At 38.8% G+C, this 288,358-nt stretch overlaps 2 protein-coding genes across 9 annotated transcripts; both read left to right on the top strand.

Annotated features, from left to right (window-relative positions):
- The first annotated feature begins 23,176 nt into the window (after nucleotides 1-23,176).
- On the top strand, nucleotides 23,177-73,733 carry CPB2 (carboxypeptidase B2). Of its 2 annotated transcripts, XM_036755320.1 has the most exons (11): nucleotides 23,179-23,298; nucleotides 32,327-32,402; nucleotides 35,315-35,439; nucleotides 37,808-37,946; nucleotides 43,807-43,908; nucleotides 53,472-53,576; nucleotides 54,335-54,445; nucleotides 56,354-56,447; nucleotides 65,809-66,011; nucleotides 67,674-67,761; nucleotides 73,165-73,733. In XM_036755320.1, exons 1-11 carry the CDS (start codon nucleotides 23,228-23,230, stop codon nucleotides 73,347-73,349), a joined length of 1,299 nt encoding a protein of 432 aa, XP_036611215.1. In that variant the 5' UTR covers nucleotides 23,179-23,227; the 3' UTR covers nucleotides 73,350-73,733. The 2 variants fall into 2 exon arrangements, with proteins under 2 accessions (XP_036611216.1, XP_036611215.1); XM_036755321.1 differs by lacking the exon at nucleotides 54,335-54,445 and having other exon boundaries at nucleotides 23,177-23,298.
- Nucleotides 73,734-75,045: 1,312 nt separating this feature from the next.
- On the top strand, nucleotides 75,046-162,898 carry ZC3H13 (zinc finger CCCH-type containing 13). Of its 7 annotated transcripts, none has more exons than XM_036755832.1 (19): nucleotides 75,046-75,083; nucleotides 79,274-79,396; nucleotides 79,704-79,813; nucleotides 87,449-87,560; nucleotides 95,466-95,574; nucleotides 100,055-100,194; nucleotides 100,971-101,131; nucleotides 108,000-108,197; nucleotides 119,502-119,812; nucleotides 121,449-121,916; nucleotides 125,921-126,103; nucleotides 134,813-135,344; nucleotides 141,903-142,006; nucleotides 142,344-143,357; nucleotides 152,581-153,081; nucleotides 156,749-156,901; nucleotides 158,744-158,944; nucleotides 160,399-160,562; nucleotides 162,048-162,898. In XM_036755832.1, the coding sequence occupies exons 2-19, from the start codon at nucleotides 79,280-79,282 to the stop codon at nucleotides 162,219-162,221; spliced, it is 4,752 nt and encodes a 1,583-aa protein (XP_036611727.1). In that variant the 5' UTR covers nucleotides 75,046-75,083; nucleotides 79,274-79,279; the 3' UTR covers nucleotides 162,222-162,898. The 7 variants fall into 7 exon arrangements, with proteins under 7 accessions (XP_036611727.1, XP_036611731.1, XP_036611732.1 ...); XM_036755836.1 differs by having other exon boundaries at nucleotides 156,752-156,901; nucleotides 162,048-162,858; XM_036755834.1 differs by having other exon boundaries at nucleotides 75,063-75,083; nucleotides 79,271-79,396.
- Nucleotides 162,899-288,358: the final 125,460 nt, after the last annotated feature.

The following is a 288,358-nucleotide window of genomic DNA, read 5'->3' on the forward strand; positions in this document are numbered from 1 at the left end:
AGGGTAACCTAGAGCTTTGATGGGGAGATATAGCAATCTGGCTCTGGGAGAGTACTTGATTCACTTAAAATATATTGAAACCATCCTCGAGATTTGATAATCTCAAAGGACCAACAGCTTAAGCTATTCACATCACTTCTTGGTTGCCTGAGTACAAAACAGACATTAATGAGCTCTAGGAGCTCTCTCTAATGTTTGACTGGTGGAAAACACTGGTCAGGCCAGGCAGGGAGTTTTATGCAGCTGAGTTCACTTGAGGTGCCCTTCATGCACATCCTTGTTGAATATCTTTCTCTTGTTATAGCTAAGGAAATCTCCTTTTGTTAACCATTGAATGACCTACAAGCATCTAATTTTGTCCTAATAATGAATATAAACTACTGAAGGACTGGCCTGGGTCATGTCCAACCCAGAGCAAGTTCAAATGTGGCATCACTGCTAGATGAGTTATCACTAGACCGGGTCCTGACAGTTGTTTCTTGCTCCACCCACAGATGCTGGGCTGGTCACAAAACCTGCACCGACAACTCCCAAACCTCAGCTGCCTAGCTCTTTTGGCTTTTCAAACTCACAGAGTCATAGGCTCCAATCTCCTTCACCTAAAAGAAAAGAAGAAATGCAGAGGCTACAAGTTGACCTCAGATTGGGGAGGGTCTAATGACTTCCCCCAACTGTACTGTCTTCCTTCTCTCATCAGAATGCTGACAAATAGAAGACAAAGGCTGAAACTCTGATCAGTGAGCACCTTTTGAATGAACCCCAGCCAATAAAACAGGCTCTTCTACACCATATGGTTAGCAGACCATAACTAGTTAAAGTATACCCATGCTCTAAGTCTCTCCAAGGAACTTCCATTACACATGGAAGTCCATCACAAATATTCATGAAACTTATTGCATAGCCTCTCTGTATCTGCAGCATTTTGGAAATTCTTATAAAGACAGAGCTCAGCAGCCAATCCCCTATTAGATATATAACTATAAAACAAAAGCTTTATGGATTTGAACAGCTATAATAATGGCAAGACAATCACATGAAACAGACTTAAAGGCCTACTAGTGGCACATCTGTCCCAACTAGCAGTAAGATGCTACCTAATCCTATTGGAAAAAACTTGCTGACAAATGTGTCTCATTTAAAGAAAGTAATTGTTTAAAGTAATTGAAATGTCTCAACCTGTTTTGGTTTCTTTGCAGTAGGCTGAAGTTGATGTATTTCTTCTCTTGCCCCACCAAGAGCTATTTCTATTATATCTGAATATCAGATATTGAATTTTGACTCAGTACGTACATTTTTTTTATAGCTTCAGACAACTCTGTATCTTTCTCCAACTTTCTTCCCCAGGGAAGAATATAATTGTTTTAATGAAAAATTAAGATAATATAATGTTAGCAATCTCACCAAAGAAAATATTCCTTAAAATGTGTGTGCGTCTTCTGATGCTTCCTTTTGAAAATTTGGAAATGTAGCCTGGGCATAGATAGCAACAACTCCCAGCTTTCTGCAGACTTCTCATTTTCTTCATTTTTTTTCTCAGCAGCAAATCCTAAGAGAGTAGATTATATTCTCTCTTCTTTTCTGGAACGTTGCAATAGACGATCACAGTATTCTCTACGTTGCTTTTTTTTTTCACTAGCAGGTGGCAATAGAGAGCACTACAACGTTTGTCCCCTTGCAGTAGAGAAGGAGCTAAGCGCTGGGAGGGACAAGTTAAGGAGTTTGGTGAATCCGTTCTAGGAACTCTAGTCAATTTCATAACAATTCTAGGGAGACTCACATATGCTGAATAAAAGATGTTCCTTGCCTAAGACCATTTCTTGGTTATTTCAGACATTCTGACCCTTGTGTCAGAGGCCTCCTCCTGCCTTGAAGGATCTGGCATGCATTGGAGGACTTCTAACTTCTCTGGTTCATTATCCCCACATAGATAACCTGAGGACTTTAGTATATGACCCTGCACCTACACCTAAGGGATAGTTCACATTTTCCTTTACAAGCACATAGGTTCACATGGCTGAAAGCATGAACAGATTTACCTATGGGTTAGGGGAAACAGAATTCATATCAGAAACCATAGAAAACAAGAGTACAAACCAGTGAACAGCCATCCTCCACAGACCTATTATATAGTCTCAATTACCTTGGGTAGATAGGGGTCCTGAAGGGGATGCCCAGGGATTGCTCTTGCATGTCTGTATATTCCTGTCCATAGTTTGTGATGCCAAGTGCAACACTCTTTCAACTACACCTCATTGCCTCTAGACAACATTTTTTCCTCCCCTCTAGTTTCAAGATTCAAGGGTGTTAAGAAAAGATTTGGGTAAAAATTCTTGCATACACACCTAGCCTAAAATTATTTTAGATGATTGAAATAGCTGCCTTTTTTTTATTAAGTAGAAGGTAGACCTGTCTACTGTGATACAATATCTACATAGTGAAAATCCCTTCTTACACTAAATTATGATCCTAGATGGACCAAAATTGGAAAAAAATTCTCCATTAACTCGACAAAGTTCCCAGCCCTACCTGCCTCAACTCTCTTCCCCCTTGAGGAGCAGGGACCTTCTCGAAAGTGTTTTCATCTTTGGAGTAGCAACACAAACAAAAAATAGATTTATGATAGCCACATGAGGCAGTCATGGGAAAGCAGATAGAGAGCCAGCTTTGGAGTTAGAAAGACCTGGATTGAAGTTCTTTCTTTGATATATACTAGCTGTCTGACCCAGAGCAACTAATTCATTTAACCTCCCTGGGTCCCAAGAGACTCATTAAGACAAAAAATTGCAGAGCATCTGCTGGTCTGCATTGGTAGAGGGAGTTTTCTATAGTAATGAAATGGCAGGTTCAGTTCCCCAAAACACTGATAAAAAAACCACACAGTGTATATATATGTATATATATGTATATGTACACACATATATACATATATGTATGTATGTATATATACACACGTATATAGATATATACACATATATATGTTATGTATATATGTGTATATACACACGTATATAGATACATACACATATATATGTTATGTATATATAAGAAACGACTCTTTATTTTATTAATGCTCTTGGGTTTTTTTTGGTACCACAGTAATTTCTTCATATATGACCTTCCACAGAGCCACTCCTCGTGAAAAAAAAAACAATTAAGCAAAACCAACCATCTTGGGGATGGTGTCTGTCAATGTATATCACATTTCAGACCCGTAGCTGCCCAACCCTCTCCCAAGGGCAGAGAAATATGCTTCATCATGTTTTCTCCAGGACCAAGATGGGTCATTGCATTTAGTTGGGGTCCAGATGCCCTTCAATTTAATTTTTGCTTGTCTTTTTGTGGCCATTACATTTTTGTAGCCTGTTCTAGATCTGTTCTCTTCATTCTGCATCAGATCCTAAAAGAAATCACTTTCTCTCAGTGCAGTTTCACAAAGTGTTTCCTTCCCTCCATGTGTGTGACTTGAACTCCTGAGATCCTAGAATGAAAACCCATAAAGATAATTAATAGGAACACACTGAGAAGGAGAAACTGAAAAATTAGAATAAACTCCAATAGGACAGAAATAAAGATAGATATCAGTGAGAATCTAGCAAACTGTCTGTGAAAAATGTGGCTTCCATCCTGCCCGATCCCAGTAAACTCATTTCCCAAAGCTAGTAAACATTTGTATCTCAGGGGTATTACACATTACCATCTTTTATACTTTAGACACATTCCAAGACAGATGGAATCTTTTTAAAGGTTTGTATGTTTCTTCAAATCTTGGAAAGAATATTAGACAGTTCTCATTTTCACATTGTTTACATGCAATCTGGGAAAGATTGGGGACTCAGTAAGCTGAAAAAATATGGGCCAATGAATCAGTGAAGAAGATACCACCACAATCTGTTACTTGGAAGGGAATGAAGAACATATGCTGTTCCAATTCATTCTTCAAGGCCTATCTCAATTCTCACATGTTCCATGTAACTTTCTCTGACTTTGGCAGCTTGTATTGATCTCTCCTTTGAACAATTTAGGGCATTTATGGGTACTATTCAGTTGGTACTTATCACACATGATAATTAGAGCCTCTGATCTCTCTTTAATCTTAAGTCTCTCCCCAACTACTAGCCTCTTTCCCTGCTGCATGTGAATATGCTGAAGTCTCCCCCAACCCTTAAATAATCCTCACTAGAAGATTATTATCCCCTCAAGAAATCATCCCATATCTCCTTTTCTCTGCCAAACTCCTAGAAAAAGCTATCTTATACTTGTTGTCTCTATGTCCTTTTCTCTCCCTGACTCCTCATCCCTTTGTAATCTGCTTTCTCAAAAATTATTATTATTTTTTGGCCATAAGGTGGTGGTGGAGGTATCTGGGTAGAGAGGGGATAAGCAATTAGATTTAGCCACTCATTATAGCTCATCTTCCTTCTTGATGGTGTAGGAATAAGAAGAGCCCTTGGTAGTATTCATGAACTTGTCCACCACATACTCAGTTATGGTCTTGATATTCTGGAAAGTGATTTATCAGGTGCCTGTGAAGAGCAGCCACATTACCTGGTGGAAGGAGAACATGTCTACAGATTGTTGTAGTGCTATAGGAATCATATCCTAAACTTTGCTCCCATACAAGTTAAGCTGTTGTTATTCAGTCATTTTCAATCATGTTCCATTCTTTGTGACCTCGTTTAGGGTTTTCTTGGCAAAGACACTGGAGTGGTTTGCCATTTCCTTCTCCAGTTCATTTTACAGATGAGGAAATTGAGGCCAACAGGGTGAAGTGACTTGCCCAGGGTCACACAGATAGTAAGTGTCTGAGTCCAGATTTGAACTTAGGAAGACAAGTCTTCCTGACTCCAGGCCCAGACCTCTCCACTATGGTGCACCTAGCTTCCCATAAGTTAGGCTAGTTTTCCTTTAAAGATATTGAGGCTCTCTTTGAGACTTGATCAATTCAGAGGACAAAAGGCTCATGAGGTTTGCATCACTCTCTGGCTAAGTATCTCCTTTTTGTTAACTGTTGACTGATGTACAAGTGTTTCATTTTGTTCCAAACTAAACCAAGTGACCATGAGACTGATCTGAGCACTGCTCCAATATAATTTTGGCCACTTGATCTCTCCTCAAAATAATCAAACCAATTAACATCAAATAGTTTTTACAAAGACATAGCAAGAACTGAAGTATAACAATCTCCAAGATCTAGGAACTCACTCTCTTTGCCATCTACTTTGTCCTTGGGCAGAGTGAGCTCAAAATAATGACTACCTAATAACCTGCCCTTTTACCAAGTTCATGTCTGAGACTTGTATGGCTGATGGATGAGTTACTCCTTCACTTTCAGGTCTTAGCATCTGCTTGTTAGATTCACTACTGGTCTGGGTTGACCCTCAGGGCTGAATCCTCATGGATTCTACTGTGGCAGACTCTGCCATAGACTCCAGTTGCTATATTTCTTGGGGTTCTTCTGACGTCTGGAAACTCATCAGATCATATTTGTTCCATTCATCTCTGATACTCATTCACCTAAGATCAGTAAAGAATTAAACACAACAGAAACAGGATAAACAAGGGGTGGCATGGGTTCATGGCCACAAGGTAGTCTAGGTAGGAAGATAAAGAAGGAGGGAAATTTATGTCTTTTCAAGCATTTATTAAGTGCCTTCTATGAGTCAGGCACCATGATAAGAACTTTGAAAATATTATCTCATGTTTTCTTTTCTACAGTCCTGGGAGGTAGGTACATTTTGTCATCTCCATTTTGTATTTGAGAAAAGTGAGGCAGAGGAAGGTTAAGTCACTTGCCCAGGGTCAAATGGTCTAAAGTCATATTTGAACTTAGGTCTTTTGACTCCAGGCCCAGAGCTCTATCTAGCACACCACTTCACTGCCTCTGGGCACCTAGAGGCAGGCAACAAGTCACTGATCTTTTTTGCCAGTTTTACCTTTTTCCCTACCCAGGGACTTAAAGAAATTCTTCCTTCTCATGCAAAAGCTGTCAAAGGATAGAATTCATTTGTGACTTTTGCATGCTCACAACTTTCTGGCCCAACGGCTGATTAAAAGGCTTTTTTGTCACCATACAGCAAGCATCATAAAACAGAAAGAATATATGCTTTATGTTCTCAGTCAGAGAGGGAAAATGCCTTATCCATCATAGATTTTTGGAAGCAGCCTAGCTAAACCTCCTTGAGGTTATACAGCAATGCAGACATATCTGGCATGCTCTAAGGACTGGGCCCTCATTGGACAGTTCCCCCATTACACACTTAGAAAAATATATTGAACAAACTAGATTATAAATTTAACTACCATGGATATTGTTGACTTATTCTGTACAATCATAAGCTGTTATATACCCTATCCAACACCAGAGGGAGCTCTTGACTAATGCTAACCTGAATCTTGGAGAATTGTAACTTTCTCTGAAACCATGCTCCGTCACCATTCATCTCCATAGTCTAAATGTTTTAGGGTGGATTCACCTAATCAGATTTTTGGCTCTTGTTGGCCACACCCATTTTCATTCTTCCCATCCTTTGTTTCGATTGAGATCATAGGCAACACATATTACTTACTGTTCTTTAATTATAACATTATCAGGAGATAAAAATCAAAGCACACTAAAGCAAATAGCAGAGGATGGAAGCCAGACAATCCTTCCCAGACCGGGCAGCCTACAATCCCCTTTGTCTATAGACAAGCCAAAAACTTAAGCGCTCAGTCCCTCTTCTTAGCTTCTCCCTTGGGAAGCTAGCAGGTGTCCACCCTGGGTTTTTCCCACTGATGGCAAAACCTCCTGAAGGGTCTGGCCAAAAAAGGGGACTCTGGAACTAGGACCACACCATCTGCTCTTTTCTTTAAAGGGAGCACATTTAAATCCATACGGTGCCACGAAGCAAACTGAGTGGGCAGGAATAATAATAATAATAATAATAATAATATCTAGCATTTTTCTAACACTTTAAGGTTTTCAAAGTACTTTTCATGTTATTTCATTTGATCCTTACAACTACCCTGTGAAGAAGGTTCTATTGCCATCTCCATTTTACAGATGAGGGCATTGAAGCTGAGAGATGTTAAGTAATCTGTCCAGAGTCACAGTTAGTAAATATTTGAGATGGTATTTGAATTCAGGTCTTCATGACTTCAAGTCTAACACTCAGCTACCCTTGATCTCATATCAACCTCATATCTACCTCGTCTCTGCAATGAACTCAATTCCACACTTCATCTAATTGCATTTCTCCTTCACACCAGCAAATATGAAAGGTACTGTTATACACAGAGCATGAATAGCCCACTTCTCAGAGTCCTGTTTTATCACCTGGAGGGAAAGAATATACTTACTGGTGACCCTAGTCATATTTTCTTAATTTTTAAAACTATTTTCACCATCTTAACTATTTCTTAATTTCTCCATAGTCAATGCATCTGACAAATTTTTCCTTCCCCCTCTTCTCATTGTAATGCACCCTTTGCTTCATTGCCTCAGCTGCAAAGCTTTTGTGGGAAGGGGTCTGTACTGTTCCCTTTTTGTTTCTGCCCCAGTCCCCTGGTCCTGTTTAAACAGTCAAAGACTTATACACAACCTGTGCAGTGAAATGGGAAAGATCAATAATCAATGTCTTGAGTGCTTTACTTTGATAATCATTTATCAGCTGCAGTCATTTTGATAGAATAAGAAATATAGTCCCAGGTAAAAACCTGTGTAACTGAAGCTAAGATGTAGCCCCAGGTGAACACCTGTGTGAGTTAACCTCAGAAATGTAACTAAATCATTATAAAGTGTGTATCTTAAGTATGTGACTATAATAACCATACCTATATATTAATCTTTATATTAAAATGATGAAGTAAGAAAGTCCTGTAAAGGGCTGATTGAGACATCAAAGAGCTAATTGAGACATCACGGAAAGGACAAAGTTAGGATGTTGAAAAATTAAGGACAGAGACCTGCAAAATGCAATCTTGCGCGATACATGAATCAGCTTCTAGAGGACCTTGTTGCACCATACATGAATCAAGAGACTGATAAATAACTGAATTTTGTATCTCAGACCATACTGGGTGGATTGTAGACTCCACTTTTGTTTCTTTTTATAAAGTTTGGAAGTGCAGAGCCAAGATGGCAGAGTGAAAGCAGGGACTCACCTGAGCTCTCCCCCAAACCTCTTCAAATACCTTTAAAAAGACAATCTGAACAAATTCCAGAGTGTCAGAACCCACAAAGAAACAGAGTGAGGCATATTTCCAGCCCAGGACAACCTAGAAGGGGGACAGGAAAGGCTGAGAGAGGAGGGCAGTCTAGCAAAGGCCGCGCTAGCGCAGACCTGACCCCAGCAAAGCTGGAGGAGACCTTGGGGGACTGAATCATTGGCACAAGTGACAGTTTCCAGACTTTTCAGCTCACAGATGCCAGAGACAACTTAGAAGGTCAATGGGAGGGATCTGTCAGAACTGGGTGAGATACAGCAATCTTTTTGCTTGGGAGGCTAGGATTATCAAGGGAGAGGTCCCTCTTGCTGTGGCTGAAAGAGATTAGTACAGCATGGGAGGCATCCCAGCAAGTCAGCAACAAACCCCACTTCGGCAAACCAGTGGGATATCCTGAGCCCCAGGGTGGTGGAGCAGGCAAGCATCAACACTAGGTGCACACACTAGCCACCACCACCAGTTTCAGCTCAGCACCAGGTAAGCTACCAGCCTCCAGTTGATAGCCCCAGCACACAAAACCAGTAACCAGGCCCCTAGTCCCTAGCAGAAGAAGCCTGGGACAGTGCCCCCTGTGTCCCAGAAGCAGAGATCAATTTTAAAAGCCAGAAAAAGGGAAACAACATGAGCAAAAAGCAACAAAGAAAAACAATGACCAGAGAGGAGTATCTTGGTGACAGGGAAGATAAAAACGCAAATTCAGAAGAGGACAACATTGTTAAAATACCCACATCTGAAACCTCAAAGGGAAATATGAACTGGTCTGAAGCCCAAAAAGCCTTCTTAGAAGAGCTCAGGAAGGATTTTGAAAGTCATACAAGAGAGGGATAAAAAAAATTGAACAAGTCCTTTAAAAATACAATTGACAAAAAGGAAAAAAATTACACTGAAGAAAAAAAACTCCTTAAAAAGTAGAATTGGCCAAATGGAAAAAGAAGCAAAAAGCTAACTGAAGGAAACAATTCATTCAAAATTAGAATTGGGCAAGTGGAAGCTAATGACTCTATGAGACATCAAGAATCAGTCAAACAAAATCAAGAGAATGAAAAAATAGAAGAAAACATAAAATACCTCATTGGAAAAACAACTGACCTGGAAAATAGATCCCAGGAGAGATAATTTAAGAATTATTGGTCTGCCTGAAAGCCATGATCAAAAAATAAGCCTGGACAGCATCTTTCAAGAAATCACCTAGGAAAGCTTCCCTGAGGTCCTAGAAAGAGAGGGTAAAATAGTCATTAAAAGAACCCACTGATCATCTCCTGGAAGAGATCTCTTTATAAAGTTTGGTTTCTTTGCTCAGAGAAGCTCCTTGGTTTCTTTCTTACAGAAGGTGTGACAATGTGGAAAGGGTGGGACACGGCAAAGAGAAGTGTTACATCAGTTCTTGAAGCTCATGAAGCAAGTCATATGTTTATGTACACCTCCTAGCAGCCAGAATAATGGTGGGCACATGACAGATGTTCAATTAATATTTGTTGAAAGAGTGGATCATCAGGTGGATGGATGCATGGATACTTGGATACATGCATAGACGGACGGACAGATGGATGGATGGGTGGGTGGACGGATGGAAAAAGTTGTAAAACATTGCCATGCTAAAGAGCTCATTGGTGAGTGAGTAAGTTGGTGCTGATGGGGACCATCTTAAGAATGAGAGATCCTTGTAGGAAAGAACTTTGTCTTTTCCTGTGGCCCAAATCACAGAGTAGAACAACAACAACAAAATGGTTATTGGAATGACTCCCCAAGAGACATTTAATTTTCTAGATCTGTCAGTAAGTAACATGTGTGTGGGGATCCTTTACTGTTATTCTACTTGCATCAATAGGGGATCCAAAGACATCCGTCTCTTGCCTTATGTAAGCAGAGGAAAGAAAGGATGGAGAAAATTTGGGTAGGAGTAAAGACTTTACTTCTTGTTCTTAAGGTACGAGTCATAGGTTTAGAGCTGGAAAGGACCTTAGTTGTCATATAGTCCAATCCTCTTAGGTCACAGATGGGGAAAGTGAGTCGTAGAGTGGTTATGACTTGCCTAATATCACATAGGTAATATGTGACAGATGGGAATTGAACCCAAGTCTTCTGACTTCAAATCCACTGTTCTCTTCCACTTTGTCATATTTCTTCAACCAATAAATACTCAGAAGAGTAGGGGCAGGAGCCCATTTTCCCTGAAGCAGTTCAGGGGCAATGAATTGGCATAAAAGCCTTGTGAAGTATTCCATGGTGGGGGAGGTTAGAAACAAGATCATTCTTTAGCCTCCTCCAGGGGCTTGGGTAGCATAGCAACTGGAAACTCCCTAGCTTACTTTACATTTTTGGTTCCTGGCTACAGTGCACATATCCCCTTTTCTCTGGTGACGAGAGTGGTCAGCATCACCTTCCACATATAGGTGAAAGAAAAGAGGTATTTAGAAGTTGTTCTCTGTATAATTTGCTCCAAATTTCGAGGCACTTTATGATTTACTAATCAGTATCTGGCCACTGGACCCAGGTGGCTCTGGAGGAGAAAGTGAGGCTGGTGACTTTGCATAGCCTTCCCTCACTTAAATCCAATTCACTTGCATGTCATGGAATCATCTCCTTGATGTCATGGTCCTCTTCGAGAATGAAGGAGATATAGCACAGAGTGCTTTTAATGAAACAAAGACTCATATTTAAATTTATCTTATTTTATTTATTTTTTTGAACAAACCATTTTCCTTTTTTTGGTCATCTTTGTCATTAGGTGCTTATGAAGTCAAGTTTAGACAGAGCACCTTCTTGGGAAGCTTTGGGCCATATAAGAGTATCGAGAACATGAAGCTGGAGGCTAATGATAAGGGAAACCGAAAAATCTGGGGAAGAGGCTTAGAAAGGGACTCTAAGAAGGCACTGAAGACCAACGACTTCACAATTCAGCCTAGGCTAGAGTAGGTCAATCAGAAAGATGGATAACCCATCTGTATTTTCACTAGTCCTTGGCTCCTCTCCTACATGAAAAACTTGTTTTAATTTTTTTAAAATTTTATCCAGAAACACCAGGCCTTTGCTGTGAACTATTCAAATTATCCCAGAGAGGTGCCTTTGCCATGAATAAACATAAGAGAGGAGGTGTGAGACGAAAAAACAATGATCAATTACAGGCCTTCAAACCCCACCAAGATTATGCAGCTTTAATGGCTGAATGAGTTTGAAAGGGAAGCACATAAATTGAGTTCTAATGCTTTTCTGGCTGCACTCATAATAAAATACTGTTAAATTAATTGCCTCTTCAAGTGCTTTCACAGCAACAACATTGAGCCACCTTAGAAACTGAGCTGGACAGGGATGAGAATCTCATTAACCTTTTACGCACTGTCTTCTTCAGTGTGAAATGAAAGCAAGACCATTATTATTTAGGGTCATAGCCTGTTATCGTCAATGCTTCAATGTAGATGAGGGCAAAGGGTTGGGGTTTTTTTTTAAGAGTTCATGTTCGTATGACAGCCCAATGCTAAAGGCAACCTAGAGAATAAACATTCAGATTTACTGGTCCCCAGGGGTGTTTTTGAATAAAATGGACCTATTAGTTGGCTATTAACTCCCGGTGTGGTGACTCCCTCCCCTCCTCTTTTGGAAAGAAAATAAAAGATTTCAATAAGCAAACAAATGAAGAAGAACACCAGCCCCCAAGTCCCTGGAGTCATTATGCCCATGACAAGATTTAGTATTGAAGACATAGGTTGGCTTCCTTCCCACCCATCTTCCTGGCTTTTAAATTTTGTTCATAGAATCATAGATCCAGGGCTGGAAGAGACTTTAGAGATCATCTACTTTAACTTCCTCTTTTTACAAATGAGTAAACTGAGACCCAGAAAGATGAAAACATGACTTTTTCAAGACTTAGTACATAGGTAATATGGAGCAGAACAAGGATTAAAAAACAAACAAAACATACAAAAGGCTCTCACGCTCCAAATGCTGCCCTGTAAAAACAAACCAAGAAACAAATCCAGCATTCTTTCCCTGGCATGATGTTGCTGAATGAGTTAGAATCCAAAGGTCTAGAGAGAAATGACTTACTCAAGGTCACACAGTAATAAGTCTTTGTTCCCCTGAACCAGTTATTGATTTTCTCTTTCATTCTTTCAGGCCAGCTCTGTCCATGCTCAGTCATAGAGTCAGTCAACAAGCACTTATTAAGTACTTATTATGTTCCAGGCACTGAGAGAAAAAAAAAAAACAGTCTCTACTCACAAGGACTTCACATTCCAATGGAGGAAAATGCATCTAAATAATTAGGTACGTACTAGATCTACTGAGAAGAGTAGATGGAAGGTAAGCTCCATCCTTTTGGGAAAGGAATGGGTAGAAATATTGAAGACCTGAAGTTCTGTGAAGTGATGTGAAATCAAGAGGAGAGTAATTGCCTTGATTTCTAATTACCCTCTTCTCTTCTTTCTCTCTCTCGGTGGCCTCAACAACTTCCATGGGAGTTATAATGAGGATACTAGGGGGCTGGGGGGGACTGGCCAGTGAAGGCCAAGACATTTTCTGTTTGCTGCCAATCCAACATGTGGAACTTTGGAAACTGGTTAACGCTATGATGACTCAGGGGTTCCTATTAGATGATACCAAAAAGTCTCCTAATTTGTTTCTTAGCTAGTAGGACCAGTAACTCAAGATGGGGTGCTGGAAGTGAGTTCAAGTACAAAAGACAGAAACGCCTGTCACTCAGCCCTTTTCTGCTTTATCTTCCTGGCCATGAGTGTGAGCAGGGCAAGAACTGCTGTCATCTGCTAAGTGGGAGAGATTTCCCATCCAGCAGCTATGTGTCCATAAATAAATACATGCTGCTTTGGTTTCTTTAGTATTTGTTCTTTTCTGATCTCAGGTAAATAGTATTCTAAGAGGAAAATGCTACAGCAACCAAGTGACCAGTGAGACCTCAGGATCAATCAAAGCCATCAGAGATTTCTAATCAACAACCAGAGATAATATCAGCAGAAGCTGAGGAGCCAGGCTAGCAGCCAAGTGACCAGCTTGGGCTAGTCTAGCAGTAGATTGATCCATTAGCTGAGAAAACGGTAAATCTTACCCAAGAAAAAGATTCTGTGAAAATTATAATAGAATAGAGATCAATGACTCCATGAGACAGCAAGAAATATTAGAACAAAATCAAAAGATGGAAAGAATAGAAGGTGTGTGGTTAGTCACTTTTTGACCCCTAGTCTTGCAGTCCTCATGTTGGGTAAGATTTTTCCTTGGACATTCATGGAACCCAGGCTGGGAAACTCCCAAACAATTGTTTCCTTTCATCCAACAGATGTTTTCCTTTACATTTCAATATCTGTTTATATACCTTGACCCTCAGGCATGCCCTGTTATTTTCTTGGGGTCAGACTATTACATGGAAAACAACTTTAATTTCATTTAACCATTTTTCTAGCTCGTCTATCAGATTACTTCATCAAGTTTAGAGGTATGCTTCTAGATTGGGGTGGGGAACCTGTGGTCTTAAGGTCACATGTAGCCCTCTAGGTCCTCAAGTGTGGCCCTTTGACTGCATCCAAACTTCACAAAACTCAAAGGGCCACACTTGAGAACCTAGAGGGCCACATGTGGCCTCAAGGCCACAGGTTTCCCACTCCCATTCTAGATCATAGGATTATAGCTCTAAAGCTGGAAGGGGACATAAGACATAATTTTGTCCAACCCTCTTAACTTAGAAATGAGGAAACTGGGGCCCAGAGAGCCTAAGTAATTTACCTATAGTCATGCAATTAGTAAGCAGTAGAATTAGGATTTGAACTCAGGTCCTTTGACCCTGAATCCAGCACACTTTCCATTGTGTCATGATGCTTTTCATAGGTAATAGAGGTAAGGACATGGCTTTTAGCCCTACCAGGATAAAATGGATGAAAATTCTACCTAAGACTAACCTTTTCATGTAGATTTTGTATCTCTGAACATAAAGGGGCACAGTCCCTTTAGGACTGAAGCACACTAGTATATGGGTGTGTATGCACATACACTTATACATATATAGTGTATATATGTTTATGTATGTATATGTATATCATTGTAATCTTTGCTTCTTTTTGAAATATAAGAAGTAGGTAAGATGGAAGAGTCAATTGTAAATATTCATTTAATAAGGACTTATTAAATCATCAAGATTTTGAAGGTGAGTGCCTTCATGTTTCCTGTGACAGATGTATATCATATATACACACATATATACATATATATACACATACACGTATACGTATGTTTGTGTGTATATATGCATGCATATATAATATATACGTATATGTGTATATATAATATAAGGGGCAGCTGGGTGGTGCAGTGGATAGAACACTGGCCCTGGAGTCAGCAATACCTAAGTTCAAATCCGGTCTCAGATACTTACTAGTTCTGTGACACTGGGTAAGTTACTTTACCCCCATTTGCCTCAGTTTCCTCATTTGTAAAATGAGTTGTAGAAGCAAATGGTAAAGCACTGAGTACCTTTGCCAAGAAAACCCCAGATTGGGTCACAAAGAGTCAGACATGACTGAAATGACTAAACAACAGCAAAAGACTATATACAGTGTGTATTATATATATGTTTATATAGCTAAAGTCGCATTTTTTTTGCCATTATGTTTATCAAACTAGAGTTGCCTTTGGGCAATCTTGACAGTTCTGTTTAAATACCATCTTTCCATTCATCAGGGAGATGATAAAGCAGTGTAGTTCTCCCCAACAGAAATGCAAAGTAATATTTTTTCCTACCATCTCATAAAGTACGAAGTCAAATGAAAAAGCTTATACAACGGCAATGAGTGGCTTTGAAATGCTCCTTTACAGACAGTGATGACCACGAATAGCTCTCCTATTCAGGAGATGTGAGAGCTTTGGACTAAAAGCCAGAACTCTAGAGTGCATTCCTACCCCTGGCCTTTGATAGTCCTGTGACCTTGTTAGTAGTAGTGAGACCTCTGCATCTCAGTTTCCCCACATGTTAACCACGGGTAATAATTTTAGCATTAACTTGTTTCCTAGGGATGTTATGAGGATCAAGTACAGTAATGTACTTGGGGAAGCTAGGAAGCACCCTAGTCTACAGGACACTGGGCCTGCAGTCCAGAAGACCTGATTAAAATCTGGCCTCAGATACTTACTGCTGTGTGACCCTGGGCAAGTCACTTAACTCAGTTTCCAATGATAGCACCTCTCAGGGTTGTCGTGAGGGTAAAATAAGATAATATTTGTAAAGCACTTTGCACATCTAAAGTACAATGTAAATATTAGCTATTACTATTAGTCCCCAGGAAAAGCACCTCTCCCTAAGCTCTTGTTATAATTTAATCTCAAGGTACTCTAAAAAGACAGAAAACTCCTCAAATTTATCTTCTAGCAGATGAATATGCCACAATGATCTGGGATCTCAGGAGTGCCATAAAATCTAAAAGTATTTTTCTTTTATCAACCTAAGAATTCTCACAAATACTTTGCAAGACAATTATGTTATTAATAGCATTTTCTTCATTTATAGATATGGAAAGATACATATACTAACACGGAGCATTAACATGTTCAGTTTTCACAAACACATAGAATAGGAGTTAGCAGTGGTGTTAGTCTAGCCCAGGGGTGGGGAACCTGCGGCCTCGAGGCCACATGTGGCCCTCTAGGTGGTTGGGCCATACTTAAGGACCTAGATAGCCACATGTGGCCTCGAGGCCGCAGGTTCCCCACCCCTGGCTAGCCTCATCTAGCCTCCTCCTCAATCCAAGAATGCTTTCTATGATATCCCTAACAAATGACCATTTGAATCCTGCTTAAATACTTCTAGTGATGGTAAGCTCATATGTAATAAGGAAGTCAGTTGCATTTTTGATAGCTCTAATTATCAAAAAGTTTTTTTAGGTTGAATTTATATCTATTTCCTTATAGCTTCCATGCATGTGGTCCAATTCTGTTCGTGGGAGCAACTGTGAGCAAGTCTCCTCCTTCCGTATCATAGTCCTTCACATAATTGAAGATAGGGATTATATCTTTCTTTTCTCTTGTTTTTCTCCTCCTCCTCCTCCTCTTCCTCGTCCTCCTCCTCCCCCTCCTTTTTCTCTTCCTCCTCTTCCTTTTTAAAGCAAGTGTACTTCGGGGCAGCTAGGTGGTGCAGTGAATAGAACACAGGCCCTGCAGTCAGGAGGACCTGAGTTCAACACTTGACACACTTACTAGCTGTGTGACCTTGGGCAAGTCACTTAACCCCAATTGCCCTGCCTTCCCCCCTCAAAAAAAAACAATAACAAAGTAAGTATACTTCAATATTTTAATGAATTAATGATTTAATCCACGTAGACATTTCCTTCTCTGGGGCAGATTGCAACCCATCCGTACATTCTTGTCTTGTGAGATTCTTGTCTGTCTTTCTATAAATCCCCATAGAGGACTATCTCATGGCCGAAGTACTTTCCTCTAGGCCTTCTAATACCAATGCTTTATTCCTTCCTTCTGACCACATTCTTTTCAATTCATGTATGTCAATGACATCTTTGACATCGCTTTTCATGTACAAATCAATCTTGGCAACGTGCATCGCTCACTTATTCCCACCACGAATTTTTTCGGTGCTCTCAGAGTTCTTTGTAATTTCAATTCTTCTGAGATAACAGTGTCCCATGATTCATATACACACAGCATCAAAAGAAAGAAATCCAGTTAAAAAGGGAGGTGCTCACAACAGGGGGCTGTTTGGAATCATTGGAAGCATTGCCAGTTTCCCAAATGCAGTTCAGTTCCCATTAAGTTCTCAGCTGAGCTCATCTTCTGTCTTCAGTATCTGTCCAAGGTATATGCAGCGATAGTCTAACTCAATGGGCTGCCTACCCACGTAATAACCTAGACAATAGCAATTCTTCAACTATTTTTTAAAAATCTGTGGATTGTTGGTCCAACTTTTTTTGAATGAATTTCATTGACAAATGTTCAGCATGCTGCTAGAGTAGGGCTACGGAAAGATTGGTACACCAATATACTGTTACATTCTAATACATTATTGGTGGACCTGAGGATTAGTCCAACCGTATTTGAAAACAATCTGAAATTATGACTTTTAAAAAGTGACTAACATGTGCAGACCTTTTTTTTTTGAGGGGGGAAGGCAGGGCAATTGGGTTTAAGTGACTTGCCCAAGGCTAATAAGGTTGTCAAGTATCTGAGGCTGGATTTGAACTCAGGTCCTCCTGACTCCATAGCCGATGCACTATTTACTATGCCACCTAGCTGCCGCTGTGCAGACCTTTTGACCCAAAGATCCCATTAGGCATATACCTCAACGTGGTGAAAGACAGAAAGAAAGGTCCCATGGACAAAATATTCATAGCAGCACTTTCTTGTGATAGCAAAGAACTGGAAGGGAAGGAGATGCCTATTGCTTGAAGAAAGGCTAGAAAAATGACCTTAGAGATTCTGCACTTCCTTTAATTATGCTGGCATCACTCAGACATTTTTGGAGCAAGTTGTCTGCCTTTAGAATCTGTGACACATTCTTTTGAATATTCTCAGCCTTGGCAAATCTTCTTCCTTTATCGTAGATTTGATTTTTGGGAAAAAAAAAGTTAAGAGCCATTTAGAGCCAAGTGTGGTGAATAAATGTTTCTCACATGAGCTGCTGCCAAGCTAGAACTCCCCCATCTTGTACTAATGCAATTAACTTTTAAAATCTAAATGTACTACTAACTGTAGTTTTATTTAAATGTAGTAACTTATCTTTATCCTGTTAAATTTAATCTTTTCAGAATCTCAGAGTTGGAAGGGTCTTCAGTGGCCAACCCACACCTGGACAAAAATCCCCATCAACATCATAACATTTAGATAGTGCTTACTATGTTCCAGGCATTGTACTAAACACTTTCTAATATGCATAAGGAGTAGTCATCTAGTCTTAGCTTGAAGAGATTCACAGAGGGAGAGCTTACTATCTCCAGAGACACCCCAGCCCAGTTTTGGATAACTCTAATCAGAGCTACAACTAGGAATTTCTCTACCTCGGTCAAGCACCACAAACCATCTGGGCCATGAAAGACATCGTTTGTTGGGGAGAAGGATTGTGCTGACCTGTGGGAGACAGCAGAGAATCCAGGATACCATGAGTCACTGCTGGGGTGCCTGCCTAATCCCAGTTTACCTCTTCTTACCCACAGAGGAAGCAAGACATTTGGGTATCGTCTTAATTTAATTAATTATTTTTCACAGTTAGGAGCTAAGATATGTTTGGCATTTTAAAAGCCTGATTACTAGAAGGTGGAGGTGGAGTGGTATATTTAGAGTAAACTAGGTATATCCTTTTGGGAGGAGTATTAAAACCATCTCCCCTACTCACTGCCATTTGTACCAAAAAAAAAAAATCCCTCAAAGTATCATGTTAGAGATGGAAATAACCTTAAAGATCACTGAGTCCAGGGTTGTCAAATACACAGGCTACCAGTCCCATGCAGCAAAACTCCTCAATGTGGCCAGAACCAGATTAAAATGTAATTGGGAAATATTTAACAAAATAAATAAAACTACCATAAAACATAGATAATGTAATTATGTGGTCTTCTAAGTCAATATGTGGCTTGCAGGGATCCTTATCTATGGTTTAATTGTTTCCATTTCTATTTGAATTTGACACCAGTGACCCAGTCCTGCATTTTCTTTTTATAGAGAAGGAAGCTGTGGCCTCAGAGGGAAATGACTTGACCAAGGTTACAGAGGGAGGCTCAGTCAACTCTTACTGATATTGACCTTCAACTAGAGCAGAGTCAGAAGGAGCTCAGATCTCATAGAGCAGGGGTGGGGAATCTGGGGCCTCTAGGCCACATGTGGCCTTCTAGGTCCTTGGATATGGCTTTTTGACTGAGTCAAAACAAATCCTTTTAAAAAAAGAAAAAGAAAAAAAAACCAAAAAAACCCCAAATCCTTTTGATCAAATAAATCCTTTTATTAAGGGGATTTGTTCTGTCAAACTTGGACTCAGTCAAAAGGCCATATCCAAGGACCTAGATGGCCACATGTGGCCTCAAGGCTACAGGTTCCCCACCCCTGTCATAGACTCAGGAATTGTTAAGAGTTGGAAGCAATCTTAGAGACCACCTTGCCAAACTCATTCATTTTATTTTTATTTTATGAGCACAATATGAATGTTAGTTATAATTTCACTGAAGATGGCATCACAAGTGATGCTTTAAAAGTACATAAAAACAACTTAGCAAACTGAGATACATGCAGAAGTCTTCAAAAGCGTCTGACTTTCAGGCATTTGCTTAGACAATCTCCACCTCTAGCTCTAGCCTAAGGAAGAACCTCAGGTTTATTTCTCTGGTCTAATTTAATTTAATTTTAACATTTAAAAATGTTTTTCCAACCTTCTCATTTTACAGATGAGGAAACATAGACCTAGACACCCAGGTCTTTTAACTGCTGGTCAAGTGCACTTTTAGCCTTTCTAAGGCGCACTGGGGCAGTGACCTTTTCAGAACAGTGACTCCTGGTTTTATGATTCAGAGCAGGCAGCTAAGGAGGGGCAGCCCTGGCCCTTAAACTTTCATGTACATTCTGGTCCCCAAGGTCACCCACTCTTCTGGTTCACTAGAAAGGTTTGAGCAGCCTAGGGGTGTTGGGGCAAAGTTTTCATTGCAAGAACAGTTCCCCAGGTTGGAATGTGGAGGCGTTCCCAGGAAGCCCCGGCTTTTTAGCCGTGCCTGAGGTGTCTCTTCCTAGGGCATGGGCCTAGGCACCGTAACACCCCACACTTAGGGTAGTCAACTACACTTCAATTACAACATTTTCCCCAAATCTGACCTCCTCTCAGTGTCAAAAGCCTCAAAGGGCAAAACTTTGGCAGAAAAGAAAGGTCCCCGGTTTCAGAAAAGCACAGTCGATTCCAGGAAGATATGGCTCTCCAGTAGGAGCCTGGATGCTCTCCTCCTTTCTTCACTTTGCTTACCTCCTGAAGGACCTCCCAGTAAGCCAAGTGTTTTACATCTATGAATATACATATATATATATACACACATACACATACATATATGTGTATGTATATATAAATGTGACTTGTTATATATGTATATATACATGTGTATACATAAATATATGTATATATGTGGGTGTATAGCTATAGATATATCTACAAATACATTTTATTTTTTCAGTGAACATAAACCTATTTTCTGTCCCTCCAACTACCCTCCCCCAATGAAAAGAAAAAGAAAATCTTTGTAACAAATATGCAAAGTCAAGCAAAACTAATTTCCTCACAGGCAATGTTCAATAAATGTTTCATTCTACACCCTGAGTCTATTACCTCTCTGTCAGGAGCTAGCTAGGTAAAATACTCCATCCTTGGTTCTCTGGACTCACGGTTGGCCATTGCAACCATTCGAGTTCTTGAGTTTTTCAAAGCTGTTTGCCTTCCCAATGTTGTTGTTATCACATTAATTGTTCTCCTTCGATCTGTGTCATTTCATCCAAATCTTCTCAAGTTTCTCTGAAACCATCCCTTGCATCGTTTCTTATAGCAAAATAGTATTCCATTACATTCATGTACCATAGCTTATTTTGTGGTTTTTCAGTCGTTCCAGTAATGTCTGACTCTTTGTGACTCCATTTGGGGTTTTCTTGGCAAGGGTACTGGAGAGGTTTGCCACTTTCTCCTTCAGCTCATTTGACAGAAGAGGAAGCTGAGGCAAAGAGGATTAAGTAACTTGCCCAGGGTCACACAGCTAGTAAGTGTCTGAGGTTGGACTTGAACTCAGTTCTTCCTGACTCCAGGCCTGGTGCTCTATCTACCCCCACACTTTCCAAGCCTTTTCTAACACAGAAAGAGCTGCTGTAAATACTTTTGTACATAAGTCCTTTTCCTCTTTCTCTGACCTCTTTAGGGGTACAGTTTCTTAAACCAATTGTGGGTAAGACCATTCCCAGCCCTCATTGGGCTCTCAGCTCCCTTTTAGCTCTACATTTGTGATCTTATGAATAAAGAACAGTTATTGATGACCAGGGAGGTGATTTCTACCATCCTCTTGGAGTGGAGAGTCTTATTGAGTCCTTCCCTTCCATTCAGTTAGATTCGCATTTATTAAGTACCTACTTTGTTCTAGACCAGAACTTTTTAGCTTTTGTTTGTGTCATGGATCCCTTTGGCAGTATGGCAATGCCTTTGGACCCCTTCTGAGGAAAAGAAGTTTTTAAAAATGGAAGGACATGCTAAATTTCCGTTAGAGGTTGGTAAAAATGAAGATGTAATTTTTTCCCCGTCTAAATTCACAGATTTATTACAATGGATCTCTAGATCCTTGGTGGGGAGTCTAGGGGGTCCAAGTTAAGTTCTAGTCGATAGAGGTATAAAGATAGATAGGACTCTGGCTCTGCTCTCAAGGAGCTAGTGATTTAATGGAGGGAAGGACAAGTTTATTAATAATTGTGATTCAAGGGAGAGTATGATAAGTGCAAAAGAAAAGTCCAAGCAATGTAATATGAGAAATTTTAGTTAGGGAGAGATCATTTTTACCTGGAGGATGGGTGTGGAGGTGATCAGTGAAAACTTCATGGAGCTGTAGCATCTGAGTTGGGCATTGAAGGAAGAAAGGGAGGGAGGGACCATAACAGGCAGCAGAGATATTGCTGTTGTTGCTTGTTCTTTGTTTTCAGGAAGTTCCAATGACATCATGGGGTGATATCTTGACTTGTGCATGAACTGGATTTTAGTGAGGCAAAGTTGTAAAAGTCTAATGACATCAAAGTCCAATGGCAAGACACAAGTCAAGATGACTGGCGGTGGCCTGGGATGCATTGGATGACCTTGGTGTCTTCGATGTCTGACCAAGCTCTAAGCACTCCACAGTGCCTGCTTCAGCCACTTCATTGCCATTGGAACAAATTGTTCTCATCTGCCCATTCTGCCAGGGGAAGTCTTCACACGCATAGACATTCCCCTGACCCATCGATGGGTTTGAGGCCTGTCAGTTATCCTTAACCTGGTACAGCCCATGTGCCAAGACAGTTTTACTGGGGTGTGGCTGCTGTGTGTGCTATGGCTTCTTGAAGCCACAGGTGAGAGTGCAATGCCAGGGAGATACAAAAGGTGGATGAACAGCCCTGAAAAGGGCTCAGCAAGCCCTCACACCAGAGGTGCTAGTCCTCCTGACCACCCTATTCACGTCTAGTCGAGCTAGTGCCCAAATAAAGACTTGACTCCAAGTCTAGTGCCCCTTCACCTTCACCAGATTGCCACTCTTGATTTCAGTCATTCCTTGTGCCATGTCAATGACTTTTTGAATCTAAATTCTGTGTCTCAACATATTAGCTCTCCCTGTTAACTTCTGGTTATCTGTAGAATTGATAAGGATGTCCATTATTAGTGTTTTTATCTGTCATCGATAAATGCAACCTAGTGTAGAGATACTACTAACCTAGTGTAGGCACACCACCAGAAAGATCTCTTTGGGTTGATACAGATTGATTAGACAACATTATGTGGGTACAATTGTTCTACCTGCATCTTACTGATAGCATGATTGCCCCTTTTCTCTACCTTCATTCTCCTCTGGGATCCAAAGACTTAAAAGCAATAGAGTGAGCAGTGGACTTGGAGCCAAAGGACTGAGGTTAAAATCTGTCAGTTGAGTTGGACAAGTCACTTTATGTCTCTGGGTCTCAGTTTCCTCATCTGCAAAGAGGAAAGTTTGGAATAGACAATCACTAGGCTCCTTTCTAGCTCCAAATTCTATGGCTAAGGACAAGAATTCTCATTCAACTGCTACTTTCTAACTTTGAGCTTCTCAACCAGAATATTGATTTAACTATGAGAAAATGGAGCTGTTGAGACGATACCAACGGAATACATGCCATCCTTGTCCTCTCTTTAAAGAAGTTTGTGTTGATTGACTGAGTCACTACCGTGAAATCACAAGCGGCATTACATTTTAACCACTGTGTAAAGAAGACTCTTTCATAATCAATGATCAGGGCACTGGACCCTCAGCTTTGCTTAGTTTATTTTGATTTTGTTCAAAATCCTGCTGAGATGAAGCTTTATATCCTGGGATTCCTTTTAGCTATTGTCTGGCAGGAGCAGCATGTCATCGCATTTCAGAGGTAACTGAGTAGAACCTGGACTGTGGTGAGAAGTTTGCCCCTCTCCCTTCCAGTTTGCCCTAGTGCATAGGACTAAGGAATCTGATACTAAAAGCCCCTGCAGCTTCCTAACTATGCATATTAATTGCCCCCAGAACTGTGACAAGAAATTTTTGAGCCTCAGACAGGTACCACAAACCACCTCCTAGGGCAGACTAACCTCAGTTGAGGTAGGGACCAAGATTTGGGATGAAATTCAAGGCTAGTACTGTTCAGGAGCCCACTCGGGGGGTGGAGCAACAGGCCAGGAGCTATTATTTAGTAGCTTCATATTTTATTATTCTTGCTAATTAGGCGCTAAGTTTTACTGTTTCCGTGATGCACAAAGACTACAAATTCTGTCAGCACTCTCTAAATTTATCTCCCTGGAGCAAAACCTCAGTCACCCACCTTAGTTATGGCTCTGGTTACCATGAGTGAAGTAGTAGGCTTTAATCTAATCTGATGCTCTTAAATTCAGTGTCCTCGTGGTTTTAGCTCCAATTTAGAAGAGAAGAGAGAAAGTCTCTGAGAAAATATGGAGATTAAAGAGATATAGTATTTAAAGGAACAAGAAAATAATTGAAACCCCCAAACTTCTTATGCTGTGGCGTGAATGTTTCCTAGTATCATGTTTACTTTTTTCCTTAAAGTTTTTAAATTTATTTTCTCTTTTTTAAAAAATTTATTTATTTAATTTATTTAATATATTTAGTTTTCAGCATTGATTTTCACAAGAGTTTGAATTATGAATTTTCTCCCCATTTCTACCCTCCCGCCCACTCCAAGATGGCGTATATTCTGGTTGCCCCCTTCCCCTCGTATCATATTTATATGAAGAGAGTTTGAAAATGGGGTGATGAAGTGGGGGAGAAGGGATATTGGAGGAGGTAGGTAATTATAATAACGGCTCATATTTGCATAGTCCTTTAAGGTTTCTAAAGCACTTTCTTTACAACAGCATGGTGATGTGGGCAGTAGGCGTTTTATAAACCCTCTTATACAGCTAAAGAAATAGCCTCCAAGAGTCTGTGATTTTCCCAGATTCACACAGCAAGAAAGTATCAGAACCCAGACTTGAACCTTGGTCCTCTGATTAGAAACCCTGTGCTTTTCCCTCTGTGTAATATAGATTTGGATTATGTAGTGGGAAAGCATTGTATTGGGACTTAGGAGACCAAAGTTTCCGTCTTGGCTCTGCTGCTAATTAGTTAGCTGTATGATTCCAGGTAAATCACTTAATCTGTTTGAGCCTCTGTAAAATGTAAATGAGGGAGTTTATCTATGAAACGAGGTTCCCATTAGATAATCTCCAATGTCCTTTCCCAGTCCTAAAAGTCTATGATTTGTAACACATGACAGCAGGTATTTACCTACATCTAATTCACTGCTACCTTAAGAACTGGAGAGCCATTAGGGTTTTCACAAATGCCATGATGAGACGTATAGATAATTCTGAGACCCATGTTTTTGCCACTTCTAATTATTTGTGGCATTGGTACACTCATTTTTGTATATAAGAATATACCACATTTTCAAAAAAATTTGAAATTTGAAATTTCATTACTAGCATTAGTAGTGCAAGTAATTGTAAGTTCTTGTCCTAATTTGTGAGGTCTTTGGGTTTATTGGACACTATACCAATGCGTTGGGTTTGTTGGATACTATGCCAATGTATACCAACTTTATATTGTATATTTAATCTGTTCTATTGATCAGCCTTCCTATTTCTTAATCAGTGCTAAATCATTTTGATAATTACAGTTTTTATTAAATTTTCATATCTGGTACTACTAGGCTTCCTTCCTTTCTGCTTTCCCCCCCATTATTTCCCTTGAGATTCTTGACCTTTGCTCCTCCAAATGAATTTCATTATTATTTTTTCTAGTTCTATAAATTAATCCTATGATAGTTTAATTGGTATGGCACTGAATAAATAGTAGTATTGTCAATTTTATCATATTTAGTCAATCTGCCCATTAACAATTGATATTTCTCCAATTTTTAAAGTTTATTTTTATTTCCGTAAGGAATATGTGGTATTTTTGTTCATGTAGATCCTGAGTGTGTCTTCGCAATAGTTCATTATTGTTAGCATTTTTTTCTCATTCTCCAATCTTAATTCCTAAATTGGGACTTTGTATTACATCAGGCTCTGCACACTTCTAGAAGGAATATTAGAACCTTGTATGGTCCTGGTCTGCATTATCTAGGTGGTGTCACTGCATTTTTTGGGTTTTGAGTATTGTGTTCTGTGACGGGTAAAATCTGAAATAACTGAGGAAACAAAGGTTTGAACTTCTGAGCACATTGATTTATTAAGCAATACATACCAATTGCACAAGAAATCGGGACCAGGCCTTCTCAGCTTGGCACTGGACCCTGAATACAGGGGGAGACAGCTTTTTTATGCATTAAAAGAAAACAATTAACAGGATATAAACTAGGATACAAGATTAGGTAATCTGATTTCTAATTGGAGAAAAGATTAGGGGCTTTTCAAGTTGGGAGGAGGAGAGCAAATAGATTCAATTTCTTGATTTTAGAACAAAAAGTGTTCCACTCCCTCCGCCCCATGTCTGTATTCAATTAAAGGAACATGGAAGCAATAACTGATTGACCAGTATGGGGCCAGTTTTCAGATAAGACATATTGATTGCTTGAGGTCTATAATTGTGAGGAAACTCCTTCTATCAATCTTCAGACCTGAGTTTCTGGTCAGCATAACCTAGGTCCCTATTTAAGGTAACAGGTGGAGGTAATCCAGTTTCCCAGACAATCAGGGATGGATTCGAACAATGCAATAAACTTCTCGCAATTTGAATAACATTTTCTCACAAGATAGAAATTGGAGTAGACCCCTAATAGAAATGCAACTGAGCTAGATCTAGAATTGAGTCACAAGACAGAGTCAGTATGCTTCACTCAGTTCCCACAATTTCCATAATTCTTCAAGGAACTCAAGGTTGGCTCAGGTTAGTAAGCTGTACATTTTCAGTTGACCCTAAACCAGGGATGGGGAACATGCACCTTAAAGGATTTGATCTGTAAAATTTGAATTCAGTCAAAAGGCCACACTTAAGGACCTAGAAGGACACATGTGCCTTTAAGGCTGCAGGTTCCCCACCCTTGTCCTAGGAAGTCTGATTTAGGACATGGTCTGAATGCTAGCCACCTTATCTGAGCCTCGAAAGTCTTGATTCTGTGTTGGGTCTGTGCAACCCAACTACAGGTTTACCTGGAGGAGATATGGTAGACAGATGATGGCCACAAATAGCCATTGGCTCGCTAAAAGGCTCTGCTAAAAGGTTCAAAGTGAAAGGGTTGTAACCCCCACACTACTGTCTGCAACCTTTGCCTTGGTCACTCACCTTTCATCTGAATCTTTGATCCCTCCCTGGGGTCAGAGCTCCTTTTCTGAGTGTTCTATTGGATGGAAGCAGCTTCTCCACTATGCTTAGACCACTGAAGCAGAGTTGGCTCTTTTAGCTAACAGTAGCTCTAAGCCTGGGGTTTACAGAGCTTCCCAGATCTATTGGTTAGGTGCTGAGGCAGCAAAGTACTTTCAGTAAAATGTAGACCCTTTTAATCCTGATATCTTCAAAGCTATTCAGGTCTTGTTCTCCTTAGACATTGAGAGTTTTTTCCCCGTCTCTATTCACAGAGGGTGATAAAAGACAACAGAGGGAAGCCTTTAAGGGGTTTCTCCTACCTCAAGTTATAGCGTCAGATTCAAATAGAAATGGATTAGGCTACATATTCACTTAGAAAACTACAAATTAACCCCTTTTGGCACCTCCATTTTGAGGACAGACTGAGTCTGGCCTTGTTTTATTCCAGTCCTGTCTGTGCTTCTGAAAAGCATAAACATAATGTTGTATTGTATTGTATTGTGTTTATTTTGTAAAATATTTAACAATTACATTTTAATCTGGTTACCTCCTCACTTAGCCTCTCGTAGCCAGCAGGACATGAATTTGACATTTCTGAGCAAGGCAGTCTTTTTTCCAGCCAGCTTTCACCCACCACAGATCTTTCCTCCAATCAGACCGACCAGCTCCCTGAATCAGCAGCAGAGCTTCTAGTTAGCTTCTACCAGTTTTGTGTGGTGTCTCTAAGTAGCTTTTTTCAGCTCTTCTGTGTCTTTTCAACATGGCTTCTGATCTTTTTGTTTGTTTGTTTAAATTATACCAAATAGACTTTTTGGATTTTGTTTCTTTTTTTTGTTTGTTTTTAGTTATCAACTACATTTCCCTTACATCTGTCTCCCCCTTCCAGAGAGTTGTCCCTTAAAGGATTTTTTAAGAGGGAGAAGAGAAAAAAAATAAGTAAAACCAATTAAGCAAAACACAAAGGATCAGGGTTAAGTCTCTTCTTTTATCTCCTCTTTCAAGGCCAAGCTGGGTTTGTATAATTTTCAAATATTCAATTTTGATTATTTTGTGGTAGTTATTCTATCCACTTAAATTGTTGTAATCAGTGTGTATATTGCTTTCCTGGCTCTTCTTACTTCACGTGATGAATACAAATAAGCATGAAAAGACTTATATGAACAAATGCATGCCAAAGAAGTCTCCTGATCGCCTTTCTCATTCTGGCTCCTAATGCCTCAAATCAGGGATTCTTCATATGTAGTGACCTATTTCTAACGTAGGTTGAGAAACTCCAAATTCATATTCCTATCATATGAGAAACACAGTCCAAATACTGTAATCCAGTAGTTCCAAACTTTTGATTCAAAATTTCCCAGCAATAAACTTTAGTCCTGAAAACAATCATATTAAAATTAGCTGTTGTGAAACAATGTAATACCCATCTCTAATATCAGTCAATATTTCTGCTTCTGTACTGCTTTCATTCAGGTTCTCTCAGTACTTTTGTCTGAGAGGCTGTTTTCTCTCCTGTGTCCTCAGAACTGTTTTTCTCCTCAAGCTGCTTTTCTCTGTGTTTCGCACAAAATATCCTTTTGCTGCTGCTTTAAATAGATAAAATGGCCACTTATGAAAGGGCCAGTAGGAAAACGTCTCATCAAAATATGCATTGGAACTTGTCTTTGGCAATGAACACTGGTGAATTGTTGTGTTGCACTGCACTGCTGATTCTCAGTTACCTTTCCTCCAAGAAGAAACCCTGCCTGTAAATGAAAATACAAACTCTTCCTCCTTAAAGTGAAAATCAACTCTTTACTGAATTCTTCTGAATGAGAACAAAAAGCAAAAATAAAAAACATTCTAACATCTTTTATTTTATTAAGAACAACAGGATTCAATTATTTACTTCTCAGGGTAAGACTATAAAACCTACTGGAAAGAGCTAACAGCCTGGCTTCTTCCTAAAGCTTTTTTTTTTTTTTTTGGTTATTGTCTTTCCTGCTGTGATCACTTTCCTAATAACCTTTAGGGACTGGTGTAGTCTCTTAGTGGCTGATTTGTTGTTGCATTTTGATAAACCTTTTCAGCAAGATGCCCTGGAACAAGAACAAAAAAAAAACTTTTAAAGACATCTATACCATATGCCAAGAAGAAGACAGCCAAAGAGCTCATATGTTCAAATAGTCATTTGCTTTTAAAACTCCAAATGCTGCGACGAGTAGTGATAAAATGCTAACGAGAACCTTGTAAACAAAGTCATTAATTGTACTGGGAAATGGTTGCCCAAGTGCTGGCTGGCAGCTGGGGCAGCTCACACAGTTAAACAGAAAGAAGGAAGGGGGAGGGGAGGAGAGACTGAGAGGGAGAGAGTGGGAGAGGGAAGGAGGAAAAGGGATGAGAGAAAAATAAGAGGAAAGAGAGGGAAGAAATGCACAATGTTCATAAGATTCAGAGCTGGAAGCGATTTTCAAGAGCATCTCTTCACTTTAGAGAAACTGAGGCCCAGGGAGGTTAAATGTCCTGTCCAAGGTCACATAGGTAGTGTCAGAGATGAGTTTGGAAACAAGGTGTTCTTTCCCGTAGACTAGACCAGATTGTCTTCTTTGGCAGGGCAGATCCTAGGCATGTTAAATTTTTATCTGACTACTGAAAATGGGACCATGCAAAGACCAGCTTATCCTCTTCACTTAATTCCTATAGTACCCAAGCTCTTCTTTTTAAAAATTTTTTTAAAATTCTGAATTTAAATAGCATTTCCACATACCCAGTAGAACACAAAAAGAGATTCTATATTAACCCATAGATCTTTATTTCATACCACTTACTTTTTAAAAAAAGTATATTATAAAATCCTATGCATTACTTTCAAAACCGTCTTGCTCTATGCTTTCTTCTTAACTTTCTTCTCTTCTGTGCATTTTTAAAAAGTGTTATATAAGCTATCTTTTTATTGGCATCACTATTACTAATTCCCCTCTCTACCATTTCCCATCCCAGTTAAAAACCAAGAGAAAGAAAGAAGAAAAAATCTTGTCACAAATATGTATAGTCAAGCAAAACAAATCCACACAGTGACCATGTATCTCTTTCTGCACGTTGTGTCCACTACCTCTTTCTGTCAGGGGGTCAGTAATTTGCTTCATCATAGATGCTCTAGAGACCTGACTGGTCATTAAACCCGTCAGAGTTCTTAGTTCTTTCAAAGTTCTTTTTCTTTACAATGTCACTATCCTTATATTAATTGTTCTCATTGTGCTCACCACTTTATGTCAGTTCCTACTACCCAGGACTCTTTGAAATCATCTATTAACTTGTTACAGACTAAAATATTCCATTATATTCATATATCACAATTTGTTTAATGATTTCCCAATTATCTAAGAGGAAATCTAAGGCACCCTCTTAGATTCTAATTGTTTTCTTCCTTCTCTTTTAATTTCTCTTTCAGGATCAGGAAGTTTGTTTTGCTTACCTCTAATCACTCCTCAGTATTATCTTCCTCTTAACCCTCATTCCATACCCTCATTTGTCTCCTTGTTGAGTATGGTTTATTAATAAATCCCACTGCTTATATATGTGTATTCAACCCTCTTTTCATTTCAGGTAATAGTGAGGTTCATCCATTGTCATTTCCTCCCACTCCTTCCTCTTTGTTTGTATGTTTTTTTCATGTACCCTAATTATGAGACACAGCAAATTTCACGCGACCCTCCAGGGGCTGGGGAGGGGGCCAAGGGGCGGCGGGGCTCGGGGCACTGCACCCCCCCGGTGCAGGGGCTGCTGCCCTTCCCAGGCTCGGATACCTCAGCGCACGCCGGACACCCCAGCTGGAGTGGAGAGAGGATCTGGAAAAGCCGGGAAAGGAAGGCCAGAAGGGGCGTGGGGACTCAGACGTCCTTGGAGAGGATGTGGCCGCTGCTGGAAGGAGGGTCGGAGGCAGGAAGTGGGTTTCCTTTTACCCTCCTTTCTCTTTCCCATCTTAAAAACAATCATGCCAGAACTGATCCACCCCAGGGCTCCTTTTCCTTTCCTTTCTTTTTTCTTATTGAACTCTCTCAGTAAGCTTGAATGCATATCCCTCCACCATGCCAACCCCCTTCCCTCATTGGTGAGGTCCTTCCCAAGCCACCATTTTCATGATGGTCCCAGACAGGCCATATTCTATTTCTCTCTAAGCTATGCTTCTGACCCTAAGGACTTTGCCATCATGACTCAACTACCCTCTCACTCTGGAACTTCCTTCATGTCTGGGGACGTAATAGGTCATGTCGACCCTGTTATGCCATTGGTGTGTTCCTTTTAGGACCTCCATTTTGAGGGCAGACTCAGTCTGGCCTTGTTTTATTCCAGTCCTGTCTGTGCTTCTGAAAAGCATAAGCATAAATACTGCCAAGTCATTTATTACCTGTGTGGCCGTGGGAAAATCAATTTCACCTCTATGAATGTCACTTTCCAAATTTCTAAAACAACATAATTAGATTCAATTAACTCTAATACTCCTTCCAGTTTTGACTCCTGAAGTCCTAATTCAGAGGGGTTCAGAAGGTCCCTCTCCATTGGAGATCTGTTGATTTTACAATGAAAGCATTAAGGAAGTTCTTTTGATTATTTTTGCTTAGAAGACTAGAAAGAGAGAACAGTATGAAGTTTCCTTTTTTGTCTAGCCAGTCAGTCAATAAACACTTATGAAGTGCCAACTATGTGCTAGGTACCATGCTAAGCACTGGTTTGCAGAGAGATGCTTATTTAGACAGATTCTTTCTCTCCTTTCTTTTTTTCCTCTTGCCCTTTCGTCCCCTTTTCCCTCTCTCTGAACATTAATGAACTATTCATAAATGTTAGACACTTTGTGCATAGCACTGTGTTAGGTGCTTACTGTTGTTGTTTAGTCATGTCTGACTCCTTGTGTCTCTGTGGACCGTACCATCCATGGGGTTTTCTTAGCAAAGTACTAGAGTGGCTTGCTGTTTCCTAGATTAAGGCAAACAGAGGTTAAGTGACTTGCCCAAGGTGACATATTTAGTAAATGTCTGAGGCTGAATTTGAACTTACATCTTCCTGCTTCCAGGCCAAATGCTCTCTCCATTGAACATTCTAGCAGTCTGTTAAGTGCTTAGGAAGATACAAAGGTAGGTAGGTGCCAGATTGTGAAGGCCCTTAAAGAAAATTCAGGATATTACCAGATAGAAAGTGTTGATAGACATTGGGTAACGATTGAATGATGCGGTTTCAGTGGTACACAGTAAGATTATCTGGAAGTGGGGTATAGGATGAATTGGAGAGGGGCTAAAGAGGAGGTGGAAAGATCTATTTGGAGGCTACAATGATAATCCAGGTGAAATGTAAGGAGGGTCTGAACTAGGGTGATGAGAAGGAGAGCATAAGTATCCAGTGGTTTATGGATACATCTGTAGGATTTGGTAATTGTTTGGGTTTGGGGGAGGAAAGAGAAGAAGAAATCAAAGATAACATAAGTTTTGAGTTTAGTTGGCTGGGAGACCTGAAGAAGAATAGGAAAAAGAGTAGTTATCTTGGGAAAAATGATGAGTTCAGCTTTGGATGGTTTGGATTTAAGGTGCTGCTGGGAAAATGAAATTCCTTTTCAATATTTTTTTCTTAATCCTGTTATTTCTTTCCAGTGGCCAGGTTTTAACTGCTCTCCCTCGAACAACCAAGCAAGTCAGAACTCTCCAGAACATGACAATGGCATTTGAGGTAATTTAACTCACAATGACCATTATATCAATTAGCTTTTCCCACTCCTGTCTGAGACAGATTCTGTCTACAGGACCCTGGGTAAGTCAATGAACCTCTCAGTGCTCTAGGAAATTCTCCGAGACTACAAGTTGCAGAGAAGGTGCCAATCTGCTTTGATAGCTCTTCCCTGGGATATTGTTATTGCCATGCAGTCATAGGTCCAGTCTCTATCCCCCTTTTCACTTTCCCTTGATTTATTTGCTGAGAAAGATAAAAGAACATTTTATTGTGTATCGGCATACACATTAATTTCACTATTTTGCACTGAGTTGGAATTCAGGCCTTCAGAGAGATGCCATCAGACCCTCACTGTGCAAATCACTCACATCAGTCCCAGTCCCCTGAAGATTTAGTCCTTTGCTGCTTCAAGGGACAGGTGAGTGAATTGCTTCTTTTTTTTCAAGAGGCATAATGCTCAGGCCCCCTCTTTCCCCCAGTCTCAAAAAGGCTTCATTCTGGGATCAAACAGATTCAAGCGTAGCAGAAAATTTCTGTCATCCTCTAACAAGAAGTTGGGATGTGGGAAGGTAGGGTACATGTTCTCCAAAACCTGTCCTCTCAGGTATGAGAGGACATTAAATTTTCATATGTTTCTGTTCCAAATCAGCCTTTAATGACTACATGTGGGCAAAATTGTACCTATGCATAGATTAGTATCCCACTCCAGAAGCAAGGTCCTCTCTGCTAAACCTCAGTCTCTTCTTCAAAAAGCAAAATGGTTAAAAAAAAGTACATATAGGTCAATGATGAAAAGAAAGTTCCCATATATATCAAAATATTTATAGCAGCATTTTTTGTAGTAGTAAATATAGGGAAGAGATTTGGCTTATCCTTTCTCTGGCATAGGAGCTCACTAGTAAGGAAACTCCCGCTACTAATGCAGGTTAGTTAGTACTTCCTCTGCCATTTAGAGAACTCCCTTAGAGAGTCATCTAAACACAGGGCTTCTTAAACTGACCCACAGTTTAAGAAGCGCTGAAAGGATCGTGAATGGAAAAAGTTTAAGAAGCCCTGAATTCTAAAGCATTGAAAAGTTGAGTGACTTGCCCAAGGTCACAAAGACTATATTCACAGCGGGATTGTGTCTTTCTGGCTCCAAAGTCAGCTCTTTCTTCACTACTCCAGACTGCTTCTTACAGCATCAAAGAACTGGAAACAAAGTAAATATTCAGTGATCTGGGAATGGCTGAAGAAATTGTGGCGCATCAATGTATGGCTCTGTAAGAGAAAATGATATGATAAATACAAAGTTGCATGAGAAGATTTATATGCACTGATGTTAAAGTGAAGTAAACAGAACCAGGAAATTGATATACACAATAACCCAACAGTATTAATGGAAAGAACAGCAAATGAAACGAAGCTAAATCCTGTGAAATTATAATGACCAAACTTGGACCTTCAGAAGAGATATGAGAATGTACTTCCTTCTTTGCAGAGGGGTGGAGATGGAGAGACGTGGAGGTAGAACAATGCATATGATATTGGAATTGGTCAATGTGGTGGTCAGTTTTGATGAACTGGTTTTCTTTTTTATTATGTGTTACAAGGGATTTCCCTGGGAGGGAAAAGAGAAAGGATATATTGGGAAAGATAGGTAATAGAAATTAAAAAGGAACCAAGAGCAGTTTGTCCACTCTTTTATTTTTTTTTGTCTTTTTTTTTGGAGGGGGGAGAAGGCAAGGCAATTGGGGTTAAGTGACTTGCCCAAGGTCACACAACTAGTGTGTCAAATGTCTGAGGCCAGATTTGAACTCAGGTCCTCCTAACTCCAGGGCTCTACTCACTGTGCCACCTAGGTGCCCCTGTCCACTCTTTTATAAGCCAGCACAGAGGAGTGGTTCCTGCTCTGACTGACTTTGGAGTCAGAGAACCCTAGACTGAGTCTTGCCTCTCTCACTTACTACCTGTGTGACATGGGACAAAAAGCTTTAAATCAACTGTCAATTCTGAAAAATAAAATGAAATAAATTTTTTTGAATAAAATGAATAAATAAATATAAATAAAATAAATAAAAATAATGAAATAAAATGCCAACACAGAGGTTTTAGGCAAAAAACCTTCTTTATTCTGTTGGAGGAGAGAAACTAGGCACACATTCTAGGGCCTGATCTAGGACCAAGTAGACCCAAGGCAGCAAGGCTAAGCCTTGATACATATCAAGGTGGTAAGACAAAGAATCAAGCAGTGAAGTGTAACCCCAGCAGAAAGATATAATGGCAACTATGGCAAGTTTGCCTAGTGACAGAAAGTCTGCTCATAGCAGGGCTTCGTGACAGGAATGTGGTTCCTGAAAGTGGTTTCCCAAGCTCAGGGGCCATCTGGGCTGGTTTGAGCCAATTCTGTGATTTAGCTGCAACAGAGTTCATCCGGAGGATGAACGCAAAGGATTGTTGCTATCCCAGGCTCAGAGCACAGTTTGCTTGCTGGGTCTTAACTCTGGAAAACAAGGTGTCTCCAAATGGTAAGAAAAGAGAGGAGTGAAAATAGAGGAGTGGTCTTGGTGTAAGGGTCCCGACAAGAGCAATGATGGCACTTTGATTTTTTTTTAACAGCTTAGAAATAACAGAATAATTAGTTAAAATGGGAAAGTATCAGTATGCTTTCTCCCTTTTCCCTGCCATGGCCACAACCAAGTGAGTTTTTCCCCACTGAGACTGTGCCACTCCCCATCTCCATCACCCAGTTTCACTTCCTGAGGTTTCCTCATGCTGCCTGCCCTAGATTTGGTTTGTACTGCTTGCCTTGGGTGCAAAAATGGATAGTTACTGCTTTAGTATCTTGTGGCTCTTGTCAACTTGCTCTCATGTTTCTAGCTATTTAAGGGTGACAATGTATGTGTTTGTCTTTTGTTATTGAAAAATGGCAGGTTGTTCTCTGGAAGCCAGAAGATATGGAGTTCATTAAAAAGTCAGAAGAAGTTCATTTCTATGTCAACGATTCTTATGTGGAGAGAGTGAAAACCTTTCTAAGCCAGAACAACATCGTATTCAGGTGGGGTCACCATTGCTTGTTGGAAAAGCAGAAGCACCATAGCAAACTCCTGTTATTCTTGCTGAATCTACTGTGAAACCTTGGGTGGGAAAGTCACTTAGCTTTTCTAGTCCCCAGATCCTATCTGAAAAAGGAGGATTTTCAAATCAGCTGATCTCCAAGGCCTCTTCTGGTTAGACATTTTAAGATTGTAAGTTCAAGCTGAGGCAACAGTTTTTTTTTTCACCTTAGCACACACTTTTCCAAAAAGAAATCAAATGACCATATCCATGAAGTCGTGGAACCCATCAAGTCCTGGAGTTGAAGTTGTTTTCTAGTTCAGCAGTATCAGATATGTGCACAAAATTACTGCGTACAAACACTACTGACACTTTCTTGTCTCAGCACTGCAGTTGCACAAAATGGAGAAGTCATTCTTTGTCTTTCTCACTCCCCATCACATGCTTCCTTGTAGAATGTAAAGCTTCAGTCTCATATTAAAATAGGTAAAGAGCTTCTTCTTGCCAGTCAAAAAAACAGGAGGTCCTCCATCTAACATTCATTAATGAGCTTCATGAAAATATATTTAACTAAATAATATGATAGGGGACAATTACATCAAAATAAATGAGTTGATATTTGAGACTAGAAGTATAGGGTACCTAGGTGTCTTCTATGGTGCCAGATGAGATAAAATAAAACAGATATTTAGATACAAAATCCATGATGGGCTGGGGGAAAGCAGTGTGCTCATGCAAACTCAATGCAATCAACCATAATTATATATAATTAGTCCTTGGGATCCAAGAGAGTAGACTATCCCAGGAATCCAAGGCCAAAATAAGGGTTAGCAAAACTGGATAAATGAAGAGGCCAAGGGATTTGGGTTTTATTCTGTCACTGTATCTTAAGATCAACCAATTCCCCTGAAAGTACTGCCCTAGACAGAATCACATGGCTGATAAAATTTATCATGCAGCCTCTTGAGACCTTCCTTTGTGTCCCCTTAACTCCATTTGGCATCAGTCTTGCCCCTCCTCCAACCTTTGCCTTGGATGCCCAATGTCCTCATCCTGTCCTTAGGCTGGCCAGTCCAGTGCTCCAAGTATCATTCCATCTCCTGCATTAAACTTCACCTGATCATGGCCTATTTCCTTGGGATCCTGCTATGTGCTGTTTGAAAATGGTGGTAATGGCTTACCATGTCAACCCAGTTGTAACATATGCCTCATAAAAAAGTCTCTTGCTTACAGAGTGCCTTTACTGGAAGGAATAATTTTGGTGGGAGAGTGACTGTCAGATTTTAAGTGGCTGCTAAATCTCACCACAGAGAAGAGGGATTTTTAAATTTTTCTGTATGTAATAGGTCCCTTTGGCAGTCTACTGAAACCTATGGATCCCTTCTTAAAATAATATTTTAAAATGCATAAAATACAAAGGATTACAAAGGAAAGCAATTATATTGAAATATTGCATCAAAATTTTAAAACATGTCACCAGTCAAGTTCATGGACCCCAGGTTAAGAAACCCTGATCTAGGAGAATGCTTTCTGTTTATGTCCAGGTGAATGGCTGAAAGGCTATGTGAATTCCTGCTTGTAATATTATTCATTTAATAGCCATTTATTAGATGTCTGCTCTCTACAAAAGCACTGTTAGATACTGAGGGGGAAATATAAAGGTTCCTACCCAAATGAAACTTAATTCCTCTTCTTGTTGGCTTTATTTTGAGAAACTTTCTGTTACCATTGGACTTTCTTGAACTCAAATTTTCCTACCTGGAAAATGTGGATAATAATTGCTATTCTGCCTGCCTCACAGGGTTGCTGTGAGCCAAGGATTTCACATTTGTTAATGTACTCTTAGGCTGTAAAGCATATGACAAATATGTGGAACTACTGGTCATAGCAACAGTAGTGATAGTAGACATCACAATAGTTGTAATCATACTAGTGGTAGTAGTAACAGTTAGTGTAATAATAGTCATGCTAGTGGTAGTAGTCATGGTCTTTGTAGTAGTAATAGCTAACACTGGTTTGCAAAGTACTTAACAAATATTATCTCATTTTATTTTCTTGACAACTCTGGAAGGGAAGGCTATTATTAACCACATTTTACAGATAAGGAAACAGAGGCAGCAGAGGTTAAGTAGCTTGTCCAGGGTCACATAACTAGGAAATGTCTGTGATTACATTTGAACTCATCATTCAAATGATTGCAATCAAAGTAAAAACGTCATACCAGTAATAGTTGGGTGGTAGTGATAATAGTGCTAGTAGTCTTTGTCATCATGATGGTCTTTTCTAGGAAAAGCACACCTGTTTTGCCTTCCCTAGGCATAGCAAATTGTCTTTGGAAACCAACTAACAATCTGTTTTTTATGACTTAGGGTATTGGTAGAAGATGTTGAAGACCTTGTTAGAAGGCAAACCATCAATGATACATTCGACTCTGAGAAAACTACCAATGGTACATTCAGTCCCAGGGCCTCTTCATCATACTACCAACAATATCATTCACTACATGAAGTAAGTCCCACTTTTTCCTATAAAATGTTACTATGGTCATCATATCAAGCAAAGCAATTTCCCCAGAAGGATAATTTATTGTTGTAATCACACAACCACCGGGGAAAATCATACCTACATTGATTAAATTGAAGCAACTCAGATTTCTGGCAACTTTCATCCAAAAAGACTACAGTTATTTATACTCTGCAGACTGCCTTGTCAGAATGTCTTCTCCCATCACTGAGATTAAGCTGCCTCTAGAAAAGCTGCAGCGGCAGCAGCAGCAGCAACAGCAGCAGCAGGCCTATTTATAGCAGCGCTCAAGGGGTGACTCCGTTGTTGTTGTTTGTCGTTTGTTCTCCAAGAGGACCGTGGCATCAGGGTGATGATGCCATGACTTACAAGTGAATTGGATTTAGGTGAGAGAGGGCTGAGCAAAGTCATCAGCCTCACTTTCTCCTCCAGAGTCATCTTGGTCCTGTGGCAAGATGTAGATCAGGTCTAAGACAGTTCCAAAAGACTCATGATGGAAAATGCTATTCACATCCAGAGGAAGAACTATGGAGTCTGAATGAAGATCAAAGCATACTAATTTCTTTTTTTAATTGTTCCTTCTTTCCTCCCTTTGGTTCTAATTCTTCTTTATAATACAACTAATGTGGAAATATGTTTAATATTACTGTATGTGTATGGCCTATATCAGATTGCACGCCATCTTGAGGAGGGGGGAGTGGAGGGAGGGGGGAGAAAATTTAGAACTCAAAATCTTTTTGAAGTCAATGTTGAAAAGTAAAAACAAATAAATAAAATATCTTTCAAGAAGATATAGATCAGGATGACTGGAGATATCCCTGGATGCAGTGGGAGACCTACATGGAGGGGGAAGACTAGCCCTGGCCTTTTTGATTAAAATGCACGCAGGGAATGCCAATGGAAGAAATACCATCCCTTATTCACACTGGCTTAGAGCTAATGTCCTGGAATCAACATTGATTTTTGTATGTCTTTTCTATGTAAATATATATGTATCTGTGTATATGTAATGGGGCCTCCCAAGGATCATATACAGAGCTGCTCTTCCTGCTTCTGGCCAACTTAACACTTGGGTACATTGGGAATGACTAGCGCTGGGCTGCATCTGGTTATATATGACTCAGCATGGAGGTATTTGTGCTTTGAAAAGATGAAGAAACTGCCCTAATTGGCCACAGAGCAGGAAGAATAAACAGCCCTTGGCTCTCATCGTCTTCTCTGTGAACTGAACTAATTCCTGTGAGAGGTAATGGGAAGAGCAGCTCACTCTGTCCCCTACCTGGCAGCTACGGCTTTGAGCACTGGAAGCTAGAGCAGAAGACCTCAACTAGTGTCCTGGGGCAGAGCCCTAAGGGACAGCCACTATTAGGGGCTGGGATGTGGATGATGATCTAGTCAAGGAGTCTAAGAAAGAGTGGTCAGCCAGGTAGAACCAGGAATGAGCAGTGTCTTGAAAGCCAAGTGTATAGATATTCAAGAATGGAAAGTTAACAGTGTCAAAAGCTACAGAGTGAGAAAGATGCACGAAAACTGAGAAGAGGCTATCACATTTTCTTAGTGGGAGAGATAGAAGACATAGATTTAAAAAATTAATTAAAAAAGAAAAACAGAGACTTGTATTTTTATTAGATTAAATAATGTTTTGTTATAAATGAAATTAGATTTTTATTAGATAAAACGAAAAAAAAGATTTAATACACTGAGAACAAAAGTAACAATGTTGGCCTTAAACTCCCAAACATCTGGTCACTACTCTTGTTTATGGTATGACTTTTCAAATCCTATCTTCAGAATCTGATTTCCTTAAAAAAAATTCTGAACTTAGCCAACAGCAAAAAAGATGAGCATTTCCATATGCAAAGGAGAACAGAAAAAGAGACTTTTACATGAAGCTGTGAATCTGTATTCACAGACCAGCTTACTTTTCTTTTTTAAGTCTGTATTAATGAAATATGTTATTTTCAGAGCTGTCTTGCTGGTCTGTTTTTCTTTGACTTTTGAAAATTCTGTTCCTTTAAACATTTAAAAAAATGCCCCCATGACCCTATTTTCATACTTTTTTTTTTTATTGCTGGCTCTCATCTTTCTACCCTGCCCGGCCCCCCATGGCTACTCCCAGATTTAAAGATAGGAAAATAAAACTCTTGTATCAAATATGCAGAGTTAAGGAAAAACAAAGCCCTACATTAGTCATTTCTGCAAACGTATGTCTCATTTTGCACTTTGGGGATCATCATGTCTCCAGTTCTTTGGAATTATAGTTTGTTATTATATTGATAAGAGTTCTTAAATCTTTCAAAGTCATTTTTTTCTTTATAAAATTTTTGTTAAGACTATTAGATTTGACAAGAACAGCTGAGAGATACATAACCTTAGAACAGTTTCACTTGAGGGCTGAGGGCAGAAGCCAGATTGCTAGGGGCTGAGAAATGTTTGGGAGGAGAAGAAATGAAGGCAAGGATTTTAGATAGTGTTTTTTTTCCAAGAGTTTGGCAATGAAAGGAAAGAGAAATATAGGACAATTGCTTTTTATATTAATCAACCTCATTAACTAGGTGTTAGTTATGCTGTTCCTGGCCAGTCTGGAGGCCCCAAGATAGTAGATATGGGAGCAAAGTGGGATCCAACACCTTTTTCCAAATACTTGATGCTTCCTTCCATCCCCGTACTCATCACCATCCCTGTCTACAAACAGTCACAATCCTGTGAATCTGCTGATGATAGATGAGGTTTGTTTTAGGCAAGGAATTCAAAGGAGCCCCTTGCTCACTGGACCTAGGTTGAGCACACTTGTTGCTTGAGTGATCTTACCCTTGCCATGTATATTGGGGGAAGGTGAAGAAGAAGAAAGAAGAATGGCACACATTCCTGAGCCTGCCCTATCCACCCCCTCTTCCTATAGGTAAAACCCCAATCTCCTCCTGCTGCTCTGACAAGAGGGAAAGTCTGACTTTCGATAGGCAGGTCAGAATGGGAGTTTACTGCCCTCAATGCAAATAGGATGTTCCCTCCTTCCATCAACTGCTGAGCAGCCATGGCAGGGGTGTAGTTGGTTCTGGCCTCTGACCCACCCAGACTTTTCTTGGAAAGATGAAGTAGAAAGGAAGGCCTCCAGATGGTCAGGGCCAGGGTGGACAGTGTGACATAGCTGGGGCCCACATCTTGGAAGGAAGCAACCTAATGCTCTGCTCCCCCCACATAGTCATGTTTCCAGGTACCCAGCTCTACTCAGATATTTAAAGACTGGGCTCCACACTTCTCCCAATTACACGTTCTACTCCAGGTGTGGATTGGGTGGGAGGCTGAAGTGAAGGCAGATGGGATAGATATAGTCTTGAATGTGGTGTGCCCATACTGTGTTTGCTAGGGGATCCAGGAGGACTTTATCTCTGTTGTCTACCTTCTCAAGCTGTGGACTCCTAGCCATTCCCTCCATGCCTGGGGCAAAGCCTTGTTTGCCCCACACCAGCTGGGGGGATGGGGTGCATTGAGTAAATGTTGCCTTTATATGCTTCCTCCTCCCCCCCAGATATATAACCTTATGAAAGATGATATTATCCTAACCCCTAGGAGGAAGGGTAGAAAGAGAAGGAAGGAGAAAGGCTTAAAACTGACTCTATGAAAGATAGTGAAATAATTTCCCCTCATTTCTAAGAGGCTTACAGAAAGAAGAATATCTACTTGCCGGCTCTGGGAAAACAATCAGACATTGTTTTCCCACTTTGGTATTATTTCTACAGAGCATTACCCACTAAACTGTACCTTGACCTAAACAGTACTAGTAGCTAGCTAGGCCTGGATTAAAGAAAGAAATGGAAGAAAGGAAGACTTGTTTGTCCCTAAAATATTTATTGAGGCCCTGGAACAAATGGAAATAAGGACCATCTGTTTAAAGAGTTCTGGTGGGTTCTGATGGTTTTTCTAGGACAGCTAGGTGGGTTCTGATAGTTACCATCTAGTTACCCACAGTACCATCCAGAAGTAAGCAAAATTTGTCTTAGGTACCTCAATGGGCTGTTTTCCTACCCTTCCAGAAACAATTGGATGGCCAATGCTTTCATGCCCCCCTCAAAATCTTGCGGTTGGAAGGAACCTTAGTAAATGAGCTGCTAAATGACTGACACTTTAATATCAATTGATTAAACTTAGCCTCTGCCTAGATTAATTGCAATTAGGAAGAATATCATAGGAAGAATCCTAAGGAACGGATTTCTGGTATTTGCATTGTAGTCAATATTTCACCTAGGTAGGGTGGATATTTTCAATTACAGTGAACTTAATAAACATTTCTTACATGCCTATTATATACTAGATGCTATACAAAGGGCACACAACACTCTGGAAGGGCCTAAAAATAACATCATGCAGCTTATACACTTATTCTGTTCTGGATGTGAGGGCAAATGATACTTCAGTCCCCAAGTGCTAAGGGCTTTGCTTCATACCAGCTCTGGAACTGTCTTCAGAAGTATGACCTAGAGCTTGATCATCACGAATAGGGATGCAATAGTGTTCTAGTTGCCAGATGAGCTATAGAGTTGCCCTGGAGAATTTATTTCCATTTTGGGGAAGTTCTCCAAAGAACCCCAAGGTTCTAGCCCAATCCAGACCTCTAGGTTTGCCTCAAAGTAGACTTAACCCCCCAGGACCTGACTCAGCTCCTTAGCCTACCTCCAGAGGAGGGCTGAATTTGTGTCAGGGCAGAGCCTTGAGGACTATTCAAGAGTGGTCCTTAACCTCTGAGAGAGGCCTAGGATCAAGAGTAGGAGACTAAGGTTTCTTAGAATGGACAGCATCTCTCTATGCTATTGGAGTACTGACCTAGTACCAGTGGCCCTCTAGTGGGGAAATATGGCTTGTCATGCTAGGAGCATTGGGTTTTCCACAGGACATACCGTACTTCCTTAGGCTAAACCTCTCCCTTCCCAGTCACCCTAAAATGCTTTCTTCATGACACTCTTTTATAGAATTATTAATGGATTATTGATTATTAATTGAATTAATTATTATTTAATAACTAACAATTAATTGAATAATTAAACAATAATTAATTATTGATGGAGAGATAACCACCTCATTCATAACAGATAAATCAGAAAGCTACTGACATTTTCCCTGAAGGTCATATATGTGGAAGAACTTAGGAATTGTAGAGATGGATTTCTTATGCAAAGGTATTCTTTGTGAAGAGACTTTTCATAACTTTTCCTTCTTAATAAAATCTTTATAAAATGTTAACAAGTTTCAGGAGCCACAATACTTATAAACATCAATTCATTTTTCTTAATTGGTATAGTGGATAGAGCAACGGATTTAGAAGCAGAAGAGCTGGGTTTAAATCCTGCCCTTGAAATTTAGTTGCTGTTTCACTTTGAGCAAGTAAATGTCACCTCTTAGGAATTCAGTTTCTAATCTATAGCTATAATCTGTAGAAAAATGTAATCTAGAATCTAATCTCTAGAATATAATATATGATATAATCGATAGAATAATCTAATCTGTAATCTATAAAATGAGGAGATTCAAGTAGATGATGTAAGGTCATTTCCAACTATCAGTTTCTGATCCTATGATCTTGACTTTCTTAGTAGTTCTCCATTTCCTCTGGTATCACCTATGTATGCTTCAACTCTTTTTCAGTCCTTTATTTTCCCCTGGGGAAAAAAAAAACAAATCAAAGTTTCCCCCCTCCATAACTTCCCCGTGGTGCAAAATGGCTTGAGAATTCATCTACTTCTGCTGAAGAAGCTGTGTTCTTCCTGTGGTCCACTAAATTACATTGTATTGTTTATTGCATTTGCAATCTGAAATTTTATTAGTTAATTGTTCATTTCTATTTTGGCAGATTTATTATTGGATAGATGTTATGACTGAGACATATGCTGATATGCTTGAAAAAATACACATTGGATCCTCATTTGAGAAAAGACCACTTTATGTTTTGAAGGTAACCTTTTGCAACAGTAACTGCTCTGTCAGAGGGGGGAAGGTGATGGCTCTCAGTGACAGATGGCTTTCAGCTCAAAAATTCATTTCCTTCAATCCAACAGCCAATCAACAAGGATTTAAGTGTTTATTATATTCCAGGCATTGTGCTAAAAATTGGAGATAAAAGGACAAAAGGGAATAGCCCCTTCCCTCAAAGAACTTGTATTTTATTGTATTGGGAGAGATAACATGTGCACATATAAATATATTTGGAATATATACAAAATGAGTATAAGGCAGTTTTGAGAGGTTCTGTCTTTCCCTTCACAGTTTTTCTTGCATTTTCTTCAAAAGCCACCATGGAAGAGAATTAGAGTTATCCCCTTACAAGTGTAGAGCTTTCATTTGCAAAGGAAGAGAAGGAGGCAAGCCAGACTTTGTAGCGCAATAGTCTGTTTATGATGTCTTTGGATGCTCAGGACAGATCTGAGGATCCTAGAAATCCCATTGTTCCTAGGAGTGTCTTAGAAGCCTTTGATTCTTTCTACCCAAACTGTCTAAGAACCAATCTACATAATCCAAGTTTAGATTCCAGACTTCTTCAAGGCTTATACCTTAATACTGCTCCTAAACTCTGAGTGAGCAGGAATAGCCTTTTTCTCGATGAAATTCCAATTCTAAATAATGAAAATAACTGTCTGAGTCTTTCCTTTAAAACTTACATTTAAATGATATAACAAGATATTAGATGAATTGAATTGAATGCATGACTTTAGCCATGCACCAGACTGGGTACTGGGATATAAAGACAAAAATAAAATGATTCTTGACCTCAAGGAGCTTATACTCTATTGGAGGGAATAACATGTACATAAAAAATTTAAAATATTTTATTTTTTCCAACTACACATAAAAACAATTTTTAACAATTCATTTTTTAAAAATTTGAGTTCCAAATTATCTCCCCCAGCCTTCCCCCTCATCAAGAAGGCAGACAACTTGATATAGTTTATACATGTGCAGTTATGCAAAATGTATTTCCATATTAGTAATGTTGTGAAAGAAAATACAGACAAAAAATCCTAAGAAAAATAAAGAAAGCAAAAAAAGTATGCTTCGATGGGCATTCAGACCACATCAGTTTTTTTCTCTGGACGTGGATAGTGTTTTTCATTATAAGTCCTTTGGAACTACAACTTTGCTAAACTTGTTAATTATTTCAATTAAGTTTTTAGTTGATTCCCTAGGATTTTCCAATTATACCATCATATCATCTGCAAAGTGATAATTTTGTTTCCTTAGTGCGTATTCTAATTCCTTTAATTTCTTTTCTCCTCTTATTGCTATAGTTAGCATTTGTAACACAATATTGAATAGTAGTGGTGATAATGGGCATCCTTGCTTCACCCCTGATCTTACTGGGAAGTCCTTTATATGGATTACAGATAATGCCTACTGATCATTTTAGATAGAACTACTTGCCATTTTAAGGAAAGCTCCATCAATTCCTATGTTTTGTAGAGTTTTTAATAGGAATGAGTGTTATATTTTGTTGAAAGCTTTTTCTGCATCTATTGAGATAATCATATAATTTCTGTTGGTTTTGTTATTGATAAGGTCAATTATGCTGATTGTTTTATAATATTGAACCAGCCTTGCATTTCTGGTATAAATCCCACCTGGTCATAGCATATTATCTTTGTGATATAGTACTGTATTCACCTTGTTAGTATTTTATTTAAAATTTTTTGCATCAAAATTCATTAGGGAAATTTCTGTCTTTGCTCTTCCAGTTTTATGTATTAGTACATATTTGTGTCACAAAAGGAATTTGATAGGACTCTTTCTTTGCCTGTTTCCCCAAACAGTTTGTATAGTATTAGAATTAGTTGTTCTTTAAATGTTTCGTATAATTCATTTATGAATCCATCTGGTCCTTAGGACTTTTTTCTTAGGGAGCTCATTGATGATTTGTTCAATTTCTTTTTCTAAGATAGGGTTATTGAAATATTCTATTTCCTCCTCTTTTAATCTGAGAAATTTATATTTTTGTAAATATTCATCCATTTCACTTAGACTATTAAATTTATTTGGTATATAATTGGGCAAATTAGCTCTTAATAATTGCTTTAATTTCATCTTCCTTGGTGGTGAATTCACCCTTTTCATTTTTGATACTATTAATTTGGTCTTTTTTTAAAAATAAAAACAACCAATGGTATATCTATTTTGTTGTTTTTTTTAAGAAATAAAACTAAATCCTACTTTTATTTATTTGTTCAATGGTTTTCTTTGAATTTTATTAATTTCTACTTTGATTTTCAGGATTTCTAATTTGCTGCTTAATTAGGGATCTTTAATTTGTCTTTTTTTTTCTAATTTTTTTATTTAGTTGCATAGCCAATTCACTGATCTGCTCTTTCTCTTTTATTGATGTACATATTTAGAGATATAAATTTTCCCCTAAGTGCTCCTTTGGCAGCATTATATAAATATTGGCATGTTATCTTGTCATTCTCTTTAATAGCATTACTTATTGTTTTCATGATTTGTTCTTTGACCCATTCATTCTTTAGGATTAGATTATTTAGTTTCCAATTAATTTTTAATCTATGTTTCCATAGCCCTTTATTGAATGTAATTTTATTGCATATGATTGGAAAAGGCTATATTTAATATTTTTGCTTTGGTGCATTTGGTTGTGAGGTTTTTATGCCCTAATATATAGTTGATTTTTGTGTAGTTGCCATGTACAGCTGAGAGAAAGGTATATTTCTTTCTGTTCCATTCAATTTTCTCCAAAATCTATCATATCTAACCTCTAAAATTCTATTCATCTCCTTAACTTCTTTATTTTTGGTTTAATTTTTGGTTAGATTTATGTAGTTCTGAGAGGGGGAATTTTAGGTCCTCCACTAGTATATTTTACTGTCTATTTCCTCCTGTGACTCATTTAACTTTCTTTAAAAAAGAATTTGGATGCTATGCCGTTTGGTACATATATGTTTAGTGTTGATATAACTTCATTGTTTATGGTGCCTTTCAGCAAAATGTAGTTTCCTTACTTATCTTTTTTAAATTAGATCTATTTTTGCTTTTAGTGTGTCTGAGATCATAATTGCTATCCCAGCTTTTTTTTTTACTTCAGCTGAAGTATAATAGATTCTGCTCCAGCCCCTTATTTTTACTCTGTTTGTGTCTCTCTGCTTCAAGTGTGTTTCTTGTAAACAACATATTGTAGAATTCTAGTTTTTAATCTACTCTGCTATCCACTTCCATTTTCTGGGCAAGATCATCCCATTAACATGTACAATTATGATTACCAACTGTATATTTCCTTCCAACCTGCTTCCCTCCCTTCCTCCCCTGCCCCATTTATCCTTCTTGTTCTCTTTTCGCCCTATCCCTTCTCAGAAGTGTTTTGCTTCTGACCACTGCTTCCCTCAATTTGCCCTCAGCCTCATCCCTTCTGTCATCATCTTCTCTTCCTACTTCTCTGTACCATAACGTAGATTTCTATATCCAACTGAGTGTGTATGTTATTCTTTCTTTGAGCCAGTTCTGATGAGAGTAAGATTCAAGCATTGCCCATCACTCTGCTCCCACCATTTTCCTCTCCACTGTAAAAGCTCTTTTGTGCCTCATTTATGTGAGACAATTTACTCCATTCTACCTCTTCTTTCTTCCTTTTCCCAGCACATCTCTCTTCCTCACCCCTTAATTTTATTTTTTTTATATCATCCCATCATAGTCAACTCATACTCATGCCTTCTCTCTATGTATACTTTTTCTACCTGCCCTAGTAATGATAAAGTTCTTAAGAGTTACGAGTATCATCTTCCTATGTAGGAATGTTAACAGTTTAACCTTATTGAATCTCTTATATTTTCATTTTCCTGTTTACCTTTTTTATGCTTCTCTTGGTTCTTATATTTGAAAATCAAATTTTTCTGTTTAGCACTGGTCTTTTCAACAAGAATTCTTGAAACTTCTCTATTTCATTGAATATTCATTTTTCCCCTGAAGAATTATACTAAGTTTTTGTGGGTAGGTGATTCCTGGCTGTATTCATAGCTTGTCTGCCCTCCAAAATATTGTATCCCAAACCCTCTGATCCTTTAATGCAGAAACTGCTAAATCCTATATAATCCTATGTTTCCATGGATATATGTCTCCATGATATCTGGCTGCTTGTAGTATTTTCTCCTTGACATGGGAACTCTGAAATTTGGCTATAATATTCCTGGGAGTTTTCATTTTCAAATCTCTTTCAGGAGGTGATCAGTGGATTCTTTCAATTTCTATTTTACCTTCTGGTTCTAGGATATCAGGGCAATTTTCCTTGATAATTTCTTAAAATATGATGTCCAAGCTTTTAAAGAAATAATCACAGCTCTCAGGTAGTCCAGTAATTCTTAAATTATCTTTCCTGGATCTATTTTCCAGGACAATTGTTTTTCTGATGAGATATTTCACATTTTCTTCTTTTTTTATTCCTTTGATTTTGTTTTATTGTTCCTTGATGTCTCATGGAGTCATTAGCTTTCATTTGTCCAATTCTAATTTCTAAGAAAATTTATTCAGTAAACTTTTGTATCTCCTTTTCCATTTGGCCAGTTATCCTTTGTAAGGTATTCTTTTCAGTGGATTTTTGTGCCTTTAAAAAAACATTTAGCCTGTTCTGTTTTTTAAGGTGTTATTTTCTTTGATATTGTTATGTCTCCTTTACCAAAGCTGTAAACTCTTTTTTCATGATTTTCTTGCATCACTCTCATTTCTTTCTCCAATTTTTCCTCTACTTCTCTAATTTCATTTTTAAACTCCTTTTTGAGCTTTTCCAGGAATTCATTTTGGGCCTGAGACAAATTCACATTTTTCTTTGAGGCTTTGCATGTAGCTGCTTTGATTTTATCATCTTCTGAATTTATTGTTTTGATCTTCCCTGTCATCATAATAATTTCTATGGTCAGATTTTTTTTGTCATTTGCTCCTTTTTCTGCTTATTTCTTGACTTTTAATTTTATGGTAAAGTTGTCCTTTGCTCCTGGGGTGAAGGGGGCATTGCCCCAAGCTTCAGATTTTTTGTGCTGCTGTTTTCAGAGCTAGTTCTGGGGGGTGGTTCATAAGTTTTAAGTTCTTCTGATATGATATGATTTAAAAAGAAATATGGTCACTGCTCTCCTGGCCTTGCTCTGGTTTGTGAGTGACCACAAGTAATCTTTTATACCCTGGAAATGGAACCAGGGTCCTGCTCCTGCTAGTACTTCTCTTTGCCCTGGGACTATGACACAGGATGGTGGATGGGCAAGGCAACAGAATCCTGCTCTCAGTGCCTGCAAAGGGTTCCTTTTAATCTCCTCCTGACCAGTTGTCAGCCCCTCTTACCATCTGTGGCCTGAGAACTCTGGAAGCTGCTCCTTCCTCTGCCAAATCAGTTGCCGCCAAAACCTGCTGCTGCCTTACTGGACACAGCCTACACTGGCCAGGCTGGCACAAGACTGGGCTCCACTCACCCTAGTGAGAGAAACCTTTCCTGCTGACCTTCTAAGTTGTCTTGGGCTAAAAAATTGTTCCATCTCAACCTTTTGTTGGTTACACACTTCAGAATTCATTTTGAGGCATTATTTTAACATTGGAGGGGAATTTGGGAGAGCTCCGTTGTGTCTCTGCCTTTACTCTTTCATCCTGGCTCCATCCCATTCTCCTACATAAGAATTAAATACAAAACACAGACAAAATAATGTTCAGAGGAATGGTAAAAGTCTAATATAAAGGACAACTTATTAACAAGGGAAATAGGGTTTCAGAGGTGTCCCTAGGACAGGGCTAGAACATATGGGTATGAGAAACATTATGTAGAGCCTCCATGTCCTTGTAAAACTTAAAAGTAAATAAATTAGTTCCTTGTTGCTTTTAGTTTATTCCCTTCCTCATGAACTGAGGAACACAGAAAAATGGGCATCTTCCTTTATACTGTGACTTGGTTTTATTATCTCATACAAGGAAGACCTGAGTTCAAATCCAGCCTCAGACACTTACTACCTGAGTGACCCTGGGCAAGTCACTTAACCACTCTCAGCATTTATTTACTCTTCTGTAAAATGGGGATAATAATGGCATCTACCTCCCTTATTATTATTAATAATAAATAGTTAAATTGGTTTATTATTGTCAGGAAGGCCACCTCAGCAGCAACTATAACAGAAACTAATTTTTTTCCCATTTGTTAGCTATGGTATGGCAACAGCACTGGATTTAGGTGCTCCCAAAATGTAGCATAGTACCTGGCATATGGTTGCACACTGTGCTAAATGATAGTTGCTGGGTTCGAATGTGTGACCTTGGTCAAGTCACTTTAGTTCTTTAGGTCTTGTTCCTGATTCATAAATTAAAGAGATTGGACAAGGTGATTTCTAATTCCTTTTAAATCTCAATACTACCATTTTTTAGACTTAATAATAGCCAACATTTTAATAGCACTTTAAATTTTACAAAACATTTTACATACATTCTTATGATCACAGCCATCAGGACTTCAGGAAATATTTTAAAGATTGTATTTTTTTTTTAATGAACTGCCATTTATTTTCTTTCCCACTCCATTCCCTGTTGTGCAATAAAAAAGAAATCCCTTATAAAATATGCATAGTCAAACAAATAAAATTTCTTTATTGGCCATATTTAAAAATGTGTTTGTCATTATGCATTTTAAATCCATTACCTTTCTGGTTTCATGCTTCATCTTTGGTCTTCTGGAATTGTGGTTTGTCATTGCATTGGTCAGCATCCTAAAGTTTTTCAAAGTTGCATTTTTTTATAATGCCGTTGTTCTCCTAAATCTTCTCACTTCACTGAATCGGTTCATAGAAGTCTTCCCAGTTTCTCATGAAACTGTCCATTTCATCATTTCTTATGGCACACCGATAGCCTCTTACATCACAGGACTTTGAATGTTGTTGTTCAGTTATGTCTGACTCTTTGTGGCCCCATTTAGGGTTTTCTTGGCAAAGTTACTGGAACGGTTTGCCATTTCCTTCTCCAGATAATTTTACAGATGAGGAAACTGAGGAAAACAGGGTTAAGAGACTTGCCCAGAGTCACACAGCTAGTAAGTGTCTGAAGCCAGATTTAAATTCAATTCTTCCTGACTCCAGGATTGGCATTCTATCCACCACGTCACCTAGCAACATCCAGTGGGCAATATTAAATGTTAACTTTATTAAATAACATTTAAGAAGTCAAGCTATTCAAGTAATTTGTAGAGTATTTTTCAGCTTACTTATTCTAGAAGGCCCATTAAGATACAGTGCTACTTAAAATAAAGGACCAAACTAAGGTTCTTTATGACCAATTACTTAACACTTGCCTTTAAAAGATTTTTAGGTCAAAATAATCTTTTTCATGCTTTTTTGGCATGAAAATTCTGAATTCTCAGCTTAATTATTTAAGTATTTGATCAGATTCAAAGATCTTTTAAAAAATAAATATGTTAGTCCTAGCAATGTGATAAATGGAGTAAATGAGAATAAATAGTCAAAGAATAACAGTGAGGTTGTGAACCTGGGTGACCAGAAGGATGGTGACCAAAACAGGGAAGTTAGGAAGAGGGATGGGGCAGCTAGGTGGTGCCATAGTGCATGGAACAGCAGGCCTGGAGTCTGGAAGACTCATCTTCGTGAGCTCAAATCTGGCACTTACTAGCTGTGTGACCCTGAGCAAGTCACTTAATCCTGTTTGCCTCAGTTTCCTCATCTGTAAAATGAGCTGGAGAAGGAAATGGCAAAGCACTCCAATATCTCTGCCAAGAAAACCCCAAATGGGGTCATGAAGTGTCCGACATTACTGAAATGACTGAACAGCAGCAACGATAACAAAGGAAGAGGGATAAGATTCGGGCGAAGAGAGAATTCTATTTTGAAGACGTCCAGTTTGAGATGCCTTATGAGCAAGAATACAGGTTAGGCTTGGAGATGTTCAGAATACAATGGTCACCTGTGCCTCACTCACTTCACTCTCTAACAATTCTTGTATCTCTCTCTTAAGTCAAGAACATAGACTATTGACCTTTAGGCATTATTAGAGAATTCAACCACAAATTTGCTGTGATCTACCACTTGCCAAAGACTCCTGGGAGACACTTGAAATTTGAAGGACTCACTTGGGTGACAGTGGATAGATAGACTGCTCTACTTAGAATCAGGAAGTCCTTAGTTCAAATCTTGATTCAGATACTAGCTGTTTGATCCTGGACAAGATACTTCATCTTGCTCAGTCTCAGTTCCTTATCTTTCTCAACCAATTGGAGGAAGGAGCACTAAACTTCTAAAACTTTTCTTTAGAGAGAGCTCACAACCTTCCTGGTAATTCCTTTTCCCACTAGCAGTTCTGCTTGGCTTTGACTCCACTGAACACATGCCTCCTTCCTGGGTACCCTGTGGTATACCAGGGACCTCACTTTAAAACCGCCCCCAACATTTTTCAACTTCGTCTTCCTCTATTACATTGTAAGCTCCTTGAGGACAAGGATTGTCTCATTCTTAATGCTTAGCACAGTGTGTCTGGCACACAGTAGACATGGAATAAATGTTTATTGAATTGAATAGTAAAAACCAGGATAATAACAGTATCTTCTTTATAGGGCTGTAGAGAGATAATATCTGTAAAGTACTTTGCAAACCTTAAAGGACTATATAAATATTAGCTGTTATTATTATAATTATGTGAGTAATCTCTTCTTCTAGTTCAAGGTTTCTTAAGTCTGGGGGCCAGAACTTTTAAAAAGATATTTGAAGACTATTTTTCAATATAACTGATTTCCTTTGTAACTCTCTGTATTTTCTTGTATGCATTTAAAAATATGATTCTGAGGAGTCTGTAGGCTTTACCTTAGGATTATCTGAACTCTTTTCCTGGGTTCTGTTAGATCATCAGAAGGCAATGTGCCTGGACCTCATTTCATTAGCTCCCTGAAGAAATGCCTTCACTCAGTAAAGATTTATAGTTACATCCGAAGCTTTTATAAAATTATGATATAAGAAACATCCATTTGAAAACTGGCTCCTAGGCTTTTGCAAGATTATAAATGAAGTGATGGAAAATGCTATCCATGCCCAGAGAAAGAACTGATGGAGTCTGAATGCAGATCAAACAATTTTCACTTCCTATATATTTTTTTGGTGTCTTCTTCCTTTTGGTCTGTTTCTTTTTTCACAACATGACTACTATGGAATTATGTTTTACATGATTATACATATATAACCAGATCAAATTACTTATTGTTTTAGGGATGGGGGAGGGGGAAATTTGGAACTCAAAATTGGAAAAAATAAAATACTATTTAAAAAAGATTATAAGTGAAGATATTGTTCATGAAGTTATCCAGCATGTTTTAGGAAATAATCTAAAGTCTCCTAAGAATTCAGTGCCAGGAAAATTTTAAAAATCAGATAATGAGAGCTATATAATCCTTTTTTTTTAATCTCTACTTACCTCTCATGAGGAAGTATGCAGCTATTACCTAGAGCACCAGTTCTCTGGACTCATGCTCCATTTTCAACTAGAAATTTTCTCTTTCTTGTCCAGCTTTCTATAAAGGGAAACACATCAAGAAATGCTATATGGATTGACTGTGGTATCCATGCCCGAGAATGGGTGGCTCCAGCTTTCTGCCTGTGGTTCATAGGTTATGTGAGTCCATAGTCCCCTTTCTAGTGTTTGGAAGAATGATCTCAGCCCTGTTCTTTATTTTGTTTCTAATAATTCAGTCTTGAAAGTTTCATCCTTCTTTCCTACCCCATGCTGAATTTAAGTTAAGAATTAATATTATTAGACTTTGGATGTGCTTATGCATACTAAATGAAATGAAAAAAATGAATCCATTATCTTGAGAATTTCATTAAGAAAGGTTTTTTTTGTAGTGTAAATGACTGGCGTGAATTATCTAGATTAAGCCAGTCTCCATTTTTTCCATAAAACATTGCTAGAAATTGCATCAGAAAGTGGTTATTATAATTTCCCATAAGAACATACTATAATTTTTGCTACCACAGAGTGCTGTTCCAAATATTTTGTTATATAAAGGACAGTTCTTTTGATTCCTTGATCTCTTTGGACTAATAATGATATCACTGGGTCAAAAGGTATGGCAAAGTTTAGTAATGTTGTGGGAATAGTTCTAAATTGCTTTCCAGAATGACTGGACCAGTCCACAGCTCCACCAACAGTTAATGAATCACATTTATGCTAATTGTCCAGACCATGTGTCCATGATGGAACCACCTGCTGGAATGGAGTAGCATTGTACTGAGGTTGAAGCTTTAGTTCTTTTGTGGAATGAATAAACTTTCAAGGAGTAAAGTCCACAAACTTAATATATGAGGCAAATACAGTGCCTTTGCTGAAAGGAATTAAGAAAATAATTAATTGCATCTTATTTTGATTTTTAGGCAACCCAGTTTTATGGAAAACAAGCTAAAATCACCAAGCTTCTGAATCATCTAGATTTCTATGTCATGCCTTTGTTAAATGTAGATGGTTATGATTACACATGGAAAAGAGTAAGTGAAAGGGACTTAACATCTTAACATTCTCTGCATGGGGTCATGAGTGGATACCTCTTATGAGGTTCACACAGATAGTGGTCTGTGGGCCTTAACAGCTTATTACTAAAGAATCATAGAATCTGAGTTGGAAGGGACCTTAGAGTATATCTAGTTCAGCTTGTACCTTAATAAGAATTTCATCTAAAACATCCCCCCCAAAAAAATAGACATTCTCTATAGCTAGCTATTAATGGCAAATGGGCTAACATATGAAAAGCACTTTGAAAACTTGAAAGTCCTATATAAATGCTAGCCATTACTACTACTACTACTACTACTACTACTACTACTACTACTACTGTTATCCATGGGTAAAAGTTAGAGGTAGCCAGATGGCACAGTGGATAGAGTTTTATTTATTTCCTTCCCCGCAGGATTATGAGGAAACCATGTGGCAAATTTTAAAGTGTTATATAAATGTGAGCCCTTGACTAGGAGTCAGGAAGACTCAAGTTCAAATCCTGCCTTGTTTACTATTGCCTGTGTTACCCTGGGCAACTCATTTAATCTCTCTCCTTCTTAGTTTCCCCATCTGTTAAATGGGGATAATAATAGCACCTACCTCCCAGGGTTGTTGTGAGGATCAGATGAGATGACATATGTAAAGCACTTTGCCAACCTCAAAGTGCTATATAAATGCTAGCTATTAAATTAAAAATAAAAGAGTTATAAGGAAGAATTTGTTAACCACTAGCTCTGTCCTGATATGGACCGACTTTACTGCTTTGCCACTTGTAGAATGTCATCCTGGGTCATCACCAGTCATCTTGACTTTTGTCTTGCAATTGGACTCTGATGACTTGGAGGAGAGAATGAGGCTGATGACTTTCCACAGCCCTGCTTCACTTAAATCCAATTCATGAGCAAGTCAAGACATCACCCTCCTGATGTCATTGGTCCTCTTTGAGAACAAAGGATGCACAACTTGTAGAATAGTTTGCTCTTTGTCATGAAACCTATTGAAGCAGAGGCTAGCTTTTATAAAATGGATTCCTACATTGACAGGGAAGTTGGACTAGTTGACCTTTAACGTCTAGTCCACTTCAAAGATTCTATGAATCAAAGAAGAAAAAAATTCATAAGATGAAAGTGACTTGTCCCCCCAAATTATTGAGGCCAACCACCTCTAAGCAGGAGAGTATAATTTCTATTTCTCTTCTATTCCTTTCTGTTTAGATACACACATAGATGGATGTTATCTCACCCAGGTGGGTCAGGTTATAATTGATGCATTCTTGTCCAGCATGGTTCTTATCATGCCACCTGCCCATAAAGCACTGCTGTGATGCCTCATTGAGGTGTACAGGTGATTCTGTATTCTCACAGGCTCTGCTTAAATAACATCAGCTTCTTTAGGGCTTGCCAAACTGGAAGGGCTTTGACTACTTGTCTGGTGCTGAAATCATCATTTGTCTTGGCCACCAGGTGATAATTATTTTTAGTTACAGAAATTCATGGAACAGTCTCCTAAGGTTGTTAGGATTGTGATTTGCCTTGGACTAAGGAGTCTCTACACTATTTACTTTGGGATGGAATGACACAACATGAGTCATTGTAAGCTTCTAAGAAGGGGCTCCAAATGACCTTGAGGGAGAACGTGACCTGTAGGATAAATTAGAGGGAAAGGAAAGTAACAATAAGTAATCCAACTAGGAGATTAGTAAAAATAATCCAGTAGTCAGGTGTGGTACCAGCTGTGGGCAGGATGAGAAAGTTGCAGTTCAGAGAGGAAGAAAGAGTAGCAGGATGAAGCAGTGACCTGAGAAGAGTGAAGGAAGGCTATCCAGTGTAAACCGCTTAGGACTTTGTAAGTGATTTTTTCCTTTTAACCAGGCTGGCCTCTCACTTTTCCTCTCTGCTTAGGACCGAATGTGGAGAAAGAACCGTTCCCGGCATGAGGGAAATGTATGCGTCGGGACGGATCTGAACAGGAACTTTGCTTCCAAACATTGGTGTGGTATGATATGTCCTTTATACTGTTAGATGTTGTGAGAGTGAGTAACCTGGACATTTATTAACCTAGAGTACTCCATTATGAGGAATTTCCTTCTCCAGGGCTGGTTAGCCACTTCTCTGTACCTTAGAGAATTACCTAGGACACAGAAAGATTAAGTGACTTACCCAGAGTCACCTTGCCAGTATGTGTCAGAAGTAGGACTTGAACTCAGATATTTCCAATCTGAGGCTAGCCTTCTGTCTGCTGTAGCCAGATACAGTAAAACTTCATTTATTTGGACCACTGAAAAAAGAAAAAAACACATTCTGGTTTAGTGAAGAGTTGAACTATAGAAGTATTGGACAAGCTATTTAACTTTTCTGAGGCTAAATTTAGTTGGGAAAAATTTAAGTGATATTTTGGACAGTGAGTTCTTTAAAGAGAACATTCTAGAAAAAAATGACTCTAAGGACCCAGACTACTACTTCTGGTAGGCTTGTCACTGAACAAAAAAAGACTGAAAATCTTCCTTAAGCACTTCTTATCTATTAGGCTACCACTTTTTCCTTTTCTTTTCTTTTCCTTCCTTCCTTCCTTCCTTCCTTCCTTCCTTCCTTCCTTCCTTCCTTCCTTCCTTCCTTCCTTCCTTCTTTCTTTCTTTCTAGCACCCACTGGAATGATAGAGACTTAATTTCAGAGATTCATACAAGACTGTTTACAGATCATATCTGAGGTAAACCAAGTCACCAAGTGCTTAGTACATGTTAGGGTATTTCATCTTTCTGGTGAGTCTAATTCAAAAACTGATCTCAGTCATCAGCAGTGAAATTACCTTCTCAGAGAAGAAAACTAGCCCAAGTTGGAAGAAGAAAGTAGATTAGGCAGTGGCAAGAGATGAGCAGGAGAGGGTAATGCAAGATAGATTAATACAGTAATATAAAGTTTCTCTCCTATAATCTTTGTCTTCTTCAGAAATGACACCATACATTCATAAAATGTTACATCTGGAAGGGCTCTTAGAGACTTTCAAATTCCTATTCCACTGCTGTCATTTTACAGATGAGGAAATTGGGGTTCAGATACATTAAATGAGTTGTCCAAAGTCACACAGCTAGTTTGTGATAGAGCTGAGACTAGAGTATAAGTTTCCTGTCTTTTGGGCCCAGGACACTGTGTTTTTTTTCTCCATCACGATATTACAACATTCTGAATAGCAGAAAGGAGTCTGGTAAAAATAAAAACCCTTGTGCCCAATGGTTACGTGGTTTGGAAAAAGGGAAACAAAAACCAGTGGTAGAGTCTGTGCTAAGCTGCAAATGGCCCTGAGAGCTACTGAGTCAGAGCCCCAGGTCAGCTTTGTTGGCCAGTCCACTCTCCTATCCCCTCAATTTGGCTTCATGATCCTGGAGCAGGCTAACTACATCTCCTCTTCAGGATTGTAGGTGGGTACCCCCAGGGCACCTAGGTGACTCAGTAGATAGAGCACTGAGCCTGGAGTCAAGAGGACCTAAGTTCAAATCTGAGCTCAGACATTTACTAGCTGTATGACCCTGGGCAAATTGCTTTACCCTGTTTGCCTCAGTTCCTCATCTGTAAAATGAGATGGAGAGAGAAATGGCAAACCGCTCCAGTGTCTTTGCCGAGAAAACCCCAAATGGGGTCATGAAGAGCTGTGTACCACTAATTGACTAAACAACAACCTCTGGGGTATCTTTTCTCTAATGCCTTTGGTTTGAGCTCCTATCCAGTGGTATTCCCTCCACTATTAGCTACTAATGACTAGCACCTCAGCTCCATTTAATCAATTCACTTTTACAGAGGGATATTTATTTTAAATATATAGTAAGAACAGAAGCACCATCATTCCCTGCACCACCCCCCCCCAACACCTTCGTAGTACACTCTTCCCATCCTACTTCAGTCTCTGGGGAGAAAGGGCTCAGAATGCACAAATTTTCTATGTAGCCTTCGTCCCACTGAGTTCATATCCAAATGTGGCAGTGATGTTGGATGAGTCCTAGTCTTAGCTCCCACTTGGCTGAATCCTGGAAGTCACTCCCTGCTCCTTGGGGCATCAGTTCTGGGCTGGTTATAGAACACAGTGTGGACTTGACTCTCAGATGATGGCTCATTCTTGAAACTGACAAGATCGTAGTCTTGAACTTCTTTCACTCAAAACAAAACAACAACCTCCAAGGCAGGCAAGGAAACTAAGGCCCGTATTCACAGGGCCACCTGTTAGCATTGGGTGGAGAGAAGGTCCAAGGCTTCTCCTCTTACAGCACTATCTTTCATTGGACACTGTCAACCAGGAAGAAATCAGTTGAAGATGAAAGGCCAAATCAAGAAAAGTGGCTGAGGCTGACTAATGCCTTACAAAGGCACCCCTAGTTCCAGTTATGCAATTGTAACCAATCAAAGAGGCTGCTGTCTACCACATGGTTAGCACATCAGAATCAGTAACAGAATGTTTTTGCATGCTCCAGTGGCTCTCCATGGTACTTCCATTCTCCTGGAAGAAGACTCACCATAGTCTTCCATATGAAGGATTGCATTAATGTCACTCTGAATACCCATAAGGACTGGACTTCTCTAACACATCTCTGTCAGACTTATAGTCCCCTGCATAGGGACCATTTACTATCTCTCAGGTGAGGATACTTCATTTGAGAACCTCTCCAACCCATTGCGCCAGGACCTTCTCAGTGTTAGGGCATTTGAGGGTCTCATCTACAAGGAGATCACTAAGTAATTCTGTTGCTTCAAGAGGCATAGCTTCATTATGCCAACCTTATTTAACCTTTTCCAGCCTTCATTTCATTCTATAAAATGGCAATACTTTTTTACCTACCTCTCTCAAAGAGTCTTTGTGAGGATCAAACAAGATAACATGTTTTGAAAACCCTAGTGCTATGTAAATACTAGTGATGACAAGGATGATGATGATGATGAGTTTGATTCCACCAAAGGATGAGGACCTTCTATCTGTGGAAGTTGTCGTGACTTTCCTGGCTCAGGAACCAAACATGAGATTGGGTTGGGACATGTTATCAGTTCCTAAGAGTCCCCTGACGCTCCTTCCTCTCCTCTTCCCAGCTTGACTTCTGGAGAACACTGTTCTGGGAGGGGAGGTAAGGGAAGTTCATATGAGAGACAGATGAGCTATGGGCAAATAGGGTCCAAAGAGTGAAAAGGGGTGGGGAACTGAAGGATCAGATTTTCAGGTTTGATTTACCTCTTAGAGAATGAGAAAGGAGGATGAGGGAGCATGAATGAGGACTCTTGGCTTCTTATCACCTGAAATATATTAATTTAAAAAGAGAAAGTAGTAGCTGAAAGGAGGATTAATCTTTGAGCAAAAGGGAATTTATAGAGGGCAGCTTGGGAGAGGGGTGTTATTTTCTTAATATTCTGGTTAGTCTTGGCTCCCACACTGACCCACCTTTTTCCTATGCCCTTTGGGACTGTAAAGTACTGAGCAATTTGGTTGTTTTTCTGCCCTGATTCCTCAATGTTGTAATGACTCAGTCGCCTATGACTTTGGTAGTCATAGATGTAGCCTTTGCCTTAATGTTTAGCCAGAATAAGTGATTAGTTATAATGGTGCTAACCTGAGGATGATGGGAACTTGGAAGAATCAGAAGTTGAGCTTATGGAATAAGTTTCTGCATTCTTGAGAATTTGTTTCAGTGCCTTTCTCAAGAAGAGCACATTTCTGAGGTTGGGGGAACTGAAAAACCCTCACCCCGGCCAGAGAAGGGGAGTAGGGGGAAATCTGGCAGCCCAGCCCCGATGTGAATCACAGGACTCCCTTTGGATGCTCATATCCACTCTAGTTGTGTCAAAGTTCTAAGACAAAATCCCTCAATCTCTTGTAAACTTTTCTATTTTGTGGCTGAAGTGGCATGACTTCCCTGCCCCTATACTGATGTTTCTGTGTTGAGTTTGGATCCATGTCTCTGGTCTGGCTGTTTGGGGCTGTTTGGACCATTATATTGTGAAAAGTGGTACAGAGGAACCTTCTAATTTGAAACAAAACCATTCTCATTTCTCACTGGGTTGCACCACTGTGAGACGTCTCCAACTTTTCTACAATGAGCCTTGGTACTCCTCTTTATAGCTCTCTGATTGAAGAGTGGAGCCATGAACTCCAAAACTTTCATGGGGGGGCAAGGGGGACAGGGAATAGCTCAGAACATTTCTTCATTTCTCACCTGGCTGCACTACTTCTCCACCAGCTTCCTTTTGTGTGTTTTCTTCACCTGATAGACTGTAAGCTCCTTGAGGGCAAACACTCTCTTTTTGTATTTGTATCCCTTATGCTGAGCACAGTGCCTGGCATACACTAGGCACTTAATAAATGCTTATTAACTATGGAGACTCTCTTGAGGTTTGTGGTGAACTTTTAGCTGATCTGAGGCCATAGTTTGCTTGCTGAGAACCTAGAAAAGGGAAAGTTTAAAACACATTTTGAGTAGTGTTTGATTTTAAACATGGCATTAAATGTTTAATGTCACTTTGTTTAAAGTCACTTTAAAGTGACTATTAAGGTTTTTGCCTTAAACCAGACAGAACTGAATGTTCACTTGTCTTTCTACAGAAGATTGCTAGTATTGCACACATTTTTTTTAAAAGCAAATGAGCATTTTAGATTTTCCTTGTAACTGGTTTTCTGCATTTTTAGTAGTTGCTATTTTAAGGTGAATAAAAGGATAAATATATGTATAAGTGAGATAATATATGTAAAGTGCTTTTTAAGCCTTAAAGCACCATATAAATGCTAGTGATTATTATCATTGCTGCTCTTGTTATATTCTGAAATGTGTCGTTTCTAGAATCTGACCAAAAGTGGCATTATCAACATGTTTGGGAACAATCACTTTTTAAACAATTACTGATTTATGGATGAGTTAAAACTCAAGTTTAGCTTGTTTAACTGCATCCTTACTTGTTGAAAATAGCATAAGTAAAGTTTCTTATCTAAAAAAAATGAAAACAGGAATGTGGGGATATTGGGGAGGGAGGATTTAGCATTTGCCCAAGAGATCAGGAAAAATAAATGGGAAATATTATGAGACTACTTGTTTCAATTAATATGATGCTCTGACATGTGCTGTCTGACTAGAAATGTTCCTTGGTTAGATCTGTTTTTATTGACAGCATGGAAGGAATCCTGGAATTAGAGTTAGGAACAGCTGGGACTACAATCCCTCTTCAGAAACTTACTAATTAGGTCACCCTGAGTAATTTAATTAGGGCAGCTAGATGGCACCATAGTGCAGAGTGCCAGGCTCAGGAAAACCTGAATTCAAATGAGATTTCAGATATTAGCTGTGTGACCCTGAACAAGTCACTTAACCTCTGTTTGCCTCAGTTTCCTCATCTGTAAAATGATCTGGAGAAGGAAATGGCAAACTATTCCAGAATCTTTGCCAAGAAAACCCCAAATGGGGCCCAAAAAATACTGAAGAAAATAACATGTTAAAAAATAGACTAACCCAAATGGCAAAAGAAGTCCAAAAAGCCAATGAGGAAAAGAATGCCTTAAAAAGCAGAATTGGCCAAATGGAAAAGGAAGTCCAAGAGATCACTGAAGAACATAATTCCTTAAAAATTAGAATGGAGCAAATGGAAGCTAATGACTTTACAAGAAATCAAGAAATTATAAAACAGAACCAAAAGAATGAAAAAAATAGAAGACAATGTGAAATATCTCATTGGAAAACCCCAAATGGGATCACAGAGGGTTGGACATGACTGAAGAGTAACAACAACGAGTAATTCAAGTAATATCTATTGGTTTCAATTTCCTCATCTGTAAAATGAGGATAATAATACCTACCACATACCTCACTGGATAATTGTGAGGACCAAACGAGATAATGTACATAAAGCATTTGCAAATCATAAGAGGTCATATAGATGTGAGCTATTTACCTGTGTGACCTTGTCTGATAACTTGACTTCTCTAGTTTCATTTTCCTCATATCTTTTTCTTGCAGGCTAGAAACTTATGACCGCTGAAGAATTCCTTCAATATAATCATAATATTGCCTTAGTTGGCAGCCTAAAGAAAGACCTAACAGTTGTAGAGAATGCCCAGAGAAAGGAAAATGTAATGAGGGAAGGGATAAGCACTGACGTATGAAAGCAGGTTAAGCAAAGATGAATACTCTTGTCTGGAAAAAGGAGAGCCAGGACCAACATGATCAAAGTCTATACAATCAGGCATGGCATGGACGGAGTGAGTTTATCTACTAAATCTCAGATTAATGAAACTAGAGGAAAGAGCAGAGTTTAGAACAAAATAAAGGAAGGCTTACTTTTCACAAAGTAGTAAATTTATTGCCCTGATAAATGGTGAAATTTGGAAATGTAAAAAAAAATTAGATAAGATATTGAATGACAATTCAAAAATATGTTTTTAAGGGAAGTCAGAATGTTTATAACATCACCTATCTCACAGGGTTATTTGGAGGATTGAATGAGATAGCATACATAAAGCACCTGTTGTTCAGTCATGTCTTACTCTTTGTGACCCCATGGACTTGGCGAAGATACTACAGTGGTTTTCCTCTTCCTTCTCCAATGGATTAAGGCCAACGGAGGTTAAATGACTTGCCTAGGGTCATACATCTAGAATCTGGGGCTAGATTTGAACTTGGGGCTTCCTGATTCCAGGCCCAGCACTCTATGCACTGAGCCACTTAGCTGCCTCCACAACAATCTTCTGTGGTTCCCTAATTTTTTTTTCTGCAACCTCCTTGACTTGGAGAAGGGTAGTACCTACAGTGGAAATAAATGGTAGGCTAGAGGGAGATGCGATTGTGCTAGTGACAAGCAGAATGTGGCAGATTTTTAGCTTGGGTTTGCCCTCTCTGTAGGAACAGGAAGGAGACAAAGTTTCTTTGCTGCAGCTACAAACTTTGCTTCTAGGGCTAAGAAATCAAACTGTTAATACTATACTTCTACCTTCATTACAAGTTAAAAAGACTTTTTCAGATAGCCTGGGACTTCCATCCTGATTTGTAACATAGTTTTTTCATGCCAGACCTATTATTTGGTGTAGGAAGCTGCAGATGAGGAACTTCCTTTCTTAAGGCTGATCAGCACCTTCCCTGAAATTCATAGGGCTAGAGATTGTTTGGGGACAGTGAGAGATTAAGGGACTTGTTCACGGTCACATATAGCAATGTGTTAGAGCTGGGACTTGAATCTAGGTCTTTCTGACTCCAAGGTCTTTATCCACTGCATCCCACTGACTCTCAGCATTGTTTTTTTCTTTTTTTTCTTTCAATGGGAAAGTGATTCCAAATTCCAAATGACTTGGTGAAAAGATGATAAAAGATGGACCTACTTATGTTCTCTCTATATTATAGGCCAATCCCATTGCAACAAATATTATCACAACACAAATCTCCTAGACTTCTAATAAACAGATTTCTAATCTTTAGGCAATTTCCCACTTAATTCTAATTATATTCATAGCATAATAACATTATTACAGCATAACAAAAGAATTATGAAAAGTCTCATAAATTTATTTTTATTGGTTTTAAATTAGTTCTACATACCCTCATTTAGATGTTGTTTTGTAAGCATTCTTGAGGTTTGCTTCCCCCTCCCCCCATGAATATTATATTGGGTATCCCCAACCAGACCGACAGGTTGGGCTTGTGTCTTTTAATTTTTTTCTAGTCCCCCATTATGTCTTTAGGACTTGTGGGTGCCCTTCATTTATATGTGAGCCTTCCCCCGAAAACTGTCCCAAATATAAGGTATTCTTATCATAATCACTAAAAACCATAGCTCATAAGCCCCCACTGATATGCTTATTGTTTTTAGTCATTCAGAAAATACTATTATTTCAAAACAAAGACATTCATGAAATGGCAGAGTAAGAAAAAAAAGCAATAGAATATTTTGCCCATGAATCTGTGGCATATCTGTAGGGGACATGTGTGGCTAGAGTGTATTTGTATGTTTGTGAATGGACATACATGAGGAACATGTGACTAAGGCACACACATGTAGAAGCAACTGATGATACGACAGTGATGTCATCTGATGATTTTATTGTACTTCTCTTGTTGGATCAATACTCTGCTAGAAATTGCTCTTTTCAGGGACCTTTTCTTGTGCACCACATCCCAACATATTTTGACTGTTCTTTTCTTCTAAGTTTCTTGTGCCTCTCCTACTCCCCAGCCTTCTCTCCTCAGTTGCTCTCACTGTTGACCCCTACTAGGCCTCAGCTGGAGTCCTCAGCTGAGGTGATATATCCTTCCCTTACGAGAGGGACTGGATTCTTCCCTCTTTTAGATTAGAGTGCAGTGTTAAAGGTTTATTTCTTTAAATTAGAATGGTGGACCCTTAACACAGAGTCATTGGCTAGTTAGACCCCCTAGCCTACTCTCCATCTTATCTGTCTTTGAACTAACATTCTCTTGCCATCAGGAGCCATATGCATGTACCTATGTCTATCTTAGAATAAAAGGTCTTTGTAAATCTCACTTTACCCTTCTATGGGGACCCACTTCCCCCCAAATCCATTTCAAGGAACTCAGACAAAGAACCCTTCTAGGATCTACGTGGGTTTGTGGCATCATAATTTTCCTTCAGCCTCCTCCCCCCAGTTGCTTGAGTACCCCATGAAAATTAAGGTGGGGAAGGCAAGAAGAAAAAAAGTCAGGTGGAGTCACTATAAGACATCACCTTCCATCTCACTTATTTGTTCCAAATTTCTGCTTTTATTATGTACATACATTCAACAACAAGCCTTCCTGGCTTTGAGTCACTCTACATGGCCATACAGAAATGATAATAACTGGCATTTTATGACAATTATGATTTACAAAGCATGTTAATACATTATCTTATCAGATTCCTAAAAATAATTCCATCACGTAATCAGAACAAGTATTATTATCCCATTTAATACATGTGAAAACCGAGGCTCAGAGAGGTTAAATTGCTTGTCCATGATTATATTATAGTAAAATATATAGTAAAATCCAAGTCTTTTAACTCCAAATATAGTGCTTTTTTTTTTCAATTGGAAAGACCTGACCTGGAGTCATGAAAAACTAGGTTCAAATTTCAGTAGTAAATACCAAGACAAATATATTCCAGAAAAACTATAAGCCCAACATTCAGCAAGCGTGAGAGATATGCTAGTTGGAATGGAAACCATAGATGGAATAGAATTCTTCCCAGTGATTCTTACATCATTTCTCTAAAAAGGTAAGCCACAGACTTCAGAATACAACATAGATGGGGAAAGAGGTGGGGTGGGGATATAAATGACAATGGTTTCTGAGAAGCCAGAAGAATCCATTTCTTTTGCATATTCAGGGATCATTTCTATTGATTTTTGTTCCAGAGGTAGGGGCATCGAACTCATCATGCAGGGAAATTTACTGCGGACCATATCCTGAGTCAGAACCAGAAGTAAAGGCAGTAGCTAGCTTCCTCAGGAGAAATCTGGATCATATTAAAGCATATTTAACTATGCATTCATACTCTCAGATGGTGCTGTTTCCATACTCCTACACTATGAGCACAAGTAAAGACCATGAAGAACTAGTAAGTGATAATTGAAAATTTTTTGACTTCTTATTAACATTTTAAGAAATATTTTAAAACTCTGGATCAATCACTTTATCAGTCAATGAGGCTTTATTAAACACCAACTGTGTGCCCAGGCACTGTGGATACAAAAAAAAAATTGCTAGTTTCTGCTTTCAGAAATTATACGTTTTAAAAAACTCTTAGTAAAGGTAGTTAGTATGACGGTATTGTAAGAACAGTAGCTAAAAATCCCCACCTTCCCCTCCCTACCCCCCAAGCCTGGGATGCACTTCTACAAAGAATGCACAGTTTTCCTAGGAAGAGTGGGCTCAAACTGAGGGTACAGTGCTGGTGAAATACATCTGTAGGATGCACATGTGGCAAAAGCAGTCCTGGAGCTACAAGGCTAGGAAGCCCTTTCTTTGTTCATAAAGTTCTCACACAGCTTCCCTTGGTATAGTATCTTTACTGCATAGTTGTTCAGCTGAGTTCCTGAGGTCTTTATGACTCCATAGTCCAACTCTCTTCTCTCCTTGAAACTACATCTCCCTCTGTATCTAAGTCTATCTGGAGCACATGTCTCAGCTCTCCTCTGAATACAGTGTCCAGGAGTTTACTTACATTCTCCTAGGTAAGACAACAAGGACATAGGGGATAAGGGCTAGACCAGTGATTTTACTGGTAGAGGGAGCTCTCAGGGGACGAAAGTTCCTTTACCAACGCAGACCTCTTCTCTGCTATTTATAGTCTGCAACATAAATAACATTGAGAGGTTAAGTGCCCAGGGTCATACCTCCTGCTGGCCAAGTGAGAATGTCAAGATTCTAGGTCTGATTTAAAAAAATAGAAAGACAAAGATTGAAAGCAAATTTCAAATTTGGGTAGAGGGATTGATTGTTTCCTATGTTATAACTCAGTACATTAATTCTGATGGAAAAAAGTTTTGAAGTAAGGGGAAATTTTAGAAAAAAACACAGGTGTTCTTAGAGAGAAGGAACGGAGAGTGGTAGAGAGTTAAAGAGAGGGAGAGAAAATAGTATAGTAGAGCAGAAAGAGAGCTATATTTGGAATCAGAAGACCTAGATTCTGGATTCTAGTGGTATTAGTACCACTTTATAGATTTGTGAATTTAGGCAAATCAGTGAGAATCTCTGTTTCTTTGTTTGAATGGACCTAGAAATAGTTGCATTACTACTAGCTTGCAGAATTGTTGTAAGGATTAAATAAGGTAATGGTGAACTCTAAAGAGCTAGAGAAATATTAGCTATCATTAAACTATATTACATGAGTAACATTTCTAAATTGGCTTATAGATTAAATATAGGCTTATTCAACTTTACATAGGAAGAACTATGTATGAATCAAACTTTTAAAAACTGAAGGGTATTTTCAATATGCCTAGAGGAGCTTGCTACCTAAAGTCATTACATTGCAAATATGTATTTGAAGCAAATAATCCTTTTGTAGTACAAGGCTCATTTATCTATTGCATTATATTGTATTATGTTGACTTGGATTAGGTTGTATTGTTGTAAATCTCTATTTTCAAATATTCGCTTTACTGATATTGAGGTAAGTGTACAAATGAAATGTAATGTCACCATCTGCTAACCATTTCTACCATTCTGCTTATTATAGTTGTGCTCTAACAAAAATCCCATATCTTATTACTTTTAGTCTCTAGTGGCAAGGCAAGCAGCTCAAGCTATTCAGAGAGTTAGTGAAAATATTTATTACAAATATGGCCCTGGTGCACAAACAATCTGTAAGTATTATTTCTTAAGCTCTTTGAAAACAGTCAATTGTTATATAAGCATATATAATATTATAATATATAATATAATTGTTATAATTTTTCTCTGTGTAATCTTCTATATACTTTATAGAGTATATTTTTCTCTCCCTCTCTTTAACTTACTATCACTCTCCATATATATTACATGACATATATAATATGTGTATGAATATATTGTATATTGCATTCCTCTTTTTGCAGTTATTTTAGAAACAGAAACTTCACCTGTGCTAAAGTAACTCTCTCACTTTTTCTTTTTTCTCTCTCCCTCTCCCTCCCCCAACATAGTATATTATATACATATTATATATAGTAACTATATATGTGTGTGTACATAAGTACATATATACACATGTATATATTTGTATGTTACATTCCTCTCTGCTGCAGTTATTTTAGAAACAGAAACTTCACCTGTGCTATATAGTCTTACATACTATATAACATACACTAAACTTGTGTGTGTATATACATATATATAAGTAATGATATATAGTAACCCGTGCTATTTTGTGACTATAAAAATATACATACATATATATATATATATATATATAAATGTATTAATAGCACAGGCAACGTGTTTTCTTTTCAAATGACTACAACAGAGAGGAGTGTAACATACAAATAAGTGTAACATTCATAAATAAGTTATCAAATAGAGTAACATTTTTTTTGAGTGGGGGAAGACATAGCAATTGGGGTTAAGTGATTTGCCCAAGGTCACCCAGCTAGTAAGTGTGCCAAGTGTCTGAGGCTGGATTTGAACTCAGAGGTCCTCCTGACTTCAGGGCCGGTGTTCTACTCACTTCACTACCTAGCTGCCCCTAGAAGGGAATTTCATGATGGGTTCTAGTCAACTATGTACTCACCAAGTGCTTATGGAATGCCTGCTATGTGTACACTACTAAATGCCATTAGTAATGTAAAATGCAGTTGAAAGGCCTTCTTCCCCCACTCCTCTGAAGCTGAGAACTTAGAAAGAGACCACTGGATTTAATCACTAGAAAAAGCAGTTTCACTGGAGTGATTATCAGTGGTTAAAAGGGGGGTAGATGTAGCTAGCTAGATCAAGCATTTAATAAGCCCTTACTATGTGGCAGGCACTATGCTAAGTAATAAGAATGCAAAAAAATCAAGAAAACAAGACAGTCTCTACTCATGGGGACCTTACCTTTGACTAGGGCAAGACAAATCATAAAATTGGAGCTAGAAAGGGGATGGGTAAGAGAGTAAGGTGCTTGCTGGGGCCACACTGCTGGTGTGAAAGTGGAGCAGACTGGAGATAAGCTACAAAGTGAGTTACAAAGTGAGTGGCTGAGCCTCTTCAGGATATATTGATTCTAAGACAGAAAATCCCCAATCAGTGAACAAGTTTTAGCTATTATGACAATAACAACAACAATCTCCTCTGCCTTCTCTGTTTCTTTTGCTGCTTCCTCATCTTCCTCCCAGCCTTTAATTATTAGGGTCCCCCAGAGATGTCTCCTCTTGGGTATCCCAATAGCAACCAACTAAAACTGTACATGTTGAAAACTGAGATATTGTTGAAAACAGGATATTCCAAACCAATATCCTTTCCCAATTAAATTCATCAACTTAGCTACTACAACAACAACAGCCAACATTTGTATAGTACTCTACAGTTTGTGAATCACTTTACATATGTTATTTACTTACTCAAGAATCAATTAATAGAGTTCCAGGAAGATCACTGCATGAGTGTCCATGTCTAATTCTAGCTTCCTTTAATCATATCAAGATAATATCATCTAAAAAAATATGCCCTAGAAGAAAGGCTATTTGGAATTCAGTTCTTTGGCCATGGCAACCTATGAAACAAAGAACATTTCACAATGGCTCTCAGTTTTGTATGGCTACCTCTTTCTGTAGTGATTGTGGTAGAGCAGTGGCAAAGGAGGCAGAGAGTACCAAGAATCATAATTTGTAGGCCATCCATAAATAATAACTTAGTTGTTAGTACTCTTAATGTGAGATTCTTATCTAAAGAGCAAGTAAACATATTTTTGGAGTAAATGAGTCATATCATTCTTAACCTTCTGGATATAATTGACCAGAAGACAAAAGGAAGGTGCAGCTAAGTGGGGAGATGGTTCACAGATTTTCCTTGGAGAGGGAAAGAAAGGAGTTGTTTTTTTTATCAACTATCCAAAGGTAATAAAAAACATAATTTCATGGGATATTTGGTCTTCTTTCATAGCATTGCTCTTGACAAGAATTTGCAAAACAAGCACCATCATAAAAATAATTGTAACTTGTATACCAATATCTGTAATGAAGAGATAGTAGAATTTTAGGAAAAACATGATAAGACCCTCCAAATTAAGTCAACATATTCTTTGGTACAAGACAACTTCTGAAGGTAGGTATAGGGGCTGATGGTGAAAAATATGTTGGAAAATATGGTTCAGGAGTAAGGTACAAGAAAATTCAAAGGCTTGTTTGTCATCACATAGATGACTTCAACATGCCCTTTTCACTTTTACTGGAATGGAGAGTGCACAAAAGGAAATCTGTTGCCAAGTTACCATTTCTACTGTCACATCATCTCTAGTATACATCCCCTTTTCTCCATTCACACAACTGCCACCTTGGTGTAGGCCCTTGTCATCTCATAACTTGCCTATTGCAGTGGTCTTCTGCTTGGTCTCCCTGTCTCAAAGTCTTCTCCTTCCAATCCATCCTCTCTACTCAAATGCCAAAGAGATGTTCTAAAGTTCAGGCCTAGCCAAGCCACCCAGTACTCCAGTGGTGTCAAACACAAATAGAAATTGAGGTTACTAAACCATATATAGGGTTCTCTTTGCGGCCACATTTTGACTTAGAAAACCACATATTAACATTATCTATGTTCTATTGTGTTTTTATTTATTTGGTTAAATTTTCCCAGTTAAATTTTAATCTGGTTCAGATGGTCAGGGTATTGTGGCCACAATATGAATTGTGGGCATATGCTTAACACCTCTGTTCTAGTCAGTAAACTCCAGTTGTTCCCTGTTACTTTCAGGTCCAAATATAAAATCCTTTCTTTTGCTTTTAAAACCCTCCACAACCTGACCCTCTCTTTGCTTTCCAGTCTTATTACACGTTACTCCTGTCTACCATTCTAAGACTCAGATGTTATAAATACTTAAATATACATTCATTCATTCATTTCTTCTGTCATTTTGTTCATTCATTTAAGGCCTACTTGTGGAGGCTTTTTTTTAACCAGTAAAAGAATGAAGGGAAAAGCATTTATTAAGTATAAACTAGTTGTTAAGCACTGGGCTAAGGGCTGGGGATTCTAGTATAAAAGTAAGCTGGTCCCTGCTCTCATAGAGCTTACCTTCTAATAAAGGGAGACAACAGGCACAGGAGGTTTCAGCTGCAACTCAAAAGAAATGGTCCAGTGTTTTTTGTTGTTGTTCAGTGACAAAGCAGAGGGTAACACATCTTCTTTATTGTTACTGTAACATTCATTATCTTGCCTTGCTAACTCCCCCCTCCCTTCCACTGCCTGAAGGCCAGGTATATTACATCTCACCTCTCCCCCAGGTTCTCTAGTACACTGAAGAGGGTTTTGGGGTATGCAGACTCTCTGCCATTGGCTCTAGCCCCCACTTCTAATATTCCCCTAGGTGTGGGGGGTCCACTGCACCCCAGTTACATTTAACCACTTAGCTTTGTCAAAGCTAAAAGATTAGCTTTTACAAAGGAATATATGCTTCAAAAGTATACTCACAAATATAAAAACTCATGCCCCCAACATATGGGAGGCATAATTCCACCTCCAACCCTGTCTTGGGGAGGGAGAAAGGATTGGGTGCATAGCTTAGCTCAGTTCCTAGACAGCCCACAGTCCCACATTCCAAATCTAGCCCCCCACTTTCCCTAGGACTTCAGTCCCAGGTATTCTGGCTTTTCTATCTTTCTTGCTGGGCTGTCTGGTTGCAACATCCTACTTGGAATTCTGACTCTAAGGTCAGCTTGAACTTCTGAGGTCTGGTGGGGATCATTGCTGGCACTTGAAAGTAAGAAGGGCCCCAGCCCCAATTCTCAGAACTGAAGCTGGGGTAAGAGGTAGACGGGGACGATACCTTCTCCCTCTCTTTGCCCTCTGGATGCAGCAAGAAAAGGTACACAGAAAAGAGACAGACTATTTCAGTTTGGCCAGTTTTAAAGATGCATCCTGTTTCATTTATGCAGCCAATCAAAGAAGGGTACTCCCAGCCAGTGGTAGGAAATATGGTAGGGGAAGCAGGGTGCCTCTCTGTTAAATGATCTTGTTATGTTCTAAGGCCCTCATTAGATTATTTTTCACGAGTAAAACCCTATCAGATGCTGAAACATTGGAGAGTGCCAAGGACTTTGGCATTAGAACTTTCTTTTCTGGGTCTCTGCAGAGGAGGTGGGGCTAGAGGGTCAGTTGCCAGGTCTACATCCATAAGAGTTGCTTTTCTGGATGACAGCTGGGGTGGGGAGGGCAATCAAGGAGCAAGGCTGGTGATATTTCTGGGGCTGAGGTCCTATTGTTCCCAGGTCTCTTAGCTTTGGTATACTTTTATTAATAAAGTTAATTATTAACCTGTCTTTTTTCCATGGCTACTTCAGAAGCACTTTCTGAACAAATTATTATCTCTACATTCATATGAGGAAACTGAAGCTTGCATGTTCAGAAGTTCAGACTTGCTCAGGGCCACATAGCTACTAAGTGTCTTTTGATTACAAGTCCAGTACTTTTCCCATAATACCATATTGTCTTAAGATTGATGCTACTTTCTGTCCACCCTAAGTTTATAAACTTGAAGGGAGGTAAGAAAGATGCTGCATTCAATTCAACATTTATTAAGTACTTATTATATACCAGGCACCATGGCTACAAAGACAAAACTCATTTTCTCATTTGGGCCTCGCAACTGAGTTATGTAAAGGTTAAGTTACTTCTCCATGGTCATACAACTATTAAAATGTCTTCTTGCCTCTAATTCTAATCCTTAATCTACTATCTAACCCTGCCTCTCCATGTGTACACAGTTAGAATTTAATTAAATAAGCCATTACTAAGTACCTCCTCTTTATAGATAAGTATAATATAGTATAGTTTGGGGAGAAAGCAAACTCTCACGACAGGGACTGGGAAGAATCAGGAAAGCTTCACGTAGGAGAGGTAGCCCCTGAGGTGAATTTTGAAGGATTCAGAGAGAAGGTGAGGAGGGGGGTACATTCCAGGAATGAAGAATCCCCTTGATCCTATCAGCTTTCTTTTTATTAGGAAGCATAATTTAAGGTCCTAAGTTAGTCATTATGTAAATCAGTTATCCTGGGGCACCTATATTTCATATAGTAATTAACTGATTCATATTTTTCCAGATTTATCTCCTGGAGGTTCAGATGACTGGGCCTATGACATGGGCATCAAATATTCTTTTACTCTTGAACTTCGAGATAAAGGCCAATACGGATTCTTGCTTCCAGAACGTTTTATCAGACCAACAGCGATAGAAGTTTTTGCAGCTGTCTATACCATAGCTTCTCATGTCATCCTTAACACTTAATACGCCCCCTTTTCAAATTACTGATTTCATGATAGCATGACTCAATTATTTTGCCTTATTTTAAAAAGAAGTCTTAGTTTAGATAAAGGGATTTCCTACCCTTTCAGGTTTTTACAAAAGGGATATTGTCAGCATAAATGCTACTTCTATGGAGTGGGTTTGGGGGGGGGGTGGGAAGTGGGTGGGATAACCAAGTATCTCAAGTTTTATCTTTGGAAGTAATTTAAAAAGCAATCCTATGTTCATGTTGACTGGAAACATTACTTCAAATTTAATGACTACAATGAAGGAGCAGGAAAAAGTGTCAGTCTTATCAACTTTTGTGTCAACCAAACTTTCAACAAATTTCTTCCCGTACTTCAAATAAAAGAGAGCAATATACTACTTTCTTCTTCTGTCTTAAGTTTTATTATGTGTGTAGCAGATAGTGGTCTAGATCTGCTATTTTGTCTGTGCCACGGACATCTATTGTGGAAACTTTTCCAACTCTGAGGTAAATGAAGTAACTCAGCTACGATCAGACAGCTAACAGAGGCCAGAGGCAGGTTTTGAATGCAGGTCTTCCCTTACTTCAAACCCTAATCATTATATACCTCAGATGCTTTTCTGAGCCCTACTTCTTGGGGGCAGGGTTCTGTCTTGAAAGAAATCTGCTACCGTCCACTTGCAAAGAGCAGGAGACATCAGAAAATTACATACGAAAACTTCAGAGCTGAAAAGGGCCCCGGAGCCCAAACTAGTCAGGAAAATATTGTTTGAATGAGTGGAGCGACGTGAAGAGACTTAGCTTCTAAGCTGCTTGAGGGTCTGTCGGGACCATCTTTTCCCACTTTTTGTACCCCCAGCGCTTAGCTTAGTACCTGGCACATAGTAGGGCGCTTAATAAATGTTTATGAAATAGAACTAAATTAAGATCGCACAGTTAGTATAAATGGCAGTCAGGACTAGAACTTTCACCAATACTCTTCAATAAATATTTGTCGAATGAATGAAACAAATTATAAGAATTAACGTGACATTTTATGTATTTAGTATGCATCCTGATAGAAAATTTATGATGCGAAAAAAAAGAAACCGGCTTTCCTGCTGAGTAAACGGGTGAAAATGAAAGAGAGCCCGTTCAAAGCTCCCAAAGCGTCTGCGCAACACGGACTCCGCCCCCGTCTCTGCTCAGTTTCCCGGAGGCGTGGCCTCGAGGAGAGGCGTGCTCGTGACGAATGGAGCGTGCGCACTGACGACTAATCCGGTGGCCGGAAACTGCCTCTGCCCGGTCCAGTGATCTCTCGGCTTCCGGCGACGGAACGAAGGAGAGTCTGTGCGCGGCCCTGTCGTTTCTTCCCGGCGGCTTCTTCTCCTCTGCCTTTCCTCCAGTCTTTCCTCACCTTTCCCCTCCTCCTCCTCCTCCCGCTCCTCCCGCTCTTCTTCCCGCTCCCCCGCCCGCGGCCCGTCTCTTCTCCCAGCTTTTCCAGCCCTCGCCTGACCCTGGCTAAGCGGCGGGCGGGCTCCGTTTCCCAGCAGCCCCCGGGGGCCCCCGCGAGCCGAGGGTCCGTTCCCGGGAGCCGCGCACGCTGCTCCTCCTCCTCCCGAGGCTCGGGCCGTGGGCAGGGAGTCGCCTCCCCCGCTCCTCGGGGCGGTGGCGGGGGTGGAGGCGGTGGCGGGGGTGGGGGCGGTGGTGGCGGCGGAGGCGGCGGCGGGGGCGGCGGGGAGCGCCCTCGGAGGGAGCTCGGGACAGAGGTAAGCTGTCCGTGTTTACGTCTGTGCGGGCGAGGGGGTGGGGCCGGCCCGGTGGGAGGGGCGGGGGCCAGCGCGTGCCGATAGGCCGGACTGGCTGCACCCGGCCAGGACAGCGGGGATGCCCGGGGTTCAAATGCCACCTCGGATGCTTACTGCCTCTGCCCTTGGACCAGCCTTCCCTCACCTTGGGCCTCAGTGTCCTCATCTGTAAAATGAGAGGTTTGCGTTAGATGGCATCTGAGGTCCTTTCCAGCTCCAGAGCTGGCACGGGGCCTGGAGTCAGGAAGACCCGAGTTCAAACCCGGCCTCTGACGCGACCCCGTCTGCCTCGGTTTCCTCATCTATAAAGCGGAGATGATAATAGCACCTACCTTTCAGTGTTGCTGCCCGGCTCAGATGACATAATTGAAAAGCACTTAGCACAGTGCCTGGCACACAGTAAGCAATATGTAAATGTTAGCTATTATTGTTATCATCTTAAGAACCTTGTGACCCAAAGCCCATTGCCCCCATCTCTCGTAAGAAGGAGCATTTATGAAGTGCTTCCTGTATGCCAGGCATTACGATAATCTCTGTGAATGAAAACAAGGTTCCTTTCCGTGCCTGAATTCCCCAGATGTGCAGTGCTGTCCTCCTTTATCCTTGCTGTTTGGAGTTGTGCCACTTACCTGTCTACAAAAAAGGGGCAAAAAGTAATTCGTGCTGCCAAAGAACTCAGATTTATGGAGGAGCAGCTATGTACAAATAAAATACGTACAGTTTAAATTGGAGAAAATCTCGGGAAAAGGCACTAAGATTAAGACGGACTGAGAAAGGCAGAAGATGGGACTTAACTGAGACTCGAAGGAGGGCTGGGCAGCCAACAGGCGAAGGGAAAGAATTCTAAAGCAGGAGGGCAGCTGTTAAAAATCATTTTTCTATTCTTTGGGTTTTTTTCCTGTAGACTAATAAGGAGAGAGACAGTGTGGTCTAGTGGCTGTAGACCTTAGAAAGGTCAAATCCCACTTCAGGCATGCTGACTGATTGACTCTTGGCAAGTCACTGAACCTCTCAGTGCCACAGGAAGCTCAATAAGACTGTAAATTGCCTGCAAGGTATAGACCTGCATTAGTAGACCGTTTTCTTACTTGGAGTTCTCCATACCAGGACTCAGGACCTACCAAAAACAAGTATGAAAAAGACCAATAAAATAGTATAGACATTATAAGTGTCTCCTTATTTCTCACTTGGTTGCATGACCATGGGCCTTTTCTGATTTCACCATACCCAAGGAAACTCAGTAATGGGTTAATCTCATTCATCATCCTGCAGCCTAGATATTCCGCCTCATTGCTACCCTCCGTCCCTTTTCAACTTCCTTTTGTATTTTGTGTTGCCCTGTTAGGTGGTAACCTCCTTGAGGGCAAGGTAACCTCCTTCCTTATTTCCCCACTGCTTAGCACAGTGCCTGGCACATAGTAGGTGCTTAATAAATGTTGATTGATTTGCTTTTCCTATTACTGTAATTGAGATTTGATAATTAGTGATGTTTAAGTTAGAGTTTTTTTTTTCTAGTTGTTGTTCAGTTGTGTCTGACTCTTCCTAACCTCTTCTAGGGTTTTCTTGGCATAGATCCTGGAGTGATTTGCCATTTCCTTCTCCAATTCATGTTACAGATCAGGAAACTGAGACAATCAGGGTTAAGTGACTTGCCCAGGGTCACACAGCTAGGCAGTGTCTAAGGCCAGATTTGAACTGAGAAAGATAAGTCTTCCTGACTCCACGCATGGTACTGTATCCGTTGAACTACCTAGCTGCTTCAGTTAGTGAACTTTAGAGATTTTTTTCCCTGCTACTGTACAAATTGTATTGAATGAGAGAAGGGAGCTTATGTGAGAGATGCAAAGGAAGGCAAAATCTATGGGCCCTGCCAACAGATTGTATGTAGAGGGTAAGAGAATGAAGAGATGAGGATGACACCAAGGTTTCAATCCTGGGGGACTGGGAGATTGCAGCGCTCTTGTCAGTAATAGGAAAGTTGGGAAGGGAAGTGGTTTGGGGCAACAACAGTGAGTTCAGTTTTGTAAATGTTGAGTTTAAGATGTGTATTTCATTAGCTTAACTACGTTTTCCTTTAGTATGGAGGGTAGAGGAGAATTATACTTAACTGTGTATTTTTCCATTTTCCTTTATGACTCAGAATTTTTTAAAGGTTTTGAAAGTTGCTTTGTTTAAATTGTGACAGTTGGAGATATAGTTATAAATTGATATGGAGGAAATGGTCTTGGTGCTAGTCTTAATGTCCCAGCTAGCAAAGGATGACTAACAAATCAGAAATGTAAGAAGCAAGTAATGAACATGTAGAAAAGAAGGATAAAGAGATCAGAAGTCTTTACAGAAGACTGGTGATAACAGGGACACAGTTTAAATTTATTTGAATTCAGTTATTAAACACAGGATGTCTTTTTGGGTTGATAAGTGAAATAAGTTATAAATTTCTTTTATTTCTTTTGAAGAGTTACTGTCTTGGGTATATGAACATGTTTGGTAGAAAAATAATTGTTAAACTTTTTGTCTTCAAGATACCCCCTGTCTTTTATATACAAAATAATAAATATTACATTGCAGTAATAAAACTTGAGGACATTTGATTTTTGTCGCTATAAAATAGCCACCTGGGAATTGGCTGCTCAGTGGGTAGCCCCAGAAATTCCTTTACCTTCCCTGTCCCTAGAGATTTTCCTCTCCTTCTCCATCACCCTTCAATGAGGCCTAGAATCCGCAATCTGTGTCCTGCTTACCTCCTGGTAGCAATCAATCAGTAAACATTTATCAATCACCTATTATGTGCCAGGTACTGTGCTAAGGGCTGGGGATACTAAAAGAGGCAAAAACCTGAAAATCACAACAAAACTGAAATGGTGCCTGTCCTCAAGGAACTTACAATCTAATGGGAGAGTCAACATGCAAATATATGTAAGAGAAGCCAAAAGTAGGAAACAATTAACAGAGGGCTGGCACTACAATAAGTAAGAGTTGGAAAAGCTTGAAAAAGGCAATTTCTGTATTTAATAATCTTATTTCCTTCTTTTCCTCCTGGCCATTATCCTAGCACCTTGTTTCATTTACGCTCACAATAGTTATTGAGTTTAGGTGTTTTTCATCTACTTTTCAGCAGCTTACTTTGGTCCTATGTGTATCTAAAGACCCACTGTTATTACCTTGTGTATCTTTGCATTTGAAGTATAAAGGGAAAAAAGGACAACTTAAACCATTTTGACTTTTTTCTGTATATCTTTTCTAGCAGTAAATCCATTAGGGGAAGAAAAATTGAGACACTTGTTTTCTGTTTAGCTAAGGTTCAGGGAAGGAAAGAAACTGTTTGGGAGTGGTTGTTTTTAAGTGTGGAAAGAGAAATGAGGCAGGGCATTTCCTGAGGCCTTTAGAAGATTACAGAGTGGGCATTAGGGCTGTAAATCATGGGGTACTACACTTTTGGAAGTATTGTTAGGGATCACTCAAGGGGAAATAGAAAGATTTATGAGGCGCTCATGCAGGTTTGTGTAGCACATTACACAAATAAGAATTAGGTAGAACAGATATAAAATATTGCCATCAAGGGGATGTATGATCAAAAATGACAAGAATGAAAGTATGCCTAGGATATCAAGAGAATTTGAGGATATAGGGAATTTGGGGGTGGACAGGAACAAGAATTCCCCTAGGATGGGCAGGCACGGATACCCCATAAAGATGGGATTGGAGTATAAGCTGTGATTGAAGAGATCACAGATCTGTAGTCAGGATTTAAAAAAATCTTGACAAGCCAGAATGTTGTGCAAAATCTAATAGTGAAAAATGTAATAGCTTAGTCAGTTCTTTTCTTAAAAACTATTGCTTTTATCTTAGGCAATATTAGAACATTTTGAATAGAGGAAGATGATTTTTACAAACTTAGGAGTAAATAAAATCACAGTCACCATATTAACTTGACTGGCATAAATTTTGTTTATATGATATATATTTTTAAAACGAAAACAAAATGCTCTGATGTGCACCTTTTACCTCCACCTGAGTTTGTGTGTTCATCCTTGATGTCAACTGTAACGCTTTTCAGTTTTACAGTGTAGTAGTTCTGTTTGTAAGTTTAGTCTCAGTTATTTAAAACCAAAGTATTTTACGGTTTTTCTCTCTTTTTTTGGTTAAAGTAGTACAAGATGTCAAAAATTAGAAGAAAGGTCACAGTGGAAAATACCAAGACCATATCCGATAGCACGTCCCGAAGACCGAGTGTATTCGAAAGGCTTGGACCCAGCACTGGAAATACAGCTGAGGTGAGTCATCAGCAGTATAGATTTGAGAGTCCTTTTGGAATTCCTAATACTGAATATTGGTTTGATTTGATAAAGAACTGTTAGCTTTTAATATAGGAATGTTTATAAAAGTTGTTTTTTGAGTTATGTTTTGAAAAGAGTTGAAAAAATTTTATAAACTTTTTTCTTTATTTGCCTTTTGTTTGTATTACTTTTACAATAAGTTATCAGATTAACTGGAACGATAAGACTTATTTTGCTTTTGTATCTCAGGTATCTTATTACTAAAATTTCTTGCAATTCATCCAGTAATACTTATCTCTTTTAGACACAGTGCCGTAACTGGCTGAAGACTGGCAACTGTCCCTATGGGAACACGTGTAGATTCATACATGGCCCTTCACCTCGAGGCAAGGGTTATAGCAGCAGTTATAGAAGGTAATTTAGGTTTCAAAAAATTGTCCATAAACTCTTGGAAAATGTCAGCATTTGTCTTATGTAAAAATAGAAAACCTGGTGAGTTTTTTTGGGAGCATAGGGAAGGGAAAGCAGTAAACTTTTATAAAGTTGTCAAAAAGAAACATTGGTATGTCTACATTGAATATTTTAAAAATGTTTTCAAGTTTAATTCATTTGAAATGTTTTAATATATTTTTCTTGCTCAGTATTATTTCATTAGCTTTGAAATAGGACTTAGGAGGATCCAAATCAAATAATTGACCATAAATGGCTTATTTTTGTAGTTCTTTAGTGGACTTTTTGTACCTTTCTTTTATTAATAATATATTTAATTAAGGCAGTGCTGGTAGGAGTTCACAGAATCTCAGGAATTTGATTTTTGTTGTTTAACATTTTTATTTTTGGTGAAAAGGGAGTTGTTTGTAACTTTTTAGAAGAAAAATACTTCAGTAGTTTTGTAAACATTATAAATTAGTGTCATTAATCAACAAGAAATGATGAAAATGATTTAAATGAATATTACAAAGAAAGTAAAGCTTTAAAATAACAATGATAGTACTAAAAATAATCATGAGTCCATTTCTCTTTAGTTTCCTCTTTTAAGTTGTATGTTTTGCCTTTTCAGAACTTCTAATAATAATACCTTTTATATAGTGCTTACTATGTGCCATGCACTTTACAAATAGTGTCTCATTTGGTCATAACAACCACCTGGGCAAGTCTGTGCTATCAATATCCACATTTTACAGATGAAGAAACTGAGGCAAACTGAGGTTAAGTGACTTACCCAGAGTCCTAGAGCTAACAAGTGTCCGAGGTTGGATTTGAATTCAGATCTGTCTGACTCCAGGTCCTATACTCCTACCACTGTTATATGCTCAGAGCACCAAAAAATATTGCTAAGATATGGTATTAACACTTTAAAGTTAGTTTGTAATAATTATTTAATCCCTAATTATTCAGAATGCCCCAAGTATAGTAACAAGAAAATGACTTAGCAATCTGCTACTCTATCCTTCTCTTGGCACAGCGTATAAATTTAGTTTTAACAAAATAAAGCATTTTAAAGGAAATTAGATATTTTCTTAAATGCAACTCAACTTGTTGTCCTTAATTTGTGAAACTTGTGGGAATCATGTGATTAGAGGCACTAACTTTTACAAAAAAGCTTATTATTTTTAATGTTCTCTCTTAGTTGATACTTTTTTTTTGTATCCACCAATATGCTATTTCCTCCATGTAGCCTTCCCTTGTAACAAAGTAAAACAGACAAAACCAACTGACATAGTGACAAGATTGTGTCTTTGCAACATTATACACATGTGGTTTCTACGTCTCTCTGTTAGAGGAGGGAAGTGTACCTCATGATGTCTCCTGGGACCACAATTGAGCATCGCATTTAATTCAAGTTCAGCTGTCTTTTAGCGTTGTCTTAATACTATTATAGTCATTGCATATATTCATTAGTTCATAAAAGTCTCCCTGTGATTCTCTCATTTCCTCATTTGTCATTTCTTATAGTACAATAATATTCCATTATATTCACCTAAAACAGTTTGTTCAGCTAATCTTAATTGATGAGCATATAATTTGTTTATAGTTTTTAGCTATTACAAAAAGTGCTGCTGTGAATATTTTGATTGTCTATTGGACCTTTCTATTTCAAGCCTTCTTGGAGAATATGCCCAGTAGTATGATTGCTGTGTCAATTTAGTCACTTTCCCCCTCATATAATTCCTAATTGTTTTCCAAAATGGTTGGACTAGTTTAGAGATCCATGTGGGCTTGCCTTCTCATAGCTACTCCGTGTTTTACTATTTTCACCTTTACTGTTTCCACTTAGATGACGTCTTCAGATTAATAAGTATATTATTCCTGTTTTTTAGAATCAGGTTTTTCCAAAGGCAGATAAAGCAATTTATCTGCCCAGAAAATAGTTACCTCTGTGTGATTAATGCTGAAGCTCTAAGTTCTGGAAGCTGTAACGGATGAAATGTACCTTTTTTGCTTCTCCTTCTTTTCCTTCCCCCCCCCCCCCCTTCTTTCTTTCTCCTTAGTATTTGGCAGAAGTAGTTTTAGTTCAAAACTAAAATAAAATAACAGTTCAGAAAATTTACTTTGCACAGATTTAATATTCAAGCAGATAATTTGTGGAATACCTCCTCTGCATAGAAAGCTATAAGCTCTGATTGTATACCGTGTTTAAAAAAAAACTTTTGAAACACTTAACAACTTGTTAGTGATAAAAAAATGAATGTCTAGTAGAATATAAATTCTTTGAGGGCTGGCACCATCTTTTATATCGTATATAGTGCCAAGAACAGTGCTTGGCCTGTAGTAAGCCTTTAACAAACACTTGCTGATAGATTGAAAGCATCTTTTTAATGCCACTGTCTTAGAACTACTTAAAAATTTGAGCAAAGATGCCTGTAAATATGTATTTGTGCAAATAACATGACATGAAATTTCGGGTTAGGAACTTTTTTCTACCAGTTTGGTTTGGAAGCTGTTTTGCAACTTAAAAGTACTGGAATTGCCTGAGATATTAAGAGTTTTCAGTGACTTGCTGTAATATCAATTAAGTTGGGACTTTCTTACTGTTTGTTTTTTTCTTTAGAAGACAGAACCAAAACATTTATTCAGACACCAGAAAGCCAAATCCCAGCATCAGTAAACCAAATCCATCATAGCAACAAAGAAGTTAACACTCATTATCACAGCAGGGAGCAACTCCATTCCAAAGCCTTCTTCCCCCTGCTTAGGCCTTCCCACAACCAAACACTCACAATCCTAGCTGTCTGTTGGCCTGCCTCCTCTCACTGCCACCACTCTGAACTGCTCTGACTTTCCTGCTCTACCCTTCCTGTTCTTTTTTTTTTTTAATTTAATATATTTAGTTTTCAGCATTGATTTTCACAAGAGTTTGAATTACAAATTTTCTCCCCATTTCTACCCTCCCCCCCCACTCCAAGATGGCGTATATTCTAGTTGCCCTGTTCCCCAGTCAGCCCTCCCTTCTGTCACCCCACTCCCCTCCCATCCCCCTTTCCCTTCTTCTCTTGTAGGGCAAGATAAATTTCTGTGCCCCATTGCCTGTGTATCTTATTTTCTAGGTGCATGCAAAAATTTTTTTGTTTTTGAACATCTGTTTTTAAAACTTTGAGTTCCAGATTCTCTCCCCTCTTCCCTTCCCACTCACCCTCCCTAAGAAGTCAAGCAATTCAACATAGGCCACATGTGTATCATTATGTATAACCCTTCCACAATACTCATATTGTGAAAGACTCACTATATTTTGCTCCTTCCTAACCTATCCCTCTTTATTGAATTTTCTCCCTTGACTCTGTCCCCTTTTTAAGTGTTTGTTTTTGATTACCTCCACCCCCATCTGCCCTCCCTTCTATCATCCCCCCTTTTTTTATCTTCTTCTTCCTCCTTTTTTCCTGTGGGGTAAGTTACTCAATTGAGTATGTATGGTATTCCCTCCTCAGGTCAAATCTGATGAGAGCAAGATTCACTCATTCCCCCCTCACCTGCCTTCTCTTTTCTTCTTACAGAACTGCTTTTTCTTGCCAGTTTTGTGCAAGATAATTTACCCCATTCTATCTCTCCCTATCTCCCTCTCTCAATATATTCCTCTCTCATCCCTTAATTTTATTTTATTTCTTTTAGATATCTTCCTTTCATCTTCAGCTCACCCTGTGCCTGCGTGCTCTCTCTCTCTATATATACACACATACATATATATATATATATATGCATACACACTCACATATATATACATAAACATAAACATATATATATATATATATGAATATTCCCTTCAGCTACCCTAATACTGAGGTCTCATGAATCTTACACATCATCTTTCCATGTAGGAATGTAAACAAAACAGTTCAACTTTAGTAAGTCCCTTGCAATTTCTTTTTCTTGTTCTTTTTCTTGATTACTTTTTCATGCTTCTCTTGATTCTTGTGTTTGAAAGTCAAATTTTCTATTCAGCTTTGGTCTTTTCCCTGAGAAAGCTTGAAAGTCCTCTATTTTATTGAAAATCCATATTTTGCCTTGGAGCATGATACTCAGTTTTGCTGGGTAGGTGATTCTTGGTTTTAATCCTAGCTCCATTGACCTCCGAAATATCGTATTCCAAGCCCTTTGATCTCTTAATGTAGAAGCTGCCAGATCTTGGATTATTCTGATTGTGTTTCCACAATACTCAAATTGTTTCTTTCTGGCTGCTTGCGATATTTTCTCCTTGATCTGGGAGTTCTGGAATTTGGTGACAATATTCGTGGGAGATTTCTTTTTGGGATCTATTTGAGGAGGCGATCTGTGGATTTTTTCAATTTCTATTTTGCCCTGTGGCTCTAGAATATCAGGGCAGTTCTCCTTGATAATATGTTGAAAGATGATATCTGTGCTCTTTTTTTGATCATGGCTTTCAGGTAGTCCAATAATTTTTAAATTGTCTCTCCTGGATCTATTTTCCAGGTCAGTGGTTTTTCCAATGAGATATTTCACATTGTCTTCCATTTTTCATTCCTTTGGTTCTGTTTTATAATATCTTGATTTCTCATAAAGTCACTAGCTTCCACTTGCTCCAGTCTAATTTTTAAGGTAGTATTTTCTTTAGTGGTCTTTTGGACCTCCTTTTCCATTTGGCTAATTCTGCCTTTCAAGGCATTCTTCTTCTCATTGGCTTTTTGGAGCTCTTTTGCCATTTGAGTTAGTCTATTTTTTAAGGTGTTGTTTTCTTCAGTGTATTTTTCAGCATTTTTTTTGGGTCTCCTTTAGCAAGTCATTGACTTGTTTTTCATGGTTTTCTCGCATCCTTCTCATTTCTCTTCCCAATTTTTCCTCTTCTTTAACTTGCTTTTCCAAATCCTTTTTGAGCTCTTCCATGGCCTGAGACCAGTTCATGTTTTTCTTGGAGGCTTTTGTTGTAGGCTCTTTGACTTTGTTGACTTCTTCTGGCTGTATGTTTTGGTCTTCTTTGTCACCAAAGAAAGATTCCAGAGTCTGAGACTGAATCTGGGTGCGTTTTCGCTGCCTGGCTGTATTCCCAGCCAACTAACTTGACCCTTGAGTTTTTCGGCGGGGTATGACTGCTTGTAGACTAAAGAGTTCTATGTTCCACGCTTGGGGGGATGCGCCAGCTCTGTCACACCAGCACTCCTCCTTCCCCAAGAACCCCCAACCCAGACTGGACTTAGATCTTCAGCAGGCTCTTCACTCCTGCTCTGATCTGCCACTTAATTCCTCCCACCAGGTGGGCCTGGGGCTGGAAGCAACTGCAGCTGTAGTTCTGTAGCTGCCCCTCCTCCGCTTCCCCCCAGGGTGGTGGCCGAACCACGAACTCCTTCTACTCCTGCAGCTTTTCCCACTAACCTCTGTTGTCTTTGGTGTTTGTGGGTTGAGAAGTCTGGTAACTGCTGCAGCTCACTGATTCAGGGCGCTAGGGCCCTCTCCACCCGCCTCCTGGTCTGGCTCCTGGTCTTGTTGGTCTGCACCGCCCACGCTGGGCTCTGCTTTGTTCCCGCTACCCCTCTGCTCCCAGCTCCATGCAGGATAGACCTTACCCAGAGACCATCCAGGCTGTCCTGGGCTGGATCCCTGCTTCCCTCTGCTGTTTTGTGGGTTCTGCAGTTCTAGAATTGGTTCAGAGCCATTTTATATAGGTTTTTGGAGGAACTTGGCAGGGAGCTCACAGTCCCTGCTTTTTAGCCACCATCTTGGCTCCGCCCCTGGACTCTCTTCTTACTGTTTTAAAATGATTAATTAAATGTCTTTGATTGAGTCTTACTAGGTAACTAAGCCTCAGGCCGGAACCCCTATCTATTAGGTGCTAGGCCTATGTGGGTGTGAATTGGTAATTAAGGTGGGGCTCCAGGTGGGGCCTATGAAGGGAGGTCTGATTATATCTTTGCTCCCAAGTAGGCCCAAAACCCCTAGCTATTAGGAGCTAAGTGAATGTGGGTGTGAAACCCTCACTGTCCTAGGGGGAAGTGCTAACTCCAGAGCCAATAGTAAGAGCTTAAGTTCTGGTTGCTCAGATGATGTTTGATGACAGCTAAAGAGGGCATAAAAAGGGAAGACAAAGCTGTTTGCTTAGGGCTCTCACTCTTGGTGGCTTGCTGATGTGGAGAGTTGAACAGCTGTAGAGCCCTCCAGCTTGTAAACTCCTTGGGACTTTGTTAAATAAACTCTGGTAACTATGCATTGAAATTTGAATCATACAAGGTCTGTTGATGTTTGTAATTTGTTTGTATTTGCTTTGAAGCTCAGGGTGCTGGCCTTTCCCCCTGAACTGAGTGAATGATATTTGTATATTGGATTAAAGTAAGATTGTTAACCCCTTAATGTTGCTTTCCTTAGTAAAGCAGATCAAAAGAACCTGGGCTTGCCGTGTTTCTATGAGCTGGTGGTTGTTGGTTTTACACCCCCACAGGAGCTGCTAGCCGGATTGTTGAAACACTTGCACAGGATCACAAAGCTCATATGTATCAGAGCCTGAACTTGAAACCCCTCTGTGTGTCTGACTTTTAAGGCCAACTCTCCATCTCTACTATATACCCCAGGCTACCTCTTAAAATCTTGCTAATATTTTTGTCCAACATAAAAACATTTTACAAATATGACTGTAATTTTAGTTTACTGAATATATTGTCTGTGTTTTAATCGTTACCCAGGATGGCTAACCTAAATGTCTCTTAAATTGACTTATATGTCATTTATTATTAGTTTTCTAGGGTCTTTTTCAGGCAATTTTTTGCATTAGGAAACTGGTGATAACTATTACCTAATTTTTTATTTCCCTTGTACCAGAAGAAGGCCAGACATATTTTAAAAAATGATATATTTCCCTTTTCCTTTCATAATCTGTGCGCTGATATTGTCAATAAATTGAAAATAAAATAAATTATTGTCAATAAATTAAAAGCAAAATATGTACGTTATACATTATTTACATTATTAGTGTGTGTACACAGATACATATCTTTTCTTTCAATTCACCTTTTCCTTGCCCTTCTGCCTTCCCTAGTTCCTTAGCTGGAGTTAAATCAGCATTTCTGAATTTTGCTTGACTTAAGATGCATGTTGGTTTTATTAGTTGTTACTGTCTTTGTTTGCGAATGTGCTGCATTAGCAAATTTATAGATTTATGGCTCTGTATATGAATAATTCCCTTAGATTAACTATAATGTTAAGTCTCATAGTTCCATTTCTCAATTTTATTCCTTGAATTTTTATTTTGACAAAGTGGTCTCAAACCCAGTTAATACACCAGATGATTGACTAATTTAAATAACTCAATAATATTGGCCTTTCAGCATGAAGGTGGGAAAAGGCAAACTTTAATTTCCAAATCTGATACTGTACCTGATTCTCCATCTAATTGAATAATGTCTGACCAGAATTAATATTCTGAATGGTAATGAGAGTATTGCTCATTTTTTTCCTGTGTATGCAGAGTTGAATTATATGGATTAATTTTTCCAAACTTGAGTAGTCATTAAAATTTTGAAAGGAGCCATATTTAAGAGTGAATTTTTTAGTTACTTCTCTAAGTCATATCACATAATAGTTTCTTCTTTCTTTTTCTAAATCATATAGGTCTCCAGAAAGACCCACTGGTGATCTTAGGGAAAGGATGAAGAATAAGCGACAAGATGTGGAAACAGAGCCTCAGAAACGAAATACAGAGGAGTCATCTTCACCAGTTAGGGTAGGAACAAGTTTCTCCAAATATCAGATAACTTTAAAAGACCCTTTTTTATGTTCTATTTTGTTAGAAAGTTAAAAGTATGATTTTGATATAGTAAGTTAAATTTTTAACAGCATTCTTTAAAATAACTGAGAGATGTTATTTAGCAAAAATCCATCTAACTTGCTTTAATGTCTTTATTGTAATTAAGACACTACAGCACTTGAGAGAGGTTGATTATCTGGAGCTTAATCTGGGCTTTAGATGGGGTGTCTAAATCCTGATGGGATCACTGTGGGGCTGATCCTTGCTTTTATTAGTTCATTTGAGTAGACTCTGGGGGTATTGAATCACATCAGCAAAGTGCGAATTAGGTAGTAGAATCCAACCTACAAATATATAATATAAGACATTTGAAAACATAATGAAGGTTGATTACTTTCTACAAAGACATTTTTTCATGGTAGATAAGTTTTTTCTGGAGTTTAAATTACAGATTTTGAAGGTTGCTTAGTGAGTGTACAATTATGGTAAAGAGAATTGGATTTTCTTAGGAGATTTGCATTCTGTCTTGGTAACCAGGTCATTATAATCAGACCTCCTCCTTCTCTGGACAAGATGGGGTAAACATTAATAGATTATTACTTTTTGACTCTCCTTTTTCTGGACTCTGCAGTTTACTTCTCTTCTTTTAAGACCATTTGACTCCAGACATGTTAAAATTAACCAAATAATATGTTATCTTTGATTATATTCTGTATGCTTTGATGTGATTAAGGGGACATACAGATCACATCGGGGGTAACAGTTTTTGAGTTACCTGATTTGGAAAGTATACTTCCTTTTGTGCTTTTATTTTCTTTGGCTCTGATTATAGTATTTAATTTAATACAAGAAAACATTTATTAAGTGCTTACTGTATTTCAGTCACTATGCTAGACACTTGGTATTCAGAGACAAAACCTAGATAGTCCATGCCCTCAAGGAGCTTAACTCTATTGCACAGTGTTTTAGTGGAAGATTGGGTTCTGGAGATGGTTAGAGGTAAGGTTGGTGCTACATGTAGTCCTGTCTCTGCTATTCCTTTGGCCTACAGTATCTTAACACAACAAAGAATTTAAAGCAGTTTAGGTTTTTTAGATGCTAAAAGGCATTTGGAAACCCTTATACAAGTTATTTGATAAAATACCATTTTCTTGCCCAAAGTATTTAAACATTTCAAGGATTTGAGAAAGAGGAAATCTTCAGGTCCACTGATCTTTTTTCCTTAAAGCCAAAAAATTAATTATGAAAGAGAATACTTTTATTTAGCCTGGTATGAGCTGAAATCTGATGCATCAATTCTGGATAAAAGAATAAGGGAAAAAACCTTAGAATTCTGAGTTTTTTGTAAAGATATTTTCTTGTAAAAATGTTTAATATAATTGATTTTTGTTGTCAACAGACTTAAAGCTATTACGTATTATTTTAAAGAGAAGTTTAGCATACATTAAGACTATGAATATCAATAAAAAATTAACCAAAATAAAATTCACAAGTTAATTTTTCTGTGTCTTGGTGAATGCTACCTTTCTTAGTGCAAATTGCTTGCCTCTAAGGCTGTCAGACTAGCATTATAGTAGATTTTGGTTTCAAGTAAGGAAATTCCTGAGAGTTAATGCTGTCTAATAGTGGCATGGAATAATAGTGATAGGATGACTTAGTGGGCATAGGGTTGCTCCTGGAGTCAGGAAATCTAAGTTCAGGTTTTTGTCCTTCACTTGCTAGATACTTGGGCAAGTCTCTTCACCTTGTGGTATCTTAAGCAATTCCAACATATTTTAGAAAATGTGTAATATACATATTGCTTACATACATGTTTATTTACATTTAAATGCTTATGTACCTTTACAATTTCTTCCTCTATGTTACGTCTCTTAGATCACACAGTAAATTATTTTACCATGAAAAATTCCTGAAAAGATTTTATATAATTTGTTATTGAATAATTTCATTTACAACTCTGATAAATTATAGTATTTTGATTGTCTTAGGTATTCCAAAGGCTTGATAGAATCAGTGATCCCTTAATGTTGAGCTTTGCTAGTACTATATTGGAATCTATAGGAGTTGAGTCTCTTTACCTTGGAAAAATGAAAATAGGAGCTTACATGCGCATGCATATGCATGTACATACACACAGAGCTTTTTCAAATAAGGGTTTCCATATAAACCATAATATCCAATTTCATGTGTATTATTCATATATATGCATATAAAGTTTTATTTCTTAAGTTATATCTGCAGTGTGATTTCTATGACAGGTTTCTACAACCTCATGATTGTGAGGTTGTATACTTTAATTTGATAAAAATTTTATTGGGCAGCTAGGTTTATTACCCTCCTCTATCCACTCTGTTCTAGCCATTTTGGCGTTGATTGTTCCTTCCATAGAACACTCCCATTTACCTACTTTGTGCCTTTTCACTGGCTGTCTCACATAACTTGAAATGTTCTCCCTTTTCAACTCTGTCTTTTTGGAATTGTGGATTTCCTTCAGCTTAAGTGTCACCTTTTGCATGAAGCTCTTTATGGGTCTTCTCACTGCTAGTGCCTTCCCCTGCAAGATTTCATGTTTATCTGCAACTATTTTTGTGCATATTGTTTCCTCCATTTAGACTATAAGCTCCTTGAGGCTAGGGGTTGTTTTTTGCTTGTTTTTCTATCTCAAGTGCACAGCACAGTGTCTGGCATGTACTATGTTGTATGTTAGCTTTAAGTATCAAAATTTCAGTTTCTTAAAGGATCACATTAAATTTTGAGTAGTTTGTTCAAGGGCATCTTTTGCAGAAAAGGAAATTTACAGAATAACCGAACTGATTCTTAAAGCTTGCTAGGTTTCCTGTGTATTGGGAACACATAGAAAAACACTATTTAAAAACTCTTTTCATGAACATGGGTCTCTGAAATTAGAATCTCTGAATGGCAATGTTAGCTGAGCCTTTTGGCTATATCTATGATGGCATGTCCAGAAGTATATGAAAATGATAGCATTTTTGTATCAGCATGGCAAGATTATATAATAGATTTACCTATTAGTCTTTATTATAGCCTTTTTTTTTCTTTTTATGTTACTTTTGTTTTACTTTTCCCATTAATGAGTATTTTCTCCCTCCCACCCCTCCACCTCATCACCATTGGAAAACAAAACATTTGTTTAAAAAGAAAAAAACATAGGCCAGATAAACACAGTCCTGAATTGGCCGTGTCCATAAGTGTGTATCTCATTCTGCATCTTTGAGTTTGTCACCTCTGTCTGGAGGGTGAATAGCTTGTTGCTTCGTTACTGCTTTAGAGTCATGGCTAGATATTGCATTGTTCAGAACTCTTAAGTCTTACACAGTTGTTTATAGACTTTTTTGAGATTAAAAAAAGAAGAAAGTTGAAAATCATGTCATTTTTGTATATAGCCTACTTGTTAATAAAATTCTTAAAATGAGAACTAGACCTATCCTGTGAGCTAAGTTGCCATGCAGTGTGTTGTGTGTGGTAAGCCTCATTTTTTGGTGAAGCTTTACCCTCAGGGTATAGAAACACACTTCTTACTAACCATTCATGCTCATTAATTTACCAGCATGATATTAGCAGGAAACATACTTGGTTACTTTTGCTCACTAAGTGTCTGTGTGGTACAGTGGATAGAGCTCTGGGCCTAGGGTCAGATGTGACCTCAGATACTTGTTAGCTGTGTGACCCTTGACGAGTCACCTAGCCTGCATTTGCCTCAGTTTCATCTATTGTAAAATGGTAATAATAACAGTACCTACCTCCTAGGATTGCTCTGAAGGTCGAATGAGGGGATAGTTGGCACAGAGTAGGCACTGCATGAATGCTTATCCCCTCCCCTTCCTTTTCTCCTTTTCAATTGCTGATATACTTGTCGAGGCTTGGTTTAGGATTTGTTCCTTGTGAATAGAAGAGGGGAAAAAGAATTGGATTGACAGAACTAATGGACACTATGATTTTGCTTGTGCTGCCCCGGTAACTGTCCTCGCCAAATGTGCCCGTCCCCTTGTTTGAGCTTTTCTAGAGGATTCTCAAAGCTAGACCTGGAATTGGGGTTCATTCCTCTGTGTAATTACGTGCCGCCTTTTTTATTTCCTCTTTTTTTTGTCTTGTTTTTTCCTTGAAAATCAATGCCTGCCTCTTAAGCTTTTGGGGTCCACCTCTAGATACAGAGGGTTTTTTTCAGCCCTGTTGGAAGCACCCAATAAAATGTTTTAATTTTTTTATACTATAAGTTTTTTGGAGCTTGAACAAAATGAAACAAGGGTTTTTTGTGGCACAGTACTTCTCTTTTGTTCTAAGCGGGCATTTTTGTCCTTTATGCCAAAACCATGTTTACTCTTTCATGTGCACTCTTTGTCCATCTTCATGCCATGTTGCTCTTCCCTAGTCATAACCTCTTAAATGACAATCCAGTTCTGGACTTCTGATTGTTGAGAATTCACCAGTGTGTACTGTGACTTCATTTATCATCCTTGTGATTTCCCTGACCAAAATACCCCTCGTTGGCCACCACTCCCCTCTAAGTGTTGTTTTCTCATATTTCCTGTATACATATTGTCTTTACCTCTTAAAATATAAGCTGCTTGAGGGCAGCCACAGCCTTTTTGTGTTTGTCTCTCCAGTGGTTAGCGCAGTGCATGGAATATCATAGGCATTTGATTATTATGTGCCTTTTTAGTCATTCTTTCGATGTTCAGGAGAAATAATAATCCATTGATTGTTCTTTCCCCTACTGTTATATGCTCTTACCACCTTTCAGTGATATGTTCTGTTCTGGTAGAATTTTAGGTTCTCGACTCAAGCGTTTCCTATCAAGGAATCTTCAGGAATAACATGTTCAAGTAGCATTTTAATGTACCAGTAAAAATATTTGAAATACAGGGCAGTTATTTAGTTCATCATTGTTGTTTTAAAAAAACAAAAACCTGAGAAATAAAGTTTGTTCTAAATATTAGGGACTTGCTGCCAGTTTTTAAATCTCTGGAGATAATTTCTTTATCCAGAGCTTGTTTCTTTTGCCCCAGTTTCATTTAGCTGTACATTCAGGGCTTACTCACAAGTTGCCTTTACTCAAAGATGGGATTATAGCCACCATATTTATTTGTTTGGCATTTCTCTTCCTGGCAATATTTTTGGAACGGGAGACCTAGCCTACCTCTGAAATAGCTTAAAGGGTGGGGTTTGTGGTTTTAGAGAAAAATTCGTGGACATTTGTAGGGGGCTAAAATGATAAGAGAAAATTACGAAGTCATGTTACCCTGGCCTTTACTTAAAATAAAAAGAAAATATAATTTACCTTTATTTTGAATACTAATTAACTTTAAAAAATTAAATGTTATCTGTGTGTTGTCTTCCATCACATTAATAGGGAATCATAATTGCTATTAAAACATCTGTAAAATGTTCTTCATAACTGGTTTTGACAGCTATTGTTGATGCAAATAAATGGAACCTGGCTCTGATTTGTTCTTTCCTTCTTGGGCTGCTTTTAGTTTTTGGCCCTGGAATCAGCCTGTCTAAAGCTTTTAATTACTATGGTTAATCATCTTGGATTTCATTTCCTTTCTTTTGCCCTAGCAACCAAGGGATTCCCTCTCTGCACTTCACATTTTGCCACTTCTCTTAGTTTAATCCTGTGGACCTCATGTGTGACAGTATATATTAATCTTTTAGTTACATAATACTATTGCATTCAAATCCCCAGTCTGAAGAATTCTTCCTGTATGCCACTTAACATCCCTTTTACCTCAGTTTTTTCTTGTGTATAAAATAAAGGGGTTGGATAGCTGAGGTTCCTCCCTGTTCTAGATTTATGATACTATGTCTTATATTTGTAGTAAAGAAGCAGTTACAGCTTATTATTACGTGTCCTTATTTGCCAATTTCCATATGTATTACATGTATTTCTTTTTTTTTTTACTTGTTTCAAGATTTTTTTCTTTTTAATTTTTTTAAATTAGATTTTTTATTTTTAGTTTACAACATTTAGTTTTACATGTTCTTGAGTTTCAAATTTTCTTCACTTCCCTTCCCTCCCCTTCCCCCTCCCGCCCAAGATGGCATGCAGTCCGATATAGATTCTACATAAACCTTCGCATTAAACTTATTTACACAGTAGTCAAGTTGCAAAGAAGATTTATGACCAATGGAATGAATCATGAGAGAGAAGAAACAAAACCAAAAAAAAAAGAGGAAAAAGCAAATAGTTTGCCTCAATTTGCATTCAGATTCCATAGTTCTTTCTCTGGATGTAGCTAGCTTTTTCCATCATGAGTCCTTTGGAGCTGTCTTTGAGCCTTGTATTGCTGAGGAGAAGCAAGTCTATCAAAGTTAGTCATCACAGAATCAATATATCTGTGGTTGTGTATAATGTTCTCCTGGTTCTGCTCTTCTCACTTAGTATCAGATCATGTAGGTTTTTCCAGGTTATTATGAAGTCTGTATCTTCCCCATTTCTTGTAGCATAATAGTATTCCATTACATTCATATACCACAACTTGTTCAGCCATTTCTCAATTGATGGGCATCCCCTTGATTTCCAATTCTTTGCCACCACAAAAAGAGCAGATGTAAATATTTTTATACATATAGGTCCCTTTCCCACTTGTGTGATGTCTTTGGGATATAGTCCTAGGAGTGGTATTGCTGGATCAAAGGGTATGCACATTTTTATAGCCCTTTGGGTATAGTTCCAAATTGCTCTTCAAAATGGCTGGATCTGTTCACAACTCCACCAACAATGTATTAATGTTCCAATTTTCCCACATCCTCTCCAGCATTTATCATTTTCCTGTTTTGTCATGTTAGCCAATCTGACAGGAGATATGTGTTACCTAAGAGTTGTTTTGATTTGCATTTCTCTAACCAATAGTGATTTAGAGCATTTTTTCATATGCCTATAGATATCTTTAATTTCTTCCTCTGAAAACTGCCTGTTCATATCCTTGGACCATTTCTCAATTGGGGTAATGTATTTAATATTCAGATTGTAAGCTGAATCGTTGTTTAAAAATAAAAATCTCTTCAGAGAAGAGATTGTCACTGTCATCTAAGATTTAGCATCTTAATGAAAAGGTATAGATGTGGGGATGAAGATTATAAGCTTTATTAAGACGGATTGGTTTGTAATTTCCTGTAGTGCTTGGAGGCTTTTCAGATAATATTTATCAGCCTTATATACTGGATGTTTAATTTGAGTTTTAAAATAGCTTATTTTTTATTATAGGATTTTGTTTTATAGTCTAAGATTGTACCTGGGTTAAAATGAAATTCTTCAAGTGAAGATGTCCTATTAGTCTTAACTTTAAATATTAATTTATTTACCTTTTAATGTTGTAAAAACAATTTATATATGTTGATTCTTATTAAAATAATTGTAAAATTTTGTTTTTAAATGTAACTAGGAGATAAAAAATCATTTTTCAAGAGTATTATTTCACTAGAAAAAAATGTTAGGATATTCTTAATCTGAAATAAAGTTATTAAATGTTTAAGAGTACTGTATAGTAGAGAATAGTTATGAAATTATGCTCAATCCCAGATCATTCCAGTATATTATGTAAACATTAAAATGACTTTTCCCAGTAGATGTCACACATTGGAGGTCACAGAGTTTGTGTGCTTTGCTTTTTTTCCTTGAACCAGCTCTGTAAATTGATAGAAGAAAATCCATATACATCCATATACCCCTTGTTCTTTACTAGTAGAACAGTGGAATGAAATGTCTAGAACTTACTGCTTTGTGTAAATGGGTAACTGTTTCTTAGATTGACTTACTGACATAATTATAAATAGATATAAATCCAAAAATTTCTCTTAATAAAGCCATACATATAAAAAAAAAGACTTTATAATTTGTTTATGCATGTGCAATTTTAGAAAGAGTCTTCAAGGGGAAGACATAGGGAGAAGGAAGACATCAAAATCACCAAGGAGAGAACTCCAGAAAGTGAAGAAGAAAATGTAGAATGGGAAACTAACAGAGATGGTAAGTTTAAAAAGATGTCAAAGAAAAAAAAAATTTGCTTTTTTGCTTAGTCAGCTCTTGATTATTTACATTGTGGACTTGCTGTGACCTTTAGAAGCCTTTTCATCTGTTGTCTTTTAGCTTTTGTAAGGCTTTTGTGTATCATTGTGGTTGATTTCCTATAGCAGGAAATATTGACTTGAAGTAGGTCAGAGAAGGCCAGCTGCTCAGATGTTTTCAGTCAGCCTTTTCTGATTTATTCTGGGAGCTCTAGGCAACCCCCAAACCTTTTCACGATAGCCCCTCTGCTCTGTAGTTCTGTTAGGTAGAAATTAGCCTTCTTTGCAGATTTTAGTTGGTTCTCACCTTCGTTTGGTTTATGGCCATTGTATCATTTCTCACAGCAAGTTTCAGTACCTTTAGGAGTCTTGCAACTATAGTATTTGTTATTTATTACCTATTATGCAAGCAGATGAAGTGTTGTAAAATCCACATTAACTAGAATTTTCAACTGAAATTTAATTTTATTCATTTAAAAATTGACTACCTGTTTATAATATTTGTAATTGTCACAGCACAGCTAGATTTATATTGTAAAGTGAGTGTCTCTGGTTTAGGCTAAAGTAACTGATCCAGTTAATATGTTAGAGGATGAATAACAGTGAAGTCCAGTAAACCTTAATTAGCTAGAATACTCAGGAAATTTAATGTTCTGGTTAATTATCTTCTATTTAATAATTTGAATTCATTTATTGAGTTTATTTAAGATAACTTGAGCATCTACTAGATGTATTTATTAAGTACCGTAATAATGGCTGAAGCTCTTTGTACCTTATTTTATTTGAATACTTATTGGGAGTCATTTCAAAGGCTCCTACACTATAAGGTACTGAAGAGAGTGCTAGATAGGAAGTCAGAAGATAATTCACATCCTGCCTCTGGCACTTAAAACCTGAGGGACATCACTTAACCTCTCTACCTCAGTTTTTCTATCTATAAATTAGGGTTCAGTCAGAAGGACCCTAAGGTACTTTCCATCTCTAAATTTGTGATTTTATGACCCAGGATTACTTCCATAAGTCATAATGAGACACTGGAGTAGCAGAATTTCAGTAGAGGCATTGTACTTGCCGGCAATTAGTATTTGTCGAATAAGTAAATGTTATACTGGAGTGGTAGCTTTTATCGGAGTAGCCAGCAGTACATCCCCTTTCTCACAGTGTCAGGTAAGAATAGTTTCCTTTTTTTTTTTATGTAACCTCTTAGGATTTGCAAATGATGTATATCTATCATCTCACTGAGTTCTCAAAATATCCCTGTTTTATAGGTACTATGGTATCATTAACCCCATTTTGCTAGATGAGTACACTTAAAGATGTTTTCTGACTTGTCCATGGTTAGCAGCTATGACAAGTCAGAAGTGTATGTAATCCAGGCCTTTTCAGAAGTAAAGGTGAAGCAGCAGAGCTACAGGAATGTGGACAAATGCCTCATGATCACACTATAAGGGAACCAGTGTATTTTGTGCAACAGAATTGCAAAGTGGCTTAGGATGAATAAGTGGAGAGAGGGGAAATGGGAGACAGTGGGGAATGGGTGCAGTGCACCCCTACCAAGTCCATGAATGAAGAGCAAAAAGATAATTCCTGTAGTCTCTTGGAAAGAGTGGGCGGAGGTGGGGTAGGGTTGGAGGGGAGGAGGGAGCTTCTAGCAGTGGGAGAGGCAGCAGAAGGAAGGGATTGAGGCTTGGGGACTGAAGGGGCAGAGTTTAAATTTAACAACAGGGCGGGGGTGCCACTGAAGAGCACTCTCATGAGGGAAAAGGTGTGTACCTGTGATGGAAGTTGAGGACTTCGTTATAGGTTTAATCTAGGGAGAAGTTGTTACATTGGGATATCACTTTTTTGCCTCTGTGGACAAAATCCTTGTTTAGAATTGTGTGAGCTCCTATAGGCTATAGGCAACCAGAAGAGGGAGAAGGGGGAGACCTAGTCTCATCATGGCCAATAGGAAGGAAAATAGAGGGAGTGAAAGGGGCATAAGTGGAATGTACATTTTAGGATATATTAATTTCTACCATATAGTACAGTTTTTAGCCAACATTAATTCTAGCCCCATCACTGAATCACAGAATCACAGAAATCCCACTATGAAATACAGATATAGGCCATGAATCGGAGATTAAAATCTCGGAATAAAATAAGAAAAAAAAAAGAATAAAATAGGAAGGAAATTGGGGAAGACAACAAAGCAGACAAAAACTTCTTAGAAGGTGCAGTAAAAAGAAAACTAGCAAACAAAACAGTAGGAGAAGAGGGAAGATTTTTGAGTAGGGAAACAGAAGGGAAAAAGAGAAGAATAAATATGTAACTGAATAGATTAAAAAAAGAAAAATAAGGTCAAACTCTAAAATTAGGGTAAAGGTAGACCAGTGGTAACAAGGGGAGCTAATAGAGTAGGAGGAAGAGAGATTCTGGGCATAGAGTTGCATCAAAATATTTTAAACAGAACTAATAGCAGGGACAAAGTATTCACTTATAAGAGAAATGAGAGAAAAAAACTGAAAAATGTGCTAAATAAACAAATGGAGAAAAACACAAACCTAACTCTGATAACTTTATATGTGAATGAACTATAGCAGTCCTGTAAAATCAAAGGAATGGCAGAATGGATAAAAATGTAAAAACTCACAATCTGTTCTTTGCTAGAAACACATCTAAAAAGCAAAGACATACTCAGAATGAGAGGTTGGAACAAAATTTACTATTCATCAGGCGAAATTAAAAAAAACCAGGAGTTGAAATAATGGCATCATAGAAACCAAAAAAAAATTAAAATTCAGAGTATCAATGAGAATAACCAAGAGAATTACATTATGCTTCAATTATAGACAGTAAATTTGTATCAGTATTAATAAACACACGAATCAAATCCCATAGCATCCCATAGCATCTCATATTGGAAAAGTTAGGGAATGAATTATTAACCCAACAAAGGAAATAGTTGGTGATAAAAGGTTGCAAAATGACTTCAGTTAGATGAAGTTGAAAAGCTTTTGTATAAACAAAATCAATGTAATTGAAATAAGATAAGACATACTTAAAACCAAAACCCCAGTAGAGAAGTCTTCAAAGGAGATGAACAGTTCTCAAAAGAAGATTACAAATTACTAAAAACCAGATGAAAGAATGATCCAAATCACTAATAATAAGATAAATGCAAGACAAAACAACCCTAAGGTTTCACTTCATACCCACCAAATTGGCAAAGGTAGGGGAATAAGAAATAAGGTTGGAGAGTATGTGGAAAGATGTGTGCATTCTTGATGGAGCTATAAATTGGTCTAATCATTCTAGAAAGCAGTTTGGAATTAATGCAAAGAAAATGACTAAAATATTCATACCTTTTAACCCAGAGAATCCACTGTGTATTTCCCCAGGGAGGTCAATGTCAAAGGTAAAGCGCTCATGTACCTCAAAAATATTGGTATAGCAAAGAACTAGAAGAAAAAGTAGCTAGCTGCCTATCCATTGGGGAATGCCTAAACAAATTGTGGTACATGAATATAATGAACTATACTATTAAAATAAATGAATTGAGTATCAGTCTGGAGGAGCTTTGGGAGACGTAAAAACTTATGAACAGGTGAACAGACACAGGAAAATCAGTTCCAATAACAATATCAGTGGAAAGAGAAATGAACTGTGTGAAATTATAATTTCCAAATTATAATAAATCAGATCTTACCCCAAAGAAGTATAAATATCAGTAGTCAATAAACATTTAAGCACCTGCTATATGTCAGGCCCAGTGCTAAGTGCTGGGGATACAACACAAGAAAGTTGAAAAGGAGGAAGGTGGGGAAGAGGAGAGGAGGCTGCCAGGCATGAGGCCATGATGACAAAGCCAAAGAAGTTCAAAATGAATTCATCTGCGTTTGGGTGGGAAATGAGATGTCTAAGATGTCTGTCCTCTCCCCACTTTTTAAATAGAGAAGTTTATGGCTCTCCCCTTCCAATCAGAGGGGCAGAGAGTACTTAGAACCATTGTGAGCACCATGGTTAATTGAATCTTTCTATTTGCAAGATCATGAGATTTCCCAGTGATGAGTTTGGGGTGGTAGGAGTGGTGGAGAGAAATGCTTCTTTGCAGATGTATGGGGGACTATGAGTGTGGAACATTGCATAAGATGCCTTTTTAAAGAAAATATTTTGGGTAGTTTTTCTGAACTATTTTTCCTCCTTTTTTTAAAAAAAAATTCTTTGTAAGGGTTTGGTTTCTGTAAAGGAAAGGGGGGAAGGAGTACTTTGGGAAATGTAAGCAATACAGAAACAAAAGATCATAGAATCGTAGATTGAGAGCCAGAAGGGCCCTTAGAAACCATCTTGCCAATAACAGAATAATCTTTTAATTTGACAAAATCTATTGTTTAATTATTTTTAGTGTAGCTCTGATGTTTCAGTTGTTATAAAGTTTCTCAGTGCTGGCTTTTATCTTAAAGATTCTGACAATGGAGACATTAATTATGATTATGTCCATGAATTGTCACTGGAAATGAAGCGCCAAAAGATTCAGAGGGAGCTAATGAAGCTAGAACAAGAAAACTTGGAGAAGAGAGAAGAAATAGTCATTAAAAAAGAGGTGAGTTCATTATCCCAGTTTCGCAACCACAACAAATGTATTATCTGGTAACAGGGCTTTTACAAATTTAATTTAAAGCTGAAAATGATTTTGCCATACAGAAGAAATTCCTAGATTCTTTTTTTTTTTATCATCCTAGACTTTAGTTCTTTTATTACCACAGTTCATCCTAGATTAATTGGTATGTTTGGGAAATAGAGGGGTTAGTGGACTCTTCCGTTTTGATTAAGTATTCTTATCTCCGGGTTGTATAGAAATTTTTTTTGTTTCAATTTTATTAATTGAAATTATTTTAAAATATTATTTTCCTACTTTAATAAGCATAAAACATAGTAATTGATTATGCTTTATATGTGCATTTTGAAAATGTGCACTTGTAAAGCATTTCAGTGCCATCTCTAGGTTCATTTTGTAGACTTTTATGGTCTAGATGATATTCAAGAGTGGCTTGAATATATATCAATCTTAGGAAGTATTCTTTTTAAAAATTGTAGCTCATCCATTTGCCTTCTTGTCTTTGTAAAATGTCAAGCATATATAGAAAAACCATTTATCTGATTTAATTGAAATTTTATTATACTTTGTTCCGTTGTGTTGAGTCATTTTATAGGAAAAAAAGATTTAAATGTAAAAGGCTTTTTAAGTAAGCAGATATCCTTAGGTTTAAAAGGCATTATTTTTATGTTGGAAGCTAATTTTTTTATGGTCTAAAAAAGTTTTAATGTCCTAGCATAATCCATTAGTAAAACTTACTGAATTTTTTTCTTTTTAAAAAGATTTCTCCAGAGGTGGTTAGATCAAAATTGTCTCCATCTCCTTCTCTAAGAAAGTCTAGTAAATCTCCAAAGCGAAAATCAAGTCCAAAGTCATCCTCTTCAGCTAGCAAGAAAGATAAGAAGATACCTGCAGTGTCTTCTCCTCTCTTGGACCAGCAGAGGTCAGTAGGTAAACATGCATTAGAATAAGAGGCATAGTTTTTCATGACAATTTTTAGCTAAAAAAGAAAGTTATCTAATATGTCATAAGAATTTGTTTTTAGGTCCTTGGATAACTAGCCCAGGTTTTTTCATCTGGACAATTTTGTTTTGTATTTTTATATCATACTTCTACTTGTTCATATCTTTTATGGAGCATTGTGGGCATAGTCAAAAGAGCACTGACTTTGGATTCAGAATATCTGTCTGGGCTTTTATCCTGACTCATTTTACTAGCTTTGTGCTGTTTGGAAGGGTGCTTAACTTTTCTGAACACTTCCCACTAGTAAAATGAACATCTAATCAGACAAATGATGTAAAAGTGTTTTGTAAACTAATAATTGTTATGCCACGGTAAGGATTAGAGAAGATGATGATAATGGTGGCAAATGAGATGTGAAAGGGAGAGGAACTCCAACTGGCCAGCCCCTTCCTTCAGAGGCCTGGATCACAGGCACACACGAGAGTATATACTCTAGGTGACTTGATCCCCTCAGTTCTGGAATCACCACTCTGGCAATGTCCTGTTATGAAAACAGAAACAGCCCATTTTATCTCATCAGCCCCAGATCCCAAACTCAAATGCCATCAGACCAGCTGCCCAGGCCGTCTGTCTTGCTGCCAGCTGTGTATTCTCTCATTCCAACCCTGATTTCCACCTTTGTTTTGGGAACAGTAATCTAATCAATATTGCCATTGCTTTAAGAAAGGGGTTTTCAAGTTGAATGACTCCTCTGTGATTGTATAGTCACTCTTTCCAAACTAACATACCCTTCTGGTTTTTTCCACCCTTATAGGTGTTAACTCCTTCTCCTAGAATGTAAGATGTTTGAGGGCAGGGATAGTCTTCCTTTTGTTTTCATATCCCCAGGGCTTGGCATAATGCTTTCATTCATTCAGTTCCTTCAACTAGGAAATGGAAACATACAAATCAGTGGTAAATATCATACTGGAAGAGTATAATTTAGGAAGCAAGGTATAGTGATTTAAAAGTGACCTTAGGGACACTTGTCATCGTTTTTCACCCCACATATTTTATAGCTAAATTTTTTTTGTGTTTTATTTTATTTCATTTCATTTCATTTATTTTATTTGTATGACATCTGAATACAGTCCTTTTTTTGTCATTAGCAAATGCTTAATCCAGATTTTGTTAATCATATGGCTGGATTAATTTGTCCTCTTGCAAAAATTCTCCAGTGTCTATTAACGTTTCCTGATGAGCATTTTCTCTCTGTTCTTCACTCGTGACATTCCATCTACTGTCTTCATGCCTTTGCTTTGACTGTCCTTCATTCTTGGAATATATCTTTTCCTTAGAATCCCTCTCTTCATGTAAGATGAAGCTCAAACCCCATCTTCTACATGAAGCCTTTTCTGATAACCCTGTTAGCAGTTACCCTCTCAAACTGCCTTGTGTTTAACTAATGTGTGCATGTATACATGCCCACACATGCTGTATTATATATGTGTTATGTAGTAGGTATTATATAATATTGGAAGTTAGTATGTTCTGCAATGTATTTATTAACTACATGCTATATTTTATGTGTACTGTATTTTATTCAGTATATATATATATATATACTTGTCTTCTCATTGCATGTATGTAAGCTCATTACAAGTAGTTTTATTTTTGTACTTGTATCCCCAATTCATAGCACAGTGGCTGGCACATAAGATTTTAATAACTATTTGTTGTTTGATTGATTTATGAGAATCGCTGGTTTCCTTGAAGACTCCGCTCCCGTGCTACCTTCTATTAAAAGCCTTCCAGGATTCTCCTCTTCTCCCCGCCCCCTCTCATTTTTAGGTCCTCCTCCCAAGTTAATCTGTATCATTTTTACATGTACTTGAATATGTACAGTGTTCCCTGATAGAATGTTAGCTCTTTGAGAGCAGGGATGGAATATTTCACTTTTGTTGTGCTTGTTAATTTATGCTGCTTGGAATCTCAACCTCCTTTCTTCTTTTTTGAAACTATGGCTTTATGACCTACCTTCTTTTTGAAGTTTATTTATACCCCCTGGTGATGTTTCCCTTTTCCTTCATTTTTAGTTTATATCTCACTGTTACTCTATGTTAATACAGCAGTCCCTCATTTTATCAGACTTCCTTAGGGAACCAATAATAATATTTTTTATTTCTATATCCCATTAAAGTTTACAAATCCTCTTCCTCACGCAGCCCTGTGAGGTAGGTGGTACAAATTGTATTATTCCCATTTTTCATATGAGGAGACTGAGGCATAGAAGTATTAGAACCTTGACTTGGACCCTTGTCTTCTGTTTCCAAGTCCAGTGTGATTTTCACTTTGCCCAACTGTCTCTGCATGAGTTGTGGTGAATTACCCAGAAAACTAAAACTTTGCCAAAACATTTTAAAATTACAAGTAATGTTTTGTACGATTTTTTTCTAAAATGTGAGATTTTTCTGCAATACAAAACATAATTTAACATTTTCTTCCTGATTCATCTAAACCAATTGTTGTGATAGTATAGTAGTACCCTAAAGTCCTATTGCTATATCCCCCCTATAACATATGATCCTAAACTACTGTGCCTGTCCAGCAGATGAATTTTCTCTTTCCTCACATACTGTCGTATTTTCATTTGTCAGTTGGTCTGTTTTCAGCAGTTCGCCTGTTTCTTATCTCTTGTCTAGCTAGCTAGACTTAATGACAGAACTGTGGCTATAGGAAATTAGATCTCCCTCTAAACGTATAAAATTAGAAATATCTATTTTGAGTAGCAGTATCATAAGATTACCAGTTTAACAAATTTGATTAAGTTTTGATTTGATTAATTTTATTAAGAAACAAAACAGGTTGCTGTCTGAGCAACCCTAGGTGTTGCGATAGATATTTTTCTTGGGCTCAAAACTTTTTTTCTCCTTTTCGAATCTAGGTCTGTTACTATAGCTTCCTGAAAATTGGCCTAGATAAATGAACTGTTTCTGTAGTTTGTTTAAATTTTGCTTTATGCTTTCCAAAAACTCTTTCATGTTTATTATCTTGTTTGAGTGTTACCGTTGTTTCCTAGTTTCGTGTATAAGATGTGACTGTACAGATAGACTTAGTGGAAGCAAACAGTGGAATTTAAACAGGCACCTTTTAACATCTCTAGCTGTGTATCACAAGATTGTTATCAGTGATCAAATATTTTTTAGCTTCTTTTTTTTACTTGCTGTAAGCCTGCAGCATCTTCTTCTGAATAGCCTGGCCTCATTGGTACCAGATTTTTATCCTTTTTAAAGATGGTTTTGGTTTTCAAACCAGCTCAGTGTCACTTAGAACCTAGACTTCTAATAACAAACTGGGTAATATTTTTTAAAGATGTGTAACTGTTTTATATTTAGTACATGAAATGATTATTAATAGCAAGATAAGACAGCATAATCAAAGTGCCAAATGAGTAAAATAATCAGCAAATGCCTATTATTGAGTGGTATGATTTTTGGTAATTAACTAGAAGTTAGTCAGAATCTTGTGATTAAGGTAAGTGATATAATTTTTGATCAAAATAGAGACATCATAGAAGATCATTTAGTCTTGGAAGTAATAAGACTAACTTTCTTTTGTGGTGCATATACAATTTTATAAGAAAAATTGAAAAAAAATGTTACACAATAACAAATGAAAATTTGTTATTTTCCTATGATAACTGTGACTTCCATTGAACTTTTCACTAAACCACATCAGTAGAAGGCAGCAATTCCTTTGACAATATTTCATTCAAATCCTAGCTTGTTATTCTAATGCAATTAGCATTTAACTGTTTTTATATATTTTCATGTGTATGTAAATATATATGTGTGTGTGTGTGTGTGTGTATGCAAATATAAATGTGTGTGTATTATGTTGGCTTGTTTTGACTGGACCTGTGATTTATCGGTGTAGGTGGGTCCTAGTGAGACTCCCTCAACTAGTGCAGAAGTATACTTTTTCTGTAGACTATAGTCTTATACTTCACATCCTTAATCTCTAGCCATTTCCACTCTGCTAAAACTTGGACTCCATTTTTAGTTCCCCCAACAGATGAGCTTTTACCTTATCTAGCCAGGGCCTCCACTTTCCAGTTATCCCCACATCAGAATCTTACGTGAATACTCTCTCTTCTGCCCCCCTTCCCCCTTTACCTTGTGTTCCACCATCAGAATGTAAGTTCCTTGAGGACAGGAATTGTCTTGCTTGCTTTTATTTGTACCCTCAGCAATTAGCACTGTGCCTGGAACAGAGTAAGCCCATAACAAATCCTTCATCTCTTTCTCTTAAAGAGTTGTCTGGGACACTGAGAGGAAGTCAAGTGTAATTGATTCTTGATACCATCTTTGATATTCATTGTACTTCAATGGTCTTTCATCCATTTTATATTTGCTACCTATATTCTAGCCTAAGTTTTTAGTCTTTTGAATCTGGAAGTCATTCCTGAGCACTTGCCCCTTGGATAATGACCTTCCCCTTTAGACTTCACATTGCACTTTCTGTGTAATGTGTATTATAGCCATATGCTATGATTTTGGTGTCTTATCCCTTAGGAAACTGTGTGTTCTTTCAGGTTAAAAACTGTGTCTTTTCTAAACTTTGTTTCTCCCATGTTGTCTAGCTCCGTGTGCTGTACACTGTAGAGGCCTTTTACACATGTTTGTTATTTGCTTATAATACTATATAATATTTGCTATATAATATATAATATAATGCCATTGAATACTTTGAGTTCAGGAGTAGTCTAGGAGAGAATGAATTTGAGAGGTTTAGAAAAGAGCTTTAAGAATGAAAAAAGTAAGCCAATACTAAAGCCTTTTTGACTGGACTTCTTGTCTCCACAGAGTAATTAGTTGGCATAAAGTTGGTTTAAAAGTCTTCCTGATTCTACAGATTGTGAATTAGTTCTTGGATTTCTTCAGTTAGCACAATAAAATCTCCCAAATCTGTAATATGTAGACATTTGTCAACAACATCCATCTTTGGAGGTGGAATTAGGCTAGGAAGAAGGAAATTCTGTTTTAGTAGTAATTAAACTATAGAGAATGGACCTCCAACCCTTGTGATTCTGTCTTGAAAATGGTATGCGTGATCTTTGATGTAAGCATTATTATCTTTCTAGTGGAAGTAGCATTTATTTAGTAGGGGGCAAAGATTCTAGTATTAATGGACTAGTGGCAGCATAGCAATTTATGGTTCAGACTGTATGGAAAACTTAGAATATACTTAGAAACATAGAGTGAAATGCAACATACCTCTGGGTATAACATTTTTTCTAGTGTGCTCATACAGTGAACTATTATTTCTGGTAAGAAGAGGAGGGAAGACAGGGCTAAAGATTAAACCTCTCCTATCAAACTCCCTGGATTACTCTGGACAAGACATTTAACTTCCCTGGGACTTTGTTTACTCATCTTTAAAATTAGGAGGTTGTACTAGATGGCTTCAAAGGTCTCTTCCAACTTTATGATCCTGTGAGCAAATCTTTTTATCACATAGTTGCTAACAGTACTAGCACTTTTGAATTCCTCTTGTGTGGTGGTATTATAAGTAATGGATTGATCCATAAAGATGTAGAAGTGGAGATAGGACCAAATGATCTAATCTGTAGATAGTGAACCCTAGGTAAGGGTTCATTAAGATTTTGATGATCATTAAAACCAATATAAGGTGCTTGGCACATAGTAGGTACTTAATAATGGCTTGATTGATTGACCAACTCTTAAAAACTTTTAAATGAGGAACTTGAAAGGAAAAAGGAGGTGAAGTTTTATACTATTTCAAGTATTTCATACAAGAAAAACTTAGGAGTAGCATAGGAGAGAATGAATTTGGGAGATTTAGAAGAGAAGTGCTTGATTGAAAAACAAAGGCAAATACTAAAGCCTTTATCACTGAGCTTCCTGTCTCTTCAAATTTTCTTAGGTTAATATGTCTTTTTGAACTATGGAGTTATCAAAACTCAAGCATTGAGAAACAGGGAATGATAGGGTTTGGTAATAAGTGTAAGTAAGGGATTAAAAGAAATATGTGAAGTTTCTCTGTGAGCTATTAAAGAAGATTTTAAATTGAAATTTGCTAGGAAGTTGACGACATTAACTAAACTGTGAACAATACGGTGCTATATTAGTCAGGTGACCACATAGGAATCAATTGACCTCTTCTGTTTTAGTTAAAGAATGAACAGATAAATACTGGGTTGCATCAACATAATCCTTGTTAAGGATGTGGTTAACTTGAATGGGTGATTTCACTCCTAGTTTTTCAGTGGGCTAGACAAATATCACAGGTGTCTGTCAGTTATTCTGTGATCCTGCATCCTGAATTGTTCCTTAGTTTTTATGGTAGGGAAATAGTTAACATATCTAGCATAATTCCTCTTTTCTTATTGGCCTACCATACTTTTCAAGATATAGATAAGCATATTAAAAGGCAGGTAGGTGGTGAAGTAGATAAGAATATTGGGCCTGGAGTCAGGAAGACCCGAGTTCAAATATGGCCTCAGATACTTTTCTTTGTGACCTTGGGCGAGTCACTTCAACCTCTTTGTCTCACTTTCCTCATTTGTAAAATGAGCTGGAAGAGGAAATGGCAAACCCTTCCAGTATCTTTGCCAAGAAAACTCCAAATGGGGTCATGAAGAGTCGAACAAGAAGGGCCTGTTAAAAATAGGGCAGTTAAATTTTTTTCATACATGATGCTTTCTTAGGTTTTATTAATATTGTTAAAGAAATTTAACTTATAAAAAATCTCATTTAGATTTGGAAAGGTGAGCCATTTAGGTATACTAAATTAAAATAGTCACTTACCTTTTAAAGATAAACTGATAACTTTTTTGATACCATTAGGAGTTCTAAAAGCAACCAGAGTAAAAAGAAAGGACCTCGTACTCCTAGCCCACCTCCTCCTATACAGGAAGAAACTGCCTTGGGGAAAAAACATAAAGAAAAACATAAAGCAAAAGAACGGGTTGAAGAAAAGCCAAGAGAAGGGAAAGATAGAGGAAGGGATATTGAAAGACATAAAGAAAAAAAAGAGAAGCAGAGGTAAGTAGGATTGTGTTCTGAATTACGATCTTGTTTTACCCTTGGATTTTTCTTATTTTTGTTCATGATCCTCTTATATAATGTAGAAAATTAACATTTGACAAATTTTTAGCTGTAGCATATTTTAACGTCCTGAAAAACTGAATTGTTAGGTAAAAGCATAACCACTTAAACATTAGTAACTTCATCAGGGAGCTCAAGAAAAGAAGAATCCTTTTTCATTGGAGATGTATTTATTTTGAAATAACAAAGGAGAAAGGCAATCTTCTAAAATTTCTCTTAGGCTTCCAGATTTAGAACTGTGAGTCATCATAGTAGGATCTCTGTTAGACCATGCATTTTAAAGAAGACATTCTCAGACACCTTTCCTACGTTTTTGTAGCTTCAGAGATATATTTAATGTGCAGGATTAAGAAGTTAGGAGTTCCTAATTTTTTTCTTTTCCTATCACATATACTGATGGATACTATTTAGACAAATCTCATAACTTGCTTAGGAAAAATATTTATTTTACTGTTCAAAAGACAGGTTTTTACTATTTTGGTTTCCTGGCCATCTGAAATATCCCTTGCCTAGCTAGTTAGTTTTCAAACTCATGTTTTTACACAGTTGAATTCTTCATAAATTAGAGCTCCTCTGTTCTTGAGGAGAGATCAAAAGTAGAAATAACTTCTACCATAGTGATTTCCATCTGTGGTTTTTTGACTCCCAGGTAATAATTGTCAAATTTTTTTATAATCGTTTGTGTGCCTTTATGAAGGTATATGGTTTCACATAGTAAGTTTGAATTTATATCTAGAGTTTTAGGGAGTTAAAAGAATCACCATAATTTGTTGTGTGAAATCATGTCATATTGTGTTGTGGGAGAAAGATGTTCTTAGCACTGGTATGATTAGAAAGTTCAGTACCTACAAATTTCTGAACACTTCCATTTTGAGTCTGAATAAATCCTTTGTCCAGAGTAACAAGTTAATATAAGCTTTATAATTATGGGCTTAGGACAAATATTGGAAGCAGCTGTCAGATGATAGGGTTAGTTTTTGAGAGTTATATGATTAAAAGTGATACTAAATTCATGTGGGTAAATTATTACCTTTTTTCATATCTGTAGGGCAGAAATGAGGCTGCTTATCTGTGCACTGGGACTGAGGAAGCCATTCTTAGTTTGACACATAGTAAGCACTCAATAAATGCTTGTTTTATATTCCTCTGTGACATTTGGCTTCCTGAAATTACTTGTAAATAAAAGAGAAAACAACTTGGGTCTCTCTTATTACTCCTAAATAAATCCCTGATAAACTGGTATTTTTAAAAGACTGACTAGTCTCATTTCCTGAACATGCTAAGTGATAAAAGTCTCTTTTGTATAGTCTATAACTCCTTTTATACAATAGATACTGTCCTGAAAAATGCCATCAATTAAATCATTATAAATGGAATCTGATGTTCCAATTAATTTATATTATCAGGGCTGTTTTTAATTTTAATTTTGGAATCTACAGTGGTTTTTAACATTTTGAATACTTTTAGTTTATGTTTCTCTGCCTTCACATTCTAGGAGTTGATTTAGTAAACACTTTTTTGTACTGAGAGAGAGTATTATTTAAAGGAATCACATTGTGAATCATTTTGTAATTTGAATAATCGCCACCTAGAAATTAGGGAATGATTACATATTTTCATAGTTTTTTTTTTTAAATGGTGCTTACCCATACCTCAAATTGTTCTTTAGAGAAAAGTGCGTGATTTTTGTAACTGCAGGGCACTTAATGCCCCCCAGGGTCTCTGTCCTGACTCTCTAGCTCCATTGCTCCCAATTCAGCACTGGCAACTTTTAGCTGGACAGCCATCCTCTAACTCTCTCTACTAGGAATTCTAGGGCCCACTTTCTTGTGACTCAGAAGAGGATCAGAGCTCACAGCTTGGGCTTTTCTTTGATACATTGGAGGAACAAAGCCAAGAAAGGAAGGCACTGCTCTGGCCAGGTCAAAGGCTCTGAAGCTCAGAAGTCAGGTCAAATCCTGTAGTTTCAATTAAGGAAATATTTATGAAGTGCCTGCTTTGTGCAAGATATTTTACAACTTGCTGGGGATTCAGAGACAAAAAGGAAATAGTTCCTGTACTTTAGGAGCTTCCATCTGACTAGAGGTGTTTATAATCTTGTGGGAGCTAATTACTCTTTGTTTATAACTCTTCTAAAGGGGCTGATTGGAGAAATTTTTAGGTTTATCTCTTGGTGAGTGTTTATTACTATGAATTTTAGAAAATGGACTAAATTTTTAAAAGTCAAATACTGAACCAAGATAGGAAATACTTTTGGCCCCTTCTTCGTACTGTCTGTATAATAACAACAGCAACAATTCCTGCTTAGTACCCTTAAGGTAAGTAACTTAAAAGTTACTAAAAGACTTTCAATATTTATGAAACTTTATTAGGTCATTTTCACAAACAGTATAATATCTGGGAAGAAAATACATTAGTTATTGCCAGTGTTGTTAATTAGAAAATAGGATATGCTGTAGATAAACATTTTATTGTCAGAAATCTCATTACCACAGGTAAAAGTACTACAGAAGCCATAGGGATTCATTCATCCCAACGCATACATTTTTACCCTTCTCTGCTTTATTCAGATACTTCTTCCTTTCATCCCTCCTTATTCAGTGAAGAGGCCCTCTCAGTTTGTGTAGTTATAGACTCTCTCTGAATTGTCCCACCTGTAGTGATAGGAAGGCGACACATGGCCACAGATGCCTCCCTGACTTCGGGGATTGCCAAGGTGTGCAGCCATCCTCTTTGATTAACAGAATTTCACCTAACTACATCTATGATCTGACTGACTTTGTTAATAGAGGCCTTGTTCTTAGGGATTTTGTTAGCCTTATAGAACTATGCTGTGTCAACAAATGTAAATAGGTTGATATGAGTTGGGAAATTTGGTAACCACCTTTTTTTTTTTTTTTGAGGCAGGCATCTCTTAATGTAAGTTAGCTTGTAGAATATATTTTTAAAATTTTCTTTTTTATGAAATGGCCTATCAGGAAGGAAATTTCAAGGCTGACCCTGAAATTCTGATTCTTTTGTATTGTTATAACCTTGGAAAGTATTTTTTATAATACTTAATATTTTGAATGAATCTCTTTTAAATTTAAACCTAGAATTAGTACCTGTCTTTGATTTTTCTGGTATATAAAGAGTCTGGGTATTTCAAATTTATTTTCTTTTGGGTTCAGTATTTTATTAATTTTGGATAATGCAAGTTCAGAGATAGTTTGACATTTGCTTTACTAATAGCTGCTTTTTTTTTTTTAACTAATAGTTGCTTTTCAGAATGTTTGTCATATCTAAATGACTCTCTGAACTTAAGCTAGAATCAAGACCATCAGTTGACTTATGAATAATTCTAATTGTGTGCTCTGTTTAAACATGTCCTTTTTTCCATTCATTTTAGCCAGGGTCAGGGCTTCAGTGTTTTTTTTTTTTTTTAATCATTAAAGTCTACTAGTTTAAATTAAGTCAAATTGTTTATTACAGATTCATGTAAAATGACAATTGTCATTTTAAATATTCTATTTCTTGGTCTTTTCAATTTAAAAACAAAACACTCACCCCTAGTCTAACTATTTTTTGGACTTCTCAACAACAGGCATAAGTCTATGTAATGAGAAAATTTAACCTTGAAAAATGATGCTTTTTGCCCTGTTTCACAAGCTTGTTTTCAAAAAAGCCCCACAATAATGGAAAATAGTAGGTGATCTTACAACTGACTATATCGCCATAATTGTTTACTTGTAGCAGGTGTAACTGAGTCAGCCCAGATTTGAAGCATTATTCCCCTTATTTCTGGAATTCAAAATGTGATTCTTAGACATTGTCTTTATATATAACATTGCAGCTACTTGTCTTCATTGTCTCCTGTGTGCAATGTCAGGAACAAGTTTTTTTTTTCCCCTTCTTGGTAGAATGGCTCTTTGCAAGGTTCTTTTATTGAAATATGTTCCCTAGAAGTTAAGAGTTTTTAGAACTTAATTGAGATTAAACATCATATGGATTTGGGGGTTACCTTGACATATCTGATTCTTCTTAAATTGAGAAAAAATATATATTTTATATATACATATGAGTATATCTATGCATATGTATATATATTCACACATGCATTCTCCCCCCTCCCCCCATACCATCTCTGCCAGATGCAAAAATGAAATCTAATGCAGACTACTTCTTCAAGGTGCTTTGGCTCAGATATTATTTGCTTGTTTTTATCATTTCTTCTATCAGTTTGTTTACATCATGTCTGTTTAACAAGTTACTACTTGTATGTTTTCTGAATAGAGATCCTTCGGAAGGTTCCCATAGACAAAAGCGTTCCCCCAGTCCTGCAGATCATTCTGGCAGTAATTCTTCCCCTTCCAGGGAATATTCATCCCCTGCTGCAAAGAGACGACAAGCTTCCCGGGCTCCAACAAAATCATCGACTCAAAAGCATTCTTTTTCTCCATCTCGCAGGTGGGAGAACATAAGCTTGTATAGGGAAGTAAGATCTAGGCTCAGAAATTTGTCTGATTTTAGCAAGAAGAATTCTTTATATACGATGAAGGATCTTGGGATAGCTATAATGTGTTGGTGCTTTTTGTCATCTATTTATCATAATAGATGGTATTAAGAAATTTATGTTAGTTTGTTTCATAATCCATTTATTCAAACTCTTTTTACATGATTTGTTTAAAAGGTTGAACTACAACTCAGTTGACATTGCAAAAACACTTTCAGAGAAACAGTTTTTGGAGGAAAGTTGATAATTGTTACCTGCTTTTTGGGATGAGAAATTTTATCAAATTGGTTCATGACTTAAGAGTTTGCCTTCATGGACTAGGGGAACTTTTCTTTCTCAGCTTCTCCTTCTGACTTTTGGGGATTTTTCTTTCAAAATGAAAGACTATTCTGAATTGAGGCAGCATTTCAAAACAAACTGGCAAACTAGCAACACCTTTTTTGATTGGTGTCTGATCAGGCTATACCTTAATGGCTATATGTCAAGATAGTTCTTACAGTTTACAAATTTGAGTTTTGGAATACTGGAAAGACTATGTATTTTTATTTTCCCTTTTTTGGTTCAGTAAAACCATTCTTGTTTTCCCTGAAATTTTGACTTCTAGTTCAAATTTTGTTTGATATTGAATTTGATTATTTTTACCTGAGTTAAAAAGAGAATGACCTTTTTGTTTGTTTTTTTTTTTTTGTTGTCAGAGTGACATTTTGTTAATTTTGAATTCTGTCTTGTAAATGTACCCAATACTGTTTCCTTTTAGGGGCAGGCAGGTGGTTGAATCAGACTTGCAAAATAAGAACAAAAGCTATATAAGGGGTGTGTGTGTGTGTGTGTGTGTGTGTGTGTGTGTGTGTATGTGTATGTATCTGTGTATCTGTATCTGTGTCTGTGTGTCTGCCTGTCTTATGATTCAGGTCTGATCCAAGTTGCCTAAGCACAATTTAGCTTCCCTGTGCTTGGTGTTGTGATCTGGGACATGGAATGAATCCTAATTCCGGGCTCAGACTGCTCAGGTCATTATAGACTGGATTCTCTGGCTGGAGACCATAGAAGTTTTGAAGTCCTAGTCTCTGTCCTTTAGCAGTGTGCTTTCAAATGCTTCTCCTGTCTGTAGAAACTAGTTTTGGGGGAAATTTTTCTCTTGGTTTTAGAAACCTACTTTGTTGAATTTCATTTACGCAGTTTAAAAATTTCACCTCTAACACTACTCTCAAAAATTTGACAACCCGAGAGTGATAGATCTTGGTTACTAGAACAAAGCATGGGTCTGATTATAGATGGGCACCTAATTTGAACACATTCATTGTCTGATTTGTAAAGTAATAAGAATGGTTTTTTTCTTGGCGTTGGCTTGCATTGATCATAGTAGGGATGCTTTTGTAATATTTGAATGTGTAGCAGTCACACTTTGAAAGTCACTTGTTTTTGTGCAGGCATCTGTGACAATCTTATGTTGTTGTTTTCAGTCCGTATAAAAATAAATGACCTTTATTTAGAGAAAAGGATGTAAAAATCTATGCAAAGTTAAATGAGACACTGACCAAACTAGAAGTTAAGAGAATAATGTTTGAAAAAAAATTTAAAGTAATTAAGGAAAATGTCCTGTTGATATACAGCATGAGTCATCGAATTCTTCACTGAATCAATTAAAGTGTTTAGAAGGTTTAGAGGTTTGGTTCCTATAAAACAGATTAATTAGGAAAGAATGAGCATGAAAATTTCTGTGAAGATTATGCCATATATTTTTTGTTTGTTTTTTTTCCTAGCTCTACTGTTTTTTAAAATCATTTTTATTTAATATTTTAGTTTTCAACATTGATTTCCACAAGATTTTGAGTTCCAAATTTTTTCCCATTTCTATCCTCCCCCCATTCCAAGATGGCATATATTCTGATTGCCTCGTTCACCAGTCAGCCCTCCCTTCTGTCACCCCATGCCCCTCCTCCCCTTCCTCTTACTTTTTTGTAGGACAGGATAGTTTTCTATGCCCCATTCTCTGTGTATCTTGTTTCCCAGCTGCATGCAAAAAACAACTTTTTTTTTTTTTGAGCATCTGCTTTTAAAACTTTAAGTTCCAAATTCTCTCCCCTCTTCCCTTCCCACCCACCCTCCCTAGGAAGGCAAGCAATTCAACATAGATCACACATGTATCATTATGTAAAACACTTCCACAATGTTCTTGTTGTGAAAGGCTAACTGTATTTTCTTCCATCCTATACTGTCCCCCTTTATTCAATTTTCTCCCTTGACCTTGTCCCTTTTCATAAGTGTTTGCTTTTGATTACCTCTTCCCCCCTATCTGCCCTCCCTTCTATCATCCCCCTTTTTTATCCCTTTCCCCTTATTTTCCTGTGGAGTAAGATAACCAATTGTGTGTGTATGTTATTCCCTCCTCAAGTTGAATCCAATGAGAATAAGATTCACTCATTCCCCATCACCTGTCCCCCTCTTCCCTTCCAACAGAACTGCTTTTTCTTGCTACTTTTATGTGAGATAATTTACCCCATTCTATCTCTCCATTTCTCCCTCTCTCAATATATTCCTCTCTCACCCCTTAAATTTATTTCATTTTTTTAGATATTATCGCTTCATATTCAACTCACCCTGTGCCCTCTGTCTGTATATATGTATATTTCCTTCTGTTACCCTAACACTGAGAAACTAACACTGCTCTTTCTTGTTTACCTTTTCATGCTTTTCTTGATTCTTGTATTTGAAAATCAGATTTTCTATTCAGCTCTGGTCTTTTCATTGAGAAAGCTTGAAAGTCCTCTATTTTATTGAAAATTCATATTTTGTCTTGGAGTATTATACTCAGTTTTGCAGGGTAGGTGATTCTTGGTTTTAATCTTAGCCCCTTTGACCTCTGGAATATCATATTCTAAGCCCTTTGATCCCTTAATGTGGAAACTGCTAGATCTTGTGTTATTCTGATTGTGTTTCCACAATATTCAGATTGTTTCTTTCTGGCTGCTTGCAGTATTTTCTCCTTGACCTGGAAACTGGAATTTTGTAACAATATTCCTAGGAGTTTTCTTTTTGGGATCTTTTTCAAGAGGTGATCTGTGGATTCTTTCAATTTCTATTTTACCCTCTGGCTCTAGAATATCGGGGCAATTCTCCTTGATAATTTCTTGAAAGATGATATCTAGGCTCTTTTTTTGATCATGGCTTTCAGGTAGTCCAATAATTTTTGATTATCTCTCCTGGATGTATTCTCCAGGTCAGTGGTTTTTCCAATGAGATATTTCACATTGTCTTTCATTTTTTCATTCCTTTGGTTCTGTTTTATAATATCTTGATTTCTCATCAAGTCACTAGCTTCCACTTGCTCCAACCTAATTTTTAAGGTAGTATTTTCTTCAGTGGTCTTTGGGACCTCCTTTTCCATTTGGCTAATTCTGCCTTTCAAGGCATTCTTCACCTCATTGGCTTTTTGGAGCTCTTTTGACATTTGGGTTAGTCTATTCTTTAAGGTGTTATTTTCTTCAGTATTTTTTTGGGTCTCCTTTAGCATGTCATTGACTTGTTTTTCATGGTTTTCTTGCATCTCTCTCATTTCTCTTCCCAATTTTTCCTCTACTTCTCTTATTTGCTTTTCCAAATCCTTTTTGAGCTCTTCCATGACCTGAGACCAATTCATATTTTTCTTGGAGGCTGTTGATGTAGGCTCTTTGACTTTGTTGACTTCTTCTTTGTCACCAAAAGAGGAATCTAGAGTTTGAGTCTTGAGTTTGTGCCTGAGTTCGTTTTCACTGCTTGTTTATGTTCCCAGCCAACTACTTGACACTTGAGCTTTTTGTCAGGGTATGACTGCTTGTAGAATACAGAGTACTTTGTCTCAAGCTTTAGGGTCCAAGCACTGAGCCTCCCCAGGCTCTGTCACAGCATCGCTCCACCTCCCCCAAGAACCGCCAACTAGGATGGCAATCCAGATTCAAGCAGGTCACAGCAAGAGAATCCGCCTTTGTGCCCACAAAGCACTCCTTGCACTCACTCTCTGATCCCCTGCTCGATTCCTCCCACCGTGTGAGCCAGGGACTCAGGAAGCAGCTGACGCTGGACCTCTGGAAGCAGCCTCAGGAGCTTCCTGCTGCTGCCACCACCACAGCTGCATCACCTCCGCCACCCGCAGGGCTGGTGGCCGGATTGCTCTGAACTTGATCCCTCTGTTTCCCACTAACCTGTGCTTTGGCGTTTGTGGGTTGAGAAGTCTGGTAACTGCCACAGTGCAATGTTTCATGGCCCTAAGGCCAGTTCCTGCTGATTCCCAGTCTGGTCTGGGCTGTGCCCTGCTTCCAGCATCATGCGATAGACACTTCCCAGCGACCATCCAGGCTCTCCTGGGCTGGAGACCTGTTTCCCTCTGCTATTTTGTGGGTTCCGCAGCACTAAAATTTGTTCAGAGCCATTTTTTATGGGTGTTTGGAGGGATTTGGGGGAGAGCTCAAGTCCCTGCTTTCCTGCTGCCATCTTGGCTCTGCCCCCTATGCCATATATTTTGAATGCCAAAGAATAGCAGACTGGATGCTCGTTTTGATGTTTTGAGAAATGTTTCCTGCAGCCAACAATATGGTGTTTTTAAAGAAAATAATAACTGGTAATGAAACATGATCTTTCCTCTATGACCTTGAAATACAGTATGAGACTGTAGTGAGGAAAATAGGATGGTCATCCGACCCAACAGTGTTCATATCAGAATCAAAAGTGAAGGCAAAATTAATTTATTTGAAGTCAGTGGAGTTGTCCTTATGGAACTCATACTACTAGGTCTGCATGGAACTGTGAAGACTTTGAGAGATTCTTGGTCATTGGCTTCTTTAAAATGATCTTGAGATTCTTGGCAATTGACTTCTTTACCATGACAGTATATGATTGATAGGATAGGCTTATGTAGGAACTTTGAAGTCCTTGGAAGTTTCTTGGTGATAGGCTCCTTTATCATGATAACATTCCAGCTTATTTATTCTCTATAAAGTATTTCTTGAGCAAGAGTGTTACTATCCAGCTTGATCTGTTTTCATTATTCATGAGAGAATTGCTCCTTTTTCATCGTAGGCTTTTTGTAAAAACCAAACTAAGCCTCAAAGACAGAAAAATTTGCAGCAGGCTGTGAAGATAGTTTCAAAGTTGTTTTTGGCTTTAATCAGGCTTGTTGGAATATATGTTTGGCTCCCCCAAAGTAACTGCTTTGAAGTGAACAACAAATCACTTGGATTTATAAATTCTGATGTTTGTTTAGAAAAACAACGAAAGTCTCATTGCTTTGTAGTTATTATTATGTATCTTTATGTTTTGGTTTCTGTGAGATTGTGAGTGTGTGTGTGTGTGTGTGTAAGGAAGAGTTTTTCAAGCAAGTATATTTAATTTTAATGGTCTCATTATAGAGAAGTATTTGGGATTTTTCAGTATCTTCGTGTAAATACCATAGAAGAAAGAATGAACAATTACTTATCAAGGTCATTCGTGTTACAATTTGAATCCAAATAAATGTGTAAGTAGAATTCTAGGTCAGATGTCCCCAGAAATAAAAGAGGTGTTCATCACATTCATCATCAGACCCTAATGCCACCTTACACTTGCCGTCTCTCAAGTGGTCACTGAATTCCCTCAACCCCAATACCCACCCAGCTAGAGAGAAACCTGAAACCTTCTATTTCTGTTGTTAGGCTCACTTTCTCTTTCCCAAGGGTGGTGGGCCACTCCTGGGGCAGACACCCTGATACATCCTAAGGACTCCTGGTAATTGCTATCTGCCTTATAGCTGAACCTGTAGGACCTCTGGCTCTTTCTACCTACTCTGCACCTGAACTCTTCTGTGCATTGTCTTCCCCTACTAGGAATGTAAGTTCTTTGCGAGAAGGAGCTGTTTTTTCTGTTTGTACTCCCTTTGTTTGGCATATAGTAAGCATTTATAAGTGTTCATTCATTCATTCACCATGTTCAAGATGGATAAGTACAGATAGGTCAAACTATCTAGGAGTAGATAGTCAGTCCCTGGTGTCCCTCTTTGGGCTTTTAGATATCTGTTAGCAGTGTTAGTGTATGCTAATAAGAAAATACATCTGACAACTAGAGAGGAGACTGCCATGCGCTGGTCCATGGGGTGGAGGCAGTCAGTATGAGATGCAGACAGTGTACACTCCTGTTCTTTTCCTAATCTATGCCAGGTAACCTTTATTCTAGCTATCCTTGCTGAGGTGTTGGTAATAGACAGTACATATTGTGCTCCTATAATCATACAGCAACAGTTTTCTCCTCCGCTGGTCTTCTACTCTTTTATAGCCACTTTTCCTTGAGGTTATGGCTCTTAGCAGTACACACTGCATTTATATATCAAGTAATTCTCACCATTACTTGTGTCCCTTATTCCCTGATCAGTACTTGTGTCCACTGCCATGGATAATCTTAAGCAAGCATGAGACTGTTGCTTGGGCTTTAGCTTTGCACTCCCACTGGAGAACACCTCTTGGAGCTGGGAAAGTTATTAGTAGCTAAGTCCAGAAAGAGGATACAGAATTTTTTGCCCAAAGCTACCATTTTAAGTTGCTTTATTTTTCCTGCTAACACCGGGATTGATAAGTCATTTTCATGATTTTAGAAGTCTGCTTACTCAATTTTTATATCTCATCTGCAGTTTTTATATCCAGTTTTAGTATTTAGTGAAGATTTTTTCTATTACATAGAAGGTAAATAAGTTGTTTTGGTATATATATGCATCTTTTTCTTTTTGTTTTCATTTTTTTCTATAGGTCTGCTTCCCCAGCAGGACAGCGTCATTCTCCCTTATCTTCCAGGCATCACTCATCTTCATCACAATCAGGGTCATCTATTCAAAGACATTCTCCTTCTCCTCGGCGAAAACGAACTCCTTCCCCAGCCTACCAGAGGACAGCATCTCCGCCAGTAAGACGCTCTCCTTCCCCTTACCCACCTCGGTCCTCACCTTCTCCTCAGAGAAAGAGAAGTCCATCACGACATCGATCTCCAGCACGTGAAAAAGGCAGGCATGATCATGAGCGGACCTCACAGTCACATGATCGACGCCACGAAAGGAGGGAGGGTAAGCACATTTCTAGTGGGGTTTTTTTTTGTATGTAGTTCTCAGTTTGTAGATGTAAAATTTATTTATAACAAATTACATTGTACCTCCAGATTTTGTTGTAATGTAGCCCTTACATGTTTGTAGTAAGTTTTCTGTAATACATCATTTGTGTTGAGAAAGTATGATGTTCAGACTGTGGTAGCTAGGCCCACAGAAGTGATATGTCCAAGCAAATTTTTTGATTTTTATCTCAGCAAAGCTGAGCTTTAAACTCAGTTTCTTGGACTCCAAATCCAATATTCTTTCCACAGATCTTATCAAGTAATTGTAGCTTTTCCATTCCTTATCCAGCTTTGTTTCCCATCTTCCTTTACGTTCTTTTTTCATCTCAACTCCTTAAAGTGATTCCATGCCATCAGGCAACCATGTATCCTCAGAATTCAACTGGTTCTGCTAACTCTTTCATTCTCTTCCTTATATCTGTAAAGAGGCTAGGTCTTGAGGCTATGGGGGAACTCTAGGGTTTTTCCAGCTATATTGTCAGTACATTACCTCTATATCAGACAACTTGCCCTTAAAAATCACTAATTCTTGGAAGCTATTTACTTATTATCAAATTATTTTTATCAAATGAGATATTTGTAAAAGTGCTTAACATGATGCCTGGCACATAGTAGGTGTGATATAAGTACTTATTCCCTTGCTTATCTACAGAGCAAGTCACTAACTTGATTTGTTTAAACACATATTAAGGTCTGCTACCTCTCTTCATTATAGCAGTAGGCTCGCTTTAAATAAGGCTGTAATAAATAAGGTGCGCTTCTATTTAAGTTGTTTAAAAAGAATACTGCCTTTATTTTTCTGTGTGTGCTGTCATTACAGAGCATTGCAGAAGATCTGATGCGCATTGGGTAGGATGTCTTTAGATATTTCAAAAAGAGAGAGGGACACGAGAGTGGCTTTAGGCCAGGCATAATGCCACTCAGATGAGCCATTCTTCTAATAAGGCTCAGAAAAGAGAAACTAGTATTAGAGAATGGAGTTTATTTTTAAAATAAAAATGGTTGGTAGGTGAAATTAAAATTTACTTGGGTTTGGCCTTTGGACCTCAGTGGACATAATGAAAGAGCAGGCCTTTGGAGATTAGGGAATTCTGAAAAAGGAAAAAGTTAACCCTTTCCATCCCGCTTCCAAGAAGATTTCATTCATGTCTGCTGCCCTTCCCATCCAGATGAAACTCTTCATCCTATACTGGATGTTAACCAGCTGTAAACTTAAGGCATCCCTCTGAAGACATTGCAGTTTCAGTTTTCTGTATTTCAGGTCTCTTAGCACATTCAAGCAGCCTACTCTGTTTCCCATTATTTCCTCTCAATCTTAGACCCTCATAAAGACTGATTTTATGTTTATGTAGTCTAGATTTTGGCTACTCAGGAATCTATCTTTTATTTACAGCACTAGTGTTTGGAAATAAGTCACTTGCAATTTTTTTTTAATAGAACTCTAGTAAGAGCTGCCTCTAGAATATGCAGTACATACCATTTGTGGAAGTGAATTGTATTTTGAAGTATTTTTATGTAGTTTCTACCTCACTGGAAATGCTTGTTTAAAATTTATGGAGTAATTGAATTTGATTTTCAAAATTCCTTTACAGAGACTAGAGGCAAAAGGGATAATAGAGAGAAAGAAGCTAGAGAAGAACGAGAGTATGACCAGGACCAGAACTCTTCTAGAGACCATAGAGATGACAGAGAATCTCGAGAGGGCCGAGATCGGAGAGAAACCAGGGATACTAGGGACCGAAGGGAATTAAAAGAATCCAGAGATGCCCGAGACTCCAGGGATACAAGAGATTACAACAGAGATAATAAAGATAACCGTGACCAGAGGGACTCACGTTCTACAAGAGATACCCATGATTATAGGGACCGTGAAAATCGAGATACTCACCGTAAGGAAGATACTTACCAAGAAGACTCTCGAAGTTATGGAAGAAATCATGGCAGAGAAGAGAGTTCTCGAACTGAAACAAGGAACGATTCTAGAAATGAATCTCGAAATGAAAGTAGGAGTGACCGGACGGGCAGGAGTAGAGGCAGAGGTCCAGAATTGCTGGAAAAGGGTACTGTTTAGATTTCATTTTATCTTATTCATCTTATTTGTTTATTTAGCTATCTTATTTATTTAAAGATAACTACATTTCTTCTAATGTAGTTTCTAAACATAAGTTTCTACCTTTTTGTCAATGTGATTTTCTGATCGTTGTTGTAGCATTATACCACTACAGTGTGTTGCAAAAAAAAAAAAAAAAAAAAAGAATTGACCACCCTCACCCCACAATGAACAAACCAACCAACCAAAAACAGTTATGAGCTGGAGGGAGAGGGTTCACTTGATGAGTTCCATTTTATTGGTTTCATTAGAAAGTCATCAGTCATGATTTGTTAGAAGTGGCAAAGGCAATGTCAGGAAGACATAGGTGTACAAATACACACATACAGACCCTGAAATGAAATCTCTAATGGAAAAATTTGATATAACTGGAATTTAAAGTCACTGGTTAAAGTGGTGAACTAAAAGAAATGAATGAAACAAGAATGTATCAGCCGAATTTGCCCGTGTTTATGTCTTTCTAAATCATCAAACTATCTAAAACACTGGACTTTGTCTTCCCCAGGTCTGCATCTACTTCCTTCCCTCCTTTCCTTCTGTACTCATTGTTCCCCAGAATCTCCTACTGAACTCCAACGTTTCATGCATCCTGACTTACTAAACTTTAAAAGTATGAGATCTGGATTAGTCCGTGCATGCCTTTTCCCTCCAAACCCTGCTCCCTCCCAACCTTTTTCCTTTTTTATCATCAAAAGCTGTGCTCTAGGATGCTCACACAGACACCTGGGTTTTATTCTACTGCCCTTGCTGTAATATACATTCCTAGCATTCTGTATTTTTTCCAACCCCTAAACTGTCCCCAAACATAAACTGAAACACTAATATTCAGCTGAATTTGTTCCTTCCCCAGAACTCTCTCTCCACATTGGCCCATAGTCACACTATATCTTGCCCAGAGTGTCTGCCTAATAAACCAACCTAATAAAGGGTCCTTTGTCCTGGCCCTCATATCTTTCCACTTGTTCATCTGTTTCTCCTGATTCAAGGACCATTTCCTTAAGAAATTCTCCCCACCCTTCAACCAACTAACTAAAGTTCTTTTTTTTCCTCTTTCAGTACACATTGGTTTAGGGAGAGGGTAGATCAAGATTTCAGTGGCACACATATACAGTATACATACATACATGCATAACATACACATATACATACATATACATATATACATATACACACACATATATGGATACAGATATATGTGGTTAGAGCTTAAAATTGAACTAAGACTTTGGGATTTATAATATATTAATTTTTTATTGTGTTTAATAATAGTAGTAGCAACAATATAGTGTTTTAAGGTTTGTAAAACGCTTTACAAATATCTCATTTTATCCTCATAGCAGGGAGGTGGGTACTGTTATTATCATCCCCAATCAACCAATGAGGTAAATGAAGCGTACATAACTTAAGTGACTTGCCCAGGGTCATACAGCTGGTGAATATCTGAGGCTGGATTTGAACCTAGTTTTCCTGACTTCAGGTCTAGCACCCTAACCTAGTTGCTTGTATGTCTGTATTCTATTTAAAAGCATTTATAATACACGTTATACAATTGAAGTTTATTAATTTGCAACATTAAATATTACTTGGGCTTTAAAAAAATATAATTTTTGTATGTATTATATATAGTGTATATGTTTTTAAAAGGCCAAAAATAACTTTTTAAATAAATAAATCTCTGTTGTATAATGTATAAGTTTTTAAGTATAATGTAATTGGAGTATTAATTTACATTTTTATTCAAAAATGTATTTATACTACTACTTATGCACATCTTAGTTAACCTTCCAACCACTAGGTTGCTTCTCTTTCTAGTCAGTCCCTGAATTTCTTTCCTGATGCCTGTCCATTTACTTTTTGAAAAGAGGCAGGGTGACTTCTTATGGTTCTCTTTGTCTCCTGGTCTCAGACCTTGCCTTCTTACTCCCTGCCATCCCATATGATTTTTACTTTCCTCTCCCATAACGTGGTCCTTGAGTAAAAGAGACTTGTCTTATTTCTCTGGTATTTAAGCTTTCCCAGGATGCTACCGTTGTAACTTTTAGGACAAGTTAACTAATTTTTAAAATTCTCTAATATCTTTTGTTTGCCTTATTTTCCAGTTTTCCCAATTAGATTATAAACTAAAGAGAGTGTCTTTTTTTTTGTATCCTATAATACTGAATATAATTCTTTATATAGTTAGTGCAACAATAATTATAGACTTTTCACCTAAAGACATTGTTGCTGGTTTATTTGATTACTAGTCTTACTTGATAGCAATCCCCCGCAGTGGCCAGAATTGTGACAGCATTAACTTTTTAGTACACTTTGAATTGGAAACAAGCAAAAAGGACTGCTTAGAAAAAACCTGTGCACTTCAGTTGGAAAGCTACAACTCCATCTTTTCACTAAGATTTTTGTCTTGGTGTTGCGTGATGGACAGTTGCCAGGTGGCTAAGCAACTCCCAAAGGTATGCTTTTGACTTAAAACAAAGTTGATTACCTTAAAACATTTTTCAGTTTTTCCTGAGTGGTAAGTTACAAAGAACTGAGGGAGCTTGTAGAAATTGACACGCAGATTCTTGGAAACAAATCGAGAGAAGGTCTATAAAGATGGCCTTATTTCAAAATTCTAGTGCTGAGAGATTTGATGACCTTATTATTCACTGATGTGGTAGGCAGCTAAGTGTCTGGTATAGTGCTTTGGACCCAGGTGGTACCCAGTAGGTCCTTATGATTAACTGAAGGCCAAGTCAAGCAATATAATTTCCAGTCCTCTGCAGAGGGGCCAGGAATTTCCTCTAAGTTGGTGGGAATTATGTGTTAGGCTATTTGTTCTTGAATAGCTAGCTATTCCTGTACTATTCTCACTCTTATTCCCAGGAGTTAGGGACATTAAAGTAGCAACTGTGATTTTCTTTGAAAATGGAGTTTTTGCCAGTATATGTTTTTTGAAGGTGTTTTGGAACACCCAGGCTATCACATGTCTTAAACTTTCTTGGTTTATTACCAGGAAATTGTTGATATATTGTCAATAATATTCTTTAACACCATTTGGACTTTCTGATACTGTCAGTTTGTACCATCCCTAAAAAAGAAAGTAGAAAGGCCTTTGAATGATAGGCAGAGCTATAGTTAAGTGGCCCCTCCGGTCTTTGCTACCACATTCTTTGAAGATTTATTAGCCCTGGGTCTTGTAGAATTGAGCAGAGAATACATGCTATGATGATACTTTGGCTAAGCACTTTGAACTTTTATCCAGATTTCTTAGCTGTAAACTGTATTCAGAACAAAGGTATAGAACATAATTTTTTCTTATAGTATTCTTTTAAGTTACTGTTGAGAACAGGTGGCATTTACATGGTACCAAGGGAACTCTTACATGGATTTTTTTACTTTGTAATTACGCAAACTGTATTTGTTTTTAAGAGAGGAAAAAGCATGTTGATTTGACAAAATCTGTCTGTGATCCAGGATTGGAGATCAGGTCTTCTAATTCAATATTCTATTTATTTAATGCCCTTTAGTTTATAAGTAGAGAAAACATTTTCTTAATGCTGCAGTCAGAGGAGGGCAAACAAGATGGTGAAAAAACTTAAAACTATGTCCTCAAAGTGAATTTGAAGAAATCTTTAGCCTGGTGAGAAGCCTTGTGGATTTGGTAAACAGCATGATCACAGTCCTCACATACTTGAAGAGATATCAGGTAGAGAGGAATTACACTTCCCTAGCAAGCACAGCTATCCAAAAATAGTATAGTGATTTCTACAAATTTGGAGGCTGAATGACTGCTCGTGGTGGTGGGAATTAATGCTTCAAGTAGTGCCTGGACTGGATGATTGATTCCTCAAGTCTCTTTCAGTTGAGTTTTTATGATTTACTGGGGTGCTTCATGATGCTCTTTGTGAAAATGATGTTTTCAGAATCCTACTAAACAAAATAACATTTATGTTTGTGTGAATATCTTTTGTTCAGGAAGTCGAGGAACAAGAGGATCTCAAGTTGATGGACACAGTAGTAGTGGAAACTACCATGAAAGCTGGGAATCTCGAGGTGGATATCCTGAGAGAGACCGTTATGATGCCAGGGATCAAGCGAGGGATTCATCCTTTGAAAGAAGACATGGAGAAAGGGACAGACGTGACAACAGAGAGAGAGGTATGAAAACTTGTACATATTGATGCATGCATATTAAATTAGGATAAGATGAATTAGTGGCAAGTTGTGTTATTAATGAAAACTGTTTAGAGAATCCTGCTTCTCACTAAGCACAGTGACACATGTGAATACATGTACTTAGAACATTCTCTAACATTCTTTCATGATACTTTCTCTCAGGGTAAAGGGATTATGATGGAAATAGTTGGCTACTGACATCCCCTAGGCAGACCTTTGACAACTCTGCCACCTTTCTTCCTTTTAAGGAAAACCACCATCTCTTTTTATTCCTTTTTCCAAACCTGCTCTTGCTTCCCTCAAGCTTGTCAACTCCTGACCCAGTCACCAGCTCAGGTAGCCTGCCTGCCATCTGGTCTCTTTTTGGCCGCCCTAAAAGATTGAAGCAGAGCACTTTAGGCCCAGGTACTGGTAGATGAGGAAGCCAGTATGCTCTTTTGCTTGTCTTTTCCATTTGTAGTCCTTGGTTATAGTGCCTAAATGGGTCCTTAGGACCTATGTGGCATTAGATTGGACATCCCATCAAAGTCATCTACCATCTGTAGTGAGAGGTAATGGGAGTTGCTGCAAGAGAGATGGGAATTGAGCAGGAAAATCTTTTTATTTAAAAATTTTCTTTCTAAAATGATACTGGGAAAGAAATAAGCAAGTAGGGGAAATATGAATCAGGCATTTTTACTTCTTTGAGTGTCGTGTCTTATGCTTGGGTGTGTGTGTATATATATATATTAAGCATGCAATCTTTAGTGTAACAAAGACTCATGAAAATTTTTTAAAAATTTTTGTTTTGATATTAGAACTGATGCATTTAAGGATAATTTTTTTTAGCAAGTTTTATTGTCTGTTCATGTTAATGTATTAAATATTTAGTATTTTGTGGAAAAGGTCTGTGTAACCTTGATTGGCTACTAAAGTAAGGAATGATGAGATTAATATAGTATAAAGTTTTGTGGACCTGGGAATTGAATAGTGATGCTTTATTATGGTCAGCATCGCACAGGTAATAAATCTTGATAGGGGGTAACAATGGAGGGGAGAATATGTCTATAATATGGAATTTAGAATAGAGACTTCATTCTCTTAGCAGAAAGACAGCTGAACTTTGTCCCTGGAGATCTCTGTCCTCTATCCAGTCAGTGGGGTAGTTCTGGGTAATCACTTCATGAAAATTGCAATTTTTCATTCAGAGAAATGAACACTAGATTAAATCAAAGAGAAGCAAAGTAAAAATAGAATTTTTTTTCTTGGCAAAGATTTTGATATGTATTTATAACTGGCAATTATGTTTATAGTTGCTATCTGTTAAAATTTTTTAAAATTTTTGATAGGGTGTGTTCTGTTAGTATTTTTTATTTGTTTTTGCTCCCAAATGGGTATGTGGCCTAGCTGTTAATTACTTGATGAAGGCCTTTAAAGGCTTTAGTTCAGTCAGTAGGTTTCTTTATTATATAGGTTGTATGAATGACTGAAACCTACACAATAAAAAAGACCAGACTGAAAAGGAACAAAACTAATTTCTTTCTATATCAAATTATTTTAAATTAACATTTTAATACTTAGTTTACATTTAACATTAGTCAAGAAAATCTGCTGTCAGTGGCTCATTTTAAGATCTGTAAGCATTTTTGTCTTTTTTTTTTTTTAAATACAAGAACTTTGTTGTCACTCCTTACCAGAGTACATAGAGGATTGGACTCCTTAATTAAAATCCTTTTTAATTGTAAACTTTTTTTGTAGTGGGCCATGTACAGTGTGTACTTGATGAATATAGTCTGATTCCATAGAAAACAGCTCACTTGCCCTTATGGCCTCAGTCCCACAGCTATGTGAATAACTTTCAAATTTATATCTCTGGGTCTAATTTATTAATTCGGTTTTTAATCTTGTTTCCCCTTATAATCTAGTTCCCTACCTATGGACTTGTCACTTGTATTTATTCAATGAACACATATTTCTCAAGTATCTACTTTGATTAAGGTTCTTTTGAAGGGATATATAGAGATATAAAGGATTTCTGTCCTCAACTTAGAGAGATGATATACATATACAAGTTACTTCATTACAAAATAGTATCAGGTGCCATAAGACGGGTTGTCCCAAAAATTTTAGTGCAGTTTTAAGTTTTAAGCCATCTAAATTTAACACTGCCCTAAGACATTCAGGCCACCTTGTATTTGCAAATTGTTTGGCAAACCTTAAAGTGTGGCACAAATATTAGTTATTATTATAAGAGCCATATGAAAAGTATAAGACGATTTCTGAGAAAGCTATTATTTATGACTGAGGTGATCAGGAAAAAAAAATAGATATATTTTAAACTACTTGGCCGTCTTATCAGGGAGTTTCTAGCTATCTCTATTTGTATCTTTTTTCTTTGACCATTACTTACTGAATAATCTCTCCCTGATAGTTTCTCTGGATCCGTTTTACCATTCCTTATTGGACAAGCCCTGCTTCCATTTTAAAAAAAAAAATTGTCTTTCTGAGCTTGTTAACAATGAACCTTTCCATATAGAAAGAACAGAAAAATATGAATAGCATGTACTTTTAAAAAGGTATATAATAAATTTAACATATTAGTTTTAAAGCTGTCTTATTTGTGCTCTTCCCTTTCAGCTACCTTTTGTTCTTTAATGTGGATTTAAAAAAATATTTCGTTGACACTCATTTCTTTTTTCTTTTATTTTTTGACAATCACCATCATTAGTTTCCGTTTGCTCCTTAGGTCCCCCCTTCCCAAGCCCCAACCCTCTCTCCCCAAAAGCCAACTCAACAAACTTCTCTTGTTGCAAGTAAGCACAGCTAAGTAAAACAATATATACATTGGCCATGTCTAAAAATGTATGTCTCAATTTGTACCTAGTCTACTACCTCTTTGTCAGAAGGTGAGAAGCATGATATCATTGGTGCTCTAGAACTATGGTTGGTCTTTGCTTTGAACAGAATTCTTAAATATTTATTTCAAAGTTGTTTTTCTTTATATTGTTGTAGGCAATGTATAATTTGTTCTCCTGGTTCTGTTTATTTTATTCTGCTTCTGTTCTTATGAATCTTCCCAGGTTTCTCTAAATCCAGCCCTTTCATTATTTCTTGTGGTGCAGTAAGAAAAACATTGTATTCATATAATTGTTATTTGTTCAGCCATTCCCCAATTGCATTAGAAACCTCTTGGGTTTCTAGTTCTTTGCTACAACAAAAAGTACTATTATGGATATTTTTGTACTGCTTGAGCAGTACACAGGTCCACCAATAATGTCGTGTCTTTTACATTCTTTTTAACAACTGTCATCTTTTTGTGTCATCTTTTATAGGATTCCACAAATTACTACCTGTGGGCCAAATAGGCCCTTGAGCTAAGAATGGTTTTTATGTTTAAAAATAATGTTTTTATATTTTAAAATGAAAAAACTATTCTTAGTTTGCTACCCTTACTAAAATAGGCTGCAAGCTGGATTTGCTAACCCTTGATCTTTATCAGTCTGATGGATTTGAGGTGGATCCTCAAGATTATTTTAATTTTCATTTCTCTTATTATAAGTGATCTGGAGCATTTTTAAAATATGGTTATTGATAGCTTGCTGTTTTTCTTTTGAGAACTGCCTTGTTGTAACCATTTATCTATTGGAGAATGACTTTTGGTCTTATGTATTTAAGTTCTTTATATCAGACCTTCATTGGAGAAACTAAAAAGATTTTTTTTTTCCCAGTTAACTATTTCTTTTTTAAAATTTAACTGTGTTGATTTTTCTTTGTGCAAAAGCTTTACAATTTTGTGTAATTGAAATTGTTTATTTTGTCTTCTGCAATTCTCTTTTGTTTGGTCAAGAATTCGTTCCTATTCATAGTTGTCAAAGACATCTCCTTCCTTGGTCCTCTAATTTGTTTATGATGTGACCTTTTTACCTAGGTCATGTATATCCAGTTTGAGGTTATTTCAGTGGATTAGTATTGTTCGGAATCTGATTTCTATCTGACTGATTTCCAGTTTCCCCTGCAGTTTTTGAATTTTTACTCCAGCAGCTGGGGTATTTAAGCTTATTGAAAACTATGGTACTGTGTTTGTTGTGTATCTAATCTGATCCACTGGTCAATTTTTTTTTAAACAGTACATTTTTGTAGTTTAGTTTGAAATCTAGTACTTTTAGTCTCCTTCTCACTTGAGAGGTTTGATCATTTATTGTTTGAGCTGAAAACTATTTTAGCTGTATATATGATTGGTATGGTGCCAAATAAGTAAATTAATGTGGGTAGTATTGATATTTTTTATCATTATTGAAATGGACCAACCATGAACAGGTAATACCTCATCAGTTTTTTAGGTCTAGCTATGTTTCTGTAAAGAGTGTTTTGCAGTTTAGTTATATAATTCTTTTGTCTTGGTCGATGTCTCTGAAATAGATATTCTATATATTTCATAATTATTTTGAATGAAATTTTTTTTTCTGTCCCTTTCTGCTGCTGGGTTTTGTTGATAATATGCAGAAATACAAATGACTTATGTGGGATTATTTTATATCCTGTTACTTTACTGGAGTTATTGTTTTTCTCTGCTTTTCTCTTTCTGCTTTGTCTCTTTCTGGTTTTAGGTATCAAGACCATATTTGTATCATTGAAGGAATTTGGTAGGATCCCATCTTTTCCTATTTTTGCAAACAGTTTGTGTAATATTGGAATTGTTCTTTGAATGTTTGATAGAATTCACTTGTAAATCCATCTGCTCTTGTGTAAACCCTTTACCCTCCCCTTTGGGCAGCTGATTACTTTTAAGAATGTCTAGCTTCTTCTGCTTTGGGAAGAGCCTTAATTTTAAGAATGTCTAGCTTCTTCTGCTTTGGGAAGAGCCTTATTTGCTTAACTCCCAGGTGTTGAGAGTTTTTTTTCTTCTGTTTCACCCTTTTTTCTACCCTCCAACCTCCTAATATGTCAGGATTCCACTCTTTCTCTTTGATTTCTCTTTTTTCATTTTGTTTTCACATTGGAGCCTTTCCTTCCTCCCTTCCCATTCCCCTTTTTCAGGAATGCTTCACTCTCTCTTACAACCTGGAGAGTAGATAGAAATTCCTGGAGTTTATCATCTCTAGGAAGGAGACTAGCCAAAACTATGAGCATGAATAGTCTCTTCTCTGACAAATATAAATGCCACACATTCTTTGAAAATCACTGCAAAGTTCTTCTTGCTTCCCATACTTGTTGGAAATGACCTACATTTTTTCCCCCTTTGTTTGTGCTAGTTGGTTCCCTGAATTGCTGGGGCAAACTAGATACAGGGTCTTCAGTCCAGGATTTGTGACACTTTCTATCCATCCTTCTCTAATTTATTAGTAAATTAGTTAAATCTTGCTAAGCATTTACAAATTCGTCTTTCTTATCTTGTACAAATCACTATATCTTATCAACTATTATGACCTTCTTGAGTCCTCCTTTTTCCACTTCGTCTCCTTTTCCTGATTGAGTTCTGCTTCTCCTTCTGTTCATCTTCTTTCCCCTTATGTCCCTTCACTTTTTTTTTGTTTGTTTCTGCTGTTCTTCACTCCCTCAGATCCTTAATCTTCAATCCTGAATCGCCAGCTGTCTATTGGGCATTTCAAACTGGGTGCCCCAGAGACAGCTTAAATTGAGCATATCCCAAAACTAAATTCATTATCTTCCTCTCTCCCTTTCCCAAAACCTCCTTTCTACCAAGTTTCTACCAAACTTCCCTGTTTCTTTTGCAGGCACCACCATCCATCCTGTCTCTTAGGTTTGTAATCTTGACACCCTAGACCCCTCATTCTCTCTCACCCCTTATATTCAGTCACTTGCCAAATCCTGTCATTTCTACCTTCACAACATTTCTTGTATCCATCTCTTTCCCTTCATTGCCACAGCTCTACAACCTTAGTTGAGACCTTTATTGCCTTTCTTTTAGACTGTTAAAATAGCTTCCTGTTAAATCTTCCTGCCACAAGTCTCTCACTACTCCAGTCTATCCTACATGTGGCTGCCAAAGTAATTTTCTGAACATGTGACTCCTACTCAGTTAATTCCAGTGAATTTCTTTGCTTCTAAGATAAAATATAAACTCCTCTGCTTTGATTTTAGGGCTCTACACAACTTGGCTGCAACCTATATTTTCATCCTCTTTGGACATTAATCCTTCTCATACTCTGCAATCTCGCTACATTGGTCTTTTCTCTGTTCTTCACACACAGTACTCTTGTCTCCCATCTCTGTGCCCGTTGCATTGGCCATTCTCCATTCTTGGAATGCACTCCCTTCTTAATCCTTGCCTCAAGAGAGTCTTGTTTTTCCTTTAAGATATAGTTCATACACCATCTCCTATATGAAGATGAAAATTTCCTGAGCCCCCATCTGCTAGTGGCCTTCCTCCTAAATTACCTTGTATTTAACTATTTTATATTGATGTTTTATGTTTTCCATGTGTATTTGTTGTCTCCCTCCTTGCCAGCAGGGTCTGTTGCATTCTTTTATACCTGTGTTCCAGGACCGTAGCACAGTGTCTGACATATAGTAGGCACTTCAAAAATATTTGATTCATCTTGAATTCTTTTCTTCTTTTACCTTGGATCCTTTTTGTTCCTCTTCCTTCAGAAAGTGATATTTTTTCCTATAGAATTTGAGCTCCTTGTGAATAGGGCCTGTCTTATTTTTCTCTATATATCCTCAGCACTTAACATAGAATTTTGCACATATTAAATGCTTAGCACATGTTTTATTTGAGTCCTCCCAAATTCCTTTACTCCAAATTCAATCTCTTCTTCATGATTCCATATCCATTCTGTTCATGCTAATAATTCCCTATACTGCCTCTGTTCCCACTGGAGCCAGAAGTGGATTCTAGTCTTTTTGCTTATAACTGTGATTTTATGAAAATAATTGAACTTTCCTGCAAAGTAATTATAGTTTCCTTATTATTAATATGAAAAGTTTGGATTAAATGGTCTTAATGCTGTTTTTTACCTTTTAAGTTCCATGATCTTTTATATCTTATGCCAGTATAAATGTACTTCTACATTTATGTGGGCAGAGGTGGGTAAATCTGTGTCAGGAAAAATCAGATTTCATGGGGGTCACAGCCTCATTGCTTTGAACCCCTTATTTAGAAACTTGACTGTTGTCAATATTATATATAGTAAATATTATTGATGTTAATTTTTTAGCACTCTTAAGTTTTATAAAATACTTTCCTCAGGGATAGTCTTGTGAGTCAGTTTGTTATCAGCCCCGTGTTTTTTTTTATTAGGACACTGAGTCTCAGGGAGCTTAATTGACTTGTCCAGTGTCATATGGCTTTATAGGTGTCTGAGTAGAGACTTAAAACCTTATCTTCTGACTCTAAGACCAATTGACTTGCCAAATGGGTTGATGTATATCCCCTCTTTTTTTTTTTTTTGCCAGACTACTGACTGAGCTATGTAATAATGACCTTTTGTTTTTAATGAACCATCAGTCAAGTATGAATATAGGAAAATCATAATAGTCCTAGAGTTCTTTGTTGAACATTTTCTAACGTTATGCTTTATCCAGCAGCCTACCCTTCAACTCTTTATCATAGGATGAACATAGTCACTCAATTCAGCAGTAGAGCAACTTTGACATTTCATTTTCTGTGTAGCTTTTCTTTCTCCCATAGACAGAAGTAAATAGAATATTCTTCACTACTTCTAGTTTAAAGCAAAAAATAGTTGTGTGCTCATAATACAGTAATGAGTGTTTTACTTGAAAAATTGCATAATTTAGCAATTGTTAATAAACTAACATCCTAGGTAAAAACTATTCACCTGAGTAATCAATCGTTTAATAGATTAAACATTTTAATTACTAGACAGTAATTGCTAATTCTAAATATCACATGATACTTTTCAACTTTCATTGAAAGCAAAAGCAAAACGACTTTTGCTTTTTTACTTTTGAGTATCATTTCAAGGTTACTAAGCTTTTGGCATATAAAAATCCTTAAAACTCTAGCCTTTTGAAATGAATACATACTTTGTTTTAATGTATTTATTTCCCCAAAACTCCCTTGTATTTTTTTGCCTATTGTGGCCAAAAGTTATGGGTATGAATATTATGAGTGTGATTGTTAACCTTTCCTTAGCCCACCTCCCAGCCCTTCCCTACCCTCAATTGCATTCTATATTTGTCTACCTTGCTGCTCTTTTCCATTTTTGTGAGTGATCTCCTTATGTCTTGAGAACATAGAGATGATACTTGAAGAATGGAGGGGGTGGAAAGTGGAGTTGGAGCAGTGTGTAGAGCCCATCTTTGCATATAAAGATATGAATGCAGTGGGGGTTGTGGATTGGAGAACATGGAGGAATTTTTTACTTTAAAGGAAGCTGTTATGATTACACATGTCTATCTATTAGTAAACATAATAGGTATTTTCCCCACTGATGTAGTACAGTAAAGAGAGCATTGGCCTAGAGTCAGAACCTGGTAGCACATCCTGCCTTTGATGTGAGTCAGTACCTGTGTAACTCTGGGCAAACCACATAACCTCCCTAGCCTCTTACTTCTCTTCTGTAAAATGATGGGGTTGAACTAGCTGGCCTCCAAGGTCCCTTTTAGTTCTGAGTTTGTGTTCCTGTTTATCTATTAGGATAAAATTTGAACTTTTTAATGATGTATTTTGACTTGAAAAACATGTCAATCAAATTATTCATTGGTAAAACTTTATTTTTGTTGTAGATCCAAGACCAAACTCACCAGTACGCCATCAAGGAAGGAGTGATGAACTTGAGCGTGATGAAAGAAGAGAGGAACGAAGGATAGACAGAACTGATGACAGAAGAGATGAGAGGGCTAGAGAAAGGGAAAGAGAGAGGGAGAGGGAGAGAGAGAGGGAAAGGGAACGCGACAGAGAGAGAGAAAAAGAGAGAGAATTAGAACGAGATCGTGCCAGGGAGAGGGAGAGAGAAAGGGAAAGGGAAAAAGACAGAGAGCGTGATCGAGATAGAGATCGAGAACACGATCGAGAGAGGGAACGAGAGAGAGAACGAGAGAGGGAGAAAGAAAGGGAACGGGAAAGGGAAGAACGGGAAAGAGAGAGGGAACGGGAAAGAGAAAGAGAACGAGAACGAGAGCGAGCGAGAGAAAGGGAAAAAGAACGTGATCGTCAGAGGGATTGGGAAGACAAAGGAAGAGAAGATCGAAGGGAAAAAAGAGAAGATGTTCGAGAAGACAGGAATCCAAGAGATATTCATGATGAGAGAAAATCAAAGTAAGAGTGATTAAGAATCAGCTTATTAGTGCATTAGCATCTAGAGTTAAAAAGCTGTTTAACGTTTAATCATACCCATCATCTTGTTCCTTGGTCCTCACAGAACCTTGAAAATGCTTCAGTAACATTTTTAGAGTTTTTATTCTAATGTGAGTGTTACCTACCTTCAGTTTAAGTTGCTATTATTTCTTCTTTATACTGTCTTCTAATTTTCTGTTCCACATTTGCACCTTCCTGGCTTTTTCTGATTCTTTATATTATTAAAAATTCTATGTCTAATGTACTTTGAATTTTTCAGAGGAAAGACATATATTTTTTTCTTGCGTGTCCCCTGGGTTGAGAGGAGATAATTCAGTTCTCTGATTTAAAAGGCCTTTTGGATAGTTGAACCATTGTGTTCTAAGGGGAATCTCAACCATCATCCTGTTGGGCTGTAGTGTGTTTTCTAGTAAGGGTTAACCTGAGGGTGATAATTTCAACAAAATTGTTTCTATGATCATAAATTTGGAGCTGGAAGGGGCCTTAGACACAATTTAGTCCTAATTCCTTCATTTTACTGATATGGGAATTGAGGCTGAGAGAAGTGACTTGCCTAGTGTCACACAGGTAAAGCTAGAATTTAAAGATGCTCCTCCAACTTCAAATCCAATGCTCTTTTCCTGTACTACATTTCTACTTGAGCCTACCATAGCATATCTGAGACATTAGTATAGAGTTCTTTTCAGAAATTCTGAGGTTATTTATTATAAATCTAATCTCTTAGCATACATCCCCCCTTAGGTCTCCCCCCCACTCTCCCTTTTGGGCATCTAAGTATTTAACCTGTTTGTAAATATCTTTAGCATAGGTTACATAGATGTATATTCTAGAGACATAAAATAGTGATGGAAAATAAGAGGTCTAAATGGAAATAGAAATACCAGAGTAATTTAGGTTCCCTTCCCATCAGATCTTAATCAGAACTAACTAAAATTCAACCTAGAAAAAATGCTATGTTGCTGTGTACATACACTATAATCAAGAAACCCAGTGAAAATGTGAATTTCCTAAATTTGTTACTAAATAGGCTTCTTCCCTCCCCCCCTACCCCCCTTCCTTTGAATAAGTACTCAAATAGTGAGTATAATAAAGACCTTATCTCATTGTTGTGGTAGTTTCTCCCATCTGTGGTACAGATAGCAACACATCCATGCCTACTTACCTATGTGATTCTTGTCAATGTCTTCCCATAAGGTCACCAATAAGGTCCATCTAACATGATGGAAGCTTTCCTTTCTTTCTGCTGACGTTGTTGATATTACCAGTGGAACACTGGCTACATGTACCTGTTATCCTTCATTTTTACCATGTGAGCAACTCATTTTTTCTTCATATCTGATATTTCCTTGATGACATCTTTTGTATCTTCAGTGATTATATGTTGCAACTTGGATGTCAGCCACACACCATTTGCCTCCATTGCCTTCTTTGTGACATGCATTTTAAAAAATTCTTCAGAGACACTTGTTTTCCATGTATCGCTGTAGTACACCAACACTGGTAGAATGTCAGTATAAAAAGATCAGCCTTTGCTTTCATGTGAAACTTTGCTGAAGTAAAGGAGTTTTACAGTCTTCTAGAAGCAGTCCCATCTTTTCTCATCCTTCTTTTCAACTCTGGGCCTAACTTATTATTCACCTATATCAATAGACTGTTCCAGATCCTGTTCCAGATCCCAGATATACATACTGTTGGACAAGCTCTATAGGGTGACCCTCTAAATGCATGTTGATACCTTGGCAAAAAAGATTCTTCGTCCACCTAGTCTTTTGTATATGGATGGATGGATGGGCCAAACTGCTTTGAGTGATTACAGTTATTATTTTTTTGCAGAATGTTTCTTTTTCAAAAATTTATTTGTTTAATATATTTAGTTTTCAGCATTGATTTTCACAAGAGTTTGAATTACAAATTTTCTCCCCATTTCTACCCTCCCACCCACTCCAAGATGGCATATATTCTGGTTGCCCTGTTCCCCAGTCAGCCCTCCCTTCTGTCACCCCACTCCCCTCCCATCCCCTTTTCCCTTCTTTCTTGTAGGGCAAGATAAATTTCTACGCCCCATTGCCTGTATATCTTATTTCCTAGTTGCATGCAAAAACTTTTTTTTTTGTTTTTGAACATCTGTTTTTAAAACTTCTGAGTTCCAAATTCTCTCCCCTCTTCCCTTCCCACCCACCCTCCCTAAGAAGGCAAGCAATTCAACATAGGCCACATGTGTATCATTATGTAAAACCCTTCCACAATACTCATGTTGTGAAAGACTAACTATATTTTGCTCCTTCCTAACCTATCCCCCTTTATTGAATTTTCTCCCTTGACCCTGTCCCCTTTCGAAAGTGTTTGTTTTTGATTACCTCCACCCCCATCTGCCCTCCCTTCTATCATCCCCCCTTTTTTTATCTTCTTCCTCCTTTTTTCCTGTGGGGTAAGATTCCCAGTTGAGTGTGTATGGTATTCCCTCCTCAGGTCAAATCTGATGAGAGCAAGATTCACTCATTCCCCGTCACCTGCCTTCTGTTCTTTTCCTACAGAAATGCTTTTTCTTGCCACTTTTATGTGAGATAATTTACCCCATTCTATCTCTCCCTCTCTCAATGTATTCCCCTTTCATCCCTTAATTTGATTTTATTTCTTTTAGATATCTTCCCTTCATCTTCAACTAACCCTGTGCCCGTGTTCTCTCTCTCTCTCTCTGTCTCTGTCTCTCTCTCTCTCTCTATATATATATATATATACACACACACACACACACACACACACATATATACATACATACACATTCACATATACATATATACACATATACACATATATACACATATATACACATATATACATATATATGTGTATATGTGTGTGTGTGTGTGTGTGTGTGTATGCATATTCCTTTCAGCTACCCTAATACCGAGGTCTCATGAATCGTACACATCATCTTTCCATGTAGGAATGTAAACAAAACAGTTCAACTTTAGTAAGTCCCTTGCAATTTCTTTTTCTTGTTCTTTTTCTTGATTACCTTTTCATGCTTCTCTTGATTCTTGTGTCTGAAAGTCAAATTTTTTATTCAGCTCTGCTCTTTTTCACTGAGAAAGCTTGAAAGTCCTCTATTTTATTGAAAGTCCATATTTTGCCTTGGAGCATGATACTCAGTTTTGCTGGGTAGGTGATTCTTGGTTTTAATCCTAGCTCCATTGACCTCCGGAATATCGTATTCCAAGCCCTTCGATCTCTTAATGTAGAAGCTGCTAGATCTTGTGTTATTCTGATTGTGTTTCCACAATACTCAAATTGTTTCTTTCTGGCTGCTTGCGGTATTTTCTCCTTGATCTGGGAGCTCTGGAATTTGGCGACAACATTCCTGGGAGTTTTCTTTTTGGGATCTTTTTCAGGAGGTGATCTATGGATTCTTTTAATTTCTGTTTTACCCTCTGGCTCTAGAATATCAGGGCAGTTCTCCTTCATAATTTCTTGAAAGATATTTAGGCTCTTTTTTTGATCATGGCTTTCAGGTAGTCCAATAATTTTTAAATTGTCTCTCCTGGATCTGTTTTCCAGGTCAGTGGTTTTTCCAATGAGATATTTCACATTGTCTTCCATTTTTTCATTCCTTTGGTTCTGTTTTATAATATCTTGATTTCTCATAAAGTCACTAGCTTCCACTTGCTCCAATCTAATTTTTAAGGTAGTATTTTCTTCAGTGGTCTTTTGGACCTCCTTTTCCATTTGGCTAATTCTGCCTTTCAAGGCATTCTTCTCCTCATTGGCTTTTTGGAGCTCTTTTGCCATTTGAGTTAGTCTATTTTTTAAGGTGTTGTTTTCTTCAGTATATTTTTCAGTATTTTTTTGGGTCTCCTTTAGCAAGTCATTGACTTGTTTTTCATGGTTTTTTCGCATCCTTCTCATTTCTCTTCCCAATTTTTCCTCTACTTCTCTAACTTGCTTTTCCAAATCCTTTTTGAGCTCTTCCATGGCCTGAGACCAGTTCATGTTTTTCTTGGAGGCCTTTGTTGTAGGCTCTTTGACTTTGTTGACTTCTTCTGGCTGTATGTTTTGGTCTTCTTTGTCACCAAAGAAGGATTCCAAAGTCTGAGATTGAATCTGGGTGTGTTTTCGCTGCCTGGCCATAGTCCCAGCCAACTAACTTGACGCTTGAGTTTTTCGGCAGGGTATGACTACTTGTAGAGTTAAGAGAACTATGTTCCACACTTGGGGGGATGCGCCAGCTCTGCCACACCAGCACTCCTCCTTCCCCAAGAACCCCCAACCCGGACTGGACTTAGATCTTCAACAGGCTCTTCACTCCTGCTCTGATCTGCCACTTAATTCCTCCCACCAGGTGGGCCTGGGGCTGGAAGCAACTGCAGCTGTAGTTCTGTAGCTGCCCCTCCTCCGCTTCCCCCCAGGGTGGTGGCCGAACCACGAACTCCTTCTACTCCTGTAGCTTTTCCCACTAACCTCTGTTGTCTTTGGTGTTTGTGGGTTGAGAAGTCTGCTAACTGCTGCAGTTCACTGAATCAGGGCGCCAGGGCACGCTCCGCATGGCTCCTGGTCTGGTTGGTCCGTGCCGCTTACACTGGGCTCGGCTCCCCTCTGCTCCCAGTTCCGTGCGGGATAGACCTTACCCAGAGACCATCCAGTCTGTCCTGGGCTGGAGCCCTGCTTCCCTCTGCTATTTTGTGGGTTCTGCAGTTCTAGAATTGGTTCAGAGCCATTTTTTATAGGTTTTTGGAGGGACTCGGCGGGGAGCTCATGCTAGTCCTTGCTTTCCAGCTGCCATCTTGGCTGCGCCCCCGTGATTACACTTATCCTCTGGGAAGTTACTGTGTGTTGTCTTGGGCTGATATAATCAGCACAGTGTTATCAGGAGCTTATCTACATGGAATCCCTCTTCAACCTGTATTCTGTGATGGCTCTCTTTCACTGATATTACTTCTTGCACTTAATTTTCTTTGCTTTTTGTGTGGATAGTGCTCATGATAGTCTATTATCTTTCTTTAGAAGATTTCATAAATAAGTTTATATTCTAACCTGTTGTTGCTTTTGGAAACCATTTCTCTTTATTTGGCAAAGAACGCAAGTTTTTGCTAAGGCTCTGCAATATTTTGGTAATTAATTTGCTTTAGTTAAACTTCATTATATAAAATTATCATAGTCCATGTCAGTGTCTCCATTTTAAATTCTTCTTTAGATCATAAGGGTCATATTGTTTCATTTGTACATACATGTTTTTCTTTAAACTGATTCTGATCTCTGACAATTTCATGGTCTGACTGAACAAAGATAGACTGAGGCATAACTCCTACGTTAATAATGTCTTCCTATTTGTTTTAGAATAATGTGTTTTGTGCTCTGTTATTTGGTACATGCCGTGTGGAGTGCCTACTATTTTTTTTTAAAAAGCAAGTGTTCATAATATGAATTCTTGAGGCTTTTGTGTAACTAACATACAAGGCTCTGACTTCTTTCTTCCCTTCTTCCTAAACTGTGCTTTCTCATATCTCTCCCCATTCTTAATTTTTCTGCTGAGTTTCAAGAGTGCACATTGATTTGAAATGGAAGTTCTTATGAGATTCTTTATAGAATTTTTTTTACCACTCCATAGTCCCTGATGTTGCTATGTAAGCTGCAATTATTTTGTAGTGTTTTTGCAAATACTTGCCATGCATTACAGGTTGGTCGTTAATACAAAAAATACTATTTCTTTTTGTCTTTAGGCACACAATAAAAACCACTCCACTAACTCACTGTCTTTCCATTTGGCTACAACTGTTTACTGCTTTCATTTACAGCAAGAACATCAAGATCTCTATGACATTGTATGTCTATGACAGAGCACATCTACAACAGCATGTCCACTTGTTGGTCACTGAACAAGTTTCTAGAGGACAAATAATCAAAGTTTGATGGCTTAAAAACTATGATTGTTAGCACCCTTTGCCCCTTTTTCTCTACACTCTTGCTGCTGTAGCAGAAGCAGAAGGTGATCTCATAGGACTTAGAATATTTTGTGTTTTTGTATTTCTTGGGTTGCCATGGCACAAAAAACCCAAACAAACACTGGGTAACCAACTTACCTTTGATATGCCTCTGTGTCTTTAGCTAGGTTAGTCCTGAGAAAACCGAAATGCTTTCCAGAATTGGCACAGCCTTCAAATACCTAGGGTCACTGTCACCCCACAGTGAGGCAATAGAGAAAGATTTTGTGGAGACCAAAGAATAAATCTTGTGGAAATAATGTATTTTCCAAATTCGTTGATTTTTTTAAAAATTGATTTCTCTTTAACATTTTATCATATTATTTCTGTTTAAATGACTGAGTAAAGGAAAATGATCTTGAGAATTATTTTGCTAGGGAGGTAATATTTCATTAAAATGGATTAATTTGGGGTATTTTTTTGTCTGGGACAGATGTTATGTAATAAAACTATACTACTCCTAGTTCTAACAGCTGTTAAAGTGCAGAACTTTTTTCCTTTCATCTTGTTTTGCTAAATTGAAGTTACTCTCCCAATTTAGGAAGCGCCATAGAACTGAAAGCAGTCCTAGTCCTCGACAGTCACCCAAACGTCGACGTGAACATTCTCCTGATAGTGACGCCTACAATAGTGGAGATGATAAAAGTAAGCGTAACTTAATTAACTTTGGTATTTGGGCTCACTCATAACTATAAACTTATTGAGAGTAAGAACTTAATATGAGATCATTTTCCTCATTATCTCAGTTACTGAATAGCTTCATTTTAGGTACACACTTGCTTTAGAATAATAGTATTTGTGATTGAAAACCTGCTTTGACCATTGGTGGTCAAGCTGCTTGTCTTTGTTTTCTCAATTGTAATATTTATGTTAAATATTTTCACCCTAAACCTTGAAAATTTAGCAGGAGGTAGCATTTGATTGTTGCGATTTGTTGTATGTAATGCTTTATTCTTGCTTTTTCTCTTTCATGTTTGAATAGATGAAAAACATAGATTGTTGAGCCAGGTTGTAAGACCTCAGGAATCTCGTTCACTTAGCCCTTCACACATGGCGGAAGATAGGCAGAACCGGTGGAAAGAGGAAGACCGAAAGCCAGAAAGAAAAGAGAGCTCTAGACGCTATGAAGAGCAAGAGCTCAAAGAGAGAGTCTCTTCTGGAGACAAGCAAAGGGGGGAGCAGCCAGAAGTAACAGAAAGCTCAAGAACACGTACACAAGAAAGTGTTGGACACCACCAGCCTGAAGAGCGAGATGGGTCTGATCGAGCACATGAGGAAAACAAGAAAAAGTCCAAAGTACCAAAAAGGACCACTAAGAGAAAGAAAGAGGAAGATGTTGGAATGGAGAGATACAGCACTGAGTCAGCGACAGAAGAGGGTCAAGTATTTTCACCTAAGAAAGGACAGAAGAAGAAAAATGTTGAAAAGAAGCGTAAAAGGTCGAAAGGGGATTCTGATATTTCTGATGATGAATTAATTCCACATAGTAAGAAGAAAAAAGGCCCAAGGACCCCACCTGCGACCACAAAAGAGGAGTTGGTTGAGGTGTCAGGTGAGAAAAATGGAACAACTGGAGAGGTTTCCCAGAAAAGAGAAGATGCATTTAGTGACTGGTCTGATGAAGATGTCCCTGATCGTGGAGATGTGATTGTACCTGAGCGTTCAACTGAAGAATCTCATAGAAAGTGTCACAGAACCAGAGTGGAGAAAATTGAAGCACCCCATGTTACCATAGAAGATGCACCACATCGCAAGCCAATTGATCAAAAACGGAGTAGCAGCTTGGGAAGCAATCGTAGTCATGCTTCTAGCCGCCTGCGATCACCTTCCAATGATTCCGCCCATCGCAGTGGAGATGACCTGACTGGTCGGAAGAGAGTCTTGCACAGTAGCTCCAGAGATAGAGAAAAGACAAAAAGCTTAGAAATTCCGGGAGAGAGAAAATCCAGGATTGATCAGTTGAAACGTGGGGAGCCCAGTCGCAGTATTTCTTCAGGTAATTAAGTGGAGTCCATAGATTTTGGTTACCTTGGTTTAAAAAAAAGCAATGTAGTCCACCACTTGTATGTGTTTTTATTAGCCTTGGATGATCGTGAAATTGTGCATATTGTAGACCATCAGCATTGAGCAAGGACCCCTTCATAGAATGGTTTAATGACATTTTAGTTAATAGGTAAAGGAGCTACTATGAGCTTCTTATGTTAGGCAGTGGATCTGAAATCAAAACATTTTGCCTATGAAAAGAAGCTAACATAAATTAAAGTCTTTTTGAAAACAATGCATATAAAATTTTTTGGCATTTGCCATTTTAGCTAACATTACAGCATTTATAGGTTGTCACACTCCTGCTGTCAGGTAACTAAACAAAGTTCTGCACAATTTAATAGCTTTTCCAATTATGGAAACAATGTCTTCTCTGTTCGTGTAACTTTTGAAGAAATACGAACTTGTTAGAATAATAAGCTGAGTAGTTTTATGTAATGCTTTAAAATAATCTCTTAATCTTGGAAATAAGTTTTAAAGGTTGTACCTTCAAATAATTACTAACCTCCATCCTACTTTTTCAATACTGAATACCAGTGTCATATTGATAATATTTCTAATGATGCTAATCATTTTTAACTTGAGGTAGTATGACAGTAGAACTTAATTGACGAAACTTGGTAGAGTTGTTTAAGTTGTTGGGGACCTCACACGAGGAGCTTAGAATTATATGGAACAAGGTGGAATAGAAGTGGAAAAGGAAAGTTTATGTCCTTCTGTAGGAACTGGTTATAGGAGCAAAGGAGTAACCTTATCAGGTCTCATAATAATTACTGAAACTTCATTTCCTTCTATCCACTTTGCTCCTCCCTCCCTCCCAGTGAACATACTACTCCTGATGTGGTCAGAGTACAGCTGGACTCCCTAGTCTTAGATCCTACTCCTCTTAATGTATCCTATTCTTGTATTACCTTTCTTGGCTGCCATATCATAGTTTATTCATATTGTGCATAAAGTTCACTAGTTGACCGCCCTTGGAACTTCTCCGCTACCTTTTATCTAGCCATGTCTTCCCCAATAATGTTTTTGAAATTTTGGGAGGGAGCGGAGGAGTCTGAATGTAAGACTTTACATTTATCACTATTAAATTAAATTTGACTCAAAGTTCTAACATGTTAGGATGTTTTAAAATCCTGACTATGACCGGCTATTGTGTTAGCTATCCTTCCCAGTTTTATGTCTTCTGTAAAATTGACAACCATGCCCTCTTTGACTTTGAGTCACTGGTAAAGATATTAAACAGCACAGGACCAAGCAGAGATCCCTGGGACATTCTGCTAGAGACCTCTTTCCAAGTTGTTATCAAACAATAAATTAGCATTTTGTGAGGCTGAGCATTGAACCAATGATAAATCCACATAACTGTAGTATCATCTAGCCTTTACCTTTCCTTCTTTTCCATAAGACTAGCATTAAGTTGTCAAGTGCTTTGTTGGAACTACAGTAGAAGTGTTTCCCTTAGGAACTGAGCTTAGTCTGGCAGAGTCCATTGATGGTGAAGCCACACTGGCTCCCTGGGATCATAGTTTTCTTTTGTTCTTTTCCTTGATTTTTGGTGACCAACCATTTTATTAGTACGTTTTAGAATTTACAGGAATGAGGGACAGACCTATTGACTTAGAGTTTACAGATTTCCTTTTGTTATTTGTGAAAATTAAGACATTTGTCTTTTCTCAGATCCATATGGTACCTTTTCCACATTTTGTGATCTTTAAAAATAAAATCACCAAAAATGCTCAACTAGTTTTCACATCTGATAGTTCTTTTGCTGCCCAAGGAAGAAAGATATTATTCATCTTGACTTGGTGACTTGGACATCTAATTAAATTCTTAATAACTTTTACTTACCTTGGTTATCTACTTGCTATTTTTTCTTTTCCTTATAATGTAAAAATCTGTCCTTAGCAGAGTAAACAGAAATAAAACTTCAGCATCTTTATCTTATTTTCATTCACTATCATTGTCCTGTCCACCCTTAGGTAAAGCCCTATCCTTGTTGGTAACTCTTTTCCTCAATATAAATTTTATAACTGTTACTGTCTTCCTTACTGTTCTTTATGAGTATAAGCTTATTTTCAGCTTTAGCACTCCTGATACTATATTTTTAAAATCCTATAGAACTTTTGTATTCATTCTGTTATATGCTTTTACTTCTGTACACAAAATCCATGCTGGTTGCTGAGGTCCTTGTGTATCCACATCAGTCTTTTTAGATAACTTTCCCTTCCCCCCCATTTCTCTTTCTATCCTCAGAATTTTGTCCTTGAAAGTTTCCCACTGCTCTTGACTGACTTCCCTTACTTAATCTTGGCCTGCAGGACTCTGTCTATCCTGTTCCTTTGATTCCTGATCTCTTGAAATCTAGGGTTTATACCAGACTATGCTTGGCCTTTCTCTCTACCACTCTCATCACTCTCCCCTAAGGTCCTTTTTTTTTTTTTTGTTACCAGCAACCATTTTATTCTTAATGAGAATCAATTTGGTTTAATTCATTAAACATTTATTAAGCCAGACACTGTGCTAAGAGCTAGAGATACAAATAAGAAAAAGAAGGCTAGCCCCTGCCTTCGAGGAGCTTATAGTCTAATGGGGGAAGAAGGAAGCTGAAAAGGGGAGAGGTGACCAGGGCTACACAGCACGGAGGCAAGGCCAAGTAGAGGTGCTCATGGAAAAACAGTTACTTGGAAAATTCTGAGCCCTAGAAAGGAAGGCATGGGGAGGAGTTAAATGTTTTACCTGCTGTTTCTCTAGTCTGAGGGAAAAGGCAATTGAGGGAGATGAGAAGCTCCTGATTATCAATAGCTGAGTTGTTCTGCATGGTGATAAGATTTCAGGTGATCATGGTGAAGGAAAAATGATTCTGTGATGGAAATTAGAATCAATTCCAAAATGTCATTATTGATAGCTTCCTTGGATTCCTGTGAATATCTTGGTATTTCTCTTCAATTCCTCAGTCAACCTACATTGTCAAACTGTTGTCAAATTTTATTATTTTTACCTTCACAATTTCTCGTACATCCCTTTTTCTTTACTTACACAGCTCTCATCCTCATATAGGCCCTTTATCACCTCTTGCTTGCACCATTGTTCTGCCCTTCTGGTTGGTCTCTGTGCCACAAGGCCATTTCCACTCCTATCAGCTAGCTGCCAAGGTGATTTTCTTAATTTAATTTATTTAATATATTTAGTTTTCAGCATTGATTTTCACAAGAGTTTGAATTATGAATTTTCTCCCCATTTCTACCCTCCCACCCACTCCAAGATGGCATATATTCTAGTTGCCCCGTTCCCCAGTCAGCCCTCCCTTCTGTCACCCCACTCCCCTCCCATCCCCCTTTCCCTTCTTCTCTTGTAGGGCAAGATAAATTTCTATGCCCCATTGCCTGTGTATCTTATTTCCTAGTTTCATGCAAAAATTTTTTTTGGTTTGTTTTTGAACATCTGTTTTTAAAACTTTGAGTTCCAAATTCTCTCCCCTCTTCCCTCCCCACCCACCCTCCCTAAGAAGGCAAGCAAGTCAACATGGGCCACATGCTTATCATTATGTAAAACCCTTCCACAATACTCATGTTGTGAAAGACTAACTATGTTTTGCTCCTTCCTAACCTATCCCCCTTTATTGAATTTTCTCCCTTGACCCTGTCCCTTTTTGAAAGTGTTTTTGATTCCCTCCTCCCCATCTGCCCTCCCTTCAATTGTCCCCCCTTTATAATCTTCTTCCTCCTTTTTTCCTGTGGGGTAAGATACCCAATTGAGTGTGTATGGTATTCCCTCCTCAGGTCAAATCTGATGAGAGCAAGATTCACTCATTCCTCCTCACCTGCCTTCTGTTCTTTTCCTACAGAACTGCTTTTTCTCGCCACTTTTATGTGAGATAATTTACCCCATTCTATCTCTCCCTTTCTCCCTCAATATATTCCTCTCTTATCCCTTAATTTGTTTTAATTTTTTTAGATATCATCCCTTCATATTCAACTCACCCTGTGCCCTCTGTCTATATGTGTGTGTGTGTGTATATGTATACACACACACATATACCTACATATATACATACATACACACATATGTATATATATATATACATACACACATGTATATGCATATTCCTTTCAGCTACTCTGATACTGAGGTCTCATGAATCGTACACATCATCTTTCCATGTAGGAATGTAAACAAAACAGTTCAACTTTATTAAGTCCTTTATGATTTCTCTCTCTTGTTTACCTTTTCATGCTTCTCTTGATTCTTGTGTTTGAAAGTCAGATTTCCTATTCAGCTCTGGTCTTTTCACTGAGAAAACTTGAAAGTCCTCTATTTTATTGAAAGTCTATATTTTGCCTTGGAGCATGATACTCACTTTGCTGGGTAGGTGATTCTTCGTTTTAATCCTAGCTCCATTGACCTCCGGAATATCATATTCCAAGCCCTTCAATCCCTTAATGTAGAAGCTGCTAGATCTTGTGTTATTCTGATTGTGTTTCCACAATACTGAAATTGTTTCTTTCTGGCTGCTTGCAGTATTTTCTCCTTGATCTGGGAGCTCTGGAATTTGGCAACAATATTGCTAGGAGTTTTCTTTTTGGGATCTTTTTCAGGAGGTGTTCTGTGGATTCTTTCAATTTCTATTTTACCCTCTGGCTCTAGAATATCAGGGCAGTTCTCCTTCATAATTTCTTGAAAGATGATATCTATGCTCTTTTTTTGATCATGGCTTTCAGGTAGTCCAATAATTTTAAAATTCTCTCTCCTGGATCTATTTTCCGGGTCAGTGGTTTTTCCAATGAGATATTTCACATTGTCTTCCACTTTTTCATTCCTTTGGTTCTGTTTTATAATATCTTGATTTGTCCCAAAGTCACTAGCTTCTACTTGCTCCAATCTAATTTTTGAGGTAGGTAGTATTTTCTTCAGTGGTCTGTTGGACCTCCTTTTCCATTTGGCTAATTCTGCCTCTCAAGGCTTTCTTCTCCACATTGGCTTTTTGGAGCTCTTTTGCCATTTGAGTTAGTCTATTTTTTAAGGTGTTGTTTTCTTCAGTATATTTTTCAGTATTTTTTTGGGTCTCCTTTAGCAAGTCATTGACTTGTTTTTCATGGTTTTCTCACATCCTTCTCATTTCTCTTCCCAATTTTTCCTCTACTTCTCTAACTTGCTTTTCCAAATCCTTTTTGAGCTCTTCCATGGCCTGAGACCAGTTCATGTTTTTCTTGGAGGCTTTTGTTGTAGGCTCTTTGACTTTGTTGACTTCTTCTGGCTGTATGTTTTGGTCTTCTTTGTCACCAAAGAAAGATTCCAAAGTCTGAGACTGAATCTGAGTGCTTTTTTGCTGCCTGGCCATGTTCCCAGCCAACTTACTTGACCCTTGAGTTTTTCATTGGGGTATGACTGCTTGTAAAGAGTACTTTGTTCTAAGCTTGAGGGGATGCGCTGTTGTTTTCAGAGCTATTTCTCTACAGCCAGCTCTGCCACACCAGCACTCCTCCTTCCCCAAGAACCACCAGCCTGGACCTGACTCAGATCTTCAGCAGGCTCTGCACTCCTGCCATGATCTGCCACTTGATTCCTCCCACCAGGTGTGCCTGGGGCCAGAAGCAACTGCAGCTGTAGTTATGTAGCTGCACCACCCCCGGGGCAGTGGCTGAACAGGGAACTCTTTTCACTCTGTCCCCAGCAGCTTTTCCCACTAACCTTCTCTGTTGTCGTTGGTATTTGTGGATTGAGAAGTCTGGTAACTGCCGCAGCTCACTGATTTAGGGCACTAGGGCCTGTTCCGCCTGGCTCCCGATCTGGTTGGTCCAGGCGCAGCCCATGCTAGGCTCTGCTCTGCTCCGCCCCCAGCTCCGTGTGTGATAGACCTCACCCAGCGACTGTCCAGGCTGTCCTGGGCTGGATCCCTGCTTCCCTCTGCTATTTTGTGGGTTCTGCTGTTTTAGAATTTGTTCGGAGTCATTTTTTATAGGTTTTTGTAAGGACCTGGAGGGGAGCTCACACAAGTTCCTGCTTTCCAGCCGCCATCTTGGCTCTGCCCCCCAAGGTGATTTTCTTAAAGCTCAGATGTGACTATGTCACCTCCTCCCAACTCAGTAAATTTCAGTGGCTCCTGATTACCTCCAGGAACAAATGTATAGTTCTCTGTTTGGTATTTGAAGCCCTTCATAACCTGGTTCCTTCCTACCTGTCTAGTGTTATACTTTACTGTCCTCAGTTCACTTTATGATCCAGCTAAACTAGTCTATTTGCCTACGTCATTCTACTCCTAAGCACTTACTAAGTGCTTGGTGACTAATTTTTTCCTACATTGTAGCTAAATCTAGTAGGTTAGAAAAAAGTTTTTACTGCCTACTTCCTTTTTATTTTAAAACTCCTTTAATTTGATTTGCAGATTTATTCTTAACCAGCCCCCTTATTAAATGTACCTTCCTACTCTCCTGCCAGGAGCCTGTGATTTCTTTGTTTTCATCATCTGTGGTCCAGAGATCTAGTCCTGTACTCAGACATCTTAACAAGCCTTTCTCTCCTGAAGCCCTCCTTGGCTTTTGATCAGCAAGAATGATTTAAAAAAAAAACAAAACAAAAACACCTCACCATCTGTGCCAATAAAAGCCTTTAGTTTCTTGCTCAAAATTTCATAATCTTTATCACTGCGTTCCGTATTTTTTTTCTGTAAAGATGATTTGTACCCAGATTAATCATCAGAAGTCAGTAGTGGTCACCAAGGAAGAGAGCAGACCTCTCTTCAGAGTTATCAGGTTAAAAGGGGCTACCTCAGGACCTGTTTGGCAGTGCCTCCCTACTTTCAAGGTTATCATGGAGAACTAAATGTTCCTTTAAAAAAAATGGAAGAATGGCTTCAGGTCAAAACAAAGAGAAGAGGCCCGAGGAGACCAAGGGGACCCCCTCATCAGGGAGTTAGTAGTTATCACTACTCATCCCTTTTGCCCTGAGCCCTTACTGAACAATTGCCACCTTGGTAGCACCTGTGGTCATAATTCTTAAGATAGTTGTTTTTACCAAGTCAAGCTCCCTCATCTTCTGGAAGAGCCTCATCTTTGTTTTTTGGTTTGAGTGTTCAGTTGTCCTACTTCCCTTATTTTTTCTGTATTATATTCTACACTTGAACTTCGTACCACAAGTCTGGATTCCCCTTAGCCTCTTAAGGTTCCTTTTCTTTGTGTTCATATTGAAGTCCTTCTTCAGTTTTTTAAAGAAACACTAAATTCTCCCTGATACCTTTGAAAGTTTCCTAAACCTCTTTTGTTTTCCCAGGACTCAACCTTATACTTTTGACTGTTGATAGCCGTCCTTTGTTTCAGAAATACAAACAACATGGCCAGTTCAGGAAGCTGTACTATTCTGTCTGCTCTCTATACTTGATAAAAATGAGATCATCAACCTTGAGGTTCTTGGCTGGTATCTCCCCTTGGAAAATTGCTTTGGTGAACTTTTTGAGGATCTTTTTCTATGCACTAGTTACATTTTCATCTTGTCAATTCGGTGGAGCATGAAATGCCTTGTTCTCACATTCCATTAGGGAAAAACAACATATATACAGATTATACTTTGTGTATAGTTTATATTTAATTGATTCCTGGAGGGATCAGAAAAGATTGCATTTAAGCTGGACATTAAAAAGAACTAGGGATTCTAAGACGTGGAGGTGAGGAAGGACAGTAAGACTCACATGGGCAAAATCATGGAGGCAGGAAATGAAATGGCATATATGGAGAACAGCATGTAGCTATGCAGGCCACCTTCCGTGGAATGTGTAGTGTATAAGGGGCAGTGTGAAATACGTCTAGGTAAGTTGGAGTCAGATTGTGAAGGGCTTTAAATGTCAAATAGGAGTTTGTAAACTTAATCCTTGTGGCATTAGGGTGCCTTTTTCAGTAGGGGAGTGACAGAGCCAGAACTTTGCCTTTAGAAATAACAAGTTAGCAACAGTGTTGAGGACAGATTAGAAAGGAGACTTGAGGCATGGAGAACACTAATTGCAGATTTTGTAATAATCCCACCAAGAGGTGATGAGGCTCTGAAATAGGGTAGTTGTGACATCAGGTGAAGGGAAGAGGATGAATGAGAGTTGTGAGGTAGAGTTGACAAGACTTGGCAGTGATTGGCTCTGGGAGGGTGAAAGTGAACAGTCAGGATGGTTGGTAGTACTCTTGACAAAACTAGGGAGTTTAGAAGAGACAGATACTTCATGGCAAAGAGAATTAATGACTCCCATTTTGGATGTGCTTGAGTTTGAAATGCCTGTGTGACACCCAGCTAAAAAACGGCCCATAGGCAATTGATGATGTTGCGTTGGAGCATCGGGGAGAGGTGAGGGCTGGATACGTAGATTTTTTAATAGTTTTTAACAGCCACATCCAACTTCTTTTTCCTTTTCAATTTACCAACCTTTTACCTTCTCTTAATTTATCTTGTCAGCTTCCCTTTCCTCCTACATCCTTCTTCTCAAGCCCTTTTCTTTCTTTTCCTGTCTTCTTCATCTTAAAACTCCCATTCTTTTCTCTGAATCTTCCTCTTTCCTTTTCCTTAGACTTTCCTCTTCCTTTTCTACCTATTTCTTCTTGAACCCGCTGCTACCACTGGCTCCTCTGGTTTTTATCCTGCATCTTCTTTCATAAATCACCATGTTCTTCTTTTGCTTAAGTCCCTCCCTACCTTGTCTGACTCCTTATTCTGCTTTAGTCTCTTCCTCATTTTTATCCTTGTCTGCTTTCTCTTCCTCAAAGTCAGTCTTTAGCCTTCATAATTCTGAAGTGCTCCCTTCTCTTATTTCTTAGAGAAAAAATTTTTGTAATCATCTAAGAACCTTTGGTAAAAAGAACCAAATATTCTTATGTGGATGGAATTTTCTGAAGGGACAGAGTTTGGGGGAAGAATCATTTCTTAGATTTAAAGAACCTTATGCCTGAACAAAGGCATGTATCTTAAGAGGAAGTATTATGTACAAATATGGTGGTATTTTATTAACTTGTTGAACATGAGTGGAGAACGTGTGTGAACATCATACGTTAGGCTAAATTTATTTTTCTTTAGAAGATTACTCTTTACTTCTCCTTACAACAAAAGGGCATTTAAAAAATGAAGCCCTTTTAACCTGTGTTGCCTTTTATGTCATTAAGTTTAATGCATAACACAGATATCTGTATTTATAATATTTATTTTAGATCGTCAAGATTCAAGAAGTCACAGTTCTAGAAGAAGTTCCCCTGAGTCAGATCGCCAGGTTCATTCAAGATCTGGGTCTTTTGATAGCCGAGAAAGGCTTCAGGAACGAGATCGACATGAACATGATAGAGAACGGGAAAGGGAAAGGAGAGAAACAAGGCAGAGAGAATGGGACCGAGATACTGATAAAGATTGGCCGAGAAACAGAGACCGACTCCGGGAACGAGAGAGAGAGCGAGACAAAAGGAGAGACTTGGACAGGGAAAGAGAGAGGCAAATTCCTGATTCTAGTGAAAGAGATAGAGACAGAACTCTTGATATTTCTTCACACATAGAGTCTTCAAAACGCAGTGAAACAAAACTGGATGAGCATGAGAAAGACTTTGAGGGAATTTGCAGAGACTCTGTAGCTTTGGAGAAAGAAAGAATAGAAAAAGACCTGGGACCTTTGCATGGATTTGATGATGTAAATGAAGCTGAGAAAACTGAGAGCTTAGAAGGTAAGCTCTATAATAGTCTGCATATTACTCTTTCTTTGCCTTTGAAAACAAAATACTTTCTCCTTAAAGGTCTTCTTCATGCTAAATTTTTTTTTTTGTAGAGGAAGCAGATCTGGTGAAGGGAAAAACCCTATGAATTTTGTTTAACCATGCACTTCCTTTCAAGGCAGATCAAAAAAGTGTAAGGGAGATAGATTAATTAGAATAAATCTTAATAACAGCATGCAAAGATTTTTGTCTCTTATCACCCTATTAACTTTTTTTCTTAGATATCTTAGGTATGACAAAAATCAGGTCAGTGGATATTTATCCATTTACTCCTACATATAAGAAGCTAGCTGTCACAGACAGTGTGGAGCAGAAGTAAAGGGAGGCATGTAACATATTTACTGTGTTCAAAGCTTGTAGTCTAGTTGAGAGAGAGGCAAGGCATAGGTACGTGAAAAGTCAAATAACATAGAAAGTCCCTGAGACCTGGCACCCAGATTCTTAGTAAATGCTTGTGGGCTGGAGTAATAACAGCAATAATGCTATAAAAACCATTACAAGGCAAAATGAGGGATTTTTTTTGTTTTTGTTGAATGAGTGGTGTGGAGTGCTTATGAGTTCAGAGGAGGGGAGAGATCACAGTAACCAAGAGAGGTCTGGGAAGGTTTCCTGGAAGGGGAGGGAATTGGCACGGCAGTTGCATTTAGAAAAGGGAGTGGAGGGGAAAGACAGTACTCATTTGTCTCAGAAGTTACTGAAAGCCCATCATAGAGTTAAGAGAAAGGAGTTATCTTCTTTTCTTTGAAGAGATTCTCATCGCTATGTTTGTAGCTCATGGGATTTGTAGACTTAGAGCGAGAAGGAACTTTCAAGGTCATCTAACCCTACCTTCTCATTTTAGAAATAGGAAAACTTGAGTTCCACAGGCTTAATGACTTTCTTAAAATCCCACAGACAGTACATGACAGATCTGGGATTTCATTAAAAAATAGACTAACTGTTCATCTTTAAAGGCTGATAGGGATGCTTTTATTCTGTTATAGAGGAAGGTAACATAGCATCTTGCTTTATAAATTAATCATGGCGAATCCTGTTGTTAAGACGTTTTAAGAATTCTCGGTTAACTTTTATATTCATATTTGAGACTCTAGAAAATATGTGTTAATCATAAGTGAAAAGTGTAGTAGTTACTTGTGGTGATCTCAGCCCTTGCTTCCTTGTTTTTCCATATGGTCTAAAATTTCCTGCTTAGACTCTTTAAATTGTCTTATCAGTCTTCCATTTGAAAACGGGCCTTATTTCCTTTTTTCTTTCTTCTGCCGTAACTATCTTGTTAATTTGTTTTATTTGGTGTGGTAACTTGAGAGCTTTGGAAGAGGAGAGTGAATAGATTAGGCAGATTTATGGGTACAGAATGATAGGTTCATAGAGTTCTTATTAAGCACTTACTAAGTACCAGGCACTGTGCCAAGTGCTGGGAATACAAATATAAGCAAAAATAAAGAGTTACTATCCTCAAGAAGCTTACATTCTAATGGGAGAAGATTGCATATCTAAAAGGGAGCTGAAGGACTATAGAGGGAGGAACAGAAGTGGAAAAGTATGGAGAGTCAAGAATGGAAAGAAGTGAACGTAGCTAGTCTGGCTACTCCTAAATGGGAGTTCAGGGCTTTTTTAAAGCTTTTGTACCTATGAGTTAATTTTTTATTAAATACTGTATTAGCTAAAAATACTATACTAAGCTGCCTAAACTAAACTCTAGGCCAAGAATAAACCTCTTCCATATCTTAGGTAGGCATTATAGAAAGCAGAATCTTAAAATATCATACTGTTCCGTGTAGTCTAAGCAACGTTGTTAATAGCACTTGTGATTAGAGTTAATTTTCACCTTGCGGAATTATATGTATTGAGACAAGGATAAATCAATGTAGAATAATCTTTAGGTAAAAATATTAGTTTGGGCAACTAGGTCGGGCAGTGCATAGAGTACTGGGCTGAGAGAAATACCCAAGTTCAAATCTGGCCTCAGACATTTATTAGCAGTATGACCCTGGACAAGTCATTTAATCTTGTTTGCCTCAGTTTCCTATTCTGTAAAATGAGCTGGGGAAGGAAATGGCAAACCACTCTAGTATCTTTGTCAAGAATACCCCAAATGGGGCCACGAAGAGTTGGACATGACAGAACAAAAAACAATAATATTTTAAATAGTCTTCTGAAAGTTTAAAACATTTTAAATTTCTGTAGTTTTCAATGGCAGCTGTTTTAAAAGGACTTAATTGATATAAAATCTAATTCAGAGTAGTAGGGGATTGTGGTGGCCATCCTGAGGTTAATAACAAGTTAGAATTACCAAAAACAGTTTTTAAATTTTTAAAAAATTACTTTTAATTAAGTAAATTTAAATTGGAAATAGAAAATATCAAGTAAAGTGAAGTAAACTAAGTTATAATTATAATAGGTTTATGTTACATATGCTACATTTATGATAATGTGTATCTTATTTCATCTGATAACATACTAAAAATTCTCAAAGGACAAATAGTTAAAAATTTTGGTACTTAAGTATCATGGCGTACCATATTTGGGTTATCATAATTTCAGGAATAGTGAGATTCTACTGTACATCTACTAAAGGATTCACCTGTATGACTTTGGGAATTACAGTCCTTAAGTTCAGGAAATTTTATGAATGATTAGAAATATGAGCTATACCCTGTAGCTTCAGTGTTAAGCAAATTCACATTAAATTTATAGACCCTTTACCTTTGATTTCTGGAGTGTAACACTTAAGTTTGTACTGATATCTAAGAATGGGTATGATTGCTAAAAGACAAAATTCAGCCTACCTGTTAAGAATAGCTAATGTTGGATATGACAAGAAATGGAGCCTCCATTTGTGATTTGGTAATTAAGGAAGACGTAGCTGATGAAATAAGTAAAATTCTGATGAAATAAGGAAAATAGGTAGTAAAAATTCAGTATTGAAAAAACTGGGGTAAGGTAACTATGGAGAAAATTAAAATTTTTCATCTGATTATAGCCACATGTAAAATGTATAAGATGAATTTTTGTACATTGTATTAAAAGCATTTAGTTTGAATAATTGTGGCAATGATACAAAAAAGTCTTTTGGAGTAAATAGACATCTCAATTTAGTTTTTATCTTTACTAACTTAACTCTGGCACAATCCATGAACTCAGTCCAAGGGCAAATCAATTTTTTGTCAATTGACTGAGAATTCAAATTGGAAATGTGGCTGGAAAATAAAAAAAAAGAGTCATTTCTTCTCATCTTATGGCATATTCTGATATGTTGATCTGAATGTAAGCTCTGCTGACATAAAACTTGATTGCAGCCCATAATTGGTTTTTGTGTATTGTGTTTTTGTGAATGTGTATTTTTTTTTCCAAAAGGGAATAACCTGTGTTTGGACCATTACTATATTTTTATCTCTTACTATTATAGTTGGTTTGGGACAAAGTAAGTTTTTGCTTTATTTGATTCTGGAACCCATCAAATAATTGAGCAGTGCAAAAAAGGAATTATTTTATGCCCTTGACATTTCATGACTTGAACAAGCCTTACCTTAACCTAGTTACTTCAGTAGAATCTCATATCAGGCTCTTCTTTAGTAAATAAAGCTATCTTTATAATAAAATTCATTTCTCTTCTTAGCAGGAGATGATGAAGCCAAGTTAGATGATGCACAGTCATTAGGATCTGGTGCTGGAGAAGGATATGAGCCAATCAGTGATGATGAACTTGATGAAATTCTGGCAGGTGATGCTGAAAAGAGGGAAGATCAACAAGATGATGAGAAGATGCCAGGTATCCTTTTAAATTTAAATTAGATTTTTTTCCCCTGAGCTTAATAAATCCCAGATAAAATTAGCATTTCTATATGTGTACGTGTATACACACACACACACACACACATGTACACATAGACACATGCATACATACACACACATGTATAGTGTAGAGCAGGAGAGAACTGTACATTGAAACTGAATCTCCATTATGTAGGGATTGTTTTTCTTTTTAAAGTATGTAATGCATTCAGCCCATTAAGTTTCAAAGCTGTCCTGTTTGTTTGATTCTTTCTGACTTGTCTGCTTGTGTTTTTTCTTTTGGGGGATGGGGGGTTTATAGTATGTTTCTTATTCTGTACATTGTTCTGCTTATTTCATTTCACATAATTTCACACTACAGTTCTTTACAGGTACAAAGAGAATGTTTACGATATGTCAGGCTTCTGTGTAACCTACAGTACTTTGGCTTTTCTAAATTTTTAGACTTGAGCTATATTTTCCAAAATTTTTTACTGTCCTCTTGTCCATCTTTGTGTTGAAGTCATCAATCTTCAAAGAGACGAATTTTCATTGATTTCATAGTTGTTGTTGGATAAGGTGCAATCATGGTTGTCTTTTTGCAAATATTTAATCATGAGCACTGCAAGATAGGATGACTAAATAAATGTCCCATGAAGTGATGTTCCTTCTTTCATTTGGACACACAATAAAACCAGCTCTGGCTCTCCAAAAAGAACCTAAGCCATCCTTCCATTTAGCTGTGTATTCCTTTATCTCATTCTTTTTATTGTGAGCTATGACTTAGTTCTTCCAGTAATATGTTCAGTTACTAAGAATTAGACAAGGATTTCACATTTTGTAGTTCTAACAAATATGTTAACATTTATGTAGATGGTCTAAAAGTTTTATTTCTTAGCACCCTATGCCCTTCCTTTTTGCCACTCTGCCATTGTCTTTGCAGAAGTGGAAAGGGAGAAGGGGGCATAGAACTGTGGACCATTTTGTAATTACTTTTGTTTCATAGGTTTCCATGACCAAAGGATTCATCACCAAGTGTTCAGCATACTTGTTGTTAACTTAGAAAGCAGACAGATTTTTGCTAAGGCCATTCTGACCTGTATTTCTAAATGAATAATGTCACTAAAGCAAAATTTGACAACTACAGACCTATGAATATTTTAAATAGTAAAATTACAGTCCACATTCTATAAAGCCAGCATCAACACAGGCGCATCCTATGGATGTGAAAATGCAATATTAGGTAAAGTAGGATATTTTTATATATATACTGCAATACTTCAGAAGAACAACAGTTTAATCAGTGTGGCCAATACAAATCAAGCCTTCTTAACAGACAATCTTCATAAATTGTTATGGCCAAAGTAGCTCGTCTCCTTAAGGGTTGACCTGGTGATGAGCCTCTAAACTTGGCTGACCAAATCATAATAGCTACCTACTCTGTTACAGAGCCCACATTCTAAGATATGCTAGAGTTTGCATCTCATTGTCAAAAACACTTTAAAGAACCTCAGGTTACCTCCATATCACAATGGGGTCTTTGGAGTTGAAGTTTATGGAGAAGCATCATACGAAATCTGGTCTTACTCTTATACAGCGTTTGATTATAATGTATTGTTTTATAAATTGTTAATGGACAAATACGCTTCGTGTAATGTTTATGTAACCAAACATAAGTATGCATTGACCACATTAAAAACATCTACTGTAGCATAAATTTGACTTGAACTAACATTCTAGCCATGACATAAAATAGCAAAAAGGCATGTTTACCCTCATAAACTTTCCAGTATGATATTCCTTATTTTGAAAATATCAGTATTCTTATTCACCTTTGCAGATCCTTTGGATGTGATAGATGTAGACTGGTCTGGTCTTATGCCAAAACATCCTAAAGAACCAAGAGAACCTGGAGCTGCCCTCTTAAAATTCACACCTGGAGCTGTTATGCTAAGAGTTGGAATTTCTAAAAAATTGGCAGGTTCTGAACTATTTTCTAAAGTTAAAGAAACGTGCCAGAGACTTTTAGAAAAGCCCAAAGGTAATTGTTTCATTTTGTTTATATAATTTCTTCCTATGTCTATTAAAGTCTTTGAATAGAGTAGAATCTTGTATTGCATTGATGTAGCATTTTTTGCTGGAGGAATTGTTTCAGTATTACTTTAATTTTACAAATGAGTAAGCTAAAATATAAAACTGCTGCTTTGCACAGTACCATTGAGAGAAGCAGAAACTTGTAATATAGGCTAGACTATAGTTAGGCAGGTGCATTATAGTGGGTAGATGTGGTTTTTAGTTCCTACATCTCAGAAAGCTGCTTTTTCCTCCCTTGCCCATGGGAAACTGTACTTAAGATAGGGAACCTGAAGACAATTAATTAGTTTGGGCTGGAATCTTTTAACTGTAGGTCTACTTAGCTTGAGCCTTCACCATTATTTAATGTAATTTATAGAATTTTAAGTTTCCAAAGATAAGTAAATTCATGTATGCTTGGGTATTTCAGTTCTTTTCTTGACACTATAAGATTAAATATACTGTACTGTGCACACCAGGGTTTAGTGGAATTGAAAATTAAAAAAATCATTGATTATGTCATTTGAGAGATAGGAAGAACCTTGTAGGTCGTGTAGTCCATTTTACAGATGAGGAAAATTGAGATGATTTGCCTTTAAGAGAAATTAAGTGATTTACCCAAGTAGACATAGGTGTATTGACAGAACTAGATGTGACAAGGACTAAAATTTTCTGGTTCTTAGTCTAGTGTTCTTTTAACTATACCATGTTGCTTGTAAAATAAATTTTAAGAGAAAGCTACCTAAATTTAGTGTAGTGGCTTTCTTAGTGAAGCTAGTAAACTAGACCATTTTAGTATAGTCAGCTAGGTGACACAATGGGTAGAGGGTTAGACCTGCAAACCTGAGTTCAAATTCAACCTCAGCCACTCACTCACAGTGTGACTCTTAATCACTGTGTGACTGAGAAATGCAGATAGTAAATAGCAACTACCTCTGGGTTATTGTCTGTATAAAAATGATTATATTATAAAGTGCTTTGCAAGCCTTAAAACACTTACCAGTTTTAAATTTTTCAGGGATTCTCTCCCTCCCCCCAGTTTGTAGAGGTTCTAAATTCTGTTGCCCACCGCTTATTTTTGGTGTGCGACTTGGGAGAGTACAGATAAGAATGGGGAGTTGGCATCTACAATTATCGAGGCAAGGAAGTGAAAGATGAAAAGGAGGTAAAACTCAGTTTGGTTCACTTGATACTTGATAGTACCTTGAAGTTAGAAGATGTAAGGGAGGAAGAGGATGAAGCTGTGAACTAATAGGAAGTTTAAAAATTTTCTGCAGTTTACCAACTCCTGAACTATACCAACACTGACTGTCCTATACTGTAGCCATACTTTTAACTAGGTATATTTTGAACTTTGTGGAATGTTCTATTTGTTAATCAGTAGAGTTTCTTTTTTCTATACTGCTTTATTTTTATTGGTAGATGCAGAAAATCTTTTTGAACATGAATTGGGAGCCCTAAACATGGCAGCATTGCTACGTAAAGAAGAGAGAGCTGGTCTTCTCAGTAATCTTGGACCATGTTGTAAAGCATTATGCTTTAGGCGGGATTCTGCAATTCGGAAACAGCTAGTGAAAAATGAAAAGGTACTGTCATTGCCTTGGATTACATTTGAAATGTATTGATTGATGTGAATGGTATATTTTCATTTGGTTGTTTAAAGTATATAGAGGATTATAAAAAAGTACCAAGTATCCGTTTAGTGTGGTCACTGGTGAGTATTAAACATAAGTTAAACATACCTTCCCTTCCGTGATTATGAATTATTGATTGTAGTGGATGTTTTTCTTTATTCCTTATCCATGATAATGGTCCCTTCCTATAAAATAATCAAGGTGAGTGCCTGCTTTTGTGATACATATGCAGAAGAACATAAGGGCAGCTAGTTGTGGCAGAATTATATATATTGCCACTAATGGGGAAATAGATGTTGCCGTTTTCTAGGCAGGTTCCTTAAAGAGTCAGTGAAATTCACACAGTGTAGTGTAGACTTAGTGATTTATTTGTAATTGGTTGCAAGACTGCCCAAAGTCAGTGTTAGTTCCCAGTAGAGGGAAATCGCTAATGGTTGGCCATGAGGGCCTACCCTGCACAAGCATTTTTATCAGTGACTTGGAGTCATAGTTATCAAATTTGTAGATTTCACAAATCTGAAGAGGGTTAGTTAATATATAAAAGGATAGAATTAGATGTCAAAGACACTCTAGGTAGGCTGAGATTAAATTGAAAATATTTACAAAACTCATGGTCTAAAAATAATGAGTTAAGATTTAATAGGGATATAAGTAAGGCCCCCCATGTAATAGCAGATTAGTTGTCTAAGACTAGATTGAGGATATCCTGGTTTAATAGCAATGAATATACAAGAAGACCTGGAGCTTTTACTTTACTTCAGTATAAGTCAGCTCTTTGGTATGGCTGCCCAACAAAGCCAGCGTGATCTGTGGTCATAGTGGCCTGAGGATTGAGTCTAGAAGAAGATGAATAAGAAGACCCTTGTCCTGCATTGATCAGTCTACAGATAGGATAGGACATGTGATGGGGTGATCAGTGAAAGGTTGAGAAGCGGTGGCATATGAGCAGTAATTGAAGAGACTGGAAGGGGTTAGCTTGGAGGGGAGAACACATAATTGCTGTGCTCAGGCATTTAAAAGAATTTTACGTAACAAAGGTTGGATTTTACCTTGTTTGGGACAACTGGGACCAATTAGGGTTGCAAGAATTTTCAACAGCTATTCATCGATGGGAGGGGCTTCCTTGTCAGGGTGGTGAGCTCTCTATCACCCAGAGTGATTTTTATTTTCAAAATAAACTTGATTTCAACCTGGCCAAGATATTGAGGAGGAATTTCCTGCATTGGCAGGATTCAAAGCTGAACTGGATGAGCTCTAAGGTATCAGTCATTAAGGTTTGTGAAAATAATTCTCTATACAGTAGCTTGTCAGGCCATATAATCAAAACAGTACATTCTGTAGTATCAGAAACTGAGAGAGCTCAGGAACTGTTCTTAGCACTTTGTTCAGCAGCCTGAATCCCTTATTCTTAATAATGTGTACCCATTTTGTTTTCAGGGCACCTTGAAGCAGACATACACAAACACTCCAGTGGTGGACAATGAGTTATTGCGGTTAAGTTTGAGATTGTTTAAGCGCAAGACAACTTGCCATGGACCTGGGCAGGAAAAGACAGAAGAGAATGGTAAACTTTCACAACCTAGCATCCAGCCGGAAGTATGTGTGTCGTAACACTGAAGCTCATTTTGCCCTTCAGAGCGGCTTCCTAGTGAAGAGCATAGTCTGTTGAAAAGTTGTTTGGTTTGGCAAGTCTCCTAAGACAACAAAAGACTTATCCACTATTCTAATTGGGTGAGGCACAACAACTTTTATTTGAAATGTACCAGTTGTGTTTTTTTGGTGAGTAGAGGAGGATTCAGATTTTACATTCGTTTTTACACAATACTTGATCCAAGTGTAATGATGTGAGGACATCTAGATTTAGTAGTTTATTGCAGCAGTTGACAAAACTGGAGGGCATGTGTATGTGCTTTTTTTCCCAATCTAAACATACATTTCATGAAATGGAACTACTGACATCTACTAACAGGATCTTCATTACAGAAATGTTGACTTTACTTGAAAACAATGTGTCCATCAAACCAAATTGAGTACTTTCACGTAATTGTGTATAATAGTGTTACATAAAGCATTTAGTGCATCTTTAGCATTGTGAGTGTATACAGGCAGGTGTCCAGCTGTGTCTGTCTGTAGAAAGCCAAAATATTCCACCACAGCACCTCTCCTCCCACGTTATAAAAATAATAAACCTAACTTTTTGGGTCTTTTTTGTTTAAAAATAAATGTGTGTTGATACAATGTATAATATGTATTTGGATTTTTAAAATTATATATACACCTTTTTTAAACTTGGAAACTGTGTCCTTAGTCTTTATTTTTAATAAACACACTTCTCCTTTTCTCTTTCTGATTTTGACTCCCTTGGTTCTCTCACCCTTTTCTCTGTGTCTAAGAGTCTAAGGGTTAACATTGCATCTTTACATTTTGACTAATTTATTTGCTTCTTTATTGGTAGAGTAGTTTTGAGTTTTATTCTGAATTTAAAAGAGACCCTGTGTATATTCCAGGAGCATTAAAAGCACATCCAGTAATTCTATATTTGAGTTGAATACTTCAGATCATTGCATGCAATTACATTAAAGCCTGTTTGTCCTTTACCAAATCACGAACAATGTTGTCCGGAATTGCCTTGTTGCATATCTGCAATTTAAAAAGAGGTTTGCCAGCATACCTCCAACCACTTATAGAGCCTAGGTAGTTTAACATAAGTTTTTTTTTCACTTGGAGGAAGTTAAAGAATTGAAAAGAAGTCAAGAACAAAAGCTGTAGTCTTTTAGTGTGTTACCTTATGAAGGGAACTGTTGGAAATTCTCAATTGGCTATTTGTTTTTGAAAACTGAAGTCCAAGTTCCTGTCCCTCTTGGTATGTGTGCACCTTGTTAGAGGTGAGATGTAAAACTCTTAGTCTTTCCTTCATAGAACTTTAAAAGAACATGGGACAGAGAGCGCCATTGCTTTGGCACATATAATTACACAAATAGAACATTGAATGACCATAAGTTTGGGAAAACATTGGAACTGCAACACCTTTGAGGTATTGGTATTTCAGTCTTTGACTAAATGGGGTCAGAGAGTCAGACACAACTGAACAACAAGAATAAAAGGAAATAATATTTTGTCAATATTTGCAAACCTTAAAACTCTATATCAGTGATAGTTGTTAGCTAAATACTAGTTTCATCCTGCTTGTAGGGGACTTTTCCTGCCTGCAGGGGACAGAGTGTGCTGATTTTCTGAACTGACTTCTTGTTTGCAAGGGACTGAGAAATACCATTTCATCCCACTCCCTTTGAGAGAAAAGCCTTTTCATCATACTCCCTCCATTGTTTCCTGGCCTTGCTTTGCCTTGCCTGACTTAGGGAAATGAGAGAAATGCTGTTCCATTCTATACTTACACCCTGCCTCCTACCCATTCCCCCACCTGAGCTACCTAACACCCTGAGAAGATGGCACATTGAGGACAAACTCCGAGGGATGTTGATATTCCATCTCAGCTCATTAGTCAATGATTAAGAAACACTACTCCAGTCATACCCTCCCCATCCCAGGAATTCTGGATGCCTGGCTGTTATCCAAACCCCATTACCCGTCCCTCATTGCTCTCTCCCTTACTCTCATCCCCTTAACCTACCTTCTCTCTTTCTCCCCTTCGCACAATAAAACCAGCTATCCTTTACAATGGGGTCTCTGGAATGCCTGCTGCAGAGGTAACAAACTTACTCCTTCCATCTTCTGGCTCCCTCCTGATAGACACAGCTTCTCTGGCCACTCTTCCAGGCTCATTCTCCCTCAACCTTAGTGTCATCCTTGAATGCTCTCTTACCACATACTCATTCAGTTACCAGATCATTTCTTTCTCTACTAAATCTGTTGGATATGTCCTTTAGCTCCATTTGGAGCCAGCACCCTGGTCCAAGTCCCTCATCGTTCATTACTCACTGGGACTATTGCAGTAGTGAACTAATTTCCCCATACCAGTCCAGACTCCATACTTTCTTAAAGTATGGTCTGATCATGTTGCCCTGCTACTTGAGAAACTCCCCATTACTCCCAGGAACAAATATAAATTCCTCCCTCTGCCTTACCATTTGAAGCCCTTCTCAACCTGGTCCATAACTACTTTTCTGGTCTTAGGCATTGTCGCCCTCTTTGTGCTCAGTGGTCTGGCCACATAGGCTTATTTGTTGTTTCTCATGCATGTTGCTTCATCTTCTGTCTTAGTGTCTTTTTGCTAGCTGTCCCCCATGCCTGAATTACTCTTTCTCAACTCTGCCCCTTAGAACATCTAGCTTCTTTCAAGACTAGGCTTAAACACCACCTGCTGGAGACCTTTCCTGGTCCCACCCAATTCTTAATATACCCTATCTACTCAGTGTGTATCTTCTATGTACCTATTTATATACACATCATCTCTCCTATTAGAATGTAAACTCTTTTGCTTTTGTATATATCCCCAAAGTATATAATTAGCACTTAGTAAATGCTTATTGATTGGTTGAATAGTATATTCTGAAAAGGAAAAGAAATATTCAAAAGGCTAGGGAGGTCCAAGCTGCAACTCTGAATGGTACACCTTGAACCTCGTCAATAAAAAATGTGGACATTCAACAAAAGGCATTTTGAACATTTCTATATCCCCCCAAAACACCCAATGCCAAGAATTTAACTTGTAAGCACCCTAAAAAACCCACCACAAGAAAGGTAAAATAAATATAAAAAATCCAAATAAGTATGAGCAACTAAGGAAAGAATAAGGAATGAAATTACATTTAGACAAAAAAGAAGTGCTGTGTGGTTTAAAAAAAGGATCAAGGGATTTTTAAAGAAGCAAATTAGGAGCTAAAGAAAGAAGTGGAATGTAATTGAAGAAGAGAATGGGAAAGATCACAGGCTGGAGGGAAATCAGTCCAGGAAGCTGAAAGGAAGGAGTGAGTGCACCAGGGGAAGGTTCCCACCAAAGAGCACTGATGGCAGCACTGATGGGGATCTTAGAATGGGCTGAGTTCATACATTGGGAAGCCACCTTTTCTGAGTGGTGTGCCTCTGTGGACATTATCCTGACCTAGGACAATGGACATGTCAGCATGTAGGTCATCTAGGACTTAGAAGTGTGTGTAGGGAAGGGGGAGACAGAAGTGAGGTATCCTTGGCTTCATGGGGAAGGCAGAGGATAGAACTGGACCATGTGATTTGGGACATAGACTAATTTCTACCCCACAGTACTACTTTTATTTACATTACTTTTCTTACAAACTGAATCTGAGTCACAGACGTGTTATTTTGTGATTTTCTGAAACAAGGAAATACTACGTAAATCATAGAATACAATTTCAGGATAGACTGGAAGGAAAGAGAATTGAAAGTTAAGGAAGAGAATAAAACGAGTAATTTAAGATTTTACCTTTTTTTGTCATGTAGCCGAAAATTTTAACATCTTTTGTGAGTGCCTTGTACGTAGTGGATACTTAATAAATACTTATTGACTGAACACATTCTTTTCCCTGTTGTACTTTTTTGTGTTCTATCACACTTTGAAAAGATTAGGAGGAGCTCATCTATATTATGTCAAAGGGCTAATAAAATATTAAATAGTGTACTTGGTTCTATAAGCTTTAATTTTTTCATTTCCTTGAGCCACTTTTATAATTTACTGATGCCTTTTGTTTTTATATCGGTCATCTCCCTCCAACACTCAGCGTTGAACTCTTCCCATGTGAGAAAGAAAAACAAGAAAATAAAAATCTATGTCTGACAAGGGACTCTGCCCTAGTTGTTCTCCATTTCAGCTGTGAAGGAGGAATTAATGTTTTGTGACATCGAATGGTTTTTCCATTCCTTTGCTTTGTATTATGCCTTCTATGCTATGCATCAGGCCCTCCTGATGTAGAATGAATGTCAGTGGTAACTGTCTTTGGAACAGCAACCCTGAGGGTCTTCTCCTCCCAGCTTAATTTTTTTTTTCTAATTAAAGGGGCCATCCCTTGACTCACTTCTTAAAGAGGCCTCTTCACTGAATGGGCATTACCTCACTGACAGTGAGCATCTGAAAAGACCTTAGCCTGAAAGGGCCAGGGTCTCCCATTGCATCCTGGGCCATCTCTAGTTGTCCTGATGAACATCAGGCCACTGGACCCAGATGGCTCTGGAGGAGAAAGTGAGGCTGGCGACTTTGCATAGCCCTCACTCACTCAAATCAAAGTCAACTGCAAGTTATGCCATCATTTCCCTGATGCCATGGTCCACTTTGAGAACAAAGGACAAACACAACCTATTGCTATGCATCAGTTCATACAAATCTTTCCAAAGCAGTATCTTCATATATTAGTTTTTGCAGCCTCTACTAGTTAATGGGCATCCACTTTGTTTCCAGTTTTTTGGGTTTTTTTTTTTTTTTGCTGCCACAAGTAGTGCTATGAAGATTTTGGTACAGATAGGCAATGGATATCTGCCTTTCAGATTAGTATTAACTTTTCATGTGCTTTTTTTTTTTAAAGTCGTAGTCACTCAGAGGCTTAGATCCACTATTTCAAAGATAGGTTTTATATATTATTTAGACCTACAGAACTTTGAATTCTTTAGAAAAGGGCGTTATAGAGTTGTGTAAAACTACGGTTTGACTTCTTTTTGAGAATGAATTTGCTAACACAAGGGACATTCAGCCAGTTTACTTGGATAGTCAAAGTTCCTTAGAACTGTCTCGTCTTTAAGCGTCACAGTTCGTAATTATTTAGCTATGGAGATAAATCATACTGTAGGGTTCATTTAACTTCAGAACTAGAAAGAGACCAGGAGCTATGTGACCTTGGATAATTCACTTAGTCGCTTCGGGTCTGTTTCTTCTCCAAAATGAAGGGGTTGAATTAGGATGCCAACTATATCCAACTATAACATGGCTGGTTCTGAGTTACCTATTCCCCACACTTTGCCTCCACTCACATGAATATCTTAATCATCCATGATAAGTGGTTATCAGTTTTTGTGCAAAATTCAAACATTTCTGGTCTTGGAATTTTAGCTGCTCATTTCACCTTTAAAATTGATTGACATAGTCAGTATCCATACACTTTCACTTAGTTCATTACCTGGCCTAGCCATTAAGAGTATTTATGTGTGTAAATGATACTATCCTTCATTTCTGTAATCCTGTGGTTAGCATAGTCTCCAAATGCTGAAATTCAGTTTTCCATTGGATGACTCACACTTAGATTTTGGAGTCTTGTCCTTTGTGTATCCCAGGAAAATGTTACAGCCTACAGGATTGCTCAGACACCCCCATTAGTCTTTGTTCTTCATACAACAATAACTACTTTAGGAGAGTGGAGAGAATCGTGCTAACCAGCTTTTGTTGTTCTGTAAATCGGATTTTAGGAAAGAAAAAAAATTCAACCTTTTTAAAAGGGGCTAAGTCATTCTACATATTTTATGAACCAGTGATTCATCCAGCAAATAGTTTTGTAATGTTTTATTAATGCCTTTTGTTTTTATATCAGTCGTTTCCTGATACTATTTCCCTCCCCCTCCTCGTACCCTTCCTTGTAACAAAGTAAAGTGAGCAAAACTGACCCATGAAGCAACTAACGGTATATTCGTCATTTCGCCCCCTGGTGGGGAACTTTTGATTTAGAAACCGGTCACAATTGCAACAAAATGTTTGTAACTTAATGGTCTTAAAGAGTTCCCTGGGTCACTGAGAAATTAAATGAGAATTTGAAAATTGGAAGGGATCTCAGCGGCCATATACTTTAACCCGTATTCAAAAGGAATTCCTACCATGATAACGGACACAAGTGGTCACCCAGATTCTGCTTGAGGAACTCCTAGGAGAAGTTTTTCCTGACATCACGGCTAACGTTGCATCTTCATAGCTTCTACCCATCGCTCCTGGTTCTGGCTTCTAGGGTCAAAGAGATTGTTTTAATTCTTCTACATGACAGCCCTTCAAGGCAGTTATAATGTTTCGCTGAGTCTTCTCCAGGCTAAACATCTCCAATTCCTCATATCACGTGTATCCCTCATGTTGCTGGTTATCTTCCTTGGGAAACCACTTTGTTTATCAATATCCTTCAATGTGACTGTGGCACCCCAAACTGAACACAGTACTCCAGATGAGGTACAGAGAAACAGAGGGAGTATCATTTCTTTATTGAGTTTCTCCTAATGTAGCCCAAGACGTTATTGGCTGCTGACCCCTTGAACTTGTAGTTCACTTAAATTCTCAGATCTTTTGCCGAAAAACTTGTTTATTCTCCCATAGAAATTAAGTGAATTCCCCAGGGTTACACAGCTCGTGTCTAAAGAAAATATTTAAACCCAGGTGTGTCTCCAATTTCAGGGCCCTGTGCCTCCTTAGTATGTTAACTAACCCTCCTGGATTGGTGTCATCTGCAAATTTGATGCGTGTGCCACTTATCTCTTTGTTGAAGTTTTTGGTAAAAATGGTAAAAAGCACAGATCCCTGAGATATTCTGCTGGAAACCTCCTGCCATACTGACATCAAACCATTAGAGGCACCCTTCTGAATCCAGCTGCCTAACCAGTTCTGAATTCATCTGATCGGATTATGCTTTATTAACATGTCCCCATTTTTTTAAACACAAATAATATAAAATACTTTATCAGAAACTTTACAAAAGTCTTGATAAACTACACACATTATAGCACTCCTTTTCATCTGCCAGTTCAGTAACCATGTCAAAAAAAAAAAGGCAATTAGACTTATCTGGCATGACCTGCTGTTGATGAAGACATCTTGAGTCTTTTTAATCACCTAATTTTCTAGATGCCCAGCAAATGTCTCTTTAATGATCTGCTCCAAGAATTTTCTGAGGAATTAAAATCAAACTTACTGGCCTAGAGTTTGCAAAGTAGTCTCTTCTCTTTGTAAAAATAGGTGTTCCACCTTCTCCAGTCTTGTGGTACCCCTCCTGTCAGCCATTACACTCTACATTTCTTTCATTATTCAAAGATGTAATTCATGCCAGGTAGCTGACTTGAATCCATCAAGGACAACTATGCATTTTCTTATTTTTTTTTTTTACCATCTCTTCGCCTACCTTGAGTATCCACTCCTTGTTAGTCATTTTGGTCTGTCATTTACAGTGCAAACAGTGTTATCATCTGAAGACAAAATAATAGTGGAACAGCTTTGCCTTCTATGATCAGATATAGTCTCTTCCACCCCCAAGCAAAGGTCCTAGTTTTCTCTTCCAATATAGCTTCCCCTAACATCTTTTTGGAATTTTTTAACCTTATGTCTTTAGCTTCCCTTTATGTCTTTCTGTATTTAACTTCCTCTTGTCAGCCTCAGCACATTCTGAGCTTTAGCATTTTTGATAGCTATTCTTATAGGACCATGCCACAACTTTCTACTTATCCTGCATTACCTGGTCTTGTTTTCATCTTTTCTACATTTCTTTTTGAAAAATCTAAGCGGGTTATTAACTACCTATATTAATTCTGCATCAATAACAATAATTTCTCTGCCTCTTTTCCCTCACCTATAAAATGAGAAGCTGATGTCAATATGGCAGGAGGCTCCCTATGTTAACTCCACATCCAACATCCCGCTTTTCCCCCACGTTGTAATTGTTTCCTGTGTTTCCAGAATTTCATTCTTGAGCATTTCACATCCGTCTTGGGTCGACTTTCCCTCAGTTATTTACCAGCATTCTTGGTTGTGTGTTACCTGATCCCATACGGGCAAGCTAGACTCAAAATCTCTTAGGTCCCTTGTAATCCCACTTCCGTTTCAGCCCCTTAGGTTTTATTGTACTGAGAATCCTGCTTCTTGGACTGGCCAAACCATTGGTTTACATTTTTTATTGGCATCTTGCTTTTACATCACTTTCATTTCCAAATAAATCTCCTCCTGTCTTTCCCCCATCACCCTGTGTATCAGGAGGGCAGAGTTTATAATCTCAAAGAGGATCATAAACATGTCTGAAAGGTTCGGAACCGCCGGATATAAGAAACTCTCAAAGTAGAAGGCAGAAGAATCAAAACATTTATTTAGGCTCAACAGTAACCAACCCATGAACCAGCAACCCCATTTTGATATGTTGATCGAAAGCTTCCAGGCCCAATAAGTACGCCTTGAAAGAGTAACCAGGAGGCTACAGAGAAACATGATTGCGTAAAGCAAAATCATGTTTCCCCCTTTTATGGTAATAAGATTACCCACTGGACTGAAGTCTTTGTTCAGCTTCCTCCCGTAGGTCAGCTCTGCTACTGGCAGCTCCTGCCTCAGCTGTGTCTGTGTCTGCAACTGAAGCTGCAACTGTAACTGACGATGTAACTGTCGCTGTAACTGACGATGTAACTGTCGCTGGCTCCAACCGGAAAAGGAAAAGAAGAACTCTTCAAGCTGTCCTCTCCCCTCTTATAGGGTTTTTGACATCATCAAGCTCCGCCCAAATGACCAGGGCCGATTGGTTCCTGAGTTGGCCCCTCCCCCTAGGGTAGAGGTTAACACCTCCCCTCAGCCAGCCCCATGACTCATCACACAGGAAGTTCTGGTCCTGCCCCGGAAGAGCAAGCCCCAGCGTCCAGGGAAGCTCAATGAGGTAAGCTGAGTCATTCAAAGAAAACAAAGGCCATTCTGGTTACACTCCACCCCTTGTTATAGGATACATAATCTAATCAGCCATGTATCCTAGAACATACATTGTGATCCAATTACAAAGGAAACTAAAACATATCATTCATTATACAGCAAAACATATCATTTGGTGACATTCCTAAACATTGGTTAACGATTCAAATGCGATCCACCCCTAGGTCCCAGCAAGATAATCTCTTCAATCAATCATCCCCAAAATAATTATTAATAATTCAAATGTCCACCCCTAAATCCTTGTATCCATTACATAGGATCAATAATATCATAACAATAAAACAACACAGCAAGGATAACACAAAATAAGTAAACAGAACACTATCATCATTTCCACCCCCCTTGGACGATTGGGGCTCAAAATCTTGGGGTGAGGGGTGAAGGTCTCATTTTCCATAGCTTCTTCATGCTGAAATTGGATGTAGAGATGGCCCTGCCCCCAAAAAGTCCCATTCCAGAGGTCATTTCTTTAACAAGCTGGCAGGAATTCCAAGAATGCTACATGCTTAGGCAGTCACCGGAAAGTGCAGGGTGCTTAAGCCTGAAGGAAACAAAACTAGCAACAAGGTTAGCCAAAACAAAGGACAAAAAGAATAGACAAGTATGGACTATAATTCTTCAAATAAAATCATCTCAAGTTTGGTTGAGATTTCAGTTATGCAAAGATCCAACATCAGAGCCAAACTCAGGTGGGAAATGTTTCTTTTCAAAAGGAACATAATGAGGAAGCCAAGAGGATCCCACCCTAGATATAGACTAAGATTGTCCTCCCAGCCTTTCCCCAAATGTACAAGTTTTCATCCGTTGATCACACAAGGTCACCTTCACTCTGAGTGGCTTGTGGGCTTGCAGGAGCAGTTCTTATTTCCCTATTTCTCGTGTTATCAAGTCCTCTATCTCTGTACATTCTATATAATTCATTGGTTGGAATTCCATCTATCATTTCAAAACCTACTCCTGCTCTCAATAAAGCAGTAAACATTTCTTTCCTTGTTACTCTCCTTTGGCGCCAAGTTTGCTGGTTATTCACCCTTCTCTCTCGAGGAGATCTATCCCTTCCCCAGTCACCTAAGTCATATAACTGTAAAATCTTATTTATCACTGTTGTAAGACGGCTCCCTACTTCTCCAAGTAATAAATTCAAAATTAGTTGTTTATAAGCAGGGGGAGCTGTCTTAATTATTAAATTCCTATGAGGCAGTTCCATTGAATCATTGTAATATTTGTCTGCAGTTCCTGTCATAATGGCAGTCTTCATTACCTCCTCCTTTAGTCTCATGATACAATCTCTAAGTGAATACCAGGGTCTGTGCTCAGTGGGCCACATAGAATCAGTAGCATATCTCTTATTGCATCCCACAGCGGCTAATGCCAACAGAGTAGTCCTGCTATCACCATCTCCTTGCTGATGATGTTCCCTAAAAGCTTGTTGAACTAGAGGATCATGGCTGATACCTATGAATCTCATGCAGTCTGTCCCATCTACTGATATTCCACCGGCCCCTTGATCACTGAGTCTTACCATCCAAGATATCAATGGTTCTCCTATTCTTTGGCTGAATCTACTCAAAATATCTGTGACCTCTTGCGGTGAGAAATCTTCCTGAATTTCCCTTGTAACTGAATCTTCACCTCGGGTTTCTGTCTTCCTCCTTTGTATGGGTCGAGCCCTTGTCTGATCATTTAACCATCTCCTATTCTCTGTGTGAGGCACATCCTGAACCCCAGTAGTGTTTTGTGCCTCAGCCCCTAACATTGTCTCATTCTCTCCCCACTCACTTCCTCTGCCACCATGGCTAGGACGAAGCAGGCAGTCAGGCTCTTTCTGGGCTGGGTTGAAATGCACTCTGGGCTTTTTTGGTCTCTTGTTGCTCTTAGCCACATTAATAGAAAAGTTCTCATTTGAGTCAGTTTGGTCTTCTGCTATCTGAGATTCCCCTTCTTCCTGTGGGGTAGGAGTGCCCCCATGTCTTTCACTTAATCTCAATCTTTCGTATACTAGCCGGTAGGCTGATAACACTATCCAGCTTTGCCTAGATAGTGATGCCCCTGACTGAATCCCAACTTCTCGTAAACACTTTTCCAAATCCCTAGGATCTCCTCTCCGTAGCCTTGGTTCCCAGTTTTCACAGGGTCCAGCTTTTTTAGCCAATTCTTTTGCTAGGGAGGAATAAAATGGATCCTCCCATCCTGGGATATTCATCTCTTCCTCTGAAATTGTTCTGCTTCTAAATAGAGATCTTATACCTAGCGATCCTGTTCGTGACGCCAAATGTATCAGGAGGGCAGAGTTTATAATCTCAAAGAGGATCATAAACATGTCTGAAAGGTTCGGAACCGCCGGATATAAGAAACTCTCAAAGTAGAAGGCAGAAGAATCAAAACATTTATTTAGGCTCAACAGTAACCAACCCATGAACCAGCAACCCCATTTTGATATGTTGATCGAAAGCTTCCAGGCCCAATAAGTACGCCTTGAAAGAGTAACCAGGAGGCTACAGAGAAACATGATTGCGTAAAGCAAAATCATGTTTCCCCCTTTTATGGTAATAAGATTACCCACTGGACTGAAGTCTTTGTTCAGCTTCCTCCCATAGGTCAGCTCTGCTACTGGCAGCTCCTGCCTCAGCTGTGTCTGTGTCTGCAACTGAAGCTGCAACTGTAACTGACGATGTAACTGTCGCTGTAACTGACGATGTAACTGTCGCTGGCTCCAACCGGAAAAGGAAAAGAAGAACTCTTCAAGCTGTCCTCTCCCCTCTTATAGGGTTTTTGACATCATCAAGCTCCGCCCAAATGACCAGGGCCGATTGGTTCCTGAGTTGGCCCCTCCCCCTAGGGTAGAGGTTAACACCTCCCCTCAGCCAGCCCCATGACTCATCACACAGGAAGTTCTGGTCCTGCCCCGGAAGAGCAAGCCCCAGCGTCCAGGGAAGCTCAATGAGGTAAGCTGAGTCATTCAAAGAAAACAAAGGCCATTCTGGTTACACCCTGCAATGAACCATCTTTCGTAATAAATAATAAAAAGGGCGGGGGCAAGGGGGAGCAGTTCAGCAAAGCTAATGAACATATCAACCGAGTCTGACAGTTTATACAATATTCCATATCAACAGTTTCTAGTTCCTCTCTTTGTTCAAAAAATGGAGGAGCATTTTCCTCCATCTCTTCTATCATCTGAGCGTGTAGTGTTTGCAAAGGTCTCTTCCAAGTCAGCTCATGTGGCCACTTCAGAGAAGCCTTTCCTGGTCTCTCTCTCACCTCTAATTGTTGTTGAGTTGTTAGTCATATCTGACTCTTTGTGACCCTGTGAACCACAGCACGCCAGGCCATTCTATCCTCCAGGTTAATGTTCATTGTTTCCATGACACGGTCTATCCATCTCTTCTTCTGCCATCCTCTTTTCCTTTTGCCTTCAATCCTTCCCAACAGCAGAGTCTTTTCCAACAAATCTCATCTCCTCATTATGTGGCCAGAGTATTCAAGCTTCAGTATCTGACCTTCCAGTGAATAGCCTGAATGAATATCTTTAAATCTTATTAGCGCTGTCTCCATCCTCCTCAAATTGTCATTTATTTTTTTAAAAAATTATTTACATTTATGTATTTCCCCAGTTGAATATCAACTTCTTGAGTCCAGGGGCTATCTCAATTTTGTATTTATATCCCAAGAGACTAGCACAGTGTATGCACATAGAGACTGAAATGCTGATTAGATCGAATCTCTGCCTCCAAAGATGCTTTTACTATAGTTAAAGAGAAAAGACAAGTGAAAATTTAATGATAATAAAAGACAATAATACAAGCATTTTTACAAGGCAGTCTATGAGGTACAGACAATGAACACTAAAGTTGAGAAAAGAAAGAAGCAGCGTGATACAGTGCAAAGGGTGCTGGAACTGGTGTCAGGACTCAGGTTTGAATCCTGGCATTGCCATTGATTTATTATTCATGTGACCTTGGGAAAATGTCTTAATCCCTCTGGGTAACAGTTTTCTCCTCTAGAAATAGAGAGTGTTAGAACTGGTGACCTTAAGGTAATTTTAGCTGAATCAGACTTCCACCTCCCCCGGAGTTTCTGGTGGCCAGGTTGAATAGTTATTGACTTAATGGACATAAATTCTAATTCTGAAATTAAAGAACAATAGCAGTGTACTTGATGGTTTGGGATAGATGTCCCTTCCTTATTCGTGAATATATTGGAGGAAATAGTTTTTTTTCTAATGTATATGTAGTATATACACTGTAGGAAATACTGCTTTGCCACTTGTGTTCATGGATATGGAAAGATTCAATTTAAAACTATACTTGACTATATTTTTAAAGGAAATTCCAAGAAGAAAAAAAGAAGTGATTTAGTATTGTTCATGTGCCATGATTGCATTAAGTGTAACAATTACATCTCAGATTACTGAAGCCTGAAGGAAAAAAAAAAACAAACCTCGAAATAATTCCCTCTCCCCCCAAAAGACACACTCACATTTTTATTTTTTAATAGCATGTATATAGTTTCAATACCCTATCAATTCAATACTTCTGAATGAAGAGCGATGCAAAAATAACATTTTTGAACAGGAAATTCAACTCTAATTTTCACTTGCATAAAACAGACCAAACTGTGAAGAGAATGACATGATTAAATTGATATACTCCTGGAGTGATAAATCTAATATCTGGAAAGATGTGTTGCTTCTCTCCTTGCTTTTGAACTGAAGAAACTGGTTTTCAGTATTTTATACTTTAAAGGCAAGCAGGCAGGCTTTTAGCTCCTTGTCATGGATATCTTGTGGTACCAAAAAAAAAAAAACCCAACCCAAAACCAAGAAAGAAAAGACCCATGACCACCCTATACAAGAGCAACTACTCAGTGCTGTATTGATTCCTCTGTCAGAGAAGAGCAAGTGTAAGCGTTAAACAACAGCATCTTTTTGCTTTCGTTGTGAGTCCATGATTACCACCGTGGGATTTCTCTTCTGCTGGAAAGTAAAGATTTCTGAAGTATAAGTGTGTCTGACTGTGACCAGCACATTAAGTGGGAAGCAGGGAAACATCTGTGCTCAACTTACACTAATTTGAATCATTGAGCTTTTGTAATCACACACCCTCAACAAATTGATTCTGAAGTATTCCCAGTTCTTGTTCTGATTGTGGTTTAAAAAGAAATCAGACCAAAGTGGAGCAGCTCCTACTGTTACCACTTTGTATTAGAGTGGTCTCTAACAGTGGGTACCACATGCTGGCCCATGTGTCTGTAATCTGAGCTCTCATCTCACTGTCCTCTGGAAGAGGGAGGCAGCTTCCAAAACTTTTGAGCAACGATTGTCTAGATTGTCCTGTTTTTTCAGGATGTACTTCCAAATGGGAAGGCAGCAATATTTATTGACTTACAATGTCAGTGAAGCCAGCACTTGAAAAAAAATTAAATTTAAGAAATCGAACTTACTCTCCACAAAAAGTTGGTAACTTTAAACTTTTTCTAAAAGTGACTTATTTTTCAGTGAATGAATTAAAAAACCATTTAGTCATTCTTGACTATTTTCCAAGTACTGTGTGAAGTGATGGTGATACAAATACAAAAAAGCAAAATATCCCTTGTTCTCAAGAAGCTTATGTTCTAATAGAGGAGTAATAATAATGATAAATAATAACTAGTATTCTTTTTTTAAGCATTCTTTTGTTTTTTATTTATTTTTAGTTTTCAACATTCATTTCCACAAGATTTTGAGTTCCAAATTTTCTCCTCATCTCTCCCCTTCCCCCTACCCCAAGATGGCATGCATTCTGATTACCCCTTCCCCCAGTCTGCCTTCCCTTCTACCCCCACCCCTTATCTCCTTTCCCCTTACTTTCTTGTAGGGCAAGATAGATTTCTATACCCCATTGCCTGTATATCTTATTTCCCAGTTGCATGTAGAAACAATTCTTAACATTTGCTTTTAAAACTCTGAGTTCCAACTTCTCTCCCTTCTTCCCTCCCCACCCACCCTCATTGAGAAGACAAGCAATTCAATATAGGTTATACATGTATTGTTATGCAAACCACTTCCATAATAGTCATGCTGTGAAAAACCAACTATATTTCCCTCCATCCTATCCTGCCCCCCATTTATTCTGTTTTCTCCTTTGACTCTGTACCTTTTCAAAAGTGTTTGCTTTTTCCTCCCCCAATCTGCCCTCCCTTCTATCACCCTCCCCTTCTTATCCCCTTCCTCCCTACTTTCTGGTAGGGTAAGATACCCAATTGAGTGTGTATGTTATTCCCTCCTTAAGCTAAATCTGATGAGAGTAAGGTTCACTCATTCCCTTTCACCTCCACCCCCTTCCCTTCCATTATAACAGTTTTTTCTTGTCTCTTTTATATGAGATAATTTACCCCAGTCTATCTCTCCCTTTTTCTTTTTCCCAATATATTCTTCTCTCACCCCATGCATTCTTTTTTTAATTAAATTTATTTATTTGTTTTGGTTTTCAACATTTACTTCTGCAAGATTTTGAGTTCTAAATTTTCACCCCCTCCCTGTTATCCCCCCTCCCCAAGACTGGGTACAATCTGATATAGGCTATACTTGTACAATCATATTGAACATACTTCCTCATTAGTCATGTTGTAAAGAAGAATTAGAACCAAAGGGGAAAAAACCATGAAAAAGAAGAAACAAACGAACAAACAAAAAGAGAGAAAGTAGCATTTTTCAATCTGCATTCAGACTCTACAATTCTTTCTCTGGATGTGGATTACATTTTCCATCATGAGTCCTTTGGAATTGTCTTAGATGCTTGTATTGCTGAGAAGAGTTGTCTATCAAAGTTGGTCATCACACAGTAAACAACTGGCATGCTATAGTACTTTAGGGTTTGTGAAGGGCTTTACAAATTTTTAATACTCATTTTATACTCAAAACAATCCCAGGAAATAGATGCTATTATTAGCTCCATTTTACAGATGAAGAAACTGAGGCAAATAGAGGCTAAATGACTTGCCCTATTTCATGCAGTTAATAAATGTCTGAAGCTGGATTTGAGCTTGTCTTCCTAACTCCATGTCCGGCACTATCCACCGTGTCACTAGCTTCCTAGGTGGCCTAGTAATGGCCAGGGATGGGGTATTTTGGTGAGGGAAGTTACAGGGAGGCTGAGTAGAGTCATAGAGGGATTGAATGGTAATATTTGTTTGATGATTATTCTCAAAATTGTAGGTGAAAACGGGGAAAGGAGGACCTGGTACTTTCAAGGTGTCATGGCATTAAACATAGCTGAGGAGCAATGTGATGGAACTGGATCAGGCTAGATATAGTGAACTCTCCCCAATCAAAGTTCCAGTCTCAGAAAATTATGGTAAAATCCATTGATACTGTTGGTCAGCCCACAACTAACACACACCTTACTAAATGAAATTTTCACCGTTCCTATGGCCCTGGCCTTAATTCTTCCAATACTGAGGAGTGTCTAGTCCCATTTCTAAGATCTTCTGGGTTCTGGAGACAGAAACATTTTTCTGTTTTGTCTGGATTTGATTAGAAGGAGCTGTTGATATATGTTTTGCTAACCCCCTCTTTCCTTGACATCTTTGCCCAATATATGTTCAGAACAGAGGGAGAAGCAAAGATGAATAAGTCAATCCTGACATGACCAACAATGTGGAAGGCTACCAGCATAGAGTATAACTCACTTAAGAGCAGAGCTGTGTGGAGGAGCATAGAGATGCATTCAGCAGGAAGGGTGTGCTCCAAAGTGCCCTTCTGAAAGCAGGGCTCTTATACTCTGATTTTGGGTGGCCTTCCTGGAGCTAGCCTTTTTGCATATCAGGTTTCTTCAGGGCTAAACCCCGAGGTGGATGTAACTAAGGTGTTAATATTGATTCTCCTTGTTCCCTTCCCTTCCCCCATGGAATTCTCTGTGAGATCCCACCCATAGGAGACTCATAGAATATTGTAGGCATTTAATAAATGCATGTTGAATTGAAGTCTCTAAAGGCCATGGGCCCTTGGACCTTAAATTAGAGTCTGGTAGCTTTTTCCCTTTAATCTGTGGGCAGTGGAATCCTTCTGTTTGTAAGAAGCAGGTAGTGGGGGTTCTAGTAAGGGAGCCTTGGAACACATTGGAGCTGAATACTAGTCCAGAGAAAGGGAGTGAGGACCGGGTGAGGCTTGGACTGTCTCCTTAAAGTTCCATAGTCAAATCCAGTGAGCGTTCCACACTGTCCCTGGATACAAACTCGTAGTATGTGTAATCATGCTTACTTTTAACTTCTAATTGGCTAGTGGTCGGGAGGCATTGCTAATTACTAGTTAAGTTTGTATGTATCAGCTCTATGTTCCGACTAAGCTGTCTCGTAGTTGACAGCCCTGTATCTCTCTCTGATGTCTCTAGCAGTAGTAAACAGGAAATCAGAAGAACGGGGGCAAAATCCACCATGTTCCGTGTGTCTGAATCTCAGCTCAATGCTCTTGCTGTAACAGTATCCCTAACTCATTGCAGCCCCCTCCTCAAAGAGAGTAGCATCCTTTTACTTAATCTTTGAAAGTCTGCTCCTTCACAATTGCTATTCATTCCAAAGACCCCTCAGAAGCACTAGTGATAAATCAATACAATTCTGCTGACTACAAGAGATAGATATATCATGGCATAGCCTTGATAAGAGATGGCTTTGATGCATGGAATGAATATGATAGGTATCTTCAGGTATTTGAAAATCTATTTTGTGGAAAGAGAGTAAACTTATCCTGTATGACTTCAAAGCACAGAACAATGGGTGAAAGTTACCGGGAACTTTCTAAAATAGAATGGGGTTGACTTAGGAGATGGCAAGCTCCCCCTCATAGGAGATACCTAAGCAATGTCAGGATAATCACTCATCAGGGATATTGTAATGGAGATTCAGGCTTCAGGTAAGGAAGGGTTGAACAAGTGACCTCTGACACAATATGCATCCTCTAAGGTCTTGTCCATCTCTGAAAGCCTGTGGTTCTATGGGTAATAATCTCGTCATTCAAAAACAAGATGTGATATATCTGTTTTGTTTAATTGTACTACTTTGTTATTTATCTCCTTGATCTGGAACTTTGATTATAGCTTCCTATGAAGGGTGTGGATATGACCATTAATAATCACCTTGACAGGTTAGGGAGCACCTATTCTGGAATGCCCAGTTGTGCTTCAAAAACTGTCCCAAATGGAACTCATTATCTTTTCTCCCAAACCTTCTTCCCTTCTGAATTTCCTTATTACTGCTGAGGGTACCATCATCCTCCTAGTTACCCAGGCTTGAAACATAGGTGTCATTCTTGACTCCTCATTAACTCTCCCTGCTCATATCCAATCACTTCTCACGTCCTATTGTTTCTACCTTGGTAGCATCTCTCAATATACACCCTTTTCTCTCCTCTGATATTATTACCACCCTGGTGTAGGCCCACGTCACTTCCCACATGGACAACAGCCTACTGGTTATTTTCATTGCCTCAGGTCTTTCTCTACTCCTTTCTACCTTCTACTCAGCTCTTAAAGTCCTTAAAATACAAGTCTGACCATGTAACATTCCCCCTATTCAATAACCTCCATTAGTGCACTATCACCTTCAGGATCAAATATAAAATCCTCTCTTTGGCATTTACAGACCTTCAAGACCTGGCCCCCTCCTGCATTTCCAGTCTTCTTATACCTTCTTACCCTCATGTACTCTGGGATCCAGTGACACTGGTCTCCTTGCTATTCATTGAACAAGACACTCTATCTCCTGACTCCAGGCATTTTCACCGGCTGCACCCCATTCCTGAAATTCTCTTCTTCCTCATTTCTGCCTCCTGGCTTATTAGCTAACATCCAACTTTCTACGAAAAGCCTTTCCCAGTCCTCTTTAATGCTGGTGCCTTCTATATCTATTATGTATAATATCTATCTAATAAAATCTAGTTTGTACATAGTCTTTGCGTGTCATCTCCACCCACCATTAGACTATGAGCATCTGGAGAACAGGGACTGTCTTTTGTCTTTCTGGTATCCCCACTGCTTAGCACAGTGCCTGGAACACAATAGGCACCAAATAAATGCTTATTGATCGACTGACCTCAGTGAGGATAAGACTTCTTCTTCGTCTTATGATTGGGAATGAGTTGATTGTCTTTTACTATTGAGAATTGATTGAGGATGAATTGGTTGGCTCAGATTGTTGTGAACTAAAGCTTGGCCTTTGAGCTTGGCCTGTAATTAAAAACAAGAATTAGAAGTATCCCTAGTAACTATAGGACTTAAATTCACTTAGTTTTAAATGGGCTTTTAAAAATGAGAAGACAACATTTTAGAAGGCTTTTTGTGTTACATCTGGAACAAATTGTTCATTCCAACAAATTGTTGAAACAAACTGCCCATTCTACCAGGGGGAAATTGGGGTACACATCTCACTAATTCACCAGTGGATTTGAGGCCTATAGATTACACTCAATCTGGTTTAGCCCATCTGCAAAGACAGTATTGCTGGAGTGTGGTTGCTGCTCATGCTACAGCTTCTCGGAGCCATAGGTGAGAATTGAGTGATAGAGAGACACAAAAGTGGATGGGCAATCCTGAACAGGGCTTGGCAAGCCCTTACACTAGAGGTTCTAGTCCTCCCTGGACACCCCAGGAAATCTATTAATCGTGTACTAAATTCCTTGAGAATGGAGAGAGAATGACCTTGGGACTAAGATCTGGATAAGATGATATAGTATGGAATGGAGTGAACTTCATAGAAGGAAACATTGCTATACATTCAGTATAGCAATAAAGAATTTATTAAGAGCCTTCTATATGTCAGGAAGTACGCCTGGTACTTGTGCCTAGCAATTTTGATGCCTGGGGCAAGCTTACCTAACCTTCCCTGGCCAAGTGTCAGGAAACAAGCCCTCAAATCAACTTTTTAAAAGAAATTAAGTTGGGGGTAAGGAACCCCCGGGACAACACAAAGGCCTCGCTCAGGAGGAAGCTACTAGATCATTACTCTGAGCATCTCCCCTCCTAACAAGGCTCATTGGTTACAGACAGCCTCCATTTCATCCCATAGAAAATACCCAAAGTAAAGAGGAAGTTGGGTGGGACAGTAGATAAAGCCCTGGACCTAGAGTCAGGAAAATGAGTTTAAATATAGCTTCAGACACTAACTAGCTGTCTGACCCTAGGCAAGTCACAACTTCTGGTGGCTCACTGTAGGATGAGGATAATAATAATGCCTCTCTCCCAGAGTTGTTGTGGGGATCAAATGAGACAATGTTTGTAAAATGCCTTAAAGTACAATATAAATTCTAGCTATTATTATTATTATTATTATAAAGAAAATATGGAGACTTCCAAGTCATGTGAGCAATAAGTCAGCAGACTAGACATTTTCTCTGATCCCCATGACCTCTCAGACCTCTCCACAAGACAAATTGTGTGCTAAAGATAAATCAGCTTCAGCTGTCTCCATGGCCTATGATGCTCAAAATCCAAAAGAAGGTTACTTGCCCTCTCCCACCTCAGAAACTGATGCTCAATGACCCTTAGCTCACTTAGCATCCTTCCTTCACTTCCCTCCATAGCAAAGCTGCAGTAGCAGACCCAAGAACATGATACAGGCTCATATCAAAATTCATTCCAACATCCTGATTCCTCCTCCCTCTTTCCAGTGCTGTGGAGACCCGGCTCCAGGCTGCTCAAGTTTGCTTGGGGCTTGACAGCCAACTTGGCCATGGCCCAACAGGAACAAAAGACTACTAGGGACTGAAACCCAGAAGTACCATTGATACAAAGCTCTGAATTGCTGATCTGAGGGAAAACAGGCTCTGAACTTCTGGCACCAAGCCAGAGAACTAAGATTCAGAAAGAATGGGACAGATCACCAGAACAGAACACCAGGGCAGGGTGCTGTGCAGCACTCCATGAAGCCTGAGGGAATGAGCACAGCATCCGAGGCCAGTTCTGACCACCCAAAAATCACTTGGGACAGAGACTGAGGCTTCTGAACTATAAATTGCCCATCCTAGGAGGAGTCTGAGATACTTTCAGATTTAGCCCTCAAGGTAACTTCAGTTACAAGGGAGGGAGTCAGGAAGTAGGTGATAAGGAAAATAAGCAGGGGGGAAAGACTTTCAGTACCAAAGATTTCAGGGAGAAGAAAAGCCAAAGACCTTGATCATAAATAGATAAATCGATAGGAAAACCAGTAACAGCCAAAGGAAAGATAACCTCCAGATCTTGTAAACTTGTTCAACTATCTATGAATAAGTACTGCAAAAAAAGAAAAAAAAGAAAATAATCCAACACTTGATGAGAGAGAACCCTGTGAAATTTAAGGAGTATATGGGACCACAACGTACTATTCCTGAGTGATTTATAAGAGAAATGCGAATTATGAGAGCAGAATTTATGTCCTGCATAGCAAAAATAATGAACGGAAAAGAAAAATGTGAATCTGCAATGTCAAGTCTCACCAAAGAAACAAAAGAGAGAACAACAGACTAGGAATGAGAATGCACAGAACCGAAGGACAATCTAGAAGAAGAGAAGCAAAAACCAACGTAACATGAAAATAAAATATACTCACTAAGCAAGCAGAAGATACTGAGCTCAAAGAAAGGATGCATAGAGACAATCCAAGGATCATAGATCTCCCAGAAGAACATGACTGTACAAAAAAAACATTAACACTACAATGAAGGAAATAATAGAAGATAACTGCCCAGAACTTCTAAACATAGAAAATGAAATTCCAATAGAAAGAATTCACAGATTCCTCTAGAAAAAAAAACCAAGGCTGCAAACTCTAAGACACATAATTATTAAAGTTTAACATTTCAATTTAGAAACAAGAAGTTCTGTGAGCCATCAGGAGAAAGACCTTTAAATACAAAGGAAAGGACATTTGAATAATGTAAGACATTCTGGTGCACACTAAGAAGAGGAGGAAGGAATGGAATAATGTGTCCTTAAGAGCAATGGAGCTCAGAATGCAGCCCACAGTGGCCTATCCTACAAATCTGAGCTTGACCATCCAGAATAAAAGGTGAATGTTCAATAACAAAGAAGAGTTCAAAACATTTTCAAAAGAAGACCAGAATTGAAGAGATTATTTGCCTCTGGCACATCCCAAACAACAGAAAGGAAGAAGAAATGAATAAATACAGTAGACAAGGTCAGTGAAAGCAACAGAGAGACCAGTAAGAGACTTCTTTCTAAATCTACACAATGAGATATGCATGAAGGTGAAAATCTGATAGAGGTAACAGTGAAGAGGTGAACAGGAAGTATCATGGATGGAAGCTGGCAATACCCTGCCTGCAGGTGAATGCTCCTTTTGGGAGACTACATTACAATATGGCATGGTACACAAAAAGAGGGGAGAGGAGAGGGGGATAGAGAAGAGGGAGTGATGCACAAAGGTCAAATCAAGGGCAATCAATAAGGAAGGGTCTCAGAAAGAGAAGAGCCGACAGTTGAGTAAATGAGGAGGATGGGGAAAATACTGAAAAAGGAGGGGGGGAATAAAAAGACCTTCGGAGGTGGTAAGGTGTTCTAATGATAAATGCTTCTATGAGTGAAGAGAGATAGTCAGTGAAGGGAGATGGGGACGTTACATTGGATGAGACCTGGGGGATTTGATGTTTGAAAAGTCTACTTTTCTGGGGATGGGGAAGGTTTGGAACCTCTGAGGACAACTGGTACCTGGTAGGTGAGCATAGACACAAGGAGGAGATTTCTAGGCAAATGTAGAAAAAAGCTGACGAGAGAGGGAATAGATCAGTGACGGGCTGCATAATCAAAGTCATGGTAGGAAAGGGGCCCTACCATGGGGCAGTGTCCTCTCTGACAATGGCAACAATTGGCATTGTTTTGGAAGTAAGACACAATGAGAAAAGAGAATCCATGGGGCAGGCCCTATGTGGCAATGGCAGAAAGCACCTAGAGAGGAGAGCCTAGAATGGAGAAAGAAGAATCTGAGGAAAAGAGAGAGACCGGATGATTATAGGAGTCATGAATCAGAGAGCGAGGGTCTAGAGTAAACAGAAAGAGAAGATGGATAAAGAAAAGAGTGAGAGAAATCCTTTTTGGAAAAGAGTGTAAAAAATTAAAAACTAAGGAACAGGACTAGCTGAAAGAGAGGAAAGAGGGAATGTCAGATGAGGAGAAGGGATCAGGAGTACGGGGAAGAGAGCCAAAGGGAAAAGGGCCATCTTTAAAAAGTAAAGTAACTGAAGGAAAGTAATACTGTCTTTACAATGAAAGAGGGAACTTGAAACTTTTGCACAGAAAGCACTAATGCTTCTAGGTTAAGAAGGAAAATGGTTGGATGGGAAAAAAAATCTTTATATCAAATTTCTTTGACAAGGGTTTGGTATCCAAGAAACAGTTAATAAATTCAAGAAACAGTTAATAAATATATATGACTAGTATCTGTTCCCAAATAGATAAATGGTCAAAAGATATGAACAAAGTTCTCAAAAAAACTACAAATTATTCGCAACTACATGAAAAATTTCTTCCATATCCCTAATACTAAGAGAAATGCAATTCAAAACAGCCCTTAGGTTTTACCTTACACCCTGCAAATTGGCAAAATGACAAAAAATAGCAACAGTTAATGTTGGAGGGGTGTGAAAACATAAGCACACTAGTACTTTGTGGAGCTGTGAAATGGTACAAACATTTTGGAAAGCTATTTAGAACTGGGCAAATAAAGTTACTAAAATGTCCATACCCTTTGATCCAGAGATTCCATTACTGAGTTTATATCCCAAGGAAGCCACCAGTAAGGAAAATAGTTCCCATATACTCTAAAATATTTATAGCAGCACTTTTTGTGATAGCTACAAATTTGAAACAAAGTAAATGCCCACCAAAAGGGGAATGACTAAACAAATTACAAGAATGTAATGGAATACTAGTGTCATGTAGGAAATAATGTGTGTAATAAATACAGAAAGAACTATATGAACTGATGCGGAAAGAAGTAAGCAGAGCCAAAAACAATGTATGTAGCAACAACAACGTAATTGGAAAGAATGACATCAAAAAAATAAAAAATACGTGTAACAAAATTATAAACATTAAATGGGACTCAAATGAGGAGATAGAGAAGACATGCCTCCAACTTACCCTCTCGTAGAGGTATAAGAAACAGAAAATATCATTAAAAATTTATTAAAAAAAAGAAACATGCCAAAAAACCCCTTATAGTAGCCCATAAGTAGTGGATATGATTATTCTCCCTTACCATCTACCCCTACTCCCTATATAATCCCACAGACTTATAACATTACCCTGTAGTATGGACTTGCCTTGGAAGAAAAAAAAACCCTAGAAGTTTTAGAGGGGCAACTCCCTTCCTCCTTCCACTCACTCTATTCCCCTCTTCATCCCCACTCCAGAGACCCATACAGACAACTCTCTCAGGCTGTAATTTATGAAGGAATTGATTTTCCACGATGGGAGTTCCCACACTGATGAAATCCTATCCAGATTTGACCCTGCCTTCCCCCCAGAGTCCCAAGTAAAGTTTTGTATTCTTATCATGCAGATTCAATTAATACTACAGTCATTCTATTGATATAGTGATATCCAAGAAAGTTTTGAATCAGGGAACAAAGCCCTTTTATGTTGGATGCGTCAGTCACATCTTCCCTGGTTATTCTTCATGGGACAATGAATTCCGTGATTATGATGTAAGTAGAACTAATCTATTGCATCATCTGGGGAGGGGAAGGGAACAAGTAAGGGTCTTTCTTGCAATCTGTTCTTTGAAATCTAAGTAGTTTTGAAATTGAATCAATATATCCTATCAGATTCTAGTTATGGGAGTCTAACTAGGGATGATAGTCAAATGTAAGGTAGCCACAGGTCGTTTTGACAGTAAGATTTATTTATAGTCTTTAAATAGTTTTAAAAACTCATTAATTTCACATTTTCTTCAGTCAAACTCCTCTACATTGTTTTTCCTGGACAATTATGGTTTTTTTGTGGAAGTAAAAAGAGAATGGTCACAATGTCAAAATAGCACTGATAAAGCCATTAAAAATTATATATTTTTTAAACATGAGAACACTGTCTATTCTGTCTTAGGGTTTCAGGATGTCTTAAAACTGATTTTTCCCCAATCTGTGCTACTGTCTCTTTGCCCTTTGGAGATAAATGTTTCAGCTCCATTAGGATTGTTACAGATTACAACTCCCATTCAAAGCCACAATGATTGATGCCAAAATTGGTCCTCTAGTTAACTAGTTGCTTCATATCTTCACCAATGTGGATTTTGCCTCAGGAAGCTAACCAACAGACCTGTTACTAACCACTGGTGAGCAATTTGGAAGAGATTATTGCTTAATTAATCTTCGTATTGTGCTAATAAGGATGTTAAATGAGTTCATCCTTGAATCTGATTGTTAATGGAGAATGTTAATTCCCTAAGGGAGAAATGTGAACAGATTTGATATGAAAGTTAGCCATCCAACCAAGAAGCTATTTTAATCATTTTCAAGAAAAGAAGCTAGTGGATAATTTCATTAATATCTTGGATAATATTCTGATATCTACATGTAAGGTATTATGACTCCTCAGTCTTTGGAAAAGAAACATATTAAAATACTTAAATTGAGATTATATGAATTTTTAAAAAAATTAATGAAGTTTTCTCTCTGTGTGGCATAAATTAAGCCAGTCACACTTATCTTGAACAAGCAGACTATGGTAGGGAGGGGGACATGGCACAAGCCAGTTGTGATGCCATTCAGTCAGGAATCTATTTAACCTTCAATTTAAAGAAATCTCAAAATCGAGGATCACATTTTTCTGTAAGTAAATAGGAGAGAAATCATGTTGGATGGCTTTTTAACAGCAGAGTTGGACACAGTCTGGAATGTGATATCTATTTCATGCTGGATGTCCTTCCATTCTGTCATGGCCCCAATCTGTATATTTGGCAGTAAATGTCACTGTTTAATTCTGTACGTTCTCCAGCTGACTTGCAATTGAGATTCATGTAGATTGTCCTTGGTAAATATTTTATCCCAACCTTATTTGTGCCTATAACCCCATAGACATTAAGTTATCCTTTCTCATTTCCTCCATTAGCAGCAACCCTCTTCCTCCTCATCCCTTTTCTGTTGTATTAAGCTCAGAAAATGCAAAATATTCTAAATTTTTACAAAACAAGTTAAAATGGTGTATCTAATGCAGATAGTGGTGTTGAGTTCAGTGGGAATGATATCCTGTTAAAAAAAATCAAATGTCAATTATCTGTTCTTTTGGAGCCCAGAGAGATTCCTGTATTTCAAATGGTTTATGGGTAACTATGGAGAACTAGAGTAAAAAAATGCCATTTAGGAAAGATATGAGCAAAAAAGATAAGCTGGTCCTGTGGTGAGAGTGAGAGATAATCAATGAAATGCCTATATATGCTCTGCCAGTGCTTTCATGATGACAAGAGAAATCAAGGAAGGAAAAATGTTGGGTAGGCCTCCTGTGACAAATGAATGGGAAGACATGGATGAGAGTCATGATTGGGCTGTGATCAGCATCCTTGGAGGGTGATGAGATCATAGGCACATTTCTGTATTTTAGTTACCAACAAAAGTTTCTTTTGAGTAAACCATGGTACTGGATAGTCAGAGTTACATCTTGCCTTTATTTATTCTGTTTCCCTCTCCCTCCCTCCTCCCCCCTCTCCTCCCCCCTCTCCTCATCTTCCTCCTCCTCTTCCTCCTCTTCCTCCTCCCCTCTCTTCCCCTCCCTTCCTCTCTTCTCTCTCTGTCTGTTAAGGGATAGAAAAATTCACTATTTATGAAGTAGAAGCAAGTAGGCAGAAGGCATTTCCTTTTCCTGGATGTGCTTTGTACACTTACATTAAAAATGGTTTCAATTATGAAAATAATTTTTCTGCTGTTGGTTCATAATGTGGAACAAGCCCTTTCAGTATTTTAACAATGAAAAGCTGCTTAAATATTGAGGCTTGAAAGGCACCTACTGAGCATAAGTAATAACTGACTTTAATGACTTTTTAACATTGAGTTCATAAAACACACTAAATAAATGTTTATGGAATCAGCTCACTAAATGTTAATGTATACATATTTATCTGGTAGATTTATTCATCTTAAGAATTATCCAGCTGGAAATGCATGATTTGTCTGTTCTGAACTCCTGGTAAGTAAACTACCACCCTTGAAGATTGGTAACTTGAAATTCTAGATTTGCCTGGGGGTAGTGAGACATTAAGTGCCTTGCCTAAGTAAGGTTACATAGCCAGTGTGTGAGAAAGAATTGGAAACCAGTCTCAGGTTATCTATTTATTGGGTCACATTAAATCTCATAAGTTAGTATTTAAATGTTGCAAATTCAGAATCGGAGGAGGAAAAGACTTATTAAATAAAATGATATTAATCTAATCTTGCCCAAAAGGTGGACAGAAATGTGATTTTGATTTGAATTAAAATCCATGTTGTCAAAGACTTTTTGAACAAAAAAAGTAAACATGATTTACCAATTACTTTCTTTCTGTTTTCTATGGTCCTCCCTACATATCTCACTGAAAGGAAAGCCAAGGCACAAAAACATTTGTCTTTAGTTAGGTTGCTTGGTTTCAGATGCCCACAGCACTCAGCAGATATCTCCAGCTGTGGTGTCTCCACTTAGGTCATCACTTACACTCCTTCCCCTATTGGAAAAATGGATTCTAATGAGGCTGGACCTTAAGGAAGAATCTTGAACAGTCCAATCATTTATCTCCCTCAACAGACCTCTATCCAACCACATATATTCTTCCTGGACTTTTTTTTCTCAGTGGCATATTCACACTCATGCATACTCTCCCCATCCCAGTGATTCTGACCCCTCCCACTGCCAATGAACAAACCCATTTCCCAACTTCCTTCTAGCTTATTCCCATTTCCCTCTACTCTACCTCCCAAATATTGCTTTCCAAATCTTCCATTTCTTTTCTGTGGAATGTTTTCTCCATAATTAACAAACTTGTTTTAGTTTCAATCCTTTCCTTTCTCACTTCTTCCATATCCATCCCCTTCTTTCTATTCACCTTATTTCAGGTCCTTCCTACCTCTGATCTGAATGATTTCAATAGTGTCCAAATCAGTTTCCCAGCCTCCCCTCTCTCCCATATGCAAGCTATCCTCCACACAGCTGCTTCAGCGATATTCCTAAAATACACATCTGATGGTGTCAGTCCTTTGCTTGAAAATCTCGAATGGTCTCCTATGATCTGTAGGACAAAATACAGACTTTTTTGATATTTAAAGCATGTCATTGTCTGAGGGCTGCCTTTCCAGGTTTTATATACATTCTGAGAAGTAAAGATGAATCAGAAAAGTCTCTGAAATTATTATTTTAAGTTAATGGTTAAATATTAAATAAAATTCAACTTATATACAACCCTCCAGGAATAAATATATAATTTCCATTACTTCTGTTACTACCTCTTACTGTCTGTGTTGAGGGTTAGGGGAGACAAGGTCCAGGAACCCCAAGACTGGAGTTCCCAGACGGGGTCGTTGAGGGGGAGTACCCCTCAAGGACCCAAATACTGAAGAGGGTTGGGGAGGTCTGGAATGAATTCATGATCATAAGCATTCTTTAAGTCAAGGTGGCAAAGATTTATTATGCTTTACAGTGGGCAAGAGTTCTTAGGGAACCTGCAACCTTACAGGCATGCAGGAAAAGTTTTTATAGATTTTGGGGGTGAAACATGTCAATTAAGTGTTTTGGGGTGGGATTAGGGAGTGGTTAAGGGGTGGTCAGTTCTTAAAGGAACATGCACTTTTCGCATCTACTGCACAGGTATCTTACCCAGAGTTCACTGGGAAATAGCCCAAGGGGGGAGTGACCTGGAGGTGTGGTTTTGATCATGAAACGTCACTAAGTCAACTAACGGTCAGGGCTGACTGGAAATATCCAGGTGGCTGTCATCAAATGTCTTGTTATGCAAGATGAATGTAAGGGAGTACACATTTGACTATGTCTAGGATACATATCAGTAAGGTCAGCAAGGAGTAAATATCATTATGGCTCAGCGCACAGCCAATTAGCACGTACACAGGGAGTCCAATAAATTCTATAGGTTCAGCTGGCTGCAATATCAGGAGGAGAGATAAGTGTTTTGCCAAGGCATGCTGACCTTGAACTGGAGAGGAACTGCCTGAGACAGTATTTTGAGGCTAGGGAGAGATGTGATTTTAGAACTGGATGTGGTTTTGGAATTGGAGTCCAGGCACAGGCACCCAAGCAGAAGCTAAGGAGAAATGTGATGTTAGAATTAGGGTCCAAGCACAAGCACCCAAGCACCCCATCATCTATACCACCATTCTAACTCCCTGACCATGGTGTTGTTAACTGAAAATTGTGGCTAGTAGTAATGAGATGACTGTATGCTCCTCTCCTTGGCTTCCAAAGAGGAATATTACTGTTTTTGAACTTTAATGGTCATTTTGAATGAATATGTGCCTTTCCTTTTGAGCATTGCCCTGCTCTATACCTAGGACAAGCACCTTAATTAGCTTAGCTCCTTAAGATCTTTAAATGATGTTGCTGCAATGATCAATATAGCCTGAATTGGTCTGTTAGAGGTATTAAATAATTAAGATGCCCTTTTATTATGTGGAATTGTCCAAAAAGGGCAACAAATCTGTGCCCTAGACTCTATTTTCTTTTTTTCTTAATTAATTTATTTATTTAATATATTTAGTATTCAGCATTGATTTTCACAAGAGTTTGAATTACGAATTTTCTCCCCATTTCTACCCTCCCTCCCACTCCAAGATGGTGTATATTTTGGTTGCTCTGTTCCCCAGTCAGCCCTCCCTTCTGTCACCCCACTCCCCTCCCATCCCCTTTTCCCTTCCTTTCTTGTAGGGCAAAATAAATTTCTATGCCCCATTGCCTGTGTATCTTATTTTCTAGTTGCATGCAAAAGCTTTTTTTTTGTTTTTGAACATTTGTTTTTAAAACTTTGAGTTCCAAATTCTCTCCCCTCTTCCCTTCCCACCCACCCTCCCTAAGAAGTCAAGCAATTCAACGTAGGCCACATGTGTATCATTATGCATAACCCTTCCACAATACTCATGTTGTGAAAGACTAACTATATTTTGCTCCTTCCCAACCCATCCCTCTTTATTGAATTTTCTCCCTTGACCCTGTCCCTTTTCGAAAGTATTTGTTTTTGATTACCTCCACCCCCATCTGCCCTCCCCTCCATCATCCCCCCCTTTTTATCTTCTTCCCTCTTCTTTCCTGTGGGGTAAGATACCCAATTGAGTATGTATGGTATTCCCTCCTCAGGCCAAATCTGATGAGAGCAAGATTCACTCATTTCCCCTCACCTGCCCTCTCTCCTCCTCCCACAGAACTGCTTCCTCTTGCCACCTTTATGTGAGATAATCCACCCCATTCTATCTCTCCCTATCTCCCTCTCTCAATATATTCCTCTCTCATCCCTTAATTTGATTTTACTTCTTTTAGTTAACTTCCCTTCATCTTCGACTCACCCTGTGCCCGCTGTCTCTCTCTATATATATACACATACATATATACATACATACACACTCACATATACATATATATATATATATATACATATATGTATATATAAGTATAAATGCATATTCCCTTCAGCCACCCTAATACTGAGGTCTCATTAATCATACACATCATCTTTCCATGTAGGAATGTAAACAAAACAGTTCAACTTTAGTAAGTCCCTTGCAATTTCTTTTTCTTGTTCTTTTTCTTGATTGCTTTTTCATGCTTCTCTTGATTCTTGTGTTTGAAAGTCAAATTTTCTATTCAGCTCTGGTCTTTTCACTGAGGAAGCTTGAAAGTCCTTTATTTTATTGAAAATCCATATTTTGCCTTGGAGCATGATACTCAGTTTTGCTGGGTAGGTGATTCTTGGTTTTAATCCTAGCTCCATTGACCTCCGGAATATCGCATTCCAAGCCCTTTGATCTCTTAATGTAGAAGCTGCCAGATCTTGGATTATTCTGATTATGTTTCCACAATACTCAAATTGTTTCTTTCTGGCTGCTTGCGGTATTTTCTCCTTGATCTGGGAGCTCTGGAATTTGGTGACAATATTCCTAGGAGATTTCTTTTTGGGATCTATTTGAGGAGGCGATCAATGGATTCTTTCAATTTCTATTTTGCCCTGTGGCTATAGAATATCAGGGCAGTTCTCCTTGATAATTTCTTGAAAGATGATATCTAGGCTGTCTTTTTGATCATAGCTTTCAGGTAGTCCAATAATTTTTAAATTATCTCTCCTGGATCTATTTTCCAGGTCAGTGGTTTTTCCAATGAGATATTTCACATTGTCTTCCATTTTTTCATTCCTTTGGTTCTGTTTTATAATATCTTGATTTCTCATAAAGTCACTAGCTTCCACTTGCTCCAATCTAATTTTTAAGGTAGTATTTTCTTCAGTGGTCTTTTGGACCTCCTTTTCCATTTGGCTAATTCTGCCTTTCAAGGCATTCTTCTCCTCATTGGCTTTTTGGAGCTCTTTTACCATTTGAGTTAGTCTATTCTTTAAGGTGTTGTTTTCTTCAGTATATTTTTCAGTATTTTTTTAGGTCTCCTTTAGCAAGTCATTGACTTGTTTTTCCTGGTTTTTTCGCATCCTTCTCATTTCTCTTCCCAATTTTTCCTCTACTTCTCTAACTTGCTTTTCCAAATCCTTTTTGAGCTCTTCCACGGCCTGAGACCAGCTCATGTTTTTCTTGGAGGCTTTTGTTGTAGGCTCTTTGACTTTGTTAACTTCTTCTGTCTGTATGTTTTGGTCTTCTTTGTCAGCAAAGAAAGAATCCAAAGTCTAAGACTGAATCTGGGTGCGTTTTCGCTGCCTGGCCATATTCCCAGCCAACTAACTTGACGCTTGAGTTTTTCAGCGGGGTATGACTACTTGTAGAGTTAAGAGAACTATGTTCCACACTTGGGGGGATGCGCCAGCTCTGCCACACCAGCACTCCTCCTTCCCCAAGAACCCCCAACCCGGACTGGACTTAGATCTTCAACAGGCTCTTCACTCCTGCTCTGATCTTCCACTTAATTCCTCCCACCAGGTGGGCCTGGGGCTGGAAGCAACTGCAGCTGCAGTTCTGTAGCTGCCCCACCTCCGCTGCCTCAGGGGCGGTGGCCAAACCACGAACTCCTTCCACTCCCACAGCTTTTCCCACTAACCTTCTCCGCTGTCTTTGGTGTTTGTGGGTTGAGAAGTCTGGTAACTGCCGCAGCTCACTGGTTCAGGGTGCTAGGGCACACTCTGCCCGGCTCCTGGTGTGGTTGGTCCGTGCCGCTCATGCTGGGCTCTGCTCTGTTCTGCTCTCAGCTCCCAGCTCCGTGTGGGATAGACCTCACCCAGAGACCATCCAGGCTGTCCTGGGCTGGAGCCCTGCTTCCCTCTGCTGTTTTGTGGGTTCTGCAGTTCTAGAATTGGTTCAGAGCCATTTTTTACAGGTTTTTGGATGGATTCAGCGGGGAGCTCACACTAGTCCCTGCTTTCCTGCTGCCATCTTCCTAGATTCTATTTTCTTATGACTGTTTTCTACTATTTACTTACTGCTCTATTAGGAGAAGCTTTAACCAGATGTTCCGGACATTTCAGTTTGGGCAGTGGCCTGTTGCCTTCAAATTGTTTGGAAAGAGCCTAGTAACTATCATTGACTAAAAGGGCCACCTAACATTTTTCATTGCCTTTGCCAGAGGTACATTGATTCATCAGAATTGTGTTTTTTTGGGGAAAAAGCTATAAAATTTAGGAGAAATGGTTTAATCCCTGTTGGATAGATCAGCCTCCCACTATCCTCATTCCATTTTTCTCTCTTTCAGCTGACCTTTTCTTGTCCTCTCTGAAGATAATCTTGTGTAAAAGTAGCACATTGGCATGATGCTCTGCTTACAGATAATTAATATTGTAGGATTGCTTTTTCTCAATTATTAATTCCCAGGGGCCATGAAGATAGCTAAGAGACAAACCTCTAGCCTGATAGAAGTGCTCCTGGAGGCAGACCTGGGTTTCCTGAAAGAGAGAACCTTTACACTGTGTAATTTTTGATTATTCAAAGTGCAGCAACGCCATCCTCTCTGTTTACTCTTCAAACACACATTTGCCCTATGTTTTATATGCTCAGTTAAAGGTTAACCAGAAAATCTGCATGTTTTCTTTGCTTGTCAAATGGTACTTTTGACATTAAGGAAACACTGCAAAGGGTTCATCTAGCTAAAGTGGGATAAATCACTGTTGACATTGGCAACCTTTTTTCTAATGCCTTCCCCAGGCACTCAGGGTTATTGTAGAATCCAGACTAGTCACTGTACTAGACTTTTTCCTTTTGTACATTCCAAAAGGCGAGGAAACCTTTCCTGGCATTTTCCTTAATCTCTAACTATAACCCAATTCTTTATGGAATTCTCATCAGTTGTCATATTGTTCACTCCCTTTCAGCCATTTGTGGGATTCACCAAGTTTTCCCAATTAAGGTGATGATAATGATGATGATGATGTTGGTGGTGGTGGTGATGACAAGGACAAAGGTTTTTCAAATGATTACTGCCTTTTTACAGTAGTGCCTTCTTCTAACTAAGCTGCCTGTGAAAATACAAGGCTACCTTCTTCAGGTGGGAATTCCACCTTTCCACTTCAAGGAGAGGAGAAAAGCTGAAATGGGGCTGAGAAGCAGGATGAGATGGTTCTTGTTAGAAATAACAAGTTGGGACATTAAAAAGCAGGAGACTACAGGAAAAGTGGGGTACCTTTGGTATATGAGTGTAATTGGAATATTATTAGGCCGTAAGAGATGACAAATATGAAGCATTCATTGGACCTTGCATGCAGAGCAAAGTGTGAAGAACCAGGAGAACAATTTATTATCAAGGCTACAATAATTAACAATTTTTTAAGATTTTAGAAATCTGGCCAATGTAGCAACTAATTATGACATCAGAAGACTGATGATGAAATCTAATGACCACCTCTTGGAAGAAAAGGGATGGAGTAGAGATACAGAATGAGACATGAATTTTCAGACATGGTCAATGTGCTGATTTGTTTTGCTTGACTGTTAAAATTTGTAACAAGGGAGGGATGACACTCCATCACCCAACAGTGGCTGTCTACCATGCCTGGCACACTTCCATTGAGGGAGGGGTTGAGTTAGTGATAAGTTAGAGAGATGCAAAAAAGAAGGAACATCAATAAAATATTTTTTAAAACCCCAAAACAAAAAAAAATGCAAAAGGAGATGCAAATGGGAATTTTGTTAGTACTTTACTAAACTGAATATTCTCTTTTAAAAAACAAATGACACGGGACAGAAATTCATGGTTTCCTATGCTATCTTCTTTTTGTTCTGTGTATATTTACAAGTTTGACTTCACTCAATCAATAAGCAGTTATTTGGCCCTTACTACATACGGTGGGAACAATATCGTAACCCCCACTCCTATGCAAGTTAGTCTAGTTTTTCCCTAAAATGTATTAAAACCCTCCTTGAGTTGTGATTGGCTTAGGGGACCAAAGGTCCAAGCTGTTGACGTTACTTTCTGGTCACCTGAGAACAAAACAGCTATGAGAAGCTCCAGGGGGCTCCCTGATCCATGGCCAGTTTGATGAATACTCAGATGAATCAACTCAAGGTATCCTCAAACCCTTTCCATGTTGTATATTCTTTTCCTGCTATGGCTAAGAAAATCTTTTGCATTTGGGAGGGGTTTAGGAGTCAGGCAGAATATTTATGAGCTGTATAATCTTGGGTAGTGATTTAATCTCTCTAATCCTGTTTCTTCTTCTGTAACAATGGTAATAGTAATACTGGAGTATATGGGTTGTTCAGGGAGGGCTAGCACCTCTGGTGTGAGGGCTTGCTGGGCTCTTTTCAGGGCTGCTCATCTACCTTTGGGGAATACTTTTCACCTAGCTCTCATGTGTGGCTCCAAAAAGCTATAGCATGCTCAGTGGCCACACCCCAGCAAAAATTGCCTCAGCAGAAGGCTAAACCAGGTTGAGGGTAACTGACAGAGCTCAAACTTGTTGGTGAGTTAGAGGAAGGTCTCCCCAAGTGGAATGGGCAGATAATATATATTTATATATTATATAATATACAATATACTGTGTATAATATACAATATATAAAAATAAAAATAAATAAAAATAAAAAAATTAATGAACTATAATTTTATCTGTGTGGGTGCTGTATTACAAACTTCTTTGTTTCTCATCTTGTGCAGCTCTTATCCTCCCTTAGTTTTGTGACTCAGGAGGAAGAGAAATGAAAGGTCTTAGAACCCAGAGACATTATGAAAGCATATGCTAATTGTGGTTGGGCAGGGGAGATGTGGACAAAAATTACCAGGGAGTCAAATGCCAAATTAGGCTTGTCCCTATACCTTTGTCTGAGGGCATCAAGACCTTTTCCTCTCTTAAACAAGGAGAGTGATAAAGCATCCAATGCTTTACAATTCTGTGATTGAAACTGTGTTTATAGGACAAAGATACTGACAAAGTGTCATCATTTTTCTTCACAAAAATTGCCTGAAATCTCAGCCCCAAACTAAGCCACTTCAGAAAATAGTTTTAAGAAATAGAACCAGAGCAGCTATCCTTAAATGAAAAATGATTTAGTGATAAAGAGGCAAAAGCTGGGCAGATGGACCATCTCAGATATTACCAGTTGACTTTGGCTGGGATTTCCAAGCTTGGGATATTAATGGCCATCGTCTCTGAGTAGCAGCCCTTCTTTCAGGTGTACCCTCTTATGTTTGTAGGTGCTATTCTTAGATGGCCTAATAGGATAAGGTTAGGCAGGGATTTCACTGGGGGAAGGGGAGAACATCACTAATCCATGTTCCCTGGGCTACCATGTAACATTTGAGAATCTCTACTTGGCCCTCAGAAGGTCTTTGAGATTTACCTTTTTTTTTTTTATCATTTTCTGCCTCTGTATTTTGAGCTTCACTGAAAAACATATTAGACAGCATCTCTGTCTCATGAAATTCCTCTCCATTGATAAAAAATGTCCTTCGGAATTCATAAGTATAAAACTGCTTAATGTACAAGGAAAAATAGAGACTGAAGCCTTCAAATGAATCCAGAGATCAAATTAAACCAATGTGAAATTTAGAAATACCTTAGTTTGTTTTTTCCCCCAAGGTAAAATACTTCAAGCACAAAGCAATGAAAGAGAATGATGTGACTGCAAGTCAAAAGCCTAACTGGTATCTTGAAATCAAAGCTCAATAAGGATACATTTAAAGCAATTACTGCCTATGCAATATCAATTTTAATATTCATTTCTGGAAATGTAAATTGGACCATCACAGAATTGGAAAGTATTCTAATCAAAAGTTGCACAGAACAAAGTCAATGAAACAAAGGGTCCACCACCCTAAGGCAGCTATGGAAAGATTAATACTTCCTCATCAAAAAGGAGGAAGCATATTGATAAGTGTATTCAGAGCATATGGATACTTTTGTGATAATAATAACAATAGCTATAATTTATATAGCACTTTAAGATTTACAAAGTGCTTTACAAATATAATCTTATTTTATCCATATAACAACCCTGGGAAGTAGGTCCTATTATTACTTTCCCTATTTCACAGATGAGGAAACTGAGGCACAGAGAGGTTAAGTGATTTTTAGTTAGGGTTGCACAGTGAGTGGCTGGTGCTGCATTTGACCTCAGGTCTTCTTAACTCTATGGCCAACACTCTATCCAAAGTGCCACCCATTTACTATCACTTCAGTGAGCAACGTGAAGGCTGATGATAGTAGACTTTTTGAATGTAATTTAAAGTGGCTTACCTCTGGATGGAGTCTATGAACTGCCTAAAATTAAAGAGTGGTCCTCTATTGGCAATATCCACATAAACTCAACCAACAATACATCAACGAAGAGGCATGTATGGCTGAGTTGTGGATTTGACAAAGAGTTCTAGGAAAATGTTGAGAAGAAAGAATTTCTACAAGTGGGGGTTAGGAGAGAGTGTATTGTGGGTATTTGGGGAAGAAGGGAAAAGTTATGTGAATTATAGAGGTGTGAAAGTGTAGGTTAATGAAGGAATGTGGTAGAGTGAAAAGAACAGTGGGTTTGGAGTAAGAGGACCTTTGTTTAAATCCTAGCCTGGCTACTTACTTTGTATAAGCTTGGGCAAGTCATCTAAATTTTCTTGGTCCCAGGTTAATTGTCAGGAAGAGGGGGGTTAGGTTGGACCAGATGGTGTTGAATCTCCTTTCTAGTTCTAATGCTGTGAGTCTGTAATTCCATGAGACAGGGGCATAGCTTGGTACAGTTTGGCTGGAAGGGATAGAGGGGCACAGGAGAGTAACATCAAATAAGGCAAGAGATGTTGGTGGCATCTAGATTCCAGGTGATCTTAAATTCTTTGTCCTATAGGCAATAGGGAATCATTGAAGGTGTTTGAGGAAGGAAGAGATGGGGTCAGACCTGCGTATTAGGAAGGTCAATTTGGGAGCTCTGTGAACTGAAAGCCAGAGTTAAGGCTGCTGGGATAAATAGTAAGAATCTCAGATATGCAGACAGTAACCCTTGGATGGCAGAAAATGAAGAGAGATTAAGGAGCCTCTTGATGAAGGTGAAAGAGGAGAGTAAAAGCTGGCTTGAAGCTTAACATTTAAAAAAACCTAACATCTTGGCAACTGGTCCCATCACTTCCTGGAAAATAGAGGGAGAAGAAATGGAAGCAGTGTCAGGTTTTATATTCTTGGGTTCAAAGATCACTGCAGATGGGGACACAGGCATGAAATTAAAAGATACTTGGAAGGAAAGCTATGGCAAATCTGGACAGCATACTAAAAGGCATCCCGTTGGAGAAAAAGGTCTGTGTAGTCAAAGCTATGGTTTTTCAAATAGCAATGTATGGCTGTAAGAGTTGAACTACAAGGAAAGCTGAGCATCACAGAATCAACACTTTTGAATTGTGGTGCTGGAGAAGACTTTTGAGAGACTCTTGGACAGCAAGGAGATCAGATCAGTCAATACTTAAAGAAATTAATTCACTGGAAGGTCAAATACCGAAGCTGAAACTTAAATGCTTTGACCACATAATGAGAAGACAGGACTCATTGGAAAAAAACTCTGATGCTGGGGAAGATTGAAGGCAAAAGGAAAAGGGGATGACAGAGGATGAGGTGGATAGATAGTGTCAATGGAAACAATGGACATGAACTTGGACAGACTTTGGGAGATGGTGGAGGGTAGAAGGGCCTGATGGGGTCACAAAGAGTTGGACACAACTGAACAACAACAGTAAACAAAAATAAAGGATAGACCAGAGAGAAGAGGGACTGGAGATAGGGGACCATTTAGGAAGCCATTGCAATAGTCCAGGCAAGAGATGATAAGAACCTGAATTGGTACAGTAGAGTGGAGGAAAGGGAATAGATGTAGGAGATTGGTTGGGGAACAAGGGGGAAAATAACGTATTTCTACAATGCTTTAAGGTTGTGCTCCCCCACAACAGCTCTGTGAGATAAGTACTTGTTCTACAACGAAGGAAACTAATACTCAGAGAGAGTATAAGACTTGTCATGTTCACACAGCTAGAAGAATTAGAGGTAGAATTTGAGTCTAACTCCTAAGTCTTATATTATTTCCACTACCCCAGCTGCCTTGTGAGTCCTGTCTTCTCATTATGTGGTCAAAGTATTTAAGTTTCAGCTTTTTGTCTTTGAGGGTTTGGCCTGTGTGACTGGTACTATCAGTAGAAAGAAGAAATTTGAAGGGGGTACAGGTTTTGGAGAGAAGAGGATGAGTTCCATTTGGGGACATTTTCAACTTGAGGTTCTGGTAGAACATTCAGGTGGAGATGTCTGGCAGGTATCTGGAGATCCAGAATAGGAACTCAGGTCTGGTGATGAAGGTGTTGTGTGGGTATCTGGAGATCCAGAATAGGAACTCAGGTCTGGTGATGAAGGTGTTGTGTGGGTTTCTTTTTTGCAATTGGGGTCAAGTGACATGCTTAGGGTCACATAGCTAGTAAGTGTCAAGTGTCTGAGGTTGGATTTGAACTCAGGTCCTCCTGACTCCAAGGCTGGTGCTCTATCCATTTAGCCCCGTGATGCCCCTGGTGATGGAGTTTTGACAGTCACTTGCATTCAGACCATGTGAGCAAATGAGACTACCAAGAAAAGAAAAGAGAACCCAGAGCAAAACCTTGGGGCCGATCTATACATGGGAGAAGAGGAGAATAAATTTAGTTATAGTTAACCAAGTTATAGGAGAAACAAGAGAGAACAGGGTTTAAAACATGCAGAGAAATCAAGGAAGATAAGGCCTGAGAACAGGCCATCAGATTTACTAATTAAGAGATCATTGGGAAAAGAATTTAAGAAAAAGAGAGATCATTGGTGATAACGAAAGCTCTTTGGAGAAAGCTATTTCCATAGATAGGTGAACATGGAAGTCAGATTGCATGAGGCTGAGGAGTCAGTCAGTTAGTCAACACATTTATTAACCCTTAATTTGTTCCAGGATCTGTCCTGAACATAGGGGACACAAAGAAAGACAAAAATAGAAGAGAGGGGATGATGAGGAAGGGGAAGAGTGTAGTTGGCTTTCTAGGAATTTATCAATGGCAAAAAAGAGAGACATGAGGATAATAGTTCCAGGGGATGAAAAGGACAAGAAAAGGGTAGGTCTTAATTAATCAACCAATTAATTAATTGATTTGTTTGATCATTTGTTTATTCATTCATGCATCTATCTATCTATCTTCTATCTCTATCCATCTCTCTCTCTCTCTCTCTCTAACTCTCTATCTATCTCTATCTACCTATCTATCTATCTATCTTCTATCTCTATCCATCTCTCTCTCTCTCTCTCTCTCTCTAACTCTCTATCTATCTCTATCTACCTATCTATCTATCTATCTATCTATCTATCTATCTATCTATCTATCTAAGGACAGGTGAGATTTGAGCATTTTTATAGTTAGCTTGCAAGAACTGAGTAGAGAGTGTAACAACAATGTTACTAGCAGTTCTTGTGGCTGTGAAAGACCAACAACAAAAGCACACAGAAGGGTGGCTAACACAGATTCTTTGATCTGCTTTTCTAAGGAAAGCAACTTTAAGGGGTTAACAATTTCACTTTAATCAAACATACATATATCGTTCACTTAGTTCAGGGGAAAAAGCCAAGACTCTGAACTTCAGAGCAAATACAAACAGAAATTACAGACAGAGACAATATAAACACAGCAAACACACAGTTATCAACAGACAGGCTTCTAGCTGTATGACCAAAGAATTACAGTTACCAGAGAGAGAGGCACCAACATCTGGGTTTTCAAAGCCGGGGGGCTCCAGCAGCTACCCAGAGTTTTCTCTGGTTAAATTACACACCATTCTTCCAGTGAGTGAGAGTTCCAGACAAAATGCTAACCTCTGAGTTTATATACCCTATTCAGGGTCAAAGGATGTCACAACCATGAGACTCAAAACCATGTGAACTAGGCTTTCCCTTGAAAGCAGGTTCATCAGAGACTCCTGATTTAATCAAAGAAACAAAGGCCAGACTCATCAAAGGCACTTGATTACCTCAGTGCTCCAAAAGAGAAAACAGTAAAAAAAGTCCCATCTTAATTACCATAACAGAGAGCCAGATTGAAGACTAGTTTCTTAGTTGTTTCAGTCACATCTGACTCTTCATGACCCCATTTAGGGTTTTCTTGGCAAAGATCTTGGAGTGGCTTGCCACTTCCTTCCCTAGCTTGTTTTACAGATGAGGAAACTGAGGTAAATGGTTAAATTACTTGCCCCCAGTCACACAGCTAATGTCTGAGGCTGAATTTTATCTCAGGTCTTCCTGACTTCTGGCCAGTAAGAAACAGGAGGGATAGAGTGAAGGGCCATAAGCAGAGGAGACGGCCTCAGTGAGAAGGAAGCTCACCCTATCCCCTGAGACTAGAGCAAAGGAGGAGGTAAGATTGAGGGTACAGGATCACAGAGCTGGAGGGGGTCCTCAGAGGTTATCTCACCCTGCCACCCACTTCATGCTACAGGGGAGAAAATGGAAGCCAGAGAAGGTAAATGACTTGTCCAAGGCAATATAGATAAGTGGCAGAGCTGGGATTTGAGTTTGGTTCCCATGACACCCACTTCAGCACCCTTTCCACTGTGCTGTGCTGTTTCCCACAGAAGTGTGCCCCACGAACAAGTATGGCTCCTTCCTCTCTTCTATTTTCTTTGCAACCTCCCTACCTTAAGCACCCAGATTTTGAGCGACCTTCAGACTTGATATATTGAATGTCCCTCAAGGATCCTTCTCTCTGACACTGAGCTTGGTACAGTGTGGAGCTCAGCAATAAAAGGAAGAAATTAACAGGCATTTAAATTCCAGAACTAATGATGAGATGTCTGAGTCTTCTGAACATCTGTTGCCAGTGTTTTCCGGTGAGTGTGTGTGTGTGTGTGTGGGGTGGGGGGTGGTCTTCAATTTTCAGTCTGCTCTCAGGCATGGGGTCCTTAGCCATTAACTGTGAGTTAGGAAAGTCCTGTGGCTTGGAGGCTGAAGGTGGGCTTGAGAAAGAAGTGGACTCAACTCACTCACATCCTAGTGATCATAGAGGTATTTAGCACATCTCACTAAGGCATGTGCCCAGGCAATCTCATTTTTATTATTTTCTTAAAGGGGAACACACTGAATACTCAATCATAAAGGTCATTATTTTTCTTCATCATGCAAACCAAAGCAAATAAAACTTACCCTCAAATCCCACTTCCTAGGTCTTCAATCTACTTCCCATGAGTTACTCCTCCATTATGTTTGGTAATAGACCTTGAGTTATAGCTAGCTGAGTTATACAGGAGATAGCTATACCCTTATGATAGCCATACCACTCATGAATATTCTATTTCTGTATTTATGAACTCCAAAATTACCTTGTCAAGACCCATCCTCAGATTACTACCACCGTCCACTTCCTTTGCCCCTGTTTTTTTAAAATAATATTTTATTTCCCCCCAAATTCCACGTAAAAACAATATTTAACATTCATTTTTTTAAAGTTTTGCCTTACAAATTCTATCCCTCTATCCCTCCACTCCCCACTTCCCTGAGATGGTAAGCAATCTGATAGAGTTATACATGTGCTATCATGTAAAACATTTCCATATTAGTCATTTTGTACAAGAAGACTTGAACAAAGAAAAGAAGAAAGAAAGTGAAAAACTGCATGTTTCAGTCTGTATTCAAACAACATCAGTTCTTTTTCTAAAGGTGGATAGCCTTTTTCACCATGAGTCCTTTGGGATTGCTGAGAATAGCTAAGTCATTCACAATTCTTCATCATACAATATTGCTGTTACTGTGTACAATGTTCACCTGGTTCTGCTCACTTCACTTTGTATCAGTTCATGTAAGTCTGTCCAAGTTTTTCTGAAATCATCCTGCTGTCTGTCTTTGCCCCCATTGCTGAATGGAATTAGTGAAAATCATGAAGCCATCCTGATTGGGTCCACTACCAAACTATGTTACATAATCTCAACTGAGTTCTTACTGCACCAAGGCAATCCTTTTACATCTCCCTGGCATGTAATTAAGTACTTAGTAAATGCTTGTTGACTGAGAGACTGACTACCTCCCTTTAGGCTGGATCATAACTTAATCTCCAGGGAAGTCAATGTCTCAATCTCTCTGGCACCCAGTTTTAGAATTTCCCCCTTTATCCTAAAGAAGGATGCTCCTTAACTCCAAAACATGTGGAACTGAGTGTTGTAAACCAAAAATAAAAAATCTAAAAAAATTTTTTTTAAATTAAAAAAGAGGAGAAAAGAACAATGGACATTGGTAAAAAAAAAGGATGCTCCTTATACGTCACTTAAATCCTTTGAACTCATATGGTATTTTAAGCCCATTACATTCTCTATTACCTGCAGAAAGAAAACTAGTCATTCCTTTCCATTTATAATAACCAGGGCTGCCCTGAGCAAAACTGGAGAAAGTAGGTCAAGTCTTTGGGCTCCTTGCTCCCTCCCTTATCACTGTTATAGCCAATGTTCTTATGTAACACATCTTATCTACTCCCCTGCCCTTATGTCAAGAAAGAAATTTTTGAAGAAACTGTTAGAAACTTTTGGGAGAAACTATTGAAGAAACTCATTCAGATCATGAGACTAAGAAGTATAGGCCAGAAGTGCCAGAAATACTGCCATTTTAAATGGAGAGGGGGAGTATAGAGAGTGCAATAGAAAGTATGAAATAGTAAAGGGTATGCAATGTAGAGGTTTTGGGGGGGACTTAGTAGGTCATCTTAGTAGGTCATATTTACTAAGAGTTTTATTAAAGCATTATTTGGTTAGTCAGAGAAAACCACTTTCTTTATGAGGTAGTTTTGACATGTTCAATGACATATGCAAACAGGAAGAGAAAGCCATATATATAAGAGAGGTCAGGAAACCTGCTAGATCTCCCAGACAGAGGCCATGGATTCAAATCATGACTGCTTAACTTTTTCACATGATCTAGGTATCCAGCCATGAAACACAGGCAGTTACTTGGATGAGGGCATAAACCTAAGATCTACCTAAGGGTCACTGAGATTAGGTTGTCTTTAACAGCTGGGCAACATCTTCCTGGACATAGAATTATTTGAGGAAAAAGGAGTCAAATGGTATGCACAGTTTTATAGCCCTTGGGCCATAATTCTAGATTGTCTTCAGATCCGTTCACTACCAGTTCATTAGTGAACCTAGTTTTCCCTCATCTCCTCCAGCATTTGTCATTTCTGATAGATGTGAGGTGGTACCTTAAAGCTGTTTTAATTTACATTTCTCCAATCGATAGTGACAACTAGGTGGTACAGTGGATAGTGCGCTGGGCCTGGAGTCAGGAAGACCTGAGTTCAAATCGGGCCTTACCCTGGGCAAGTCACTTAACCCTGTTTGCCTCAGTTTTCTCATCTGTAAAATGAGCTGGAGAAGGAAATGGCAAATCACTCCAGCATCTCTGCAAAAAAAAAAAAAAAACCAAACCCCAAATGGAGTCATGAAAAGTCAGATGTGACTGGAATGCCGAAACAATTACAACATTTTACATAATAATAAAATTATGATGATAGTTTCCACTTATGCAGCACTTTATAATTTGCAAAATGCTTATCTACATCACCTTCTTTGATCCTCACAACAATCTTATAAAGCAGGTGCTCTAATCTCCATTTTTTAGATGAAAGGCAGTATCTTGTAGAGGACAGAGTGCTAGCCTTGAAGCTAGGAAGACCTGACTTCAGAGCCTACCTCTGATCCACAGCAGTTGTGTGACATCAGGTAAGTAATTTAACATCTCAGTGGTATTGGCGACTCTTTAATACTAGAAGGTTCAGAGAAGATTGGTGGAGGGAGTTTCTACATTGGTAGAGGGAATTTATGCATTGGTAGAGAGAGTTTTTTGGTTTAGTGAATTGCCTGTACCAATGAAATCATGGGTCCAGTCCCTATCCCTATTTTATAGATAAGGAAAGGAGGGTTCAGAGAAATTAACAGACTTGTCCAGGTTAACAAAGTTAGCAAATATCTGAGGCAGGATTCAAACCCAGGTCTTTTCTGACATTGAGTCCAGGTTGCTTTGCCCCTGTCTATAGACTCACAATATTCTCACAGTACCAACATTACTACACTTTTTGTTTCTGATTCAAACTAACCACTTAGTGAAATTTTAAAAATACTTTTTAGTAATCCATCAAAGAAAATGCCTCTCCCCCTTCGTTGTTCATTTTAAGGAGCATTTTTTTTTTCTGGTGAGATGAGGAAGTCTAAGCAATTTTGTGGATGGTTTTGCCAAGACCAAGTGTTCTGTGACCTGAGAAATGCGCAGCCATGGACTGAAATCCCTTTTTTGTATCCAGTGAGATGAAGTTTCCCACTTGTAGGAAGGGGCTCTTTAGATCATGATGGATAATTTTGAGAAAGAGAAGGTTTGGAAGAGATGACTTTGGGGGGTTGGTGAGTGACCTAGGCTGAGGGGACAAGGTTGGGGCAGGGCTGGCTGGGAGTAAGCAGCTCTGGAATGACTGAGTGGTAACCCCTCTCAAGGAGGCTTGTAAACTTCCAGATAGGGGTTTTGGAAATCTTAGCACCGAAGGCCTTTGGGTCAGGAAAGATATGTATGCCAGTGTGTGTGTGTGTGTGTGTGTGTGTGTGTGTGTGTGTGTGTGTGTGCAGGTATGCTCCTGCTCAACTTTTTGGAATCCTGATCTTTTTTTCTCAGTTGTATTATTGATGACCAAAAAACTTGACTAGGAACTAAAGGTTTTAAGGAATCACTTAGTATGATGAGTGAGGTCAGAGGTGTGCAGAAGCTGGGCAGTACCGGAGGAAGCCACATGCCCCTGGCGCCTCTGGTTCTCATCTCCTCAGGGATATGGAACCTGGAAGACTGCCTGTCTCTTCAAAGCCAAATGGTTCTCTTACCATCAGTGTTGTCCATTGCTCAGAAGAACAAGAGGTCCCCCTCTTGCAACCAGCTTCATGCAGACTTTACACAATTTAAATGTTGGATTATTTAAGGTCCTCAAACTTCTTAAATGTATCTAAAGAAGGGGGAAGGCTTTATTTGAAAAGGAATGGGTGCCGTGTGGAGTCACAGATATGACTTAAGTAGGGAAAGAAAGAAAGGAGTTCAAACCCCACCTCTATCACAGCAAAGGTCTAGATTGTTGAAGTCTCCCTGTGTGACCTTGGGCCTTACATCTCTGGGCATTAAGTCTCTTAAGGTCTTGGCATTGCTACAGAGCTACACAATTTTGTTGTTGGCTCGTACCTCTGAAAGGGCAAAGGTCATAAGATGAAAAGCTGTGGAGGGCTATTACAGATCATCTAATTCTGGTCCAACTCCCTCATTTTACTGATGAGAAAATTGAGTCCCTGAGAGGTGAAGTTTTTTGTTCAGAGTCACATAGATAATAAGAAGCAGAGCTGGGGAATCAGATCCAGGTCTCCTGACTCTAGACTCTGACATCCAATGTTCCTTCCATTACACTAGCTTGTTGCTATTTGTCATGTCTTTCTGTTCCACCCCAAGGGGCTGTTTCTGTTGTCCTGCTCCAACAGACCCACCAGTTCTCAGAGACAGAGACTGGGAGAGGTCTTGGTGCTGCTACCACACTATCTGAACACAACCTTCTTTCTCCTGTAGTGGCTAAGAAAGGAATTGGGGATGGATTGTGCTTATCCTATTGTTAGAAAAGTGCCAACTTGACTTAAAGGGAGCTAGATTCCGTCTTATTGTCCCCTTAGTTATATTGGGATTGCATTCCTTATTAATTTTGCAGTAGCCTTCCCAGTCCAAAGATCAGTTTTAAAAATTTTAATTATTTTTTAATCAACCAATTTTTTTGGTTCATTTTTTTAATTAACCAAAAATCCATGGTTTTTCTTTCCCAACTTCCTCCCCATTGTCAAAAAAAGAAAACCAAAATGCATAACAAATATTCATAGTCAAACAAAATATGTTTCCACATTTTCCATGTTCAAAATATATGTCTCTGTCAGGAGGTGGATATCATGCTTCATCACTGATCCTTTGAAATCATGATTGGTCATTGCTTTGATTAGAGTTCTTAAGTTTTTTTAAAAAATTTATTTTCTGAGCAGAGCCAAGATGGTGGCTGGAAAACAGGGACTTGCTTAAGCTCTCCCCCAAATCCCTCCAAACACCTGTAAAAATGGCTCTGAACAAATTCTAGAGCTGAGGAACCCACAAAATAGCAGAGGGAAGCAGGTCTCCAGCCCAGGATGGCCTGGATGGTTGCTGGGAAGGGTCTATCACATGGTGCTGGGAGTGGAGCACAGCCCAGTATGTGCTGTGCCAAGACATTCTAGACTGGGAGTTGGCCCAGAGCAGGCCTTAGGACCATAAATCATTGAGCTGTGGCAGTTATCAGACTTCTTAACCCACAAACGCCAAAGACCACAGAGCAGATTAGTGGGAAAACTGCTAGATCGGATTAGAAAGCGGTCTGGCCCCAGCCGTTGGGGTGGCGGAGGTGGTGAAGTGGTGGTGGCAGCAGCAACAGGAAGCTCCTGTGGCTGCCTCCAGAGCTCCAGTATCAGCTGCTTCCGGAGTCCCTGGCTCACACAGTGGGAGGAATCAAGTGAGAGACCAGAGTGAGAGTGCAGGGCTTGCTTTGCCCTGCTTGGATCTGGGTTGCCATCCTGGTTGGCGGTTCTTGGGGGAGGAGGAGTGCTGCTGTGGCAGAGCTTGTGGTGACAGTGGAGTAGAAGTATCTCTGAAAACAGCAGCATAGCCCCTAAAGCTTGGGACAAAGCACTCTCTACTCTACAAGCAGTCATACCCTGACAAAAAGCTCAAAGGTCAAGTAGTTGGCTGGGAACATGGCCGGTCAATGAAAAAGGATGCAGACTCAAACTCAGACTCAGATTCTAGAATCTTTTTTTGGTGACAAAGAAGATCAAAACATACAGCCAGAAGAAGTCAACAAAGTCAAAGACCCCACATCAAAAGCCTCCAAGAAAAATATGAATTGGGCTCAGGCCATGGAAGATCTCAAAAAGGATTTGGAAAAGCAAGTAAGAGAAGTAGAGGAAAAATTGGGAAGAGAAATGAGGGAGATGCAAGAAAACCATGAAAAACAAATCAATGACTTGCTAAAGGAGACCCAAAAAAATACTGAAGAAAATAACACTTTAAAAAAACAGACTAACCCAAATGTCAAAAGATCTCCAAAAAGCCAATGAGGAGAAAAATGCCTTGAAAGGCAGAGTTAGCCAAATGGAAAAGGAAGTCCAAAAGACCACTGAAGAAAGTACTACCTTAAAAGTTAGATTGGAGCAAGTGGAAGCTAGTGACTTTATGAGAAATCAAGATATTATAAAACAGAACCAAAGGAATGAAAAAATGAAAGACAATGTGAAATATCTCATTGGAAAACCCACTGACCTGGAGAATACATCCAGGAGAGATAATCAAAAATTATTGGACTACCTGAAAGCCATGATCAAAAAAAGAGCCTAGATATCATCTTTCAAGAAATTATCAAGGAAAACTGCCCTGATATTCTAAAGCCAGAGGGTAAAATATAAATTGAATGAATCTACCAATCACCTCTTGAAAAAGATCCCAAAAAGAAAACTCCTAGGAATATTGTTGCCAAATTCCAGAGTTTCCAGGTCAAGGAGAAAATACTGCAAGCAGCCAGAAAGAAGCAATCTGAATATTGTGGAAACATAATAAGAATAATACAAGATCTAGCAGCTTCTACATTAAGGGATTGAAGGGCTTGGAATATGATATTCCAGAAGTCAATGGAGCTAGGATTAAAACCAAGAATCACCTGCCCAGCAAAACTGAGTATTATGCTCCAAGGTAAAATATGAATTTTTGATAAAATAGAGGACTTTTAAGCTTTCTCAGTGAAAAGACCAGAACTGAATAGAAAATTTGACTTGCAAACACAAGAATCAAGAGATGCATGAAAAGGTAAACAATAAAGAGAAATCATAAAGGACTTACTAAAGTTGAACTGTTTTGTTTACATTCCTACATGGAATGATGATATTTGTAACTCCTGAGACCTTCCTCAGTATTAGGGTAGCTGAAGGGAATATACATATGTATAGACAGAGGGCACAGGATGAGTTGAATATGAAGGGATAATATCTAAAAAAAATACAATAAAATTAAGAGATGAGAGAGGAATATATTGAGAGAGGGAGAAAGGGAGAGATAGGATGGGGTAAATTATCTCACATAAAAGTGGCAAGAAAAAGCAGTTTTGTTGGGAGGGAAGAGGGGGCAGGTGAGGGGGAATGAGTGAATCTTGCTCTCATCGTATTTGACTTGAGAAAGGGATAACATACAAATGCATTTGGGTATCTTACCCCACAGGAAAGTAGGGGGAAGGGAATAAAAAAGGGGGATGATAGAAGGGAGGGCAGATAGGGGGAGGAGGCAATCAAAGGCAAACACTTTTGAAAAGGGACAGGGTCAAGGGAGAAAGTTGAATAAAGGGGGACAGCATAGGATGGAGGGAAATATAGTTAGTCTTTCACAACATGAGTATTGTGGAAGTATTGTACATAATGATACATGTGTGATCTATGTTGAATTGCTTGCCTTCCTAGGGAGGGTGGGTGAGAAGGGAATAGGGGAGAGAATTTGGAACTCAAAGTTTTAAAATCAGATGCTCAAAAGAAAAAGTTGTTTTTGCATGCAACTGAGAAATAAGATATATAGGGAATGGGACATAGAAATCTATCCTGCCCTACAAGAAAGTAAGGGGAAAGGGGATGAGGGGGGAGTGGGGTGACAGAAGGGAGGGCTGACTGGGGTATGGGGCAATCAGAATATATGCCATCTTGGAGTGTGGGGGGGAGGGTAGAAATGGGGAGCAAATTTGTAACTCAAAATCTTGTAGAAATCAATGTTGAAAACTAAAATATTAAATAAATAATAAAATAAAAAATTATTTTCTTCAATGAACAAAAATCTATCTTTTCTCCCTCCCACCTCTCCTCCATCCCACTGAAAAAGAAATAAACACAAAACTCTTATAACAAATATGCATAGTCAAGCAAAACAAATTGCTGACAAAATTTATATCCCAAAATATATTTCAATATGCATCCCGAGTCTATCACCTCTCTATTGGTAGGATGGTAGTTAGTAGCATGTTTCATCATGAATCCTCTGGGATCATAATTGGTCACTGAGTTGATAAAAGTTGTTTGTCTTTACAATGTTGTTGGTATTTTATCCATTGTTCTCTTAGCTCTGCTTACTTCATGCTGCATCAGTCTATACAAGTCTTCCCAGGTTTCTCTGAAACCATTCCCTTCACCATTTCTTACAGTACAATAGGACTGGAATGGAATAAAGTGAAAACTATTTGGAAAGGCAGGTAGGGGCCAGGTTGTGAAAGGTTTTAAATGAGAGAGACAGACAGACAGACAGAGAGGGACAGAGAGAGAGAGAGAGAGAGACAGAGACAGAGACAGAGAGAAAGACAGAGAGACAGAGAGATAGATAGATAGATAGAGAGAGAGAGAGAGAGAGAGAGAGACAGAGAGACAGAGAGACAGAGACAGAGACAGAGAGAAAGACAGAGAGAGAGAAAGAGAAAGAGAGAGAGAGAGAGAGAGAGAGAGAGAGAGAGAGAGGGGACAGGGAGAGAGAGAGAGAGACAGAGAGAGACAGAGAGAGACAGAGAGAGAGACAGAGAGAGAGACAGAGAGACAGAGACAGAGAGAGAGCAAGGGCGCTCTACCTAGTAAATGTCTGGATAGTTGAAATTATCCATCATTATAATATCTTGGTTCCATGACAAGTATTTGATGTTTCTCAAATTCCCCTTCTAATTGGTCCATTTATATTCCCCTAACAACATTACCATGTCTTACCTCCTTCTGCAGATCTTTGTTCAAGTGATCTCTGCCATGTTTCATCTCTCACCATTCAAGATTTCTTTACATAGGCATATTTTCCTAATACGTATTGCTCCTGTCTCATGCCTTTTATTTATTCCCTTAAGCATTTAGGTGGGTCAATGAATAGAGTGCTGAACTTAGAGTAACAAAGACCTGAATTCAAATCCTACCTCACTTACTAGCTATATGACCCTGGGCAAGTTGCTTAACCTTTCGCAGTTTCCTCATCTATAAAATGTGGATAATAATAGTACCTACCTTCCAGGGTAGTCGTGATGGTCAGATGAAGTAATATATGTAAAGTATTTTGTAAGCCTCAAGATACTATATTGTTTTTATTGTTACAATTACTTCATTCTTTGTGAATAAAGTGTACCATTCTGGAGCCACATTCCAGTTATGAATCCAATCTTACTGAGGGCTTAGTAATATTCCTGAGGTCAAATATGCCTCCCAGTCTTAGGGCCTCTTATTACAAATACTTTGTACATTTGTATAGAGACATGAAGCCATGGTTGTCTTTGGTATTCTCTCCGGTGAATTCTTGGTCCTCTTTTTGGTTCTTTGCATTCCAATGCTGTATCTGCTATTCTGTATCATTTCAGGTCTACATGGTCAGTTTTGTTCTGTAACTTTCCTTTTTTCGGTTTAAAACCTTTTGGCCATAATCACAAAATTCTAGAGAAACGTTTTTTTTTTTTACTAACCTTTGTTAGGCATACTTTTTCTCTGGCCAAGAGCCTGTGATTTCCATATTTTAAGAAATGCACATTTTGTAAAGAAAGATCCTAAATAAATCAAAATATTTACAGCAACACTTTTTTTTGTAGCAGCAAAGAACTGGAAACAAAGTCATTGTCCATTGATGGGGAATGGCTAAACAAATTGTAGCACATACATAGAATTGAATATTTCTGTGTTGTAAGAAATGAGGACTATGATGAATACTGAGAAGCATGAGAAGACTTACATGAACTGATGCAAAATGAAGTTAGAAGAATCAGAAAATAGCATATATAATGATTCCAACAATATAAACAGAAGATAACAAAATAATTGAAACTGAATGTAATGAAATATAAGATCTAGATTGGTCCCAAAGAAGAGACATGAGAAGATACTTCCCACTTCTTTTTGCAGAGGTGGGGAGGGGCAGGAACTGTGGTTATTGAATGCTGGATAAAACACCAGAGTTTTTTTTTTATTGTGTTGGTTGGTTGTGCCGAACTGTTTTTTCTTCTCTCTCTCTTTATTTGTCCTTTGTTAAAAGAAAGAATTGACTCTGTGTGGAGGATGGGGGAAAGGATACATTGCAAAATGTAAGTGATTTATAAACAAAAGATGACAAAAATTAAAAATAAATTAAAAAGTAAAATATAGATATTTCCAAATGCAAATCCACATTTTTCAGATTCCTGAACAGGTCATTCACTTCCTCAATCTGCTCTATTCTTCTAAATCCTTTTCTTTTCTATGTCAGTGGTAATAAAAATACCACCTGTATTTCTAAATTATTCAGTTTCTCTTGTGTAAGATTTTTTAAGCCTTAGTGATATTTTTTAGGTTTGTCACTTATCTCTGTATGAATTGCCATCTGCGAGTAGTGGTTATCACATTCGACAAGCCTTGGTAAGTTCTATGCCATATCTACATATCTCAGGAAGGCAGCATATCACCCTGTTGTTAATTATCTATACCTTTATACCCTAGGTTAAGAACCCCTGAATTAGGTGTTGTGAGTTGCTGATGCCCTAGAAGAGCCCCAAGGACAATTTAACTCTGAAGAATGGAGGAGTCTGAGGAGATGAGCTGGGTCCCATAGGCAGGAACAATCTATAAGGGGGAAGATGGAGGCTCAGAGCTAAGGGGGAAATCCAGGTTGTCTTAAGGTATCTAATGAGGTCTTCCTGATAGACTAGGTGGGGAAATGATTCTCTTTGTGTTTGTAGACAGGGGCATAGCTCTGGGTATAAAGGGAGATTTGTGGGTTGAGATGAGGCATTTGCCCTGACAGGGAGTGGGTAGGTAGTGTGGTGATAGAAACAATTGGAGAATATTTGGTAAAGTCCTCATGTACAGAGACACCTACTCCATCCTGTTTCCCCTAATCATCTCCCTGTCTCTCAGTTCAGGGTATTTTAGCTTCCTTTTGAGGCAGATATCAAACCACAGAACATCTTCAGAGGGATTTGGAATGCCTGAAGCAAATAAAAAAAAAATATAACTGTCACTGTGCTTCTCTTTCTGCCCCAGTCAATCCCAAGTGGAATTCTGGAAGAATTGTAAATTACAGCGAGGTGACAGCTGAATGCAACACAAACATGTCACAACCCCTGAAGAACTTTACTGAGAACAACAGAAACAGCCTGAAAAATTAACATGTCACAATAGACCTCCCCATCTTGTTTCCTTCTCTGATTTACCAACCTTTAGGCTTCTGTCATTCTTGCCAGCGAAATGAACTTCAATAAGAACAAAACAAAACAAAACTAGAATTTATGGGAATCACAGATGCCTTTCAAACCTAACCATCTACAAAGGGTCAGTCCTACCTAAAAGCTGAATAGGTGGGCACTCACATTTAATGACTGTTGTTCAGTTGTGTCCGACTCTTAGTGACCCCATTTGGGGTTTTCTTGGCAAAGATACTGGAGTGGTTTGTCATTTCTTTCTCCAGCAGATTTTACAGATGAGGAAACTGAGGCAAACAGGGTTAAGTGACTTGCCCATGGGCACACAGGCAGTGTCTGAGGCTGAATTTGAACTCAAGAAGAGGAGTCTTCCTGAGTCCAGGCCCAGTACTCTATCTACTGAGCCACTGAAGGGTCCCTGTACCTAGCTCACTCTCTCCTAAAACATTTTCTCAAATAATTTAAACCTACCCAACTACCATTTTGCTAAATATAGCAAGTCTGTAAGGCTTGTAATAGCAACTCTTTTGTGTACTAGACGTCAAAAAGTGACTAGACTAGTGTAATGGATTAAAGCTTATCTGCTAATTGAGTAATAACTTTAGTTCAGCACTTAACTACTCAAATGGATCTATGATCTTGATAAAGGAGTCCCCTCCAAAAATATAGATTGAGGCCTATCCATGTCTGCCCATGCTGTGGGACTCTCTTGCACGTGCCCCAGAAAGTTCACCATGAGAGATCCACCTCTCTGTACCCTACTGGAGACCTTTCCTGACTTTTTAGACATTAAGAGGTTACTAGTGAAACTTTCTAGTGGTTCACTTGTTTTGGTTGTGCAATTGCTTGATGGTAGACTTTAGTCCTATTCTGCTGAGTTCTTCACTGGTTGTGTGTTACAGCTCAGTCTGTTCAGATACACTATCCAACTTTCCTTTGCCCTCTGTGTGATATTTGTTTTTAATTTTTTTTTGGAGGCAGGGGTCTTCCAAGTGTCACTGCTATAGAGCAACTTGAGCAAATTATTGAAAAGATAGTGAAAAGATGGGCCTTCACTGTAAAGAAAAGATGAGGGTTAGTTAAAACGCTTTGCATTTTCCTCAGGGTAACTCAGCCCCATCTCTTCCTTTGTTTTCAACTTTCAGCCCATCTTTGTCCATTTGTACTGTTTGTAGTAAATTTATATGTATATATACACATGTATACATATATACACACATATACACACATGCATACATATACACACATATGTATATATATACATACATATATATAAATGTACACACACACACTGTTGGAAATGTTCTGTAGGGCATTCCTTCAGATGCATACTGAGATCTGGGAAATAGATTTGTTCCATCTGTTTGATCATTCCTGTGTAGAAAGATATAACAGCAAGCACCCTAGCATACCCAGGATGACCAGCTTTTCTAGGAAAGACTGATCAAAAAGGGGTTAACAATACTACTTTTATTTACATTCACTAGTTCAGGGGAAAGGCCAGCACCCTAAATATCAGAGAAAATACAAGCAGAGAAAAATATAAGGAGATAAAATGCAAGCACAAAAACCAACAGACAGGGCTCCAGCTGCCTGACCAAAGCAATGTCGCTATACACTTTACATACATCACTAGATTGAGAGTGCGTTTACATCTGAGTAAGTCGAGGAGCTCTGAACATATGGCTACTCAGAGTCTTGACCAGGAAATCGAAAGATCCTTCTCGTAAGTGAACCCCCAAAGCAAAATACCAACTCAGAGTATATATACACTTCTCAGAGTCAGAAGGCATCACAACCCTCATGACTCAGTGCTTAATCAACTTAGTACCAAAAGATGTGAAAGCCATCCTACGAGCAAGCCTCCTCTAAGTAAGCTTCCCTCCCCTAATGGGCTCTGTGACTCAGGATGTATCACAGCTGTGAACTGGGCCAGAGCTCAAAGCACGTCACATAGACCTATTAATGGATGGGGAAGATCTTCCTATTCCATTAACATAACAACAGATTGGCTAAATTCCTTTGAATGATTATACATCTCTTCTTGGAGGCTCTGCAGTGTCTGGAGGTTTGATGCCAGCAGCACAATGTCATCTGAAAACAGGAGGATTTCTAAGAACTCACCATCCACAGAAAATCCTTCCTTAACCTGGACTCAATGGTGGATGTCCTCCATCACAGTGATGAATACCTTTGGTGACCACACTTCTTGTTTTATTCTTTGCCTGATGTTTATTATTATTAGATTATTGAACAGGTTATTTATCTTATTGCTTCTTCTTGGGAATCTGGATCGTCTGAAGATATGAATAGGAGACCTCTTGTTTAAAAGAGCTTTTAAGGCTGTGTTTTGTTTTATCCAGTCTAATGATTTTTCATAATCAACAAACAATAAATACAATGGGATCTTATATTTTCTACACCTTTGATAAAGATGTGGTTCATTGTTGATGTCATTTGTGAAACCCTGCTTGTTCTGTACCAATATCCTCATTGAGGAGACCTTTCATTCATGAATAAGTGGCTCTCATAAAAAGTTTGTATAAATGAGAGAAGGAATATAGTTCAGTAGTCATTAATATTCTCTTGCTCAATTTTTGAGAGAGTATTTAGGAAGATTTGAGATGTTTTCTATGTCTTTGGTGTCTTCCCTTCCTTCTGATGCCTTATATATTGGTCCCTCAATGCCCTCACAATTATATTGCCTCTAGCACAAATCTCTCTATATACTTGATCCAATACAGCTGCTTTCCTCATCTTTTCCCCTTTAGTACAATTTCTGCTTCCTCTATAAACATCTCAAAGACTGTGATGCTTGAGTGCAAGTGCGGTAGTTCTACTATCTTTAATGGAAAAAAAAAACCAGTTTGTTGAAATGAGGTTTTTGAAAATCTTTTTTCATTTTCTTCTGTTTTTAATCCTTCTTCTATTTTTATCTTTGAATGTCCATGGGGTGGCTTTGCTTAGTTGAATATCTTGCCAACCTTCCTTTAAACAGGATTTACTCTCTACTGCTTTTCTCTGCTTTATGAGGTGAGAAAGCTCATAATTATCCATCATCCCCCTTCATAAGATTTCACAGAAGAATTTGTATTTTAACCCAGTGTTGCCTTTGGCAGCCATCTCTCTCCATTTGGCAAGAATATCAAATGTTTGCTGACTGAGGTGCTTTCTGAGTTCTTTTAGCTGCTTTGTTGTAGCAATCAATTTACATTGGTTTAACTTTGGGATGACATTATTACAGTTGCCATTCATGCCATTGCTGTTTTCTACTTCCCATTTTTAAATTTTCAATAGCCTATTTAAATAGTTTAAATCTTTATTTACATAATATCTTTTTACTATTATCCTTTTATAGTCTTACTATTTTATGTTTATTCTAATTTATGATCTTAGCTTTGATGAGTTGATAGTGCAATTGTAAAAAAAAAATCACCAAAACAGTTGACTGACACTCATATTAATAATAAGTTTTTTCTTATCTGTTAAAATATAGTCAGTTTCATTTTTTGATATGTAATTTGGTGTTTTGTCCAGCACCTACCAGTTATATATATATTCTATAAGTTTTTGGCCTCTTCTATTTCTTTCTTCTGAATCATGTTTTCCTATATATTTTCCCCATCCTTACTTTTTTCCTACTTTTGCATCAAAGTCACCAAATATCCAGCTTGTATGTTGATTCATTTTGGAGGTTTTCATCAACTTTTGATAATAATGGAGGTGGCTAAGTGGCATAGCAGATAGCTAGGTGGCATAGTGGATGGAGCACTGGGCTTGGAATCAGGAAGACATCTTCATGAGTTCAAATCTGGCCTCAGACACTTACTAGCTATATGACCCCTGAGCAAGTCACTTAACCCTGTTTACCTCAGTTTCCTCATCTGTAAAATGAGCTAGAGAAGGAAATAGCAACCACTCCAGTAGCTTCCCCCACCCCCAAAAAGCAAACATAAATTAAGTTACAAAGAGTCAGACACTACTGAAACAACTGAACAACAAAAACAAATTGTAGGTGGGGGCTCAGAGCTATGAATCTGACTAGGCAATTACCTTAATGGTACCATGAATCCAAGTGAAGCTGAGAGGATCCCAGGACTGCACACTCAATACACAACTGAAGTGACTGAGCAACAAAAACAACAAACAGCATAGTACGTAGACCACTGGATTTGGACTGGTGAAAACCTGAATTTGAATCTTGACGTGGACATTAACTAGCTGTGTGATCCTAGGCAAGTCATTTAACATCTTAGCCTCACACTCCTTGTCTATAAGATGGAGTTAACAATAGTATCTATGTTACAGAATTGTTATGAGAATCAGATGAGATAAAATATTTAAAGTGCTTTATAAACCTCAATTAAAGTGCTATATAAATGCTAGTTATTATTAACTTTTCTACCACTTTATCTACAGCAACCAATGTTGGTATACAGGCTGTACTTATTTTCACAGTGATCTTTTTGTAAAAACTTATCTTTAGTACTTTAATATGTGATGATCAAGTTTCCTATGAAATGATATTTCTTGTCATTTTGGGGCATATCACAAAACTCACTCTGTGAACTCCTTTCTTTGCCTCTCCAAGGAGTAACAATGAGTTATGCCTCTGTTTAGCTTCAACTTTCTTCTTTTCTTCTGGCTTTGCTTATAGCAAAAAATGTCAAGATTGATGTGAATCAACTCATCCAGAAAGAAGTCCACTCATTGAACAAGGATCCCATTTTTAGAATACCAAAAGTTAAAGCTTGCTGATAGTCTAAAAACTGTGTGATTCTTGGTGCCAGGTGCCCTTTCCCCTGTCTCCACTACTCTCCAACTGTTCTTGTAAAAGTGGAAGGGGACTATGTAAAACTGACAGTCATTTTAATTTTTTCTTTATTTCACAGGTTGCCAATGGGGGAAAAACCTGTTACCAGGTGGCCAGACTACTTGTGATGTGCATTTGTGTTTAGCTGGGTTAGTTCCTTTAACAGACTTGATCTGTTCCTGGGTCCATATGAGAAGCCTTTCTGGCATGATACAGCTGAACAGAGCTCACACTCCTTGGGCTTAGCTTTCAAGAACCCAGGAGTGCCTCTAGGCCACAATGAGCTGTCAGAGTGGGACTTTGTGGAGATTCAGTGAAGTAGTCTTCAGGATACAAAATAAACCCACAAAAATCATTGGTCTTCATATAGCAACAACAAAATCAAGGAGGAAATAAGAGAAAGGGAATTCCTATTCAAAATAATGACAAAATATATAAAATATCAAGGTGTCAACTTACAAAGGCATAAACAAATACAATTACAAAGTACTATTTTGAGAAACAAAGCATGACTTAAAGAAAAAAAAGATGACAAATATTAAAAGAATGTTGATAATATAATAAACATGCCAAACAATATTTAATTTTCAGATATAGTGCTATACCAATCAGATTAAGAAGGGAGTATTAGACAGATCTAGAAAAAAATAACAAAATTCATTTGGAGAAACAAAAAGTCTAGAATCTCAATGGAAATAATACTATAAAAAAGTAGGAATGAAAGAGAAATAGCTATTCCAGATCTTGAATTGTTTTACAAAGCAATGATCATCAAAACTATTTAGTACTGGTTATAAAATAGGAAAGAAGATCAGTAGAACAAAAGAAGTACTAGAAACAATAGAACTCAATAATGAACCAGTATTTGATGTATCTAAGAATATAAATTACTTGAAGGAAAACTCTCTAATAAGAATTTTTGAAAATTCTGGAAAACAGTTTGGCTGAAATTAGAGTAGGCCAACAGTTTATACCAAACTGCAGAGATTCCCAGATATTCTCAATTCATAGTACTCAGTATCTCAGTAATTTTTTTCCCAGCACGTATAGGCCAAAAAATAAAAAAAAAACTTAATATTTCCATTTAGTAAGTATTCAGGTCCAGACATCTTACTAAACTTTACTTCCTAACAACTTGGTAGCTGTTTGAAAAAAAATACACTTAAATTGAAAGAGAAAATAATGTTTTTATTTTATTCTTAAATAGCCACAATTACTTAATAATGGCATGTATGCACCTGTTGGACATTGTACAACTCCTCGGTCCTTGGAGTCAGATTGGATACTGCCACCCTCATTTCCTGTTCCATATTGATTTTTATGTAATCATTTTTTATCACACACAGCAACCACTCAAAATACAGCTTTGCAAGAATATGATGTTGCATATGGAATTTGGACTCACTGATCTTTTAGCACCTGGCAGTAGATACTCATCTGCTGTGTTTCCCTTGAAAATTTAGACTGTTCTGCAGTGTCCCTGTAAGTTTGCTTTGGTGCCACCATTGCATACAGTTTGGTAACTATGACTATACTGTATTCATACCATAATAATCTCAAAATGAATATTTGAACTGAAAATATTTTTTAAAAAGTTTTAATGATGTTTTTCGTTTTCTATCACCCATCTTTTTTTTGGTCAATGCATCTCTCCTCACTCATCCAAAGAGCCATCTCTTATAAGAAAAATGAAAAAAAACCCACCTAGAAACCAAAGCAGTTAAGAAAAATTAACAAACACAGTCCAGTCTAATAGTTTATTCAGTGTTCTATATCCACAGTTCCTCCATCCCTGAAAGGGCGGGAGATAATATTGTCATAGCTTTTCTTCAGGTCAAGCTTGAATGGGAGCTGAGTATTAAAAAAATCACACCATTTAAAAAAAATTAGAAGAGAACCAGATTAGGCCAACAGTCATGACCAATTGGAGACTTCTGCACCAAAAAATAATAGAGGCGAGTAGATTGTTTTGATGATGTAAAACTGAAAAGCTTTTGAATGGACCAAACCGATACCATTAGGATAAGAAGAGAAGCTGTTGAATAGGGGAAAAGATCCTCAATACTTTGTGTTTTTAACACAAATTTTCCAGACATAAGTTTATTAACTTTTTTTTGGTTTCTTATCTTTTATTATCTGTATCAGTTAAGATTAGGTGTGTCATTTAATGTCATGCACTGATGGACAGCTAGGTGGCACAGTGAGTAGCACACTGGCCCTGGAGTCAGGAGGACCTGAGTTCAAATGTGGCCTCAGACACTTGACACATGTACTAGCTGTGTGACCTTGAGTAAGTCACTTAACCCCAATTGCCCTTCCTTCCCCCCTCCAAAAAAAAGATAAAGATAAATTTTCTATAAGTTTATTAATTAAATTATTCTAAGCATCTCAATTTAGAGCCAGATAAATCAAGAGGAAAAGAGCTCCATCCTGCTTTTGGAGATTTGTCTGGCACAAACCATTTCTACTCACAATTTATAGTATTCCCAAATATGTATCACTGTCAAAGCAGGAATGAAAAATGTCTTTCCCCTTCAAAGCTCTCAAACCAATTCTGTCCCTCATTCAGACATGCAGGATCACATCAGTATTCTCTTCATCAATCCAGAATCACATTCCACAGGCAGCAAGCAGTAAGCATCTCAAGCTACCTTGTCTTTACCCAGCTTGGTTGGGAGTCAGGTTAGAAATGAGAAAGGAAAAGAAAACACCGCCACCAACAATTCTTCAAACAAACAAGCTCAACATTGGAGGTTGTATTCCATATCCGTAGTCTTCCACCCTGTACAAAGACGGGAGGTACATTCTCAGATTTCTCCTTCCCTGTAGGCTTGGTCATCATAATTCTGTAACAGTCATTTCTATTGCCCCCTTTCATTCAGCTTTCAGCTGTTCTTTTCATTTGTATTGTTGTCATCCCTGTACTAAGTGCTGGAGATGCAAAAAATAAATGAAAGAAATAGTCCCTTCCATCAAGGAAATTACATTCTACTGGGGGTGGGTGGGTGGGTGCGGAATGAATATAATAATATGCACAAATAAGTAAATATGAGGTACTTTAGGGAAGGAGAGAACACTAACAACCAGGAGTATCAGAGAAGGCAGCAGGAGCTATTTTTTGCCTTTCTTTGTATCCCAAGGACTTACCGCAGTTCTGGGTACACAGTAAGTAGTTAATAAATACTTATTGATGACTCAATTTGTCCTCAGAGGCTATTTAGTCTAATATTCTCCTTTTACAGATGAGGAAACTGAGACCCAAGAAAACTAACTAGCCAAAGACCACACAGTACATAGTAGGGTGAACCCATGTCCTCTGATTTCAGAGAGCGTGTATTTTCCTCTTTAGGTAACACGGCTTGTTCAAATTTGTGCAGCTCATAGATGTTAAATTCACTTTAAAAGTGCTTATACCTAGACACTCCAGAAGGGGTTAAGATGGTTAACATTCCCATCAGGTTACAAAGGTCTTTGATTGTGAAAGCACCAATAATTTACTCTCCATTAAGATGTTGGAGCTTTCGGCTATTCAAAGGTTGACAGTAACGGTTTTCTAAGTAATGGTCTCTTCTTGTGTAAAAATGTTGTACGTAATGGAAAGAGGGAGGGGGAAAGGAAAAGCTTCAGCTCTCACCCAATCTATATATCCAATCAATGCCACAGCCACTGTTCCTCACTGCTTTAATAGGAACAGACCATGAAGACTCAAAGAATTTCCAGGAATGGCTGTTGGTGGTTTTACTATTTTTATTTTTACTGATTGAGAAATGAACAGGGCCATGGTAGGGGTTTATTTTAAATCATTTTAATTGGAGCTGATAGGGCAGGAGGGAGGCAAGGACAAGAGGGAGTTTGGACTGGTGGTGCTGTGGAAATTGACACATGTTGCAAAAGGTAGGGTAGAGGATGAGGGTCAATGAGAGTGGGAGACAGGAAACGTAGGTTCATGTGGCAACATTAATTTATACAGCCACTCTTCCAAACTCAGAGGTATGAATGTTTGGATATATGCTGTGTGTAAACTAACATGATGGCATAGGCACAGGAGTCTTAAAGAGATTAAGGATCCCTATTACCTTACAAATCAAAGTTTCTGATTATGGGCTTAAAGACCTCTCCAACAATGAATTGCCCTGATCCCACTCTATTTCAATTATTTATCTCCTATTATGCCTCTTACCACATCCCTTCCTTCAAAACTTGGCTCAAGAGCCTTCTCTTTCGACATGACCCAAAGATTTCTTCATATTCCCATCCTTTACTGACATTTTAGACACTTGTTATATTTGTTTGTTATCATCTTCCCTCTCTATTAGATGGTAAGCTCCTTGAGCGCAGGAACTACTGCTTCTATTTCTTAACTTTGTAAGGCATTGATTAAAACCATTTTGTAAACCTCAATAGCCTATATAAGATCTGGGGCTACTTCCTACCTCTCCATTCACCCTGGCAGGACAGGTCCCCAGAGCCAGGATGCTACAATTCCCCTGCACTCCCTCCCAGATGAGTTCTAAAGTATTCCTGAGGATTTGTAGTGTCTTTCTAAGGCTATAAATCATGAGTCTCTACAGCTACACATCTTCCCTTCATGATTTTTAGTTAATTTCAATTAAGCAGCAAGATTTAATGAACTTTTAAAAAACAGGTATTTTGTGGTATAGTTGGTATAAAACATCTCTTCAATCTGGGATCACGCTTTCCCACAAACACAGGCACAGTTCAGGGGAAACTGGGCTCAAGCTTAGACAGCATCTGTGACAAAGGGGCAACTTACAACTTTTAGTAATCCTTTTCTTCGATTTGTGGCAGGTGAGGTCAAGAAGTTTCCCTTAGGCAGGATGTAGCCTTTCTTCTGGGTTCCTTGAAAGTTCTGAATCTACTTTTCCTCATCACATTGAGTCATTTCTTGGCTCCTGATTCAGGCACTGCCCCCAGCCACGGCTTTCCCAGGGACAATTTTAGGATGCCAATGGGAAGATAGGAAGTCCTAGATCTTCTGGACCTTTCAAAACTCACAAAGTCTTCTCCAGTCAAAGGGGTCGGGGAGAAGACCAAAGCTCACCCATCTCGTTCTTCTCTCTCAAGGGATTCTTTCTCAGGAGTTTAGCTAGAAAGACTCCCACTACTAAGTTTCTAGATGCTAGAATTCCATATCTCTAAAGTAGCTCCTTTATATAAATATAAACCGCACAGGATGTGGCCAAGTCCTTCAAACAACCAGAATAGGCTTCCTTGTCAATGGTGCTCCATTTCATCCAATGGCTTTCAATAATTTTTCATATTTAATGATTTAAAATTAGTGTAAATAATTAAAATCTGAAGTCTTTGATTGATTAAATGATTGAACTGTGTTCTTACCTGGTTAAGGTATGAGGAAGTAGTATCTTATCATTAACTTGAAGTGGGGTGGAGTGATTGGCTGACCACCACCTTCTCTTCATTGACCTATTCTTCTCCCTGTTTTAACCTTATCTAGTAATACCTTCCAATAAAAACCCTATATTCCAACCACACTGCCTCATTTACTTTTCCTGACATACACCTTAAGCACTTCTGGCTTCCAGTCCTAGTTTATGTTATTTTCCATACCTGGAATGCCTTTCTTTAATCTTACATTCCATCTAGTTTTTCTCCATCCTTCCTGGTCCAGGTTAAATTCTCCCCTACCCCCGCCTCCTTCACTTTTCTGAAACTTTTCTGATTATTGTGCTGGGAATAATCTCTCCCTTTTCTTAAATTCCTAAGACACTTGTCTTTACCACTTTTTTTAACTCACTTCTCATCCCAACCCTCCCCAATTCCCTGGAAAATTATAAAAATATTAGGAACCTCTACTTTAGTGTTTCATGTTAGTAACTACCTTTTCATATTTTATCTCCTTAGCTAGATTATAAGCAGCTTGAGGTCAAGGACTGTGTTATTACCTTAGCCTGTGTTCAATACTCTTTTTTCTTGACCTCTCCGCAGAACTTGACATTTTTGAGTGCCTTCTCCTCCTGGATACTTTCTCCTTTTTAGGTTTTCATGACACTCCTCTATCCTGGTTCTTTTTTTTATCTGAATGACTCTTCATTCTCAGTTTCCTTTGATGGTTCTCCATCCATGTCAACCCTAGGCTCTGTCCTGAGCCTTTTTCTCTCTTCCTTCTATACTATCTCACTTGATAATCTCATCATTTGCCATTAATTCAATTCTCATTTCCATAAATCCATCCCAGGTGTATATATCCAAACCTAATATCTCTCCTGAGCATCACCAACTGCCTCAAACTAGTATCTGAAAGGTATCTCAATGAACTCAACATGCCCCAAACTGAACTCATTATCTTTCCCTCTTAAACCCTCTCCCCTTCACAATTTCTCTATTACTGTTAAAGGTGTCACCATCCTCTCAGTCACCCAGGCTCACAATCTTGGTGTCATACTAGATACCCACTCTTGTACACTCCACACATCCAATCCATTTCCAAATTTTGTCATTTCTATCTCCACAACATCTCTCAGATAGGTGTCCCCATCTCCACTCATGCACTCATCCCCCTATTTCAGGCCCTCATCATCTCTTGCTTTGACTATTGCAATGGACACCTCATTGGTCTCTTGGATTCAAGTGTTTCTTCACTTTGATCCATCCTTTACTCGGCTGACAGAGTGGGTTTTTTTTCTAAAGCATGGGTCTAATAGTATATGGTGGCTGCCTTGGGAGCCAAGGACAACCTAGACACAGTTCTCCAGCTTTACAAAGAGCCCACAAGAATACTGTGCCATACTTAAGGGGAACATTTTGAGGACTCCAGCAAAGGAACTTCAAGGAGCAGCAAGTTACTTCTTTTCCACATGTGCTCTCTAAATTGGATCCCATTTGACTTATGGGAGAGCATATTACAGACTTTGGGGAAGAATCCTTCATTTAACCAGTTGTTCGTACTCTACTGCTTTAGTAAATGTATCTTTCTAAAAGCTATTTAAATCTGGCCAACTAAATGGTACGAGCTAATTATATTGTGGAATAAATAGAAGAGAAAAGTCACCCTATATAGGGTACACTAAGGGGTACCCTTACTGAGGTGGGGAGATATAACTAGACTTGCTCTGGAGGTCCCACCATCATGAGTGGGAGTTGGGATAACGGTCCCCCAGAATTTGTAAGGGCCACACTTCTACTCACTCTGTATATATTATATTTATCTAGTTATTTACATCATCTCCTTAATTAGAAAGTAACTTCCTTGAGGACAGAGTGTTTTTGCCTTTCTTTGTATCACCAGGCCTTTATCATAGCGACACATCATAAGCACTTAATAAATGCTTATTAACTAACCGATTGATTATGGCTACGAAGCCTGTCTGTGTGTAAAGCAAACCCTGGTCCCCGACTTTAGAGAGTACTGATTTAAGTAGTAATGAATTTCATTACCAACCTGGGAATTTTACACAGGTATTGATGATCTTCCTATTTAATCCTAATTTAATTCTGCATGGTTTAGACATTATCATGGTGAAGGAACATAATTGCAATTAGACGATGGTTAGACCATGTGATTAGATTATAGTATTGAGGTAGACCACATTAAAATATCCAGTCAATCAAGATGGCTTAACTCTGTTAAAACAGCTTGAATTTCCTCTGTCAGATTCATTCAATGAATGCTGAGTACCTTCTCTGTCCTAAGCTTGGTACTAGGTATACACACACACACAGACACACACACAGACACACACACACACACACACACACAGACACACACACACACACACAAGTAAGGCATGTTCCTTATCTTCCAGGATCTTAGACTCTCTTGGGGGAAACTCTCTCTCTCTTTCTCTCTCTCTCTCTCTCTCCATACATATGTATGTATATATATATATATATATGCGTGTATATATATATACATATGTATGAATCATTTTATATTTTTGAGGCAACCGAGGTTAAGTGACTTGCCCAGGATCACACAGCGTCTGAGGTCAAATTTGAAGTCAGGTCTTCCTGACTCCAGGGTTGGTACTCTATCCACTGTGCTACCTAGCTGCTCCTACATGAATGATCTTAGAAAATGAGCTATATAGCAATAGGAGAGTATTTATGCTTGTATCCTGTGTTCCCACAATGCTTGGGGATGCAAGAGCCTTATTTATTGAAGAAAATTTCCTTTGGATTACATCTCCATAAATATTATGTTCCACAGTATGGTATCATCAACTGGTGTTCATTCTAATTGAGTAGACACACTTCAAGCTCCTCCAGTTTAAAGACCAATGGGATTCTAGCAAAGGAAATTGTATGGTGAGGTGAGAAAGATGAGGAAAAATAACTGCCTCACATGGCTGGCAGAAGGAACAGGGAGAATGACCCAAGCTGCAGCGCTGAGAGAAGCCAATGCATTGCTATTGTGGTCTGGTAGAAGGGAAAATGAACAATCCTGTTGTTTACACTATCACTTTCCCATGAGTGAACTGGTATGTCCCTTTGTTGCTGCGTTGGGGAGTTATAAGGGTTGCTTGGAAGTTCAGTAGTGCTCCAGGGAAATATTTGGATTGGGTGCTAAAAGTGTTTAATACTTGATTTATTTCCTTATTAGTATTTTGCCATTCTGGTTTAATTAAATGTGTTTGATTTTTATTCAAGTGTTATCTGGTTTGGCATAGTTTGAAGAAATACTTATTGTAGGTGCGGGGGGCAGCTAGGTCCTGGAGTCAGGAAGCCCTGAGTTCAAATTTGACATCAGACACTTAATGGCTGTGTGACCCTGGGGACAAGCCACTTAACATTAGTTTCCTCATCTGCAAAATGAGATGGAAAAGGAATTGACAAACCATTCCACTATCTTTGCCCAAAATAAACAAACTCAAATGGGGTTATAAAGAGGCAGACATGACTAAAACGACTGAAAAACAAAAATAGCACATTGTAAGTGGGGGCTCAGAGTTATGAATCTGAAAAGACAATTACCTTAGTGGTACCATGAAACGAAGTGAAGCTGATGGGGTCCTGGGACTATATATTCAACATATGTTATAGGAGTTTCAGTGGGGTGGGGCATTAATGTGGGCTGAAGTGTTAGGAGGTTTCACTGAGGGAGTGGAGTTTGAGATGGACTTTGGAAGATGAATAGGTAAAGAAAAGAGGGAAGATCATTGCTTACAGAGTGAGCAATCCAAGCAAAGGCATGGACTTATGTTTGAAAATGATATTCTTGGGTACAGTAAGAAAACCAGCATGACTAGAATAGAAGGAAGTTTAGGCAGTAGTGAAAATGCAGCTGAATATATTAGGGTCAGATTATGGAGAGCCTTGAGTGACAGGTTGAAGAGTTTGCTCTTAATTTTATAGGCAATGGAGAGAGACTAAGAGACTCTGAACAGGAGAATGACTTAATGAAATCAGTGTTTTAGGAAGATTAATCTGGCTGCAAGTAGTGTGTAGAATAGGTCGGAGGAGGGAAGAATCTATTATAAGGCTGTTGTAACTTAGCAATGAGATAATTAAAAAATTTAGACTAGGGTGGTGGCAATAGGTGTTGAGAAGTATGATATGAGAGATTTTGCAGGAAGAACCAATGGAGTTGGTGACTGATGAATACTGCACAGGAGGCAGAGGTAAGAGAAAAAAGAGTAGAAAATTACTACAATTCCTCTCTCTCTTCTATTGCACATTCTTCTGGCCTTCCCTAAAGCCTTCTCCTTTGCAGAGGCTGGTCTTTCACTCTCCATAGGTTAGTCTTAAATCAGCTTATGACAGAAAACTAACTGTTCCAGTCACTTCACCACCTAATACATGAGGAATACAGTTCCTATCGTCATCTACTTGGCCCAATTTTAAAAAGTGCTGCAGGGTCTTTAAAAATGGTATACTGGATTTGAAATCCATGGAAATCTTTCTAGTCATAATTACTACCCTAAAGCATTGATTAGCTAGTGACCTACACTTGACCCTCCTCAGAGACCTGTGCAAAATAAATTAAACACATGTGGTTCCTGTTTCCTGGAAGCTTACAATCCTACTTTAAGAAAGTAAATTTTAAGGAGCTCAGAGATAGAATAAGAATGATGTCATTGCCTGAGCAGTTGGCTCCAAAGGGGATGGGAGACACTCAGGAATGAAATAATAAAAACTGACACTTAATATGGTGATTTACATGCATTATCCCATTTGAAAAGTGTATCACTCATAAGGTGCAACAACCCTATGAAGTAAATCTATTAGTGTTATTATCTCAATTTTACAGTTGAAGAAACAGAGGCTCAGCGATGTTTAGTGAATTTCCTGTGTTCACACAGATATCAGGTATTAAACCCAGGTTAACTACTCTCTCTTCTGTGTCTCCTACGTCTCTTCTACTATCTTTTCTGAGATTTTAGTTACTCAGTTTTCTGATGAAAAAAAGAAGAAAGTATCTAAAACAGTGGTGTCAAAACTCAAATAGAAATGGGGACCACTGGCCCATACATAAATATCCCTATGAGCTGCATGTGGACTTAGCTTGAAGATGGAATGTTATCTATGTTTTATTGTATTTTTATTTATTTTGGTAACTATTTCCCACTTACATTTAAATCTGGCTCAAACTGCACTGGGTAGTGTATTTGACTCCTCCGGTCTATATGGTATAATTGAACCAAAATAGCTGTACAAGAAGCTTGTTAACAGGCTCAGATTTTAAAACATAAGGACAGAGATTGGGAGGGAAGCTTAAACAGCTGTGAACGAGGACAGAGGAATGGTAAGGACCTAGAAAGAGAATGTCAGAAAAGCTAAAAATCCTTCCATGCTTTCCCTAATGAATACAAGTCATCAGATGACCTATGTATTAGGATATCAAAAACACTGACAGAGAGGTTTGCTAACCAGCTGTCATTGCTCTTTGAAATGTCGAATGAGATGATGTATGTAAAGCTCTTTGCAAATCTCAAAGTACTCTATACATCCAACTCTGACTGTTGTTTTTCTTTCTTAAATTTTCTTTATTTTTTAATTTTTATACTATTTAATTTAATTGATGGTTATTTTTCTACAAGCTGCTAGAGGCACAGAGGGATGTATTTCTGTCGCTAATTTCTTCAAGGACCTTGAATTCTCTCTGTTCTAACAGAAGGCTTTCTCCTCCCAAACCTCAGTGCCTTCTTAACCTCCTTTCCCTTTCCTGCTGGGTGCTCTGACCCCAAATCAAGTACTCTCTTATCTCCCCCACCCTTAATCCAAGGCTGTTCCGCCTCTGCCTTCCCCTCTCTCGGCTCCAAGACCCATACTTTACATTTTCTGGCATGTTTGATGTTAACTTAGTAGTTAATGAGATCACAGAATTATTGAGGTAGAACTAGAGGGATTCTTACAGACCATCTCATTTAACCTTTTCATTTTATAACTGAGGAAACAGGCTCAGGAGAGGGAAATGGTCTGGCCAAGGTCGTGCAGGTACTGAATTGTTGGAGGTGAAATTTGAACACAGGTCTTCTGGCTCCAGAACCAGTGGCCTTTCCACTGTACCACGTTGTCTCTGATATCATTTTTCTATACAGGCTGTCCCAAAAGTCTCAGTACAGATTTTTTGACATACATTATTTTATTTCAGTCTCATGACAACACTGTTAAGTAGGTACCACAAGCATTATCAGGTAACTTGGTAATGGTAAATAATAAACGGGTAATCGTGGTCGGGTAACTTAACCATGATCACACAAGTTTAGAATCAACCCATATCTTCCTGACTTCATGCGTAGCAAGCATCACTTTCCATATAAATGAGTTGATTTTTCTGATACCTGTGTATCTTCACATTTTATGCAATCGGGAATAGATATGTCACATCAAACCTGTCGGAGTGAAACTACCGAATCCAACCACTGGCAGGGCACAAACCATCCTCCCTCCTGCCCTTCTCTCAACCCACCGCTGACCAAGCCTGTAGATGGGTTTCTCAATTCCTTCAGCAACTGCATTATGCATCTGCTCTTCTACTCATCAGTCCTATCAATTACCTAGGGCAGTGTTAAGCTTTATTAGTTTAAAAATGCACTGCAGCTCCTCCTGCATCTGGAAACACAGCTTTGGAAAATATCACCTTCATCCTCATGAAGATCCTCATCTTATTATTCTCTCTAAAAACCAGTCCTTCTCTCAACCTCATCCCTTTCCTTCCTTCCCTCCCTCCTTCCTTCCTTCCTTCCTTCCTTCCTTCCTTCCTTCCTTCCTTCCTTCCTTCCTTCCTTCCTTCCTTCCTTCCTTCCTTCCTTCTCCCTCCCTCCTTTCCTTTCTCCCTTCCTCACTCTCTCCCCTCCCTTCCTCCCTTCCTTCATTCCTTCCTTCCTTCTTTTCTTTCTTCCTTCCTCCCTTTTCCTTCCTTCCTTCCTTCCTTCCTTCCTTCCTTCCTTCCTTCCTTCCTTCCTTCTCCCTCCCTCCTTTCCTTTCTCTCTTCCTCACTCTCTCCCCTCCCTCCCTCCTTCCTTCCTTCCTTCCTTCATTCCTTCCTTCCTTCTTTCCTTCCTTCCTTCCTCCCTTCTTTCCTTCCATTCTTCCTTCCTTCTTTCCTTCCTTCCTCCCTTTTCCTTCCTTCCATCCTTCCTTCCTTTCTTCCTTCCTTCCTTCCTCCCTTCTTTCCTTCCTTCCTTCCTTTTTTCCTTCCTTCCTCCCTCCCTCCCTTCTTTCCTTCCATCCTTCCTTCCTTTATTCTTCTTTCCTTCCTCCCTTCCTCCCTTTTTTCCTGCCTCCTTTTCTTCCTCCCTTTTTTCCTTCCTCCCTTCCTTCCTCCCTTTTTCCTTCCTTCCTTCCTTCCCTCTCTCCTTCTTTCCTTCCTCCCTCCCTCCCTTCTTTCCTTCCTTCCTTCCTTCCTTCCTTCCTTCCTTCCTTCCTTCCTTCCTTCCTCCCTTTTTCCTTCCTTCCTTCCTCCCTTTTTTCCTTCCTACTTTCCTTCCTCTCTTTTTCCTTCCTTCCTTCCTTCCTTCCTTCCTTCCTTCCTTCCTTCCTTCCTTCCTTCCTTCCTTCCTTCCTTCCTTCCTTCCAGAACCAGGGTTCAGTTGTTGCATTTTCAATGTGAACTTTTACACTTAGGAAATTGGCAAATGCTACAAACAGGAGCTTGATTTGTTGTTTTGTTGATTGCTCAGATTTAAGAAATCGAAGATGAAAATGTTGATAATGTAGACTAAGCTTAAAAATGTGTCATACATACATTCCCACCCCCACCCCCCAGAGAGCTGGTTGTTAAACATTTACCAGCACACCTCTGCTTCCTCTCTAACCTCAGCAATTATTCCTTTTATTTTCTCTGATCCTCCATTTCCTTCTTCTCCTCCATTGCCAAATATCCCTTTCCTTTTAGTTCAGTCTCATCAAGTATTATGGGCAACATATATTAAAATTTGGTAATGGCATTTTATGGCAAAACTAACATACACCCACACACATTTCCCAATCTACTTCCCACAAATAAAATGTGCTTTTCTTGTTTGGTTTTGTGACTAGCCCATCTGTTCACTCTTTGAAGGGGCCATTTCCACACTGGTAAAATGATTTAAGATGCTACTTAAGAATAAAATCCAGTCTTTTAAAAGGAAACATGCCCATGCTTAATTTGGTATGGTAATAGGTCCAAGAGAACCCCAGCTGAGACCTAGATGGCCAACCCAACCAGCTGTGATATTTGCATTTTATACTAAACATTTTTATGCTGCTATAAATTGCACATTTCTACATTTATAAGGACTTAGTCACAATGAACACCATTTCTGCACATATCTTTGGTAAATGGATTGAACACTTCCTCATGAATTGGAAATGCTAAATGGCTAACAGCTCCTCTGGACTTTTTTTTTTAATTCTGGCTATGACCTCTTTGATGATTTCATCATAATCTTGATATATTAAAATATCACAATTTAGGTTTGCAAGCATGGCATTTTCCAATTAACTTTCAGTGAGTTGATTCCTGTGTTTGGTTTCTGACATTAAGGTAGAAAAATTTCTTTGACAAGTAACCCGAATATAAAATAATATGCAAGGCAGCTTATGAACTTGGGCAGCTAGCTGGGTAGAGCAGTGGGCCCGGAGACAGGAAGACCTGAGTTCAAATCTGGCCTCAGGCACCATGAACCTGGGCAAGTTACTTAACCCTATTTACCTCAGTTCCTCAACTGTAAAATGAACTGGAGAAGGAAATGGCAAATCGTTCTAGCGTCTTTGCCAAAAAATCCCAAGCAGGGTTGTGAAGAGTTGGACATGACTGAACAAAACTTATGAACCGAGTGATTACTATTGTATGGGTCCATGGATCGGTAAGTAGCCACATAAGCAGAGTTTGGAACAAGAAATTCTCCAAAATTTAAAAAAAATCTAAGCATCAAAGAAGCAATTTGAGTCCCGTAAGGTGTCAACTCCCTGGTGCACTGCTGTGTGCCTGGGCTTCTTAATCTGGCACATCGTCTAAACTCTGAATTTTCTGATTGCAAATCAGTTCACCTACTCATCTCAGCTCTAGAATCATTGTGTGTGATCTCATCAGTATTGAATTAAATTATCATTTCTATGTCTATGATTCTCAGATAAATTTATCCAGCCCCAATCTCTGCTAACCTCCAGTCTTGCTTCTCCAACTGCCTTTTGGACATCTTGAACTGGACGTCCCACAGACATCTAAGCTCTACATGTCTAAAACTCTTTGTCTTTCTCTCCAAACCCTCCCCCTTCCTACATTCTCTATTACTGTTGGGACTGTTACTATCCTCCCAGTTACCCAGGCTCAAAACCTAGGTGTCATCCTTGACCCCTCATTCTCTTTAACCAGATATATCCAATCTGTTGCCAAGGACTGTTAATTTTACCTTTGTAACATCTTTCCAATTTAGAGAATTTAGAGAATTATGTGAACCAGACTGATTCCATCTTGTAAACTTGACCTCATTTTGAGACTTAAGTTTCATGCTCCTGTAAATTCTACCAGCTTGCTAATTGTGGGAAGTAAGTGATGCTGTTTCACATCTGGGAAAATTTGTGTGCTTGCTCTCCCCCCTCCCAACTCAGAAAGTCCCTAATCTTTCTTCTAATTAAAAATCAGGCTAGCTAATCTAGTATCTTTGTTTGTATCCTATTAATTGTTTTCTTTTAGTGCATAAAAATGTGCCTCCCCTGTATTCAGTCCAGTGCCAGCTGAGGGTGTTTGATCCTGATTTGTTATACAATTGGCATGCATTGCTTAATAAATTGATGTGCTCAGAAGCTCAAACCTTTGTTTCTTCAGTTATTTCAGATTTCACCCATCACACTATATACCTCCTTCTTTCCTCTGACATTGCCACCACCTTGGTACAGGCTCTCATCTCCTCACACTTGGACTGTTGCAATAGTCTGCTGGTGGATCTGCCTGTCACAAGTCTCTACCCACTTCATTCGATCTTCCACTCAGCTGTCAAAGGTCACCCCTCACTTAATACACCCTTAGAATCAAATATAAAATCATCTCTTGGGCATTTAAACCCTTCAGAACCTGCTTTCTCACCCTCACACCTTTCTAGGCTCACCCCCCACCAATGCCAGCCTCCTTGCTGTTCCTCAAACAAGATACCCCATTCCCTGACTTGTGGCATGTTTTTGCTGGCTGTCTGTCATATCTGGAATGCTCCCCCTCTTCATTTCTGCCTCCTAGTTTCCTTAATTAAAATCTTACCTTCCTCCTTCCTGTTAATTCTAGTGTTTTCCCTCCATTATTTCCAATTTATCCTGTATATAGCTTGCTTGTACATAATTGTTTGCGTGTTGCCTCTCCCATTAGACTGAGTTTCCCGAGAACAGGGACTGTTTTTTTTCTTTGTATTCTTAACACTTAGCATAGTGCCTGACACATTATAAATGCTTAATAAATGTTTATTGACAAATTGCCAGGTGACCTGTAGATACTCCCACCACTAATCTGGCCTGGCTTTTAGCCTATACCTGCTTTCTTCCAGAGTTGGACCTTATTACCTTTCTTCAGGTGAAGATTATTTCATGAGTTACTAGAATATACTCTTCTTTCCTGAATGAAAAATGGGAATTAATGCTTACTGTCTAAGGGAGGAGGGAAGAGAAGGAAGGAGGGAGGGAGAAAATTTGGAACTTAAAATTTCATTAAAAATGGATGTTAAATGACTATTATGAATATGTTTTGCACAACTACACATGTATAATCTATATGGAATTGCTTACCTTTTCAATGAAGGGTGGTGGGGAGGGAGGAAAAAAGAATTAAAAACTCAAAATTTTAAAAACAAATGCTAAAAATTGTTTTTACACATAGCTAGAGAAAAGTAAAAAAATACTTTAAAAAGGGATGTTAAAATTGTCTTTACATAAAATTGGAAAATAAAATACTATTAAAAAAAGAGAATGGGAAATAAAAGCACTGCTTTGTCGTTTTATGTCTGTCACAATGTAAAGTAGGAATGTATAGTAAATAGAGCCCTGAGGATCTGAGTTAGAATCCCAGATTTGTTATTTAACTACCTATATCACCTTAGGTAAGCCACTTCTCTCTTGGTCTCAGTTTCCTTATCTGTAAAATGAGAAGTTGTGCTAGATTCCTTTCTAGATCTAAATCCTATGTGAGTAAATATTAGATAACTGATTTTATTTCTTAAAATTTGTGTCACTTTGGGCTCTCCAACATTACTTTTTCTTCAAAGTGACCCTCGTTTTTTGTAGGATTTTCTTTTGTTCTCTTGATACTGGGTGTCCCTATCTCTCCCAGGCTGGAAGCACAGAGGTTACTCACACACATAACAACAATGCTGATTGGCATGGAAGATTTGCCTCATTCTGGTTTTTGACCCAGGCCAGCTCACCTGAACCCTCTTAGGGAGCCTTCTTCCCTTCTTCTCCTCTCTCAAGAACTCACTGTATTGGTGTGGGAACTTAATGTGGATACCCAATCAGCTTTAGATTTACTTGAGCTTAGAATTCTTAAGCTCAAATTACCTACCAGCCTCAGTCTTATCTAGTGCCAGGGATGACAGGCATTACCACCATGGCTGACTCTTTAATATGGCTTTGATGAAAATTGTTTCAATAAGCTACTATTTCTTAGAAAAATCTTTTAGCTCCCCTTTGTAAAATCTTGACCTTTCTTTATTTTCTTCACCTTGTTTGTTCATCAGGACACAATTTTAAAAAAGCAAGGTAGCATGTAAAATTTGTGTCTAAGTCCCATGCATCTATTAATTGTAACAAAATTGGAATGCACCCTTTATCTGTTCTAACACAGTAGGAGATTCATTTGAATTTTTAATTTAGAGCCAAATATACTCATGTATTTTCTTGACTAGTTTTATTTTTTGTCTTTTGATAAATAAGATACAATGGGAAGTAAATGTTTTAAGAAAGCATCGTTGTCATTGGAACTGTTTTAATGGTAATAGCTAACATTCATATAACACTTTAAAGTTTGGAAAACATTTTACAAATATGATTTCATTTTCATCCTCACAATACTCAGCAGGGCAGTGTTGTTATCTGGAAGGTAGATGCTAGTATTATTATCCTTTTTATTTTACAGGCAAGGAAACTGAGGCAGACAGGTGAAGTGACTTGGATTTGGACTCAAGTCTCCCTGACTCTAGAGTCCAATGTTCTCTCCACTTGGCCTTGGCTGTCTTCAATATCCATGATGTTGATTTAATCATGCATTGAAGGTTTGTGCTGCCTCCAAAGCATCTTTAAGGTTTTCCTGACTCAACACGGGACAAATACACTGTTTCAGAAATCATTGCCTACCGTTCTAATTCACTCAAGTAAATTCATTGGGAGTGCATCTATTTTGCAGCCACTAAATAGGATGTCAGTGTTCTACTGTAATTAAGCCAGTGTTTTAGGTCAAAGTTTCCAGGCTGAAAAGTAGGAAAATGGCAAAGCGAGTGTGTTAAGTGAGGTTTTTAAATTGTCATGGTATTAGGGAAAGAATGCTGATCTTACAGTCAGAGAGATCTGAGTTCAAATCCCACCACTGACATTTAATGGCTGTGTGACCCTTGGCAGGTCACTTAACCTTGATAGGTCTCACATAACTCCCTAGGACTTGGCTTACTAGGTCAAAAATGAAATGGAGATGTTGGTGGAAGGAATTTCCGGACACGCTCTTCAGGCTGATTTCAGAATCACAGCTCCACTCCTAAAGTGAGGATGATGCAGAAGTAGAAATTATAGTAACAACTACCCATTCCTCCAGGAGAAATGACAATTGCAAAGCTTGGGAATGTTTTAAAGTGGTAGCTAAGGTCTGCCCATAGGCTTGGTCAGTGTAATGAACAGATAGCAGCTCTTTGAAATGATTTGTGCCCTCCTATGGGGAATAAGGGCAGTGTGGTTACTGTTGTACTTATTGGAGAGCTCCCCTTTCTAGAACAAAGCAGAAAATTAGCACAAGGACACTTACGAAGGGAGAAACTTTTTGATTTGACTGCACCCCACCTTAAAAAACTTCCCTGTGAAGAATGGGTTTGTCCCAATTAATTTTTTGTTGTTGAGTCATTTCATTCATGCCTGACTTTTCAGGACTCCATTTGGGGTTTTCTTGGTAAAGATACTGGAGTGGTTTGCCAGTTCCTTCTCCAGTTCATTTTACAGATGGGGAAACTGAAGCAAACAGGGTTAAGTGACTTGCCCAGGAATACACAGCTAGTGTCTGAGTACAGATTTGAATTCAGGTTACACAGCTAGTGTCTGAGGTCAAATTTGAACTCAGGTCCTATTGACTGCAGGGCTCCACTTTGCTACCTAGCTGCCTTGACCCAATTCATTAAGCACCTCTTAAGTGCCTTCCCTCTTCAGCTACCAAAGACCAAGTCACTCCCATGTTCAGTAGCATGGTAGCATGGAGTCAGTAGACTCCACTGGTTCCCTATTGCCTCTAGGATCATATACCAACTTCCCTGTTTAACTTTTCACAACCTGGCTCCAACCTACCTTCTTATACATTACTCCCCTCCATACATTCCATGGTCCCACCACACTCAGTCTTCTTGTTGTTCCTCACAGATAGCCAGCCTTCATGCCCTATGCTTATGTAAGGATGGGAATTGATTGAGTCAGTCATCTCATCCCAATCTAAAGTAACTAAAAAGATGCTGATGCCTTGAACTTTGGGTGAACAAGATCATGACATCCCTCTTGAAACCATCAACCAAAGGCTTTAAACTAATGTAAACCCTTTCACATTCTGTGGGGCCTTTGAATGTTGGGTCAATCACCTAAGATGGGGTCACTTATGCGATGGAGGGAGGAGAAGAGCTTCTATCACCTCTCCACCCCTTGATCAAAAAAGGATTTTGTGGACTTTGGAAGATTGGATTTATACATCTCATTATTGTCGTATCAGTGTCCCCAGGAGAACAGCAATTGGTGGCAGTGTCGACATTGGGAGCCAAGTAAAAACTGTACAAATTGAGGAAAGACAGCTTTAGGATTTGATAAATACCATACTTAAGGGCAACATCCAGTAAAAAGACTTCTGGGAGCTATGAGTTGCTCATCTTTGTCACATATGCTCTAAGTCTGATTGCACTTGCCCTTGGAATCTCAATGTACTTTGGGGAGACTGTGTTGCAGACTTTTGGGAGGATGTTTCATACTAACTGTTCTTACTATCTACCACTTTAGTAAAATAACTCTTTCCTACAGCATTTGGTCAACTAACTGATATCAACTTAAAATCAATGAGGGAAGCATAACCAGTGCGACCTCTTGAGCTATAGCATCAGAAAGACACCCTCACTCCCCTCCCCCCACCTAGGCCTTCAGGACACCTTGGAACCCTGATGGAAGCAGCGACCTGAACTCTGGGAATCTAGCTGTTGGGAGAACATGTGCTACACCTAGAACCCATTCTCTCCTCATCTCTTCCTCCTAGTATCCCTGCCTTCCTTCAGCTCATAGATCACCTGCTACATGAAGCCCTGCCTGACTCTCACACCCAGTTGCTTCCCTCTTGAATTGACCTTAAAGGGTGGGATTCAATTAATGAAATCAAGGAAGCCATACCATCATACTTAAAGTAAATAACAAAATGCCTAGAAACCTTAACTATGAGACAAGTCTCAACCAATCAATCAGTCATGGGCTTTCCAATATGTATAACAAAGTCTTGATAAACTCTTACACAGTAAGTGTGTTCAATTTGGCTGAAAAACTTGGTAATTCCCTGTGGAGCATATAAAGAGATTCAGAGAGATTGGAGCAAGCGGAGGAGAGAGAATTCTCACTATACCCCTAAGAAGGGTAGGGAAAGGAAGGAACAAAACACCAAGGCTCAGTCTTAATCTGTCTTGGTTTCTTTCCCTTCCTCTCCTCGACTTGAGGAGAACCTCACGAATTTCAGAGGTCAGAACAATTTTCCATTTCCCCCTTGTCACCTTTAGAAGCTTCCTCAAATCAGCTGATGATATTGTCTACATCAGGAGCCAATGACAGACTGGGCACGGATCCAAAGCTCTACAAAGAGCCCAGGAGAAAAGGGAACCTAAGGGGAACAATCTTCAATACTACAGCAAAAGCACTTCCAGGAAGTATGGGTTACATCTTTGCCACATGAGATCTCTAAACTGAAGTCACTTTCATCTGGATTCTGTAGGCACTTATGGGAGAATTTGTCAGAGTCGTGGGAGACATGTATTGTACTAACTGTATTAACTATACTGTTTTAATACCACTTTCTAAAAGATAATTTAGTCTGGTTGACTAATTGGTGACCAACTCATAGTCATGGACAACATACAAGTTGGGAAACCCATTAGCCATATTATTATAAAACATACCTCAACTCTTTAGGCTTGCCTCTAGAACCCTGAAGGGAGACATGGTAGACAAGCTCTGAGTGTGTGTGGGGGTTGGGAAAATTACTCCAGGGCAAATATGACATCTGTATGAAGGCATGTTGTTTCCTTCAATTGAATATAGATTCCTCGAGGCCAAAAACTGCTTAATTTTTGACATAGTATCTCTAGTGTCTGGCACATAGCAAGCAGTTAAATAAACTATAGTGATAGGTGTAATAGGTGCTGAAATCTTTCCCCCTCCTCCTTTCATGCTGAGAGATGGGGAAAATGAATGGAATAAAAATAACTACAAAGAGAGATAACAAACATGCAATAGTGTGTGCCTGGAAGGTGTGCATTGCAATAGATGGGACTGTTAACTAGGAAGAAAAAGAGAAGAAATGGTAACACATGTAGAAAAGACAACTCAGGAGTGTTTTTGTTTTCATATTGCATGGTGAAGATGAGAAAGATTGGAGAACTTGCTGTTGCCATGCCTAAGAATGTTGCGAAGAGGTTACCAGCTGCAGAGCTAGACGGCACCATGAGAAATGGAAGGAAGTGAGAGAGAAAGCAAGTCACCTCTACCTTGTCCCCTTCCCTCTTCAGTGGGCAAAGAGGAGTAGGTCAAGCCAGGACCTGTGCGTAGGGGAGGCACTTGTCTTCCCTCCCTCTCATCCTTCTTTTCCTTCCTTCCTCCCTCCCTCCTTCCTTCCTCCTTCCCTCTCTCCCTCCCTCCTTCCTTCCTTCCTTTCCTCCCTTCCTTCCTCCCTTCCTTCCTTTTTCCCTCCCTCCCTTCCTTCCTTCCTTCCTTCCTTCCTTCCTTCCTTCCTTCCTTCCTTCCTTCCTTCCTTCCTTCCTTCCTTCCTTCCCTCCTTCCTTTCTTCCTTCCCTCCTTCCTTCCTTCCCCTGCTCTTCAATAAGCATCAATACTAACTCAGCATTTAACAAAAACTACAGGATTATCAAAGACAAGCATAACACAGGTAAAAACCACAGTAGAAACAGTCCTCTTCTAAAAAATTTCTCTCCTTTCACCCTCAATGTTTGTCATGGTCCCCTGCCCCCAACTCAGCATTAAATCAAGGTGGACCCACACACCTCCATGAAGGGGTAGCACCTTCTGGATGCTTGAATGTTCCTCCTAGGCATTCACTCATTTGCTTTCCTCTGTGGTTGTTGCGGCACAGGATGCTCCAGTTTTCTCTGTGACCCCTATTTCAGTGGGCCAGCTACCATGCTCTAGGGTCCTGCCCTTCTCAGGGTTCACTGGCAGCACCATTACTGCCCCGGGCTGGCCTATGGGAACACTCCATATCTGCCGACCTTCTGGAAGCTCCTTTTTTTGGCAAGGGGAGAAGGAGAAAGCCACTCTGGCTCCCTTTATGTGCTGATGGGCCAACTGAGTGGGGAGGTGACTTGCCCAAACCTACATATGTATTTAGTGTTGGGTAGAACTCATTTATTTTAGACCTAGGTTGAAAATAAATGTTAATAGGCAAAATCACAGAGAAGAGCAATGAGCCCAGGAAAGAAGATTCCAGGGGAGGATCAGAATAATTAATCCTCCCCAGGGTCAAAGTGGGGAAGATAAGGGAGGGTCATGGATCATCAAAGTTTACTGTGGACAGACAGGTGGCTAAGGGCCAAGGAGGTGGCACTCACATCCCTTTGTTCATCCCAGGCCTCTTTTGAGCTGTGCCTTCCCTAGGTGATTCATACAAAAGCAAATCTTTGTAAGAGTTCTCAGGATAATGCTCCTCCCCCACTTTGCTTTGCTTGTGAAAATTGCCCCACTCCACTCCCACCCCAAAGAACGAGGCGGACCAAAAGGCTGTTTAAGAATACTGAGTCCGTCCCCAACCCCCAAAGAAGATGCTGGAGGTTTGCTTGGCCTAGGTTCTGTGTGGGTATGAAAAATCTGTTGCTGAGGGACCAGTTGTTCAGGCATAAAATAAAACTTGGCCGGTAATAAGAAGAGTTATTATTGCAGTGTCCACAGCATGACTCCACTTTGGGACTCTGCCAGAACTTCCATAAAATTCTCCTCCTTTTGGAGTCTACACCATGCGCTCTTATGTAATTAACTTAAGAGCCTTTATGAGATGCCAGGGTACTTTGTCTTAAAGGGTTCCCATTTATTCTGCCTTACTTTTTTTTAAAGTTACTTACAAAATTTGAATTCAATTCATCTGACATTATTTGATTAGGGAGTAGGAGAGGCGAGCCAAGAAAAGAAAAGAAAAGGAATTTGTCGATGTGAGGAGCTCTTGCATTAAGGGGCTCCTGTGTCTCCTTCCAGCTAGGCAAAGCATAACCAAGCGTCCTGATGGGTATGTAACTTGGAAGGAGCATGAGGCCTTCCAGAGTGGCTTCCTGGCTGCCTATTGGCTCTTGTGGGACATCTGAGAAGGTATCTCTACTTCTTTTGGGAAGTCAGTCCCTTGGCAAGCAAAATCACAGAAGGGAGCCACTTAGAGTTTCTTCTTGTTTCTTGGGATGCTCCTTTATGGTTTCAATTTTTCCTCCTCTGTTCTTGGTGTTTTTCTGATTCTGCATTGAAAGCTCTGAAATGCACAAAAATGAGAAAAAAAGACCAAGAAAACCTTGTCTTCCTCTCCCTTCCCTCCCCCTACTCAGTAGGCAGATGTGTACGTATTTCTGGAGTACCAGTAATAGTAATAATAATAGCTTATGTCTTTGAAGAAAGCACGTTACATATTACACGGTGCTTGCCCCATAATAATCCTGAGTAAGTCCCCATTTTACAGAGGAGAAAATAGAGATGACTATGGTTATGCAGCTAATAAGGGTGGGAGCCAGGAACTGAACCTTGATCTCCAGCTGCCACGCTCTCTTTGCTATATCACGACCCAGATGAACTCCTAATGTACCTCTCATAGAGTGGTAAGATGACGTGAACAAAGTCCTAACCTTAACTTTGTATTTTTCTGAGTTTCAGTAGCCCCTGGAAATGCAGCTTTCTTCAGAAAAGTGGCCTTGTTCTCAAAGGTTGAATCTTTTTCATGGTGTCTTAGCTCTTCCCTATAAAGTATGCCTTAATAACCCTGTAAAAATGTGTAGGGTAAGCAATGACCAAACCCCATGCTTGCTTGGTGCCCACACAATGGCACAAGAACTTGGAGAAGGCCTCTACCCTGTTGGGTGAACACTCTGGGGCAGATTTATTGGAGGGCACAGTCAAGAGTCATTTCAGATGGGCAGACATGCGTGGTTGGAGTCCTGCATTGCCATCCCTGAGATCGCAGGCTATTTGACTATTGAAAAATAATATGCCCTCATCCCTCCTTTTTTTAGTGGTTGGAAGTAAAAGGTACCATTCTGGACGTTTTGAAAAGGAAAATAATTATAGCACATGTCTAATCAACCTAAGAGGGGACCATCCCTAATGTCACCCACTGCTCTGGGAATAGCTAATGTGAATTCTTGAGCGGCCATCTCTCACTTCATTTACGCTTTTCAGCCTCTCCTGTCAAACCATAATAATAAGTAAAGAGCCATGATTATCTGTTCTCTGTCGTGCCCACAACCATTTGTTATTTCTCTTAGCATTCAAAGCTATTCACCTTTGTGTATGGATCATCGAGAAAAATGCCTGCTAGGCCCTGATTACTGAGTGCTAATTGTCAGTGATGAGTTATTATCCTCCTCTTTCCTTTCCTCCTCCCTCATTTTACTCCATTCATTCTCCTCTCGTTAGAAATAATAAGCTCCATTCCCTGCTTTAGGGGATTAATCTAATAATGTCTAGTAAGTGTTTGGTGTATGGGTAGAGGCTGGAGTGGTGAACTCCACTCTCCTATTTTGTTCAGATTCAACCCTTTCCAGTGTTCCTTGGCTTATCTACACAGCTCCATAGCCTCATGCCCACGCTTCTGGCCTTTCTTTCCAAATTGGTGATTTCTCTTCTTCTTCTTCCTTCCAGGCTTTAGTTTCCTCACTTGTCACATGAGAAGGTGGGACTTGAAGGTCCTTTTCCAGTTCCCTAGTTCCATGATTCTGAATCGAGAGGCAACTACAGAATCACAGCATCTCTTCACAATTATTTTGAGCTTGTAAGTGTGTTTTAGTGGGAAGGGAATAGGACTACATGGCTATATCTAGACAGAATTGTGATATTGTCCAAGTTTGCCAATGACTTCCTCCAATTTCCCCTTGCTGTAACTCCGGCTCGCCCAAACACTTCTCCCGTGCTACGTTTGGAAGGATTAGAATAGCAATCTCTGCTAAGGTCAGTTTAGCATGACCCTGAGTAGTTACTGGACGGGTGGATGAGGGAGAAGATATGTTGATATATTATTTTTTTTAATCTTTGGAAAAAGAATAACACATATGAGAAGTCACTAAGATCCTTTCCAACTCCAACTTTCTATGATTCTGAATTCTAGAGGCAATCACAGAATCATACATTTATAATGAATATATAATATAATTGATATATAATATGCAATTTATAATGAATATATATTCACAGATATGCATTACATTATATATATTATATATATACATATAAACATATAACATTTGTTATTCAGTTGCTGTTAAGTCATATTTTACTCTTCATGATGCTGTTTAGGGTTTTCTTGGCAAAGATACTGGAGTGGTTTGCTATTTCCTTCTCCAGCTCATTTTATAGATGGAGAAACTGAGGCAAACAGGGTTAAGTGATTTGCCCAGGATCTCAGTTACTAAGTGCCTGAGGCTGGATTTGAACTCATGAAGGTGAGTCTTCCTGATTCTAAGTCCAGTGCTTTATGTAACTATTTATACTGTTTTTGCTCTATCTTTGCAGTAAACATCCCTTTAGAAAAGCTAACTGATGTTAATTGGTTAAATGGAACTGGGAGTGCTAATCATTGGTGATTAACAGTGGGGAGGACATATTGGAATCAGGCCTTGAGCTGATAGCTTTAGAGAAAGACTCATCCTCACCACTCCCAGAACCCTGAGGGGGGAGGTGTGGCGGCATCACCCTGGAAGAATCAGTCCAGACCTTTGCTACATAAAAAGTGCAAAATAATAACTCAACTTTTTATAGCAACTGGGTTCAAATGGGATAAATACTGGCTATGAGATAGTGGGTGCTTCATCTGAACGTTTCAGCACTCCAGGAATCTCTCTAAGACTTGAGTTGCAGATCTGAAGTTTTTTTCATCCACATTTTAAAAATGAGGAAACTGAAGATCATATGGTGGTGAAGTGACTTGTCTTGCCAGGGTCCCAGTTAATAGTGTTATAGCCAATCGTCAAGCTTGGGTATTCAGACTCCAGGTATTTTTTCTGCTCTAGCATGGCTGCCTCAACTGAATGTGAAAGACCACCTCCTCAGCAAGGGGGTATACGTCTGCTGAAGTTCAGAGGTGGCCATGGAACACAAGGGATCCAAAATTAATATGGCCCAGGGGGTGGTGGTTACTGTAGTTCAGTCAATGTGTTCTAGTAAGGATGCAGGAAACAGGAAGTCCAGTGGGAGATGAAACAGAAGCTGGAGTTTTTAATGGAAAAGGGAACCCAGCTGAGGTGGGGATTTTGCTGGCAGCGGTCTGATAGGGGGAGAAATCTGAATTCAGACCGGTCCACAAGGCCTGGAAAGGTCATACAGCCCATCCAAAGAGGAAGACTCCAAATGCCAACCTTTAACTGTAGGGTACCCTTTAAATAAGGGCTGTGCAATGGCCAAAGGCAGCTAAGTGGTGCAGTGAATGGAGCACTGGGCTCAGAATCAGGAAGACTCCCCTTTGTGAGTTCAAATCTGGCCTCAGACACTTATCAGCTGTGTGTCCCTGGGCAAGTCACTTAACCCTGTTTGTCTCAGTTCCTTATTTGTAAAATGACCTGGAGAAGAAAATGGCAAACCACTCCAGTATCATTGCCAAGAAAACCTCAAAGGGGGTCAATGTAGAGTTGCCTATGACTGAAATAAGTGAACCACAAATGGCCAAGGGGATCATGTCAGAGGTGATCATTTAGTAGCATATTTGAGCAGTTCCTTTACAATGCGGATAAAGCATGTCAGAGGTGATCATTTAGTAGCATACTTGAGCAGTTCCTTTACAATGCTGATAAAGAGCATAGGAAGGGCACCATCAGGAAAATGGGTCAATATCTATTGCAGACAATAAAAGTAGAGAAATTCTTTAAAGAATTTAATAAGAACCCACAAAGGAAGTCAATCTACATGATGACTTGATACGTGATGACTTTCAATAATAAGGTAGCCATAGGGAAGATAGTGAAAAGTATGGTGAAACTTATGGTTTGGAACTAACAAAGCAAAGATTCTAAAGGATCCTAGGGTTAGTTAGAACCTGAAGGATTCTAGAGGCAATCTAGTCCAGCCTCTTCATTGGATAGATAAGGAAAGGGGCCCAGAGAGGTTAAGTGATTTGTCTAAAGTCGGGCATAGATGGAAAGTGACAGACATGGCATTTAAATCTAGGTGCTCTGACCCAGAGGTCATAGAATTAGAGCTAGAAGGCCATCGAGTCCCATTTTATAGATGCAGAAGCTCAAGCCCAGGGAAGATAAGTGAATTGCTCAATGTCGCACAGGCGGTAATCAGCAAAGGTGGCATTTGAACCCAGGTCTTCCGACTACAAAACTAGTGTTCTTTCTGCTGTACATTCTACTCTGTCCAAATGACTCAGAAGCCTCATCTTATCTATGGTGTATATTTCCTTCAAGAAGAGAACATGAAAGTGTTTGACATGACAAACACCAGACAATATCACAAAAAAAGCCAACTTCAACTATATCTTGAGAGACAAGAAATGACTAGTTACTAAAGTGCGAGTTATTTCAGCTGTCTGTGTATAGTAATCAACTGGATGGAGCCAAGGTAAAAATGAACATCAAAGCAGAAGGAAAGATAAAGATGAGAAAAAGACACTGTATGTTACGATAATAACACGAACCCAGGCTATTTACGGAAGCTTTTGATGCTGAAATGGATAAAAGTAAAAACGTTGACTCTGGTTGTTACCATTTCTTAATTAAGTTTAAATGAAAATAATAGTACTAAGGATAAATGATGTTTATAGTGAGGCTTAAAATTCGCAAAGTACTTTATGCACATTTGAAACTCATAATAACTATGTACAATAAGTACTGTGGGTGTTTTTATCCCCATCATGCAGATGTAGATCAGTTTCTACACCAAGGAGGACGAAAGAAGCTAGAAAGTGCTTTAGTCAGGAAACATTTAATACCTTGACCATGAGACCTGGCAGCCCCTGGCAGCATTGTTTAGAGAAAGGGTGGAGAACCTGTGGCTCCGAGGCCATATGTGGCCCTGTAGGTCCTTAAGTTCGGCCTTTTAACGAAATCCAAACTTCATAGAATCTGTCGATCAGTCAAAGGGCTGTGTTTGAGGACCTAGAGGGGCACATGTGGCCTTGAGGTCACAGGTTCCCCACCCCTGGTTTAGAGTATAAGCTCATTTGCAAAATGTCACAAAGGATGATGACGAAGAATCCAAACAATCATCACCTTTCAAGACAGTATAAGATTTTAGATGTTTAGTCTTTTCAGTCATGCCCAACTCTTTGTGACTTCTTTAGAGGTTTTCTTGGTAAGGATACTGGAGTGGTTTGCCATTTTCTTCTCCAGGTCGTTTTACAGATAAGGAAACTAGTTGCAATAGGGTTAAGTGATTTGCCCAGGGTCTCACAGTTAGTAAGTGTCTGAGGCTGGATTTTAACTCAGGAAGATGAGTCTTCCTGACTCCAGTCTTGGCACTCTGTACACCATGGTGCTGAGCTTAATATATAAGAAAGTGGAGGAGAAAACAAGCCTGGGAGAATTTTGACTTTAGACCAAAGTAAGTCAGGTCATGCTGAAAGCATTTACAGATGACATTAGAATGAAGACAACAAACAACTGCGAAATAGAACAGATCCACCAACTTTTCTATAGTGATTTATTTTCATTATTGGTGCCATTGAACCAAGTATATTTGTTCTTATTACATTAGCTCCAATGTGCTGCATGAAAAAATGGAAAAGTAGATTTCAAGTTCCTTGAAGACAGGGAGTGTCATTCATTTTGTCTTTGAATTCACAACATTCAGCACACTACCTTGCATATAACACACAATAAATGTTTGTTGCATTCAAAATGGCGCCCCGGGAAGTTAAATTGGAAAGAGCAGCTGGACCGAGGAAATTCTTGCAGTAGGTGAAACAATTTTAAAGGCATTCAGGGACCAATTGTCATGATATTGTAGGGTGGCGAAGATTCCAAAAGACTAGAAAACATTATGGATAGTATTACTCAAATGCCAAAAAAGATCTGTGACTGTATCAGTGTGGGCATTTCTCTCCATGATACAGGTTCCAACCTATTTATACTTTTTCTTCCTTGGCTGCTTTTTCCCATGGTCTTTCATCAATTAACTTGACATCATGGTTATCATTAACTCTCAGCAGGCAATCAGACCATCTTTTTTGGTTATACATTTATTTGGTGACACTCTTTTCACCGCTTCTCCTTTGCAATTTATTTGTTACATGTTATTATGCTAAATGGGCAGCTAAGTGGTACAGTGGATAGAATGCCAGGCCTGGAATCAGGAAAACTCATCTTTCTGAGTTCAAATCTGGCCTCAGACACTTACTAGCTGTGTGACTCTGGGCAAGTCACTTAAGTTAAGTCACATAACTCTGTTTGCCTCAGTTTCCTCATCTGTTAAATAATCTGGAGAAGGAAATGGCAAAGTACTCCAGTATCTTTGCCAAGAAAACCCCAAATGGGTGTCATGGTGAGTTGGATGCAACTGAAATGACTGAGTAACAAATTGAGGGGGAAGCAACTATCCCTCCACTTTTAAATAATTCTGACTGTTAGGAAGTATTTCTTTAAATCAAGTCTGAATCTGTCCACGTTGAAAACTAAGGCTCTATGAGATTGTGACTCACACAGGGCTACAGAGCTAGTAGATGTGGCCTGACACTCAAACCCAAGACTGGCTGCTTTCTATCATATCATCATCGAACAAAGATCAACATCCCTACTATGCACATGAAGAAACAGAGGAACGGAGATGTTGATTAAGCTCTTGTACCAGTTTTCATAGGAAATGAATGAAAGAGACAGGACTAGAATCCAAGTCTCAACTCCTGGCCCAGTGTTCTTTCCATTACATGCTTCGTTCATCTGGAACTAAGAAACTTCGATTCAGTTAAACAATCCGACAACCACGTAGTAAACACCTACTGTGTGTAAGGAACTGTGCTCTTTCCTTAGAAAGCAAAGACAAAATGAAAAACAGCTGACTACAAGGCGATCTGAAGAGGGATGGGGGAGGGGCCAGAGAGCTAGAGGGATCAGCAAAGACATTCTAATAGTAAATTCTTCAAGAGCAGAGGTATCCTCCTGGCTCCAGAAGAAGTTGAGGAAGTCCCCTAGTACTTTGGGCAGACTCCCAGTGATGAATGTCTAGAGGATAAGGACAAGGGTCCCATTGCAAGGGCTGACACAGATGGGCTATGGACTGCATCATTGGAAGGAATGTCCAAATTGAGGATCCTTATGAATACTTGAGCATCCCTAGGTCTAGCAAAATGCTTCATAAACATTTGTTGAGTTGAGTCAAAGGGGTGGTACCTGAGTCGATCTTTGAAGGAAGCAAAGTATTCTGAGAACCAAAGATGAAGAATGAATTCATTCCAGGCATGCATAACAGCCTGCTCAAAGACACAAAGGAAGGAATGTAATGTTGAGTCTAGGAAACAGCACGTAGGCCATTTTGGCTGCAGTATATATTGAATAGAAGAGAGTTATGTGAAATAAATCTGGAAACATAGGCTGGAGCCAGACTGCAGATGGCTTAAAATGCCCAGCCAAGAAGATTGTATTTTATTCTAGATGCTCTAGGGAGCCTCTGGAGGTGGTCTTCCAAAATTCAAGACACATATTAAGCTTCTCTCCAGTATGCATTTTTTGATGGTAAGGGACACATTCTGGCCAAAAATCTTACAGACTAGACAAGAAGAACTAGAACAGGCTTTGTCTCCTTGGATTCTATTTCTTTTCATCAGTGACTAAAGGACAAGTTTGGGGCCCTGGTTTCAGAAATTATAAAATCCACGACTTTCTGGTGACAAGCCCTTCTCAACACAGAAGCTGCCTAGAAAGTAGTCCTAGCATGGTCCTCTTAGACTGACCCCCTCCCTAAATCCTCTGTCTTCCCTAGTTTCAACAATGCAGCAAGTTCTCCTTACCGAGAGCTCTTTCCTTCTGCTGCCAGAACCCCTAATGCACCCATCTCTGCTTGTACCCCAATTTCTTATGCTGTTTTTTTAATAATGGGTGGCTAAGGAGGTGTAATGGATAGAATGCCAGCCCTGGAGTCAGGAGGACCTGAGTTCAAATCTGACCTCAGACACTGGCTGTGTGACCTTGGGCAAATCACTTAACTCCATTCACCTCAGTTTCCTCATCTGTAAAATGAGCTGGAGAAGGAAATGGTAAACCACTCCAGTATCTTTGCCAAGAAAACCACAAATGGTGTTACAGAGAGTTGGACTCAACAACAATAGTGGGAGAGGAAAATGTCCCGTATGTGGGTGATTAAGAAGATGATGTTTTAATGGGAAAGCAAAGGGAGCTAAAGGATCATTGCAAAGGACTTATTCTGTCATTTGACTTTTTTTCATTTTAGATTATTTTGCATATTTTCTCAGGAAAATTCCACATTCTTCTCACCTTCAGCGGGGGCAGATGTCTTGAGATCCCTATGAAGTCCCCTTATTATTTTCACTCTTTGCTTTACTTATTTTTTTTAACATATTTTTTACTTTGTCACCTCTTGGGGCTCTTATTAAGTCCCACAGTCTCAATTATCACCTCTACGTGGGCAACATTCAAATTTACACCTGATTTCTAACTCTCAGCTAACATCTGCCAGGGGATTTCTCTTCCCTTGACGGCACCATCTCTAGGAAAGCACATTTTTTTCCCCTTTTTTTTTCTTCCCAACTCCACAGACAAGGGCAAGATGGCAGCTTAGTTTATAGACTTTTGAAGACGAGTCATAGAATTTTAGAGCTGCAAAGTGATCTTTAGAGTCTAGGCCAATCCTTTCATTTGACAGACAAGGAACTAAGTGTCAGGGGATTGAAGTCACTCATCTGACACCACCTATTTAGGGGCTCCAGTTAAGCTCTTCTCACTCCAAATTCAATACTCCTTCCCAATGTTTCACACAGCTCTGTTTTAAGAACATCAGCCTAACTAAAGTGAATTCATCCTGTATCTACTCTTCAGGGGGTTCTTTTCTTTAGATGGACCATTTCAACTTCTGCATTCCAAATAAAAAAATTTTTAAATTTTTTAATTAATTTTTTTTATTTTTCGTTTACAACACTCAGTTCCACAAGCTTTTGTGTTCCAAATTTTCTCCCGCTCTGTCTCCTCCCTCCTCTTCCCCAAGTCCCACATGACTTTCAAAAACTGGGATAAAACTATCAATTCCACCAAAAGAAATCAGACAGACCCCAAATTATATTTTATTTAAGACAACAAAAAGTCAAAACATAGCAAAGAATTGACTCATAGATGAATCCCTTAACCTTTAGCGAACCCTTTAAGGGGCAATCCTATGAGTCTTCTCAGGGTCTCTCTAAGTTTGACAACATCTGAAAAGCATTTTTGTAAAGCATTTAGCACAGTGCTTGCCACATGGTTGGTGCTTAATAAAGGCAAAAAAATAATTTTAAAATTCACATATCATTTATTTCATTGTCAAGTTCATGATCCGGCTATTTCAAAACCACAACTGATTTAAATAAGTGAGGCCCTCATCTAATCAGACCAGTGGCTCCATTGGATTAGAATTACCATGTCTCTAATTCATTGATTTTACATTCTTTTATTCAGTGCTTATTATATGCTAGGCCAGAGGTGGGCAACCTGTGGCCTTGTAGGTCCTTAGGTGCAGTCTTTTGATTGAATCCAGATCTTACAGAACAGATCCTTAGGACCATGAGGACCTAGAAGGGCACATGTGGCCTTAAGGTCGCAGATTCCCCACCCCTATACTAGACACTGTGTTTGGCCCTGGAGATACAAATCCAGAAGTGAAATAGACCAAACTTTAAGAAGATTACATAATACGGGAGAAACATTATATGTAGATAAATAAATTTTAAATGTAAATAAAATAAAAAAATAAATAAAATAAATAAAAAAGTGGTTTTGGGGGGGAGGAGGTAGAGGTGATGCAAGTCATTGACAGCCTCTTATCAGGGTTATCTGATTCTTGCTTGGGATTGAACAATGCCATGAGGAAGGTAGTATATTAAGGGGAAGAATACTGGCCTCAGAGTCCACTAATAATGGTATAAATCCCACGAGGCTTTGCTTTTTATTCCCTGTGTGACTCTGGAAGACTCAGTTTATCTATAAAAAGAAAGCATTGGACTAGTCCAGGGATTCTTAACCCCTGAGTTTGAACTTTTAAAAAATAGTTTAATGACTATATTTCAATATAATTGGTTTCCTATATATTTCATTTTATGCATTTGAAAATATCATTTGGAAAAATCATCCATATACTTTACTAGACTGTCAAAGGGGTTCATGGCAATCCCAGACTTATAAGATCTCTCTTCCAGCTCTAAATTTTAGGAATCATGAGTGAGTCATTTTTTTAGGACATAATTCTCTTTTTGCACTTTTCTTGAGTGGGAGAGTAGAGAGATGCCTTTTACCCCAGGAACTCTGTTTGGTTAACCTGGTCTCTTATGAATTTACCCAGCTGGCTTTGTGAAAAGAAGGCTGACCTCGTCTACCTCCATTTATTAGTCAATGAATAGGGAATTAAGCATGATACCTACGGAAATAGACCAGGGTTAGATTTAATCCCTTTGGCTACTCTCTAAATTAGCTGATGCAAACCACTTCAGCAATCCATGCCTAGGTTTCTCTCCTTTAAAAATGGGGATCTCAGTTCGAGTCACCTTCTTGCTTTACAGAGAGGTTATTGTGAGCATTAATGAAATGATATTTGCCCAAGGCTTGGCACTCTTGGAAGCAAGGCTCTCTGTCAATACAGAGTATTACTATTAGATGAGAATGAATTTTTAAAAGCCACCTATCTTGCCCTTTTCATTATTATAGAGTCTGATTCATGTTTGCATACAAGTTTGCACTTTCTCTAGGAGGCCCACCCCAGGGTGAATCCAGCGAGCTAAGGGTAGAATCAAATGTCATTTTGTAGAAACGTCCATCAGTGTCACTCACTGGGATGCATTTATCAATATGCAAAAGGCAGCATGTCTCAGTGAAATGATCAAAGACTTAGAGCCAAGGGGGAACTCAGAGGACCTTTGATTACAGGACATATATTAGAATTGGAAGGGCCCACCCAAGGACAGGTAGGTGGTGCGGTGGATAGAGCGCTGGGCCTGGAATCAGGAAGACCTGGGTTCAAATCTGGCCTCAAGACACTTACTAGCTGTGTGACCCTGGGCAAGTCACTTAACCCTGTTGTCCTCAGTTTCCTCATCTGTAAAATGAGCTTGAGAAGGAAATGGCAAACCACTCTTTGCAAAGAAAACCCCAAATTGGATCATGAAGAATTGGACGTGACTGAACAACAACCAAGTCCAACCCCCTCATTTTACAGATAAGGAAACTGAGGCCTCAGAGAGATTAAATTCACTTGCACAAAGTGACTCAGGTAGTGTCAAAGGCAAGATTTGAACTTCTTCTGCCCAAACCATGACAAATAAGTCATCAGTGTGACGTTTATGGCTAACAACAACATTATATTACATGTTAGGAATTTTATACTTTCAAAAGGCAAAGACTTTATTAATTCTTTTCCTAGCATCAAGCATAATGCCCCAGCAGACAGGTGCTCAAACAGTGCTCAGATACTTACTAGCTTTGTGACCCTGGGCAAGTCACTTAACTACTCTGTGCCTCAGTTCCTCACCTGTAAAATGGGGATAATGATGACACTCACCTCCCAGGGTTGTTGGGAGGATAAAATGAGAAAATATTCATAAAGCATGTTGTAAACCTTAAAGCACTATATAAATGCTAGCTATTATTATTATTAATTTCTGACCATGACAGCATTGAGCTATATTTCACCTTGATGAACTCACCTCTTAGAGCCAAGGAATTGGTTGGAAGTAATTCTCTTCATGGTCTTCTGGGGTTGTGATTCATGACATTAACCAGATAAACTGATCTCACACAAGGACTCTTCCAGTGGTTACTGAGATCTAAGACCTCGGCCATTCCCTTGTCAACATATTTAACCCAACTTTGCAGATTGGGAAAGATCGATTTTTTAAAATAGATAGGAAACATTGGTTTAAATACAAGAAATATAAGTTAAAACCTCTCCCAGGTTTCATTTCACACCCATCAGATTGGCAAAGATGACAAAAAACAAATATAGTAAATGTTGGCTGGGCTGTGATAAAAAGAATACACCAATGAACTTCTGGTAGGGCTGTGAATGAATATAAGTATTCTTGAAAACAATCTGGAATCCTACCAGAGAAATCACTATATTTTACACACAGAAGGGTACAACCACTGTGCTCAGACTCCAAGAGATCGGAGATAGAGAGATAGGTCTCCCATGTACAAAAGTATTAATAGTTGCTCTTTGTTAGTTAGTAGAGAACTAGAAACACAATAAGTGTCGATCAACTAGCTGAACAAACTGTGCTATGTGAATATCATGGAATATTATTGTATCATAAGAAATGATGACTACGAAGAACTCAAGGAAACTTGGAAAGACTGGAAAGAGCTGCTACACAATGAGGCAAGCAGAACCAGGAAAACAGTTTGCACAATGACCATGATGATGTAAGACAACAGAGTTCTGATCTTTGCATTGACCAATGGTGACTTCAAAGGACTAGAGATAAAATACAGTGACCTCTTCATAGTATACATGGTTAACTATGGGCACAGAATCATACATACATACGTAGCTAACAACAATACATACCACATGTTACGGATTTTAACCACTCAAAAGGCAAAGATTTTATTAATTCTTTCCCCAGAATCAAGCATAATGCTTCCTGAAGACAGGTGCTCAAACAATGCTTTCTGAGTTCAAATTCAGGCTCAGATACTTATTGGCTGTGTGACCTTAAGCAAGTCACTTAACTACTCTGTGCCATAGTTTCCTCATCTGTAAAATGGAGATATGTTTCTGGATTTTGGCTTAAATGCTCAGGTTAATTTTTTTCCTAAGGCTATTATTGAAGTTTTTTGGCGTAGCATAAATTGTTGGCAGTTGACAGAGGTACATGAAGGTTAAGCGATTAATCTAGGGTTAAACAGGGAGTAAACTGTGAGAAGCAGGCTTGTGTTATTACCCATCATTACGTGCTACCAGTTAGGGCAGGTAGGTGGTGCATTGGATACAGTGCTAGACCTGGACTCAGAAAGACGTGAGTTGAAATCTAGCTTCAGACACTTGCTAGCTGTGTGATCCTGGCCAAGTCACTTTACCTCCATTTGTCTCAGTTTCCTCAAATAGAAATGATAGGAGCAAGCACCAACATCCCAGGATTGTGGTCAGGATCAAATGAGATGATATTTGTAAAGTGCTTCGTAAACCTTCAAGTGTTATATAAATGCTAGATATTATTATAGTGAAGGATGGAGAAACCTGAGCAGAGAGAGCCCAGTGGAGGATTGTGGATGAACATTCATATCAAGCTGATCTCTGTGGCTGTTGAAAGCTTTTATAATGGTACACTAGGATTTCACCTCCTGAAATATTCACTCCTGAGCTCATAAAAGAAGTTATATATTGTTTGGGAAAGCCCCACTGACCGGAGAAGAAGGTATTTAGAGGAAATCCCAGCCTATGCCTATAGCTAAAATTGGGCACAACAATTTTGAAGTTACTTTTGAGGATTTGGTCCAGAAGCCTTTTACAGGTGACACCCAGGGGTGCCATGGTTACTCCCTACGGGCATTATCAATGCAGACAGATACATTCCAAAACACAGAGATGGTTGGTTAGGAAAATCTATCTTGACAAATGGTTAGCATTTTAATTTGAGGCAGAAATCAGGACAATTTTTGCCCGAAGATCACAGTGACCTCTTTGGGCGGTGAATTTGAGTGATCAAAGTAATCCCTTATGCCTGTAATAAGACTCCACGTGGAGAGAGAACAGCAGATAATGCAGCTCTCCTTGGGAGGTCCCTTGATGAGAAACCTAGATAACGGATGCATGCAGTTAGCTACTGCTGGTGAGAAAAGGAGGGATCAATTATGTTGACTCCTCTTAGCGAGAGAAATTGGTACCAATCCATTTTCTTCTTTGGATCTTTTTTCTCCCTTCTGGGTGTATTTTTTGTGTTGTCTAACAAAAGGTTATCTGTACAGTTTTCTCAGTAACTGGGTTCAGATCTTGGTGTTGACACTTACTAGCTTATGACCGTGGACAAGTCACATAATTTCAGTGAGTCTCCTGGAGTACTGGGTCTGTTCGTGCTTTTCTTTGTACTCCTGCCACCTTGTACAGTGCCTGGCACATAGTAAGTAAGTTTATTGACTTAGCCACTTATTAGTAACCAATTAATTGCTAGCATTTTAGGGATCTGAAGTGTGGAAAATGCTTTACATATGTTAACTAATTCATTTGATCCTCACAACAACCCTGCGACGTTGCTGCTATGATTAGCCCCATTTTACCGATGAGGAAACTGAGGCTGAAAGAAGATAGGTGATTTGCCCAGGTCTGTACTGCTGGTAAGTTCCAAAGGCAGGATTTGAACTCAGGATCCGAAGAGAGCCAAAAGAAGGATGGTAGAAATGTCAATTGGTAAAGAAACGCTTTGGTATTGTTGAGCTCAGTTTGCAGACCCTGATGCAGTGGGGTGGGCTACAGATATTCTGAGAATCTTATTCGGAGTTAAAAAATAATAAAAATGTAATTCATATATTAAATAAAGAACCTAGTCTATTTACACTGTTAATAACAGGCGTGCCATATATAACCCAGAGTTAACATGGAACAGTAAATTTTTAAAAAGACAGAGAATGAAAAGTCATTCAACTGTATAGACCACAAGCCTCTCTTCATATCCTCTTGAACTAGGATGTTATACACACAAATGCTGCTAAAGCTCTAGGCAACCTTTTAATATAAGCTTTGGGTTTTCTCTCTAAATGCCAAGCACATATTACCCCTGAAGGTAAATTAATCTCCATGGGATTCCAAAGTAATAAAGACAACTGTGTCTCTGATGGCGATCCTTCATGTCTGCTGGGGAGGGAGGGAGGCAGAGAGGGAGGGCATCGCTACAGGGTGTTGGGCTGTTGGTACCTCACACCCATCTCAGGCCGATCCCAAATCCGAGGCATGGATGATGCTGTTGGACAGGATCCATTGCATCTGTAGAAAAATTTTATTTTTAGCTTTGCTCAGAAGGGGAGTCTGTTAAATCACTACTTAAAAGAATTAAAAAGAAAACCTAAAGCAGTCAATTATTGAATGAATGTACTATTTCCAGGATCAGGCTGTTTTTCTTCAGAGAAGGGAAAGAAGAATGATTTCAATACTACTTTGTTCCATGGTTTTCAGACTATTTCAGCCTATTTCTAGGAAAAATGTCAATCACTAGCCCAAGAACTGAAATCAAGAGAGTTTATCAGGGAGGCTCTGGATAGAAACAGAAGTATGAGATAGGGGCTCTTCAGATAAGGGGACTGGTGTATGAATTCAGAGTGAGATGAACAGAACCAGGGGAACCTGTTACACAAGGACCACAATAATGTAAAGGAAAACAACTTGGAAAGACTTGAGAATTCTGATCAGTAAGGTGACCAATCATGATGGCAAAAGACTGATAATGAAGCATGCCTCTTGTTTCTTGGCAGAGAGGTGATGGTTTAGACATGCAGAATAAGAATGCATTTTCAGATGTGGCCAATATCTGTGCTTTGGTGGCCCATAATTAGGGGGTGAAGGTGGTGAGGGGCATGTTAGTGGGAGCTTTTGCTTAGCACAGTGTCTGGTACATAGTAGGTGCTTAATAAATGCTTATTGGCTGGCAAACTTGGAGGTGGGGGGGAGGCAGGGAGGGAGAAAGGGGGAGAGGGTTGGAAGGAAGAAGAAAAGAAAGAAAGACGAAAGAAGAAAGAAAAAAGGAAAGGAAGGAAGAAGGAAGGAAGGAAGAGAAAGAAAATAAAGAAGGAAGAAAGAAAAAAGGGCATGAATAAAACCTGTAAATGTTCACAGAAGAAAACAAAACAAAAGCGTTTAATCTCTCAGTATTCTGGGGAACGTCCTAAATTGTAAGAAGCTGCTGATCTTCGTTGACAGTGGGAATTTCTAAAGAAGTTTAGAAAGGGATCCAAACAGGGCAAATTTATTACTAGCTTGTTAAATTCAATATACATTTTTTTTTAAAAAACCCTATATATAACAGAAGCTCATGGCCTCTATACAATCCTCTTCATATATTAGAATGCCGATAATTACTGATAATTGTTAAGGGAATAATAAACATTTTTTTAAAGAGGAGAACAGGCTGTAGTTTGTAAGGGACAGAGACTGTGATTAAAGAAAGGTCTGACAAAGAAAATAGAGCTCTTAAGGAAGTATATAGCCACTCATTTTATGTAGAAAGGAGCAGAGGAAAAATTGTGCCCTCCCAGTCACCTTTTTTCAGTTAACTTATTTACTTTTAGTTTTCAACATTCACTTCTGTAAGATTTTGAGTGTTAAATTTTCTTTCCCTCCCTCTCCTCCCCTCTCCCAAGACAAACTGTAATCTGATATAGGCTATACATGCACATTCATATTAAATATATTTTCACATTAGTCATGATATAAAGAATTAGAACCAATGAGAGAAACCACAAAAAGAAGAAACAAAACAAAACAATAACAAAAAAGAGAGCAAATAGTATGTTTCAATCTGCATTCAGACTCCAAAGTTCTTTCTCTAGACGAGGATAGCATTTTCCATCACAAGTCTTTTGGAATTGTCTTGGATCCTTGCAATGCTGAGAAGAGCTAAATCTATCAAAGTTGTCCTCCCACAATGTGTCTGTAACTGTGTACAATGTTCTCCTGGTTCTGCTCACTTCACTCAGCATCAGTTCATGTAAGTCTTTCCAGGTTTTCCTGAAGCCTACCTACTCATCATTTCTTATGGTACAATAGCATTCCATTACATTCATGTATCACAACTTGTTCAGCCATTCCGCAGTTGCTGGGCATCCCCTCAATTTCCAGTTTTTGGCCACCACAAAAAGAGCTGCTATAAATATTTTGTACATGTAGGTCCTTTTCCCATATTTATGATCTCTTTGGGATACAAACCTAGAAGTGGTATTGCTGGGTATGCAGTTTTATAGCCCTTTGGGCATACCTCCCAGTCATCTTGAGTTAGAGTAACTGAGAAGACTTTTGTTGCCACTGGTCTCACTGACTCTATAATGAAAGATGTGATTATTGTGGGTGGTGGGGGGTGGGGGGAGGGGTTAGGGTGTGTGTGTATGAAAGGGCAGATCACAGGGTGTTGCCATTTTCTGTTTCTCTTCAGAGTGTTGTTGCCCTGTTCCATGGCTCTTAAAATATTTTTAGCAAATAGAAATGGTTAGAATCAAAGCTGAAGTAAGCAAAGTTGTTTGTCTCTCTGGTAGCACTCAAGTTCTTTGAAGGCAGGACCTGTATCACATTTTTCTAACACAATACCTGGCATGTACTTGTGGAAAAGAGTTGATGTTCTCCTGCCTCCCTTTCCAGCCGCTGCTCCCTGACCTTATCCTGGGTTACCTCCCCTAGGCACATATCCTGTTTCCTTTTCCCATGGGACATTATTCTTCATTGATGTCAGCCACAACCTGCTAAGTGGTTTACTTCTAAATGCATTTTTAGCCAAGGAGATAAGAACTTTCCAATAAACCTTAAAGACCAAGGAGCCTTTAGGAAACAGAGTTTTTTAGTGGTAAAAATGAGAGCCTTAATTTTCCCAGGAGGGTTCCCTCTATCAATCAATCAACAAGCCTTTACTATGTCAGATGCCAAGCATACACAGATAAATGTGAATTAATCCCTGACCTCAAAGAGCTATAGAACTAAAACAGACCATTGTAGGTAGCTTCTTGTAAGCTTAGCCAGAGGGACAATTTTACTTAAGAAAAGAACAAGTATTTATTAAGTACATAATCTGTGTCAGGCACTGGGCTAAGTGCCTTCACAAATTTCATTTCATTTGTTCCTTACAACAACCCTGGGAGGTAGGTACTATTATTATTATCCCATTTTACAATTGTGGGAACTGAGGCAGACAGGAGTCAAGTGACATCCTGAGAGTCACATGGCTGGGAAATCTGAGGCTGGATTGGAACTCAGTTTTTCCTGACTAGGTTGAGGGCTCTATCCACTGTGCCACCTAGTTGCCTAGCTAAATCTGTCATCTGTCTGTCTATCTATCTATCTATACATCTATCTATCTATCTATCTATCTATCTATCTATCTATCTATCTACCTATCATCATCATCATCATTCTATCATCTTTTCATCCATCCATCCATCCATACACCCATCCATCCATCATTTATCCTCTATGCCACTTTGCCTGTCAAGGATCAGATCATCCTCTGTGAAAGCCAAGTATGTCTGGGATGGGAACAACTTCCCTTTTCACTGGGGCCATGTAGCATATATGGACTAGTAATGAAAAGAAGGAAGGAAAGAAGAAAAGTAGGGAAGAAGGAAGGAAACAAGGAAGGAAGGAAGGAAGGAAGAAGAATTTATTAAGTCCCTACTGTGCAACAGGCACTATGCTAAACATTTTACAAATATTACCTCATTTGATCCTCATAGCAACTCTGGGAGGTAGGTGATATTATCTCCATTTTACAGATATAGAAACTGAGGCACATAGAGGTTAAATGACTTACCCAGGGTCACATGACTCGTAAGTGTCTAGGGCCACATTTGAACTCAAGTCTTCCTGACTCTGGGTTCAGCAGTAAATCTGCTGTGCCACCTAGGTGCCCAAGTAATGACTTGAACACTACTCTAACATGGTCTAATTTCAACCAGACAATTAAAAAGGAAAATAGCATCACTCCAGACTACTGCCACTCTGCTTTTCATGTCCTTGTATGGAGTAGCCTTCTTAAATTTGGCTCTGTTTCCAGATCTGAGGTTCTCTCACAATGAGTATAAACCAGATTTCATGACCTCAGCTAGAGGGAACTGGAGAGAAATGGAGATTCTCCTGCATCAACGCCTCCCCCCCCCCACAACCTGCCCCTGCCACCACCAAGAATAGAAATATCTCACATTTATATAGAACTTCTGTTCCAGCAATTTTTCCAAGTAAGTATACAGTATAATTATTTTTATCTCCATTTTACCAATGAGGAAACTAAGGCAATGAAATTACTTGCCCAAGGACACAAGATTAGTTTATGACAGAGTTGGAATTGGAACCTAGGTCTTTTAATACTAGGTCCAATGTCCTTTCTACTTTAATACATTGCTTGAGAACTACCTGTTCCTGAATTTTTAGCTCCTAGGAATGCTATCCTCCAGTTATAGATTATATTTATCTAACCAAATGTTGCATAGATCCCTCTCAACTCTGCAGTGCCTTGCTACACAAGCACTGTGTTGTATAATTGTAATTATGCAAATATGACTTAAGTCCCCATCCAGTACATTTTCTTTTGATCAGACCAATAGGAATCATCAATCAATAAAAAAGCATTTACTTACTATGTGGGGATACAAATAAGTATAAAAACAATCTCTGCCATCAAGGGGCTCACATTCTAACAAGGGAGATAACTTGTAAATTATTAGTTACATTCGAGATACATAGCAAAGCATTTAATTGAGACAGAATAGTGAGGTAAATAATAAAGGGTGAGGGAAATCAAATAATGAATCATTTTAAGTCTCTAGACATAAAATGGGTATAGTCTCCCACAGACTCTCACACTGGAAAAAGCTCATTCTCTCAAGTGAGGAAGGGCTGCATTCTTATGGAAAGACTCCAGAGTTTAGGGTGAATGCCCTTCACATAATCTGCAAGTCAGTGGGACTTGGAAAAAATACATATATCATCATACTCCTGGCAACTAGCAGGGGAGACAAGCAAATTGCCTGGAATGATGACCCTCAAGGAGGTACCTAGTTACACCAGGATATAAGGAGCAAATCTGGCAACCTTTCCTTTGAATTCCTGGTATCAGGTTAAAAAGTCTCAGTCCTGATTACACGGTTATGGCTAACAAATTTTCTGCCCAAGTCCTGCTCAAGACTCACTGAGCACAGGTGACCATGGATTCTCAAAGACTCTGCCAGTGAAAGGTAAGGTCTGGTAGTTCTTACCAATCTGAAAAGGATTCAAACAGAAGCATGATAATGAATTACATCTCTCATCCAAGGGCCAGTCCAACTAAAATTGGAAGGGCTTGTCACTAGAAGGTTAGCCACTAAGTGATGATTTTTTTGGCCACAGAAACTTAAAAAGATCATCTCCTAATCCCTATAAAGGGTGGGACACTGCTTTATGGAAGGAACACCCACCCAATGAAATCCAAATATTTTGATGTATTTGAGTAAGAGGCACATATAAAAATTAGGCTACACTTCTTTGGCATAGAAGAGAGTCTGGGTTTTTCAGAATAGCTCGAATGTAAATCTTTGTTGGGTATGAAATAAGATGGCCTATTTAAAGTGGGCCTCCTTTGATGATATTGATGATAGGATGGAGCCTTTTTCATTGTATGGACTCAAGACTACAGTAGTTTTTTAATCTTGAGTAGCAAGTTCCTCATGGGATTTTATATTGTCTATCAATCTTATAAATAATTTCTGTTGTAACCCAGACTTAGTTATCTATTAAACACCTTAAGATTCCTCTCTCTAGCAATGTAACAGAAATAGGAGGTAAGGGTCCAATATGCATGAAAGAACTCATTATTGCACAAAATCTTGGAGCTTCTTTTTGAAGAATGGGTTTTTATTGCTATCTCTTGTTTTTTACATCACCTAGATTTACCCAGAATTCTTCCCCTTTATTCTCACTCTCCTAGAAGGTAATCCTTTATAACAAAGAATTTTTTTTAAAAGAGGAAAAAATTAGCAAAATCAATCAGCACATTAAAAAAGAATTTAATATATTTAATATTCCACACTCATGGGCACTCACCTCTGCAAAGGAGTAAGTGGGAAGTGTCTTCTCATAGCTCTTCTTTGGGACCAAGCTTGGTCTTTCAAATTTTACAATCTTCTATTTTGATTTTTTTGTGGTCATTCTCTGTAATACTCATTGTATATATTGTTTTCCAGACTCTGCGTACATCATTTGGCATTAGTTTATGTAAGTCTTTCTGTGCTTCTCTGTATTCATCATGTTCATTGTTTTTTACAGCAGAGTAAATATTCCATTACAGTCATGCATCACAGTTTGTTGAGTTATTCAGCCATCTATGGGCATCTACTTTGTTTCCAGTTCCCTATCAAAGTGGGAGCAAGTTTTTCGTCTTTGTACATACATTGACTAGTTTCCCCTTTGTTTGGGTTCAAGTTAGGATAAAAAGGAGACTAGTTCTCCAACCACCAGCAGCCTTTAAATGTGGACAAAACAATTTAAATGTGCTGGTTCTGAATCAGCACAACAAGGTTCTTACAATGGCAGCCACTGGGAGAGCAGACAAATGATCACTTACATGTTTTTTTCCCTAAACATACCTCATCTATAGCTTCCTTCAGGAATATATGGTCCAAGACTGGCTATCTGGTACCAAGAAAGTTCCTTGACCCCCTTTGACTCCATATCTACCCCTCATTCCAGGGTAAAGCAGTATCAAGGAAACTGAGGAAAGACTGTCAAAGAAAGGGTGGCTCATAGTCCTCAAAGCCGCATTGAGAGGAATCCTGTGCTAGATCCAGATAATCTTCTCTCTTTACATGTTGCTCTTGCCAGTGAACTTAGCATTGCATTTTGTGGTAGGCATATAAAAACACAGTGCTATACTTTGCTTTTCTTTTCTCTTTTTTCTTTTCTTTTGCTTTGCAGGGAGGAAGGCAGGGCAATTGGGGGTTAAGTGACTTGCCCAAGGTCACACAGCTAGTAAGTATATCAAGTGTCTGAGGCTGGATTTGAACTCAGGTCCTCCTGACTCCAGGGCTGGTGCTCTACTCACTGCACCTATACTTCACTTTTCCTAGTGCACCTAGACCCTTTGCTCTGTTTAGCAATGGCCAATGTGGCACCCTCAACCTGCAAGCAAACAAACAAAATCCCTGAAACATCCCTTGTCCTTTTGGGTTATCCATTTGTATTTCAGCTACAAAGTTTTTCCCCTGGAAAGCCTGTTCAGGGAATAGTTGCTTACTGTTTTCAGAATCAGATGCCCTCATCATCTGATTCCAATAGCTGAGAAAAGAGTGGTTCGAGGAGCTATTTGTCTAGTACAGAACAGCAACATTTCAGAAAGGCGACCAGGAATGGATCATCCAAGACAGAAGAAGAAATGGAAACTATTTACAGATGCAGCAAGGAGTGAGAATAGCAATGAGCATATATCTGAAGGACAAGGTAGGCTGAGAGGAAAATAGATCCCTAATCAAGCATCCTATAGAATGCCACCTTGTTCAGACACTTTCCTGTTGTGGTTGGCAAATTATGTGGAGGAGGCATCTTGAGGATGAAAGAGTTCCTTGCTGGTCAGATAAGACAGCAGCAGTAGAGGCAATCGATAGACAAGCAGCAAACTTTCTTTTAGTGCTTAAATTACTCAGATTATACTCACTGTAGGCATTATATCTTAAGGTCAAGAACAATTCAGCTCCTCAACTTAAAAATACATGTATTATTGCCCCAACAATGAAGGTGGAACTGGCCAGTTGGCAGGAGCTGGAGGGCTACACCAAGTTTCTTTTCATGCAGAAAGCTAACTACTGTTGCTTTTCCTAGATTTCGTACAGATACTACCCACCATTCTAGCAGAACTTGGGGCCCACAGGCTGCCAAATGGATATGACAAAATGATGTATTGGCCTCCCAAGATTTCTCTTTCAGCCCAGACCCTATATCTTGGCCCCGAGTGTTCTGGCCTCGTCTTGTCCTCAGAGATTTTCTTTTAGACTTGGTCTGCATAAGACATATTGTGCTGGAATTTCTCTTGCTCATGGGCTGCCATCAGGGATTTAGAGCTTGAAGGGCCCTTAAATACATACAATCCTGGCATTTTTAAACTTTTTTATGTCATGAATCCCTTTGGGAGGCTAGTGTAGCCTATGAATCTCTTCTCAGAATAATGTTTTTAAATCCATAAAGTAAGATAGAGAGGATTACAAAGGAAGCCAATTGTATTGAAGAACAGTTATCAAAATATAACCAAAAAAGTTTAAGAATTCCTGGTTTAACCCAGTTCCTCCCCACTTCACCAATTTTATAGATCAGGAATTTGAAATCTAGAGAGGTGAAATGTTTTAGACAAGGAGATATAGCTGCTGAGTGACAGGAAAGGAACTTGAACCCATATCCTTGGACTCAGTGCAATACTCGATAGTTCATTGTGCTGCCTTCTAGCTCTCAGCACACTGTTATCATTTCCACTGGAATCTCAGAAAGAGAAATGGAAGCAGCAGGAAGGATTTTCTCAGGGGAATCCAGAGGTCAAATTTAATTTCTGCATAGCTCCTAGCATAAAATCATGGGCATGTGGGTTCTATGAAAATATTCATCTCATACATAAATGACCCAGAGACAGGGTTGGAACAAGACAATGATATGAGTCCCCGATGATCTTTGTGTTAATTACAGGAGAGCCCAGGTCCATATGGAATTGGTAAAGGGGAGAGAGAGGGAGGCCATGGAATACACAGTGTTTTTCTTCTCTTCTCATTCATGTGTTCTCTGACTTACCTGTCAGTAAAACAGAATAATACAATTTTCCAGAATCCCCAAATCTCAGAGCTGGTTAGTGCAACTTATAACTGAGCAGGAGTCCTTTCTGCAGCATACATACTGAATAAGTGGTCCCTTATCTATCCCCTATTTGAGGACACTTTGGTGACAGAGACTTCACAAGCTCTCAAGTCAGCCTATTCTTTTGGACAGCTCTAGCTTTTCCTCATGTGGAGCTAAAACTTCCTTTATGGAATGCCTACCTACAGGAAGGGAAGAACTATGGACTTGAAGTCAGAAGATCTGGGTTCAAATCCAAGCGCTAGTAATTGCTAGCTATGTAAACTTCAGTTTCTTCACCTGTAAAATGGAGATAATACTTGTTCCATCTACTTCAAAGGGTTGTGAAAAAAGCTGAAAATGTTCATGTGAGAAAGTATTAATATTATTAAGATTGGGCTGGGGGATAGAGAACTGCCCTTTCAGTCAGGAAGACATGAGTTTCAGTCTTGCTGCACGACCCTGGGAAGTCACGGAAGCCTTCAATGCCCCAGGAAATTCTCCAGGACTATAAATTGCAGACCAAGTAATGGTCCTTGGTAAATAGAGTGTCTCATTGGGAACTCCCCATGCCAGTGAAACCATAGATCTGCACACACACAAAAATGGTTTAGTATTATTGTCCCTACCTCTTTCCTCTGGTATCAAGCACAACAAAGGCAATCCCTCTTTCACAGGAGAGCTCACCGTATACTTGAAGATAGATAGCAATCACGTCCTCCTCCTTCCCATTCCTCTTCCTTCCAAGTCTTTTCTTCTCCCTAGGTCCTTCAATGAGTTATCATATGTCCCACTGTCTCAAGTCCCTCCACTCTCCTGCTCCCCTCCCTTGGATGTGAACCAGTGTAGTAGCAATTTAGATTTGAAGATCTTTCCCACTATTAATGGGTCATGTGACCTGCTTACATCACAGGAAGCCTAAGTTACATGTAGTGGGAAGAGCTTCCTGACAGGAAAAGGAAGTTATGTCATAGGAAATGCTGAGAGAGAGAGAGAGAGAGAGAGAGAGAGAGAGAGAGAGAGAGAGAAAGAGCAGTTACAGCTGCTAATGGCCACCCTCATGATGGTTAGAACTGAGAAGGCTGACTTAGCTGTACTGTGAGTTTGTTTTGGGGAAGACCCCAGCAGGGGATCAGAGAGGTTTTGGGATGGAGAGGCTCCATGTTGTGATATTGTGTATTGAATGTTTTGGGTTCCTTGCTGTTATGATGAAGTGGACTAACTGGCTGTGGGAGCTGAGCATTTGGTTATGGGATATGGTTCTCTGCTGTCTGAACAAATGGTTTACCTCTTCTACCTTCTATGTGGAGAGTCTTATATACTTTGCGATATAGAACTACATAGGCATTTTGACAATGATCATCTACATTGTTATTATTGCCTTACTGTTATACCCAGTTTGTCACAGTCAAGTTGACTTCCTAAGATGATCCTTTCCATCCCACATGGTTCAATGGTTACTTTAGGAAGTTGTCACATTCTTAAATTCCATTGATACTGTATGTTACTTGGAATTACATTTTGAGAGAGGAGCACCTTGAACCAATGTGTAGCCACACCCCAAAGTCTTTTATTTTGCATGAATGTTTTTGAGCAGTGCGGAAAAACTAAGTTCCTGTTATCTTCTAAAACAATGGATGAAGGAAAATCTGCTGTGATAGCCAGAATTTATATAAGAACTTAAAGATTTGTGAATGTTACCCCCTTTGATTAGAGGTACTATTATTATCTTCATTTTACATATAAAGAAATTGAGGCTGAGAGATTTGCCCAGGGCCAAACAGCTACTAAGTATCTGAGGCAGGATTTGAACTCAGATCCTTCTTACTCCAATGTCAGTGCTCCATCTGTTCTGCCAACTAGCTAGCTCATGATGACACAAAAACCTAGGCACATATAAGAAATGATGAGCAGGAGGACTTTGAAAAAACCTGGAAAGACTTTTATGAACCGATGCTGAGTGAAGTAAGCAGAACCAGGAGAACATTGTACACAGTAACAGCCACAGTGTGTGAGGATTGATTTTGATAGACTTAGCCCTTCTCAGCAATACAAGGACCTAAAACTTTCCCAAAGGACTCATGATGGAAAATGCAATCTGCATCCAGAGAAAGAATATGAAGTTGGAATGCAGAGTGAAGCAGACTATTTTCTCTTTTGTTTTGTTTTGTTTTCTTTCCCATGGTTTCCCCTATTTTGTATAATTCTTCTATACAACATGACTAATGTGAAAATGTGTTTAATAAAAATATATATGTAAAGCTCATATCAGATTGCACGCCATCTTGGGGAGGGAGGGAGAGAAAATTTAAAACTTATTGAAACGAATGTTGAAAACTGAAAATAAATAAATTAAATATTTAAAAAAAACCCTGGGTACAAAATATTTTTCCCATCCTCTGGAAGCTGCTTCTAATTCTTTGGTCTTTTGTGGCCAGGAGATTGTGATTTTGCAGCATACACAGTGTGTGCTTGTGTGCATGCATAGAGGAGCACATGTACAGTAGTTTTAAAGGAAGGTGGTGGTACCATTCCTCCTCTCGAGGGCCCTCAGTCCTCAGATCCCATTAACCCCTCACAATAAACTACTTGACCAAACAATTTAACAAGCATTTATTAAGCCCTTACTCTCTATGTGCCAGGCATTGTGCTAAATGCTTTGGATTCAAAGAGAAAGCAAAAATAGTCACTGTTTTCAAGGGGCTTACATTCGAATGGAGGATGTAGACCTGTAAAACTTGGACAAAGACAACTTGTCCCTCCAAACTTCCCCATGAAGGAGGCATGACTTTGAAACATACCACACAGGTGACTCACTTGCCCCTAAAAGGACAATCCATGTTTGGGGAGATCCTTAGGAAGGCATCCTCAAACAAATAAGGTTTTCAGACTTGGTGTGCCCTTCTTGGTTAAAAAAAAATTAAGCTGGCTTGGATTTTTCCTGTCCTACTTGTAAATGCACCCAGAGGGCAATAAGCCATGAGCACATCCAATAACTATAGTAATTGAATAATAAATAAGCACACAGTGAGGACAGACAGTTTAGAACTGGAAAGGAGCAATTCAGCCTAGCCAGAACAGCATTTTCCCTGCAACAATGCAAAAGCAAGTTGAGACACAACAAAGAGGAAATATTATGATAACCCTCTATAGATTTCCTGACCTTGGCATTGGTCCAGGCCTAACTGTCACAAGCAAACCAACCAACCAGTCAACCCCGGAATGTGCATCCTTGCATACGCAATCTCACTGCATTCTGGAGAACACCTGCTGGCCAAGTCCTTGTTTTAGCATGTGGTTAAGAAAGCATTGGCTGCTGCAGTGGTTCAATGGTCCCGAGTCATACAGACCCTCTTTGCTAAATTGGATGGATTCTGACTATGGCATCAATCAGCTTCTTCTGCCCCAGGACGGGGGTGAAGGGAGATAGAGAGGAAGGAATGAGAACATTGGTAGGGGGAATTAGCATAATGGAAAGGGGTAGGAGTCTATGGTAAAGTGTATGAATCCCTTAAAGAATGTGATTTGTTTGCAGGGTTCCTTCTTTCAGAACTCTTGGCCAGCTCTAGTCAGACTCATTTAGGGAAGTGGCTTTTTCTTTCATTTCAGTGGCAGGTGGGGTCATGTGGAAGGCCCTGTCTGCAGCAAAGAAAGCAAGCTGACCTCAGACCCACGGAGAAGGCCAGTGATGCATCTCACAGCTGTTTGCATTTCATGAGGGAGTTACAAAGCAAGGCACAATCTAATTACAAGGGACACCATTCTTCCTCCAAGGAGTTTCCTATCCATTGCTGCCATGGCTACGTTTAATTTAAACTCATAGAGCTTGCTGAAGGCCACCTTACTTTGGGTACTGGTAAAGAGGAAGAAACGGGTGCCAAATGCACTGTCATGCATCGTTTTATTAATGAGCATTTTTGTTAAGCACCTACAATGTATGAGGATATTATTCAGAACTGAAGACAGGCCCCTACTTTCAATCTAAAATGGAAAAACCAAGCCATTAAAAAGATTTATCTGTGCAGACTAATCTCTTACATTTGCAGAGCACTTTGCAGTTTAAGATTAGAGATTTATAGCTGGAAAGGATCTCAGAGGCCATTGCATCCAACCCTCTCATTTTACAAGGTGCTTTCATGCGCATTATCTCATATGATCTACACAACAACCCTATGAACTAGGCGGGAAGGACCTTATGAATACCATTTTATAGATGAGGAAACCAAGGTTCAGAGAGGTTGTGAATTGTCCAAGGTCATGTAATAATACCAGGGGTAGAATTGGGGATTTAAGCCAGGGTCTTAGCCTCCCTAGGAATGGAGACAGGAAGACCTGAGTTCAAATCCAGCCTCAGACATTTACTAGCTGTGTGACCCTGAGCAAGTCACTTAATCCTGTTTGCCTCAGTTTCCTCATCAGGCAAATGAGCTGGAGAAGGAAAGGTCAGACCACTCCAGTATCTTTGCCAAGAAAACTCCAAACAGGGTCCTGAAGAGTCAGATACTCCTGAAAAATGATTGAAACCAAACATGAGGTTATCCCATTGGATATGGGGACTTACTCATCTCTCATGGCAATAATGATGCACATGCATCAACTGAATAAAAGGCATCAGAAGTGGCAGAAATCTAATTCTCATTCAAAGAATTTTAGAGCTAGAAGGGATTTTAGTTAGAGGTCAATACCTTCATTTTACAGATGAGAAAGCCAAAGTCTAAGTGGGTCAAATGCCTTGCTCCAGTCTATACACACCTTGACCTTTGTCTTAAAGAGCCAATAATTTCTTTCTTTCTCTGTCAAGAGATGCATTTGTTATTTACATGAATACATAGGAAAGCGAAGCATCATGGGGTGCTGATTACTGAAGTCAACTTACAATCTTTGCAATCACATTGCCCCTCTGAGTTTCTACCCAGGAGGCACTATGTAAGCAATGGAGTGACACCCTAACTTGTGATTTTTGTTTTGCCCAACATCCAGAAGCCCGTGTCTCCTTCAAATGGTCTTAAAGTTTGTGCGATGAGTAAGATGAGGCTGATTACAAGTCGGCAATGGAGATACGTGTACCATAATGACATAATATCCTGACATTACTGCAGTGTTCCATCTGAAAAATTACTGGCTGTTTGCTCAGGTTGGGGATAAGTACTCATGGCAAGAGCTTAGAAGCTGAGAATGCTGTGGCTGGAAAGGACCTTGGAGAATGGTTGGGCATTACTGAGAAGCTATAATATCTCAAGCATTGGCATCGCAGGTACTTAGCATGTTCTCTGACTGACACACATATACAGGCGCTTTCTATGATTTTAAAAGCTATCTTTTATTATGATTATTAATAACATTATTTGCACTGATTATTCAATTCAGCACACGCTTATAAAGTGAATCAGTGGTACAGTAGATGGAGCACTGGACCTAGAGTCAGGAAGACCTGTGTTCAAATCTGGCCACAAACACTAGTTGAGTGACCAAAGGTGTTATAAGGCTCAAATGAGATAATGGACAGAAAGTTGTTTGTAAACCTTAAAGCTATATATAAATACCTGTTATTATATTTATTATCATACAGTCACCAGGCTGGTGATGACCTCATTACCTGAGTCTTCTCTTGTACTCCTGCTGAGCTTGGAGGGGAGGGTTATAAGGTGGTATGAGGCTCAAATGAGATAATGGACAGAAAGTTGTTTGTAAACTATAAAGCTATAGACTATAAATACCTGTTATTATAATTATTATCATACAGTCAGAAGGCTGGTGATGACTTCATTGCCTGAGTCTTCTCTCTTACTCCTGCTGAGCTCAAGCAATGTTTATACAGCAATAGAGGGATGTGTTGGTAAATGTTTAACAATTAGTCTCTCCTAGAAAAGAAAGTATACACACTCACTTTTAAGGCTATTAACACTTTCTTAAATCTAGACGATCAACAACAATAAATCAAGCTCTTATTTTTAGCAATTGCTGATTTCTGAGATATAAATGATCACGCTGAAATGATATGCCCATACCCGAAAGCCCAAAAGAGCTGGTTCTAGTACATCTCTATCTCTGGGCAAGTGACAAGCTCTGTCTCAATTTCCTGATGGGAAAAATGGATATAACCATAGCATATACTTCCCAGGGTTGTTGGGAGGACGAAATGACATGATATTTGTAAAGTGCTTTGTAGATATTACAGATAGGCTATCCAAGGCACCATGCCATGGTAGGCATAGGGATATGGAGGTGGAACACTACACATCTTGCCCCAAAGCAGCTTCTAGTCTGATAGGAAAGATACAGTATATATACAAGTAAGTATGATGAAAAGCAAGCACCGGCATTGGCAAGCATTTAAGGAGCATCTTTTATGTGCCAGGCACTGTGCTAAGTGTTGAGGACAGAATGGTGAAAATAGGGCCCTTGGCCTCAGGGAACTCACATTCTCATGGGGAAGACAACACGTAGACAACTCTGTACATAGAAGATAAATAGAGTGCAAATGGGAGGTAATTTAAGAGGTAATGAAGGGAATAGGGGAGAGACTGGAAAGGCCTCTTACAGAAGGTGTAATTTAAGCTGAATCCTGAAGGGAACCAGGAAAGCCAGGAAGCAGATGTGAAAAAGAGAGGCTGTATCAGGGAAAGGGGCCAACCAGTTAAAAGGCATGGAGGGCGTATGCAAGGAATACTAAGATGGTAGATATCCCTGGATCCCTCAGAGGGGAATGAAGTATAAGATGAATGGAAGGAAAGGAAAGGGCCAGATTATGAAGAGCTTTAAAATGCTTGGTGATGCTGTTGAATGCGAGGAAGACAAAGGAAAATCCAAAGTGTAAAAAAAATAGTGCTTTGAGGGAGGAGAAGCCATTTTCAGCAGTGGGGATCTGAAGAGGCTTCAAAGAAGAAGCTGGACCCTGGACTGCGCCTTGAAGGAAGAGGATTCAACATGGTAACGGAGACTGTCTTTGTCCAATAAGCTAGGAGGTGCAAGATTAGAGGATGAAGCCAAGGAAGAGCTGGTGGTTCAGTTTGGTAGAAATGTCAAATAAGGGGAGCAGCATGAAATGAGTCCAGAAAGGAAGTTTGGAGCCAGACTGTAGAAGGTCTTAAATGCCAGACTAAGGAATTTGTGTCTTATTCTGAAGGCAACCACAGAGGGTTTCTGAGTAGGGAGTAACGTGATCACACATATTAGGACTGGCTGTTATTTGGAAAAATTACTGGAGGAGGAAAAACTGGGAAAAGGGAGACTAGCAGGAGGCTATTGTAATGGATCCAGTGAGATGTGAAAAGGGGGCTGAGCCAGCAGGGTAGTAGCCATGGAAGTGGAGAGGAGGGGGGAAGATACAAGAGGTATTGTGGACATAGAACTGACAGGATTTGACAATGAGGTGTGAATGTGCATGGTGAGGGAGTTGGAAGAGTCAAAAAGAACTTTGAGGTTTTGAATATTGCTTACCAAGAGGAATGGTAATGAAGCAGAATCATGGAAGCTGAGAGGAGGGAGAGAGGGAGGAGAGAGAGAGAGAGAGAGAGAGAGAGAGAGAGAGAGAGAGAGAGAGAGAGAGAGAGAGAGATAAGGACTGAGAAAAGCTCAGTGGATTGGATTTGTGGATTAAGAAGTTACAAAAAAATTAGAAGAACATGAAACATATTACTTTAGCCAAGTCATGGATAGGCTAACCATTTATAAATAAACAAGAGATAGAGAGCAAAGTTAGGTGTAAAATGGGTATTTCAATTACACTAAATTAAAAAGTTTTTGTACAAATAAAACAAATGTAACTAAGATCAGAAGGAAAGGAGAAAATTGGGGAAAATTTTTATAGATAGTTTATCAGATAAAGGTCTCACATCTAAAATATATAAAGAATTTTGTCCAATTTATAAGAATATGAGTCATTATTCAATTAATAAGTGGTCAAAGGATATGAACAGGCAGTTTTCTGATGAAGAAATCAAAATAATGTATAGTCATATGAAAAATGCTCTAAATCATTATTGATTAGAGAAATGCAAATTAAAACAACCTTGAGATATCATTTTATACCTACCAGACTGGCTAAAATGATAGGAGGGGAAAGTGATAAATGTTGGAGGGAAGGTGGAAAAATTGGGGCACTAATTCATTGTTGGTGGAATTGGAAACGATCCAACCATTTTGAAGAGCAATCTGGAATTCCCCCCAAGAGTTATTAAACTACCTATGTACTTTGACCCAGCAATATCACTACTTGGCCTATTTTTGAAGATAATTAGGGAAAAAGGAAAAGAACCTATATGTTCTAAAATGTTTATGGCAGCTTTCTTTGTGGTAGCAAAGAAGTGAAAATCGCAGGGATGCCCATCCATTGGGGAATGGTTGAACAAGTTGTGGTATAATTGTGATGGAATATTATTGTGCTGTAAGAAATGTTGAGCTCAGAGCGGGGTGGAGCCAAGATGGTGGCTGGAAAGCAGGGACTTGTTTAAGCTCTCCCCCAAATTCCTCCAAACACCTATAAAAATGGCTCTGAACAAATTCTAGAGCTGTGGAACCCAAGAAATAGCAGAGGGAAACAAGTCTCCAGCCCCAGAGAGCCTGGATGGTCACTGGGAAGGGTCTATCACATGGTGCTGGGAGTGGAGCACAGCCCAGCCAGGACAGACCAGACCCAGAGTCAGCCAGCTGGAACAGGACTTGGGGCCATGAATCAGTGAGCTGTGGCAGTTACCAGACTTCTCAGGCCACAAATGCCAAAGAACAGGTTAGAGGGAAACTGTGGAATTGAGTTCAGAGCAGTCTGATCACCAGCCCTGGGGGTAGTGGAGGTAGTACAGTGGTAGGGGTGGCAGCAGCAGGAAAATCCTGAGACTGCTTCCAGAGCTACAGTGTCAGCTGATTCCCAAGTCTATGGCTCACACGGTGGGAGGAATCTAGCAGTGGATCAGAGCAGAGTGCAAGGAGTGCTTTGTGGGCACAAAGGCAGATACTCTTGCTGTGCTCTGCTTGGAGCTATATTGCCATCCTTGTTGGCAGTTGTTGGGGGAGGAGGAGTGCTGTGGTGACAGAGCCTGGGGTGATGGTGAAGTAGAAGTAGCTCTGAAAACAGCAGTGCTTGGACCCTAAAGCTTAGGACAAAGTACTCTCTACTCTACAAGCAGTCATATCCTGACAAAAAGCTCAAGGGTCAAGTAGTTGGCTGGGAACATGAACAGGCAGCAAAAATGAACTCAGACTCAAACATGGACTCACACTCAAACTCTAGATTCCTTTTCTGGTGACAAAGAAGATCTAAACATACAGCCAGAAGAAGTCAACAAAGTTGAAGAACCTACATCAAAAACCTCCAAGAAAAGATATGAATTGGTCTCAGGTCATGGAAGAGCTCAAAAAGGATTTGGAAAAGTAAGTTAGAGAAGTAGAGGAAACATTGGGATGAGAAATGAGAGTGATGCAAGAAAACCATGAAAAACAAGTCAATGATTTGCTAAAGGAGACCCTCAAAATACTGAAGAAAATAACACCTTAAAGAACAAACTAACCCAAATGGCAAAAGAGCTCCAAAAAGCTGAGGAGAAGAATGCCTTGAAAGGCAGAATTAGCCAAATGGAAAAGGAGGTCCAAAAGACCACTGAAGAAAATACCATCTAAAAATTAGATTGGAGCAAGTGGAAGCTAGTGACTTGATGAGAAATCAAGATATTATAAAACAGAACCAAAGGAATGAAAAAATGGAAGACAAGGTGAAATATCTTATCGGAAAAACCACTGACCTGGAGAATAGATGCAGGAAAGATAATTTAAAAATTACTGAACTACCTGAAAGCCATGATCAAAAAAGAGCCTAGGCATCATCTTTCAAGAAATGATCAAGGAGAACTTCCCTGATATTCTAGAGCCAGAGGGTAAAATAGAAATTGAAAGAATCCTTCAATTGCCTCTTGAAAAAGATTCCCAAAAGAAAACTCCTAGGAATATTGTCACCAAATTCCAGAGTTTCCAGGTCAAGGAGAAAATATTGTAAGCAGCCAGAAAGAAATAATTTGAATATTGTGGAAACACAATCAGAATAATACAAGATCTAGCAGCTTCTACATGAAGGGATCGAAGGGCTTGGAATATGATAGTCCAGAGGTCAAAGGAGCTAGGATTAAAACCGAAAATCACCTACCCAGCAAAACTGAGCATCATGCTCCAAGGTAAAATAAGGATTTTCAATAAAATAGAGGACTTTCAAGCTTTCTCAGTGAAAAGACCATAACTGAATAGAAAATTTGACTTTCAAATACAAGAATCAAGAGAAGCATGAAAAGGTCAACAAGAAAGAGAATTCATAAGGGACTTACTAAAGTTGAACTGTTATGTTTACAGTCCTACATGGAAAGATGATTTGTGTAATTCATGAGACCTTTCTCAATATTAGGGGAGTTGGAGGGAATGTGGACAGAGGGCACAGGGTGAGTTGAATACGAAGGGATGATATCTAAAAAATGAAATAAATTTAAGGGGTGAGAGGAACATATTGAGAGAAGGAGAAAGGGAGAGATAGAATGGGGTAAATTATCTCACATAAAAGTGGCAAGAAAAAGCAGTTCTGTTGGAAGGGAAGAGGGGGCAGGTGATGGGGGATGAGTGAATTTTACTCTCATCGGATTCAACTTGAAGAGGGAATAACATACACACTCAATTGGGTATCTTACTCCACAGGAAAGCAAAGGGAAGGGGATAAAAGGGGGGATAATAGAAAGGAGGGCATATAGGAGGGGAGGAGGTAATCGACAGCAAACACTTTTGAAAAGGGACAGGGTCAAGGGAGAAAATTGAATAAAGGGGGACAGGATAGGATGGAAGGAAATATAGTTGGTCTTTCACAACATGACTATTGAGGAAGTGTTTTACATAATGATGCATGTGTGATCTATGTTGAATTGCTTGCCTTCCATGGGGGGGTGGGTGGGAAGGGAAGAGGGGAGTGAATTTGGAACTCAAAGTTTTAAAAGCAGATGCTTAAAAAAGGTTGTTTTTTGCATACAGCTGGAAAATAAGTTATATAGGGAATGGGGCATAGAAATCTATCCTGCCCTACAAGAAAGTAAGGGGAAAGGAGATGAGGGGGGAGTGGGGTGACAGAAGGGAAGGCTGACTGGGGAAGGGAGCAATCAGAATATATTCCATCTTGTAATGGGGGGAGGGTAGAAATGGGGAGAAAATTTGTTACTCAAAATCTTGTAGAAATCAATGTTGAAAACTAAAATATTAAATCATAATGATAAAATTAAAAAAGACTAAAAAAAGAAATGTTGAGCTCAATTATTCTAGAAAACCATGGGAAGACTTGCAGAAAATATTGAAGAGAGAAATTATTATAAATACCTAAATTAACTATTAAGGACATATGAAGAGAGATGTTATCTGCATCTAGAGAAAGAACTGACAAATAGAAGTATGTATAGAATAATTTTACACACACACACACACACACACACACAGCCCTATTTATGTCTAATGGTGGTTATCTCTAGGGCAGGGGGAAGGGAAGAAAAAAAAAGAAATTTACATCATAATTTTGTCGTATACTTATAAGGAATAGCAAATTGTGCACAGAAGATTTGCAGTTTCGTATATAATCATCTATTAATTGTACCATGTTATGGAAATGATTGTTTTATTCCATAAATTAAAAATAAAAAAGAAGTTACTAGTGGTCTTGGAAAGAGCAATTTAAGTCAAGCAATAGGATCAGAAGCCAGATTATAGATTCTAATGAGTATGAGTGGGTAGTGAGGAAATGAAAACAATTGGTGTAGATTACTATTTCTAGTGGAGAAGAGGAGATACCTTTAAGCTCAACTAATCCAACAGATAGGAAACTGAGGCTCAGAGAGGTTAAGTGATTTGGCCTATAGGCAGTATTCTCAATATCCTCCTACTGTGCTATGCTAACTATAGGGCTATAGGTAGGGAAGAGGGAAAGAAGACCTTTTTATGAATTTTGTTTCATTTTGTTTTAGAATATCAGAAACTTTGGCATGCCTGTAGAATAATAGAGTGTCCAAACCGCAAGGAAGCTCTAAAGCCATTTAATCCTTAAACAGGAATCCTCTGAACCACATCTCTGACCAGTGATCCTCCATCCTGGCTTTGGAGATGTTCAGTGATTAGGAATTCACTCCTTCATGAGTCAGCCCATTCTACTGTTGGATATCTCGAATTGTTAGGAAGTTTTATTTATGTAGTACTCAAATCTACTTCTCTGCCATTTCTCCTTTAGTTTTGCCCTCTGAATCCAGGAAGAACAAATCTAATCCCTCTTCTCTATTACAGTTTTTGAAATACTTGGATAATTGTCATAATAATTAGCATTTGCCTAGTGCTTAAAACTTTACAAAGTCCTTTACATGGCTTATCTCATTTAATCCTCACAAAGACCCTATAAGATGGGTGCTATTATTATTCCCATTTCACAGATCAGGAAATTGAGTCTGAAAGGTTAAATGATGTGCTCAGGGTCATATAAGTGATAAATGTCTGAGTCTGTATTCAAATATCCACTGCGCTACTTAGCTTCCTATCACATTCCCTTAAGTCTTCTAGTCTCCAGGTTAAATATTCTCAGTTCCTTCAACAGATTCTCATACAGCTTGATTCTGAGTATCATCACTGTTGTCTAGGAGTGCTCCAATTGTCAATGGCTTTCCTAAATATGGTACGCAGAGCAAAACACAATGCTATTGATGTGGCCACAGACCAGTCTGGTGGGACTCTCACCTGCCTTCTTCTGCACATGGTGCTTCTTTCAGTGAACAAAACCTGAGATCACATTGGTTATAAGACTTCCATGTAACACTGTTGATTTATGTAGAGGTGATGGTCTGATAAAACCACTAGGTCTTTTTTTGTTTGGGTTTTTTTTTTTGGAAGGGGGAAGGTAGGGCAATTGGGGTTAAGCGACTTGCTCAAGGTCACACAGCTAGTACATGTGTCAAGTGTCTGAGGCCGGATTTAAACTCAGGTCCTCCTGACACCAGGGCCGGTGCTTTACTCACTGCTCCTCCTAGCTACCCCAACTAGGTCTTTTTTTTTTACAGGAACAGTAGTCTAAACACATTTCCTCAATCCTGTGCTTGTCCAACTGATTTTTCAAACAAGACTTAACTTTTATTCTTATCCATTTTCAACTTATTAGCTTCAGCCTGTAGAGATCTCTGTGTATCCCAGTTCTACCCCTAAGAGTTAACTAGTCTTCCCAGCTGCAAGTCATCCACAAATTTTAGAAGCATCGTCTCCACCTCCATCCAAGTAATTGATTTTTAAAAATTGCTATGGCTAAGGTCAGATGTCTAGGGCATTCTTCTAGGGACCATTTTCCCTGTTGACATCCATGATATTAATGGACATTCTCCAAGTCCAGTTTTTTAATCTAATTCTGAAACCACTTAATTTTTCTATTGTCCAGTCCATATCTCTGAATTTTTTGAAACTTGTATTTTGGAAACATTGTTAAATGTTTGGCTAAAATCCAGGTTTAATTTGTCTGTGGCATTTCCCTAATCTACCAATTATAACATTGATTTAAAAAGGTTAGTGTGGTAGAGACAACCCATGCTGGCTCTTAGTTATCATTACTTCTCTTTTTATGTGCTAACAAATCCATCATTTTAATAATAGATTCTAGAATTTTATCAGCAATCAAAATCGAGCTCATAGGCACCCACTTTAAATAATCCACCATATTCCCTTCTCTTGAAATAAGGACATCTGCCTGTTGCCAGTTCTGTTAACACTTCTTTCATTCTTCAACAATCAATAAATAAGAATTTATTAAAAACTTACTATGTGTCACTTAGTCACTTATGTTACCATGTGGCCCTGATTTAAGGGCTAGGGATACAAAAGAAAAGCAAAAACAGTGTCCAACCTCAAGTAGTTTACATTCTAATGGGAAAGAGTGAACCCTGAACAACCACTTCTGCAAATTCTTTTAGTATTCTTGGATATAATTTATTCATATCTGTTAACTTGAACTCATTAAGGGTATCATGGTGCTCTACTCTCTCCTCACTTGAATTGCAATTCCCTATTTACCATTTTTTCGTTATATACTTCTCAGTGTAAAGAATATTCTGGTTGGCAGAAAAATCCAACAAAATAAAATTTTAGTAGTTCTGTCTTCTCTCTGTTGCCCAATATCATTGGTCTTCCTAGGTCCCTTTCAAATGTTCTTTTGACTTTGTTACAACTAAAAAAACCTCATTTTCTTGGCATTCATCAAAAATTCATTGTGGGCCTTACCATTCCTAGTGCTATTCTTATATGACCAAGCCACTCTTTTGTATTTAAACTCAGTAACCCATATTTGTTTACACATGTACACATTTTGTTCCTCTTGTACATGTTTTAAAATATATATATATATTATACATACATTTGTCAACATATACAATTTGGTCTAAGAAAGACAAACAGAATTAGGCTGTCTGTGTGTTTATTTCTCTCAAAGCATGCATGGGAGCTAAGTCAGAACTGACCTTGTTTTGGGGTTGGGCAGCACAGATTATAAAGCCATGAAGCAAAGAAGTGCCCCTGACTCAGAATGTCTGGGCATTTGTCAACTGAGATTACAGTTTTCAATAAGCAAGGAAGTGTCCCTGGCTTCAGGATGTCTGTGCAAGCTTCATCCAGTCTTATAGTTGCTGACATAGCAGGAAGATTTTCCAGTTCACTCAGAGAGCACCAGAAAGCACTGTTGGTATGTCAGTCCTGAACGGTGCTCAAAGTATCCTCTCAGTTGACTAGTCCAGGTTTTCAGCCTTCTTTGGGTGATGAGAGCCTCAAGGGGTCTCACAATATACACATGCATATGTAAATCAGTTGGCTTCCTCTGTCTTCTTTCCTCATCTTTTGAATCGTTTGTACTTGTACCATCAGAACAATCTTGCACATCCTTGAATCTTCTACTACTTGTGGAATATGCACAATGTTTTCCTTGATAGGAAAAGATCTTATCCAAACTCTTTCAAATTTATGATGGATGTCAGATTATGCTCAGCTTCCCCTTTCTTGTCTATCATGACGGTGTGTTGATGTGACATCATGACACATGATGATGTGATCACTTGGTTCCAATCCAGTCTTCTTTAGCAGTACATTCTTCTTTGTTGTTCAGAAAAGCCATCTCCCTTATTGTTTCTCTTGCTTTTTGAAGAATAGCACCATCATTAAGAAAGTCAGGAGCTTATCAGTTGCTATCAGTGGCAGAGAGTAAGCTTCAGAAGATGACCAGATACTCATGTTCCCTATTACCAAGGCAGCCTATCTCGGCACTAAGATTATGATGTTTCCCAAATGCTTCATGTTATTTCCTCTGTCTGAGTGATCTATAGCAGTAGTGTCAAACTCAAATAGAAATGGGGGCCACTAAACCATACATAAGGATTCCTGATGATAGTATATTAGAAAACCACATACTAACATTGTGTTCTATCCTATTTTTATTTATTTTGTTAAATATTTCCCAATCACGTTTTAATCTGGTAGGGCTGCACTCAGGAGTGTTGTAGCTACAATATGGCCTGTTGACATTGTGTCTGATGACTCTGTTCTATGCTATGGTACAATCCCATCATAATATCATTTATCTTTCATTGATCTGGTTTCGTTGATTTGGTTAGCCAAATTTTCATCATTCTAATCTACTCCCCTTCGTGGCTTTCCTCACAGGAAGAATAGGCAATGATGAACCTTCCGTGCCACCATTTTTTTTTACCCAGTAGTGGAGCAGCACAGTGTCAATGGAACATGGCTTTTCATTTAACCAAGAGCCAGGGGTGGGAGTAGAGACACCATCATTCCATCAGTCAGGGTTAAGTCTGCACCCCTGGTGCGGACTGGTACCTTCCGTGAGGCAGCTCAGGTAGTTTAGCGGGTAGAGTGCTGAACTTGGAGTCAGGAGTTTGAATCATGCTTCAGAAACTTCCTGGTTATGGGACCTTAGGCCAGCTAAAGGTTATAACCTTTAATCCCAAATCTCCTCGTCTGTAAAATGTGGGTAATAACAGCATCTACTTCACAGTTTTGTGAAGGTCAAATGTGAGGGTCCTTTGCAAACCTTAAAACAATACACATTATTAGTGATTATACTATCATTACTGCCAGATTCTATTGCCTTGTAGGCTGTATCTACTCTGCCCTGTATCACTGAACCATGCCTTAGCTGTCCATCACCATCAGGTACTCAAGAAAATGGAAGCCTTCACTGACACTGAGAGTCTTTACCTAGCACCTCCTCCTCCCTTCACCCATCATTGGCATCCAAATCTGGGACCATAACCCTGGCCCCTATCAGGAACTGCATTTGTTAGTCTCCTTGCTCTGAAACCTACTTTCAAAGGTGGAGGAACTGACTATCTATCTATCTGTTCTTTCTTCACATTGTCTACTTAGCCCTCTGTAAGATCAAAGGCCCAGCCACCAGGCCTCTTATCACGAGGTCCCTATTCAGGACCAATACCTCATACTCCAAGACTGACCAGGAGCCATGTGCATTTCCCATATGTTTGCTATCATTTTAGTGTGTGGTCCCACCATCTTGAGATGAGGCAAAAGATGAGTTTGAGTTCAGTCAGTCCTTTGGGTATCTGATCACCAAGTATTCACCAACATAGAGTCAGTCTTTCTGCTGGCTCAATCTCTTTTTCCCTGAGGTATGAAGAGAAAACAGACTGACGCTGTCCAGTCTTTCATCCTCATAGAGCTCAGATCCACTCCTTAGTTCCTTTCTTTCTCTATCCTTCATTGTGCCCTCTGAAATTCTTTCTATCATTAACAAACTTCCCTTTATCCTAAACCTTTCTTACGGCATTCTATCTTCTTACACTTATAGAAACTTGGTTCTATCCAGAAGAAACTATCCCTGGCCACTCTCTCCGGCATTGGGTGCTCCCTCTCTCATGTCTCCTCCTGAGGTGGGCCAAGAGAAGTAGGCTTCCCTTACCCTTACTACTCCTTTATCTTTACTACCATTTCTATACCCTACCTCTACCAGAATCACACAAAAATCACTTTCTATGAGTTTCAATCCTTCTGTCTATGTCTTCCTGTTCATCTCATTCTTCCTCTTTGGTCAAGAAGTTCAGTACCTGGCTTACAGTCTTCCAATCCCTAAGGACATTCCAATCCCTACCCAAACTTCAATATACACATTAACATCCCCTCAAACACCCCAACCTTCAAGTAAATCAGTTCCTGCAACCCTGATGATTTATCATTCCATATGAACCACTCACAGAGATGGTCATATCTTAGATCTCACCATCACCCATAAAAGTGCCACCTCCTTGATATTAAAATCCTAACTCCCTCACTGATCATAAATTCCTGTCTTATCATTCCTCCCTCTGCCTCACACCTCCTAAATCTATTATTTGATGTCAGTGATTCTTCCAGTATCTCCATTCCTCTCTATTCTTCTAGCTTTCAGCTCCCTATTCTAAATCCCCAGCTTATCTTCTAGCTTGTCATTCTTGTTCTTATCTCATTTTCCTCCCTTTATGTCTTAATCCTATAGTTATAACAGTTGTATAATCATTTAAACTGTATACTATTTTCTGAATGAATTACTGAATTACTGAATAACTTTTGCCCTTGTCCTATTGCTTTGCACAAATGCCAAATTCCAACCCTGGGTTACCTCGAGGTAAGAGTTCACCTTTTCTGCTCCAACTCATAAACCTCTGAGCAAAGTAACACCATTATGCCAACTGGGTCCTCTACAAATTTATGTTATCTAATCTCAACTGGGCCTTCACTGCCACATAGCAATCTGTTAGTCTTTCCTGACTGACTCTCTCATATTCCCCAAAGCAGCTGTTCTCTTCTTTCTTAAGTCCCCTACATATCACAGAATTACAGAATTTGAGAGCCGAGAGGGATCTTAGCTGCCATCTATCCCAACTAATATCTTAAAGAAATCCCCACAAGAACATATCTGACAAGGGTCATCTAGCCTCTACTTGAGGACTCAGGGAAGCCTTCCCACTATAGCTCAAGGCAGTCTATTTCCCTTTGGTTGGGAATTTTTTTCAGATATCAAGTCTAAATTTGACTTGCTGAAACCTTTCCCCATTGCTCTTGTTTCTGCTTTCTAGGGCCAAGCAGAACTAACCTCTCCTCTGTGTGATAGCTCTTCAGAATATCTACTCTGAGATTTCTCTTCTCTAACCTAAACATTCCCAGTTCTTTCAATCAAACCTCATATGATATAGACTCAGGTCTCTTCACCATCCTAGCTGTCCTTTGGCCACTCTCCAGCTTCTCAATGGTGCCCAGAACTGAATACAGTACAATACTTGAAATGAATTCTGATGATAGCAGAGTACAGTGGAACTGTAAGGCCCTTATTCCTGGAAGCTATGATTTTCTTATTGCAGTTCAATATGGTGTTATTGGAGCTCTTTTGGCTGCTGTATCACACTGCTGTCTCATATTGAGCTGTTATTCTATACGAGACCATGAAAACCCTCAGATGTTTTTCAGACAAATTACTTTCAAACCATGCCTCCCCCATCTTGGACCTGAAGTTGCTTGCTTGTACCCAAGGGTAAGGCTTTGTATTTCTTGATATTGGGTTCACTTTATTAGATTCGACCCCAATGCTTTAACCTGTCACAATCTGACTCTGGACTCTGACTTGGTCATTGAGTGTGCGATGTGTCATCTATGTGATGAATGTGTCCATCTATGCTTTTAGCCACTTCATTGACAAAAATACTGAATAGCTCAAGGCCAAACACAGATCCCTGGGGGAACTTCACTGGAAACCTCCTGTGGCAGTGATACTGAACCATCAGCAACTGCTCTTTGAATCCAGATAATCAAGCAGTTCTGGACTGTATTAGTTTCTGCCCCATATCTCTCCATCTTCTCCTCAAAAATAGTAAAGAGATACTTTATCAAAAGTTTTGCTAGTGTCTAGCCAAACTATGCTGGCAGCATTCCCTTCATATGCCAGTTTAGTAACCTTGTCAAAAAACCAAATAAGTTTAGATGGGCGTGACTAACTCTTGATGAAGCCATGTTGGATCTTTGCAATCACTGCTTCTCTTTGTAGATCATAAGATCATAAGATTATGTCTTTAGATCTGGAAGGGATCTCAGAGGACATATTGTCTAGCTAGCCCATTTATTTTATAACGGAGACTAAAGCCAATGGAAGTTGTGACTTGTCCAGTGTCACATAGGCAGAGTCACAGGCTGGGTGTTCATTAACCAACTCTTTAGTGATTTCATTCTTGCATTTTACATAAATTGATATCAAGTTCACTGGCCTAGAGTTAGCAGCCTCTGCTTCCTTTCATAAAAAAACAGCACAACATTTGGCCTTCTTCAATCTTGTGGTTCAGTTCAGTCATTTCAGACTCTTCCTGACCCCATTTGGGATTTTCTTGGCAAAGACACTAGAACGGTTTGCCATTTCCTTCTCCAGCTAGCTTATTTTACAGATGAGGAAACTGAGGTCAACAGGGTTAAGTGACTTGCCTAGGGTCACACAGGTAATAAATGTCTGAGGCTGGATTTGAACTCAGGAAGATGAATCTTTCTGATTCAAGGATTCTATCCCCTGCACTACCTAGGCACCACCTTGTGGTGGTCCTCCTGTTTTCCATGATCCGAGGTCCTTGCCTACTGCTTTACTGAGGAAATTGAGGCAATAAGCTCCCTCTTCTCCCTTATTCTATACATTAAAACCTTTCTACATTATCTGTCATTTTCCTTACTTTTCTCTATTCTCTTAGAAAGAGGTGGACCTGCTCCTTTGTAAAGGCAAGGCTCTACTTACATCCTTGATTCCATCCCCTCCAGTTTCTTTTGGGTACCTATATCTTTGATGATTCTCTTTATCTCCCTTTCATCTTCAATCTCTACTTAATCTAACAGCTCATTTTCTGCTGCCAAAAAGAACTCAGGCCTTTTCCATCATTAATTACACCTTCACTTGACCCTGCCAGGCTTTCGATGTATTGTTCTATATTCTAAATTGTTCTCAGCCTGTTACTTTGCCTACAATTCACAGCCAAACTCATAGAAGTTTTCTGTGCCTATTCCATCTGTGGCCTCACCTCCCCCTCCTCAATGTTTACCTTCTGGATCTGATCTTCTGACTTCTGATTCCCACCATTCTATCTCTGGCTAAGGCCACCAAACACTCTTTTAACTCCAAATCTGATGGGTTTTTCCTAGGCTTTATCCTGCTTGACCTTTATAAAGCTTCTGACACTGTCAGTAAGTCACTATTCTTGGATACTATTTCCTTTCCTGATTTCTGTGACAGTACTCCCTTCTAGTTTGCATTTTTTCTTATCTGTCTAATTACTCCATCTCAGTCTTCTTTTTGGACCTTCATCCAACTTCTGTCTCCTAGGTGAGGGTGTACCCTCAAAGAACTGCCTTTGGCTCTTCTGTTTTCTCTCTATTTTCTCTTGGCATTGCCATCTACTCTCATGGGTTCAAATTTCAATTCTATTCAGACCATTCCCAAATTGGTATATCCAGCCCTATTCTCTTTCCTAAACTCCAGTTCTTCACCATTAGTCAATCAATAAGGATTTATTAGGCACTTACTATGTTACAGGAACAATAGCCTGCTAGATATCCCCACTTGGATATCCCATCAGCATCTCAAACTCAACCAGTCCAAAACAAAAGGCATTATCTTATCTGGAAATCCTTCTTCCAAACTTCCCTGTTTCTTTGGAGGTTCTGCCATTTTGCAATGATCTAGAATCATAATCTCAGAATAATTCTTAACCTTGTTCTTTCTCTGTATCTGTGTGTGTGTCTCTCTTCTGTGTTTGCTTTGCCTGTCTATCCACTTCTTGCTCTTTCAACACCCCTCCTCCAACCAATTAGTTGTCGAGTTATTGTCCATTTGGCTCCAAAGCATAACTCTCATTCATTCCTTCTTTTCAGTAACATGGTGAAACAACAATGCTACTAGCAGCTGCTGTGGAGGTGTAAGACCAACAACACCAGCACATAGGAGGGCTGCTAGCACAGGTCCTTTGACCTGCTTTTCTAAGGAAAGCAACTTTAAGGAGTTAACAACCTTACTTTAATTAAAAATACATATATAATTCACTTTGTTCAAGGGAAAAAGTCAGCACCCTGAACTTCAGAGCAAATACAAACAGAAATTACAAACAGAGAAAATAGCACAAATCAACAGATATGCTTCTGTCTGACCACAGCAGTACACACATAGTTACCAAAAGCTGGGGCAGGGGCGGTTCCTTAATGGCTACCCAAAGTCTTATCTGGTGAAATTACAGGAATGCTCTTCCAATGAACGAGTCCCAAAGCAAAATACTAACCTCAGCATATATATACACTTCTTCAGGGTCAGAGGGCATCACAACCACTTGACTCAAATTCATGTGACTTAGGCTTTCTTGTGACTTAAGCAGGTCATCAAAGACTCTTGATTCAATCAAAGACTCTTGATTGAAACAAAGGCAAGACTCAAAAGCACTTGATTGCCTTAGTGCTAAGAAGCACTCCAACAGAAAAAACAGCAAAAAGTCCCACCCTGCTTGCCATTACACATGGCTACTATCTAAGGTCAGGCACTTATCATCTTTGATCTTACTGCTAGAGCAGCCTCCCTTATCCAATCTGTCTCGCAAACAGCCCCTAAAATAATCTTCCTAGATTATAGATGTAACTATGTCACTCCCGTTCTGGAAAAAAAATCTTCGCTTGCTCTCTATTGCCTATGGGTCAAAACCCAAACACTTTAGCCTGGTGCTTA

This window comes from Trichosurus vulpecula, chromosome 4, assembly GCF_011100635.1.
Source record: "Trichosurus vulpecula isolate mTriVul1 chromosome 4, mTriVul1.pri, whole genome shotgun sequence".
NCBI classification, from domain to species: Eukaryota; Metazoa; Chordata; class Mammalia; order Diprotodontia; family Phalangeridae; genus Trichosurus; species Trichosurus vulpecula.

Bases quoted from the DNA above. Each gene is read 5' to 3' on its own strand.
- CPB2 (XM_036755320.1), top strand. From the start codon at position 23,228: ATGAAGCTTTATATCCTGGGATTCCTTTTAGCTATTGTCTGGCAGGAG. The intron at 32,403-35,314 runs GTAATTTAACTC...GAAAAATGGCAG, and splicing joins ACATGACAATGGCATTTGAG to GTTGTTCTCTGGAAGCCAGA. The intron at 37,947-43,806 runs GTAAGTCCCACT...CTATTTTGGCAG, and splicing joins AATATCATTCACTACATGAA to ATTTATTATTGGATAGATGT.
- ZC3H13 (XM_036755832.1), top strand. From the start codon at position 79,280: ATGTCAAAAATTAGAAGAAAGGTCACAGTGGAAAATACCAAGACCATA. The intron at 121,917-125,920 runs GTACTGTTTAGA...TCTTTTGTTCAG, and splicing joins TCCAGAATTGCTGGAAAAGG to GAAGTCGAGGAACAAGAGGA. The intron at 158,945-160,398 runs GTAATTGTTTCA...TTTTATTGGTAG, and splicing joins ACTTTTAGAAAAGCCCAAAG to ATGCAGAAAATCTTTTTGAA.